Source organism: Desmodus rotundus, chromosome 10, assembly GCF_022682495.2.
Source record: "Desmodus rotundus isolate HL8 chromosome 10, HLdesRot8A.1, whole genome shotgun sequence".
NCBI classification, from domain to species: domain Eukaryota; kingdom Metazoa; phylum Chordata; class Mammalia; order Chiroptera; family Phyllostomidae; genus Desmodus; species Desmodus rotundus.
In genome coordinates, this window is record NC_071396.1 from 112163511 (window position 1) to 112446542 (window position 283032).

The window sequence follows — 283032 nt, forward strand, 5'->3', positions numbered from 1 at the left end:
TTCTGGTCCACACCGTTGATTTGAGTCCCAGTTTCCTTCGCATCACTATTGGTTCCCTGTACATTTTCCTTTGTTTCTCTTAGCATACACTTCATTTTTTCATCTGTTTTTCGAACAGATTCAACCAAGTCTGTGAGCATATTGATAACTAGTGCTTTGAACTGTGCATCCGATAGGTTGGCTATCTCTTCGTCGCTTAGTTGTATTTTTTCTGGAGCTTTGAAGTGTTCTGTCATTTGGGCCATTTTTTTGTTTGTTTGTTTGTTTGTCTTGGCGCTAGACAGTCCCTTAAACCCCACAGGATAACGTGCACTGAAGGTTCAGGGCTGTCTCACTGCGGTGGCGGGCTGATCGGAGCCTGTAAAGGAGCCAGTCTGGGAGAAGCTGGGGCAGCCCACTCACACTTCCCAGCAGCACTCCTGCCAGACTGTCCTTTATTTGTCTGGACTGTCACATACTGTGGACTAGGACATTTCCTCTGGCACAGGAGTGTGAATTAGGTCTCTTGCTCTGTTTTCCAGGCTGGTTGCTTACCGCATAGTTCTCAGAATGAAGCTTCCAGTCTCCGTGCAATGCCAAGTCTGCCTTGACTCCAGGAAGCTCTGCTCTCAATACTTCTGAAATTCTGGTAAGATCTTCTCTTTCTTTTTGCTGTAGAAATAGATATTAGGCGTTCTTATGAAAAGAAATGCTTTTAGTCTTCAAGCATCCCGTTTAGTGACAATGTCAACTGTTATTTCAGAGAGTACCTTGCTGTAAGAGAGATATATTGCTTTACTGAACAAACCAACAAGAAACTTCTGGGGTACATTCTGTGATGGCAGAAGAGGAACAAGTCTCTGTATTGTCTTTATCAAAGACACTGAATTTTATCTATCCACCAGATGAGATTGGTGAGCGAAAGTCAACGGTGTGGAATCCAAGAGACCGTTTTTGGCAACCCCCTCTATTCCTTTCACTGTCTGTTGCCTTCTCTGGGGGCTGCTCCTTCACAGGGTCTCTTCTCACCGGCTGAAAGTCTCCCCAGGGAGAAGGAGGTTGCAAGGTGCTGTCTGCACCCACACAAGGGGCTCAGGGCAGTGTGTGCCTTTGGCACATCAGACACCTGCAGTACTAGTAAGAAACCCAGGGCAGCCTTGGTGTCCTGGGTCTGCGAAACACAGCAGGACTCAGGGGAGCCTGCAGCTTGGTGCCAGCGGGGGCCTAGGAGCAGCTGCAGCCTGGCCAGATGCTGGGCTGATGTGAAACAGCTTCTAGAAATGGCTCCAGAAACCATCCCCAAGCAGGAAGGTGGTCCAGGGCCCTGCTGTGGTCAAGGGCCAGCCTGGCCAGGAGAGTTGACTGGGATGACAGACGCTGCGCAAGCTGATGCAGCCTCGAGGGGCTACACAGTGGTAGCAGCTGCATCCACCTTCTAGAACCTTCCGTGGTGTCCATGGCATTCAGCGCTATCCGCTGTCCACGGTATCCTCACACATTCTCTGTTCTGAGTGTGGCTCTCAGAACATGAGCCAGGTGAGGATTCTTATACTGACCATGGAGGGAGCGGCCCACCCTACCCGAACCCCAGCCGTGACTTTGTCCCCTAAACACCGCTACTACATTTCGCAACTGCATTCATTGACATTTTTATTGGCTGTCTTGCTCTCTCTTTTTTTTTTTTACTGTTGTGGTAAAAGATACATACGTAAAGTTTACCATGTTAACTGTTCTTAAGTGTCAGTTCAGTGGCGTTAAATACCTTCACAATGATGAGCACCATCTCTGCCATCTGTCTCCAGAACTTTCTTATCCCAAACGGAAACTCAGGATTGCCTTGTTTTATGAATTACTTCTTTTGTTCCACGGGTCTCGCCAAATAGATTGTCAGTCTGTAAGAGGAGAACAAAGTGTCTACAGGCCCAGCACATGTCCCATGTGCCCCAGCACTCAGGACGCATTTGGTGACTGTAGCCCGCATCTTCACGGGGCTCTGAGTGGCTCTCAGCAACCTCTCCTTTTCGGAGGACCCCCTCCTTGTTGACGGGGTCCCTGTTTGTTAAAATTAACCACATCTCTTAGGCTGTAGCTGATTGGGCAGGCCTGGGCCCCAAGTCCAAGTGGGACTAATTAAGGCCACTCTTCAAGGCCTTGATTTGGGACAGAAAGATTCAGATTAGTTCTGGTTATGTGACTGAAAATGTCATATTTAAACTGAAAAGCTATGGAGTCCCTGAAAAAGCAGGCACGTGGGAATCTGAGATGAGATGAGAGAGAGAAAATGTGTATATAGAATGCATGTGGGTGTGTGTGAGAACGTGTGCGTGCTGTGTTTGAATGTGTGACCGTGTGAGACTGTGTGTAAATGTGAGAGGATATGTGTGTATAGTGACAGAATGCATATGAGCACATGAGATCGTGTGTGCGAGAGAGTGAGTGTGAATGTGTTGAGTGAGTGGTTGTGAGATTGAGTGAGAGAGACTGTTGAGTTGTGTGACAGTTGTGTTCTGTGTGTGTGCGCAAATGTATAGAGTGTGTGAGAAAATATGTGAGTGCACGTGGATGTGTGTGTGAGAACGTGTGGGCGAGAGAGAGAGAGAGAGAGAGAGAGAGAGAGAATGAACATATCCTGACACTCCATTCCCTGTCGTTTAAGGAAGAGTTTCACTTAATGCACTTTTATCAATGATGACCTGTGGGTGGGGGGGACTCTTCCAGCAGTGTGGTGCACGGGGCAGAATTCGTGGCTTAGAGTGAAGTGCAGGAAGTGGGGCCCCACCTGGAAGCAGAGGCAGAGGCCGCTCCTAGCGCCGTCTGTGCTCCCAGGTCACCCCCCACACAAGGTCTCCTCTAGCAGAGGGTAAGGGACAGCACTCAGTCCACGGATAGAGCCACCTGTGCCTTGGAGCATGGGGCCTCGTGCAGAGGAGAACTTCCAGAAAGGGCTGTCCATTGGCTGAGCCATGAGCTTTCTGCCTTATCTTTCCATGCACTTCTCTGCAAGTCACTTGTGGTACTGTCTCTGAATCTCGTGGGTGAGTTTGGTGAAGTTTATTTTTCCTTGCATCACCGCGCAGGGTGGTGACTCAGGGGGCCAGCCTCCTTCAGTCCAGTCCATGGTGCTGCCATTCTCCACTCTCGGGCTCAGGGTGGCTAAGAGCAGAGAGCAGAGTTGCCTGGGGTGGCATCATTGCTCCACTGAGGTGTGTGCGGGACCCCAGCCCAACTGCAGGGCAGTTGGCGCAGGAGAGAACCAGAGTGGTTTGAGGAACACAAAGCACTGCCCACCGCCCCAAGTCAGGAAGGCGATCTCCAGCCCTTCTCCCTGGAAGTAATGCGTGGGCACTTACAGTGCTCGGGGCACTGCCGGGCTGGGTTGAAGAACAGCCGTCCGAGCCCCGCTGTGCAGGGGCCGTCAGACATTTGCCCTGGTCTTCGCCCCACTACCTCTGAACCCAAGGTAAGAAGATCACTCTCAGCACCATTCCTTTTCCCACACGTTCTCCCCCTCCCCCACGGTTTTGGTGGTGCTCATCTCACCTTTTGCCAGAGGACATCTTTGGCAGACATGTAGACACAGGAGCCTGGAGTGCTCACCTGTGCCTGCTGCTCTCATGCGCAGGTGACAGTGTCCTGGGGACTGCAGCTGGAGGCCGCCTTCGTTCCTCTGCAGAGGTCATGTGGTGGTCACTAGTCCTCTGTCTTCTAGCATGGAATCGGGCTTCCCAGAAGCCCGGTGCATGTGGGTTTCTGAACTTTTTAGAAGCAACTTGTGTGTTTCGTTGCTTCTCTTTCTTCCTGGGAAGTACTGGGCCCGCTCTGGCCCCACCGTGCTCTGACTGCAGTGGGGTACTGATGTGCGTCTGTTCCCTGGGTGTAGGTCCTTGGTGGGTCCTTTCAGCCTGGAACTTTCTGTCCTTCGGTTTGCGGTACTTCTCTGGCAACCAGCAGTTGGAGATCCTGAATCTGTCCTCTAATGGGTGTTCCATTTTTATGTCTGTTTTCTTGTTCTACTTTCTGAGAGATTTCTTTAATTACCGTATTTTTCAGACCATAAGACGCACCTAGGTTTTAGAGGAAAATAGGAAAAATAATTTTGAAGCAAAAAATGTGGTAAAATATTTAATAACATAAGTAACATAATATTTCACCAATGTAAATGTAAGCTACATTCGGACTATAAGATGCACCCCCATTTTCCTCCCAAATTTGGGGGGAAAAGTATGTCTTATAGTTCAAAAAATACAGTGTATCTGCCAGTATTTCTATTGGATTATTTTGTTTCTGTTTTTATATTTTAATTTCCAAGAACTCATTTTTTAATTCTTCTGTGTCCCTTTTTATAACATCTTGTTCATGTTGTATGGATAGAATGTGTTCTCTTACCTCTGCAAGGATATTGATTATAGAATTACTATTTTTTTGCTCCTGCTCCATCCTTTCTTTCCTCTGAGTTTCTTGGCTCTGCTTGTTTTTCGGTCTTCCCTCCTGGACACATCCCTCAGATACCTGCCAAGGCCAGTTGTCCGTGTTTAATAATAGTCACGATGGAACGAGTGAAGAACAGAGGCTGGCGGGAAGTTCTGTGGTTGTCTGGTGCGCTCACTTTACGGCAGGAGCCAGTGTTTTTCCTTCGCGAGGCCCCTGTGGTGCTCATCTTCGGCTGTGCAGACCACATGGCTTCTGTTGCAGTGCTCCACCCCACTGTGCTGTCCTAGTGTGCTGTCATTTGGAAGAAGCCACAGACAATGTGAAAATGAGTGTGGCTGTGTGCCAATAAAACTTTATTCACAAAATTGGGCAGTGTGCCAGGTTTGCCAGCCTCTGGCATAGCGCCTCGTCCATGCCCTCAGCTGTCCCTGGAGTCCTTGAGAGCAGAGCCTCCCTGGTCAGCTCCTCAGCGAAGAGCCTCCAGTGTTCTGCGGGGCTGCGGGGGTAGGGGTGGGGGTGGGGGTGTTTGGGGTTGTGGTTGCTGGTACACATGAATCGAGGGAGGGGCACTGGGGGTTCGTGTAGACACCAAGCCTGTTTCCAGGTAGGTTCCTTAACTCTTCAGGTGGGTGGTGCTTCCTGGTTTTTGGCTTCCTGTAAAGCAAATTTAGCTCAAGCTTTCAGTAAAATTATCACTTTATTGTTACGGGTTTTTTTTGTTCCCATAAGTTTGTAACTTTTTTCCCTTTAAAGCCGTTTTGGTAGGATTTCAGGATGCCAAAGTATCATGTGTGTCCAATTGGCTAGTTTAACCAAAATCATCCTGAGAAGGTTAAAATGTTTAGAAAGATAATGGGGAGAATGAGGTCAGAAGAAGGAAAAAATTAAAAAGAAATGAAAAGAAGATGGAAAAGAGAGGGTGGAGACCAGTAAGTAAAGCATTTAAATTATGGGTTTTTTTCCTCCAAACACGGAGCAATGAAATGTTAAAACCTCTTTTACTTTAGACCACATTATGTCAATATAAAAACCAGTAAGAAATAAAAAAATAAATATAAGGAGAGGTGCAGTTTGCCTTAGAGACTGGAGCAGAAGTACCGGGAGGTTTCTCTAATGACTTCTCCATGTTTGTGCTCAGAGAAAGCTGGACAGCGTCCTGAACAGGGACTAGGACGTCCAGAGGCCACGGCTGCTGACGCAGTAGTATTTCTGACAGCCCTCGGGCTCTCCTTTCCCTTCCCTGAGTGTGTGAAGGCTGGAGCCACTCTGGGACCGGCTGTGGCGTGGTGATTGCTCCAGGGCGACCAGTTTGTATCCCTGTAGCCGGCTGCCACGGTGGCATTGCTGCCCCAGCCCTCCTGAAGGAGTACAAGTTCCCCTGAAAGGCTCCGGACCAGGACTTGGTGGCGTTGTGACTGACTGTGTGCAGTTAAAGTGACACAGGGCTCTTTCAGGGCTAAATGATTGATGTTTACTGCTCTTCAGAGAAAAGAAAACGATAGCATTCCCAAACAAAATCATAGCCTCACGCCACCCCACCTCTGTCTGCCCTCGCCATCACGCACACGCACACATACATACATGGGTGCACACCCCACCCTTGCTGTTCCCCCTGGGACAGTGTTCCGCTACGTGGTCTGTAGTTGAACTGACAGGCCCTGCAGTGCATCTGGGAACTGACTGTGGGGGGCAGTTGGAGGGAGGTGCTCAGGCAGTGCTGCCCTTGGCAGTGTGGAGAGCTGAGGGGCTGTGCCTGGACTGTGTTAAGGAAGGCGTTCAGCCAGACCTTGGGGCATACTGGCCATCATCAGAAGGACAAGGGTGAGTGCAGGGGCAAACTCATTCAATCCTGAAAAGCAAACCCACCTCCTGCCTACAGGATGAGACCACTGAACACAGAGATGCTCACCGACTTGCTCAGGGTCACCCTGGGAAGAGGGGAAGGCAGGGTTTGAGCCCAGGCCGTGGGGCTGCGGGGCTCAGTCACCTCCAGCGCAGCCACGTGTTGTTGCTCTTGGTGGCAGGGGACCTGGACACCTCCGTTCCCTGCAGCACTGGCAGTGAAGGCGGGGAGAGAGCGTGGAGGGTGCAGAGCTGCTGCCTCCTCACAGGTGAAGACCGAAGTCGACGCCAGCCTAGTTAGGTCCCTACGTCAGTGGCTGCGCTGCTGCACACCCCCAGGAAGCTGCCAGCTGTCCTGGCAGATCCCTCGCCTTGTCTGCTACTTGGGGAGGTGGGGCCAGGTCAACTTGGGCCCTCGCAGCCTGGCCACACCGCAGCTCGCAGCCCGAGGTCCCTGCCTCTGCTGTCAGCAGTTCTCTTCCTTCCTGTGAAAAAGAGCATGGCCTTTTTTTGGAGAAGGGAAACACAGTCGGAGGCCAGGCTACATACGTCACAGGAACGTGCTCTCTCTGGTTTTGATGATACACTTCATGGTATGTGAGAATTTCACACTCTTCACCAAATTGTGGGGCTTTTTGCTCCAGCCCCGTATGTCACCCTTCACCAGGTCCTGTAAACTCCACTTCCTGTCACTCCTAAGTATGGAGAGCCCACCATCATCTCCCCGTCCTCACTGCTGCCACTGGTGCTGCAGCCACGTTCAGGTCCCCGTCTCCACACCGGCCCCCCTCAGACTGCACAGCAGACAGCCGGAGTGGTGGCCCGGAGCTTAGCGTGCACTGTCCTGCTCACTCGCAGAATGTCACCGTGAACTGCCACAACTCCTCGTCCCACCGGGACAAGCACCGTGTCACTCGGCCCTCGCTCCTTTCCTCCTTTCGAGCAGTGTACTTCACCACAGGGACGTTTCTGACTCAGGCACAGTCTGTTCTTCGTTCCCTCCGAGCTTCCCCCAGGCGTCACATAAAATTAACCAGCTGACACCGAACAATTCAGTGGCATTAAATAGATCCCTAATGCGCAACTCTCATTGCTTCCTAGTTCCAGAACCTTTGCATTGTCCTAAATGGAAGCCCCAGACCCATCTAGCAGCCACTCCCTGATGCCACCTCCCCTCATCACCTGCTCACCGCTCGTCTGCTTTCTCTCTGTATGGGTTTCCCTGCTGTGGACGTTTGGTACAAATGGAGTCATACACTACTGATGTGTAACCCTTAGTGTCTGGCTTTTTTCACTTAGCACAATGTGTTGGAGGCACATTCATGTTGTAGCCCAAATCAGTACTTTCTTTTCTGGCTGAACAGCGTTCCATTGCATGATGGACTACATTTGGTTTTGTCCGTCGTCAGTTGGGGGACATTTGGGCTCTTTCCACTTCGCAGCCATTACAGATAGTGCTGCTGTGGACATTTGTGTGCCAGCTGTTGTTCAATCCCAGTTTTCAGTTCTTTGGGGTATTTACCTGGGAGTGGAAGAGCTGGGCCTTAGGACCTTTGGGAGCCATGAAGCTGTTTTCTACAGCAGCTGTAGCATGCTACATGCCCACCAGCCACGTAGAAGGGTGCAAGTTTCTGCACATGCCTGACACCACTTGTTACTTTCCGCTTTTTTATTATAGCCATCTGAGGGGGTATGAAGTAATGTTTCATTGTAGTTTTGATTTATATTTTCTTCCTGACTTATGATGTTAAGCATTTCTTCATGTACTTATTGGCTATTTGTGTATTTTGTAGAAATGTCTGTTCAAATCCTTTACCCATTTTTTATTTGGGCCATTTGTCTTTTTTGTGGTTGAGTTATAAGAATTCTTTATATACACTACATACTAGATTCTTACCAGATATATTATTTGCAAATATTTTCTCCCATTCTGTAGGTTGTCTTTTCATTTTCTTGGTACTGTCCTTCTACGTACAAAACTTTCCGTTTTGATCCTCTAATTAATCTCTTTTATCTTTGATGGTTCAGGCCTTGGCTTCACATCTAAGAATCCACTAGGTTTGGAAGGGCTTGCGTTGAGTCTGCATATCACACTGGAGACGGTGACATCAGAACAGTGTTAAGTCTTCCGGTCCCCTCTGGTTTTCCCAACAGTGCCTCCTCCTCTTCCCTCGGATCTCAGCTGAGCTGCCGCCTCCTGTCTGAGCTCTTCGCGTGGTGCTTACACCATGCCGCACTGTTGTCACTCGTTGTGTTGCTGCTTCTGCTCAGTCTCTGTCTACTAGAACGTCAGCCTGCTTGTGTGCTTTGTCTCAGCATCTGGAACCGTGCTGGCACCTAGTAGACACTTAACACACGGTGGTGGTGGTGATGAAGGAGTGAACGAGCCAGGACTGGCTGGAGGCACAGAGCAGGTTTGCTGGGGAGCAGAGCTGCAGTGGTCCCATCTGATTGGAAGTGACACGCACAGATTCCGTGTTGCTGGTGCGCAGATACTGCAGACAATCCTTTTCTGTCTTAAAGTCCTGGGCTCATTCATCGTGGCTGCCGCTTAGTCGTTAGCTGTGTAGGATAGGCGGGTGGCATTGACTTTCATAGTCAAGAATTCATGAGCAGTAACTACTTGCTATCACTTGCTCACATTTCTTTTCACTTTGTTCTGAATTGCGTGTTACCCATCAACCCATTGTACTGCTGAGAGCCCAATGCAGTGAGTGTGTTTCTCCTTCATCTAGTCTCCCATCCCTGTGGGAATGTGGGCTGTTCAGATCAGGAGGCTGTACCTGCAGCACATCTGTCCTCCCAGTGACAGAGGGGCACCAGCAGGCTCCCTGGACAGTGCTTCTGCCCGGTTCCCTCCTACTGTTCAGAGAGCAGACGCCCACTCCCAGCGGGAATGTCTCCGGTCCCCCAGCGAGTCCTGGCAGGCGTCGGGGCGGAGTGTTGTAGACTCGGCCCCTAGTCAGGTCAGAGGCGTGTTGTGTAAGGTGTGCGCAGCAGCAGCTCCAGCCGCCAGACGGGCTGACAGAGGGACCTGAGTGTGCACAGGGTGGCTGAGACGGAATTTCCGGTGGGGACGAACGAGCCCCGAATCTCCCAGTGGTGTGCATCAAAGCGGAGTCCACACGCTAGGAGGCAGAGGATGGAAAGGCAGCTGTTTATTCTGAACCTCAGAGTGAAGCTGCATCCATGATCCAGTGACTTTACAAGACAGGAAGAAACAGGCCAGCACCCCAGCATCCACTGGGCAAGAGCAGGTCAGTGAGGGCAACTTAGGTGAACAGCTGACTTTGACCCTGTGCTCTGATTTCATCTTGCTCATAAGATAAGGTTAAATACACACATACATCTGGAGCCAGGGAGAGGCCCAAGCCCATGGGTGCTGACCAAGCCTGATTTTGCAGTGGCCACTGAGTCGGACCTTCCTGAAGGTGCTCATAGTGAGCCTGGAAGGCGGCACAAGTCCTCACGCACCTACAAGGACAGTGGTGTTTTCAGTCTCGGGTCCTTCCCGAGTCTAGGTTCTAGCTGTGTGCCCGGGAGAACAGACACCCATCAGTCTGGCCTGGCCCCACTGTTACATGCTGTGTGGAAGTTGGGGTAGGTGCCTTGCAGAGAGCTGCACTTGCTGCTTACCACTATCTCCCACGTGCCCTCGCCAGGTCCTGGCACAGCAGAGCCCTCCCTGCCTCTGCTGCATCGCCTCCTTCCAGCAACATCATACGTCCTGCCCACGCCGCAGGGGTCTTCCCCATAGAGGCAGTGTCACCCAGGGCTGGGTTATTAGCACAGTTGGACAGAACAGTTTTGTTTACCACTGTTCAAGGAATTGGTCAGCACAAGAAGAAAGAGTGAGACGAGAGCGTGTTTTGACAAAAGGGGGCAGGAACCACCCACAGTAGACGAGTTCCATCGCTCGCAGCCTGCCCACAGGTTTCGGTGCAGAGTGCGCTGCAAGGTGAGGTCATGTGCTCACCACGTCGACAGTAAGGAGGAGCTCCACTCTTCATCCACGTACCTTGGTTTTACTTAAAAAGGAGCAAATGTTTTAACCAAATAATCTTTTTAAGAGGATGTTATAAAATGATTTGGGTAGAAATGAGAGTATATGGCTTTCTCTTTTAAAAGGGTCATCTGTTGGCCTCCAGGGAGGGCAAGATATTTTTACCTGTGCTTTGGAGACCCCCGTCTCCCACTCGGTGTGTACACGTTGCTACCACTGCTCTGCATTGGGCCTCCTAGTGCTGGTGGACATGGAGAGGTCCAGTCGGTGCTGTGAGCGAAAGGAGACCTTATGGGATCTTCAAACAGGAATGAAGTGCTGTTGAGGAGAAATAATTTTGCCCTGATTTGATTACCACGCATAAGTTGTCCTTTTTTGGATATATAACAGAAACATTGTCTAAGAGGAAACCGCTTCTGATACATAGATGCAAATGCAAAACAGGCCTCGAAGCAGGACATCCTGAGAGCTCGTGATGGATTTGAATCTGTGCACAATAGAGCCCTTTCACACTTCGGGGCAAGTGAAATGTCAGAGAGTTCTTACGGCATAACACGTGGCTTGTTAATCCCTGCAAACGTGCAGTGCTCTTTGTGCAGTGAAGGGGATGGAGTTGGAGCAGGGTGCAGTGCGAAGGGCACACTTGTCCATGGCCCTCCCACCTCCTGTTTGCCCTGTGGCACAGAGAGCACACTGGGGGGACACAGCCCTGGCACAAGCAAGGTCCAGAGCCGTAGGGAATGGAGGGAAGCAGGGCCCAGTGTTCTCACGCGTTGGGAATGTTCTCCCAAGTTGATACTCAGAGACAGTGAAGTAGTTTGAGTTACTGATAATCACTATAGCAGTGTTTCTAAAGATTAACACGTAAAAACACTCTTACAGTGCAATAAGAGAGAGGTAACCCACGGACTCCACTCCAACAGAAAAATGGTCAGAGATCCAAAGTATTTACAAAGGATTAAGTGGGAAAGACCAATGAATGAATGAGTACAAAAAGTCCAGCCTCACAAGCTGCTAACGCAATGCAAAACAAAAATATGTTACAAACATATGTTACAAACAAAAAAGGTAACACACACCTTTTTGGGCTACACAAGACAGCAACGGGTTCCCCCTAATGTTCATGCTGAGTGTTGGCAAAGGTGTGGGAGGCAGGGCGCTTGTATGTGCTGGTGGTGGTGTGAGCGAGTGTCACTTTCTGGGTGTGACTCACGTGCATCTGCATGGATAGAGGCTTGGCTCCAGCGGAGTCAGGGCAAAAACAGTGACTGATGTACTGGGAGGCCTCGTGGGCCTGTGTGGGGCTCACTCCGTCACCAGGCTTCTCACAAGAGAACAACTCGGAAACGCCCCAGATGTCAGCTAACAGGGACACTCCGTTTCCTGTTTATGTGATCGTTTATCAGTCCATGTTCCTGTGGAGGCCCGTGTGAAGTGTTTCCAGGTTTTTGCTCCTGAGAACAGAGTGGTGTCAGAGAATGTACCCAGCCTTCCCATGTGTTCATGGGTACACATTTGCCACTTTTCTCTGTCATATGAGTTTGCTGGGGCTGTCATGATGAAGTGCCACAGACTGGGTGGTGTAGAGCAACAGACGCGATCCCCTCACAGCCCGGAGGCCACACATCTGAGGTCAAGGCCAGGCAGGGTCCTGCTCTGGGGGACACTCCTCCCTTTGTCTCTCTCAGCTTCCAGTACTCCAGGACATCTGGTGCCATCGACCGTTCTGAGAGGACACAGTTCTAGAAATGGAGAACAGACGAGCGGTGATCAGGGGTCAGAGGTGGGTGAGGAGGTGTGCACTCACGGTGCGGGGGGGCCGTCAGCATGTGGGGACTGTGCAGAACTTCACACGTGCGCCTGTGAGTGTAAAACTGGGAAAGCAGTCGGTGCACTGTGTATTCTGCTGTGAGACTACACTACCACTTGGCAAAATGGGAGGCAGCATTTGGGATTAAAAAGTGAGTTTATTTACCCTCATGTGTGTTTATGCCTTTGGAAGAGTTGTTTGCCATTAATACTAAAGAAGCAAGCAAATGAATGTGTAAGCAGATCTTGTTGCCCCTCCCACCTGCGCACGCCACCCCCACTGGCTCATTACCAGGCAGCTGCAGTAGAACATCAGCACTTGGCATGCGGCCTGCCTGCTCTTCTGGCTTTTAATTAGGGCCTCACATTCAACACTACTGCTTGGGTCCCTCTGCCCACCGCATTTTAGTATGTGTGGTGTTTCTCTCTAGATGAAATGACAGGCCTGACATTGTCCCCCAGGTCCAGCTGCTCGAAAGGATAACTGCCCATCTCGATAGACTTTTAGGGATCCCCCAACTTCAGTCAGGCCCCACAGAGCCAGATACACCCACCCATTTGGGGACAAGCTCTCCAACTGTTTTTGCTTCCAATGGAGTCGTAGTTGGATCTAACTTCACTGTGTTACAGTTTGCCCTGGTGCTGGGAGGAAACGGGGGCTGAAGATGTGACTTGCCTCTTTCCTGTCTGTTTCCCATGTGTTACTGAGTGTCCTGTGTGGAAATGCCAGGGCGCTGGGAGTGAGGAAGCCTGATGGGAGGCCTCTGGGTTTCTGCAGCTGAGACCCAGGCTCCTGGGTGCCAATCTGCACCTTACCTCCTGAATTGTCCGTCTGTGGAATTCACATTAGGCACCTGGTGGCCCTCTCAGTGTCCAGGGTCCCTGGGCAGGTCAGTCCCCTCAGTAGGGAGGCCCTTGCAGAGGGCAGGGGGGTCCTTCAGATTTACATGATCCCAGCCCAGTGGTGACTCAGGGACATGCAGGCTTTTGGAGATGGCCCAGAATCAGGATGCGTGCCTGGAAGGTGCAGCTTTGTCCAGCAGAGGAGGAGCACACTTCCTACCTGCCTTCCACATCCCAGGCATGTGGCACAGATTGTTGCGTCTGCTGTCTCAGCCGCACGAGGCCAGATGGCACACCCTGGTTTCGTGGTTGAAGAAATAGTCTTAGCATGGCCTTCCAACTTGGCCACACCCACACAGAACTAATAGGTGGCAGAAGCCATGCACAGATAAATGACGTGTCATGAGAGCGAGTCACTGCTGGCAAGCCCTCCAGCTGCTGCTCTCGGAGGCCCCTGAGCCACCACCCCGCCCCCTTCTCCCCATCCGGTGCCCCCTGCAGCAGTGCCCTGGTCTGTGCTGCCGCCTCTCTGCAGCGAGATTGGTGTGTTGAAGGGACGTGTGTCCCTGTTGGAGAGTGAGAAGCCTCAACTTTGGGCAGTGATGGCTAGGTGCTCAGAGACCCCTCTTTTGTTCTTGATGGGTTTGTCTTAGTTTCCGAGTTTGAGGTCCCGCTTTGATGACCGTGGGCAACAGAAAGTCACGTTATGTCTGTGTCAGCACGTGGCTTCTGTCAAGCTTTATTCCATAGAAATAATACACTGGTAACTGACCAAAGGCCTCTTGTTCCCACCTTCCAGAGCTTTTGACTTCTGCCTGGTCGTCAGCACCTGGGCCAGACCAGTCTAAGGATTCCTGCTCCATGCTAATAGCCTCACCTCACCTTCCATCTGTTATGTGGTGCCACTCTCCACTAATATGTATTTTTGATGGTTCTTCATGGTGCCCATGCAGCCACATCCTTGAGGTACCTCCTTGGGGGACACCTCTCACCTGCTCCCCAGTTCAGTGTTCTCTCGGCCCCACTTCTTCCTCCAGCTGGGTCCCATGCAGGCTTCAGGGGGCTCTGCAAAGCTGCAGCTAGACAGCACCCTGCCGTAGTCGCATTCACAACCCAGCAGGGTTGGCTGAGGAGGCCTGACTGGGGTTCTTGGTCAAGTCTATCTGGTGGACTTGATTCCTGGGTCACAGCAGTGACTGGAGAATCTGCACACTGACGCCTTGTCCTAATGGTAGGAAGGGCCAGCAGACGCTCCTAGAATGCACCCACTCCCTTTCACCCCCCAACCTGGTAATCCCAAGCAGTGCCACATTCCCAGAGGAGCTGCAGTGGGAGTGCCCTTGCCAAACACAGGGCACAGGCATGTCCCCAGTCGTCACATCCCTGCTCACAGCATTTGTCCGGCTCCTGCAAAAAACATGTGGGCTCTGCTGAGTGCTGGTGGACTGGCATAACCTCACCACACCTGCACCCCAGCCTCTCTCCCCTCGGCCACTCCACTCGTGCAGTGAACTGCACGCACAGCAGCTGTAGTGACAGAAAGGGGACAGCGTGGGCTCCCTCTCACTAGGGCAGAGCGGGTCCCTGCCAGCGCTCACACCCACCAGCAATCCCCAGACACATACTTGGCCCTCAGTAAGGGACCATCCTGCAAGGGCTCCTTGTGGTCGAGGGGTGGAAGGTTCAGTATACTGGGTACCTTCTTACCCTGGTGGGGACAGTGACTAGTCCTTCCAAGAATGGACCCCTAGTCCAGAGTGCCACCCAAGGGCTTCTGCAGAGCCCACTTTGCTCTCAGGCATGTGCCACCCTGAAGTACAGGGGTGGTAATGCCCCCATGAACTTTCTTCCCGTCCCCCTGGAAGGTGGTTCTGGATTGCACTTTATGAGACTTCTCATACAGTCCCCAAAGGGATCATGGTGGCCCCAGATGGACAACATGTCCTTGCATTGGTTTTTCTTCCGTTTGGCTCCCCGAGGTCACGTTCCCCCATATGCCACCTGCACACAAGCCTTTGCGCTTGTGGTTGAGCCTCGCTGGGACACCGCTCCTCCCAAAAGGCTTTATGTAGAAAGCGGGGCGTCACAGAAGGAATTCTCTTGTGCTTCTTTGAGACAAACAAATCTCTCTTGATCTTCGCCAGGTCCTATTTGATTTTTCAAAGGCACATAAAATATATGCCTCAACTAATTTTTTTTTTTTTTAGAGGGGAAAAGAGAGGGAGAGAGAAACATCGATGTGAGGGAGAAACATTGATTGCTTTTCCATATGTGAACCTGCAACGCAGGCATGTGTCCAGACTGGGAATTGAACCCAGGTCCCTTCACTTTGTGGAAAGATGACCAACCCACCAAACCACACTGGCCAGGGCTCAATTCTTTGACGTTCTCCTTTTGCCTCCAGAGTTGTTGTCTGGCTCTGAATGGGTGAGACCCTTCGGAGAGCTGAAGAGCCTAAGCCTCAGAAGAAGGGTGGGAATGAGAAGGAGGGAAGGCTGAAAGGCAGAGGGGGTGCTCAACAGCTGGGATGGGAGAATAGGGGCCCAGCTGTGGAACTCCCCACAGCAACCCACATGGTGCCACCCAGCTTCCAGGCTCAGGAAGTGTGCCTGTTGGGTCATTCACAGTGGCTGACCTCGACTGGGGGCTGTGGGCTTGCCTAGCTGCTCTAAATGTTTTCCATACACCACTGACAATTCATCACAAACTGTGAGCAAGGAACTAGGAGCCCCGTTGGTACACAGACTAGAAATGAGGCCAAGGTTTCAGCTCCTGGGCTTTCCCAGTGCCCAGAGCTGGCAGTTCAGCTCCTGAGGCTGGGCTCTCAATTAACCTTGGACTGGATGCTGATTGTCCAGAAATGATGACATTGTCTCATTTAAAACTGATGTTGTCATCGCAGATTTTACATTGTGTCCTGTTCATACTCATCTCTGCCGCTGAGCGTGCAGCCCATGCAGTGTGTCCGTCACCTGATCGTCACGGTATCTCTGATGTGCCTGGGGTTTTCCACCTACACCTTCATCATTTGTTTCGGATCTCAGCGAGGATAAAGTGAAAGCTCCAGTTTCCTTCCTCTTGTGGCCAAATGTCAGACATAGCCTACTTTTGCAGTGTTTTTATGTAGTCCTTTCTTATGCCTTAAAGAAAGGTAAGCTTCAAAAATCACCGAGTCATAAAAGTGGCAGAACTAGAAAGAACATTAGCAATCACTTACTTCGGATTAATAAACTGAGCCTCAAAGAGGTTAAGTGACTTAACACACAGCAATAACAAATACCCATAAGAACTCTGGTCGCCCATCTCCTCTCCAGTTCTCTTCCTGTGGTGTCACTGTACAGAGTATTTCTTGGAAGGATCTGGAACGCAATAGAAGTTATGTAGTCTTTGCTAAACATCATTTGAAGTTCAAACTCAATTGGTATAGGCAGTGTGTCCACAACCATGCTACTGCTGAGATCTGCCTCTGGGAGCAGATGTTGTATTCAGGTGCTGTTAATGGACTGAATGTTTGTTGAAACCTGTCCCCCACTGTGATTGTATTAGTAGGTGGGGGCTGTTGGGAGGTGATCAGGTTATGAGGGTGGAGTCCTCAAGAATGGGGTTAGTGTTCCTTTGAAGGAGACCCCCAAGAGCTCCTGTCCCCTTTTACCATGTGAGGACATAGTGAGAAGACAGCATCTGCAACTCAGAGGAGAGTTCGCCACAGAGCCTGACCGTGCTGGCCCCGTGGTCTTGAACTTGCAGCTTTGGAGCTGTGAGGAATAAGTTTCTGTTGTTTATCAGCCTCCCAGTCTGTGTCCTTTGTCATAGCTGCCCAAATGGACTAAGACAGGTGTCAAGAATATTCTGAGATAAAGATAATTAAAATCTGCATGCAAGTGTGTTCCCAAGGCAAACGGTGTTGAGTGACGTGGGTGTGTGTTGAGCCTCCTGCGCCATGTCGTCCGTCCGTTTGAAAACAGACGTGTGAGCACAGGGGCCACCCATGGGGGTGAGTTTCCCTGGGTGTTGTCATGGCCGTTTTGCTTTGAATGTGTCTCCACAGAAATGAGTCTGTATTCTTGCTGCTCTTTCACTTTGATTGGGAGATTTAAATAACACTTCCCCAAATTTTTACACACACTGCAGATGGTATAGGAAGCTATTTTAGGTGATACCCCAACAAACATGTTTTATTTAAATATCTGTGTACTTATTTCATATATTAAAATATATTATAAAAGGCATATTTGATAAATAACTGGTATGCAAGATATACAAAGTTAAAACTCAACAACATGAAAACAACCCACTTTAAAAAATAGGCAAAGATATGAGTAGTTGCCTCACCAGAAAAGATGTACAGATGGCAAATAAGCGTATGAAAAGATGCTCCACATCATACAGCATCAAGGAAATGCAAATCAAGTGATGAGATACCATTACACACCTACTATTGACAGAATGGCTGAGATCCAGAACACTGACAACAGCAGGTGCTGATGAAGACACGGAGCAGCGGGAGCTCTCCTTCCCAGCTGGTGGGAGTGCTGCCTGGTGCAGCTGCTTTGGAAGGCAGGTTGCAGTTTCTTACAAAAGGAAACAGTCCAGCAACCCTGCTCCTTGGTATTTACCCAAAGAAGCTGAAAACTTGTCCACTCAAAAACCTGCACGTGGATGTTTACAGCGGTAATTAGCAACAACTGGAAGCACGTCCTCGAGTAGGTGATGGATAAACAAACTGTGGTACATCTAGGCAATGGAATATCATTCAGTGCTTAAAAAAAATGAGTTGTCAAGTCATAAAAGACATGGAGGAACCTTAAATACATATTGTTTAGTGAAAGAAACCAACCTGAAAAGGCTACTTACTATATGACTTCAGCTATATGACAGTCTGGAAAAGGAAAAACTCTGGAGACAGTCAAAAGATCAGTAGCTGCTAGGGGTTAGGAGGGAAGGGATGAGCAGGCGGAACACAGAAAAATTTGGAGGCAGGGAAACTATCCCCTCTGCTACCATAACAGTGGATACGTGAAGTACATTTGTCAAATCCCATAGAATGTGCAAAGTGTGGAATTTGGTTATTACTAATGTGTCAATATTGGTCCATTAAATGTACCACACTAATGCACAGTGTTATTTGTAGGAGAAACCGTATTTTGGGGGAGGTTATTTGGGAACTCTACCAGCTGCTCAATTTTGCTGTTAATCTGGGGGAAAAAACCTATCAATTAAGAAAGACCTCAGAGTTTTAGCTTGAATAAATAGACGTTATTACAAGCATCCAGGGTGTGCCGGTCAGTTTCGACCCTGGAGGCCAGGCCCATGTAGTAAATGGGAGTCCGCCTGGCTCCTGAGACTGTGCTTGTGGTAGCACTTGCCACCAGGAGGCGATCTAATACGCAGCTCTCTCTCCGAAACATATCCCTGGGGCTAGTAACCCCAAGAGGGAGACACCCACTCCTTTAGATGAGTGTCATCCCCACCCGGGGCCTGGCCACAGCAGCTCAGGGTCATTGACTCTGCAGTTAGCTCAGGGCAGCCTTCTGGGGTCTCGGCACCAGTGGAAAACAGTGGTGACTGACTACACTGGTACATGGGTGAAACTGCTCTGTAGAGAAAGGGGTGGCATCCTGTCCTCTCTTTAAATGTGGCCTCCTCTGTACACCACCTCCCAGAGCTAGGCAGCTAGAGTCAGTGAGCTGCATGAATGAAGCTGCAGCGTGTTTGTTAATGAATCATCAGTGCATTTTCACTTTTATTACAGCCAAGTGTGGTCTCACACTGTGGTCCAGAGGCACGCAGGGATGCCCAGCCCTGGAAGTGGGCTCCAGGGCCACTGGCTTCAACTGGTACCCACCAGGCTCTTGCTGGAAACAATGCAGGGTCTGCTGTTTCAGGGCTCAAGTGTAAAGCCGTCTAGAATGTGAACTGCTGGGTCCCCGAGTGGCCAGCCCGACTGTCTCACGTCAGAGTTGGAGACCTAGAGAGGTAAAGGGATTTTCCTGGGGTCGCATGGCTTGGTACCTGTATTTTCTGTGAAATTAAAAGCTTACTGGTCGCCACCGTGAGGAATCTTGAGAGAAAATGCGTGGGTGGTTTTAAGCTTCACAGAGCAACTTCACCTCCAAAACACTGGCTGTGGAACGTACTTGTAAGCTGAGTGTCTAGAAGGGTGTAGTTCACAGTACACCTGGGCAGGTGCAGAGGGTTATTTGAGATTAACTGGATGGCAGAAAGGCTCAGTGTACACAAAACCTCTTAGTTTTAAGGATGAATTGAATGATGAGGGTTTCCTGCCTCCAAATACGAGATGTGAGACCACTTCTGCATTTTGTTTGCTCAGGCGGAAAGTGACGCAGGACAGACTGTGGCTGCTAGTCAAGGCTGGAGGCTGGTGGGCCCAGAAAGTGCTGCGGCACACACTGCCCCAGAACACCCATGGTTCACACTGCTCACTACCCTGCAATGCTTTCTGGAAAGGGAAATGTAAAAGATTTACTGAGTGCACTTGAACAACCTAAGTCTCTATCTTACTTCGCTGAGTGGGAGAGATGGCTGCAGAGTGGGCAAGAGTCCGTGCAACTGTGTCGGGACATATTTGGTTGTCCCTTCCAAGATTTATCAGGTTCTCCCAGGAATCAGCTGTTGACGAGTCTGCGGCCACAGGATGCAGGTGGTGGGCAGCGCCTTCCATGACCCGGACACGAAGCTGTAGCGACACAGCGAGAAAAGAGCATTTCTGAGTGGCTGGTCCACGATGGGTGTGCCTTTTGTGAGGAGTAGACATGTCCTACCTTCAACTGCATTCTAGAGCAGTAAGTGAGTTGTCATAGAAATAGGCACTTCTACCTCAATCCTTGGTGCAGGGAATAAAGAAAAAAGAGTCAAAGGCTCCAGAGGCCTGGAGTTGTGGGATCTGGGGAATGGAGAGGGTGCTGGTTTGGGTAAGGACCACATGGAAAAGCTCTGGGCTGCACCTCTGAAAATCTCTGGAGAACTGCTCTGCTATTTTATTTTCCATGAACTGTCAATGAAAAAGTTACTTTTCCCACTGGAATGTACTTAATGCCAATGAACTCCACGCTTAAAATGGTTAAACAGTAAATGTTATGCTATGTGTGACTCATCACAATGAAAAGAAATAATAAGCAGCAGAGTTATTTTCTATTGAATGGTCCATGGAATCTCCTTTGAAGTGTGCGCCTCATTGCCAGTTTATCTCAGCAGGAGTGTCAGCCATCTGCTTCAGAAGGAGTCAATGACTGGGCTGCAGAGACCCGACCCCGGGCAGCGGCATGAACTGTCTCAGGACATGCAGGAAAAACCAGGCCTTGCTACTTTGTTGTTTGTCAAAATGCAGGCCAAGCATGGGACCCTCTGTGGAATATGTCCACACCAGGATTGACACAAACATTCATAGCACTTTTATCTGTCATCAGGCCAGGACGAGGAGGGGGCAAGAGGAGTTTTGCACAAATGTGAGTGTGACTGCCTCCTAAAGTTTTGTGCACAGGGTGTCTTGTTTCTCTCACCCTGGTCTGGGTCCTGTTTATAAGTCAAAACCTGAAAGCAACCCAAATGTCCATCAACACAAGTGTCCGTCAGCAGGTGGGAGGTCGGAGAAACTGGTGTATCCATACAAGGAAATACTGTTCAGTGCTCCCGTCAGCAGCACGTACGCCAACACTGGGACCATACAGAACAGGTTAGCACAGCCCGGTGTGAGGGTGACACCCAGGTCTGCGAAGCGCTCCGTGAGTGTAGTGCAGAGCGTGGGGGTTCCAGTTCTGCTGCTGTACTGCTGAGAGAGCAGATCCTGCGAGTTCTCGCCACCAGGCAAACAACTGAGGTGCTGGACGGCTTAGTGTGGTGAACATTTTGCAATATAGACATAGACCAGATCATTATGTTGTACATCTGAAATTAATGCTATAGGTCAGTTATATCTCAATTAAAAGAGAAATAATATTCAGCAATAAAAAGGACTGATTCATGCAACAACATGGATAAATCTCAAGTTATTTTGACTGAGAGAAGGTAGACAGAATGAGTGCACATTGTAGCTTCCATTTACCTATAATTTTAGAAAATGCAGTGTGCTCTATGGTGACAAGAATATCAGTGGCTGCCAGGGCACTGGGGAGCAGGGAGACCAGGGGAAGCGGCACAAAGGGGAGGAAGTGTTTGGGGCAGTCGGCAGTTGACTGTACTGATGGTTTCGTGTCTGTGTACATGTCAGAAATTGTCACACTTCACCTTTGAAGATGTGTAGTTCACTTGTCAACTGTGTCTCAATAAAGTTAAAATGAGGCACAATAAAAATTTAGGACATGAATTCTTACTGGATCCTGATTGGGAAAATAAGAAATTTTAGGGACAATTGGGAATATTTGAATATGGTCAATGTATCAAATATATTAGGAGATACTGGTACTTTTCTTAGGCATAATAATGGTGCTACAGAAATAAGAAAATGTCAGTTTTCTTGGGAGATTCATGAAGTATTTAGGGGTAAAGTGATGTCTTCAGCTTTTTTCAAATTGTTTGGAAAAAACAAATAGGTAAAACAAATATGGCAAAATATTAAGAGTATTGAATCTAGCTATTCACTATACAGGAGTTCATTATACTACTCTTTCAACTATTTTTGGCATGTTTGATAATTTTATCATTAAAAAGTTGGAAAAGTTATGAAGCAAATGAAAAAGAACCAAATTACCAAAACTAAACAAAAAAACAGTTGAATTATGAATCTCAATGGACAGGTTTAATTGAAGACATAGCAGTAGGTAAAATTGGTAAACTGCAAAATAAATCTAAAAAAGTATCTAGACTGCAGTACAGAAAGAAAAAGACAGAAAACATGAAAGAAAAGAAACATAGAGAATGAAATGAGAATCCCTACCATCAATCGGGTCAGAATTCAAGGAGAAAGAGAGAGAATGGGGCTACGGCCACATTTTAGCAGTAATTCCCCCAAATCCCTAATGAATCCCTGGAAGTACAGATGCACAGGCACACCGTGAGGGGTCTGCAAGACACCAGTGACTGAGAGGAGGTCTCAAAAGCTTCAGATGGAAACATAACCACCAAAACAACAAAGACTAACTGATTTTTCATCACCCACAACCAAAGTCAAGCTAAAATAGCATGTTTTCAGTGGATTGAAAGAAAGTAACTGTCAACACAGAATTACTTAATTAGAATAAAAAATATTTAAGAATGAGAACAATATAAAGAGATTTTCAGGTAAACAAAAATCAAGAATGTCTGCCATTAGTCGTGCCCACTAAGTGAAACTGTAAAGTTTAGATGAGACAGAAAGAAAGCAGAAAGTCAGAGATACAAGGAATGTAGAGGACAAAAATAATGGAACACATAGGTGTATTTAGATAAATTAGAGTACTAAATAAAATGTCTTCCGCAGTTTAAAAGCAGAATTAAAACAATAGTATGTAAATTAAGAGAAGGGTAAAGATATTAACATTCTCTTTTCATAAAATACCATCTTTCAGTTTCTAGGTATATTTAGCAGAATGTATTACATAATTTTCAAAGTAGTGAAGGAAAAAAGAAGAATGAGAAAAAATATCAATCCAAAAGAAGGCAAGAAAGTAGAGAAAAATAAATTTAGATGATTTGGGACAAATGGAAAGCAAAAAACAAAATAGATAAATTCTTCAAACTATATTTTAAAAAAACCCACCAAAAACAAGTATGAGAATACACAGACCATGTTCATAAAAACAAAAAAAAACAAAAAACAACTCTGTATAACCCAAAAGTCCATCAACAGTGGGTTGAATCTGGCAGGGGTATGCAAACTTTTGGGGTCTCTGGGCATCCCTGGGCCACACCTGAAGAGGAGTTGTCTTGGGCAACACATTACCGTATTTTTCGGACTATAAGACGCACCTAGGTTTTAGGGGGGGAAACCCACTCTACCACCCCCCCACGGCCAGGAGTATACATTCGGACTATAAGATGCACTCCCCAACCCCCAAATTTGGGGGTGCGTCTTATAGTCCGAAAAATATGGTAAATACACAAACACTAATGAAAACTGATGAGCAAAAAAAAAGGTTTTAAGTAAATTTACGGTTTTGTGTTGGGCCGCATTCATGGCCATCCTGGGCTGTATGTGGCCTGCAGTCCAGGGGTTGGGCACCCCTGGTAGAGCATTATGTTACAATGAAATACTATAGAATAGTGAAAACAAATGAATTATACCTTTATGCATTAACATTAATAAATCTCACAAGCATCACAATGACTGAAGATGCAAGACGTGGAAGAACTTTAAAAAGATTTCAAAGTTGGATCAATACTTCATGTATTTAAAGTGGGCAACTACAAAGTAAAAGGGACGGGTGCTCACTGTACCAGGAGAACAGGTACTTCTGGGAGGAGGACGTGCCCTGTGTGGTTCTGAGGAGCACAGGCTCCATGCCCCTTTCCGTGTCCCATACAGCCATCTACTTTGAACAAAAGGGAAGGTGACAGCAAGCAGCCCTCTGTGGAACTCTGAGAAGTCTAGGAAGTGAAATCTGGGAGACCAACCTACATACAACCTACCAGAACTGAATTGCGAATAAACAAAGTTTGAACAGACCAATTACGAGTGAAGAGATTGAAACAATAATTGAAAACCCACCAAATTCCCAGGACCAGATGGTTTCACCAGTGAATTCTACCAAACATTTAAAGAAGAATGAACACAATCTTTCTCAAACCAAGTTTTCCAAAAATTTGAAGGGAGGAACATTCACAAACTCTTTTTAGGAGGCCAGAATCATCCCAATACCAAAGCCAGATAAGGACACTAAAATCAAACTATAGGCCAATAATATCCCTGATGAATATATATACCTATAAAAATATGTATATATAAATTTCCAAAAAAAGATGCAAATCAATACATGTGGTATGCCGTATTAATAGAATGAAAAAATAGAAACCGTATTTTCATTTTGATAGATGCAGAAAAAGCATTTGACATTCAACATCCTTTCAAGATAAACTCTCAAGCTATTGGGCACAGAAAAACTGTCGGCATAACGAGGGCCACAGTATGACAAACCCACAGCTAACAGCATGCTCGGGGGTGACACGTCCGACGCTTTCCTGCCAACACCAGGAACAGGGGGGGCCCCCCCGCGCTCGCCACCGGCAGGGAGGCTGCTCTGGCTGTCCTAGCCAGACAACCAGGCAAGAAAAAGGAACCCAGGGCTTCCCGCCGGGTAAAGCGGTCTCTCTGCCGATGGGACGTCCGCGATGTGCACACGTGGTGAAAAGAAACACACGGGTTTTAGGGGCGAGAATCTTGTAAGTGAGCACGTCTGCTTGTGTACTTGGGCTGCGACATCTGGAGTTCAATTTGCTATTCTTTTATAACTACATAGGACTTGACTTAGTTTAGGTACTTACTTTTGATTCTCTACTCGTTTTTCCTTCATCCTCAAGTATTCATGTGACTTGGATATAGGTTACTTCCAGTTCTCCTCAAAACAAAACAGGGTATTCAGTTATACACAGGCCGTGGTCGCCCAAGCTGTTTTGTGCAGGGCGGAGGGTTCTTACCCCCTATTTTCTCGGCCTGGAGCCCTACGGCAGCCTACTGTGCCCATGGCAACACTGTCGTATTGCGTCATCCCCTTACGCACTTCCGCTTTGACACACTGGGCGCACTGGGCTGGCAGGTGAGTCTTGGTTTGAGACGTGGCTCTGCTTACAGCCTCTGTGGCCTCAACCAAATGACTTTTGAACCTCAGCATTATCATCTTTAAAATGGCACTTTACAGGATGGTTATAAGGGTTGTAAGAAGTATTCAACAGCAGATGTTCATAACTAAATCCCACTGGCCAGCGGTCCCCAACCTTCTTTGTCACCAGGGGCCAGTTTCATGGAAGACAGTTTTCCCACGGATCGGAGTGGTGGAGGTTGGGGACCCTTGCCATTTGCCACGCACTGGCTGGCTTATGGCGGATAACAAAGCTCTCTGAGCTTGTTTCTTTTAAACGTAAGTGGAGATAGATAAAGCACCAGACAGATGACAGTCTTAGTTAATGTTAGATTTTTCCTTCTTTACCTGTTGCCTCCCCCCGATAAGTCCTTTCTTACCATCTGTTACAACCATTTACTAGGATTGAGTTGAAAGAGAGTCTGTCCCATTTTCGAATTGTTGTTCTCGAGGTTCTCCGTGGATCTGTAAACCCTCCCTTAGAGTATTTTGGCTACTTCGGTGTCTTTCCTGCCCCATGGTTCCAAGCGCCTTGTATTTCCTCATAGTACCTTGCACGCAGATGGTGATCATTATGTATCGTCGGAATTCGATGTGGAGGCCGCCAGTCCAGGCTCCGGACTTGCTTAGCCAGTGAGCATTCCTCCTCCGACCGCGAGGCCCCTTAACCTCCCGACATGGTGGGTCCTGTTCGTGTCACAACCTCGTGGGAGTTCGGACAGAAAACCACCGCGGACTGGTCGTACTCCGTGGACAAGCGCGCGTCCCTTCCGTCAGGTCCCGGGTCTGCGCGCCGGGCGCTCTCCCGGGCCGTCCAGACGCGGCGCGGCGCCAGTGCGGAAATGCCCCGGGAGGGTGGGTTTCCGTCTCACCCCGCTGCCCACCTGGGAAGCGTCTTCAGCACCCGCCTACTACACGGGCACCTTTCCTCGTTGCCGCCCCGACGGCTTCCAGCGGGGTGACAGTTCCGGCCCTCACGTCGGGAAGAGTCCTCCAGGTGACGCCAGCCGTCGGAGCCCGGGCCGCCAGGGGACGCCGTTCGTCCGCCCGGTGCTCTAGGCCCGAACCCAGAGCGCGCATGCGCAAGGCGCCCCTCCCCCCACCCTGCGCCCAACGACCCCAACGCGGCCCGCCGAGCCATGGAACCCACCGTAGTGGGTGCGATTCCGGCGCTGCCGTTAGTTCGCTCGGGCGCCTTCCCCCCGTGAGGCCCGCGGACGCACGGCCGGGCTCAGTGGCCGCCCGCCTGGGCCGCTCCGCCCGCCTCCGCGCTCGGCGGGGCGCGCGCCGCGTCCCCGCGGCCTGTCCCCGCGCGTGCGCGCTCCGCCGAGCGTATGTGTGTGAGTGTGTGTGCGGCCGAGGGGAGGGCCGCCGCCGCTGCCGACGATGCCGCGGGGCCGCCCCCCGAAGCCCAAGGAGAGCAAGGCGCGCGGCGACACCGGTAAGCGGACCTTATCCACCGCCGCTGTGCCACTCCGCGCGAATATAGTCCCCGGATGCGGCGCGGAGGGCGCTGGGAGCGGCCGGGCCGGGCGGGGCAGGGAGAATCCCGGCGGGCCAGGCGGGCCTGGAGGGCCGGGGACGGCGCAGCGCCCTCCTGCTTCGCCACCGCTGCCGCTGTCTCCACCCGACTGCCGGCCGCAGGCGCGGGCGGAATGATACGGCGCCGGCCCTCCGCCGGCTGGGCCTACTTTCCTGGGCCGGCGGCGGCGGCGGGCCGGGGGCGAGGTGCGCGCCGCCCTCTTTCCCCTCCCCCTTCCCCCTCCTCCCTCCCCTCTCCTTCCACCTCCTCCTCCCTCCACTTCTTCGCGCGGCCCGGCATCGTCCGTCAGCTAGCCCGCCAGCCCGCCCGCGGAGATCGTGCCCCGCCCGGCCCCCGCCGCTCGGCTGGGGAGGCCTGTGGGCGCAGGTGCCGGCGCGGTCGAGCAGTTGACGGGACGGCGGGGCCGGTGGTGATGGGGGGCGCTTAGCGTCCGTGGGACGCAGGGCCGGCCCCAGGCTTCTCTAGTGTGGAGTCGAGTGGGGTCCCCACGGGGACTCAACCCGGCGCTGGCGGGGCCCTGTCGTGGAGCTGGGCTCCACGGTGGGGGTGCCCAGCCTCTGCGAGCGCGGGTGCAGGTGCGCTGCCGGGCCCCATGCTCGCTCAGCACCTGCGGGCGATCCTCACGCCTTGCTGACCGCCGCCCTCAGCGAAGGGGTGCAGGACAGGTGGGGACGTGAGTGAAGTGCAGTGCAGCCAGGCTTGACCCCTCATGCGGCCGCCCCAGCCTGGGTGCCTCTGCGCTGTCCACGTGCCGCTGGGCCTATGTTAACCGCCCCAGTTGTTACCAGTGGGGGCTGGGGGCTGAGATGGCCCTGTTCTGTTTGCTGTTCATTTACTGCATCTTGTCCTGGCTCCCGCCGCACAGGCGCAGTGTCTGGGGGATTTGGACCAGGCTCAGGACACGGAAGGGCCACTTCTTGCAGCCTTCCGTTTTACCACGTCTTACCAGGTGGCATTGTCAGCCTCTGGGTTTCTCACCACGAAGCCTTCTAGCCCCTCACCAGCATGCATCCTGGGGCCGCTGCCCCAGGCTCCGCTGTCTGAGCCTTCTCACTGGTTTCTGCCGAGTGTCCCCTCACTCCAGGCCTGTGCGTCTCCAGGGTCCCTTTCAAACGTCCATCTGGTGGTCCACTCCCCGGTTGAAACTCCTGAATGGGTTCCTTCTCCCCTTGACAGTGAAGGCCATGGGCCTCGAGCGTCCTCGCTGCTCCGGCCTTGGCCCAGCTCCTCCCTGGGTCCTGCTCCAGCCCGAGTCCCTTGTACTCTTCCATGATGTCTTCATGTGGGGCTTGTGGTGCCGGTGCGGGAAGTCCACCTCCCGCGCCTGCAGCGGTCCCCTTCCACCTGCCTCAGTGGTTCCCAAAGTGCGCTTCGGGGACCCCTGGGTATCCACACACTGCCAGGCTCTGCGAGGTGCTGTCTCAGTGATCCCGACACTGCTGGGCTCTGTTACTTGGTGCCCGTTAACAGCAACAAGGCCTCAGCGCAGCGCACATCGCCAAACCTCAAGGCCGCCTGTGTCTCAGTGTGTCCCTCCAGGCCAGCGCAGAAGCAGACACAAGGGCCCCCCTGCTCTTAAGGCACTGACAAAAAATTTTGCAAAAGTAAAAGTTCGTAGTACTTTTTTGGGGAGTATAGTTTTCATAAAAATGTATGTTAAATGTAATAGGTTTATTTTTAAGCAAATAAACATTTAAAAATTGCTGTTTTAATTTGTAATAGAGCAAATACCAATAAATGTAACCCATGTAAACTTAAGGTCATTTGGGTCCTCAGTGATGTATAAGAACATAAAGGGGTCCTGGGACCAAACCGTTTAAGGATCATTATTCTCTGTGTACTCCCTTAGTGATGTTTCTATAACCGGAAATTATTTTTTTGTCACCCATTATGAACTTTATTTCTAAGAAAAATCTGGAAGGTAGATGGGGATTTTTATGAGTGGCAAATAAGGCTCAGGAAGAGAAAGGGATTTGGAAGCTCTGCCCAGCTGGTCAGGGTCAGAGTTGGGGTTTGAAGCTGCACGTGTGTCCAAAGCGTGCGTGTCACTGCTCTGCCTGGGTAGATAGGAAGCCCTGAGTGGGGGTTGACCCATTGATTCAGCACAGATCGTAAGGCGCTTTCTGTGACTGGTGGGCCCCCTGGGGCGGGGCGGGGGTGCAGACCTCAGTGTTTGAGACAGGACCTGGCCTTGGCCCCTCAGGACAGTGCCCAGGCGGGCGGGAGCCCTTGGTGGCACCAGGGCAGTTTGGGCTTCCCAGAGGAAATGATGTCGAATGGAAATGTCACGAAATGGTGAGCAGTGGGCCTGCTCGGGGATGTTTCTTGACGAAAGAAGTGAGCCTTCTCTCTCAGTTGACTGGGGACATTTATCGAGCACCAGCTCAGTGCCTGGCATGACCCAGGGGAAACACTACCTGACTTACGTTACTTTTCTCTTCGTGAGTAGTAACGTCTCCTTGATGGAAACCATGTTAGGGGTCTTTCATGGCTTCCATGGGTTTCTCCAGAAGATGGCACAAAGCTTTCCTCCCGAGCTCGCACCTGTGGGGGGTGCCTGCTCAGTTTCTGTGTTCTGGTGGAGAGCTGAGACAGGCAGATGGTGAGCCAGGTGGGCGGACCCGTCCTTTCTCGCTCCGATTGACAGTTCAGGGCACTGTAGGTTTCTGCAGTTGAATTTAGGGACTCTGTGCTCCTTCCCCCAGGGCAGAGCTCGCACTGTGGATTGGGCAGTGGCAGCCTTGGACCCTCTGGTTTTTAGGTGACTTGTCTGCTTCAGCAGCAAAACTAGGCGTGATTGGTGGGGAACAGTTCAGGGGAGACTGGTTCTGCTTAAAGTCGTAACTTTCCAACCACAGCAGGTGTCCAAGGATGGAAGGATTTCTTCATAAAGGAGCACCCTTCCCTCTCTATAACTGAGTTTCTTGGGTAGGCAGAAGCTTGGAGTGTTCAGAATTTTGAGGAAAGTTGGATGACGTGACACTTGTCATGATCCTGCCATCAGCGGTAAGTTACCACGGGTTCAAGATCTTCGTCTTCGACCCAAAACTGATCTGGGAGAACCACACTAAACACGGATTCTTCACCACAGTTGATTCTGCAGTGTTTTGTATGGCGACTCTGAGTCAGGGTCCCTACATTGTCTCTGCACTTGAAGGCAGGGTTCCTGCGCTGGAGGGGTCAGCTTGTTCTCCAGACCACTCTTGGGTCGCGGGGCTCGGCCTGGAGCATCACCACAAGGCCCGGGCAGAGGCTGTCACCCTGCGGGACCTTAGGAAGTGCCTGGGAGCCTCACTGAGCTCAGTTACATCGCAGCCCGTGAGGCGGGACCCACCTGACCCCACCTTGCCGCCAAGATCACGGTTGAGAACCACTGGCCAACAGAAAACCCGCTCTGGTTGAGGAGAGGACGGCAGAGGGGTTCAGGGACAACCTGCATCTCTGAGGTGCCTGCACCCGAATCTCAGCACCGTTGAAAACTGTTGCTCCAGTGGGTGAAAATGGGGAACTCACGTGATCTGATAAAGCATATGGAGAGATGATGCCCTAGATTCCCAAGTCAGACTCATTGGCCTGCGGGTCCAACCACGACGGCAAAGGTGTGACATGGGTGAAGGCACAGGTACCGGCTGCTCATCCCCGGCTCTGGGCGTCACGGAGGACTGCTGAGTCAGCCTGTCCCCGGGGCAAGTGCCGCCTCTGCACACTGGTGGTGTGGCTTAGGAGATTCCAAGAGAGGCCAGAGATATGTTTGAGCCCGTGTTTTGAGTGGATAGAACGTCTGCCTTGAAAAGTGCACAGAGTGTCAGTGACGAGTTTCGTGGGTTGTTGTAAGTAACCAGCACCGGGAACATGAGCAGTACCTTAAAGCTCCTGTTACCTCTGACCAGGTGCTCTGCACCCCTCCCTCAAGTGTCTTCTTCTAATGCCCACTTCTGATGCAACAGACTGATTCTTCCCGTTTTTGAGCTGAATTGAATTCATACTATGTACCCCCTTATTTGTGGCTTCCTTCATTCCATATTTGTTTTTATGACATTATCCGTGTGCTTATATAGCAGAGACGTGTCCGTTTTCATGAGTGTGTAGTATTCTGTTCTGTGAACACACTGCCATTTAATTTACCCTTTGTACTCGAGGTGGTCGGCTCGTTTCCAGTGTGGAGCCTGTTAACAGTAAGTGCTGCTGTGACTGTCTCTGTTTCTGCATCAAAGTGGACAACACTAAACAGTCCTCCTTTGACAATGCAAGATACTGATTTTCTGTGCATGTAGGAGAATAATTTCATACTCTGTTCTTCTCTCTACACATCAATATAAATTTTAGCTAAAACTGAAGCACGGTAATATACATCTTTCTTTTGTATTCCTGTTTTCCTCTAGATTAGGGTCAACTACCTGTGGCTTCACCTTTCTGGTGAACAAAATTCCATAGGAACAAGCCACCCTCGTCACCTGTGGCAGCTCTTGGGCCACAGCGGCAGACTCAAGTCAGGACACTTCCTGACCCACAAAGTCCAGAGCCTTTCCCACACAGCTGTTCACAGGGACATTTGGCCAGCTCCTGCCCCGAGTAATAAGCCGTGATTCCACTGCAGCTAGGAGTGAGCAGGGGCCGTGTTTTCTAAGCGTGACTGCACCCTCAGCCGTCCGCAAGGAGGCTGTAGGCAGCCCCAGGCCCCTGTGCAGTTTCAGCGGTCATGGGGCCATTTTAAAGTATCTCAGGATAAAGTGAGCCTGACGCTCACTGTTCGGGGTGACACCAGACGGGAGGTGCTCACATGCGGCAGGCTCAGCACAGACGCGGACCACGCAGCTGCGTCAGGGTGTGCATGCTCTGGGAAGTGGCGCCCTGGGAACACGAGCGACCTGACCCCGGGGAGGACCATTTCCTGGGGGTCTGACCAAGGATTTAGCTTGCCTCTGTCACAGGGCAGTTCCAGGGCGTTTATCACGGCACCAGGGCCAGCGCCAGCGCACTTCCTCAGCACACACGTTCTCAGACGACCAGCAGCCCGACCACGTGCTTATAATAACAGTCCGCAGAGGCATGTCTGTAGTGTCTTACATTAAGAAGTGGGACCTCACCAGCAGCCCAGACATCCCCAGTGCGCCCCGTCCAGTCAGTGTCCCCATGAGACTGGTGGCCGTCCTGACAGCTCGCAGCCTGGACTGGCTCTGCCCACTCACTGAGCTCTGCGAGATGAAGTCGCACCGTGTACTCTCTGGCGTCAGCTCCCTGCCGTCAAGGGGAGACCCACTGTGGCTGAGTGTCATAGCAGGCTGTTCATTCTCATCGCTTGTGGGACAGCAGGTCCTCACAAAGTGTCCTTCCACACTGTTGCTATCTCATTGAAACCGCACGTGCTTCTGACAGCTGGCCAGGTTCTTGGCCTGGCTCTCAGTTGAATATAGTTTATACTGAAAGAACATAAACAGTCGTAGGCTTCCAGTTGGGATAAAATGATGTTGCTAGAAGCCAAGTTCATCTGCTGTGTTTGCACAAGGAACAGGGTGGGGACAGGGGTCTCATCATAAGAGACTGTGACCTCGGGAGGCGTGGAAGCAGGATTCCAGGAGAGAGCCAGGTAAGGCGTCGGAAGCTGCTGCTCTGCTGCTAGCCCTGCTGCTGGCTGATTGTGATCTTGAGCGAGTAGCCTCATTTCTTTGGGGCCCGAGCTCCCTTAGCTGTACCACACAGGATGGGGGTGGGGCTCCCCTTTTCCCCCAAGTGAAGCTTATTTTTATTTAAATATTTTTGAATAGGTAGTACGTTATGGTGGCTCAAAAGTTTAAAACAGGGACATCCCCTTTCCCAGCTCTATTCCTGCCTCCTGCACAGGCCCTGTGCCCTTGTCTTCTAGCAGTCGCTCGGGGGCTCAGGTACAGGCAGACACAGGGCACGCCTGTGCCCCTCCTAAAAGAAATGCCAGCACCCGGGACACAGCACCTCTCCCACTGACTACAGGTTGAGGGTGAGTTTTCCAAATGAGGACATTGTATTTCCAGACAAGTACCGTTTTAATAGTGAATACATTTACACAGATGGTATGTAAAATAAGGAAGTGCAGAAGTTGTCCCTGATTCTGCCGCCTCTCTTGGTGAAGGCACCTTTGAGTTGATAGTACTTTCCTGACTGCTAAACTATTTCTTGTCTCAGTAAAAAGTCTTCCAAAGAGACTCATGATGTATCAGTTGATATGGTCCCAACATTTATTTTGGGCTCTGGGAATCATAAAGCATTTCATAATTAGTTTAGTGCAGACATTTTGAAAGTGTGGCCTTTGAAAGGAATGTGGATATAGTTCCGAATAAATAGAATACAAACCAGGTGTATCTTTTCCTTAGTGGACCCATCTCCTCCATGAGTGAAGTTGCAGTCTTTTGAATTACGTCCATGATTCTTGAAACTGGAGTTGGCTTTACTGGTGAAAGTATGAGATTTTCTGAAGCTGTGGCAGCTCCAGTCCCTGCCTGACTTGCTCCAGGGTGTCTGCCCCGCCCTGCCCTGCCACTCTAGGCTCCTGCGCAGACAGCCCCCCAGGCCTCAGGCCCTTGTGCCTCCTGGCCAGGGTGGGGACTGCAGGCTGTTCGCTCAGAAGAGGGGGGGGGGTGCTCCTCTCAGCATGGGGTCTTGCAGAAGGAGGAGGCTCTTCTGCGCACGCTGGATCTTCTATTTACCCCTACCCTGCTCCCAGGTTTCTAAGTTCTAATATTTCGGGGTCAAATTTGCCACTGTTGTAGGTGATGTATTTCTAGTTTTTTTTATAGTTAATATGTATTCTACATTCATGCTCAAATTATAAGGTGCGGGGTATATTTACTTGTTTAAAGAATTGGAGAGATTTGGGGCATCTTTATTTTATGATGCTGTTGACAACTGTACTTGAACAACAATAAAATAATTTCAAAAAATGTTGATGGTGATTCCATGGTTATTCTTACTTGAAAATGCGTCTACGTTTGTCGCCATTAGCTTCACTGGGGTTAGAGAAGCAAAGTGTGAAAGCTTTGCGGCCCTTTATCATCCGGAACCAGAATTCAGAGAACAGTGTCTTCTCCTTTGGATTCAGTCTTGCTTTTCAGCAGTTTTCAGAGGTAGATTGAGTTAGTGAAGTGGCATTTGTATTTCGACTGGAGTTTTGTTTGCTGAGTAATTTAGGATCCTGTGTGGATTCCTGATCAACTGGCTGAGCAGCCTAAAGGTGAAATGCCCCTAGGGTTTGGAGTGACGCAGAAGTAGGAATACCGCGGGGATTGGGTGTGTGAGGACCTCTGGTTTCCAAAGGTCCTGAGAAGGATTTAGGGCTCTGCTGTGTGTCAGTCACCTCGGCGTGTCTCATTCCTAACTGAAAACCATGTCCACTTTGAACATTCAAGGTATCATTAATTTCATCTAGAATCTCTCATAAATTTTTGACGTAACTTGGTTTCTAAACAATAACCAAATTTTATTTATATGATAAGAATAACAACTAGCATTTATTGTCCATACTTATGCGATTTTGTAGATGGAGTTTTAACATTGAATGCGGAGAACACTAATTATGCCTGTCGAGCTCCAAACTTCCATAAATGTGAGATCTGTCTGCTGTCTTTTCCAAAAGAGTCCCAGTTCCAGCGCCACATGAGGGATCACGAGCGGAACGACAAGGTGCGTATTTGGGAGGGTCAGCAACGAGAGCGCTGGGACTGGAGCTGTTGTGAAGGCCAGTGGGTTTGAGATTGTCTCCTGCAATTTAGATCCCTCAGTGGCGGGGCATCGCACACACATGCGTCGGGATTTCTGTTTTCAGCTGTGGTTGTGTTCCTAGCCCCTGGGAGATTGTGAGGTACAGTGAGAAGTTGTCCAGTGAATCTGTGTCCGGAAGTCATTCAGTAGTGGGGGAGGGTGTATTCTCAGAGCATGCCTTTCTTCAGTGGTTTCTGCCTCCTCCTTGAGCGCACAGTTGGTATGTTCGATGTGTTTTTCTCTGGCAGGTGGGCTGCCCTCAGTGATCTTATTTTATAGGCATTCAGACATGTGAGGTGGCACACCAGTGGGGGCGACACTCGCACACGGGTGTGGACCGTTTGCAGGACACCCTGCAGGACACGGCGGCAGTGTTTGTGTCCTAGTGGGACGGCCTGGAGACAGATGGAGGGAGGGGTGGCTCCAACTGCGGTGGAAAGTGGTCGGGACCCTCCTCCAGGTGAGGGGGTACGGGCTGATGAGCCCTTGGATGCCCGACACGCCCGTTCTCTTCTCTGGAGCCCTGGGTGCGGCTGGCCCCACTCTGCTGCCAGCGGCAGTGGCAGCACTGTCCTGTGATGGGTCCTGCTGACGGCCGGTCCCCACGACCGTCACTCCCCCTACGGCTGGAACCCTAGGGATGCTGACTTAGTCCTCATCAGGGTCTTGATATTTCAGAGAGAAGCAAATGCCAGTGATTATCTTTCTGCAAGTAAGTGTCAGAGTACCTTCCTTTTGGGGACCACTTTAGACTGAGAAAAGCAGCTCTGTTACAATCTAGTAAGGTTTGTATAATTATGGATTTTACCTGGAGCGGCCCTGTTCACAGTGGAGCAGCTTGTCAGAAAAGAAGGGAGCATCACGGCCAGCATGGCGTCTCTCTGCTCGCTGCCCGAGAGGCCTTGCTGGCACGGGCTGTGGCAGTCCTGCGGGGGGCCTTGCTTCTGCCTGGGTATGTGGCCGTCCTCACCGTCCTCCGAGACGCCCCCTGAGGAGCGTGAGGTGTCAGTTTGGTAGTTACTGACGTCAGGTCTAGGAGAGGCATCGGGAGTTTCTTGGAGAGGTTGTGCATTATCGTACTTGTTAATGTTTGAATGATGTTGACCGTGGTGGCTTCTTGACTTTTCTCTCCAAATAGCCACATCGATGCGACCAGTGCCCCCAAACCTTTAATGTTGAATTCAACCTGACCCTGCACAAATGCACCCACAATGGGGAGGACCCTACCTGTCCTGTGTGTCACAAGAAATTCTCCAGAGTGGCCAGTCTCAAAGCTCACATTATGCTGCATGAGAAGGAGGAGGTAACTATTCCGGCCTACCCTTTGTTAACTGACCCTTAAGATGCGTCTGATCCTTGGGAGGGTCTGGGTGTAAATGAGTGCACAAAGCCTTCGCATAGGTTTCGAGGGGTGAGTTAGTTAAGTTTGCCTTGGCTGGTCTCCAGTGCACCGATGACATGCTTCCTTTTACTTGGGGTATAGACAATGAACACATAGTGTATTTGGGGGTCAAAATATGTCTCTGTGGGCTAGAAGAGGTCCCCCTCCTTTCTGTTTTTAGCAGAAACTTTTATAGAAATCTGTAGTGGCCCAAAGTGGGTTTTCTGCCCACGAAGGTGACTCCTGAACCCGTGGCGTGGGGGCCGGTGGGAAGGGAAGACGCACCTGGTGACTAGCCTTGCAGGTGCCTGGCAAGCAGCCCTGGCAGCATGCTGGTGGCCGGGCCGCGCTGCCACTGCCACTGCTAGGGCAGGGGTCTTGTTTCGAGTATGAATGGCGGCTGCTTTAAAAATATTATCTCCTTGCCCTGGCTGGTGTGGCTCAGTGGATTGAGCACTGGCCTGCAAACCAAAGGGTCACTGGTTGGATTCCCAGTCAGGGCACATGCCTGGGTTGGGGGCCAGGTCCCTAGTGGAGGTCATGCCAGAAGCAACCACACATTGATTTTCTCTCTCTCTCTCTTTTCCCCTCCCTTCCTCTCTCTCTAAAAATAAATAAATTGGGAAAAAATATTACCTCTTCCACCCCAGTTATTACTGTAGAAAATTAGGAAAATGCAAAGAGTGAGGAAGAGAACTGAAAAAGTTACATGTAATTCTACTGTTCAGGGTTAATTACAGATAACTATTTGGTATGTTTCTCCTCCTAAGACAGAAAAACAAATACTGTATTTCAATTACATATGTAAAATTTTTATTCTAAAAATTGAGTTCCTACTGTTTGTATAGGTTTGTGTATCTTTTGTATGTCTTTAATTTTTCACATAAAATCATCTGTTGCGTATCCTTTAAAACGTACTGAGTAGGTAATGCCTGTGTCATCTGGGAGCAACTGAGTCTCCATCACCCGTGGTGCCAGGCCTTGCAGGGCACTCTGGGCGCGCCCAGGCTCCTCTGTGCTCCCTCTGCAACCCTCGTCACCCTGCACCTTCTGTCCAGTCGGCCGTCATAGGCATCACCACACTAAACCTGCTCCTCACAGAGGGGCCGTGGTCCCGGATGCAGGTCCTGACCGGCGGGTCACCACGGTCACACGTGCAGGTTGCTTTCAGCTGCGTACAGACGGTGCAGACAAAGCCGCTGAGCCAGCACTACCGTGTGTGTCTAGGCGCCCTGGCGCGGCGGCTCTCCAGGCAGGCGATTCGGTGCCCAGAGGACGTTTTGGTGGCCACTTCTGCAGGGAAGAGGGTGAGGTTCTGCAGGCACCTAGGGACTGGAGGTCAGAGGTGCTCCTGAAGGTCCCGTCACTCCCCTCCCCTCACCAAGAATGATCTGGTTTCTGGAAAAGGAATTGCTAGGTCAAAGTGGACGTGACTTTAGAATTTCGATAGTGTCAAATTGTTTTCCAGAGAGTTTTCTCAGCTTATACTCCAGCCAGCAGTGTAGCAAAATGTCCCCTTCTTGACACCATTTTCAGTGTCTGTGTTAGAACACCTGTCTTTTCCAGTCTGGCAGTTTTAAGGTGGTATGTTTCTGTTGTTTTAATTTGTAGTTCCTTAGTTATGAGTGAAATTCAGCATCTCTCTATGTTTATTAAGTCATTAGTATTTTTTTTTTTTGGTCTTTTAATTTTCTTATTTTGGGGGAGTGGGTGGGGATTATGGAACTGACCTTATAGATTTGTGTCGGCTACTTACATACCTAGGAAATTACGGTTTTTTTGCCCTGACTTGGTTTCTGACATTTTCTCCTGGCGTAAATTTATTCTTCTCAAATACTCAAATTTTTAATCTGTTATTTACAGATTCTCGTTCTCGTGAGTTGCTTGGAAATACTTCCCATGGCTATAGTTATTTTTTAAATCCTGCCATGTCTTGTAGAGTGCACGTGCATTCCCAGTGCAGTGCGAATGCCCATTCCAGAAATCACCAGTCCACCCTGGCCCAGGTCCAGCCCCCTCCCCGGCTCCTGGGAGCCTCCCCACTTCCTGTGTGTGCCTCCCGCCCAGCGAGGACCCTAGCTCCCACGTGGCAGCCCGGCCCTGGGTTCCGTCCGCAGCAGCGGCAGGACCCCCACCCGGCCGCAGTGTACCTACTGAAGGCGAGCGGGTGGGGGTGTGAGCTCAGGGTCACTCGATGCAGCTTGCTTTCCACTGCAGGGACACCCCTCCCACTCTCCTGAGCAGCAGCACGCAGTGAGCTGCCCTCCAGCAGTGTGTGGTCCTTGTCACCACAGAGACAGCCCAGAGCAGGGCAGGGACTGAGGGCTGGGGAGTTCGGTGACAGGCATTTGGTATGAGCTGCTCTTAGGAGATAAGCCCTATGAACAAGGAGCCCTCTGTCCCCTCTGCTCCGTCTGCTGGGGAGGGACCACCTGGTTTTTCTGGTTTGTCTCGCTGGTTTCCCTTTGGAATGATAACACACGTTTGTATGCTTCTTACCTTCCTGTTCTGGTTTGTTATGAATCTGAACTTTAGAATTTTGCCTACTTAAAAATGAGTTGGTGTTTTTGTTTTGGCTGCATTAGATTTGTAGATGGTTCCAGGGGAGAGTCGAACGTGTTTACAGAATTGGGTCTTTGTCATCAGGACAGTTGTGTTCTGTGCACATGGGCTCAGCGCATTACTCACATTTGCTCTTAGATGTTTATGGTTCTTATTTATGTCATTTGGGGGGGGTCTTTCCGTAATACATTGCATGTGATTCATCTGTACGGTAGAGTGCATTTCTGTCTGCTGCCTGGTAGCCTGTCACCTGCCAGACTCCCACCTGCAGAATGGGAGCGGGTAGTAAGATTGGGTTTCAGCAGCCACGTGGGTGGTTGAAAACAGTCGCCTTTCGGTCATTATTTGCCACCACAGCACACTCCCTAGCTTTGTCGCTGTGAAAACGCCTGAGAGTGGCTGGGTGCACTCTTGCAGGAGGTGTCTCCTTTGCCTGGCTCGCACGGCCCCCGCCATTTCTGAGCAATTCTAAAGGAAGCTGCAGACACCAGGTTACTTACATTCCCTCCAAACACTCCCATGTGTAACCCCCAAAACAAGGCACTTCCTTCCTTGGCGTCACAAAACAGCCACCACACTCAGTTAACACTAGAGCGGGTGATGCCCGTCTCCCTAAGGCCACGCGCCTTCCCCTCCGTGTCTTGCTGGGTCTCCACTGAGGCCAAACCTGGCGTTCTGCTTCCTAAGTGTCGGCCTTAGACCCCCGTGGTTGGACAGGTGCGTATGTCTTACCGTGCAGTCAGCTGCAAGGTGGGTTGGGTGTTGTGCGGCTTTTGGAGCCTGGGGTTTCCCGTTCCCTGTTTATCCCCCGAGTTCTGCTCTGTCACCACCACCTCTTCCAAAGCCCAGCTTCCCGAAAGTGCGATGCTGCTGAAGTGAACGCGCTCAGCTGGTTGCTGGTGTGGCGTGGGCGTGGCAGCGTGGCTGAGTGGCTCGGGCCCTGTGCGGCCAGCTGCCCCTGGGCTCCCTGGGGAGTGTCATGTGCCCTGGGTGCCTTGCTCTTGGGGTGGGCCTGTGGCTGAAGACCCTCATCTTTCCTGTGAAATGCAGACATGGCTCTGTCTTCACAGAAGAGTGAGGTGGCTGGCGGTGGCAGCGGGAAGCCTGGCTTGGGAAGTAGGAGCAAGGGCTGCGTGACATCATGTGACTGTGACGTGTGACCAATGCATGGGTCCTGGCGGGGAGCTGGCCGGTGCGTGCCTGCCCGCTGGGGTGGGAATGCAGGGGCTTGTCTGCACCAAGGCTGCAGTGTTGGCAGCGGGTGTTGTGGGACAGCCAAGGAGTCAGCACGTGGGGGTGTCGGCAAGAGAGCTGAGAGGGGGCGTAGCACTCGGTGCAGGTCAGATAAGCAGAGTGCACCCAGTGTGTGTGTGTGCGAAGGTGTGAGTGTGTGAGCATGTGTGAGCACCCTCTAGCAGATCACGTGACGGGGCAGGAGGCTGAGGTGGCCACATGTGCACCATGCGCACTGGTGGGCCCTGCGTGCAGCAGTGGGCCAGGAGAGGGCAAGGCACCCCAGGCGAAGTGCCCCACGGAGCTCCGAGCCGCCGCGCAGATGGGCTAGGGCCATGGGGGTCCTGCCCACGTAGGCATCGCTTCGCACACACCTGTCACACTGTACTCTTGCTTCCTCTGTGACTGAGAAGACAGGTAGCAGTGGTTTTTCATTTCCAGTGATGTGTAGGGTTTACACATCCTTCTCACAACCTTCCCTTCCTTGTATTTTCGCTCCCGTGCACTTTCCCGAATTCTTTTCCAGACGGTCCCTGCGGTGGAGTGCGGAGCCCTTCTGCCTCTGGTGTCTCTCCACTGTCCGTCCTTCGCTAATGGTGGTTTTGTGGCTGTGCAGCCTGGCTGTACCGCGGTCCCCTGACATGGGAACTGCATCCTGTGTGGCTGCTGGGGGGCGGCGGTGCAGCCTGGCCTCAGTGGGCCGTGGGGCTGCCGCAGCGAGTCTCCGCCGTCTCTGTCCTGCGTCGTCACAGTGGTTGGCGCACGAACATGCTGTAGTTTCTGACTGTCTACTTTCTTTTCTAAAAGGCCTTTGAGAAATGTTCCTGGAAATCAGTTGACTTGATGCTTCTGTTGCTCCTCACCCACCTTCTACTTCCTGTCTTCGAATATAACAGTTTTTCCAGATCAACAAACAGTCACGGGAGAAGAAAAGGGTGGAGTGTCTGGCAAAGAGGCTTTTGCATACCTGTGGTTTGAACTGGCGATGGGAGCCGTAAGAACGGTCTGTCTTCTTGCTCTGAGCTCTGGGAGTGGGAAGTGGTATTCAGCCCCTGACCTTAGTAGCCCAGGACGAGCAGGAACTCAGCACTAGGAGTTTCGCGTGAGTAGAATTCAGAGAAGCCTTCCTGTGCTAGTTTCAGGTGTGAACCAGGTGGTGGCGACAGGTACGGACTGCTGCTCCCTTCAGTGGCTGTGGTAGTGTCCTGATATGGAGTCTCCTCCCTCACTACTAGGTCTGGTGTTTGGCAGTGCGGGCAAGGCAGCTCTGTGCCCTGAGAGGGCCTGGGACTCCCACTGGCTCTGTGGTTTCCTCGAACGTCGCCCTGTCATGTGGTTGGAGATGAAGGTGGCAGGAAGTGAACCTGTTCTGCCGATGTCCCATGGGCAGGACATAGCATCGCATGGGCCGGCCGGTGGTTGGAGGGTTAGGAGTTTGAGGCCTTGATTAGGTGGCATGTGCTCAGCCAGGGAGCCTGTGACTGTACAAGAAAGGACCCCTGCTGCCTGTCTTCCCCACATATGTGAAAGGAATGCACCTTTGGTTGTCTCCGTCTATTCCATGTGTTTTATCTCTCAGTTGGTTCGAATGTGGTATATTAGTAGCAACTACAGGAATAATCACTGGCCTTTAGTTGCATTTAAACATAATGTATAAGAATCCAGCTAGTGTGGCTCAGTGGATTAAGTGTTGGCCTGTGTACCAAAGGGTCACCAGTTTGATTCCTGGTCGGGGCATGTGCCTGGATTGCAGGCCAGGTCCCCAGTAGGGGGTGTGCAAGAGGCAACCAACCATACATTGATGCTCCTCCCCCTCCCTTCCCCTCTTTCTATAAACAAAATCTTAAAAAAGAAAAAGAGCCCAGCTAAGATGGAGTAGCTCCTTTATCCCAGGGACCCCCCTCTTAATACTAAAAATGCCTAGAGACACACCCATAGGTGGAGAAAGACTCTGAAAAGTGGGAAGAAGGCAGGCGGCAAGGGGGTATCAGGGTGTGAGAAAGAGCGTGGCAGGGAGTGCCCTGGGCTTCTGTCCTTCCTCTTGGGCAGCTGGTTAGGGTGCTGGGGAAGCCTGTGGCCTTCTGCCAGTAGGTTGATGGAAGTGCTCCAGGGAGGCTGGGGAAGGGCGGTCTAACCACAGAAGACCTTTCTGACCACCCCACCCTACTCCAGCCAAATGCCAATTGGAAGTACCTGGCGAGGCTGGGTGGAGGGTGGTTTTGCACCTGCTGCTGGCTTGTGTCCGTCTGACCCCCGACTGCCTGAGATAAAGTGGGGAGCCAGTCCCACATCCCTCTCCCAGTAGATGGGAGCAGTGGCACCCAGGTCCCTTCCCCCTGCCCCGATGGTGCTGGCAGAGCCCAGCTGCAAGCTGCCCTTCTGTCCTGCACCGGGCAGCACAGGTAGAGTTCTGATTTCCTGGCTAGAGCAGGGACAGTGGGCCTGTGGAAGCTGAGCCCCTCCCACCCCCCACCCCTCCCCCCTACCCCTAGTAGCAGGGAGACCGAACCCAGTGCTGCCACTGTGCTTCCACCCACTGGTATCAGTGGGCCCTGCAGGGGAACCTCCAACCCTACCTGGTCCTGCGCTATATCTAAACAGGTGACTTTTCACTGAAAGATAAACTAAGATCGAGTCTCTCAGCACAACCCCCAAACGTGCAGGTCACAAATGACAGTCTACCGTTGGACCAGGAAGCAGTGCAGCCCCAGCTCCACAAGAAGGACAGTAGGTGCCCGAGCTGCAAGGGTCCGGCGAGGACTTTAGAGCGGCTGTCACGGAAGTGCCCAGACTGCATGGTACCCTGCTTTCACCATGCGAGCTGGTGGTGCACAACCCAGAGTCTCCGATCAGAAATTGGGGACGAATTTCTGAGCTGTGGTCCCCAATTTCTGAGCTGTGTCCGTGCCAGTATCTCCTGAAACACACTAACCTGCTCGACAGGGAAAACAGTGAGTGAGAGCATGGACCGAGCCGCAGCAGAGAAAGACCAAGGTGGACAGGGAGACAGAGGCTGGTTTTACTTCACAGCTAGGACAGGAGATGGGAGTTGTTAGTGGAGAATGAGTGGTTTGCCCTAAAAATTCAGGCATGCAGACGTCATTTTTTTAAAGACATGCAGCAAATTATGTTAGGTATTTTGTTTGTTTTTGACTATTTCCTAGAAAGAACTTGCTTAATTTTCAACAAGATACTAATAATCTAGTAATGTTTAATTCGTTAAATTATTATATAATGATAATAATTTAAAGTTACTTAACTCGAAGTCATTTTTGGATTGCTCAGGATCTTTTCCCTTCACCCTAGTCTTTTTCTGCCAAGGGTGTGCTGGGTAGTGGCAGTGAGCACACTCACCTGAGTGGGGTCTGCGTACATTTCTAAGGCCGCTGTGTGCAGTAACGAGGAAAACTGATGGGAAGAAGTGGCTGTATGTTCTGTGGAAACAGCAGTCTGCTTGTTGCCAGGTGCACTCCTTGTCCTTCCTGCTTGGACCATTCACTCCAAGAGCCATCTCAGTGTATGAGGGAGTTCTGAATGCGGGGCTCCTTGGACCTTGCGCCCAGTCAGCAGTTCCTGCTGGCCAGAGCCATTGCTGAGGCTTCCTCGGCCGTGCGCTGGTCACTTGTCCATGCACCCTGCGACTGAGCTGCCGCCCAGGTGCTGGCTGAGGGCTGGTGTCCTGATGTCCCTGGTCTACAGACGTGGGGCAGCCGACTGCCCAGACGCACCAGACCCAGCTCCAGAACAGTTGCACCTGCGCTTCCTCACCGAAGTCATCTGTTTCTCCAAGTGCTCACTGCGCTGATGGACACAGTGCCAGTCCCCTGGCAGCCCACTGAAAGCCGTTCACTGTGCTCAGAAATTGTATTGTTCACCGTGTTTCTGTCTTCTCCTGCCAGCAGAGAAATGATTTTTCTCTTCACATGTGGATGTAATGATGCATTCTTGAGGGGTGAAAACAGTGTCTATATAACTTGCGTGTTGGCCGTCTGCAGGACGAGCTCTTTTGAGAAGCCATGGCTCTGACTGTGGCCTGCTCACGGGTGGTGTCCCCTCTGCAGAACCTCATCTGCCCTGAGTGTGGGGACGAGTTCGCCCTGCAGAGCCAGCTGGCTGCCCATCTGCAGGAGCACCGGCAGGAACTGGCAGGGGGCCGCGTCCACACCTGCAAGGCCTGCGGGAAGGAGTGTGACGCAGCGCCGCAGCTGAGGGAGCACCTGAAGAGCCACCACAGGATTAGGTAGGAGCCTTGGCTTGGCCTTGGGGCACGCATCCACGCCTGTGAGAAACAGGCGGACCTGGCTTCGACTGGCCCAGCACACTGGCTGGGCCGCTGTGGCCCCGGGATCCCTTTCCTAACACGCAGCTCCAGTCTGCAGTAGGACAGAGGGGCTCAGACGTTCAGAGTAGGTGTCGGGCTGTGTGGGCAGAAGGTTCTAGCTAGAACTCACATGTGCCCGACATGGCGCGCAGTGCACACAGAAACATATCTGAGGAAGGCAACCCTATCAGGACACAGTCCTTTTACGGCCCCAATTTGCAGAAGAGTAGAACTAAGTTAAAAAGAGAGACCACGTACCTTTCCAAGGTTTTATGTCATCTGATTTTAGAGCTCATATTGTTAATAACCATGCTTATATTTAAATACATCATATACGTTTATTTCTGGTACAATGTAACATGTCTTTCAAATTTCATATTTAACCTCTTTCTGATTATACATTTTTACTGATACATCCTTTTCTCAATGCCATTAAATACAACTTCCTTCCTGACCCTTGGCGCTCAGGCCAGCTCCTGGCGACGGTCAGTTCACAGTCTCTGAGCTCCTTTCTCCAACTGGCCGGAGCAGCCAGCATAGCAGTCCCTGTAACTGCTGTGATATCGGTCAGCGTGCCGCCGTTCCAAGCCCTGGGTTTAGGGAACATCTGTACTTTCCAGCCACCACCGCCAAAGCCCCAGCCCTGTTCACGAAGGTGGTGAAGTGCCGCAGAGTCTGCCCTTTGCTTATCCTCAGGTGGTGTGTTTCCCAAACGCAGGCCGAGCATCTCCATGGGATGAGCCTTCTCTTATCTTTCCCACTCCTTCACTGCTCCTGTTGTTGCCACATGTGGTACCCACCTAGTTCTTTGTTATTTCAGTGGTTTTTCAGCCCCAGATGTAATGCGTGTGCTCCACACACGACATTTTCATTCTGATAAAGTTTAACACAGGCACACGTGATGTGTCTCCAAGGTTTTAGAGAGATGGCTGGCAATGTTATGGGGCCATCACACACTAGAACGCACCGGCCCTGGGTCTCCTGGGGCCAGGGATGAGCGGACAGACAGCCTCGTCACGGGGCTAGCTGTCACTGAGTAGAGAAGACGGCAGGGACCAAGTGAACGGGTCCGCCAGGGCAGCAGCTTGAGCCAGTGCTTGTACTGAGAGGGAAGTTAGGTGGCCTCCATCCGGGCGATAGGAAACCAGTAAGGCAGGCAGGTGCCGCGGCTGCACGTGAGTGAGGCAGGGCTGGGCGGTGGGCCTTCGGGGCTGCTGTGGAGGCCATTGTCAAGGTCAGGGAGAGGGAAGATGGAGAGGGTCTACCTGACCCCTCAGGTGTTGACTCACACATCAGGGAGTGGCTGTTTCACGAGACTGGGAGTAAGTGAAGAGCTGTGCTCGCAACACGCTGGAGTGGAGCAGCCCCACGCACCCTCCCCGAGGAGTTGGGGCAGAGAGAGGTCCAGGGTGGCGCCCAGCGGAGGTGTTCGAGTGGGGAGTCGCCCAGCATCACCTGGCACTGAAGTCGGGGCAGGGAGAGGTAGCAGCGACTCAGGGGTTGTACAGGTTATGGCTGTGCAGACCTTGATGTCGGACCGTGCGGTGAAGCCCCTGCCTCCCCGAGCTCCAGCTGTGTCCTCCTCTCGTTGCATGTGTGGGCAGTGAGTTTCTGTGGTGTTGGGGACAGAAAACTGATAGGGGGGTGTGTGTGTGTGTGGGTAGGGGACATCACACACTTAGATGGGGTTGACTTTCTGCTAAAGTGAGTTCATGGCCAGTCGGCTGAGCCTGTGGGAGGACGTCCCTGTTGAGGGCGTCATGCAGGCAGATGATGTCCTGAGCACCCCTGTGTTGCACTAGGATGTCCAGCACCAGGTCGTACAACCGGAACGTCGACAGGAGTGGATTCACCTACTCGTGCCCGCACTGTGGGAAGACGTTCCAGAAGCCAAGTCAGCTCACTCGGCACGTTCGGATACACACAGGTGCGAAGTGCGCTCTCTGGGTGATGGATGGTGTGGCTTACGGGAAAGGAGGTGGGCCTTGGAGCCCTCCAGACCTGGCCTTGACCCCTGGCTTTCCCCATTTGCTGTCTAACCCGAGTGTGAATTTTGAGATTCTGGGGTAGGCGTTGGACATATGAGTGTATCGTCATGGGGCATGTCCTGGCTGGAGGGCTGGATGGGGGTCCCGAGTATGGGTAATGGAGTCAGTACAGTGAGGATTGTGTTTGTTCATTTTCCTCCCTCTAGGTGAAAGGCCCTTCAAGTGTAGCGAGTGTGGGAAAGCCTTTAACCAGAAGGGGGCGCTGCAGACACACATGATCAAGCACACAGGTGAAAAGCCCCACGCCTGTGCCTTCTGTCCTGCTGCCTTTTCTCAGAAGGGGAACCTGCAGTCCCACGTGCAGCGAGTGCACTCAGAGGTGAGTCTGCCCACGGCCTGTGGGGTCGCAGTGTGCACAGGTCAGAGGGCTGTGGCCTGTGAGCCCACCTGATGCCACCTCTAAAGATGAGTTGCTAAATAGTATTCAGTCCTGTGGAACATCTAAGGCCTCAGGGTTGGTTGTTCACAAGGCGTTAGGTCGGAATAGACTGGAAGTCTCATCCAGGTGAGTTGGAGGCAGCCATCGTCATGTGATAACACAGGTGGACTGATGATGGCGAGGAGTCTGGTGCTCCCCCGGGCTCCACGTGCCCTGCGCTTTCCTGCTGTCGCAGCCACTCCAGGCTGTGCTGCGGTGGGATCGGTGCAGGTGACGACAGACTCGCCCATGGTGTGCCCGTCCTCCCGACTTGTCTGGTCTGTCCTGCAAATGCTGCTGAGAGTCACGGGGCCGTGGGCTTAACCCTTCAGGACACTGAGAACATGCATCAGACGTGTTCTTGTTACTAAGTCACAGCAGTGGAAAACTACGTTTGTTCACGCCGGAACCAGCTCCGGTGGAGGAAGTCTGTGATACTCAGTCACTCTCATACTGGCAGTACTGATTAAAGAGCTTGGGCATTGATACTAGAAGTAGCTACTTTAAATGAAAAAGTAATGTTAAAGGGTTAGATTATTTCTGTCATTTTTAATGGAACGGCCAATTATGATGTGTCCTAATTAAAATGTTTTTATCTAATAATCGAGTGTAAAAAATCATTTTTCTCTTTGATTCTTTAAGGTTAAGAATGGCCCTACCTATAACTGTACAGAATGCAGCTGTGTATTTAAAAGCCTAGGCAGCTTAAACACGCACATCAGCAAGATGCACATGGGTGGGCCCCAGAACGCCAGCTCCGCAGAGACGGCACACGTCCTCACGGTGAGTTCGGAGCCGGCTGGTGGGAGGACGTTCCTTTACCGAAGCTTGTCATCTCAGTTGTGACCGTTAAAATTAACTGTTACTTACAATAGTATTTAGTACCATAAAGGTGCTGTGGCAGCTTTTCTACGTGGCTGTGAGGTGCCAGTTCTTTTTAATTAGTGGGAAAAAATCAGTCTTAAATTTTAGAAGAGTGTTAGGTGATCCTGGTTTATGGACTGTCTCCTGACCTAATAAAAATAAGACAAACAGAATCATTAATTTATAAACTTGGAATTCCTGCAATTTATTGGTGATTATTAGGAAATATTCTTTATCGTTATGTTACAATTTAAAAATCAAATATCCTTTTAAGATACATTTCTCCCTAAGGTGACAGTGATACTCTTTCCTGAGACTTTGGACTTTGGGAAACTAAGTTGTATGACCCCAAATGCACACATTTGCTTTCATTCTTTGTAGGGTTCTGTAGCTCAGCCCCATCTGCTGCCTCCACCTCTCAACTGGCAGCAAACGGCAAAGCCTGAGCCCAGAGCGTGGTGTCGAAACCGCTGACCCTGGACGCCAAGTCTGGGTGGGCTGGGCCCACTGCTGCCTCCTCCTGTACAGCCAGCGGCCTCTTATGGGTTTATTATGAGCACTGGGCACAGGCCTGCCGCCTGTCTCCCCTCCCATCTCTCACAGTGGAGTGTGTGCAGTTGGAGATGGCTCCTCAGCTTACTGTCCCTCAGGAGGATGTCCTGGATGAGTTCTGAAACTGGAGAATAATTAGGGCCTAATAATTAAGTCTTAAAATTCTATTTTGGACCGAGTGTGTCTTAATAGAATTTTCAATGTGTAAATCGACCAAATATTAAGAGTTTTCACCATTTCTTTTGGCAATATGCAAATCCAATATGTAGATGTAGTGACTAACCTGGAATGATAATCTAGATAACTTGTAAAATTTATATTCTTGATAAATATCTGAAAATGCAGCGCTGGGTGGTGGGCACCCGGGCTCTCCCTCCTTTTTCTTCTCTTGGACAGTGCAGGGCCTCATGGCCACACCGCAGACTGGAGCCTTCTCCCCGGACGGTTCTCCGGCTCTCCGTTTTGGATCTTGCTTTTCTAACTCTTGGTCCTTTTGCTCTTTTGATGGTGGTTTTCTTCAACTTCATCTTATGATTCTCTTATTGATACTTTTAGCTAGTACAAGTTTTAATTTCTGGGAGCTCTCCTTTGTGCTTTTCCAGTCTGGTGCACTTTCCTCCAAAACGAAATTAGCATTTTCCTTCGAAAAGTTCCCCTCCCCTCTGAGTTGCCTACCTGGGGTCACATCCCCCCGTGCCCTCTTTCAGATCTTGTGTGATGCTCCTCAGTCCAGGACGAGGCACAGCAGACCCCAGTACGAACTTTTCACCTGGGGTGGAGCTGGCTCAATTCCAGGGCTGCCTGGGCCGGGGGAACCAGCAGGTCTCTGACCTGGAGTTGCTGGGGCAGAACAGAAGAGACTGACTCTGACTTTGTGTTTTGTCTGGGGATCTGAAGGCCTCAAGGCACTGAGTTCTCCCCAGTGTTTATTGGTTTTTCCTCTGTCTTTGAGGCAGTCCCCTCCCCCCCTAGTCCTTTTTTTGCCTAAAGGTAAATGACTAACTGCCATCAGTGGAGGAAGACAAGGGGTTAATTGTCTGTCCTAAGCATTTCTCCCAGGGTCTTCACTTGTTGTATTAATAGACTTTATTTTTAAGAGCAGGTTTAGGTTTGCAGAAAACTAAGCGGGAAACACAGAGACTTCCGTACTCTCCCCCATTGCTCACGCCTTGTGTGACTGGGGGCCTTTGCTACAGCCATGGATGAACGCTGGTGTATTGTAGGGGCCCAGGCCACTCGCTGAGTAGATTCTGACAGATGGGTCCTGTCCTGAGCCCACTGCCGAGTATCACGCAGGGCCGGTCCTCGTTGCTCTGCTCCCCAGCTTCCCTTTGGCCTGGCCTTTTGGATGCCTGAGTCTCTGAGGGGGTCAGACCAGCTCTGCCAGCAGCCGCTCCTCACTGCACCCCTCTAGGGCCCTGTTGTCTGGAAAGTTTTTGAATTTCTAGTCACAGTTGTTTCTTCTTCTTTCCTTTGTTTTGTAACTCCTTTCACCCATTCATGCTGGTGGGCTCACAGCGTCTGAGGTTGGTGTGCTTCGGCCCCTCTTGACCTGATTGCCTGCTCACACTTCAAAGACTTGAAGAAGCTGTAGTAGGACAGAACTGGTTGTGTTCTTCTAAGGGCCAGTGTCGTGCCAAACGTAAAAATTAGGCATTATATTTAAAATGTGTCCAGAATAGGGTTAGATTTTAATGCTCACAGGGAAGTTATGCCGGTTTTTTTGTTTTTTTTTTAATGAAGTAAACGCTAAGTAGTTGTTCATGTTGTTAATGAAAGTGTTGCTGCATTTCAGGCCACGCTGTTTCAGACTTTGCCTCTTCAGCAGACAGAAGCCCAGGCCGTGTCGGGCCCGAGCCAGCCGAACTCACAAGCGGTGACTGACGTCATCCAGCAGCTGCTGGAGCTCTCAGAGCCCGGGCCGGCCGAGCCCAGCCAGGCCCCGCAGCCTGGCCAGCAGCTCAGCATCACTGTGGGGATCAGCCAGGACATCCTGCAGGTGAGACGCACTTCCCTGCCCTGTCCGCGCCAGTCAGACGCCGGGCTGTGACTGAGAGATGAGTGGGGGCCCCGTCCTACTCACCCTCATTGAGTTAGTGCTCGTGAAGCAGAGTAGGCTTGTTTAATGACGTGTGGATAGTGCAGAGTTCTAAGGGATTCCTAAGCTAAACACTTTTTAAATGTCTAAACCCCTCATTTTTTCTCTGTAAGTGAATTCACTTGAAAAGAATGGGCTCTTCTGAGCTTTCTCATACCTGTCCCTGTTGACATAAGAAATGTCTCATTGTTGCCAGAGGTTGTGCCGTAACCCTTGAGAGTCAGCGCTGTAACCCTTGAGAGTCAGCACCGTGCTCGCGCCCGTGCGCGCTGTGTACACATCATGTGCACGGTGGGGACCAGGGCACTCGGGGGGCGGGCCGGGGAGGAGGAGGCAGGGCTGGAGAACTGAGCCCTTGCCTTTCCTGGTTCTGGCCACCCAGCCTCACGTCCGTTTTCATGTCTAGTCTTCATTTCCAAGCAGACGGCCTTGTTCCTCTTCCTCCCTAGTTGTGTCCTTAGTGCACAAACCCACTTCTCCTCTCCTTTGGTGGGGACAAGTTGGTCGGGTATCATGCCATCTGATGTCTTAAGTCTTAAGGGTAAACCCAGTGTAACTTATAACAGTGATTTCCAAAGTTGTCTGAGGCCACGTATGTAAAAGTCAGCCTAATTTAAATTCTGTAATTCAGACACGGAATGCTTGTCATACTGTGTCTGGGTGGGGGTGAGATGTCAGGTGTCAGAAGGGATGCGTCAGTCGCAGAACGGCGGGTGCGTTGCTGACAGGACTGCTGGGCGGTGCGGATGGTGACTCTCGGCGTAGTGCTAGAACTCTAGGTAAGGCTGACGCGGAGCGGTGCGGGCCGTCGGATCTCCTAACCTGCGAGTTTTTTCTGTCTCAGCAAGCCTTAGAAAACAGTGGGCTGTCTTCACTTCCAGCTGCAGCACACCCCAGCGACACCAGCCACGCCAAGACCGCTGTGCCGGGCCAGGACCCGGACCTTCGAAACACACCCAGTGAGCCAGCTGACCCTGCAGACGCGGGGCCGGAGAAAGAGCCCGAGAGCCCAGAGAAGCTGGACAGAAAGGAGAAGAAGCTTATAAAGAAGAAATCACCATTTCTCCCTGGTAATCTCAGTGGGCTTTGGTCTTTAGATGTTCAGGTGGCACAGTGCTTGTTTTTGGAGAAAACCACCTTTTCTTTTTTCCCTTCTGGAGGTGATGGTTTTTCGAACATCCTGATAAAGTCTACCTAGCAGCATTTGTTTGATATTTAAAATTAAAAACCATGAGATAAATTTGATAAACTATCTCTTTCCCTTGGGTGCCTTCTTCCTGTGATTCCAGCCTCCCCTGGCTCACCCTGACAGCTTGACCAGGCTGTCACTGACCTCCTCTGCGTGGCCTTCTCACCCCGCAGCCACCATGCCTCCTGGCTGTGCTGCTGTGGCTACCTCACACCTCTTCCCTTCCTTCCCCGGTGACCGTGCCACCACAGCAGGCTTATAAAGCACAGCCCCTCTGCTCTCGGCCTTTCCCCTCCACCCATCTCCATGTCTTGGCCTTGGAGCCCCTAGAACTGGCCCCACCGGCACGGCCACTCTCCCCATCCCACTCTTGGGACCAGGCTTACCTGACAGTAATGAGGGCTTCCTGCTGGTGTCTCCCAAGTGTTCTGCGGCAGGAATGCCTTCCTCCTCCCCCTCCTCTCTGTTCCCTGCCCCACCCTGGTGGCTGGTCGCTTCAGCCACCTTCGGTGTGCCCTCCCTACAGAGGGCCACCCTTCCTAGCCCCGTGGTCTCCCCTAACGGCTGAGCAGCGGGAGTCACTTCCTTTCCTTTCTGATTCCCTGCTTGCTCAGCCCGGCTCTTTGTGTGGGGGCAGGATCACCACATCTCCCCCGAGTGAAATAGGTTCCTGTCTTTTGAGCAGAAGCGTTCCTGTGAAAATATTTTCATAGTGACCAGAACTTCTCTGCCTTCCCCAGGTGTCTGGGGAACAAGGGCTTTCTTGCCGCGCAGAGTGGAGTGGCCTCTCATCTCCGTTCACCCCTCCTGAGAATGTATCTCCTCACTGTTAACACGGGCTTGTGAGATCCTCCTTTCTCACCTCACAAAGGCTGTGGCCCTGCCCCCCTCCCACCCCCACAGGTGCTGGGCCCCACCACCTCGCAGGTTCCGGGGGCTATATTGTGAATGTCTGGCCACTCTGCGTGCGCCCGTTAGAGGACGGACACCCACAGCCGGTGTGGAGCCACCCGTGGGCATCACTGCGGGCTGCTACTTGTACTTGTGGTAGAGCCTCTGAAGGGGCTCGGCCCGGCTGCCAATCCAGGCCCTGCTCCAGGTGCAGGGCCAGACCCCAGTTTCTGGACACCGGGCAGCAGTGGCTCCTCACACTGAGGACAGCAGGGGGCTGTCGCCCTGGGTGTCCCTTCCCGATGATCTGCACCAAGCATAGGGGTTTCAGAGTGGCATGCTAGGGAGCTTTTTCTCCTGCGCTTTAGTGTGGAGTGTTGTGCTTGTAGAGTCTCTGGAGGTTACACAGAATAATTTTTGAATAAGCTAGACACATGTATATGGTACTGAGCAAGATTTTGCAATTCTAATAAATTTTATTATTTTTCTTTTTAAAATTGATTGGAGTAACATTGGTTAATAGAATTATATAGGTTTCAGGGGTACAATTCTATCATATTCTGTCATACACATCATCAGTATATGGTGTGCTCACCACCCCAGGTCAGGGCTCCTTTCACCACCATTTATCCCCCTTCCCCCTCTTCTGCTTCCCCACCCCTTCCCCTGGTCATCACCTGCCCCACCCCTTCCCCCTGGTCATCACCTGGTCATCACCTGCCCCATCCCTTCCCCCTGGTCATCACCTGCCCCGCCCCTTCCCCGGTCATCACCATGTGTGGTGTGTAAGGTGTTTTTCTTTGTTTGTTTATGGCTTTGTAGGTTAAACTGCACTACTTTTGCATTTCTTTTTCCCTTTAATTTTCTTTATGACACGTTTTTAAATTTGGCCAATGTTTTTTTCAATTTTACTTTGTAAAATGTACTTTTTTATAAAAATGTAACATTGGTGCTTTTAAATCAGGTAATTTATGAAATCATTCAATCAGTCATTCATAAATCATTTAAAGAAATTAATTGTAATTTACAAAATAGTTTTGTTTATTATATTTCCCTCATACTTTGTGTCTGCACGGATAAAAGAAAGTTAAAATTTTCAAACATTTTATATTCAGTAAGTTAAAAAAAATACACCATTTTCTATAGCTTTGGTCTTTTTTTTTAAGTAATTTATTTGTTTTTAGACAGAGGGGAAGGGAGGAAGAGAGGGAGAGAAACATCAATGTATAGTTGCCTCTTGTGCGCCCCCTACAGGGGGACCTGGCCTGCAAACCAAGCATGTGCTCTGACTGGGAATCGAACTGGGGACCCTCGGGTTCACAGGCTGGCACTCAATCCACTGAGCCACACCAACCAGGGTCAGCTATGGTCTTTATAAAGGTCTTGAGCTAAAGTTTGAAAGAACAAAAAGTAAGGTACCAGGGTAACTCTGCTGTAGGTTTAGCAGCATTTTCATATACAACAACCAACTTGTCTTGTCATATACCTGCACTTGGGGAAAATTACTCCCAACCTACAGAGGAATCCCAGTACGTACACTGAGGTAGGCTCACAGGAGTGTTCAAAGGACCAGTGTGGACGGCACGGAAGACTGCTGCTTTGTGAAGCATTAGCTGGCGGTCCTGATGCTGAGGTGGGCGCGGGAGGCTCGGTGCCTAGGGTTTGCTCTCTGGAAGCTCATTTTTTAAAAGAAGATTTTTTATTTATTCTTAGAGAGACCGGGGAGGGAGGAAAAAGAGAGGGAACAAAACATCGATGTGTGAGAGAAACATTGATCGGTTGCCTCACACACACCTCTACCCGGACTGGGCCTGCAGCCCAGACATGTGCCCTTAATGGGAATTGAACTAGCGACCTTCGGTTGCAGGACGACACCTGACCCTGCCGAACCACACCAGAGAGGGCGCCTTTAGGTCATTTTTAAGAAATTTGGCATCAGGCTACTGGAGCGCTTGCTACAACTACCTGCACAAGGGCAGATGTTCTCCTTGAAGATACTGGACATGTTCCAGCCGTTCACAGTAGATGGCTCCCAGTGGCCCTGTGCACACAGCTGAAGTGGTACTTGCTGTGCACCTGCCAGGTGCAGGTGTTCCGAGGGTGCTAGGACAGGTGTGGAGGTGCTGCGCCCCTGCACTGACCAGCACACCCACCTGTCTTCACAGCCCCCCTCCCCATTCTGCCAGCTTTGATCTCTGCCCTTGGGGTCAGTGGCATTCTCCAACCCTGGAGCTGCAGGACTGTCCGCAGGAAGCTGACCGGCCCTCCCCAGAGAGCAGACTGTCCTGTGCTTCTGCTGGCTGGGCAGTGCCTCCGAGCTGCACAAAGCAGAGGCAGGATTCTGCTGTAACTGGGGTCCTGCACACAGCTTTGCTGCCCTTGGTTGTCAGGCAGGACCTCCCAGAGGCCTCCTTGGCTCCAAGGCTTCAGGCGTGTGCTCCGAGGCAGACGAGCGCGGGACACTCTTCTTCCTCTAGGCAGACGGTCCTCCTGTGAGGGACAGCTGGGGGCCGGCAGGGGTGGCAGCATGGCTGCTAGCGACACCTGCCTTTCTTCATCTTAATGCCAGCATCAGTTTTTGTAGCAGAATTTAAATCTTTGACTCAACTTTATTTCGTTTTTAGATGGGCAGCCAGCTGTACACACTCCGTTGGTTTACGCTGTGCTTGTCCCACTGACGTGCAAAGCCACCGTTACTGCGTGTCATCCTCTCAAAATGGCGAAGGTCTCTCTGGCCTTGACCATCCCTCACTCACCTGCGTGTTCGTTGATGCGTCGCGGTTCCGAACGGCTTTAGTGTTGCAGCTTGCTTTTGTAAGGAGGGAGCCCAGTCCCTTCTCGCTATATTTTGAAAGTGTATTTTTGACTGTTTTCACATATTTATTTTTTCACATGTACTTTAGAATTGTCAGCTAAATTTTCACAACTGCAGTTGTAAAAAAGTCCTATTGGTATTTGTATATAAGTGATTTAACCAGGGAGAATTGATGATGAACTCATAATTTTTAGTCTTTGTACCAAAGAATAGAGTGTGCACTCTTCTTTTTCATACTTTAAATTTTCTTCTGGATTTAGTTTGTAGATATGAAGGATGTTGACTTCCATGTATTAAAACATGGGACTCTTTCTGAGATTTAGGGTTTTTTTTTAGGTCCGTATCAGAGCATCTATAAAGAATAATTTTAGCTTTTATTGTTTATACGGTATGTGTCTAGTATCTAACTTCATTGGCTAGTATCTCTAAACATGGCAAACGGCAATGATAGTGGCCGTTTTCCTGACTTTAATAGGGTAGCTTTGAGTATTTTTCTGTTTAGTGTATTGAGATGTTTTATTCATCTCCTGTTTTTAGACAAGTTTTTTAAAGTTAAGACTAGATGTTGGATTTTAGTAAAAGGCTTTCTATATGAACAATGATGACAACATATATCTCTTTTCTGTTACAATTGGTCGCTGCATGTGAGGGAAAAGCCGCCGCCCTGGGTCAGGAAGGGCCACCCCCGGGGCGCAGGTCTGATGTCCGGTCCTCAGTTTGTCCAAGGGCTAGGGCCTGGCTTCAGTCTGGGGACACTGGGTGGGCCAAAAAATTCATGCAGGCCAGACTTGTAATTACCCGGTGACAGTCACATCATGTCACCTTATGTAATTAAAGATGTTCATTTTCATTATTTGGAAAAAACTGATTTTCCAGGGTGAAGTCCTAATTTTAGCTAATAGATTTTATAGTTCCCTCTCACCTTGTTATACCTTGCTTTTCTGATTTGTTGTAAGATCTTTAGGTAATAATTCCACTTCTCTGCATTAATTTTTACCTGTTAGTTTTAAGCAGTCTTAAGTTTTAGTCTCTGTTAATGTAAGCAATATGACCATAAACTAAATGTCTTTCTTCTGAAACCGTTTGCCTTCCTGGTTTTTTTTTTTCTCCTCCTGGCTCCTGTTTTGTTTCCATTGTTTCACTGCTTTTTTATTAAAAAATGTCATGTTTTACTCTTTTTCCTAACCTATGTTAGTCTTGCAAAGAGCATTATGTGCAGGAAAATACATTTTCTTTGCTCACAGTCACCTGCATGGAGAATTCCTGGTATTTGCTGGCAGTGAGGGGGAAGAAATGCCAGAATTTCCTTTTCCTACTAAAACTGCCCATACAGCAGATCCTGGAATACGTCATTTTGTTATAATGCTGATGAGGAAAAGAAATGGATTCTGGCCAGGTCCATTGTCTGTGTGGGTTTTCTCAGGAGCCCTTGCCCTCTCGTGTCCCCAGACTGCCCCACAAACTGCGCCCCCAAGGTGCGGGCATTCACCCCTGCCCTCCGAGCTAGCATGGGTGTGCGCGCCCTACAGTGGTGGGGGGGCAGGGCAGCTCTCTCCTGCCCGCGACCCCCTGCAGAGCCTCCCCCCGCCCCCATCCTAAGCAGGAATCCGCAGGGTAGAAAAGAATCATGTTCCTTATTTTTGTCAGATTTTTAAAAATGTATGATAGCTCACATTTATTTCACTGTTTAATATTGGAATGTTTTGAGCCTTCATTTGGAAGTTGGATAGGGTTTTCGTGACCAGAAAAATGCTGTAGGAACTGAACTCTGTATCAGTTAGCTTAGAATACACTTGGCTTCCTTACCCGTCATTTTGCTATAAGTCGCAGCTTCCAAGAACCTGCCGACCTTAGGGGGGTACTTGCTGTGCCCAGGCCAGAGTGGGGGTGCTCTAACGCGCCGTCCACACAGTGCAGGCTTCGGGGGCCCTCTACAGGACTGCGCATGTCTGCTTAGTGTCGCACGAATACATCTAACTTAAAAATAAAGTGATTTTGCTGAACTTGGTTTTAAGATGTTTTTATACTTCAGAAATAATTTGTTATTAAATTTCCGTAAGTTCTCCTTGTGACTTTTTTCTAATAGGAATACTTTACCCCCATTCGAAGGTGAATATTAGAGGTACAAAAGAATCTTTCATGAGCTCAACAGTCACACACCCTACTTTGTCCGAACCGTTTATCAGTTAGCTTTCATAGCACATGGACTTAGCCTTTCTGAATTATTTCCACTTGCATTTTTTCATTGGTGGTCTCGGAGAGACTGAAACAGTATAGTGTTATTCCTTCCCTTCCTGTTCTTTGAGTCGACTTCGGGGCCCTTGGACGTGCCCGTTTCTAACTCCCAGTTACGCTGGCCGGAGGCTGCAGCCAGCTCTCGGTGTGGTCGCGTTAGCTGCCTGTGAGCAGTGAGCGCGCTTGTATCGCACGTGCCACCATTTGTGTTCTTGGGACTGCTGGGATTTTCTGCAGGATTAAATCGTAGCTCTCGCAAATTAAAGTGATTATGGAAATGTCCATGTCCACCTTCTCTGGCACTGACCGGTACCTTCTGTAGCAAAGAGTGTCCGGCTTTTTGTAGTTGCGCGGAGCTGTGTTAGGATAACCCCGGACGGCTACTGAGCGCTCTGCTGGCTGGCCCTCATTGCGTCTGTGTCATTGCGCTGCAGGCTCCATCCGCGAGGAGAACGGGGTCCGCTGGCACGTGTGTCCTTACTGCACTAAGGAGTTCCGGAAGCCCAGCGACCTTGTGCGGCACATCCGCATCCACACGCATGAGAAGCCCTTTAAGTGCCCTCAGTGCTTCCGCGCCTTTGCGGTGAAAAGCACGCTGACCGCCCATATCAAGACGCATACGGGCATCAAGGCCTTCCAGTGCCAGTACTGTCTGAAGAGCTTCTCCACCTCCGGAAGCCTCAAAGTGCACATCCGCCTGCACACAGGTGCGGGGGGGGGGGGGGGGGGGGGGCGGGGTGCGCACGTAGATGTGGGGCTGTGGGGCAGGGCTGCGTGCACGCGGGGGCGGGGCCAGGCCAAGCCAGCGCTCACTTCCGTACCTGTGTCGCGGGCCAGGCGGGGCTAGGCTCCCCAGTGCGCAGCGGTCTGCGCCGCAGCGCTGCTGAGTATGGCCCAGAGGTAGCTTCCTTCCCTGATCCGAGTTGAGTTCCTGGATGCCCTGGGTAGGCGAGGCCCGAGGTAGGTCCTGGCAGAGGATGCCCGCGTGCCTGTGCTGGTCCTGGAATCTGCATTTTCATTTACCAATAAAATTATAAAAGAAGGAAATTTCCTTCAGAAAGAAAAGCGATAGTAGAGGGTTGTTAAGAGGATTTTGTGACCATCATCACCAGCAGCGGCACTATTACAATTAAGAAGAGCTTGTGTCCTGAACCCCAGACCCTGCCGGGTGCTCCTTAAACCCCAGGGCAGCCGCCCCCAGGGCCCGGCCCTCCCGTGGCTGCTGGTGACAGAGCGCAGCTGGAGGGAGAGAGCAGCTCACATGCTTTATACGCGTAAGACTGCTGGTAGTTTGTCTGTTTTACTTTGTGCTGAAAGTAGTAAATGTGTTTTTTAAACTTAAAATTCTTCTACTACATTTCTTAACATCTATAATATTAACTGTATGCAAATAAGGAAAAACCACTAGTTTATAATAGCCAGGAAACGAAAGCATGAAACAACACCTCGATAGTAAAGTACTGGAAGTCTGTGTTGGCATTAATTGTTAAGAATTTCCTTGGAAAGACTCTACAGTGCGCTTTTACTTTTATTAGGAGTCCGGCCCTTTGCCTGTCCTCACTGTGACAAGAAATTCCGGACCTCCGGCCACAGGAAGACTCACGTAGCTTCCCACTTTAAGCACTCCGAGCTGAGGAAGATGAGGCACCAGCGAAAGCCGGCCAGGGTCCGAGTGGGCAAGGCCAATGCCCCTGTCCCCGACATTCCCTTGCAGGAGCTAATCCTCATAACGGACGCAGGTGAGGGTCTCTCCCCGGGGTCTTGCCAAGGGGGCGTGACGCGGTCGTCCCCACCCTCACATGGGTTGGGGCCTGGGGCAGGTGAGTGGGCGGCTTGGAAAGCACCGTTGTGTCCCGTGGGCCAGCGTGCTGCACAGTTGCAGTTTGGGTCCTAGTTCTGTCTGAACTCCTCTCAGACCGGGTTCTCGCTGAGAACGGGAATGTGCGTAAGCGGAGGTGTTAGTATTTGCGTGCTCTCTCAAGAAGCACTTCCTTCTGAATAGAAAGCTCAAAGACGGACAGTGGACAGGTGTCCATTACATACAGTGTCCTTTAATATTTTTATCTTAAAAGCCTTACCTCGTATGAACCAGGTTGGTACACATTTGTGTGGCTTTACTCTTGGAGTTTCCCAGGAACTGTAATTCTTAGGGGGTTCCATCGTTCAGAGCACAGTGGTGGCCGGCCCCTCCCTGCTGGGGGGTACCCTGCGATGTCCATTCACGCTGAGTGTGCATTTCATCTTCACCGCAGTCTGCGGTCAGTGCTCTGCGTCCTTCCTGAAAGGCTAGCACGGATGGAGCATTATTTAATGGGTCTAGAATTATCCTTCACGCTCAGAGGTTACCCTCCAACTACCAGCTTTTTTCCAGGTGCCACGACTTGTTTGCAAACCCTGCGTGTTTCTCGACCTCAGGTTTGTAACGCGCAGGCTGCGTGAACACAGCATCCCAGCTCTGTGGGCTCTTCAGGGTGAAAACGGGACCTGTCGCGCTCACCCTGTAACTCACCCTTAATTTTCGTTCTTCACAGATGGAGACCTTATAATTAGCTGAACTTTTTAACAGAACTTAGTGTCTGTAAAATCATCGGAGGTGAAAAACAAAGCATCTGAAAACTGAAGCCTGTTAGTTCACTTCTAATAATCTAAAGTGGGGAGCCCCCGCCCCTTGCGAAGGGCTCAGAGTCATCTGGGGTTTTTCTGAAAACATGCCTGGGCGCCGCCCCCGAGAGTGCGTGTCGGGGGAGCGCACCGGTCAGTTGCCGGGTTGTGACGGCACAGATGGAGGCCATGGGAACCGCCACTGAACGTGTGGAGTGCCCTGCGCACTCTGGTGCGGGGCCTTCCTGTGGCCAGCCAAAGGGTGACGAGGGTGATGCCGCAGGTCACGCACTCGGAAAGATGCAAAAGGGACAAGTAATCACCGACAGGGTGCATGGGTGGTGGGTCGCACTTGAGCCTGTCTGTGACAGACTCTCGTTTGCATGCAGCAAACTGGTACTCACGGTCTTCTCTGGGAGGTGCAGGGCTGCGGGCTCTCCTTGCTGTGGCCTTTGAGATGGTGTCAGAAGCTTTGCCTAAGAGCGATTGGTGGGGGGTTGGATGAGGGATTCGGCTCCTGGAGTGCAGGCAGGTGGACAGGTAGGGAAAGGAAGACAGCCTGGGGACAGAGGTGCACCGCCCCCCCCAAGAGCCACGGCTCCTCAGCCTTAGAGGAGGGTCCTTCAGACTGAGACCCAGAGCGTCCCGGCAGCAGGTGGCCAGGAACACTGAGATGGAGAGGAGACGATGGACCGCAGGCTCTGCAGAGCTGTTGATGGTGGGGATGCAGGTCCCAGAGACAAGCAGAGAGAGAGTTGGGGGAGTCGTAGGGGCCAGGTGGGGTGTCTGCTGTGGAGGTAGGTGGCTGGAGGGGAGTCCTGCCCCAGGATGGGGGAATCACACAGCGGGGAATGGGTTCAGAGCTTCAGAGCTGTGAGGCCTGGGGCAGCTCGCCAGGCAGCCATCTGTCGTGGTGCTCCAAGCAGGGCGTGTCTGCGGTGGGGCGTCAGCTGGCCGTGCTGTGCAGGCTCCCTGAAGGCGCTGGGCCGGGGGGCCTCCCATTTGCTGGGCACCGCTCTGGAGACAGCACACAGCCCTGCCCACGGAGCGCTTCTCATCCACGTCGCAGCGCCCTAGGGGGAGAGGCACCTGACGCCCTGCGTGTTTATCACCTGTCTCCACGCCGACCAGTCGGTAAGCTTTTGAAGGGCTCCCCACCCCCCAGGCCTCGCTCTTCATCCTTGCTGATGTGGGAAACTACAGAAGCAGTTCTGTGTTCTTTTGGTGAAAGTCTCGTTTTTCCCTGTGAAACAGAGAGGAGACATCCACTGGAGGGCTTTCACCTTCTAAAAATTACCTGTGAATTTCATCTATTTTACTTACTGCTATGAGTTTATATAACTAATTGCTTGAAACTACTTCCGCTGTTTTTCTTTCTTGTTTTTTAATGTACATTTTGTTTAACAAAGCAGATGAAATTACTTGCACTGTACATTTATATTGTTCACTGTAGTTGTGGGAGGAGAGCTTTCAAATTTTTCTCCTGGTGTTTTTCTTAGAAACTGTCCATTGCATTTAGTTCAGTAGGGAGCCACCAAACGGCTTTCCAGGCCGTGTTTGGGGGTCACAGTTCTCGTTGTCTGGTGGTTGTGGTGCTGTTGGCGTAAACTGCCGGTCTTGGGCCCGGCCTTGTTGGGCATCCCCATTGGCCTGCTTCAGGGAGCCTTTGCATCTCCACGCATGAGCTCAGCAGCAAGCAGATGCGTCCCCCGTGTCAGTGGCCATGTGGGAGGACATTCACACAGTCTCCTGTCGTCTTCCTGGACTGCATGGGGCTCTCGAGGCACAGGGGAGGGCCTGAGGGTCGATCCGATGGCATGGGTGGACCACCCTGGTTTGAATTTTGTGTGTCTCTTGCCTTCAGCCCTAACGTGCTGAACACTGAGAACAGGGTCATTAGTTTGCTTGGAGTCCAGTGTGTGTGTCCTGCTCGGCAGGGTCTGTGTGGGCTCAGGCCAGCGTTGGTGGCTGTGTGACAGGCTTGGGAAGCTGCAGCCAGGGGGTGGGGAAAGGAGACTGGAACTGAGTCACAGAATAGCTCAGACAGCAGTGAGACCATCTGACATGGAGGGACAGGGTGACGCTGTGTGCGCAGACAGGTGGGTGGACAGACAGACAGGGCGGGCTGCGTGGGAAGGCCGCCGGAGAGTATTAGCCATGGAGTTTCCGAGAAGAAGCCGGCGAAGGTGTTTAAGCCTATTGCTTTAGGATCACAGCTTACTGAGTAAAAGTGCTTCATTCGGGGATACGAGAGGTCGAGGGTCACCCACCTTGTGGTGAGTGTGTGGCAGGAGCCGCACAGAGGGGCGCAGGTGAGTCTGGGCTCATGGAACCGGCGCACCACAGCCAGCGTGTCTCCGAGGTGCGGGTGTGTCCTTCTCTTCGTTGGACTGAGCATGTGTGTGGGTTGGTGGTGGGCTGGACGGGAGGGTGAAGCTGTTCTTGTGAGCAGCAGAGAGGGGCCGGCAAAGGCGGCCAGGAGTGGGGATGGGGCTGCCGGTGGAGAGTGTGCCTGTGGGCCTGGTCCAGCTCCGTGGAAGTTGGGACCCAGGGGGAGGTCTGGAGGCTGGCAGACCATGCGGTGGGGATCACACCCAGGTCAGGGTGGGGTTCGGAGTTCTCTTGGACAAAGGAAGGAGCTTCCAGAGCCGTGCAGGTCGATTGACTTTGGCCAGGTGCCTGAGCAATGCAGTCTGGGCGAGCTGTCGAGTCCTCCCCTTTGTCATTCCGTCTCTGTGCGGGAGAGGCTGATCCTGGGAGCAGAAGGGAGGAGACTGGGGGTCAGGGGAAGACACCTTGGAGAAGTGGGACCTCCAGGCCTGGCGAAGACCAGCTGGAGGACCTGGAGGGCAGCTCTCCATGGTTCTGAATCGCCTGGCCCCACGTCCTGGGAGAGCTGGGGCGGGGGGGCGGGGCGTCGGTTTTAGGAGGGAATAGCACGTGCACCTGGGCTGGCAGGGAGGGCAGGACCGGTGCGGGGGAGACCCAGCTGAGGAGACAGGACAGTGGGGTCTGGGCAGACAGAGGCCTGCCGTGGAGGGGGACCGTGGGTGCCCTCCCTGACGCTCCCGCCACCTGCAGCTAATCGGGGTCAAAGGCACTCCTTCCAAATCGGGGCTCACCAACGTCATGTGCCACAGTCAGCCCAGGGAGCCCTTCGTCCACGTCCAACCTGAATATTTCAGTCGGTAGTAACGTCGCTGTTGGCAGGTGGCCCTTTGGTAGAATGCCTGTGAAAGGCTGACCTCTTCAGAACCAAAGACCACGTTAGAGTCGTCTCTTCTGAGTGCGCGTCGTGCCTTGTCTGCTCGTGCTGGACGAGCGAGAGGTTTAGATTTTGATGACCTTAATCCCGGATGTACTTATGTCAACTTCACGCCTACAAATGCTCATACAGAAAGCAAACGTAGATATCCGTTTAAACTTGGCTCTAGAACCAAGGGAACTAAGTGTGACTGTATTTTATGTTAACTTCATCAGTATTTCTGGAGGCTTGAAGTAGCCGGCGCCTGACACAGCTCAGTTCGCGTCTGGGCGCTGCGGTGGGGTGTGTGCTGTACCTCCACCAACTGCGTTCTCTGGGCGAAGCGGCCGCCCTTTGGTGCTTCCCTGCTTCAGCAGCTCTGACGGTGACTTACTCCTGATTCCTTTGGGTTTGTAGGTCTTATCCAGCCCATTCCAAGAAACCAGTTTTTCCAAAGCTATTTTAATAACAATTTTGTAAGTGAAGCAGATCGACCGTACAAGTGTTTCTACTGCCACCGAGCGTATAAAAAGTCCTGCCACCTTAAGCAGCACATCAGGTAAGGCCGCACTGTCAGAGGTGGGGGTCTGGGTGTGACAGACGTGAGGGAGGCAGTGGGGGCGCTTGGGGTTTCAGACGTCACATTTGACCCCCAAATATTTATTGGTAATTTATGTGCTTATTTCTATTGTCTTGACTAAAATATTTTGCCCAGAAATTCCCACCAAGTTTTATTGACACTTACTCCTGTAATACTTAAGTATTTGCAATTTCTAGGACATGTTGAAGAAGCATTTGGTGGGTTTCATTAGAATTAAGCTCTTCGCCAGTTTTTCGGGTGTATTTTCTGGAGTTCAGGTTAGTCCTTGGTGCTAGCGATGATGAAGAGAAAGTAGAAACTTGACCCTGAGAAACAGAGGCTGAGAAGAGAGCACAGAACCCTGAGCAGCTGGGGTCTGGCTGGTCTCCCCGCAGCTGGCATGGCGGCCTCAGGCCGGCACTGAGCACTGCGGCTGGGGCTCCTGCCGCTGGTGGGAGAGCGGTGTCTGTGCTGCTTGTCGGGGGTGCGTTCTGAGTCACACCGCACTGCGGAGTGCCCGCAGCGTGCTCCTTCATCCCAGCGCCTCTCCTTTTCAGGTCGCACACGGGGGAAAAGCCTTTCAAGTGCTCTCAGTGTGGGAGAGGCTTTGTCTCTGCAGGAGTCCTCAAAGCCCACGGCAGGACGCACACGGGGCTCAAGTCCTTCAAGTGTCTCGTCTGCAATGGGGCCTTCACCACGGGCGGCAGCCTGCGGCGGCACATGGGCATCCACAACGACCTGCGGCCCTACATGTGTCCCTACTGCCAGAAGACCTTCAAGACCTCCCTGAACTGCAAAAAGCACATGAAAACGCATCGGTACGTGTCCTTCCGGGGTCCCCGTGTGGTCGCCCTCTCAGTTCCCACGTGGAGGTGGAGGCTGTTCCCGAGGAACGATTGTCTTTGAGTCCTGGGTTCTCACTGCTGGCTCGAGGTGCACGGGCTGCACAGCTGATGTCCGTGTCTGAGGACCTACCAAGGGCCCCGGGCATTTTTAATTTTAGTTTTAGTTTTGAATGTAATGCTGAAGTCATCTGTGTTGTGCTAAATGCTCTACAAGCTCTCTTTTAAAACTAAAGTGAGATGAAACGGTAGACTGTGTCTAGTATAGTGAGCTAGTAAAGATTTCAAAAACGACGATTTTGGTCAGCCCTGCGATTCCAGGGACTGCGGGCGTGTCATTAGAGCATGTGGACGGTGCCTGGTCTACTGGGTCAATTTACAGGGCCCCTGTTTAGCTCCCACGCACATCCACCACTGAACTGCCCTCACATTCTCCCACGCCGCCGCGCGAGGGAGCCCGCTGTGGAGTGAGGGCCCTGAGAGCCCGGCAGCCCTGCGTGTCTGTCAGGACCTGGAGCTGGTTCCACAGGTCTTCCTGCCGAAGGGCGGGGTTTTGTCTGCAAAGGGAGTGGGGTGGGCAGCCCGTCTGCAGAGACTGAGAGTCAGGGCTGGAAGCTGGCCGTCACAGAGCACTGACCCTTCTGCCCTGAGAACACCTCCCTTTAGACAGTTCTACCCCAGGGGTCTCTGCCCGGGTGCTGCCTGCAAACCAGAGCCCCCATGGGGGGGTCAGTCAGCTGTGAGCGGTTGTCCTGGCGTCACTGCCCTGGCTGCTGCACACACCTGACAGCGGCCCTGCGGGACGCATCTTCTGCGGGCTGGGGCCCGGGCGAGGCCCAGTGGCCAAGCTCAGCGGCCAGGAGCGTGACTTTTGGGAAGCAGCTCAGCCGTTTTCAGCTGGGTTGCCTCTGTTGGGGGGAGGGTCACATTGACTGCTGGGGACTCCAGGAGATGGGTGGCTGTGGGACTGAGTCTGTGCATCCTTGCTGAGCGGGCGTTTCTGGGAGAGCGTGGGGCCCTGCCTGTGGGCAGAGTGGGTGCCCCTTAGCGAGAGCTGCCGGAAGGTCAGGGTGCCCAGCACTAGGGCTAGAAACAGGGCAGGGAGGCCCCTGTGGTAAAGCCGCAGAAAAACACAGCGGACGGGCAGGCGCGGGCCTTCTGTCAGTGCACAGGGCACGCCTCCTCACTGAGGGGCCTGGGGTGGACATGCAGGTGTCACTGCGGTCTGTGTGACAGCCAGCTCCAAGTCCTCGCCATTTCTTCCTATATTCTTGTCCCCTTCCTCAGTAAAAGCCGTTGAGAGGTGTCCACTGTCGGTATCAGAAAATGAGGAGACTTTGGGACTAAGAGTGGAGTTCGGAGGTGGCAGGCTGATAAGATTCTGGGCTCAAACCTGGGGGCTGTGTGGGCAGGTCTGACTGATGTCTCGGTGGGACAGGCCACTGCTGTCCTCGGTGATGGGCAGCCTGCTCGGCAGAGCATTGATCAGTCGTCTTTAAGGCCTTGGATGGGGTCACTGAACTCGTTAGACATTGTTGACCTTGATGGAGACACACTGGACGAGGTTTGTTGAGCGAAGACGTGATGTGGACCTGCAGAATGGTCTTGGAGCAGTCAGAGTGGCCGCATGCCCGGTGGTCCGACCCCCACAGCCCGGCTGAGGGGCAGCAGGCTGTGGGGCTTGGTCCCCTGGCCATACACCAAGGTGTTTACGGTCCTGAACTCAGGCAGTGCAGGTGCTGTCTCACCCTGTGCCATCCTTTTTCTGAGACTTTAGCTCACTGCAGAGTTTAAGGTGGGACAGTTTTTCTCTGAAACGTGGGCACCGTTTTTATTTCTCTCACGTGAGTGTCCTGGAGTGCTGTCCTGCCCCTTCCCGTGCTGCCTCTGTGCCCCTGAGGTCTCCAAGGCAGCGCAGCTGTCCTTCATCCACCGAGATGACCATTGCGATTTCAGGATGGAAACACTGGAGGGGAAAGTGTTGCTTAGTGACTTAGTTACTACTTAGCAGGGCCCATTTCATAATCGAACAAACGAAGCACAGCTGGTGCCTCCGCCGGGTGCACGGCCCTGCTGACGGCGTCTAACTGTTGCGTCTGGTTGGTTTCCGAAGCTACGAGCTCGCTCAGCAGCTGCAGCAGCACCAGCAGGCCGCCTCGCTCGATGGCAGCGCTGTGGACCAGCAGGGCGTGCATGTGTCCACGCAGATGCAGGTCGAGGTCGAGAGCGCCGAGCTGCAGCCGCCTGTGGACGCCGTCACCGCAAACCCCGAGGCCATGCTTGACCTGGAGCCGCAGCACGTGGTGGGCGCGGAGGACGAGGGGCTGGGCCAGCCATTGGCAGAGCCGCCTCTGGAGGCCGATGAAGGTACAGGGGTGGGTGGTGGAACCTGCAGGCCTGTCCGCGCAGTGCTGCAGCCCTCAGGCTCCCTCTGGCCCCGTGGTGGCCCCGTCCCTGCCTGAGGCTCAGCGTATGCCGTGTGTGCACGTGAGAGTTTGATGTGTGCACGCAGAGTTGCAGAGACGGGACCTTTCAGTCCTCACCTATCCTGTAGCCTCCCGTCACCCCTTTGCTGACGGGGGTGTCCAGCCTGTGGCCCACAGGCCTCATGTAGCCCAGGAATGCAATGAATGAGGCCCAACACAAAATTGTAAATTTACTTAAAACCGTTTGTTTTTGCTCTTCAGTTTTCATTAGCGTTTGTGTATTAATGTGTGGCCCAAGACAACTCCTCTTCTTCCAGTGCGGCCCAGAGATGCCAAAAGGTTGGGCACTGCTGTGACAGGGGAGGACGTTTTGTTTTCAGAAAGGGACTGACTGTAAGGGCTCCCGTGTTCTGTGGTTGTGCAGGCTGCTGCAAGTCTGCCAGTGGCTGGCTCCTGGCCTGCAGGGTCCTCAGGCTCCTAAGCCACCATGCTCTCCCTCCATCGGCAGCCTTGCAGCAAGTGGTCAGTGCGACTGCAGGCAGCCAGCTCAGAGCCCCTGTGCTGGGTCAGGCACGGGGCCTGTGCACAGGCTGGTGTGCTCTTTTGTGGGGGTCCCAGTGTGCATGTAGTCGATGAGCAGGACTCGTAGTTTTTATCCTTCTGTCGCCTGCAGCAGTGCACCTCCAAAGAAGGTTTGAAGTAGGGGTTGACTACAGTGTGCTTGGAGCACTGCAGAGGGACTTCTGAGTTCTGGGGCGCACCTCGAAGTGACTCGAGCCCAGCAGCCCAGCCCAGCCCAGCCCGGGCCGCACCTGCATCTTCGGGACTCGGGGAGGCCCAAGTCCCCGGGTGGGCGGGTCAGAAGTAACTTGCGCTGCTGTGTGCGCTCTTGTCCTCAGACAGGTTTGTGGCTCCGCAGCGCGCGCTGCCAGGGCACATGGACCAGTTTGCAGAACAGGCTCCCGCGCAGCAGCCCTTCGAGCCGGCCGGCCTGCCACAGGGTCAGTGCTGGGGTGGGGACAGCCACGCGCGGGTGTTTCTTCTGAGGCCCCTAAACTCGATGATTTCAGACCAAATAGCTTTCTGTGTGGAGTGTGTGTGCGTGCATGTGTGAACATGTATGTGAGCATGTGTGTGTGCACGCACATTGTTTTGGGATGCGCTCACATTTTCTGGAACTCGGCTTTCACTGCCGCCGTCCATGCAGGTGGCTGGGTCGGGCAGGGGCTAAAGGGAGTGGGGTGGGCGACTGGCCTGCGGGCCTCTGTGCTGCCTGCTGGCCTCCCACCGCTCACAGGGAGTGCTCGAGCCTGTTGATAGGAACTACTGATTATAATTCAGAAAGTACCAAAGCCCTTTTACCATTTTTTTTACAAAACTATGTGTTTGCCTTTTCGGGTGTAACTTTAATCACGTTCTCTGATCTGTTGTAGGGTTCGCAGTGACCGACAGCTACAGCCAGCCACCTCCGTTCCCACCGGTGCAGCAGCTGCAGGACTCCAGTGCGCTGGAGGCTCAGGCCCTGTCTGCCAGCTTCCACGAGCAGGGCCTGCTGCCAGTCCCCAGCTCCGAGCCCGTCGCCGGGGTGCGTGTCGCTGGCAGGGACCCTCGTCTGTACTTAGCGTGATCCGGTGTTCCTCGATGTCATTATGTAGGGTCGGCCTGCTCTCGAGGGCACACTAGCCTTTGTAGCTGAGGTCGCTGCATTGCCCGTGACAACTTCGATGTTTAGTATAGAGGGCCTTCTTTCTCCTTATGGCTGTGGTTTCTCTGAAAGACTGTGTTACCGTGGTGTGGCTTCCCCTCTCGGTTAAAGGTCAGGATGGTCAGTGGAGTGCCGTGCCATGGCATCTGAAGAATGTGACGCTGCTTTGGTCATAAAACCGAACGCCTTTATGTGTGCAGTCTTAAAGAGAAGCACGTTAGAATGAAAATGTAACGAAGCTGACATGTTGAAAGTACATATTGAAGTGCATAATCTTAAAATTCTATCTGTCAACTGGAAGACATTTAGGTTTTGGTTTGGATGTGTCCAGTTTCAGGAAATTTTCTGTAGTTGTGGAAATGATTGGCCAAGCAGTTGTTCTTTCTTTAAAAGCTCCCGAGGTGGCCTGGCCCAGTGCTGGCCTGGGGCTGGTGGGCCTGCCCTGTGTAGGCGCGAGGCTGCTGCCGGAGTGGGCCGCTCTGTCCCCACATGATTGGGTGACGAGCCAGGAGACGTTTTCAGACCGTACTCACTCTCAGAGTGGAGTAGACGAAAGGGTAGTAGTCTCTTGTTATGATACATGAGAGGACGTGGGAGCATCAGTTATATGCTTGGTTAAACTTTGTATTGTGGTAAGTCAATATGAAATAATATTGAATAAAATCGGTATAAGTGATTCTTATTATTAGTGTGTCCCAGTGACTGCACTCAACTGCTTGGAGTTTCTCCCTTTTAAACCCACATTTGTGGGTGTTTTTTCCCTTGGTGGTTAGTTGTTTTGCATTCATAGGTGTTCAAGCAGCCTGCTTTGTACTTTCTGTTGAATTTCAGACAACGCCGTTGATGCAAGAGCCCTCCCAAGAGGAGCTGGACCTGCCAGCGCCCCGCCGCCCATTCCTGGAGGACAGCGGGGACCAGAGCCGGCGCTCCTACAGGTAGGCACCTGCAGACGGCCGGCTTGGCAAGGCAGGCAGCCGCTGCCTCGAGCACCTGCCCCATCTTCTGAGGGCTCTGCCGTCCGACTCTCAAACACTTGGGGATAGGCTCCATGGCCACCCCCCGTTACAAATACAGAATCTGAGAAGACGTTACCTTGCTAACATCTCTACAGCTGATGAATGGCAGAGCCAAGGTTTGGGTGCAGCAGCTTATCTCTGGCCTGAAACTTCAGTGTACTGGGCCACCACTTCCTGTTACCACTAGAAGCCATTACTTTTTTTGCACAAATAACTTTATATGTGCCTTTATGTCTAAGGCTTTTCTGTGATTTCTATAAAACAATCTGTGTGCCAGGTACAATATGATTGTAAAGACATTTTTAAAAACCCATCCCCCCTCCCACCCACCCACCCACCCTCCCACCCACCCACCCACCCATCCACCATCCATCCACCCACCCACCTGCCTGCCCATCCACCCATCCACCCATCCACCCACCCACTCATCCACCCACCCGCCTGCCTGCCCATCCATCCATCCACCCATCCATCCATCCACCCATCCATCCACCCACCTACCCATCCACCCACCCACCCACCCACCCGCCTGCCTGCCCATCCATCCATCCATCCACTCATCCACCCATCCACCCACCCACCCATCCATCCATCCATCTACCTGCCTGCCTGCCCATCCACCCATCCATCCATCCACCCACCCGCCCACCCATCCACCCACCCACCCACCCATCCATCCACCCACCCACCCACCCATCCATCCACCCACCCACCTACCCATCCATCCATCCACCCATCCACCCATCCACCATCCACCCATCCATCCACCCACCTACCCATCCATCCATCCATCCACTCATCCACCCATCCACCCACCCACCCATCCAGCCACCTATCTGTCCAGCAGTGTGTGCTGAGCACCCTCAGGGGACCACCTGCTGCTCCAGATACTTCAAACGCCCTGGTGAGAAAAGCAGACAGGACCTCTGCCCCCGCTCAGGCGAGGACAGGGACTTTCTCAGTAAATAAAATCCCTGCACATTCATACAGCTGAGCACGACTACGTATGTGATGAGAAAGTCAGAGCAGTGTTCTCTATAGAGACTATCTTGGGTTTCTGACACTTTAACAATTTTATTATTTGCTTAATATAGGCACTCTTTAAAAATGTGTGAGCTACCTTACTGCAAATTAGAGGATTTTGAGAATCGACAGGTTTTGCTAATATTAAGAAGTGTGTAATTGTTGAGATGCTAAGTGGGTTCTCTGCCATTTTCATGGGGTTTGTCTCTTGGGTGAGCTCTCTGGCTTTCAGAGGCGGTGTTCTCGTGTGCGAGCTTCTGCACTGTCAGAAGTGTGGTGCCCTGAATCTCTGTGAGTTTGCGGTTCAGAAGGGCACCAGAGCAGAAGCTCCTAACCTACGGTTCCGTGCACTCTGAGGGGGGCCCAGAGAGGGTCTTAGGGTTTCTGTGACTCCTGATACTCAACCACTTTCATTTATTCAAGGACTTGCTTGCTAATGTTTAATTTGGGATCTTGCATGGTGTTCTAAGTGAAATCAGGCTAATGTTTGTCACGACTCCTTCGTGATGTTGGCGGGCAGTCCTGGATGGCTGGCCCCACACCCTCGTCCACGCAGCATTACTAGGAAGCTGTCACGTGCCAGGCCCCAGGGCTGTGTCAGCGAGCAAAGTGGGAGAAGCCCTCAGTACCCCTGGAGTCGACCCTGGGGTGGAGATAAAAAGCCACAGGAGCGTGAAGTGCACGCAGATGCGGGCCCTGGGGGGCGGTGAGCAGGGCTTTGGAGTGCTGGCCACACCCATGCAGCTGAGGGGAAGGGCAGTTGCCACTGGGGTGGGGGGTGTCATGATTCTGGGTCTGTCTGGAAGGCAGAACCTCTCGGTTTATTAAAGGCAAAGACGTGAAAGAAAGTGAGGCTGTACGGTAGCTGCTAGGCCTGACCTGAGCAAGTGCAAGGGTGGAACTACTGTCCCCGGAAAGGGGGGGACCTTCGGGGCACAGGCTCGGGGTCAGGACCAGCACTGGGTGCAGTGTCTTCAGGGTCAGTGTTCGGGGAGAAACTTTACGCGGACAGTTCCTCCCACCAGATCAGGATGAGGGCTGAGAGGTGCGGGAAGGGCACGTTGGGGAGTAACCAGTGTGGAGACAGATGTCTGAAGCCTCGGTGCGGTGCGAGGAGTCAAAGATGGTGCCCGAGGGCGCCGCACTTAGGGCACGCTGGTGGGGACGGCCAGCCGAGGAGCGCGTGGGGCCAGGGAGCCCCGGGACGAGTAGCGCGTGGAGCCTGTGGTGGTCATGTTGGAGCCCGTACTGCAGTGCTGCTTCTGGTCTCGTAAGCGTGATGGGAGGGGTGACCGCAAAGGTCCCTGCACATGACACTGTGGGGCAGATGCCTGCTTCACAGGAGCTGCTTCTGCGGGTCCCGCCTCTGGGGGCTCAGCTGCCCCTGATCGTGAGCAGCGTGGGCCCCTACAGGGGCGGCTTCCCCTCAGCGCTGCCGGGGCCGTTCTGCTGGGGTTGGTTTTCTTCACTGGAAGTGACAGTCTCGAAACGTTTGCTGTCCTCATCAGGGAGCCTTTCGCAGCAGATACCACCGGGTTCAGTGCGACTCTGTGCTGCCAGAGTGGGTTCTCTTCTGCTGCTGCCCTGCGGGCCGGGATCCGTCTGGCTCCCGTCTGCACAACCATCTCCCCGAACCAGCGGTGATGCCGTCAGCTTGCTTTTCTGTAATTCACTGCTAACCCACGACGCCACACCTGTGTATTAGAGTGAAGTTTCTAAACGAGTTGACGGTCGGTCAGCCTTGGGACGAGCTGGGACGCGAGCCATGTGCGCTCTGTCCCTGCCGGTCCTGGCCTCCTGCCCAGCCTGATGCAGGCAGTGGAGTGGGACTGGTGGGATGCAGTGGCTTCCTGAGTCGTCTTTGTTAGACTTACAATCTGTGAATGGAAATTTTGAAATTGATGATTATTATTTTCATGCTTCAAGTGACTTTAATGGATTCCATAACAACGGAGGGAAAACATAATGTTGTTGCCTATTCATAGATTCAAACAAAGTAGCTCTGGTCAAGTCTGTAAAGCATTTTATAAACCAACAGGGTGTCTAAGTCAGGACTGATTCTGACTTGCAAGCAAAGGACTCGTGACCCAGTGAAGAAAAGCGCACATTGCACATTCTTTTCTCAGTGTCTCTAAAGAAAGGGTTTGTAATGATCAAATATGCCTGCTGGGGAATTACTCGCGGGTTTATTAATTATGTTTGACCTTGAAAACACTCTGAGCAGAACCGTTACTGCTCCTGTTTTGCAGACTGTACGTGTCTGAGACCCCTGGTTTCTGGAGGGACGGGTTGGGGTTGGGGCGGGCCGTCATGGCGCTCTGTGGTCACGGGGCCTGTGCCCTTTGTGTTGCAGGTGCGACTACTGCCACAAGGGCTTCAAGAAGTCCAGCCACCTGAAGCAGCACGTGCGGTCGCACACTGGCGAGAAGCCCTACAAGTGCAAGCTCTGTGGACGCGGCTTCGTCTCCTCTGGCGTGCTCAAGTCCCACGAGAAGACACACACAGGTCACTGTCTGCCCAGCGCAGGGGGGCAGGGGGCGTGGGATGCGGCTCTCAGCTGTTCACGGCGTCACACAGCCACTGCTGCTGCCCACTTCTAGCACCATTTCATCACGCCCGGCAGGGCCTTGGTGCCCTTGGGGTCCCAGGTGGCACTGACCTGCTGTCTGTCTGTTGAGTTTCCCTCCCACACGGTTCCTAGAAGTGGAGTCCTTCCTTCAGCAGGCGGCCTTTGTCACTGGCCCTGCCGCTCGGCACTTGCAGGGCTCCTCCACCCAGGTGTCGGGCTTCCTGCAGCCCACAGCACCTCGCTGCGTGGGTGGTGGCCGCATATGCATCCCTGCTCAGTGGGGGGACCCCGGAGGCGCTCCGTTTGGGGCTGTTGGGCATCCCTGCTGTGAGCCTCTGCACACAAGTTTTTGTGTGGGTGTCAGTTTTCCTTCCCCCGTGTGGGGGTGGGGTCTCTTCGTCCTGTGACGGTGCCATCTAACTCTTGAGCTCACCACATCATCCCCACTGCGGCTGCCCCAGTATGCTTGTCCACCAGCAATGCGTGAGGGTTTCGATTTCACACCTTTTGTCAACGCTTATTGTCTGTCTGTTTATTAGAACTGCGTTTAGGCGTGTGAGCTGCTGTCTTAAGTTTGAATTTGTTCTACATTTCTCTAATGGCCAGTGGTTCTTGTCTAAAGAGCCTGTTTTCATGTGCTTATTGAGAAATGTGTATTCTAATCCTATGCCATTTAAAAACTGGATTATTTATACTCTTACTCAGTTGTAAGAGTTTCTTAATATACTATTTAACAGCCATATGGTTTGCAGTTAAATATATTTTAAGTATACTTTTATATTTACCAATACGTGTAGCGTGTTAGTACTGTATCTGTTTAATGTTGATGCATGCTCTGTGTAAGGCTCTATTGAAAACAGAGTTGTGCTGCTTGGCAGTAGAGGACAGAGCAGGAAGGGTTTTGCAGGCGAGTCTGCAGGGCGGTGGCTGTCGCGGTGGCGGCAAGTGTCCTGGGCCCTGAAGGCCCTCCCGGGGCAGTGTTGCCAGGGAAGAGAGAAGGCGTGAGTCGTGCATGACTTTACAGGGGTGGCGCCTTTCTCAGCTGCTGGTTGGGACACCTGGGTGCCCTGGGGAGGAAAGGCAGAGGTAGGGAGGAAGCACTGGGCTCGGCCCCCTAGTTCAGACTTGACTTGAAAATAAAGCCGGGGAGTGTGGTGGTGCCAACCTGAGGCCCTGTCTGCCTGCACCACGGGAATGTGAACGCAGGTCAGGAAAAGCCGTTGCTGTGGTGGAACCGTGCCCACGTGGCCAGCCTAGGGGTGAGAGGCTGACATCCGTCTAGAGAAAGGCTCTTGAAGCTTTGACTTCACGGGTGGCCGTAGTGAGATGCAGTCTGTGTCCCTGTTGTTCGTTCCCGAACAGGGGTCTCAGCTAGGAAACATGCTTGAGCTACGTGGCTTTGGAACACAACCAAGGTAACAAACACATTTGCTCCTCCGCCCTGCCGTCTAGGCGTGAAGGCGTTCAGCTGCAGCATTTGCCACGCGGCGTTCACCACCAATGGCAGCCTCACCCGGCACATGGCGACGCACATGAGCTTGAAGCCTTACAAGTGCCCGCTCTGTGAGCAAGGCTTCCGCACGGTCATCCACTGCAAACAGCACATGAGGAGGCACCAGGCAGGCCCCTGTGCCCCCTCGGCACCTGGAGAGGCCAGCGAAGGGGCAGGTACTGTCTGTCGAGTCAAGGCTTATTAGCATGGTGCTAACGTGGTAAGAGTGAGTGCACAGACCACGTAAAGTGAGTTCTTTTATTGGGAAAGCAATACGCACTCCCTGAAGTGCAGATTTGGAGAGGCCCAGAGAGAACTCGCCTCCTGATGACCACAGACCACACATTTAGCCCCCCTTCCGGGTGGGCACACACTTGCAGCAGAAGTCTTTGTTCCTCGAGGGGGAGGGGGGTCTGCTGTGGTGCTGGGTGCAGTGAGGCAGCCTACCCCGTGCCCCTCCCCTGGTGTTTGCCCCAGATGTGCCTGGTACTGCTAAACACGGATCCCTGTGTGTCCACACAGCAGCACCAGTCCCTCCCTATGTTGCTCCTTCCTTGCTGTGGTGGACGTGGAGCTGTGCCCAGTCTTGCTGTGGGAGCAAGAGCGAGGGTGGGCTCTTTGGCTGCAGATGGACTGTGCTCGCCACTCGCACCATCTCGTGTGGTTGATGTGAGGCGGTGTGGCCTGTGGGACTGGTCTCACTCTGTGCACGAGCCTGTTGCATGTTGGACAGGCTGGTCTGCCTGTTCTATCTGCAGATAGCCTGCTGCCGCCAGGGCCTTCCCGGCTCCGTCAGCCTGCCACAGGGGTTGGTTCGCTCCGACGCCTTCTCCTGGGGCCCCTACCGAGTGCTGCGTCCCTCAGGGCTCTCCTCTCTCCCTCCCTCCCCAACCCTTCCTCAGTTCCCTCACCCCCGCCCCCATTTCTCCTGTCTTCTCTTCTTTCCCTGTGTTCTAGGAGAAATCCTCTCGTCCTTTAAATTTGCTCATTTGGTTTTAGCCACGATCCACTTGGCGAGTGTTCAGCTTTTTTCTAATAGTTTTTAGCCATCCAGGGAATAATGTCTTGCTTGCAGTGAAATGTATCTTCCTCCCATTTTAACAGCAGCTTATTCTTGTTTTTAGTCAGGGTGAATGTATCCTTGCAGAGAGAAGCCATACATATATATACATTCATAAGTATGTACGTCGTCTTTCCCTAAGTCCTTTCCGTTGGGGGCCGTTTGCCAGTTTGCTGACGCAGCCTCTCTGGGCAGCCGTGTTTCTGTAGTCAACGGCCCCCATCCCCAGCCCGAATTAGCAGCTGGGCAGCCATGCATGTGGCTCCCTGCAGCCCAGGCGCACACTGAGGCCAGAGTGCTGCCTGCTTCAGTGCTGCGTCCCTCCGATGCCGCCACCCTCCCCTGGGACGCGTCCCCCACGGGCTCTCTTCCCGTGGCCCTGCTCAGTTTCTTGGCGCAGCAGCGGGGAGCTGTCTCTGTGCCGTCTCACTTGTGGCTCCACCAGACGCACTTGTTCGTGTGTTCTGTTAAACCCATCTTTTAAATGCGGGTCTGACCCGTGCCCTGTACTTTGTTTAGATGTGTGTGTGGAGGAAGAGGAAGAAAATTCTGAAAGAAGCGCATGGAGGAAGGCACGTCCCGAGGTCATCACCTTCACAGAGGAGGAAACGGCACAGCTGGCCAAGACCCAGCCTCAGGAGAGCGCCACCGTCTCGGAGCAGGTGCTGGTGCAGTCGGCTGCTGAGAAGGACCGCGTCAGCGAGCTGAAGGACCGGCAGGCCGAGCTAGAGGCCGAGCCCAGGTTCGCCAACCGCTGCTCCTACTGCCCCAAGAGCTTCAAGAAGCCCAGCGACCTCGTCAGGTGGGCGGCGTGGCGGGGCTCTGCTCTGTCCCCTGGCTGCAGGCACCGAGGTCAGGGAGGTGTGCTGAACCTGAGGCCACTGATGGGCAGTGGCTTTCCTGAGTTAAGGCTTCAAGCTGGTTCAGGTTTTGAAGCATCTTTTTAAGTGTTAATTAGAAATTTGCTCTGTAGATTGCTCATGCTTATTTCTATTATGACTGTGGCTTTGGTTAAAAAAGAAAAATGGAACTTAACGACTCATTGGGGCAGACCCACGGCCACGCTTTATGGGTGTGCAGACTGCAGCTGGGACCAGCTAGCCCCACACCCTGCTGGCCTGCAGAAGGAGCCAGGGCAGCAGCCAGAGCCAGATGGGGACACCACGGGGCAGGTCGGCCCGACCACGGTGACAGCAGGAGGTGGAGTCCAGCAGGAGGTGGCCAGGTGGCCACCAGGACACATGGATGACAGAGAAGCCGAAGCGTCACCTTCTGACAAAATGTTTCAGGGATGGTGTGGACGACAAGCGGGGGCACAGTGGGGAGAGGAAGAGGGCACTTCGTGCAGGGAGGAAGTACACAGACTTTCCAACGGGCGGGCCTGGAGTGCCCCACAGACTGGGAAGGCAGCGCAGGCAGGGGCAGTGAGGGGTGGGTGGCTTCTGGGTCGAACATGCTTGCCTGAGCAGCCGGAGGGCGCTGTGGCCTGCTTGTTTCTGCCCCGTGGGAAGGGGAGTGCGTCAGGGCTTGTGTCGGTGAGCGGGGACAAGGGGGATCCCAGAGCACGGAGCAGTAGGCTGCTGGACCTAGGAAGCACTCCTCAGGGGCCAGGAGGGGTCTGAGGGGTCACCCTGACATCCAGGGTTGGGGGTGAAGGGAGAGCACATTAAACACAGGAGGGAGGGAGCAGCAAGGTGTGAGGGAAGGGCCTAGGCGCTGTGCACTCAGGGGCCGGGCCTGGCCTCAGCCACAGGTGGCTGAGGGAGTGAGTAAACGAGCTGGTCAGAGAATCGGGGCCACCAGTGGGAGACAGGGATACAACTCCCAGATGAGAAGGCTGTGCCAGACGGGGGCCCTCGTGCACCTGCATGGCCCCGAGACCCCGGCCGGCCGGGCTGCGTGGCCTGTGTGGACAGGGTGCGGGAGGGGCGACCCTGCAGGTCGTCGGCACCCATGGTGATGGTGTCTGCATGCCAGATGAAAGGACGGGTGCAGTCACGCCTGCGCACAGGGCAGGGCTGCCATAGCCGGCTCGCCTGCTTGTTCACCCCTCTCCTGATAACCACTCGAGGGCCTCCCCCTCCTCCCCCCCACGTTACATTCCCTGCCAAGGTCAAGGTGAGAGCAGCAGAGCAGACACCTAGACACTCATCCCGGGGACCGAGTGAAAGATCGTACCCCTTCCCCAGAGAGGGGCGCTGCCAGCACTTGTCTGAACGTCCACGTGCTCGACACCAAGTTCTGAAGTTCTGTTCGTGTCTGATGCGTGTACCTTTGAGTCTGAGGCAGTATCTCCATAAGCCCCTGCCCACCACCTCATTCCTGGTCCCGCTGGGCCCTGCAGGGGCGTCGTCAGTTTGACGCCCAGTTTGCCCTCCGTGACCTCTGAGTCGCGGTGAGCATGTCTTCTCGGGGCTGCAGCGGCAGGCGGCCCTCCCCTCCAAGCCATGCCCCCGCCGCCGGCATTCTTGCCATGGTAGTTCTCGCGTCGCAGTGCACAAGGGTGCTCTGGCTTTGGAGTCAGTGAGCCCTGTTTTCATTGGCTTTGTGGATCTTACGTTGTCGTTTGGGTTTTTGAGTGGTGTGGTTTTGTGGAGAGTGAAGCTTCAAGGTTTTGTTGGGCCGAACCTGTCGAGTCCATAGTACCCATAACTGTTGTTCACGTGGGGAGTTGTGCATTTGAAACCACGAAGCTGCTGGTAAACGTGCGTCCCGCGGGAGGGAGCAGCACTGACTTGCAAATGCCCTCTGCCAGGCACGTGCGGATCCACACCGGGGAGAAGCCGTACAAGTGCGACGAGTGTGGGAAGAGCTTCACCGTGAAGTCCACTCTGGATTGCCACGTGAAGACGCACACAGGTAGGGCCGGGCCGCCGCGCAGGGTGCGGGCGGTGGCGTCCTCTCTCAGTTGGCTCCTTCCCGTTTGGCACCTGTACATACTTTCAAGATTCTAGAAAGCGTAAAAATCAGGAACCGTGGGAAATGGTTACGAGAGGATTTCTCACTCCTCACGTGGGGAAGGTAGTCTGCAAAACACTGAGGAAAAGGGACGTGGTCCCAAGTGTCCAGCGGCCCATTGTCTTGTGTTCTCTCTCAGCCGTAAGTGCCTTTGGTAAAGAGGTGACCCGTAGTCTCAGCGAGGTCAGAGAGAGGTGCTCTGTTGAGGTTTTTTTTTTCTTTTTTTTTTTTTTTTTAAGATTTTATTTATTTATTTTTAGAGAGAGGAGAAGGGAAGGAGAAAGAAAGGGAAAGAAGCATCATTGTGTGGTTTACCTCTCACACGCCCCATACTGGGGACCTGGCCCACAATACAGGCATGTGCCCTGACTGGGAATTGAACCAGCAACCCTTTGGTTCATAGGCCAGCACTCAATCCACTGAGCCACACCAGCCAGGGCTTCTGTTGAGGTTTTGTGAGCGTTGGAATTTAGCAAATCTGGGTATAGTTGTGGGAGTAAAATCTCTGTGACCATGTCGGGGGGAAACCTCATAAAGGAAACGTTAATGTACGGTTTCCACTTTTTCCTCTTCGTCTGATGTGAGGGACTGATGCCTCATTGTCCTGGTCGAAGTGCCGAGGCTCTGCGTCCCGATTCCGCAGCCTGCGCAGCTATCAGGAAGGCAGGCTCTGCCCTGCACCTGGCATGGACCCTGGCTGCCACTTCCAGCCGCTGGTCAGAGCCTCTGGGCCTCACGTGGCAAGTGGGGAGTTGAGTCACTCCCAGGAGGGGTTGCTGTTGTTACTGTGACTCACAGGATGATGACTCTCAAGCCAACTTATCGTCTTAAGTTTTGGTTACAAGCAGAATCAACCAGAAGAGCGTAGTGGAATTCCCCACATTTCTGTCAAGCCCTGATTGTCTTCTGCTGGGTTCATATTTGGGACAAGTAGGCAGATACGTGAACTGACGCGGCATGCATGCCTGTTCCATGGGAAGTTTTCTCTTGTTTCACCAGGTTCCGGTGTTTGTCCTTGGGTGGGGTGTGAACTGCTGAGGACCAGGGCACCAGCCCACCTGTCCTTGTGTCCCTAGGTCTTGCAGTGTGCTGACTGCACAGGGCAGGTGCGGCCACTTTCATGGTGACTGTGCTTGCTGGGGCTCCCCGTTGACTCCCGCCCACTAGGGAGGGAAAGCAGTTTCTGGGATAAATGCCAGGGCCTCACAGCCCAGCCTGCGTCCTGCCTGCCCATCTCTGGGAAACATCAGCATTGCTTTTGGGAGCAGTGGAGGGAAGCAAAGCCAGGGCGTTTCTGCTCCCAGGCTCCTCAAGGCGGCTCGGTCCACACGCTGGGGCTCGTAGGTGTGCCTGCCCAGTTGTGACAACACCCCAGATGCAGCGAGCGGACACTGGGTGTGTGGGGTCAGCACCCAGCCCAGCGCTCACACTTCCAGGTAGCTTCTACCTCTGCTGGCTCCTGGGTGCTCCCTTTGCAGGAAGGAAAACAAAGACCTGAGACATCCACGTGACCTTTGCGCGGTCAGCTGTGGCCGTGGTAAGAACAGCTGCTACCACTCTGTGTGCTGTGCAGCCGGCAGGGGAGGGCCTGTCCCCGCGCCCTCCAGCCACTGCCTGTGGGCCTGGCTCTGACCCCTGGCCCCTCCACAGGTCAGAAGCTCTTCAGCTGCCATGTGTGCAGCAACGCCTTCTCCACCAAGGGCAGCCTGAAGGTCCACATGCGTCTGCACACGGGGGCCAAGCCCTTCAAGTGTCCACACTGCGAGCTGCGCTTCCGCACGTCTGGCCGCAGGAAGACGCACATGCAGTGCCACTACAAGCCCGACCCCAGGAAGGCCAGGAAGCCAGTGACCCGCAGTGCGTCCGAGGGGCTACAGCCCGCCGGCCTGCTGAGCCCAGCCCCCTCCGACCCCAATGTGCTGATCATGAACAGCTCGGTCCTGACCGGCCAGTTTGAGCCTGGCCTCCTGCAGCCCGGGCTGGTGAGCCAAGCTGTCCTCCCCGGCTCCGTGTCAGGTATGGCTTCGCGCAGGCCACGTGTACGGGTGTGGGAACGTGGCTTTCATCCTGTGTCTGTGCCCTGGGTGGGATCGCCACATAATAGAATGCAGTGACTCGACATTTAAAATCCCGGGCTCAGTGCAGCTCTCTGAGCCCGGTTTCTGGTGGGTTGTGGTACCAGTGTGTGTTTCCAGAGTGATGTTTGTTCAGTGATGGTTCAGGTAGGTGGTGTGTGTGGTGTAAACATCAGCATTCCTTAACCAGGTCGTGTTGATACGTGTACAAAACTTGTGTATGTCAGAATCCCTATGTAAAATGAGTTTCTTCTGCTTAAGAGCCTTTCCTGATGTCCGTTCACCCCTGTCCTCCCCCGGCAGCCGGCGGTGACTGGACGGTGTCCCTGACCGACGGGAGTCTTGCCGCCCTGGAGGGCATCCAGCTACAGCTGGCAGCCAACGTGGTCGGGCCCAATGTGCAGATTTCTGGGATCGACGCCTCCGGCATCAACAACATCACACTGCAGGTGCGGCACCTGCCTCGACTCTCCGCGCGTGTGTGGGGCCCGAGTCACACACAGGCTGAGGCTCCATTGTGCACCTGTGTGCTGCTTTCCAGATCGACCCCAGCGTGTTGCAGCAGACCTTGCAGCACACCAGCCTGCTCGCCCAGCCGCTGGCCGGGGAGGCGGGTGCAGCCCCACACGGCAGCTCCCTGCAGGCTGGAGACAGCACGGGGCCGGCCAGCGTCGTCATCCAGCCCATCGCAGGCCTGTCCTTGCAGCCCACCGTGACCTCTGCCAGCTTGACCGTCAGTCCGATGGCAGAGGACTCTGTGCTGACCACCAGCAGCGGAGGTGAGGGCCACTCCGGGGGCCTGGGACAGCAGAGGGTGGGCTTCGTGCTCAGAGTCCCGAATTTGAGTTTAGGACACTGTGGTGCGTTTCTGCTCTTGACGAGCTCACGAGTAAGGTGACGCTTGCGTGCACACAGGTTGCAGCACTCGGGGACGTGGCCTTCTCCCCTTGGTTTTTTGTCTTGTGGGGCTCTCTCACCTTCACAGGTGAAGGCCTTGGAGGTGCCTGGTTCTATTCCAAATCTTTCTCCTTTTGAAATAAGTTCTACTAAAATATTTTTAATGTGAAAAGGAGAACGTTGTGTTTTAAGCCCAGCTTTGCTCTGTTCTGTATCGATGACCAGGGACTCAAGAGCTCGCTCAAGTGATGTCATCCCAGGGCCTGGTGTCCACTGCCAGTGGCCCCCACGAGATCACGCTGACCATCAACAACTCAAGCCTCAGCCAGGTCTTGGCCCAGGCCGCTGGGCCCACCGCGTCGGCCTCGGGGTCCCCGCAGGAGATCACCCTCACTATCTCTGGTCAGTCCTTTCCCGTGGCTTACGTATCCCTCCCCCTGCAGTTGAAGTCTTACTTGTACTTTTTTCTGCACAGGCAGCCCTGCATAAAGCCCATGCTTAGTAAGTCTGTGTAATTCAGGTAAAAAATTGAGGTTTAATGACAATAATGTCACTGCTCAAATCTGACAACAGAAATTAAAATTGATAGTTCCTTCCAGTTTGAGACGGCGATTTTTCTCACATATTTTTGCTTAGCAAGGAGCACAAAACCATAGCTTCACATCCTTTCTGTGCTCCGTCAAACTATAGGAACACAGTCGATGTAAACTGTGTGGTGTTTAAGGTCGTAGAGAGCCCTCTCCCCCTAGTCTTCCCGGACCCTGCCTGGGTTGTGTATAAAATGGGAACTCTGCTCAAACACCGAGAAGTAAAGAACCAGGTAAAGGCTCCTGTTTGGCAGCGCAGGGCACGTGGAATGGGCCGAAGGAGCCTGCTTGTCTGTCCGCAAGATTGCACAGGCTCAGCCCCGGCTGTGTGGCTTGCTGTCAGGGTTCTCCCCCGGGTGTCCTCGGTCCCTCAGGTGCCCTGGCCTGTAATCATCCTTAGCTGGGTGCAGCTGCTCCTTCAGTGACGTTGCACAGGCTGTTAGCCATTTGTAAGTCGCCTGAGAAAGAAGGAGACGCTGGGTGGGAAGTGGGGGCTGGTCCTCGCCTCTCCAGACCACCCCACGTGTGTGCGGTGGAGGTCTCTGGCCTGAGGTTTTCAGGCTGGTTGTTTGGGAAAAGCTGTGTGAGACAGAGGACGCAGAGAGGGAGAAGCCTGAGACCCCGGAGGGCTGTGGTCTGTCTTTGCCCTGCTCGCTCCCACAGCACACAGCTCCCCGTCCTGCGTGTCCACAGTCTCCCGAGGGTGTCGGTGATCGGGGTGCAGCAGCCTGTTGTCTCTGGTGTACTCTTTCCAGTTTTCATCAGCTGTCTGGCTTATGCCTGACTTGACAGCAGAATTTCTTAAAAGCAGCTTGTCTTTGTCCGTTATTTCCAAAGCACCCAGCTTGGCCTTTGCTGAAACGCTGGCAGGCTCCACCCTCGCACTCACCTGCTTCCTCGCTCTTTGGCCACAGTGCCTGTTAAAGCAGCTGAGAAGCTGCGGTGAGCAGGCTCAGGACGTGGGCGGCACACGTATCCGGTGTGGCGGGGGCCTTGGGAGCCTCCCGAGGGCCTCTGTGGCATGAGCCCCTCTGGCAGGCTGACCCGTGGGGCCAGTGAAGGGAGGCGATGTCTCTCTGATCCATGTTGACGCACTTTGCTGCTACTGGCAGTCTACTACACTTGGAAATATTTTCAACTCAGTTAAAGTTTTATTTAGGAAAGTGTGCAATTTAAGTGCCAAAATGCTGAGTTAAAGCAGAAATCTTAAGAAGCAATTGAAAATGCAGTTTAAAGATTGTGAACAAACACTTTCATTGGGGGAAACTGCCTTCATGGCCTTATTCCCGTTTTCTTCTGCAAACACGGTGTCGTGCGTGTAGCGCCCCGCCTGTGAGTTGGTCACACGCGACCTCAGAGCTCAGAGTGCTGGTCTCCCTCTGTAAAGGTCAGGACCTCATCCCACACAGTTCCGGCGGGGGCGGCGAGCTGAACGGGACCATCAGGCTGTCTGCGCCCGCCATTGGGAGTCAGCCTGCAGGCGCCACCCTGACAATCAGCAACGACCAGCTCCTCGCCCAGACTGCGACACTGACCTCCTCAGGTACGCCACCGTCACTTCCGCCAGGGAAGCTGTCCTTCCGCCCTCGGCAGCCTTGCCACTGACGTGCTCCTCTGACCTTTCTCATAGAGCTCGGTGCTGCAGCTGGCGGCCTCCCCTCCACGGCCCCGGCATCCCCGCCGGCCGTCTCTGCTCAGAACCTGGTTGTGTCTTCGTCAGGAGCAGGGGGCGAGGCCAGCGTCACGCTCACCCTGGCCGACACGCAGGGCTTGCTCTCGGGAGCACTGGACACGGTCACACTCAACATCGCTTCTCAGGTAGGCGCTCACCTGTCCTGTCTCGTGCAGTCACGCACCCTCGCATCCTGCACTGGGGGTCTGGAACTTCACTCACTGGTTCTTCCTGGAGTACGTCTGAGCATTTCTTTCAAAATCGAAGTGTTTTTTTCTGATTTAAAAAAGTAATATGTTGAATCAAAAATGGAAAAACAAGAAAATTCAGAAGACACAGAAAAATACATTTTTTAAAAACCTGCTACCCAAAGGGAGTGCGGTTAACATTTTAGGGTGTAACCCTCCCCACCGTTTCATGCATGCGTGCGGCCACGTGCTTTAAAATTGTTACAGAAAGGAGCCCATGTGCACCTGGGCGGTGGGAGCTTTCTGAAGGTTGGCCTCACGGATGGTCGTGACGATGCCCAAGGTCTTAATGTGTGCACACGTTGGGCTTTACAGATGGGCTTGTTGAGGGGCATACGTCGCACCCCGAGGTCTCAGGAAGGGGTTAGTCAGGTTTCCAGGCGAGCCCCTGCCAGGGGAAGTGTCCCATTGCATGCGACTCGTGGAGCTGCCGACCACCTGGCTGGGTTAATTAGGAAGGCCTCAGTGACCTGCAGCTTGTTCACTGTGACCAGCAAGGTTCCGGGAGCCACTCAGCCCTCGCTGGTCGTGGCGTTAAAGCCTCGGATGCAGCTGGAGCTGGGTCTCTGCTCCCTCGGCCTGGGGGAGTGAGAGTCACTGTGACCTCCACCTCCGTGTGACCCAAACGAGGCAACGAAACAGACATTAGTGACACCAACCAGAAACCAGCACCGTTGACACATGTGGGCCACCACTTCCAGCTCACTGTGGAATCAGGTCATTTGCATTAATGACATTTGATATCAGCACTGGAGGCACCAGCAATGTGCTAGTAAATTATGTTGCACTCAGGTTTTTTAAATTCAACTTCATTTTGAAGTCGTCATGGACTCACAGGCAGTTGTGAGAAATAATGCAAAGTGGTCGGCTGCCCTTGGCCCAGCTGCCCAGTGGTGACAGCTTGCACAACTAGAGCACAGTGTCACCAGGCAGGGATGTCCTCAGAGCCAAGGCTCCAGCTGCTGCGTCTGCCTGCAGGGACCTTGCCCCTCTTCCCTGCTGACGCTGTCTGTCCTTCCGAATTGCATCCTTTCCCCTCGATGCACCTGCCTGAGCTAAGAGTCTCGACTAGCATAGCTTTTGGTTATGAAAACATTACCCATGAGCCAACACAGGTTCTTAGGTGTATTGGCATTTCTGGCCACCCATTGTATTTGCCTTTGATCATTGAAATACGGAAATAGGAACTTACTGAATTTGATTGACACCATACTTCGTAACTGGGCAGTGCGTCAAGAGCAAGGCAGCGGCAGACACGTAACAGTGTGCGGGGGGCTGCCAGTGTTCGGAAGAAGCCAGTCCTGTTGCCTCCTAAGGGGACGGCGGCGTGAGGCCTTGCTGGTGCCTCTCCGTCTGCCTCACGTCGGGATGAAACCACGGGTATGTGGACACACCTGAAACACCATCGTCTCACTTCTGGAAGGCGCAGGTGGGGAGCAGAGACTCCACCTCAGTCTCAGTGGCTCTGCTCGTCTCAAGAGTCCCTGGATTCTAGTCTGCCTCACCTCCCAGTCCCGCGTCCGTCTCGGGGACAGTCTCCCCCACGGGGTGGACCCAGCGCTGTCTGATGGGGACGTTTCTCTGGAGCCCCTCCAGTCTTCCCTCCTTGGTTCTTCATTTTCCCTGGGGGCACCCAGCTCGCTCGGTTCTTCTGGAGACACGTTCCCCAGGGCCCCGACCAGGTGCCCCTCCTACCCCCCACCCTAGCCCTTCTCTCCGTGTCCCAGGGTCACGAGCAGCAGGGGTGCCCTGGGGCCTGCGCCATAGAGCAGAGTGGGGTATATTTTCAAACAGGCAAACATCCGTTACGCACATTTTACAGCTTCACTGAGGTATAACTTATAGGCCGTAGAGGCCACTGTTCATCCAGAGAGTGCAGTTTAGGGATCTTCAGCATGTTTGCAGCTCTGTGTGATCGCCACCATATCTGATTTTAGGACATTTTGTGACTTTGTGCCCCTGGCAGTTAGCAGCTGCTCCCATGTCCCCTGGGGCCCCACCCCTCCTCAGGCTGTCTCCTCTGGCAACCTCTGGCCTGCATGGATGTGCCTGTTCTGGGCATTTTCTGCCCAGGGAGGCATGCCGAGTCCAGTCTTAGTGGCCAGCCTCTTCCACTCGGCTCATCCACGGTCGTTCCTCTTCAGCATTGAATAACATTTCCTTAGGTAGCTGCCACGTTCTGTTTATCCAGTTAACGGGCACTGTGGGCCATCCCCCTCTGTGAGTAGTGCTGCTGTGAACACATGTGTACAGGTATCAGGTGGGCACAGGGCTTCACTTGGGGGATGCCTTGAGCAGAGTTGCTGATTCTGTGGCTGACTTCTGAGGGCCCGCCCCCTCGTTTTCCAACGTGACTGCTCTGTGGCGCAGCTTCTGGACTGCCACTGGCTGTGTCACGTGGCAGTGACTGAACCAGTGACCATCCCGTTCGCAGGGCCAGCAGTTCCCAGCCTTGCTCACCGACCCCTCACTCTCAGGCCCTGGAGGAGTGGGCTCGCCGCAGGTCATCCTCGTGAGCCACACCTCCCAGCCAGCGTCTGCCGCCTGTGAGGAGATCTACCAGGTACAGTGCGCACTTTCACTCACAGCCGTTCATGGTGGTGTTAAAAGCCTAGACTCCGGACAGACGGAGGTGGAGGGCCTGGAGGTGGAGGGCCTGGTGCGTGCCGCACCGTGCCAGCGGTGCCGCCGGCCCCGGGAGGTGGAGGGCATTGTGCGCTGCGGAGCGTCTGGGACCACTCGTGCTCGAGGCTGACACCAGAGGGCAGTCCTCCGAGACGTGTGCACGGCACAGCGAGGCGCAGCAGCCGTGGCATGTGGGTCCAGTTTTGACTTAATAGTTATCTGCTTACACCTTCCTCCTAGTCAGACCTCACATGGCTGTTTACCTGCGTGTAGTTCTTTTTGTAGATTGTCTTGAAACACCTTCGCTGATTCTTGTTGGAGTTGTACTTTTCACACACATACGTGTGTGTGTGTGTGTGTGACCTTTTTGTCATTTGACAAGCCTTGCTTCTTAAAACGCACTTGTTGGGGGGCCGACACGTTTGGTGAGTGATGGTTCTGAACACAGAAGAGTCGAACCTTCTTTCTTAAAAACTGCCCAAGTCACATGTCAGCCAGCAGCTCTGAAGCGGCGTCAGCCCGCGTGCTCCGGCAGCAGTAGCAGACGGGTTTCTCTGGGCAAGGACTTCCCTGTGCGGGTCTGGCCGTGGCCGCACTGGGTACTTCCTGGTCCTGCTGAACTTTGGTTTGCACAGTGGCCACGTGGGTCGCGGGGACCCCGAGACCACACACATCTCAGTGACAGGCTCACGGGGCACAGGACTCACACACGCGTGGTCCTCGTGGTGCAGCGGATGCACACGGCGTGTGCTCACCTCTCAGCCGAGGTGCTGGGCTCAGAAGTGGCTGTCTCCTGACAGCGAAGGGTGTGTGCAAAGGCAGCGTGCGAGCCCGGGAGCTGCGGGGCAGCTGCGTGCCGGGCGTCCCGCTCTTTCTCTGTGAGGCCTTTGTCTGCACTTGGAGCGGCCCGGAGGGTCACTCACTGCAGTGGGTTCCAAACTGTTTCTGACTCCCCAGAAAGGCATCTTACTCCATGTCCTACACACGCCTGACACAGTGTCATGCAGTGACCCCATGACATGCGACGACCCCGTGACACGCGACATGTCAGCCTGACCTCTGCTCGCCTGGTCCTTGCGATTTTTTCCCTTTCTATTCCATTCTCCATTACAGCACTGATTGATTTAGAGCTCCTTGTAGAAATCTTTTATGGTTGTTAAGTGTTTTTGTTTAAATATTACCCATTTCTGTCTGTTCTAGTATTTTGAAAAAATATTTGATGAACTGGAAATAGTGAAAACATTGACAAATTCCATCGGTTTCTTTGTGATTCTTTACAGTTCCCTTTCACTACGTCATCACATGCAAATTTGCATCCGTAAAACTAGACTCTTACTTATAAAAGCTGAGCCAGAAAGTCCTCCTGTCTTTTGCATTATTTGCTTTAGGCTGTTGATGCATCCCATTAAAATGATTAGAAAGCCTACTGAGAGGTGTGGTCCAAAGTTTGGGCAAAATCCTTGTAAGCTGTGGTTTGTCGGGAGAGACCCAGGCAAAGCAGGGCGTTTCTAGCAGTGCCCCTTGTGTGTGCCGCGGCCGAGCGCAGCACTGATGGTATCTGCTGGATCCTGGATGTGCCAGGGCCTCTCCCTCATCGAACTGTCCCCAACAGGCAGGTACTGGGACCAGTTGCTGTTGCTCAGAGGAGGGAGCAGGCCCGAGGGGGTGGGGCGAGTAGCTGGACGGCTGCCCTCCAGTGACAGGTCCTGTCCTGTGAGTCAGCTCAGTCAGGGCCTCAGCCGTCCCCGAGTGGCAGCTGCCATCCTGGTGTGATGGCACCAAGACTCACTGCCTGTGCCGAGAGGACCCGCAGGTGCTGGGCCCGGTGCCTGTGCACACGCGTGTCTGCTGCCCTCCGTTGGTTCGCCAGCTGCACCTCGGAGTGAAGTCCCGAATTTCCCATCCACTGCAGGTGACCGACGTCTCCGCCCACCTGGCCCCGGGCGGCCTGCCCGAGAAGGAGGGCCGGCTGCACCCGTGCACGGAGTGTGGCCGCAGCTTTGCCTCGTCCGCCCTGCTGCTGCAGCACAGCAAAGACGTGCACGGCCGTGAGCGCATCCACGTGTGCCCCGCCTGCAGCAAGGCCTTCAAGCGGGCCACCCACCTCAAGGTACGCGCCCTCCCCGTCGGTGCACCAGTGTGGCTGGGCCCTCGGTGACAGCCTGCTCCGAGGCTTTGGGGAAAGGTCAGAGGAGGCAGGTGCATTCACAGGGTGTTCGGTCACAGGTGAGCCGATCGCAGGTCCATACACAAGCACGGTGTCTGGTGCTGAAGGAGAGGACGGCTGTCACCCCGAGTGGCAGGTGCTAACGGGCGGGCAGCCTGTGTCCGTGAGCAGCAGGGAAACAGGAGTGCCCTAGTTGGTGGCGAGGCTATGCCCGGCATGCCCTCTGCGGGGCACTGGGAAGCACCTGACCGGTACCACCCGAGAGTCGGCATAAAACACGTGCTGGTTGTTTGTGGCGGCATTGTTTGTGGCTGCGAACGCCAGGGTGTGACCTGAGGGCCCGCAGGGGACAGGAACTACCTAGCAGTGGGACGTGCCCATGGCGGAGACGAGAATGGGGGTGAGCTCAGAGAGCAGCTTCCAGGCCACGTCAGGGACCGGTCATGGGAGTGTCACAGCTTCTTCATGACAAGAGCGTCATCCTATAGGAGCCAGCGGGCCTGGCGGCTCCCACATCCCGTTCCTCAGAGCCCTGTGGGAGCCCTTGGTCAGGGAGCCCCGCACCCGCTCTACAGACCCGCAGCCGTCCCGGTCCTGAGTCAGGAGCCACGGGGTGACGTCCTGAGGAGGGCCCGAGTCCCTTTGTGACACGAGTTCTTCTCACCAAGGCCATGTGGTGGGCTCCGTGCACCCCCGACGGTGCAAGGCCCTGCCTGCCGGCCTCTGTGACGCTGGTCTGTCGCGCCCCGTCTGCGGTTGCCGATTCCTCGTCTGTCAGAAGAGTGTCGGTACTCACCTTTCATGGTTATTTTGAGGAGTGTGAAGTGCTTGCTTAGGGCTCACGCTTCCTTAGCTCGTTGGCAACACAGGTTGTAACGGCAGCAAAGTTGTCTGGTGGAGAATAAGTCCTCTTAGAGATGCACACAACGGTTGAAAAGCTTCTTAAGAGGTTTTAAATAATACATGTTAACACGTAGGGTCCGGCAGAAGTGAGGCCTGCCCGAGTGTGGTCGGTAGGGTAATAACGTGATTTAATAGTTCGTGGTTTTAATTTGAACACTTCACCTGAAATGTCACATGGTGTGCTTCAGCGTGGTATTGTTCTGTTACAGAATCACAGGCCTGTGGTTTTGCGATGAAAGGCTTTGTACTAAGACAGGGGCGTTATTTGTGCTGGACTCCACGTGTTACTATTTATAAGGTGTAACTTTTTCGTAAATGTTCTGAAACAGTGTTACACCATTTGAAAGACACGATCTGGCCTTTTCATACCTGTAAGGTACTTTCTCTTGCTGACCTTCAGAAATCTGTGATGTAAAAATTCGTGATGCTTGTTGCACACGCCCACACAGCGCCAGGCCTGTCTCAGAGGGTCCAGGGCTAGTTTCCGGGGACCAGAGCAGGGGCAGCTGGAGTGAGGGAATAAACAAGTACAAGGGGGCCGCAGGGCGCAGTGCACGGCAGGTCTGCCCGCGTCCTCCCTGATTGGCGGGCTGGGCTAAGCACGTGAGTGAACGAGGAAGAGTCGGGTCTCCCTGTGCGGAACTGCAGGTGGTTTGTGCAGACGCTGCCCTCACAGGCTGACCCCGTTCCTGGGGGTGGGGTGCTTGCAGGCTCAGGCCCGTCCCCCTCCAGAGCCCAGGGTGGGGATGGGTGAGCACAGACCGGCCCATATGGCTTCAGCCCAGTGACCCGGTAATGTTGGCAGCTAGGCGCACTTCGCTCTTCCACATGGTGTGACGGAGACGGGGCTGGGCCTGTCCAGGCCCACAGCCCTGATCTCATCGCGGGAGAAGTGCGGGATGGATATCCGTGGAGGGTCGGCCTGCAGACGCCTGGCCAGCCCTGCCGAGCTCTGTTCAGGTGCTCGGCAGCAAGGGGGCCTGAGACACACTGGAGTGGAGCCCTGGCTTCCCCCACAGGCCCCAGGCCTGGCCCCACCGCGACCCATGATGCCCCCTGGGAAGTCATGGGGGGCCCCTCGAGATCCCCGCGGCCAACCTGCACCCCCATTGCTTTTCCTTCCTGCCAAGTCTCTGCAGCTCTCTGCAGCCCTGGCTGCCCCTCACTCTGTCGCCCCTTGCAGGAGCACATGCAGACCCACCAGGCAGGCCCTTCTCTGAGCTCCCAGAAGCCCCGGGTGTTCAAGTGCGACACCTGTGACAAGGCCTTCGCCAAGCCGAGCCAGCTGGAGCGGCACAGCCGCATCCACACAGGTGAGCAGCTGCCGCAGGCCAGCCCCGCAGTCAGTTTGCCCTGGCTTTTCCCGCTTCATCGCAGTGGCCAGCCCCACAGGTTCTCCTTCTGGGTCTCATGCTGGTCCTCACACCTTCCCTGCTCGCTTTTCTGTCTGTCCCGGCCTTTCGCCCCTCTGTCGCTGCTCACATGGAAACTCGTCTGCTCAGCTGTCCCGGGGACCCCCACAGGCCACTTCTGCCCCACAGCCCGCCGTCCCCACACCCTCGGACTCTGCTGGGCCGGGCTCCTTGCTCCCAAGCTCCCTGCTTGGGGGACTTGGGAGCCTCCTATGACCTGCCCACCTCCTCTCTCCAGGCCCAGCAGAAGCTACACTGGGCCCCTTCCCTGCACTCGTCAGGGTCTGGGCCCGCCTGAAAGCAGTGCACAGGAGTGCACAAGACCTGCTTTTAATGGCACGGTCTCACAGCCTCACGCCCTGTGGGTCTTTGCTCTGGGGCCCCGGAGGGTTAGGGAAGCACCAAGCTATCCCTACTTCTCTGCCTCTGGGCCCTTGGGACTGCCACCAGCCTCTGGTCAACCTGTCTTGTGTCACCACCGGGCGGGCGTCAGGCCCTGGGGGCAGAAAGGACGTGATGGTGACCGTCTGTGAGCACTGGGCACACCGCAGCCGCTGGCCGCTTCCCCGGCTGTACCCGCCTCCTGAGGGGCCCCTCCCAGGTGGGCGGACAGGCAGCCTCCAGTGCTGACCTGCCGGCTCCGCCCGCAGGGGAGCGGCCCTTCCACTGCACGCTGTGCGAGAAGGCCTTCAACCAGAAGAGTGCGCTGCAGGTGCACATGAAGAAGCACACGGGCGAGCGGCCCTACAGGTGCCACTGCTGTGCCATGGGCTTCACCCAGAAGAGCAACATGAAGCTGCACATGAAGCGGGCGCACAGCTGCACCGGTGAGGCCCCGCGTCCCCCTGCGGTCCACGCCCTGCGTCCCTGTCCTCCAGCGGACAGCACCCCATGTCCAACAGCATCCCAGGTGTCCCTGAGCAGCCAGCACACCAGTGTACCCTATCTGCGGGGACTGTGAGGAATCCCTTTCCCAGCATGCAGTGTGAGGCATGTGCCAGGTGCAGGGAGGCCTGTGTGGGTCCGAGCTGGCTGCAGTGTGCCCAGTGCTCGCAGAGCAAAGTTAGGCTGTCCCGTCCACAGATGGGGGCCTCTGTCTCCATGTTGACGCATTCACATCGGAGCTGGGGTGTCACGGCCGTGAGCCCACTGCTATCCCCCCAGAAGCTGGGCACGCTCCGGCCTCGGTGAAGAGAGGGCGACGGTCTGCAGTGGCTGCTGCTGGAGGCTCTGTGCCATGGGGGCCGGACGGGCTGTGGCGTGGCAGGCCTCAGTGGCTTCCGTGGGTGCGCACCTCCAGGTCACGCAGGCGTGGGAGGGTGTGGCCCGTGAGTGATGTTCGACAGACTGTAGGGTGACAGGCGCAGGGGTGTGCAGGCTACCAGAGGAAGAAGATACCGTGCCGGGAGGATGCGCGGGAGAGGAGATTTGGGGTGGCGTCTCTGCTGTAGCGCCCCTGCTGCCTTCCAGTCAGGAGGACAGGCTTGTTCTCACGATGTCGTTGTCCTTGGGTGCATGCACCAGGCTAGTGCTGCAGTCTGAGTCAGATGACCCTTGTCCCTGCCCGGATGACCCTTGTCCTCTGTGTGCGCAGTCCCTGTCTCTACAAGGATGGGGCCATCCTTGTTTAAACGTGGGTCTTGTGTGCTCTGTGTCCACCCGCAGGAGCCTTGCAGGAGCCCACTGGTGCCCAGGAGCAGGGCACAGAGGAGCTGGGCCAGACCCTGCACCTGGAGGAGGTGGTGCCGGAGACCGTGGGCGAGTGGCAGGCACTGGCCAACGTCTTCTGACACGGCCCCGCGTCTCCCTCAAACGTCTTCGAAGTTCCACGTGGTGCAGAACGGAGCCCTTGGAATTTGTTTTGGAGCTTCAAGTGTTAAACATGTCATCATAGTAGTTTTTAGCTCTAAAATTATATGAAGAATCATTGTCTTTCAGAGACAGAGGGGAAGTGGGGTAATGTTCTCACTTGCCCGCAAATCACTGAACTCAGGTACTACAATGGGCAGTCTCACGCCCGCCCTGCGGTTGGCGCGTCTAGTCCCCACGAGCTGATGGGACCTGCCATCGTTGTAGTGTGATTTCTTTGTGTTAGCAAAGGCCGTGACTGTGACCGAGGGAGAGGTCCGACTCCCCTCATGCTTTCTGTTCTAAGAAGCGTCGCTCACAGAGCAGGTGTCAGGTCGGTGCACGCAGCTCGGGAAACCGTCAGGGCCCAGGGAGGCTCCTGTGTTTTTCTCTGTGCGTTTTGGAGTAGAAACTGACTCTTTTTAGTCTATGGTAAGTTAATAGAAATAATACCTTGAGAGATGGCTGGACCAATTCTCTCTCCATCACAATACCTAATCACTAGTTACCAGAAGGCAGCCTCTGGGCATCAGCACGGGGAGCGTCACCCCTCGCTCGTGACGGGGACGCCACGGTCTGCACGTGACACCGCCTGGCCTTGTCGGCTGACTGCAGGTCCACAGGCCAGACGTGGCAGAAAGCACAAGCCATAGGTTGCAGACGGGAAGTGACGGAGATGCCTGGCCCTGGTCACCGTGGCCGGGGAGTGTCTGTTGTGGACAGCCACGGACCCAGACAGGCCACGGTTCCTCCTCGTGTATCAGCAGGTGTGTGTTTATTTCAGGGAATTCTCGAGTCTCATCAATGGTGCCACATCCCACACGTCCCCCACCAGAACCCCCTGTGCAGGCAGGGGCGGGACCTTCCTCCAGCATTCCAAAGACGGGAAGTCCTTGGCGCTCGAGCCCCCTGCGGAGTTATTTATATGTTCTATATATAAGTGCACATGTACATACGCAGATATAGGGCCTCTGTGTGGCCGAACGGTATATTTTGTAAATACAGCAGCCGCCCCACTCCGCCCCATCCCGGAGCGCGTCCGCTCCGCACCTCCCGCGAGCACTTCAGACCAGCGCTGCCTCCGGTTCAGTGGTGGGTGGGTGTCTTTCTCATTGTGGCAGAGACCTGGGGCTGTTTGTTTTCCTGAGGAATAATTGCCTTTACTTTCTCTTTGCCTCCCTGCTTTCCGAAGAGAGCGGTTTTACTGTAAATACCGTATGGACTTTGTACATGAAGAGGGAGCTCACTTCAGGTCCCTGAGGAAAGAGACATTTCACTCTTAGTTTTTGGAAGGGCGTCTTCTGGTTGGTTTGTTCTCGTTCACTTTTGGATATGTATATAAGTAACATCGATGGTGATATAAGAAGTTTTGTTATGTGAAAATATTTAAGTCAGAAAACTGTTAAATAATATTCTTTTTTCAAACTGCTTTGTGTACTGTATATTTTTTTAAGGGAAAAAAAGCCTTATTTGACTTATTCTTGTGATACTGGACTTGCTCTATATTCTGAGGCTTTTCTTGAATGTCAGTGTGAGTACCTGGCTCTAGTCAGCGTATTCCGAATCATTGTAACTTTGCCAGAGTTTTAAAGGTTCTGCTTTTAATGCACTTTCTTTTATAGTTTTGTATTAAAATATTTTAGAAATGTTGATTAATTTTGGTGAACAAATATCCCCAAAGTTGCAACTATTGGAATTTTTAAAAAATTTTGTTCTTGCTAGTTTATTTATTTTGTTTTTAGCATTAAATGTCATCTCAGGACAGTCTCTAAAAGGGGTTTGTTTAATTCTTAATTGTACAGAAAGCACAGCCCACTGAGCTGTGCCAGCCAACTGCCTGTTTAGGGGCCTTACTGGGTAAATCTAAAGCCTACTTTTATTTTGGTAAAAAACAATCTATCACTAATCCACCTTGTGAGTGTTCTCAATGTATCAGCAGGCAAATGCAAGACACTGCTGTGCTGGCTGGATTTGCTTCCCAATCATAAAAGCTGCTTCTTTGCAGAGTGTCCCTGGAAACCACAAGGTCGTTCAAAGACAGCTCTGCGCGGTCCCTGGGTGGCGTGCGGCGCCCGCTCGGTGTCAGTGGCTGATGGAGTCTTCAGACAGGAGGCTGCCAGCCGTCTCCGTAAGTGGGACTGTGAGGCCATGTAGCTGTCTTTTGAGAACTGTCTCAGGTTAGCCTCTCTGCTTTGCAACTACAATAAATAAAACATCAAGTTGGGAAGTGAGATTAACTTTTTTCTTTTAAAATACTTAATATAAGAAAGGTTGGCACATGATCTCATTCCAAGTTCAGATAATTTTTAACACAAAAGAATTGGAACATCTTCCTTTCCCTCTGTGAAGTCCAGATAAGGAAAGCTCCCCCTCTACCCCCCGCCCCCTGGCAAACTGTGATGCCGAGGTCCCTGGAGGAGCCCTGTTGGTTTAGTGTCCTGTCCAGTTGATGACATAGAGAAATGTCCCCATGGAACGGCAGGGGTTAGAAGGAACCGTCTCCGCAGAAATGGGAGAAGGAACCGTCTCCGCAGAAATGGGAGCTCCCAGGCCCTTGCCCAGCCTCGGCTGCCTTCTGCCCTGCCCCACCTGCCTGTGGCGCCGTGCTCGGACGGGCATGGGGGGGGAGCCTGCAGCTCGCCAGGTCCGCGGGGGGCCTGGGGCGCTGCTCTGTGTCCCCTAGGGCACGTGGGAAACCTGTCCTGCCAGGGAAGTCCCAGGGTTCCTTTCCATGGAGAAATGTCAGCACCACCCAGCATCAGCCTTTGACTCGGGGCCGCCCTTCAGGGCGGTGTCTGGTGCTGCTCTGCCTGCGGTCCTGTGGAAGGAGATGCCAGTCTGTGCTTTACAGGCACATCTCGTGTTTTCTGGCTTCTGCACTCTCACGTGACGAGTACGTGTCACTGCCGGCCCGAGGTTCTGCCCGGCACAGAGGATTTCAGCGTTCACGTGGGTTTTCCTCTGCGGGAGAACATAGCTTGGGAAGGTAACACATGTGTCAACAGAAGAATGGTCCCTCAGATGTATGCGACTTCTTTTTAAGAAAATACGTAAGGTCTCTGGACCTGTTTTCGGGTTAGATTTTTCGAGTGATCTCATGCCTGCTCTTTGCGTATTTTCCCCCAGAACTCGATTTTATAGTCAGTGCCCCTCCCCACTACCAAGAAAAGTTAATCCGAGGGTCGACCGTTGCCAGTTAACTTCTCTTCTAGAATCTATTTTACACGGTGAGGCAGAGATGACGTTGTACAGCTGGTACTCGTGAATCTAGATTTTTTCCTCTCTCAGCCGCTTCGTCTCTGTTCATGTGACATAGGTGTTTTGGAGTTTGTAGAGTAGAATTTCAGAAGTGCCTGCATAGCCACCGGGGGCCTCAGCGTCTTCACCTGATCCCAGTGAGGGTCAGTGTTTTAAAATCGAATCACATCGTCCTCGCTGTGTAAACAGTGGGGCGAGCAGACCTGTTGGGAGGGGCAGCGCCCCGGTAGAGGTGCGTCTTTGCCTTGGGGGGTCCTGTACCAGGTGTCACATGTGGTTGTTGGTGACCTGCACGGGCCCCTCGCTCAGCCGCACACATGCACCCGTGAGCCCACACCCCTGCACGCCCAGCCCTTCCCACCAGGCGCTGTGGTGGTGCGGTGTGCGGGTGGCTGACAGGCTATTTCAGCACTAAGAAGTGGACACCGAGTGGTGGTGTCAGTGGCGGGAGCAGTGGGCAGTGACCACAAAACATTTAGCTGATCTGTCATGTCACTGGGTGATGCTTTCCTGCAAGAAGATGTTTGTGTTCAGTCAAGATTGGCAATCTGTCTGACCAGTTCTGAAATGACAGTGATTCAGTCTCAATTAACCATTGAAGACAATTTTTAATTTTTTTAATTTACAAAAGCATTCTTTTTTTATCTCCGGCGTTGTTTCATGGTCTATTTATACATTGGATAATATTTATTTAATCCGATTTTGTACTAGAAATGGATAGTTACGCCAAAGGCCACTGTGCTGGCTTTCAGAACAATAAAAATAGTTTTTGTATTATTTTCAAGCTCCTGTACAGTGACTTATTTGGGCTTTGTGGGGGTCCCAGCGGTTTCAAGGTGGGTGTGCTCTAGGTAACTCCGCAGCTCGGGCTGGCACACAGTGGTGCTGAGTCTGCACTGTGTCCCGACGTGTGGGGTTTGAACTCTGCGAGGATATCTGTCCTGGAGGTCCTGTCCCACTTCCTTGTCTGTGAGCTGTTGGGGGTGACGTGACGTGAGTTGGAATGAAATCAGTTGCTGCGTCAGCCTGCCCATTCACGAGACGTGGGCCGTGGAACCTCCCTCGCCGTGCCCCTGGGGCGAGCTCACGGCGCGGTGTCTAACCCCTTCCCAAGGTAAGTTCTGAACCCGGAGACACCGCTTGTTCACGGCCCGCCCCGTCGAGCGTGAACGAGGAGTCTCTGGTCTCAGTCCTCTGTTTCTGCCGCAGCGGAGGGCTCCCCACGCTTCGGCCGAAAGGGCTGTGCGGCCAGACTCCTGGACTTTCTCAGAAGGGCTGCTGGGAAGTCCTTCCCCCCTTGTTGCCTGTTGGCTCGGGGGGTGGGGGAGTCACTCTGATTGTTTATAAATATGGGGGTGGGGGAGAGGATGTCTTAAGTGATCAGATTATGGTGACTGTTCTCTCTACCGTGGGCGGCCTGAACGATTTAAAATGCTTCCCCCGATGAAAGTTCCAGAACGCTCGGCCAAGCACCCTGTGCAGGTCTGAGACGTAGGGTGACTTGGGACCCAGGTCAGCGGAGCCCTGGCACCGACCACTTAAAAAATGTGATGATCTTTGCATGATTTCTCAAACTCTGTGCCCTGAGGGGCTAGGGTAGAGAAATAAAGAGAAAGGGGGGCCGCCATGGGCTTGGAGCCCCTGTGCCCGCTGGCGGGGCCGCTGCTGCCAAAAGAGTGGCTGTGCACAGCGGGGCTCCGGCAGACGGCCGGGTCTGGCCTCGACCCGGACTGGGGCCAGCCCTTGCTGAGTCCCACGGGTGCACGGCTCCGCTCGGCTCCTCACGGCTACTGCCGGGCCTGAAAGGAGCCTGTGGTTTTGTCCAAAGTAAAACAAAAATTCACTTCAGCTGATTTTTTCAAAAGCGAGGCCTTGTAACCAAAATCAGCTATCGACAAAAATCGACAAAGTCGGTTGTCAGTGTGTCTGTGAGGGAAGCGGCGGCAAAACTAGTGTGTCCGTGGCTCCCACGGGCGGGCAGGCGGGTGCCACCCTTCAGCGTGTGTGAGAGGGCGGTCCAAAGGCAGCTTGCCACCTCCCTCTCTGGTGGGTCGGGGCTGGTGCCCTAACCGGGACCTGGCTCCACCGCTCTCGTCATTGCGCCAATCAAGCGATGGCGACGCACCTGCAGGCGGGCGCCCACGAGCTGTCTGGGTGACCACACGGCTGGTACCCACACGAGCTCGGATGAGAGGGTCACGGGCCGGAATGACAGGAAGACACCACGCAAGGACCATTAAAGGTTTATTCACGTCACTGTTCAGGAACGGTGTGCACTCCTGTGGCAGCCGAGGCTGCTGTGGGGATGTCGTCTGCGTGGGGCTCCCCCGCCGGCAGCAGCTCAGACGCAGGCTGCACGGGGCAAGTGAGGGGGGTGTGGTGTCTCAAAGGCAGTTCTGTCTGGTCACCTTTTCGTCGCTGAGGCTGTGTGTTAGTGGATGTTACAGAAACCCACACTCAACAGTCAAGGTTAGACGGGATTAGGGGGCCTACAGAGGCCACGTCCCCTCTTCACTCTACGGGGAAGGAGGCCACTGGGGATCTGAAGGCAGGCTGAGGAGAGGTGCTACAACTCAAAACGCAGTGTCAGTGTGTTACGGAGGGGCGGGGTGTCCGCGCACGTTAGAGGGACTGTTCTGGGACGGCTTCTCCAGCCAGAGGGCAGGGGCAGGGCCTGGGGTGGAGGCAGCATCGGGGGCGGGGGGGGGGGGGGCAGGGGCAGGGACGGCCCTCGTGAAGCCTAGTCCTCATGCCCGCCCCGGGACGGGAGGCAAGCTGAGGGGGCGGCCCTCCCAGGAGGGTTAGTGTTCGCAGCGCGCTGCCGTGCTGCACGTGCCCCCAGTCACGGTCGGCTTCCCAGTGACCAGGGTGGCACTGCGTGGCACCCCGAAATCTCCTACAGTCCACTCTCTCTGTGCAGGTCTCCCCGAGCTCTCGGCCGGGCTCCGGTGACGAAACAGGTGGTTTGTAGGGGCCACTCTGGTCCCTGCTGTGTCCTCGCCTGCTCCCTGCTCCAGGCCACGGCCCAGCCCTCCTGCCGCCGTCCCCTCTCTGCCGCGCACGAGGTCAGCCCCCCCGGCGAGGGAGCAGCCCGCCGGGCCCTCTGCGCCACCACCCTGCTCTCCTCCAAGCTGCCCACCTGCGTTTCACATACAGAAGCTCCCGCGGGGTGAGACCACTCGCTGCCTAGTCCTGTTAGGAAAGGGAAGGGGCCGTGGGAGGCGAGACAGGTCAGGGGAAGAAACCGAAGGGAGTGCGGTCGCCGGTCCCACCACCTGCGCGTGTCCTGTGTCCGCAGCAGCGTCGCACGGCAGTGCCAGAAGCCGGGGAAAGGTCAGCGTGCGCGGCAGGTCCTAGGACGGAGGGTCAGTGGGCGGTGGCCTGCCCCCCGGTGCTGGGGCTCCGGGGCGCCCGGCAACACTTTGTCTTCAGACGTGCAGTGGGGAGTGCTGGCGCGTCCTGGTTTGCACTGCCCCGTGGAGCTGCGGGCCGGAGAGTGCCAGTAGGATGCGGTGTGCCTGACCCTACTGTGCACACAAGTCCAAGGCATTAGGCGAGAGGTCGTTTCTAGAAGTAGGGGGTGACGGGGGCTGTGTTAGGTCAGTGCGTTAAGAAGCCGAGGACAGGGTTTGGGAGTAGGAGCCGGGCTTCAGCGTCTAGCCATGGGTGACCCGGAGCGACTGTCTCTCCCCCCCTGAGAAGAGAAACACAGCATTAGGTGAGGGGCCTGGACCACCCGCCCCACCCACGCCGGGCTCTCCTTTCCCGGAGAACTGGCTGCAGACCACAGGGGCTCCCTGTCTTGGGGGGCTATGGCTAGAAAGGGTGCCGTGTAGAAGCAACTTGTCACCCTGTTCCCCACATCTGTCCTCACCAAGCGCTGCCTCTTCAAGGGCCGTAAGAGACACCCCAGGGACTCAGTTCCCAGGACGCAGCGGGCGCCTCCTGGACCACACGGGGTTCCCGGGCTCTGTGTCCCCGTCGTCCTGCTCTGAGTGAGCACCGCTGCCTTTTTAGTTAGAAATTCCAGGTGACTGAGGGATGTTGTCTGCAAACAGCGACTGGGACACCCTCGCCTACGCAGAGACGGGGGGCTGACAACCCACCAGCTGCTCAAGCGTACACGGTCACACATGTCTTTTCCCCGCGTGGCTGCCCTCATCGGCCTCGCCCTGACAGAGCCGCCAACAAACCTCAACGGTACGGGTCTCAAAACCACGATGGGACATGTTTTCTCCACAAACACAGTTTTAAATTAAGAAGAAAAGGAAGTCAGCCACTGAGAAGCAGACCGCTGAGCAGGGCCCCTCCTGTGGACGCGGGGTGGGCGTGGGCGCCGGCTGCCCAGGAAGACAGCACTGTGCGTGGACACCAGCGCACCTTGTTTGCATTCGAGTTTTAATCTCTCTTCCTTGCCTTCCCCTTTTCCTTTGGTCACCGATGAAGAACTGATCTCTCAAAGGTTTCCTTCAGACGGGAAGCCCCGGAAAGCAAGCTGTGCACGAAAGATGCTACTTCCCAGACGGCAGTGAGCAATGAACTAACGCAGCCTTGTCTGACTCTGCGTTCCCCGGGCGTGGCGGGCCGTGGCCGGCGCTGGGTGAGCCTGGTGGACCCTCAGAGCTGCCCTTGGGGAAGAGTCTGCCAAAGCCTAGCCTTCTTCTGAGTGTCCCTAGAGGAACCCGGGGTCTCCCTGGAAGTGTGACCTGCCCGCTGAGCTCACAGAACCACCTACATTCCCAGCAGGCCCTGCGAGGCAGCTCCCGTGAGACACTGTGTCCCACCCCATGGCTCCTGTGTGAATTAAAAATAATAAATGGGGAACCCATTGCTTTTGGTTTCGACAAATGTGTCACGGTTACTGTGAGCCGACCAGGAGCCAGACCTCTCCTGTCCAAGAGCGCAAGAGCCCCGCCCAGAGGTGGCGGGGGGGGGGGCGGGGGGTGTCGCTCACAGAGCAGGGGTGTCCAACCTGTGGCCCGCTGGCCACGTGCGGCCCAGCATGGCTGAGAGTGAGGCCCGACACAAAATCATAAATGCACTCAAAACATGCCACCGCCTCAAACACCGTGAGCCCCACCACCTCCCTCACCTGCCTCGAGCCCTCAGTCTGGGGGGAATTTTTTGATCTGTTGTGACTGCAGCCATGTGACCATAATAGGCCAGGTGATGAACTTTGAGGCAGTAAAATCTAATTAAAACCGTCTTAATTGAAGCGCGTTCTAATTTGATAAAGTGGAGCTTTCCTTGAACTCTGTAGAAAGTTGAGAATTCCTCAACCGCGGCCTACAGAACAGACGTAGGAGCCAACAGGCCCTCGTTAAGGAACAACAAACATGCGAGGGGCAAACGGGGCGTTTCCAGTCCCCGCGGCCACCCATGGGCACCAGTTCTGACCACACGGTCAGCTGAGCCCCTTGCAGTAACTGGTCACCACCCTTGCAGAAGCCGTCCAGGGTTCCTCAACAGAGCCCCAGGCCGGCTGTGCCCCTCACCGCCTGTCATCCTCAGTGTCATTAACGGTCACCACGCCGTGTGACCGAGCGACCAGCACCCCGGGACAGGACAAGAGGGAGTGTGTTCCCCTGCAGACCTGCCACCCTCGGGGGTAGCACGTGGCGGGGGTGCCCAGGGAGGGTCAGGGCCCCGCAGGCCCTGCCCACAAAGGGGCCGTCCTGGCCCAGTCAGGGGTCACGGCCATCCTGAGTGGGCTCCCATGGCCTGTGTCACACCGTGTCCACCGCATCCCGGCGCTGGCGTGGGTGTGTCAGGGCGGCCTCACTCTGGGGCACAGTTCACCTCCTCACCCCTTTCTGCCTCCAGGAGTGGGTCCTGCCTGCATTCCACTGGGCAGCTTGGCCCCTTGCCGCTCCTGGCAGGTAATTGAGGCTTTTCCGGGACAGCTGTGACTTTCCTCAGAAGCGGCACGGCTCCACCCAGCTCGCCTGCATGTTCAGTACCGCCAGGGGCATGACAGGGGGGCTCCACACCCTCATGTGCGGCATCTGCCCAGGCGTGTTCCCGGCCCTGACGCACCACTCACGGGACTCCTGCTGCGTTCAAGGGCAGGCAGCCGAACCAAGGAGTGTTTGGGTTAGGGACCGAGTCAGCCACCATGAACTGTTAAGCCCTGGTGTGTTCACTGTCAGCCCAGGAGAAAGCGCCGGTCACGGACCCGACACCTGCTGTCAGGGCTGATGTGGGTGCCGTGGGCAGAGGTGAGCAGACCTGGCGTCACCTGGAACTCAGAGGGCGGTGTGGGGTGGAGCCCCGATGATGCTGGTCACATATCAGAGGAGCCGGCTCCTGTCGGCACCTGTCCTTGTTGTTACCTGTGTCCTGTGGGTGGGGACGCAGGTCACTGACCCCTGTAAGTAGTTGTGATCCTGGTGTTTGACCCGGCCCTGAGGCCGCCAGGGGGCAGGCGGGCACCCTGTGTGGGTTGAGAGTGAGTGGGACGGCGTTCTGGGTTGTTACTCTAATGGGAGAGCCAGTGGGAGCGTGGATCGAGCGGCTGTCGGTGCTGGACATCCGTCCCCAGCTCAGCGATGAGGAACGCAGTCCTCCTGCTTTAAGGCATTGTGGAAACTGCAATGGCGCTCCGTGAAAGGGGCGCCGTGTCTCCGCTCCAGGGGGCCTTCCTGCGTCTCCTCCTAGTTGCGAGCCCTGAGATCCTCGTGCCCCTGGAGCCCCAGCTCTGTCCCCGGTCCCTGACGGTGGCCGCAGGATCCCCAGGTCTCTTCCTTATTGTCCACCCAGGGAGCGCGCAGCTCAGCCCCCATGGTCGCTGATGTCTGTGGGGCACATGGCTGGTCCTCCAGCACTGGAATCTAGGTCACACCGTGGCACTCTCCCTGGAATCTGGTGATGCCGGCTCAGACTCAACATCCAGGCGCTTGGGGATGGTCACAGGGCCCTGTGCGGGGAGCCCCTCCTTCTGTCCCCTGCTGCTCACTCCTGTCACTGAGGCCGTGGCCTGCTGCCCTGCCTTGCCCCGCATGAGGCCAGCTCCTCAGCTCCTCAGTTCCTCACTCATCGCAATGCCACCTGCTCAGCCCGGCCTTCTCTGGCCACCTGCCCAGAATGGGGACCACCGCAGACACCAGAGGCCCATGTTGGCCTCGGCCCCACGGGGGACGGGCAGGGCAACGCTGGCTCCTGCCGCTCTGTGTCAGGCTCTGCCTTTGCTGCCCTGAAGGGTGCGCTGAGATTTTGGGTATCTGAGGGGCCGTTCCTGTCAGCAGCCCGTGGGCACCTCGTGACCACGTTGCTCTCGTCACCTCGCACCGTCAGGGCACACTCCTGGAACAGCGCCCCTTTCATGGAGCCAGAAACCAGGCTCAGCCAAACGTGGGCCAAGGGCTCTCGGCCAGCAAGCCCGCACTGGGCCTGTGTGGCAGCGGCATCCTGGCCACCGGGACACGGGACATGGGACACACCTGCTGTGGTTTCTGAGGCCTCCCCCCCCCCCCCGTTCGACCATCCCCGCCTCCCTGGCCCCTCCCTGCCCCTGGTCACCTTGTCCTGTTCATGCCCAGGGAGGCGAAGATGCTGCTGCCTGAGGAGCCCCCGACCGTCCAGCGCCGTCTGCACCCTCTGACGCCCCAGCCCAGCAGTGGCCTCCTGTCCCCTCTTACTCTCAGGTCCCCGGGGGGCCCGGACCTAGGTCAGGCTGGGCACCCCCCCACCCCAGCGTGTCCCAGGACCTGGGGCGGCTACGTTACCAGTTTGAAGATTCTGGAAAGTGTGCCCTGGGCATCATGGCCCTTGAGGCCCTTGTGAGCCGATTTGTAGTCGGAAGCTCGGCCGCTGTAGCCGAAGCCGGGCTTCTGCCCCTCGGCACCCTGCGGGGGAGAGCGCAGCTCAGTTGGGGTCTGCGGGGGCCCAGGTGCAATGCCCTGCGCCTGCGATCTCCACGGGGCGCACAGGCGGATGGCCACAGTCAGGGACGCTGCACCGAAGACAGGCAGGAGGCACAGAGAAACCCCACTTCCTCACGCAGACGTGCCGTCACGCCACCTCACTGCCTTGTTTTCCTCCAAAAATAAGGAGCTTCTGAGAACTAAAACCAAGAACTTGTTTTTGGATTAATAGTGTGCTTGGCTTTTCCTCTTTTCAAACGCCTGGCCATTCATATCTTTGGGGGACCTCGAACTCATCAGAAACACACAGCACAGCTCAGAAGGAAGCCGGCTGTAGCGCTCCCCACAGGCAGGCGAAGGAAATGCAGGAGGAGGCTGTTTCGGAAAGAACGCAGTTAGTAGGGCGGGAAGTGAAAGATGGGGAGGGGCTCAAAGGCCTCTCTTGTTAGTGGCTGGACGGAGGCGGCCTGGGAGTGGCTGGGGGAAGAAGGGCGTGGACCCTGCCAAGTACAACTGAGGGGTTGGGGGTGTTCGTGTGATTCCTGGAGTCTGCGCCTGGGACGCTACGTGGTTCTGAAAATAAGGTTTCTGGGTTGAAACTGAGTCTCATTCTTCAGCCTCATGTCTGCTTCCTGCTGCACAGAAAGTCACGGTCAGTGGTCGGGATGTCCAATCCTGGTGAGCTTCTGGGCTTCTGCAGAGTCACCGGGTCGGGAAAAGGCTCCCTTCCTGATGCAGAGCCAGGCTGGGCCGGAATCGCTCGGGAGCTGGGTGAAATCTTTTCTCCGCCCTTTCTCTGTGGCCGTCTTCCCGCCCACCCTCCCTCCCTTTCTACTTTTTCTTCCTTCCTTTCTCTCTGTTTTCCCCTTTCCTTCATGTATGGGGTGCCTAGCAATTGGGCCTCTCGTCTACGTGGAGTGTGCTAGAGATTAAAGGTGTTGCATCCCCAAATGGACACCATTCCTGGCTCTGGGTTAGTGGTCCTTCTCCCCTCTCACTCTGAAAGTTACCATTTCTCAGAAGAACAACATTTACTATTCATCAGTAACTGAGGCCTAGAAGCTGGGTCACAACATACTGGCAGGCGTTTCAACTTGGTTCAGACGCCAAACTCAGTGGCATCTGAAAAATGGACAAACTCCCCGCTTCAAGTCTCCATTAAAGTCTGTCCTCAGAGTTCCAGGGCCCGAGCCTCTTAGAAGGCGCCCGGCGGGTTGGCTGTTGAACCTGCCGTCCTCACTAAAGCACACGCAAAGCCCAGAGCTTCGGGGTCAGTGAGGCCCTTGCAGACCGAGTCCCTGAACTCGGCATCTCTTTTCTCCTTGCTCTCGCTTTCCCTCAGTGAGAAGTCCCTGTTGTGGGTGGGACCGGTCACGGAGGTGGCCCGTCAGCCCAGGCCCTTCACAACTGTGGGAGAAAATGCGGCATTTGTCTCAAACGTGGGGCTCCCTGGGGGGGAGCCTGTGGGGGAGTGGTGTTGGGCCTGAGGTGCCTGTGGTGGGTGAGGGGGAAGCGGGAGGTGACCGATGCTGTGAGGGCCAGCCCAGCCCTGCCGACGCCACTGGCTCATTTCCTTGGAGAGAACATGCAGGCGGGGCGGGGGGGGGGGGGTGGCAAGAGGGGGGGCATTGGGGAAAGCTACGCTGCAGGGAAAGAAGGTGCCAGAAGCCGGAAGTTAGGCAACTGAAACAGAGCAAAGACAGATGTGAGTGGCTGCGTGGATGGGGAGGGGGAGCACAGGGACGGTGTGTGCCACCTACCCAGCTAAATCTGCTGAGGGACAGTCCTCGCCCCTGGTGAGGAAAGAGAGACACGGTGACGTCGAGATCGTGCAGGAGGAAAGGGCTCTAATGAAGAAGAAATGCGAACCAAGCAGCCCGTGTGGGGCGGCTCGTGGGCCCATCCCCCAGGGTGGCGGAGGCCGCCCAGAGCTCCCTGGAGGGTGTGGGGTTGGGGAGGAGAGGGACAGCCAGCTGGGACCCATAGGCCCGGCCCCCCCCCCTGTCCCCCGCCAGTTCTGGGCAGAGACCCCCTGCTTCGGCCGTCTATCTACCTGGGACCCACGTGGCAAACACTGTGTGATCGAGGCAGGGGCCAGGAGGCCTGCCCTCTGTAGGGTACATTTAGGGTTTCAGGGAAGGCCCATCAATAAAGCGATGATTAATTGAGAGCCCAGAGGCCTTACCTTTCCTTGTGACGGTGGAGGTGTGCGGGGCGTCACCTGCAAAGACACGGGAGACAGTGACCGAGGTGCGGTCCCGCCTCCAGAGCGGCCCCACCCTCTTCATGAGACACCGGAGTGGCTTGTGTCTGCTGACGGCCTCTAGAACCTGCCAGGTGCGGACCCTGACTCCCTGCCTGGCTCCCCCGTTTCTGTCCTAGCTCAGCGAGACCCGCAGGGTCTGAGAATTTGGAAACATTCTCAGTGCTGTTCTGTTGGAGCTGGGGGAGCTCTCCGCAGTGTCTGAGAGAGTGGAAAATGACCCCCAAGGCGCTGCAACCAGGGGACCGAGGGAGGCCCTGGGCGTCACGCAGTCCCTTTGGGGTCGGAAGTGATGTGTTCCCTGATACTCTGGCGTGTGGCTCTGAAAACTCACTCGTCTACCTGGAAAGTATCATCTTAAAATATCAGCCACACAAAAAGTTCATAATTCGAAGGCTGTGGGTTCTGCTTTTCTTTTTGAGACTGTTTTTTCAGGCAGTTCTAGGGTTCTAGAACAGGTGCACAGGAGTTACTGAGTCCCCACGGGCCCTCTGGGGTCCCTGTGGCTGCCCTGCGCGGTGGGGCCTGCACTCCAGCTGGTGGACGGGTGTCGCACGGGCCAGTAGTCAGGGGCCGCGGCGTCCGCGGGTTTCCCTCTGAGCCCCGCGTACCCGAACCAAGGACTGCGACGGAGGCGTGCCCACCACCAGCACACCTCACAGAGTGCTTTCCCTGCCCTCACGTTTTTACTGTCTCCGTAGTTGGGCGAGGCTGTGTGTTTAAACTGAGCGCTCACAGCAGTTTGGATCCAAAAGAAGCTCTTTGGTCCAGGGGACCCGGTGCTGAGGCTGAGTCCCGTGGGGCAGACTCACACCCTGGCGGCCTGGCGTGGTGCCCCGCCCCCGCTCCCAGTACCCCTTCAAGCACTCACGATGTTTTTGAAGAAGTGGACTACAGGGTTCTCATCCTGGGGCCGGCCGTGCTGCGCCTTCGGGGGCAGGGAGCCGTAGTGGGTGGTTCTGGCTGCGTGGTGTGCGTCCTGAAAGACAGGGTGTGGACACCTCAGGACAGGCCGCGCCTGCTGTCTCGGCCGGACGCTGTCCCTGACCCCTCGGTACACCCGGACCACTCAGAGTCAGGACTGCATGCCGCCCCTCCAGACGTGCCTGCGAGGGGCGGGAGCGGGGGACAACGGGGGACTCGGGCTGGACCTCCTGCTGTGGGAGTCAGTGAGCTGGGAGCCCTTCCCGCCTCCGAGTCCACGCAGGTCCCCAGAGCCATTTTCCAGCGTGCCGTGTCCTGCGTTTTGAATCACAGAAGCATCGTCTTCTTTTAATTCACCCGCCCCACAATTAAACTAAGAAAAGTCTACACTCCTGACAGAGGTTTTTAAAGAAATGGACGTCTGTATATCGTGCGGGTCTCGTTAAATCTTGATGACGTGTTACATAGGTGGTAATATTGTTTCGCATCCGAATCACGCACACCTGCTTCAAATGCTGGAAGAAGAACGATCTGTTTTTGTGATTTTCATACTGAATATCCTGGCCACCCATCTTCTGAGGGAAGAGGAGTTTACATCTTTGAAGGAACACAGGAAGGGGTTGAGTTCGGCTCTGGGAGCCATGAAGTCGGGGGCCCCAAGTGCCCGTGGAACAGGCGCGTGGTCTCTGCCCAGGGCCTGCCACGTGACAGGCATCTCCTTCTTGGGGAACGCCCGCTGTTGGGCCGCCGTTAATCCAGAGTCCGGCACCAGCACAGACCACCGGTTAACAGGCGACTCTCACGGAATCACACGGGGCTTTTATTGGCTACGGAGGAGCCACCGGGCTAGACCTCGGTGGGTTTTCTTGGCTACAAGTGGGCAGTAGCCAGATGGCTCCGTGGAGTGACAGAGTTATAACTGGGGTGTCACATCAAAGCTGTGGTGTCACATCAAATGTCCTGGTGCTGCCCCGGCGGGGGGGCTCAGTGGGTTGAGTGCTGGCCTGCAAACCAAAGCGTCGCCAGTTTGATCCCCAGTCAGGGCACATGCTTGGGTTGCGGGCCAGGTCCCCAGTAGGGGGCGCATGAGAGGCAACCACACATAATGTTTCTCTCCCTCTCTTTCTCCCTCCCTTCCCCTCTCTAAAACTAAATCAATAAAATATTTTAAAAAATGCTCTGGTGCTTGAAGGGCATCTAGTTCACGTTGTTGCTGTATGTTAACGAGGGCATTAAAGAAAGAAAACTTTGAAGCACTATTGTAGGTATAAGGAACCTCTATGCTAAACACCGGGAACACCGGTGGGAGACGTGGAAGGAGATTTGCTACGTGGAGAGACGCACTGTGGTCAAAGGGTCAAGGGGCGGAAGGCTGACCCGTGAAGGCACCGGGCCTCCCCAGCTTGGTGCACAGATGTAAGGCACTTCCAGCCCAGACACCAGTGAGGTCCCGTCAGTAGAGATAAAGCTGATTGTAAACCACACCGAAATGCAAACCAGCTCAAACCGCCAGACAATGGTAACGAAGAATAAAGCGAGGGGAATTCCATCCCTTGGTTTTACGGTTTCCTGTGTCTGTGGCCATCAAGCAGGTGTGGGTGGGACAGGCGCACAGACCCACGGAACAGAGCAGGGCCTGGAAACACCCATGCACATGAGTGATCGATCGATTGTTGGCAGAGGCGTAATGCCAATTCCAGGCCGCAGGTTTTAGTCTTTGCAACAAACGGCATTGGAACAAAGTGGTCCTCAGCCCAGGGTCACACCTTAAACAAAAATTAACTCAAAATAGACCTCAGATCTCTATCCACAATGTAGAACTGTAAGTTTTACAAGGAAACAATAGGAAAAGCTTCTCATGACCTGGGGGTAGGTGTCAAGTTCTTAGACCCGACACCAAAACACGACCCATAAAACAGTCGGACTCAATCAAAACATAGCCTCTACTTTGCGAAGGACACGTGAGAGAATGAACACAGAAGCTACAGAGTAAGATAAAGTATTTACAGATCACATCTGTGACAAAGAACTTAGAGCCAAAATATGCAAAGAACTCTCAAAAGTCAATGGTAAAAAAAAAAACAAAAACCACCCGGTTAGGAAATGGACAACACAGCTGAGTAACACTTCATCGAAGAAGGTGAGCAGACGGCAGATGCGCACAGGGAGGGGTGTCAACCGCATGGGCCGGGGGGACGGAAGTCCAAGGCGGGAGGTGATACCGCCACAGACCCATGAGAACGGCTGAAACTCGTGCCCACCACACTGAGAGCGGAGCAGCGGGGGCGGGGTGGGGTGCAGCTGGAACTCCAGGCGTTGCGGGGGCGGGCACAACGCGGGGCAGTCGCTCTACAGAACAACCTGGAAGTTTCTTACAACGTAATCGCGCTCGCTGTGCGACGGGGCAATCCTATTTCTTTCTGTTAACGGCGAAAGAAAAATCCAGCATTTTGAAAAACGGTTTTTGTAACGAATATCTTGGTCCCCGATTTTTAATGAAAAACTAATTTCAATCTTAAGTGGAACTGTCATCATAAAACGCCTGGACCTGAATGTTTGCGGCAGCTCCCTTCCTAATCGTTAAATCTGCCAACCGTCCCGGGGGCGGGGACAGGCGTGGCCTGCCCGGGCAGCCAATCAGTGCTCCGCAGTGACCAGGGGCACAGCTTTGACTTGCACAGCTGCTCCGAGCTGTCTCCAAGGTGCTGTGCCGAGTGAAGGAAGGCCTTCTAGAAAGATTTCTCCCTGTCCCATCTCACTTACGGGGTGTTCCTCAGCCCTAGTGAGGCAGCCAAGGTGGCAGGTGCCAGGGGCCGGGGTGGTGCGGGGGGTGGGGGTGCTGTGACTGCGGGGAAGCAAGTGGGAGGTTTGGGGGGTGTCCTAAGGGTGGCGTCAAAATCCACAGAACTGCACACAGCAACAGCCACTTTTCCTGCGTGTTAACATACAAAATAAAATAAGGCCATTGAACACAGTCTGTCCACGCGGGCCCATGATGTCATCACATGGATTTGCTGTTGGCGCCGTCTGGGCAGGTGGGGCTGGTCTCCCCTCTCAGCGCGCCCGATTCCCAGCCCTGCGCCCCGGTCTGCGTGGCTGTCCATCTTGGACGTCTTCCCGCCCAGCTGTCTCTGTTTCCTGAATGATGTGTCACCTCCAGACTGGACAGGCTCATTGGCATCAAACTGTGCTTTCAGCTGTCACAAGCATCTTACCTCTCCAGCTCGATTTTACTCTTTTGGAGGTAAAAAGAAAAAGTTCTATGTGACCCCCAAAGCTTCAGCCAGCTAGACTCGCAGAGAGGAACTCAGCGAGTGTACACGGACACCAGTGGGCAAAGGACCAAAGGAGCCGTCTCTCTGATGCAGCGTTGTGGGGACAGCTCGCTGCGGGGCCCTGGATGACTCCAGTCCGCACGCAAACCTGTGCGGCGTGGGTGAGCCTGGCAGTGTGCTGGGCTCCGGGTCCTCACGCGTGAGATGGCGTGGTGGAAGCAGGGCCTCGCTGAGGGAGCTGTAGGCCCCGGAAGTGCTGCTCAGCCGCCTCCGAGCAGCATTCAAGGGGAGAAAGAAGGTTCCCCAGTGTGCTCTGCTCTCGGGGCACGTCCTCAGGCTCTGGCCTGGGGTTCAGCCTCCTTATGCAGGTGTCACGGCCGAGCTTCTGCCCTGGCCCAGGTTGTCACGGTGACAGCCCCTCATACAGTGGTGGGGGGTGGGGGGTGTTGCCTTTGAAACTGTTCTTGTTGTGGGAAAATGTAAGTCATATACAATTCTCTACCTTTGCTGTGCTGAATCGCGCAGCTCGGTGGCATCGAGGATGTCACCATCGTCACCCCCAGAACATCTCATCTCCCCAACCTGACACTCTGTCCCATGACCGCTGCCGCCCCGCCCCAGGAATCCCGCACTACGTCCCGTCTCTATGTATTTGACTCCTCTAGGTTCCTCGAGTAAGCAGATCCACAGTATTTGCTCCGTGGTGCCTGGCTGTTCACTCGGCACAAGGTCCGTCCACGTGGGAACGCCTTTCAGAACTCCCTCCCTTTTTAAGGCTGAGCAACAGTCCGCAGCACACACACACCACGTTCTGTGCTCTGTCCACCTGTGGACGAACGTTTGGGCTCTTTTCACCTTTGGCGGCTGTACCGAGTCACCTGGCCTGACCCAGCCCCTGCTGCCCTGGCCTGATCTGGCTGCAGCAGTTCCGTGGCCCCCCACACCTGGCCGAGGGGACGCCCACACTCCCCGCGCTCCTGCCCTCCCCGGCCCGCACTGGGGAGCGAGCCTTCCCGTGGTCCTGCTCACATCACAGCACTGCCATTCCCTGGTGGGCAGCCCCCACTGAGACAAGGGTCCCCTCCCGGCTTAGGTCCCCTGTCCCCTTGTAAAGTGGATGGGTCTATGAATGCGTAGTCCAGCTCTGGGGTTGGTGGTCAGTTTCTGGCCAGAGCAGGGCCAGCCTGGTGAGGCATTTTAAAAACGGTGGTTTGGCTTATTTGTTGTATTTTGTGATCCCTGGGGAGTGGGTCACTGTGCTTTTCTCCCACCTCCCTCTAAACCGGAACCTCAGTCCCCGGGAGGGGAGAGATGGGTTGGGGGCGCTGTGCCCGGAGGAGGAAGGGAAGCTCGGGGACAATGGAGGGTGGTGGGGGGGGTAGGGGTTGCGTCCAGAGTGAAGGTCGTGGGGGTCCAGAGAAGGGCAGCAGGTGAGCATCCCCGCTGCAACACTCAGGCCTCGGGCCAGTCACTGGACTCAGTTTCCTCCGTCAGTCCCTCCATAGCCCCCGCTCGTGATGACAAGGTCCCCTTACGAGGCCACCGAACTAGGGGTCCCTGACCGAGGGAGGACCTTGTCGCTTAGGTAGTTGTAAAGACACTGGCTTGGTTGTTCTCTGACGAATCACTTCTTAATCACGTTTGCTGAGGTTAAAAAGAGCCTGAGCTGTTCCCCTCCTACAGTCATTTGCGAGACTGGGTCCCCTCGCCCATGTCTGTCCTGTTCTACGGTGCTCGCCGGCTCTGCAGGGGAAGAAGGGGCTGCAGAGGGACTCGGGGGTGGGGGCAGCGGAAAATAAAGGCTGGGCAGAGGGACAGGGCCACTGCTGCCCACCCGGCCACGGGTGCCTGGAAAGGCAGCGGGGTCGGAGCGGCCTGGCCCCACCCCGTCCACCGGCGTCTCCGCACGTGGAGCTGAGTCTCGGGCAGCGGAATTTGACACAATAGTCTATCTACGTTGGCAAAAAGGAAAGCTTTTCAACTCTTTGTATAAGGAAGTCAAATACAATCTAAAAGTCTGTAGAGGAAAGTCGGCCTCCCAGGGCTGAGCGCGTTTACATTCGCGTTTCCACACCGAGACCCAGCCCACGCGGCAGCTCCCACCGTGGTCCCTGCCCGCGCGCGGCCACGTGGCCCTGCTGGCTGTCACTCTTCACGCTCAGTGGTAGTCTGGCATCACACAGCTCCTTGATGGCAGGTACAGTAACGTGACGCTAGAAAGTTGAAAACACCCCGGGAGGAAGGCCAGCGGGTAAAGGACTACGTTTCATTTATTTTTAAGGCAAATAGCTTTTTCCACGAGGCTGTTTCCTCGGCCTGGTTTTGAAAATTCGTTTTCCCTGCACGTGCGATAACGCCCTCTGCCAGCAGGGGGCGCGCGCGCACTGGGCCTGGGCGGCATGCTGCTCGCCGCGATCAGCGGGAAGGTGTTCAACTGTCCCAGGTTCGTGGCGGAGACCCTCAGGGGGAAAAACAACAGGACAGTGGGCCCCCCCGCCCCGGGCACACCTGAGGACCCGCGGTCAGCAGGGTGGGCGGGGGCTCCTTCCTTAGACTGCAGTGGCCGCGGCACTTGCAGCAGCACCTGAGTTTGGATTTGACCGGAGACCAGTGGACGGACAGATTTCTCCCCATAGAAAATGCCGTATCTCGAAAAATTCAATGTTTGCTGCGCTTGGGGCCGGGGGTGTTGAGGGAAAGGGAAGAGCTTTCTCTCCATCCTTGTCTGAGAGGGAACTTAAAGTGGGTTTCCCACCGGGGAGTCGAGGAGTGAGTCGCAGTGAGTCACGGGTCTGGGACGCGCCCCCCTCTGTGCACACGGCCCAGGGTCTGGGCCCAGAGACGCAGCCCCCTGACTGGCCCCGTTCACGCGCCAGCCTCACCCCCCATGTGAGCCGTGTCGGGGCGCAAGTGAGGAGAGACCGTGCCAGTAAGTCATCAGACACGTGGGCGTGAACAGATGCCCGGGGGCTGACAGGGCTGACAGGGCTCACGGGGTGGACGCCAGGTGCAGCCAGGTGCCCCAGAGTCCACGCCCTGCTGACACGCTGCCCCGAGGGTGAGGCCTGTCCATGGTAAGATGACGACTCAGTGTCCAATGTCATTGCGTGGCCCTAGCTCCCCGTCAGCCACAGGTGTCAGCAGGAACGACACTTGGTCCTCGGCTCTTCCTGAAGTTTAGAGCCAGTTTCGGGGAACTGGTCCCCCAAGTGGGCAGGCGGGGTGTCTGCCTCGTCTCTCCTGCGTGAGCGACGGGCTGGGCTCTGTGCAGAACCTCGTGCGTTGTCACAGCGGCCACCAGGGCAGCTGTCCCTCATGCCAGCTTTGTCCCCTCAGCGCACCATTGACCGTGAGCCCTGGTCACTGGGGTTCTGCAGATGCCTCATCCTGTGACAGGTCCTAGAGCCCGGGGGCCAAGTTCAGGTCACCGGACACCGGGACGCGGCCGCAGTGCCACTTCAGAGTCACAATCTAAAAGATGTCTCTCTGCTGATCCCTCTCAAACGTGTCCCCGTAGTCACATCCAGTGGCTAGAAGTGGTGAATTTTCCTGGTGGCACTTTCTTGCTTCAGGCCCAGCAATGCCCACCTGTCCCTGGTTCCCCGAAGGGCGCAGTGTTAATAAGGAAAGAAGGCGATTCTACTCTCTTTCAAAGCACGGGGTGTGCGTGTCCCTAGGTCACCCTCCCTGACCCTGCCCAGGGGACTGTCCCTTCATGTCCCAGAAGGATTGGGTGATGCGCTCACTGTCCATCCAGGGTTTGGTCCCTCCAGCCGCTCACCTGGCGGCTCTTGGGGCTTCTATGTAGTGACAGGCGGGGGCCCCAAACCTACAACGCGTGGCAAGAGGGACAGTTACCGGCTGGACACACGGTGGACAGCAAAGGTAACGGAAAGGACTGGACTGTTAAAAATTGGGTTCCTGTTGCTCCTTGCTTTTCAAAGTTTGTAGCCTGACTTTTTGTTAAGTTTGAACATCCGATGGCCCAGGAATGTGCTCGTCCATACGGAAGAAGTGAGGGCCGGTCGATGGGGTCAGCTGCCAGGCCCAGGCGCTAAACCCTTGGTGGGGGGTGCCAGGGGGTGTGACGGGCACCCGTCCCTGGAACACGCGTCCCCACTCGACTCCTGAATGCTGATGGTCACGTGCGACCCGTGCAGCCGAGTTGATGAGACGAAACTCTTCGATTTAGTTTTCACGTGAAAGGAGGCGTTTCTGAGCCGTTGAAACCAGGGGCCGGCCCGCTCCCACCAGGCGTGGGAAACACGCCTTGACACGAGACGAGGGCATCGTCTGCGTCGTTCCGGTTCCTTCTCGTGACCCAGACCGGCCAGGCAGGCGGGCAGCCCGCGGACACGCAGCTCCGGCCCTTGCTCTGCTAAGCCAGGCAATGCGTGTGATAACGTGCAAATGTCCACAGGGCGGCGTTCGGGACGCATGTCCTTCCTGAAGACGGCTTCGCCAGGGGCCTGGGGGGCGAGGGGGGAGGACTTTGCATTTCGCCATTTTCATAGCTCTCGGGCGCACAGACCTGGGCAGCAGCGCGGTTGGTGGGGCGACCCTGGCGGGGACCTCGGGCACCACAGCGCCGCCCCTTCTCTGGACCGCAGGCGGTAGGCGCAGCGCAGAGTGAGACTCGGACTCAGCCACGTGATTTTTCCCCGAGAAAGTGCTAATTAAACCCAGCACGCTTGTTCGTGTGCTGTTCTCCGTCTGGACGAGCCACGAGCCAGGCTCGCTGTGAGACGGACAGACTGCCGTGCCCGTCTCTCCTGCCCCCCACGCTCCATCTGTGCAGGTCCGCCACCCGGAAAGCGGATTCTCCTCCAGGAGGACGGGGTGGGGGCTGTGAGCAGCGCCCCTTTCCTGCAGGATGGCTCCTCCACCTCCCTGGCTGTTCCCAGGACAAGACTGGTGCTGAGGGGTGAGTAGCTGTTCCTTGGGCCTCCTTGAAGCCACTGGCAGGGACGTCTTCATGGCCCCACGGCCTCTCACGTGGGCTCCCCCAGTGCAGACTAGAGGCCACGGAAATGACTTGTGTTTCCAGCATCAAAAGTTTGGGGGTGACGATGACATGACGGGGGCATCTGCAAGCTGAGCTACGACGTCCCTTCAGAGTCAGTCCAGACGGACTTGGCACTGACCTTGAGGTTCCCCTCCCCCAGGTTGACCCCAGGGTGCCCTGGCTCTTCGGAGAAGTCCCCCGGCGCCCACGTTTGTCTGGGTGTCACAGGAAGCGACCGCACCACTGCCGGTGAAAGGGCTTCCACACTGTCTCAGCGGCGCGCTGGGTGTTCCTGGCGGGCAGGGCCGTCGGCAGAGAACGCCTTCCTGTGGGAGCCGCGCAGGCCGCCGGCCTGGCCTGTGCCCTTTGCCAGTTCAGAAATACGTGTGCTGCTGACTCATGGACCCGAGTGGGATTAATTAAGGCCGTGGGCTTTCTGATTTCTTCAGAGAGAGCTGTGCTGTGTTAAGGCCGTTTGGGCTTTTCTCTGTTGCTGGGAAACCCACCGGCGAACCTTTGATGTGGGTGGAACTTTCCGGTCACCTGCTGGCTGTTCAGACGCCACATTTCTTCTCCCATATTGGTAAACGAGGGGGCGTCTTCGAGGGGAAGGCAGGAGGCTCCGAGGAGACAGACAGCCCTGGAGGGGCCGTCAGGCCTGTGACATGAGGACCCCCATCCCACCCCCAGGCCGCCGCGGTCTGTGTCCTTAACCCCCAGGCTGGGGCGCGGCTGCCAGGCCCGGGGCACAGAGTGTGTCTTGGGGGCAACTCTGTGCCCACCCATGCCCTCCCTGCGACAGGCGGGGACCTTGACACGGCTGTGGCCTCGGGAGCAGAGCAGACTCCCTGGGGAGCCCAGCATGGATCTGAGGGAAGAGGAGCCTGGAGGCCTCTCCTCTCTGCTCTCCGCCACCTCCAGGGGCTCAGGAGGCAGGCACATGCCAGTGCGTGCGGACCAGGCTGCTTGCTCCTGTCACAGGCCCTGGCACCCTGCGTCCACCCCTGCTCCCCGCCCTGCGGGTCTGTGCGGGGGTCCTGGCTGCAGCCGTCAGGCCCCAGGATGCCTTTCTGCGCTGACTGTGGGGGCGGCACAGGGCCGCAAGGATGAGCCTGCCGGGGCGAACGGGATCCCACTGTTTGCCGTGGAGGGGCCTCCCCATTGTATGTTTTCCTCCCCACTTCTCCCTCGCATTCCTTGTGTTTCCAGCCTGCTTTCCACTTCTCGAATGTTACTTCCTTTGTTCACTTGTGCGCCCCCTCCCACCCCCACGGCACAGTCATGGCCTGGGCGCACGCTGGGTCTCCTGCTGCCCAGGAAGTCCCCAGGGGAGTGGGTCCTTGAAGAACCCACAGTTCCTGGGGGGGGGGGGGTGCTCTAACAAAGGGCACACGGAGAGCCCTTTGAAAGGCACGCACAACCACACCTGAGACTCAATTCAGGAGCACGGGCCCTGGAGCACCTGGAGCAGTGTCCTGTCCAACCTCGTGAATCTCCAGGGGTTGGGCGGGGGACAGAGAGATACGGCCCCCCTTCACTGTGGCTTAACTGCTGAGCCCCTGCCAGGAAGCCAGCAGCCCACAGGCACCGCTCCAGTGTCAGGTGACAGGGTCCCCGCTGCCGGCAGGGGCTCCAGACCACTTGCCCACCCCGCCAGGCCTGGTTCCCCTCGCTGCCCCAGAGGCCCCTCCCCCCCAGGCTGTCTGCCCCGGAGTGTGGGCCCTGTAACCCCTCGCAGAGCCCCCTCAGCACAGGGCACAGCCTTTGATGCGTTTGAAGAGGAGCCCCCCACCCCTGGCATGGCCTGCCCCCCACTTGGGTTCGCCAATCCCATCAGAACAGCGAATTATTCCGTGTCGAGCACGTGTCTCCGCCTTTTCCACCCGAGGTTTCCCTGGCACCTGCTGTCGCCTGAAAGCGTCATCGGGGACGGGAGCCTGCAGGGGGCCATCTGAGCAGCCTGACTCGGGGCCACCAAGGGCAACACGAGTCACCTGTCCCCTTCCTCCCTGCCGTCCACGTGTCACCACGCTGGAGACGAGGACTGATGACAGATGACAGCCGTGCCCGGCAGCCCCACACAGCTCAGCACCTGTGCGCACAGCACAAGGCCGCCCGCCCCTGTAAGAGTTTATTCCGACCACCGTTTGCGAGGGCTCTGTGCCCACTGGGGCCCGTGTGGCCTCTGCCCCAGTGCCGCGGACTTGCCCTTGGCCAGCTCTTCCCAGGGGCTGCCCCTCGCTCTGCCAAACCTGACTTACAGACACTGCGGAAGGAAGACACGCTGTGCCCCAGACAGCACCGCGCCCCAGATGGCGCCCCCGCAGACGGGGGACCGCGGGGTCGCAGGCCCGCGACTCACCTTGTACATGTTGCACAGCCCCGGCGGGCTGCGGGCGTGAGCGGGCAGAGGGCTCCTGCCCTGCTTCAGCCAGGGTACCTGCCGGAGGGACACAGAGTGGCCGGTTGAGTCCGGGAGGCCCTCCAGCAGCGCCCCCTCCTGCCCGAGCTTGGCCGGGCCCCAGGCGGTGGGGAGGGCTGGGCGTTAGAGGACCAGGGAGTGCAGATGGATGGGCACTGGGCGTGAGAGCGGGGGATGGAGAGGCCACGGGGAAGGAGAAGCCGGCAGCTGCAGCCTCAAGGACTCCAGGGCGGGCGGCCGTCAGAAGAAAAGGGAGGAGAGGAAGATTTCGGGAGGAGCTCTCTCCGGTGGCGTCTACCCTGAGGCCTGTGCCTGAGTGAGCGACCGTGTTCTGTTAACGCTGGAGCAGGCACCAGACCCGCATGCACGGTCTTAGAGAAGAGTGAGGAGATGCGAAGCCCTAGGGGGCTTTCTGGTCTAAACGGGGGGAGCCAGCAAACGTCACGTCAGTTTATTGACAGGGTTTGGCTTCTCTTTCCTTTACGGCGGGTGTGTCAGCTGCTGCAAGTGAGGTCACACCTGCTCGGCGGGGCGACGGGCGGCCACCACGTTCGGCCGCTCAGGGGAAGGGCGCTGTGTCAGCAGTGCTAGGCGCGCAGACGCGGCCCGGCCCTCCGCGCGGACGTCCTTCCTCAGGGAGGGTGACGAGCAGGAGCCCGTTAATAGGAGGTAACGTCCCTCGGCAGGAGCAACGCGTCGACTTTGACTCCGTGGTGATGAATCTTCCTGAATTGTGTTCGTGGCTATTTCGTCAGCTCCGGGACACTCCCTGCCACCCCCGAGTGCCGTGGTTGAGACAGTGTTACCACAGGGCCGGAGGCAATGGCCTGGAAGCCCCTCCCGTTAGACTGTCCGCAGCGAAATGGGGGGAGAGAGAGAGGAAGAGAGAGAGAGAGAGAGAGAGAGAGAGAGGGAGGGCGGGAGGACCCTGCTGTGCTCAGGATGCAGAATCAAAGCCAGGGGTTCCAGGGCGGTGTCGAACTGGCTGCAGGTGAAATTGGTTCTTAGTAAACAGGTGAACTGCCGGCTATTCGAGGAAACAAACTCCGTGTACTTGTGACACGGAGACACGTCTTCACATTCCAGAAACTTCTCTGCCAAGTGAGCCCTCTGGGGTCCGGAGGCCCCTCTGCACTAGCCGAGTGGGCGGCTCTTGTTCGTGGAGCTGGGGGCGCGCACGGGGAAGGCAACTGCTCGCCGTGGGTCTGCGCCTGGCTGAGCCTGTGGCATCTCTGCAAGACAGACGAGGCCTGGCTGTCCCCACAGGGAGCGGTGACCCCTAAAGGGGGGACAGGCATGTCCACGGTGCACATGTGGCCACAGGCCAGGGAGAATGTGCTAACGTATTCCTCCTCTGTGGAAGACACTGTCCCTTCTTCTCGGGAAGGCGCATCTCTGAGATGTTTCCAGGTGGCCCTGGGGATGACTGAGCACCTGGGCCATCCCAGAGGGACTTTGGGGATGCGGCCCCGCTGGTGGGGCAGGAGGGGCTGGACAGGCTACGGGCCTCAGGCCCAGCCCTGGGGACTGGCTGGGGTTCAGGAGAGGCGGCTGAGCCCTGGGCTCCCTGTGGCCACCTGTCCCAGCGGGGCAGGAGGAGGACAGCTGTCTCTCCAGGTGCTCGGCTGCCCAGAAAGGCAGGAAGTGGTCCCGGAAGGTGAGGGCACAGGCCCTGCCCCCGACGAGGGCTGGGGGGACTGGGACCGAGGGCCAGGGCAGCCTTGCTTGTCAGGCCCACGCTGGTGGGTCCCCCCAGAGGGGCTGTTCGTCTTTGCCTCTTCTCCCTCTTTGCCATTTTCTGTGAGGTCGGATGACTCCCGAGCGTTAAAGGGTGTGGGCAACACCGCTCAGACCTCACAGGAGATCCCCGCAGTTCCCCAACACCCGCCGCTCTCGGTGAGTCCCTCGGGCCGGGTGTGGTTTCTGCTCAGGTGACAGGCCCTCAGAGGTGGGGCTAAGGTCCCCAGTCCCCAGGCAGAGTCACCTGTGGCCCAAAGGCGAGTCAGTGATGCTGGAGGGAAATGCCTTGAGATGGGCAGAGCCCAGGGGCCCGAGGGGACAGGGCCACCGGCAGGCTGTGCACCCAGGGCGGAGCCCGGTGAGAGCTCCAGCGTCTTGGCTTCCCTCTTCGGTGCCCGGGTCCCAGAGCTTACCCCTCATCTCAGGTGCTCTCACCGTCCTGAGGAAGAGCCAGCCCCTCCCCCAGGTCCTCGAGTGTCCTGACACCGCACTCACTCCCACCCCGTGCCCATGCAGGAGTCTCTGTGAGGAAGGCACCCCAGGGAGCGACGGCGCCCTCCGGTGCGCAAGCGGGATGGGCGCGGACTCACCTGTCGGTTGCAGGTCGGGAGCTGGGAAATACCAGTAACAAAATGTGTTTAGTAAGGGAGGGGCACCAAAAAGGACAACTGAAAAATTCACACGTAATTAGTCCACCAAGCTCGCTCAGTCTGTTAAAATGTTTAATAAATGCATCAAAAGGAAGAAACAGATAAAAAGCAACATTTCACCACACGATCACACTGGAGTATAATCACCAGGAGGTGGTCCCCATTAAATACATCAACCAACAGAGTTTACAAAGGGCTGGCCCGCGGACGCAGCGAGACCCCTGCCAGCCCGGGGCGTGACATTCCGACCGCGGACGGCTGAGGGCGTGGGGAGGCGGCAGGACACGGGACGGCTGGGGGCGGAGCCAGGAAAACTGCTGAGCAGCATCAGATCGGGGGTGCCACTTTGGAAGGAATTCCTGTAGGACGTCTCCAAACGCTTATGTCGGGGTGCGGGAACAGACACACCTGCCGCCACATTTGGTTTTTCTCCAGAAGGATCTCTGGGCAAACTGTTACACTGAGGGGCAGGGTCGTGGCCGCGGAGTCTCACTCCTGTGGGCCACCCCACTGAGCTGAGGTGGGGGGCACTGCCACTGGGCGTGACCTCGAGGCTCCAGGCGCTTGCGGTGAGGGCGGCGCCACTCACTCGCTTCCCTCTGCGTCTTTCCTGCCGGCTCCCCACGGCGCCCTCCCCGCAGGGCTACATTGTAGTCCACAGTCAGGGCACCGTGTTAACAGTGGGGAATCGAGTTACTGTGGAACTAAAATGTGGCCGAATGAAATTAAAATGCAGTGGGAAAAGATCACTGATTAATCTCACAGAACACTGATTAATCGGCAAAATGAGTTCACCCCAAGCATCAGATGGCAATGCTCTTATCCCACACAGCCCCCGGTGCAGGCTCCGAAGGAACGCGGAGGGACGAATGCTTGTCCACGGCGCGTGAGGGGCAAGCAGACAGACCAAACAGGGAGCGTGGCCAGGACAGAAGCTAGCTTAAAGGCCTCTTGGGAGGTGTGCGGACCCGGGAGACACTCGTGAGCTCCTACTGCGTTCGCGACTGGAAACTGTGTGCAGCTGTTATCTTGTAACCCTTCCTGCAGCGTGACAAAGAGTGTGTTTGCACAGCTAAGGTGTCCAGGCTTTGGCCAGTGAGGCCTGGGTGGCCGAGGTCCCAGGCCCACGAGTGAGGCTGGTAACGCAGGTTCCGCAGGGACAGGCGGGGAGGACCAGGCCACGAAGGGCCACCCTTTCCACAAAGACCGTGCGCTTTGACCTTTGCCCTAAATGCCCAGCACCCCTCCCAAGCCCCACATTCCAGGGGGCGGGGGGCTTGGTCCCTGGCCAGCAGCAGCCCTCTTCCTCCTCCTGACAAAGCAGAGTGTGCTCGTCAATGCCCCTTTCACTGCCGCTCTCACAAGACCCCGCCTCCTCGGGGACGGTACAAGGCGCTTTCCTTGAATGTCAAGTCCCGGCCCCCAGGGGGTGAGCATGGGGTGCATTCCCAGGACTGGGGGCTGCGCTGGCCCTGGCCCAGGGAGGGTGGGGGCCCCAGGGCAGCACAGCCCCTGTGCCGGCGGTCACCCCACGGACCCCCACCACTCTACAGAAACCCTGCTCTCAGGGGTGCCAGAACAGCCGCTTCCCTGGGACACAACGCCTGTCGGTGCTGCCAGTCAGCCTGGCCTGCGGGCGCCCGTTAGCTCCCTGTGCCCCTGAGCCAACGGCCTTAGAAACAGGGAATGCCACGGTGCACGGGGCTTCCACAGACAACGGCCAGGCCTTTGGGTTCCCCTCTTCCCGAGCTTCCGCCCAAAGACGCCTCTGACACAGAAGGCTCTTCTCATGCCCAGACAGAGCCCAGCAAACTCAGCATCAGAACCGGACCCTCGGCGGCCCACCCCTCTCAACCCCTGGGCTCCCGGGGCTCCTGGGGGCCTGCGCTGGACGTCTGGGGTGTGCGGCTCCCCAACCCTGCACTTCAAAGCAAACAAAGTCTACACCCCAACCAGGGGAGCTGACCAAACACGGCCAGGAGTCCACCCCCCCCCCCAGGTGGGGCGCTGTCCCTACCCCGGGCTTGCAAGGGGCCGCTGCACGGTGACCCCACAGCCTCTGACTGATGCCGTGGCCCCCAGAGGGCCACGCCTGGCCGTTTGAAACCTTCATTCAACAGTCGTCAGTAGTGGACACCACCGATACGTTCTAAAGTCTGAAACAATTGCTCGAACCTTGTTTCCCTGTTTAAAGATCCTGTAAGAACATTCTGGTTTTTCCAGATCCCTGAAAATCTGTGTGCGTAGGAGGTGCCTGCTTCTGGAACTGGAACCTTTCCGTTGAAGCTATTGGAGACTTAGAGCAATAAAGGCAGAAATCCTCAGAACGGAAGAAAACCGTGTGCCCACGCCCACTTTGAGACAGAGTCCCGATGAGGCAGATAAGGGCGTTCACAATTTTATCTGAACTTAAACTATGGCGTTTAAATGAAGCTTATTTTATAATATATGCTCTTCAGATATTTAATCTTTTTTTTTTTTTTTGCACAATTTAAATATATGTTGCCTGCTTCTTGGGTTTAGCAGAAAGTGGAAGGTTTTGAAGGTGCTGTGAGCCCGCAGGCTGCGTAGCCTGAGAGCGCACCTTCGCTCGCGGCCAGGGTCTGCTGGGGTGGGCGGCCGTGCTGGCATTAGGAATGGGTCAGATGACCCGCACTCCGGGGGCAGAAGCCGGCCCCAAAGGAAAGGGAAATGGCTACAAATAGACCCAGAAAAGAACCAACCAGCAAATGAATTCTGCAAGCCCTTCATATACACAAAGTGTTATTCACCCAAAGTCACGACAAGGGTCCCACAAGAGACCTGGGCCCCGGTCGGATGCAAAGATGCAGCCGGCGCCTGAAACCCGGGCCGGCGACACCCATCATCTTGAACTGTTCACGGTCGTCAGTCACCACGGCAGGGCGGTCACACGCAAAAGCAGGTTTCAGAAACTCGCCAACTCTGAGCAGCCCAGGCTTTCTGGGGTGCTGCTCCTAGGCGGGGCCCCGGCTGCACACGCCCCCAGCGGCCTCTCGCATTGCTGCAGGCCCTCTGTCCGGAGCAAGCACAGTCCCGCTGGAGGGAGAGCGGCATGGGGGTGACCTGTGCGTGGGCTCAGCAAGCCAGTTTCTGAAAGCCTCTCTCCGTCCCGTCACACAGCCTGCCACGCGCCCCCCATCGGAACGCCACCCCGGAGGTTTCTGACACACGGCCACAGCCACGCGGGACCCGCTCACAACCAGCTCCAGGCCCCGCTGTGGGGAGGGGCCACGGCAGGAGCTCTCTGCCCTGCGATGCGTTTTTATCTACAGAGCATTTCAGCAACGAGGTGTCGCAGACTCTGTATTCAAAGGAATGCAATCACAGAATGATACAGTGTCGATTCAGTTGTTCCTCCCGCCTTGCCCTGATCCCTCCACAAGCCAGACAAGGGAGGAGTTTGCCCATGGCGCATTCAAATGTCGAGTGTGCTCCGCAGTCCTGAATCGCATTATTGTTGCAAAGCAAGGCGCAGCCCTCAGTCTGCGGGAAAACGAGCAGACCCGGGCAGCAGAAGCCACAGCAGCTAGAGAGCCCCAAGAGCAAGACACCGGAGCCCCGAGCACGGACCAGGACCCCCACACACCCCCGCCCCAGGGTGCAGAAGTCACCGCGTCCTTGCATCCTCAGAGCAGCAGCCACCCTGGCCCCCCACCGAGGGTCTGAGCGCATCTCCAGCGAAGAGAGGCCCTGCAGGCCAGCTGCAAGTCCTGGGAGGGGGGCGCCGCCACCGCCCCTCCCTCCGGTCCAGTTAGACTCACGCGCTCCCCTACTCCTCAGAGCTCACCTTGCCTGAGCCCCGCTTGGGCACACCCCTGTCACCTCCAAAGAAGCGCCCCAGGGAGTCGAGGATGCCCGTGTCCCTGTGCCGCGGGAGGAAGGCGTGCCTGGCGTGGTCCATGGGGCTGGCAGAGGCCAGGTACTTGGACCCATGCCTCTGGGAGGGTCTCTTCTGGGCCGCCATCACGTCCGGGGCCCCGCAGCTGCTGCACTGTCTTCCTGGATGGTCTGGAGCTCGTCCGACTCCGAGGGCCTGTCTTTGAAGGTGTTGTCCTCCCTCCCCGGGGCATCTCGGGAGAAGAGGCGGACCAAGTGGGGGCGGCCCCCGGGGTCAGCTGGGTTGGCGTCCCGCCAGGCATTCTTTGGGTCGGCTGTGCGCTTGGAGTCTGTCACCGCTGGGTCCTGAGAGGGGCTCCCATTGTCCGGGGCCACATCTGCCTCCCCTGCGAACAACAGGGAGATGTGAGTGCAGGCCGTGCTAAGCCGCACGGGACAATGCTGCTTTCACGGGCCGGCCCACCGGCCTCCTACAAAACCCGCGGCCGTGCCCTGCCGGGCACAGGCCTGGGCTGGGCGCCCCGCGGCAGCTCCGAGTCCCAGAGGCCCGGGAGCTGCTGCGATCCCACCCAGCGTCCCCAGGGGGTCGGCCCTGCCCCGTTCAGAGAACGCAGGACCGGCCGTCGGAGCCTTTAAGGGATGTGTATGATCTGGGGTGCATGCTAAAGCATGGGGAGCATTTGTTGGACAAAAGGCAGTTTCTGTGTTCTTGTAGAAGGGGAGCTTCCGGCAGCCCGCTGCCACCCTGCCTTCAAGAAGCGAGGGCTCAGAGTTCCCTGTGGGAGTCCCACAGGGGTTTGCACCTCGGAGATGCTGACTCAGGACTCTGGTCCGGCCGCGCCATCGGCCGCAGGACAATGGGGACGTTGGAGTGGGGACGGGGCCTTCCGCTCGGCCTCCCGTCTCAGTGATTTTCATTAAAAAATGCAGCAATTCTCTCAAGATTGGCAACGCCCCCATTTCGCTCTCAAGTGGAGAGTTTGGCGTAAACGGACAGTAGTTCGTTACAGTGGTTTCCGCTCCCTGCTTCATTACTCATCCCCGGAAACTGTGCTTGCTCACACTGCCAGGGAGGGCCTGGCCCACCTGACCGCCCAGCAGTCTGTGCGCTGGCATGCACCCAAAGGCGTCCACCCCCCCGTCCCCCCATCCAACTGCCCCCCCACCCCCCACTATCCATCCATCCCCCCACCAACCCATCCCCCCACCCGTCCCCCATCCAACCGCCCACCCATCCATCCATCCATCCAAGTGCGTACCCATCCACGCACCCGTGCACCCAATTACTCACCCACCCACCCACACTTCCGCCCGCTGTTCACCGAGCACCTAGTAGGTGTGGCCCACCGTGCTAGGGGTTTGCTTCGCCATGACGGACACGCAGACCTTGGCTTGTGAACACAGATAAAACGTATGTGTGGGCTGAACAACACCCCCCTAAACGTATGGCCCCCGTCCTAACCCCTGGGTGCTATGAACGTGACCTTGTTGGGAAACAGGGTCGCCTGCAGGCGTCATCAAGTTAACACAGGGTCAGACTGGCGTGGAGTGGGACCTGGTCCAATGACGGGCACCCTTCTAAGAGGAGGGGACTGGGACTCAGACAGGTGGGGAAGAAGCTAGGGGACGATGCCTGCGGAGACCAAGCTGACGTGTCTACAAGACACGGGGTGCGTGGCATGCCGGGAGCACCAGAAGGTGGAAGGTGGAAGGGGGACCCTGGCCCGGAGCCTCCGGGGAGCGTGGTCCTGCCGGCAGCCTGGTCCCAGCCCTGTGGTCCCCAGAGCCTTGCTCCAGGTCGCCCGGCCTGAGGTGATCAGTGCCACAGCCACAGCCCCAAGAAGAGGGTGTGCTGTGTCGTTTCGCACCACGTGAGAATGTGAGGGGACACAGAGCAGGATGGGGGTCAGCAAGGCCCCAGGGGGACCTCGGGTGAGACAGGATGGTGCCGTGGCACCCGGGGGTGGGATGGCGCTCCTGTGGAGGGAAGGACCCCCAAGCTGGGCTGGGGGAGTCAGCCTGGGGGCATCACCAGGGAGAAGCAGAGAGGACTGAGCCTGAGGTGGGAGTGGCAGGGGGCGGGGGATGGGGGACAGGGGAGGTGAGGTGGGAGGCAGGGGCAGCAGGTGAGCACAGGTGGGAGGGGCTGCCGACCCTGGGCGGGGTCGCAAGGGGATGAGCTCTGGATGGCCGCACACGAGGGTGAGGCAGGGCCTTTCCTCCAGCACATCTGTGTCTGAGCGGCTGTGTGTCCGCGGCACAGGCTTCTCCACGGGTGCCAACAGCAAAAGGCCAAGGATCCTCCACTCTCCCAATAGCAATGGGGGGGTCACGCAGCCGCCCCATGAGTGACAGTCACCAGGAAGTTGGCACACTGGCTCCTCTTTGCAGAGCAGAGTCACTTCCTCCCCACGAGTATCAGGGACGTTGCAGGTGAGAGCACAAGGCCGGTGGTCGGCCTCGGGGCTGCCGTGACCTTCCTGGGAGAGGGATCAGGCGTGCCCCACGCAGCCAGGCCTGGGCCTTGGAGATGCCACGCAGGACACGCATGTCTTCCACACCCACTGATTCGCCTCAGCCCCGTGGGGACACGGCCACCTGCAACAGGTCAAAACACCTGTTTGCCGCGCAGCCAGGTGGAGACACTGGCCCGAACGGAGCTGCAGGCTTTTGCAAGGATGCAAAGCTAATTTGCCGTTTTCCCCAGAAACAGCCCGATTTTCCAGCCCTGCTTTGGATTCTGCGGCTGATATGAATTGATGCAAATGTGGAGGAAAACAGCCCTGCATTGTACCGACTAAACGCATTAACCAAACAGGCGCGCATCTGAATACCAACATTTCCACCACAGTTGGGCTTTGTGGCCCTGAATGCGGCCGTTTGTGAGGCACAGAGAAGGGCATTTATGCCCTGAAAGTAGCTTCTCCTGCGCACAAGGGGTGCGGGGAGAGCTGAAACCTGTGGGCGTGCAGTGCTTTTGGAGGCCGAGGGCCCTTAATTTGTGAATTAATATCGGTTTCAATCACGCGAAAGCCCGGAGCCCGGCTTCGATCGAGACCGACCCTGGAGCCGGGCCTGTGGGGCGGCCTGTGGGGCTCGGATGTGACATCCCAGAAACGCTGAGACAGCTGCTACTGCCGTGCACAGGCTGCTGGAGTTGGCCAGGACACTCCTTCAAAAACAACACGACCACCTCAGCTAATGGCGAGAATGAGCCCTGGAAAACTTGGGTGGGTGGGCTCCGGTCTGGGAAGGCGGCGATGCCACCAAGCAGGATGTGGCATTGGGGGACAGCATCGACTATTTGAAGAGACTGATGGCTGTCATGACTGAGCGGCTCTCGCTAAAGGCCCCCGTGTCTGGCTGCTCCCACCACGTCACCCCTCGCAGGCAGGGGCCTGCCTCCTGGGGCTCCCCTTCACCGACCGTTCCTGGCAGGTCAGGCCGGACCACCCTCGTGCCTCTCCTCCCCTTGGCCACCGCCGGCCGGGTGTGCTGCACCTCCAGCGCTCACTGCCCTTCCGTCCTTCGCGGATTCCACCCACATGCCGCTGTGACCCACAAAATTAAGTTTCCCAGTGCAAGGCCCCCCAGTTCATGCCCCTGAGTGGCCCTCCCTCGCCTGGCACCAAGGACAAACTCGCCTGCCCGCTATCCCTTTGCTCTCTGAGGTGTCCCAGAATGTGGGCCTTGCTCTGAGTCCTTGGGCCTCTGCTGTCTTGTCAAGGCCGTGGTGGCCTGCCTCTCAGGCCCCTTCCTGCCCGTCCTGTCCCACCCCAGAAGCCTGCTCCTGTGGATGCTGGTTTCCCCGGTGTCGGCCCTGCAGAGTGGCTGCCTCTGTTTCCCTAACCTGTTTCCTGTTCGCTTGTCTGTTTTCTCAGCTGGCGGAGCCCGCGCGTCTCGGGTCAGCCGCTCGCTGCAGAGGGGCCTCGGGCCCAGGAATTTGCCTGCGTGGGCCAGGGCTGAAGAGGACCCTCCTTGTTTGCAGAACACTTTAGTCCCTGGGCGGGCTTGCCTGGGGCCATTGCGGAGGGGGAGGGAAACAAAAGGCCTTGGTGTGGCCGTGGACTCGCTATGGCAGAAATCTGCATCTATGAGCGGCATGCGGCCGCCCGCCGGCTCCCGGGGAGGTTCCTTTAAAACCTTTTCACAAACGAGTCTTATCCGCCCACCCAGCTCTCACTGAGGCCTCCTTTGTGTGCCCAGAACATATAGTTTTTATTTTCTCCGAAGAGCTCACCCCTCGCTTGAGCCCTCCCACAGCAGGGTCGGGCCGGGAGGTCCACGGTGCCTGTCTCAGGGTCTGCATTCCTGCGTCACATGGCGGGGAGGACAGTCCCTACACCTGGCTTCCCAAGCACAGGTGGTGCGGTGTCAGTGAGGTGAAACAAGCCCAGCCCAGTGCTCACGGAGGGCCGGTTCCCCACGCACCTCTGGCAGCTCCCACGGTCACTCTGCCCAATAATCATGACTCTCCGCGGCCACAGGGAGGCAGGTGATCCCCAGCCCAACTCCCAGCCCCTGACCTGGCCGTTTCCTTCCCTGGGGCTCATTTCGGCCCTTGGCCCCTGTGGTCCTTCCGGATGGCTGGGAGAGACCCCGCCGGGCCCTGTGAGCGGCGGCCGCAGGTTTTATTACAGGAGAAGAGGAAGCTGCGACCTGGTTTCTGACCTGCATGGACATCCCAGGCTCACCTGATACAATGTCACACCCTGAAACTCTCCTGGGAATTGCTGGGCTGTGACGCTGGGAAGAATCTCATTCCTGGCAGAGGGCTCAGGCTGCCACTTCCCGCTGGCCATCAGGTTCCCGCCAGCCACCTGTACGCACAGGGGCCTCTTCCCGGATGCTTGGCAGGGTGGAGGAGCCCTGTCCTGGCTCTGGGCATCTCAGGTCCACTGCCCACCCCAGACACGGGCCCACTGTCCTCCCTGGGGACTCGGGAGATGTCCCATGCCTCCTGCTTCCTTCTGTGGGGGGGGACATGCCACAGGAGAAGCTGATACATGCGCCCCAGACGACCTGACCCCCCACAGGCCGAGTCGAGTGAGCAGGACCCAGGCCGCAGGCCTGCAAAGGCTGAAAGGGTCACTGTCGGCCCCTCTGCTGGAAAAGCCTGCCGGCCTCTGTGAGCCGCGGTCTCACTGGAACTCCAAGGAGTCATCAGTTGGTGCGGCCTTAGTGGGGCTCAGAAGTGACAGGGCCAGACACCCACGGAGGTCGGGTTTCGGGAGCTGGAGTGCGCGCGTCCACTCGGCTCCCGTTTGAGCCCGGAGAGCCCCGAGGTGCTGTGGCAACACGTTACTCGCACTGCTGGAGCTTCGTGGCTTGACGTGTCCGTCAATGCTGAACAAGTGTGTCTGGCTTAACTTCACTAGTAAAATGAGTGACAATTATTTTTTACACAAGACGACTGGGTGTTCTTTCCCAAAGGAAGTCAGCCCTCTGGGGTGAGTTCTATTTAATTCAGACCCCAGAGCCACTGCGGAGCCTTGGCAGGGGCCCCAGGACCAGACCCGGACGGTGAATGTGGGTCAGCAGGCTGGGCCTGGCTGTCAGAGAGACCTGCTTGGCGGACAAAGCCGCTCACAGGGGGCGGTGGGAGGGTGGGCTGTGAGTGACAGTGGGGGGAAGGAGCATCCTTGCTCATTTGTCCCAAGTAGCCAGGGGAGACAAGGACCAGCAGGAAATCCAGAGATGAGCTTACAGCGCCCGTTCTGCCCCCAGATAAACGTCACGCCCTTGCAGAAAGAGCTTCTGAGCTGAGCAGGCGCTGGGGTTGCCACGTCGCTTGCCTGCACTGGTACGAACGGCTCTCCCGCTTCCTAAAGTGGACACACCGCTCTGATCACTAAGGCATTATCAATGCAGAACCACATGTCAGTGGGGACCCCCGAGATACAGATGAAGCGCGTCGACCCCCTCACGCACGAGCACACCCCGCCCTGTGTGAGAACCGAGTGTCGGCGTTTTTGGGGTGCTCTCTTCGCTCTTCCCGTCAGCTCTGAGGTCTGTTTGCTAGATAATCACGTGACGCAAGACGGTCTGTTTGGGCAGAATTGCCACTCAAGGTCTTGGGGGGAAAACCCCCCAGAGAGGTTCGTGCAACAGAACCTGCGCCATCTGTATGTGACCAGCAGAAAGATGTGGCGTTTCCACCGAGGCACAAACCCACGTCGGGGCTGGAGCTACCGCTGTGGAGACACGGGAAAACCAACCGTCACGGTCTCTCTGTGAGCTCTCTGCAACCTGTGTGTGCTGCACACAAGGACGTCCACCATCTCCCGCGACGTTCCCGGGTTAAAGAGAGGAGGGGGGAGGGTGAGCAGAAGCGGTCGGCTCGTCCGCACCCCAGTCCAGGGCCCGCGTCCAGGGTCTGGCGGCGGGCGACGGACTGCTTCGCTCTGGCTCTGCTGTCCTCAAATGAGCAGGGGCAGGAGTCCAGCTTTAACTCCTTTTGACTGGCGCCCCTTCTCTCGGCTGAGCTGTAGTATCGAGGGGGCCATCACACTTCCAAAAGCATTTGTAGGTAATCAGAGGACACGCTTGTCATTCGTTACCCGGGAAACTATCGGAATCGGTGACGGTCTGTATTTATTCTGTTCTGCAGCTTGGGCATAACCCACGGGTTACAGTGTAAAACCTCGTTACGTTGGCGCTCGGGCGGTTTGGTCGTGAGAGGGTTACCTTTAGTTTTTTCTTGGGGGCGCTGCAGCTCCTTCCGTCCCTGAGAGCCGCTGGAACAATGGTGCCAAATGTCAGCCGCGGGGACAATGCCTGCTTTTCACAGCCGCCCGGCTCCGAGCTTTCCACGGCTCGCCCGTAGTGCGGCCCGTACCAGCCAGCGGCGGCCTCCACCATCTTCCACAGACAGAAACGACTCGAAAACCCTTCAAGTAGGGGAGTGCTCCGAGCGGTGCTTGCGAAACCCTCGGGCAGTGAGCCGTGAGCGTTCAGGCTGAGCACAGGTGCGTCTCAGCCAGAGACACGGGAACGAAGGACACATTCCAAGATACTTATAACATGCTCTCTCTGCTGCTGTAACTCTTTGTAGGTACCTACTGTTTTAGCGAAGTGCACACCAGTTTCTCAGATGGTTTTTAAAGGGGGGTTGCTTATTTCCTTTACTGGAAATCATCTTGAAGTAACTTTTCATGATCATATAATCAGGCACCATTTACATTTTACAGGGTGTCCAACTGAACAAATGTAAACTATATTCCCTCTCCGTTCATCTAGCAGATACCTTAAAAGATTCATTTATGAAAATTCAAACCGAATCGTAAGTCCTTACAATAATCCATATTAATGTTTTGTTGAAGAACCTTGAATAGACTGATAACTCCATCAGGAAATTACCACATACAGGAAGTCAGCATGTGCGAGTCCTGACAAGGTCATGTACACACATGTATGAGAGTGTGTGCATTTCCAAGTTCTCCCCAATGGAAGAAATTCTCCTGGGTCTCATTGTGCCACTATTCACCCTCACCACAGACACACCTTGACGTCCTGGGTCATTTCCGGGGGTCCCGGTGTCTGAGCAGGTGAAGGATGTAGCTGTGCGGGGTCACCCACCCGGCACTGTGGAGGCCCCGGGGTGGAGGGGCTGGTGTGACCACCCGTCCTGCTCTGCGCCAGTGTCGCCCACTGCGGGGCCGGAGCGGGTTGCAAAGTCCCTCTTCCTGAACCTCTGCGAATGTCCACACGCAGAGCAGGAGCCGTCCTCGTTACCGAGCGGGTGGTCGGGGTGGAGCTCTGATCTCCACGGGCTGCGATGGGCTGCGCAGCCGCTCGGAGCTGTGATTCGCGCTTGTCGGTTTCTCCGTGTGATTCTACGAGGACCCGGGTGCACTGAGAAGAATGTGGGACAGGGGGCGGATCTGCCTGCATCTAACCGGCGGTTTCCGTGTGCCGCTCACGGATCTGCCTGCATCTAACACGCGGTTTCCATGTGCTGCTCACGGATCTGACTGCATCCGTCCAACATGCGGCTCCCATGTGCCACCCGTGCCCCGCCAGTGCCCGCCGCTCACGGGGCCTGCAGCTCCCAAGACCGCCCGGGGCTGGTCCCAGCACCTGCCTGCCTCCTCTGTGGTTCGTGACAGAGGCTCCAGCACAGAGAATGGAACATTAACACACAGATTTTTGAAGCAATTAAAAAGTTTCAACTAGAGGTGAATTTCCTAATAAGATCGGATAACACGTAAGATCCAGCCGCGCAGGCGCACTTGCCGCTGGTGGAGAGGTGGCCTTCTTCGGTGACCACCTGTCATTTGGAAAACCGTGGCCCCGCCGCCCTGAGGTAAGCCTGGCCTGGACGCGCTGTGTCCACCTAATGAAAGGTTCTGACTTTAATGTGCCGAAATGACATCAATGTACCTACGTTCGTTTCCCTGGCCGGTGATGACAGACAGCTCTGAGCTGCCTTTTGCATCCTTAAGGGTAGACTTACATCTGCTGGCACCGCGTCACACCCACCATCTGTGGTGAAAGCACCGCCCTCCCCCCACCCCCCGCCCTGGCCACTGTCACCTTGGCACAGGTTCCGTGAGGCCACCTGCCAGCACAGGTGCCGGGCTGCTTCGGAACCTCGGCGTGCTGGACATGGGGCTCCGGGCTCAGCGGCAGCACCCGCAGAGCGTGGTGATGCACGGTGACCCAGCAGGGACAACGGCAGGAGTCTGGGCGGGGCCTGGACCTGACTCTCCGCAAAGCCTTTGGCCCCTGCGGGGGCAGCAGGAGTGGGGGGGGCGGCAGGAGCGGGGGGCGCAGCCCAGAGCGCGGCAGGCTGTTCCGTTTCCCTTTTCAGACACTCGTTTCTTCAGTTCAGCAAACGCTGGGGGCCGCGCTCTTGGAGCAAGTGCGGAGGTGAGCAAGTCCGGCTCTCCGGGATGGGTGGGAGGAGCCTGGGTGCCCCTCCCGCTGTTGGAATGAGTTTGACTCAGGGTCCCGGCCCCTCCCACGCTGCGGAGGGCGTGGGCGGTGGTGGAGGAGTCGGGAGAGACCGTGCCACAGCCACTCTGCAGCTCCCACGTCCACGAGGGAGATCAGAAATGGTAACGTTTCCTGAGGGAAACCTAATCTGGCTGCTTTCAAATCGGGGTCGAGGCCCAGCAGGCGAGGAGGGCCCTGAGTCCCAGTCCAGAGCTGGGCCGGCCGCTGCCCCTGGCCACGCCCTTCACAGCTGCTGTTTGTGCCACGGTGTGGTCTGTGTCCCTCTTTGTTCTGGACGTTGTTCAGTTGTCCCATTGTGGCTCCGTTGGCCTTAAGTGACCCCAAAGCACTCGCGGCATTTTGCAGGCCTGGACCTGGGGGGTAGGTGTGCAGGGTGGGCGGCAGGGCCTCCTCTCCCCCAGGGCCACCCCGGTTCCCAGGAACGGGCCTCGTGGACCACCGTGTCACCCTGTCCTGTACTCGGCGGGGCGGGACATGCTCTGCCAGCCCGGGGCACAGCAGGTGAGCCCGGCCTCCACTCCTGCACAGGCGGAGGCCACCCTGGGCGCCTTCCCTGCACACTGGCTCTCACCTGTGGGTCCGAGGGGGTAGGCGGGAGCCTGGGCGAGCCATCTCCCTTGGGGACACCTCTCTCCTGAGAATGTGAGCAAGGGGCTCTGTATCCCACGTTTAGAAGGCCCGGCAGGAGCTGACTGACCCCAGCAGCCCCTGGGACAGGTTGGTGTGGCCTCAGGGAGTGGGGGATGCCAGCAGGACTTCTGGTGTTCTCGAGATCACTGCCCAGTGCAGTCCCCACCTGTGTCTACAGGACAGCCTACTGCCCCCCGTTCCCCACCTGTCTGCATGGTCACTGGGACACCTGCGGGGTGGCGCTGTTGGCCGGAGCGAGGGAAGGGCGGATGCCAGCCATTGGAGGACTTTGGACGGATGCAGCTCCTTGGTCAGGAGCAGGCCGCTGTCCTCGGCCGCAGGGAGTCGTGTTTACAGGTTGGAACACCTGCACGGGCACCTGCAGCCCCGTCTGCTGACACCGTTTCTGTGGAACCCCCGGAGCAAGAGTCATCTTGGCAATTCATGGGGCCAGAGGTGTCTTGTTGCTGAAAGATCACTGGCAAGCATGTGTGTGCAACACCTGGACATGCACCCACCCCGCACCTGTGCATACGTGCACACACATGCGCACACTCCCAGGCACAGGTGCACGTGTGTGCACCTCGCCTGCTTGGCCTCAGGCCGCGTGGTCTGGGTGGCTTTTTTTGTGAATACAGAGGTTGTCTTAGACAAAGGAGGGGACAGGGCAGTGGGCAAGGGGTGTCCCCAGTCACTCCGTCCCTGGCAGACGCTGCAGCCCAGCCCCCCGGGACCTCGTTGTCTCCAGGAAAATGAGCCTCAGAGAGAAAATCCCGAGAAAGAAGAAAACGACAGGTGCACGTGATTAAACACGGCGGCCGCACAGAGTGCTCCAGGTCACGGCGGGGTCAGGGGGGCCGGCATCTGGGAGGTGGTGCACCAGGCGGGTCAGGGAGGCGGCCCCGGCCCACTGGCCCCCTCTGGCTGCCACACAGGTGCAGTTCACGGGCTGCTGTGTTGAGTTGCAGGGCCGGCCCGCTCGTCCCCACTACTGGGGCCTTGCAAGGGCGGGCGGACTCCTCCCCCTGCAGGCGGCCTGCACACAGCTGAGCCTTGTGAGGAGCCGTCAGCGGGAAGGTGGCTTTCTCTGATCCAGGCCTCGCCGCCCAGGACCCTGTGGGCTTGGCCGGGCCTCACCCAGCTCGAAGGGCCCATCCTTGCAGCTCTGACTTGGGAGCCGGGGGTCCCGTCGGGAATGAGCCACAGGGCTTCCAGAGAGGGCAGGGAGCCCTCTTTGGGGACTTCTCTCCTCTGTCGGTATAATCGAGGGAATCCCAAGGCCTCCGCCCGCTGTACGAACTGCCTGCCCACCGCTGAGCCCCTGATGAGGGAACTCGGAGGACGGGCTGGGGCGACGGCACCCTCCTTCCTGCCGGGTTTTCCAGTGACGAGGACGTCACTGCATCATGCGCCAGGTGTGAGGCTCAGAAAAGCCTAGGACGGGCCTCCCAAAGCACAGCACCCTCCCCCAAAGCTGGGGCAACACCCCGAAAATGTCCGCTTCCTGTCTGGGTCACCCAGGGGACACCGCCCTGCAGTGTCGCTGTGAGAAGGTCAGTCGCAGGAAGCGATTTAAAGCTCCAGTGTGTTATTTGCTTAGATCTAAGTCAGCCCTGCAGTGGGACTTCCCCACGAAATGGAAAAGTAAATAACACTGGACGGAGGGCGCGGGCCTGGCTGGGCCAGGAGGAAGTGGGCCCCATCTTGCAGTGGGGCCTCGGAGGGAGCAGCGGCCCCGCCCCCACCTGGCGGCATGCCAACCCCCTAGGGCCAGTAATTCAGTCCTCTGGGACCGGACCAGCCGCGTGCAACGCCGAGCCTGGGGGCCTGTGACCTGCAGAAACACATCGGTGACGGACAAGGGCCCCTGCTTTTTCCTCGGGACCCCAAGCTTCTGGCACGCAGACAAATGACCTGCGGGAGCGGAGGACTCGTGGTTCTGACACTCGGGTGTCTCCCTCTCCCACTCTGGGAATTCCTGTTTGGTCACCAAGAGGCCATTTTTTCTTTCTGTCAAGGGGGAGGGGACTGCTGACGACATTCGGAGTGACATCTGTGGGCCACTTCAAAACTTAAAGAGAGTTCTCCGGTATTATGCAGCGAAGACGGATAGCTAGTACCTTTTACACGGCGGCCCTGCCCTGCAGAACGGGGTGCTTTGGTGCCAGGGGAGTGTCAGAAACCGGACCAGCAGGTTCAAAAGCCATGCCCAGCAGGTGGGCAGGGCGCCCCGTCTGCCTCCCTCAGGGTTGCTGGGCACAGCGACGGAACCCCGGAGGCACCCAGGCTGCTTGCTCTCGGTTGGACACAGGGAGGGTGCTGTCAGATTCTTCCCCTCTGCTGTGACCCGGCCTGAGTCCAGTGTCAGTTGTGCCTGCGGGGAGGTGACGGTGGGGACCTGCGTCCTGTCCCTGGCCACCGGGAGCGTGGCACGTGCACCCCTCCCACCGACAGGCTCAGGCTCCGGGACGTCACGGGAAACCCTGCAGGCCAGTCTGCTTGTGGCTGTTCTTCCCTCGAAGAGACAAGTCCAAGTGTGAGCACAACTGAAAAACTTGCATTTCCAGGGGCTTCCACATGCAGCCCTGGGCGGTGGTTCTCCAGGCCGAGGGTCCGATCGAACAGGCGTGCGAGGGCGGCCGGGGAAAGTGGCCCGGGGAGTGTGCCACGTTCCTCGTTTCAGGGCCAGGCCTCACTCGCGGGGCACGGCAGGCGCGTTACACGTGTGTGCATGTACGTAGTGTGTGTCTGCTAGCAACAGAAGGGCAGGCATGGCCGTGAATGCTCCTAAAGGCGATGAGCCAGGGAACGATGGTAAAGATGAGGGTTGCTTTGGAAATAAGTACGCGTGACCAAAATCACTCTGAGACTTACTCGTATTCACGTGCAGCCCCCGAAATCGGGCGTCTCCCTGTTGTCACTTCCGTTTGCGTGTTTATATACACATGTAGTTGGAGTGTAGGAGTAGAGACCTTCATTTTAGAGGTTCCCAGATGGGTTTATTCCTGAAATAAACCCACACAGACGTGCCTCTGGGCGGCCCTGGGGACTGGGCAGCCCTGGGGACAGGGACGTTGTCTCTGTGGCTCCACTTCCTGGGATGGACCAGCGGGGCCTCAGGCTTCACGGCGCCCTGCCCTCGCCACTGCAGGGAACTGGAGCCTCGCCTGCCCGTGGGGTCCTGGGTGAGTGACTCGGAGTTGCTGTCAGGAGGCCAAGGGGGGGCCAAGCGCCTTCACGTGAGAATCACACCGGACCCCGTCCGTTCTGCCCCGGGAGCAGGGGCGGCCACACGCGAGGCCACTCGGGTCGCGGGCAGCCCGGAGAAGCACAGCTTTATAGGGAGGAGTCACTTCCCTCCACCTCCTGAGTCGCACTCGGAGTGAAAATAAACGCCCCATCCCGAGGCCGTGGGCCAGTTTCGCTTCCTCGTTCGTGATTTTTTACAGTCCCATCTGGCTTCCTGGCACCCACCCACGGGTGAGCGAACCAGAGAAACGTCGCCGAGAAGGGAAAACCTGGGAAAACTCCGGTGACTGCGTACAAAAAAGTGTGCAAAATAAACCAAAAAGGGCAAAAACAAGGAGGGGACGGACCCTACGGTCCCGGGGGGCGGTCGCATCAGGAAGAAGGGATCGTGAGCAGCTGGTGGAGCCGTATTTTCAATAGTGTGGACAGGGGCACAGACGACCCATGCCCCCGAAACAGTTACGGCCGCCCCCAGGTGAGGGTGCATTTGCACACAGCCGTCGTGTGAAACCACATCTCCCAGCTATTCTGTCACATACCGAACACGTCGCTGTCTCCCGAGGTCTCCCGGGAAAGTTCTCGGAGGGTCCTCTTTCTTTCAGACTCCCCTCTGGTAGCTTCGCCATCCTGGGAAATAAAACGAAACAGTTTTAGCAACAAAATAACTCCCTGCGTTTCTGTGCTCGCACAAGCCCCAGCAGGCCATCGGCCCAGCTCTTGAGTGAGTGAGTGTCCCGGGTCGGAGACAGCCTTGGTGCAGGAGGGATTTCTGCAGAGGATGCAGAGCTCCGCCCATTTCTCCTCCTGCCCGAGCACACTCGCCTTCTCGCCTCCTCTCTCTGTGTTTTCATAGGGAAGAAACTGACTATCACCCCCGGATACAATACATGAACACACTCTCACCCCGGCCCTGTTTGGCAACATCCAGACAAGTGGAAAGCAATTCTCGGTGTTGATGGGGACGTGGCACAGCAGGGACCCTCCTGGGAGTGGGGACAAACACAGCCTTTCTTAGAGGACCAGCCCCAAAAACCTCACTGTCCCTCTGCCTGGGGTCCCCCTCCCCTGCCTCCTGACTCCTCAGTGGCTTCCCTGTGGCCTGTCCTTCCTGACCCCACCCCCCTGCGGAGATCTGACATTGTCACAGGCATCCTGTTTGATAACAGTGGGGACCTCGCTTTCCACACTTGGCTGTCCCCGAACCTCACAGTGTGTGGGACCCAGCGAGGGCGGCGGGGAAAGCTGTTCAGCTCACCCCATGGAGAGCGGTTCACACAGATGGTGTCTCCCTGTGCGGAGGGAACCCATGGGTGTTCGAGTCTCCTTTTTCGGATCTTCCTATTTAATTTTAGAAGAGAGTAAACTTGGAACAGAAAAAATTTCTTGGTGGTTTCTTTTCTCAGCTATAAATTCAGGCCGTGTATTTGTTCCACATCTGTTCTACGCTGATACCAGTGTGGTCTTCGCTAAGCACAAAGTAACAGTTTTGTTTGAGAAGTAACTCATTCATACAACTTAGCTACCATTTTGTTCAGGTGGAGTAGTTTTTTTGTGTGTGTGTGTGTGCTTTAACATCTAAAATCAGTTCACCCCTTCCAGTCCATGGCCTCTTCCCGCGTCTTTCCCTCTTTGCGTTGCGTAAAGTCACGCCGAGTCTCGGAGGGGAGGGTGTTTCAGGTTCACAGTGAGAGCTGGACGTTTACAGCGAAGAGAGGAGGTTGGTCAGATGGTCGCAGCCTCAGGGCCAGGCCCGGGGCTCAGGCGGGGCAGGCAGGGGCATCCTGCCACCGACACCCCACCACGCGCCTGGGGCCTGCAGCCGCACTGCGTCTGCTGTCCTCTGTTAAGTGAGGGTGGCCGCAGGCAGAACAGAGCGGAGGGGACAGACAGGACTTCCATCTGCACCTGCCTCCTCGGGTCCTGTCCCCCTCTCAACACCGGTGACGGTAACGTATGTGCACACGGTGGGCAGGACAGGCCAGGGGGGCCACCCGTGAAAACCCAGTGACTGATTTCTGTCCAAACAAAGGCTTGTTCCTGAGGCCCGACACTGCTGCCTGCCCACAAGTGTAAAAATATCCCTGTGAATAACACCTTCTCAGCAAGCGAAATGTCTACAGGCAGAACAAACAGAACCAAGGTGCCAGATGCAACGGGATTCTCACGACAAAGAATTAAGAGCTTCCTGTAAGTAAGGAATCGCTCAGGGGTCCAATGGAAGGTCAGCGCCGGACCCCGCAGCCCAGGGCACTGTCCCCAGCGTCTCGTTCCCGGCTGGTTCTGTGCCTGCAGGTGTCCAAGTGCATCTGAAGCTATTACGGTTTCTGCTGCAAATTATTTGTGCCTATTTTCCCGCCATTAGCCTACGGATGTGAGAGCTGACCTACCTAAGAGCCCGCTACTTTTCCATAATAATTCTGGAGAAAATGCAGTGAGAAAAAACCATCATGATGGAGGCAGATTTAAAAGCATTTCCTCATACAGAGGAGACTTGTCACTCAGCAGCACCGGCCTGGTATTCGTGATAAAGCAAGTGATTTGCTGCCTGCCCAGCCCTTAGTTTCTTACTCCTCCGAGTGTGATCAGTCTGGAGCGGCACGGCCGTTTGCACCCCACCGCGGGCCTGGCATCCCCTCTGGTCATCACCCGGCAGTGCAGAGAAGCCTGGCTCCACTCTGCCCAGGGCTCCCCGGTGCAGCCAAGCTCACAGCACCTCTCTTGCTCCTGGCTCCCAGTGTCCCACCTGGACGGAAACCTCGGGATGGATTTTGTCGGCTCTGCTTGGGAGGGTTTTGCTTCCTTTAAGTATAGGAGCGGCTATTTCTTGTAGGTCCTAAAGAGATACTGCCTTTCAAACGTCTCCTCTTGACAGGGTCGGGACTATAAATCCCCCCACAGAGGGGCGCTCGGCGTCCCCCAAGCAGCCCGCAGTGGGTCCAGGACCCCAAGTTGACTGACTGCCTGTTTTCCACGAGGACTTGCTTCCATCACATTCAGAGGAAACCTAATTACCTCAAACCGAAGATCCCCAACTGCCCCTAACAGCCTTGGGGGATGGGAGTTAAACTCTTCCCACAGTTTGGGGGGCAGCTAGTGTCCCAACGTGAGGACCCAGGGAGCCAGGGCCCCCTGGGATGCAGGGGTCACCCGCTTTTGGTGTGGCCCATGTCGGAATCGGATCTCAGTCCTTCCACTGTATGTGCCGGGGGCGGGAGAGGTTGTAATAAAAACAGTTTTTATAACACTGAGCTCATTACTCAGCATTTTCAGTGTGTTCCATAAAAAACAATCATTTCTATTCTTGCTCTAAGCTGCTTTTGCATGGGTAACAAAAAGTACTAGCACCCACTGAGAGCTTTGGGGACCGAAGCAAAGAACATGGAGAGGCAGGAAGACCAGGACCACGTCAGGTGGCCCGTCTCAGAGGCACGTCCCCCTCCGTGCAGAGTCAGAGCTGGACGGGACGTCCACGCAGGGCAGGCCCGGCCATCCGGCCAGGGCTTCTCGATGCTGGTGTGGGCGCCGCCCTGGGCTGGGAGCGTGGGCTGTCCTGTGTGGTGTGGGATGTTCAGCAGCATCTTCGGTCCTGGCCCCTGGGAGGCTGGTGGCGCCCTGTGGCTATGACGGCCAGACGTGGACACACGTCCCACCCTAGGGTGGGGGAGGCGGGCCACCGGGTGGACTGCCCCTGGTCTAGGCAAAGGGAAATATCAGAGAGGGAGCAAACCCCGCAACCCCACGCAGTCATCGTGGTGTCCTCGCCGGAACATGAGTCTTGCACAGACACCTTATGTCATCAAAACGCTACCTTCCGGAGGACAGTTTGAGAGCGGGGAGAGCGTGGCAGGACTAGAGACGGTCTGGTCAGGGGCTGAGAAGCGGGCGTATGGACGATTCACAGAAAGCAGCCCCGCCTATGTGCTGGCACCTCAGACTGAGCCTTAGACGCTCTCGTAAAGCACAAGCCACACGGGGGGCAGCGGGGACCCTGGGCGTCCCCGACACTGGAAACTGTTGTGCTGCAGTGGGCGCCATCGAGAAAGCAAAGCAACGGCCCGGAGAACGGCCGAAAAGATCTGCAAATCGTAGACCCGATAAAGGTCTAGTGTCCAGAGTATGTCAAGTGCTCCTGCAACTCAACAGCAACAAAACCCACTCAATTAAAAAAAACAAGGGCAAAGAATCCGAACAGACATTTCTCCAAAGAAGACACACAAGTGGCCCATAAACACACGAAAGATGCTCAACCTCGGTCTCCGTTAAGAAAATACAAACAGAAGTCACGATGAGACACCACTTCCCTGCTCCCCCAGGGCGGATACCGTCAGAAAGACCGGTAACAGCAGTGTTCGGTGCGGACGCATGGAAGGGGAAGCACCCCTCTCGCCTGCCAGTATGGCGGGGAGACACTGTGGAAACAGTCTGGTGGCCCCAAAGTCCATCACGGAGCTACGACCTGACTCATCAAGTCCGCTCCCGGGGGTGCGCCCGACAGAAACGAAAACGTGCACCAAACCGAGTTCCCGCGTGCCCACGGCAGCCTCACTCACAACAGCAGCAGCTGGAAACCACCCAGATGTCCGCCGACCCACGAGTGGGCAGGTGGCACGTGGCCCATCCTAGATCGGATGAGTGCTCAGCCACGGAAAGGAGTGAAGCGCCGACGTGCCACAGCGTGGACGCGCTCGGAAGCTCTACCCTCCGTGAAGGCAGCCAGGCAGGAAAGGCCGCCTGTTACATGAGGACGCTCACATGCAGCGTCCTGAACGGGGACGTCCAGGGACAGACAGCAGGTCTGTGGGTGCCTGTGGGTCCCAGCAGGGCTGGGGACACGGAGCCTGGGGGGACGCTGAAGCGTGCAGGTGTCCTTCGCAGGTGATGAAAAAGTTCTAATGTGGACAGGGGTGACAGTCCCACATCTTTGCGAATACACCAAAATCCCATGGAGCTGCTCACTGCAAACGGGTGGCTCATACGCTGTGTGACCTACGTCTGAGTGCGGATGTTAAAGGAAGGAAGCACTCCATCTGCAGGTGGTTCCTGCACTGCTAGCAGGGAGCTGGGGCTCTGCTCCCGGTGGCCCCCGAGGCTGGCACCTTAGATTCAGAAATGGCCCTTTCGAATCAACAGCACAGCAGCGCCGTGTAAGACCCAGGCTCTGCCAGGGTCACTGGTCGTGACGTGGAGACTGCAGCGTCCTTCAGACAAGAGCATGCAACGGAGTGATCGAGGGGCTGGCTTTTGGAAGCCACCGCAAAACAAGTACCTAGAGCCACAGGGAAGCTGTTCGGCAGGCCTGTTATGAAAGTGGACGTACCGGCTTCTACTTCATGCGCACAGATATCCTGCCCTCTGTTCCTGGAAGCGACTGGTCGAGCAGAACGAGGACGGCAGTCACACCAGGAGGGGTGAGGGGACAGAGAGGAGGGCAGAGGAGGCAGAGAGGGGAGAGACGGATTTTGTGACTGGGAGTTTAATGCAAATGCATTTACAGCTAATTTGTATAAGGGCGACCTTCAGTTTGAAGGGAGCTTTCGTGTTACTGAGGCTGAGACTGGGCCGCGATTAGGCCGTGGGGAGCCCCCATCTGAACTGGAAGTGAACACACTGCCTTGGGCTTCGCAGAGCAAAAGCCTGCCTCTGCCTGGACACGTTTGTTGAATCGCTTCCTGCAGTGCAGCTGTGGTAGGAGCGCCTCAGGTCCAGCTTTGAAGAAAGATACATTTTGCACAAAAGACAAACGACAAGATCCATCGGAGCCTTAACCATTTTTCCGAACACGCTCCCAGCTGGGCGAACGCTCCTCCCCCCACACGTTCCTCCTTCACCAGGAAATGGGCCTGGAGTGTCCGCCCGCTGACTGTCGGAGGTCCTCGACCCGTGCCAAGCAGGGGACAGGTCCAGCCCTCGGCCGGCAGTCCACGCCAGACAGCATCATACTTATTTCGCTGTTACCCATCTTCGGAGCTTTTCCATACTTTAGAGAAGATGGAATAAAATCGTAAGCCAGGCTCTGCTGTGCGTGCCAGCACAGGGCGGGTCAGAAGCAGAAGGGAGGAGATTCCCAGAACTCTGGCTGTACCTGCCTCCGGTTTCCGCACGCTGAAGGCAGGGACGAGTCCGTCTGGCAGGCAGAGGGCTCCCTGGCCTGTGCAGACGCCCTTCCACAGAGCCGAGCTCTGCTCTCGCTGTGGTCCCAGAGGGGAAGCTTGGGAGGGAAACCTGCTCCGACTCGCTCTGGGTGCGGGAGGGGCGGATCAGGCCGAAGCTTGTCCTGCTCCGTCCGCACCCGAAGCAGGCACCTGACCTCCAGTAACCAGCTAAGTGCGTCTCAGGAGTTTCATACGCAAAGTGTGGACAGACGCCACTCAGCAGGACCCACGAGTCCCACCCGCCACTTCCTCAAGGGCCCGAACGGGGTCTCCCCACAGAGGCACATTCGGGGGAAACGCTGCGTTCCAGGCCCCGGCCGCCTCTTGTTTCACGACTGACAGTCACAGCAAGTCCGATTACAGTCTGTGTGTGGTGGGGGTGGGGGGGGCTGCTGGAGGGTTGGACCTTCTGAACACGATGCTACTGTCACTGCGAAGGAACCGTTCAGCTTCGGGACAGACCCCAGTTTCACGACAGAAAGGAGCTGATACCCATGGTCCCCTGGGTCCTGGGGTGACGAGCGTCCAGCATCCAGTGGGGCTACGCTGTCCCTCGAACATGTGGCTACTTAAGTCTAAGTTGTTTAAAATAAATGGCACTAAGGAGGTGGGTCTTCAGCTGGACTAGCCACACTCCCTGTGCTTCCTGACCTCGAGTGTCTCACGACTTGGGCAGCGGACGTCACAGACCCAGCAGGTCCCCGCAGCAGCCGGAACTCCCGCTGGATCTGCCGCGGCCCGCACCTGCGTGGCGAGGACTCGGAACACGGCAGCTGCCCTGCCCCTTTGATGCACCTGCTGCCTGCTGGAAGGCGGTCTCCTGCTCGGCCCCTGAGGTCAAGAGGAATTCTTGCGGGGCGGGGGGTGTGGGAGATAGAGAGGGGGTTGCAGATGGAGAGAGACAGAGAGAGACGGAGAGAAGACACGAGGAACAGAGGGCACTGAGCTCCGCGACGAGGCCCCTCGAGCGCCCGGGTGCCTGCAGCATCGCAGGTGTCTGAGCACCTGTGCCGGCAGATGGGGTCGGTGTGCGTCGGCAGGGAGAAGCCTCTACGTTTCAGTTCCTTCCGCTCCTACATGTATGTTCTATGATTAACCTAAGAATCACCTGAGGCCTCGAGCACACTTGTTCGTGTGACTTGCCTAAGACAGTGGAGATCACACAGCGGCTCTGACAGCGGCCAACACTGCAGTCAACTCAGAAAGGGAAAATCTGGGGGTGAGTTGGGGCTCAGGCACCGCGGCCCCGACACACGAAGCTCCAGGCTGGGGTCTGGGGACTGAAGCAAGCTTCTCAGTGATTCTGCATTCAGTTCTGTGACGTCATTATTGCGACAGTGCCAGCTTCCAGCCCCGTGATGTCATCGCGGTGACGCGCTGGCCTCAGCCTGAAGCGCAGGAGGCTGGAGAGAACAGCGGCGCTGGACGTGGGTCTGGAAGGGCCCTTGTCCAGGTGGGCGCTGGGCACCATCGGCACCCTCGGGGCCCCCAGGCCGGCGTCCTCAGGGGCGGCCTGCCAGCAATCACCTGGCCCGGGGAGGGGACACGCTGGACACCGGCCACTGCCGGGCTGCGCAGGCCGGTTAGCCGAGGACACACCTGCGAGCAGGGCCTATGGTCAGGCTCTCTGCTCTGAGCTTCTGCGTGGAGGTTGGGGGCTCGCGTGGAGTGGTGGGTGCGGTCCGCGGGAAAAGCAGAGGGCACAGGACAGGGCTGAGCGCAGAGCAGCCCCCGCCCTCTGCGCCCGGGACAGCTCGATGCGGGCCAGATGCTCGGGAGCAGCGGGGTGGGGGGTGTCAGGCATGCGGCCCCAGCGGTTGTGAAGGAAGCCAGAGGCTCAGTCTACCCGCTGCGGGGGAGCGGGGTTGCTAAGCGCCGGTGCGCGCGCGTTCTCTGTAAACACAGGCCTCATCTCCCAGGGCATCACTCCGCCCTGCTGGAGAGTCTCCTCTGGGGCGGGGTTTCCTGCCTAAACACCCGGCTCCCCACTGCCCCGGGGAGGCCCTGCTGGGCCCCGCAGAACCGCTGCTCTAATAAGTTTAACTTCAACAGACTCCGGCGCTCCTCCCCAACGTAAAACTCACCCCGCAGTCTAATTTCTGCTCGCTCGCAGATCGGGTTTTTCAGGGCAAAGTCCCCTTTTTCTCTTAAGCACAAAAATCCAGAAATACCGGCAGGGCCTGTGGGAGAGCCTCTGTGAGCGGGGGCCCAGCACACAGGGGCCCAGGTCCCCTGCAGGTGAAGGCAGGTTTTCAGAGTGATGGCTGTTTGCTAACTTTTCATCGCCCGTAACTCGATTTCCCTTATTTGGGAAAATGCACAACGTCTTCATTCCTCACGTTTCCCAGTTTGAAGCTTCTTGCGGCGGCAGCCTGAGGAGGGAGAGCGGTGAGGAGGCGAGATGGCCTCCCTGCCTCAAGGCCATTCCCTAGGGACTGAGTTCAGAGTCCCGACCGCAGGTGTGAAGACACAGTTCTGGGGGAACCCCGCTCCCTCCAGGGAGGCAGGAAATGGGGACGTGGGAGACTAGAGTCCCCCAGCGGCCAGGCCTGCTCCAGAACCTTCTGCTGACGCTCACATCCTTGCTCTCTATTCTGGTCACGTTTAAGTGGGCGGCCCGGCCGCGCGACCTCACAGAGCCCTCCCTCCGAAAGGCAGCAACCGTTTCCTATCAACTCAGCCAAAAAACTAATGGAAGAGTCTCAATGTGACAACTACCCGCAGGAAGCTTCGTTTTTAAACTCGCAATTTTGTGTTTGTTTTTCAGTCATTAGAAAGTTGAAAGTTAGATCTCAGAACAGCTGCGTGAGTGTCGGCTTCCCTGTTGCTCCACCATCTCACTTCGGTGACGTTAAACCCACCACAACATGGTTGGCAGGAAGGAAGCCGCCCGCCGCAGTGGGGGCTTCAGAGCCAGTGAGTGAGCTGGGCATCTGACCCAGAGCCCCGGGGCTGTCACTCCACGACAGTCCCCACTCCACCCTCCCACGGGGGCCCTGTCCCCAGCCTGGTCTTTGCAGACACCCAACAAGTCCCAGTGCAGTGTCTCCGTGACTTGTGACAACCAGGTGACCAGTTTAAGAAAATTCTGGATCATTCCCACCGGATAGTTACTAGAACCAGCTGCATGATGTCTGAAGTCGGCCCCCCTCACAGTGGGAGGGGGACCCCAAAGAGGGATGGTGCTGTAAAGATGCAGATCCCTGCCCGGTTTCGGCGGGGGGGGGGGGGCCTTGGCCCTCGGGGAAGAGCGAGCTAGCAGGGCGGCCACTGCCACGGAGACCGGCCGTGCACACGCACAGGCCACTCACGGGCTTTGGAAGGAGATTGGAAAGCAAGTTATGGAAACTGCCCACGTGGCTGGTGCTGAAACTGAGGCCAGGCACCCATCAGAGCAGGGCCACTGCGGCTCCGTCCCCGCAGCTAACTGGGCACACGCCCCAGAACCTTGCACAGTTGGCGCGCTGCGTCCCTGGACCCGTTTCCGTGTGCAGGGGAGGGGCCCCCTCAGTGCCCTGACATTCTGTGACCTGCCCTTGACCTCGAGTTGAAACGCACATAATTGTATGTTCAAACAGTTCAGATAGCCCGGCCCCCCCAAACGAGGGTGATTCCCTGTTTTTGCAGACAGTGCCAGGCTTGTGTGCCCATGACCTGAAGTGGTTCGTGAGTGTCGGGGAGGCAGGGGACAGAGGGGCGGAGGCACCCAGGAGCCTGGTGATGGTGGCGTGTCACCTGTCATCAGGGGCTCAGTGGGCAAAGGGCTGAGAACCACCCTTCCCAGATGCCCCTGGGGACCCGACGGCAGAGCTGAGCCTCAGAACCTAGTGGAGGAGTAAGGCAGGAATCAGTGAGTGGTCTGCTAGAAATGCTAAGTTCTCTGGCCAGCAGGAAGGACTCTCAGGGTCTTCCTTTGCACCGCCCCTCTTTCTCTGTGCTTTGCAAGCTCTCCATAGTAACATGTGAAAAGGGCCATGGAGGCCCCGGCCCTGGGCAGCCCCGCCGCTGGGATTCCGAGAGCTCCAGCTGCCACACAGCCCTGGCACATCCAGGGCTTGGGGCTGCGGCACCCACCCGGAGGACAGCGCTCATCGCAGGGACAGACGTGCACGCGAGGGCTTCTGAGCACTCACGTCTTACCTTGTGGCCCTTCTCAGCGCTGGCCTCTCGCTTCCCTGCGTGGTTCCCCATCCTGAGCTGATCAAGCTGCGGGAGGACAGAAAATGAGAAGATGTCAGCCCCAAATGGGTGTGTTTAGAATTTCCTGTGTTGTTTGTCAATCAGGAAGCCTCCGGGAGAGGGGCTGTGTCCCTTCCGGAGCAGAGAAAACACACCCCCAAGCCCCACCCCGGGCGCACGCCTTGTGAGTGGCTTCATGAAAACAGTGAGACTGGAAGGGGGCTGTCGGTCCCCGTCCAGTTCGGGAACAGACACTGTCAGGGCGTCTCCTCGTGGGAAACACAGCCAGCCCATCTTGAGCCATCTCGGGGGTTGTTTCTACACAAACACGCATGCGGAGGGCATCACGGGTCACGGCTGGGCACCACGTGACGAGGCCAGCTGAGATGCAGGAGGGAGCCGACAGATGAAAGGTGACAAGTGCACCTATGTGTGCTCACTGCCGGGGGAACCCTGTGAGCAGAGAAGCCACGCAGTCCCGCCCAGGGCGGCTTATCAGACAGGTATGCCAAGAATCTGCGGAGTTTCCAGGGGAGAGAAAGTTGGATAAAATTAAAAAAAAAAAAAAAAAGCGCGTGTGTTTCTTGTTTGCATGTTCTAACCCACGCTGTAGCAGCAAATTCACAATATTTTTTTCTCCAAAATGGCACAAAGCTGAAGAATTTAGCCAAAACCCATTCCTGATCTCAGCACACCTCTGCCCTGTGTGGACCCCGAGGTCCGGGCACCCCCTCAGACCTGACCACAGGGCACAGCGCCCTGCCTTCAGGACAGCGACAAACTGCCCTTTGCCATGGGGTCTTGTTCCGGGAGGGCACACGGGTCCCACCTTCCTGCGGAACCCACAACGGCTTCCCTTCGAAAGCCACTGAAACGAGTCATTTTCTAACCCTGAAGGCACTCTTCAGAAAGAAGGGCATTATCTGGATTTTCCCACAGTCACCGCAGCCCTGGCTGCCTCTTGGGTGACTAATGAGCTGTCACAGGTGGAGAGCAAACAGCCACCCGGTGACACGGGGCAGGAGACAGGTCCAGGGACGGGCCGCGTGGGGTCGGGGGCAGTTTTGAAGGGCCCTACATCCAACAACTGAGATGAAAGTGTGACAACATGCCGGTCAATCAAAGACGACGCAGTTCTGGTGCCGATGTCCACATAGCTTTCACGAGTCCCATGAATTCCTCCTGCTTCAAGAGCAGGGCGGAAAAAACCAGGTTTTTCTTATGCTACGTGAAGTAAGCCAGTCAGAGGAAGACAAATACCATACGATCTCACTTACATGTGGAATCTAATCAGCAGGATAAACTGACAAACAAGATAGAAACAGGCGTGGAGGCACGAAGCAGACCACTGGATCTCAGAGCGGAGCGGGGAGGGGGACTGGATGAAAGCAGGTGAAGGGGTCACCCCAGGAACACACCCCAGGATGCACAGCCGGCAGCGTGGCGCTGGAGTCACTCCGAAACCCGGCCCCTGGTTAGATCCACTAAAGTACACGCCGGGTAAAGCAAATGCTGGTGCGGCTTTCAGTAACCCTGAGAATGTGCTACGTGTAAGAACCCATAGCGTGACGATGCCCCCAACATTCGAGGGTCCACCTCCCTGTTTGCGAGGTAAGGGTGAGTCTCTTCTAAACGAAGCGCAGGAAAAACACTTAACCTCTTTTCATCAACGTTGACAGCTGGGACTTTTGAGGGGTTTCCCCTTGGGGGTACAAAGCACCTTACATCACCATCTCTGTCCCCAGCAGGGCAGCATCACCGACCCACGTCCTCCAGCCCCGGCCACCTGCTTCCTCCGTCTGGCCCTCACCCTTGTCTTTTCGGTTCCCACCGGGATGTGGCAGCCCCTGCCCTCCCTTAATGCTCCTCCTCCAGAAAACACGCGAAGGATTTAGCCAACATCGGAGGCACACCAGGCCTGTAACTACTTGGGGCTGCATGCGGATCAAGGCAGAATGTTTCTGGATGAAGGGACTGTGAAGCACAGCTGAGATCTGTCCACGGGACACGCCCACGGTTCCCGGGAGAGACGGACCGTCTTCCGCTGAGCTCGCCGGAAACCTCCCCGTGCGGCAGAGCAGAACTCGAGGTCACACTTGGGGGCTGTGGTCAAGCTTCAGGAGACTCTTGACAGCTGGACACAAACAGAACAGACCCAGGTCACAAAGGTGCAGGTCAGACTTTTGAGTGCGAGCAAAACCAGTTAGATTTGATCAGCATTTCTGACGCATCCCGCGCAGCAGGCAGGTTCTGGCCTCGTCGGTGGGAAGACGGTCTCCGGCCATCGGCCCTGGGCAACGGCATGTTTGGCAGCCCCTCGGTGAGAAGACCGCATGTGTGTGGGGGCGTGGGGGGGCAGCAGCCTGCACCCAGTGTGACCGCCCACCCTGTCACCAGGGCTGCTACAGTCGGGTTACAGAAGGCCGCCTTCCTGCCGTGACTGGCGCAGGCCACGCACCAGCAGCTGGGCCTGTACTCTGGGAAAAGAACCATCTGCAAGCCAAAGAGCCGGAGGGTCGGGGTCACCCTCCTGCCATCCGACTGTTGCCATTAGTCAAACAGAGAGAGCAAGAGAAACATCCGGGAAGCGTGAGGAATGCCGAGTGGGAGCCCAGCTGATGCGGGGGCGTCTCCGGGTGACTTAAGGAGCTTCTCGGGAAATGATGAACAAACGGGTGGGAAGCTGGAAGACTCCTGGGCTCCCTCGGGGCTGACGTCCAACTTCGGATGAGATGATGAGATTGCCAAAGGGTCTCTGGACTAGGGGGAACTTCCACGTCCACACGATTACCCCTCGGTGGCAGCCGGAGGGCCACGGGTAGGCCTGTCCTGCGGAAGTCACCTGCCCGATGGGAGAGCCGTTCCGTCTCACTGTTTCTAATCGCACGCGCCCACTGCGCTGAGATTTCTGCTGTTCTCTTGGTGGAGAGCCCGAGACAGGGGCGCAGATGGGACCCCGCGAGTGGGTGGGTGCCCGAGAATGTGCAGCTGGAAGGCCGGGGGCATGACGGTGAGAACAGCCACCAGGCACTGGAGCCAGCGACATCTACAGGTGCTTCTAACTCTTCAAGATGCAAACAGGGCAGCTGGGACCTGGGTGCCAATCCACACTCCGGCGGCAGACCTAGGGCAGGTAACTCAGCTGCCTGAGCCTCAGGGTTTCCCACAGTGGGAGCAACAAGGGCTCCCTCGCTGGGCTGGGGAGCGGGAGGCCCACAGAGGAGCTGCGGAGGGTCGGGGGCAGGGGGAGCCCTCGGCGCTGGCCAGTCTCTCTCTCTCTCCCCACCAGGTGCCTGTCACCAGCGTGGGTGGTGAGCAGGGGAGGAGACCCTCCTCGCTGTGCAGGTGCTCCACCATCCCACCCAAAGTGCAGAGACCTTTCTCACATATGCGGATATCCACGTTCAAAGGGCCAAGTTCAGGGAAGGAGAAGGGGTACAACGCCAGTGGCCCTTGAGGAGCCCAGAAGTGACCGCACACACTGAGCCCGTAGGAAGCGCCTGCTGGCTGACAGACGACCCAAACGCGGGAAGTGATGTAGCTGCTTCAAGTTCAAGTGCCGCACCGGAATACAGTCAGCGGCACTGCTACAACCGAGTACGGTGTCAGGGCGGTAGACTCACCGGGGGGGGGGGGGGGGGGGGGGGGAATCGCTTGGTGAGATGGAAAAATGTCTAATTGCGCGTCACACACCTGAAGCCGATACAATATTGCAGGTGAATTGCAACTGAAGAATTTTTAAAAATTATAAAAAAGACCAGACTGTGTGGGGCGGAGAGAAGAGTCAGCCGTTCGCCAAACTTCAGAGACACCTCGCGATGTTAATATGCTGAGTGGCTGTTTCTGCAGTGCCGCTGAGTGCATCGTTACAGGTAATGGGATTATTGCGAAATCTCTTATTTCGATAAATTTATTGTGACATAGATAAGGTTTCGTTCAAGTCTCACAGAGCTGGCCTCGTAAACGTGGTCGCAGAGCCCTCTTTCCTGTCTCCCCAACCTCCCTCCCGCAGTGCGGGGTGAGGAGCAGGGGGTGGGGCCCAGCATGGGCGGGTCGCCGACTGTGCCACCCGCCTGTCACCGCAGGTCTGCGCTTGTTTCTAATCAATTGTCTAGTTGCATTTACGCCCACGGTGTAGGAAACGAACCACCGTTGTATAATTTTTACAGACTGACGATTCTTTTGGCTTCAGTTTCATAAGATGCTGCTCTTTGGACAATAGGGTTGTTTTGAGTTCCCGTTCAATAAAGCGCTCCGAGAGCATGTGTTTCCATGGAGACACAGGACTGACATCCAGGGAGGTGCTCCCTCCCTCCGGCGAAGGCGTTCCAGGACCAGCCCTGCGAGCTTCACCCCTTCCACAGCTGAGAAAGTGACGCGGACAGCTGCGTGGGCCAGGACAAGCGCCCGCTGGGGAAGATGTGAGCTGGAAACAGGGCCTCGCGGATGTTCTGTGCATCCCGGTCACGTCTCACGGGGCGGGTGTAAGGGAGCGCACACTGCCGCACTGTTCACACTGCTCACACCGTAGAGAGAAACAGGACGTCCCTCCAACGAGGAGCCTCGAGGACCCGTCCTGCAGGAGCACCTGTGCGGGGCAGCGCGGTTTGGACCCAGAACAGCAGGCGCTCTTCCCTCCCCTCCGGAGACCTTGGGGCGACTCGGCGTCAGCGGGCGTTCACTCCACGCCGGCCGCTGGCTGTTCACTGTTCAGTGCCGGCCCTGCCCACGCCTTGGACGTGGACTCGGGGCTCCAGGCTGTGCGAGGACACGCGTGTGTTTTAAGCTCTTTGTGACCACCTTGGAACACTGCCCCCTCGGGGAAAGCGGCAGATAAACGGAGACCCATGACAGGTGCAGGGCAGACGCAGAGGCCGTTAGCAGGGGCAGAGGGCTCCCGGAGGAGGGCTGGGCGGTGCAAGGACCCCGGAGTGGGGAGGCCCAAGGGGCGTGTGCATGGGACGTGGAAGTGGCCAAATACTCATGGCAGGGTCTCGGGAGGGGAGACTGCAGGCCACAAACGATGTCCCCCGCTTCTGGGGGCAGCTCAGGTCCGCTGGGACGAGTGGGCTCTGCAGGCAGTTCCCCGAAAGCTGTGCCTTGGGCCCAGGGCCTGCGCCTTCCCCAAGCCCAGCAGTAGAAACCCACCCCCACGACGATGGTGTGAGGGGCCGCACCTTTGCCAGGTGGTTAGGCTGTGATGGAGGGCCCCTCACAAGTGGGGTGCACACTGTTCCTGAGGAGACCCCAGAGAGCGCCCTCCCTCCTGGGCCATGTGAGGACCCAGCTGGAAGACGTCCCCGGTGACTCAGGAGGAGGACCCTCACCTGACACTGACCCTGCAGGCGCCTTGACCTTGGACTCCCTGCCTCAATGTGTTTGTCGTTCCTGGGGTCCCCGGGCTGTGTGGTCAGAGCGGCCCAGACAGACCAGACAGCCTGCAGCGTTCCAAAGGCCGAGGTCGGAGCCCACTTCGGACGTTCGGGTCCATGCGAGATCCGGCCCCCGTGAGCTGGGATCTGTCCTCCCAGCGGCCTTCAGGACACAGCCTGGCCGGAGCACCAACAGCTCCCTCGAGCAGAGAAGTTCCCAGCTCAGCCTGGACTCAGCCCCCCAGACGTGTCAGGGAAGAGTGCAGGAGCTGGGTTCTGGGGCACGGGAACTTTCTCCGAGTGCCAGGTACCGCCCTAGTTATTACCACCCTTTGTTTTCCACGGGCTTGTGAGACGTGAGCAGATTCACAGAGGAACACGGCCTTAGAGTGATCCCAAACCATTTTAAAGGCAAATGATGGAGTTGCATGAAAATGGAGTTTGTTGGCAGTCTGGTCGCGGGCCCTTGAACTTGCCCTGCTGGGCATCAGCTGACTGTAGATAAAGCCGTCTTCCGAGTACAGGGCAGCAAATTACACCTGGGGCTCCCTGCGTGGGGCGTTCTGCAGCGGGGCCGGGTTGGCTGCAAAGGCAAGTTCTTGGCGGCAAGAGCAGCAGCAGGTCACACCGCAGGGCGTTCACGCTCAGCTCAGGCCGTGTCAGGATGTCCGTTAAAGTGTGCCTAAGTGTCCGGGTGGCTGAGACATTTAGCTGTCCTCAGCTGTGCCGGGGATGGGACGTTCTCTGTGTAGATACAGAGAGTCACAGGAAGCTGGCATGCTCCGTGGTCACTTCCAGACGGGCCTGTTGGCGCAGGGCGGGGCCTGGCTGGGCACACCCAGGGCGCACCTGGGCGGGCAGGGCAGCTGGAGGCCTTGCAGAGCAGGTGGCTGAACTCAGTCAACCCCCTGCCTCTGTGCTCGGGGCCCACAGCCACTGTGCGTGCCCTCGGCCCCACCCAGAGGCCCGGCGCTGGGACCAGGCAGGCCGGGGCTCTGGGAGAAAGACCCCCAGCGAGAGCGACCCAGTGCCCGGGGTGTGCCCGCTCTTGTGGGCAGTGCTGGGCGTGCTCGGAGGGCTCTGGCCCGCTGCTCCCCCTCCGAAACCCGGAGGGTAAATGCCACTTCCTGGAGGAACTGTGGAAATAGCTGGTTAATGTTTCATGTGCCCAAGGGCACACGCCATGAGTCAGAGGGGAGTGAGCCCCAGCAAGGCCTGACCTCTGGTGACCGGCCCCTGGCCCCACCTCCAGGGCGCCTCCCTCCTGGGCCCTGCAGGGAGTCATGCGTGACCTTGTTGCCAGTCCATGCGTGCCACACGGCCCAGGCCACTGACACAGCAATTAGGGTCACAGCCGTGCCCATGCCACCACGCCCGCCGGGGTGTGCCACGTGACCCGGGACACCGGCACCCGTGACAGAGTGAACATGGACTCTCTGGGCATTGCTCACGGCCAGAGCCAGTGACCGAGGGCAGAATGATCTGTGTGTGACTCCAGGCACCTTAGTCACCTCAGAATGACTCGTCGGTCTCTCACCACCAGGCATGACATGCTCTGTTGCTGCGCCAGGCAGACCGGTGTTGGCTCAGCCCGTCCGTCTGCACGCAGCCCGGGGCCAGGAGGGCTACTGTCCGAGTCGGACGGAAATAAACTCCCTGTTTACGAGGAGACACAGAGACCCCTGAGTCCTGGACTGGTTGACCTGAAGCGCCCAGGTTCTGAGCAGCAGCCCCGCCGCAGCCACCCACCCAGGCCCTGTGCTCAGAGCTGATCCGCTGGGGGCCACGTAGTCACGCAGCCGCGCAACGCTTCCCGGGCCGAGTCCCTACTTCTCCGGAAAATAGAAAGATGAAGGATGCGAGCAGGTGCCGGTTCTATCGAACGAGAAGGGCGGGCGACAGGTCCCCAGAGAGCGTGATGCTGACGGGGAAGCTGGACCCCCAGCAGGAGAGCCGTGGTGGCAGCTTCACACGTGTGAGCGGAGGTCCCAGAAGCCCGAACTCTCCCCTCACCCTCAGTTCACAGGGGCTGCGACACTGAAGCCAGAAAAGGGGGGGCCCAAGTCCCCTTGGCAGTTTTGGGGGCAGCATGGGGCCTGGCTCTGGCCCTGTCTCCACTGTGCTGGCCACTCCGAGACCGCACACGACCTCTGGAGTTCTAGTTCAAGTTCAGCTGTGGATGGTCCAGGGGACTTGGGCAAGGCACTCGGTTTCTTCAAAACCAGGATTTCCTGACACATTAAGTCTTGGGTTTATTAAGGAAAAGGGCCCCGTCGGAAGGTTCAAGGGTGCCTGTCCTTCATTTCACTTTTAACATGTGCTCGGAATCCTCAAAGCACCTCAGGCCCCTGGGCCGGTGACATCACGCCTCCTGCGTTAATGTGGGAACTGCCGCAGGTGACGGCAGGTAACAGAGCATCACAGAAACGTGCCGCGCGGGGTTAAGTCCCCTCACAACGCTGTCCCTGAAAAAATGGCATTTAAGTGGACAAATGACAAAGGTCCAGAGCACAGGACACGTGGTACGAACACGGACCGCGGCTGAGCCGGGACTGTCCCGGGTCCCCGTAGGCCCCAGAGGATCGACATCCTTTCGGAAGGCGATGCTGTGTCACCACGAGGCCAAGGCCTCATGGTTTTATTGCTCCATCAAAATCAAGGTCATGCAGGAACGCCTTTCACAGGAAGTGAGGACGGTGGTCTGAAAACGCGGGCATCTCTGCAGAGTATATTCCCCACGAGGTGCTCACCCGATACTCTGTGACCACGTCGAAACGACGAGAAAGTGCCTAATCACTTACATCCCCCCTTCCTCTTCCGTGTCCTCAGGAGGCCAGGGGACAGCTGCACCCATGCCGCCCAGCCTGTGGCGTTGAGGAGACAAGCCCTGGCCCAACCTGACACTCTTCTGCCCGAGACTGTGTTTGCAGACGGGGGGTCGCAGGAAAGGAGATCCAGACAGAGGCCCGGAGCCGCGGGCTGCCCGCCGGGGGAGCAGGAGAGGCGGCCACGGCAGCGCAGGGCCTTCGCTTGTCCACGGCTGGTCCCCGGCACCCGCAGCAGTGGCCAGCACGTAGCAGGTGCGCAGGAATCCGCTAGGTGACTGGGAGAAGACACACTGAAGCTAGCCCCTGCCCCCACATGTGGGCTGCGCGCACTCACACCGCACAGGCCTCCAGGCCTCCGGGCCCGCCCTTGATGGCGGCATCAGCCCCAACCGGGCCCAGTGTGGACGGTGGGTGGGCACAGGGCGGCGCAGCCATGAGGACCAGCGTGGCCACTGCGCACCGAGGTCCCGGCAGCCTCCACAGGAGCAGGGAGCTGAGGCTGACTCGGGCCGAGTGTCCCCTGGAAACGGAAGCCCATGTTCCTTCTGAACACCGGACACCGCAGAAAGGAAGTGGGGGCCCCACCGCCGTTCGAGAGGCTGCTCCTGGGGAGGAAGTGGACACAGAGGCCGGCGCCCCTCAGCTCGCCACCGGGGCCTCTGGGAGGGACAAACAGAGCAGCAAGGGGAAGAAGACACGGTGGGCGTGGAGGCCTGAGCACTGCCGTGCAAGGTGCCTGCGGTCCAGGGCGGAGGCAGACTCACGGGGCCTGCAAGGGGCTCCCGCGTGGAGACGGGGACACTGCCCTTCAGAGGTCACGAAGGGCCTGCGAGCAATACGCAGGGGCCGTGCTGAGTGCAGGAAGGCCTGGTTGGATACGGAGGAGCAGCTCCCTCAGGTCGGGGGCAGGGGTGCTGACGGGAGCTACTGCCTTTCAGGGTGCTGATCGGAGACCGCACTCTGCTGTGAGCTCCATCCAAACGCTCCAATAGGAACAGTGAAACCGAGTCAGTGTGCAGCCTGGGGGGCAGACCCCACCCGCCCCGGGAGGGAGTGGCCTGGTCGCCTGTGTGGACCGGCAGCACTGCACAGGCAGGCCCCCCTGGGTGCTGCATGGCGACCGGGGCCGGCTCTTCTCTCTCTTTCACGAAGCCCACAGGCCTGGCTGGGGTCCAGGCCTCCCCTGCTTTGAGGGATGAATGAATCCCACCTCTGCCCCATCACACTTGCCCTCCCCAGTGTCCATCACACTCCTCAGCCTTGGGCGGAGGACCCCTGGGCAATGACTGGAAAGGTTAGTCTGAGACAAGGACATGAAGGTGCCGGCACTCGGGACAGCAGGACCGTCCCCTTGGCCCCGTGGACCCCAGGTGTCCCGGTCGCCGTGTGGTCCACGGAGAGAGGCCAGGAACCACCTCTGCGAGTGAGTCCAGGGGACACATCCAACCCCTCTGCCACCATGTCATGAAAGCCAATGCAGTCTCAGAGACTGAGGACCCAGTGACATGAAGGTGTCACCTGAGCCCCACAAAGATGCCACCAGGGACCTCTTCTACCTTAACATGCAAATCAGGTGAGTCTTTTGTTAGCGGTGTGACACCCCGAACAGGTTTGAGCCTACCTCCACACGACAATTTATTTCAAGTTCCTGCAGTGTGCTTTGCTTCTGCGTGGTAACCCCGCGTAGGTGACGGTCACCTGCAGGCATGTACCTCCTGGTGCAGCTGCCCACTCGGCCTGGCGGGGCATTTTCAGGAGGCCGGCCAAGGCGTGTGCAGGCCAGGGTCTGCTCCCGCCCCCCCACCCCCAGCCCTGTCCAGCTCGGGTCTGAAGTGGGCGAGGCAAACATGAGAGTCTGGTTTAAATCCTGCCCCTTCAACAAGCAGTTCTGACGTGGAAAACAGTGAGTCACGTGGCCCATCGCCCCGCAGCGCGAAGTGGTGCATCGAAGCCGTGGGGCTGCCCCCACCTCTGAAACACGACTTCTCCTGGGGATCAACACCCAGACCAGCCCGGGGCCGGCAGGCAGCTGGGGGCGACCTGCGTCCAGGGCCGAACAGGCCCTCCAGCCCAGCATCGATTCCATGCAGCTACAGAGCCTCCTCCCGGGCTGGTCGCAGCCCCCCCAAAGCCCCTCGGAGTTCTGTCACACACATCTCGGGGCGCTCAGCCGACGTTCTGCCTCGGGAACCCTGTCTGTGGACTTCCGAGGTCCCCTGTCACACCCCGAAGTGCTTTCGGGGCACGGACCCGCTCCTGGCAGCGCACGAGGCAGCGCCCCCCACACGGGCAGCAGGCTTTAAAAGTCGATTGCGCGTTTGCTCTGGGACGCTTGCTTAGTTTAGCAAAAACGTTGGATTTCGACTAAGTGAGAAATCAGATGGCGAATGTGGGCACCCATAAATATTCGTCAGACAGGCTGGCATGCCATGAGGCAGGAACTAAACGCTACCCTCTGACGGTGGAGGAAGTATCAAAACTAAGCGAATACATAAAAATATACTGTCAGCACAGAGGTTTGTCCTGCAGGAGGCGCTCTTTCTCGCGTAGAGCCAGTTGTCAGTAAACAGGAAGAATGCCTGGTGCACTCGAGCCTGCTGGGAGCGGGTGGGAAGCACGTCCGGGCACCTGTGCAGACCTAGGTGGACATTGGGCACTCATCGTCCGCTCCCCGCCTTTCCTCGGAGCCTGGGGCCTCGGCAGGCACTGGGGAGCTCATGAAAACTCATTTTCCCGGGCCCGCTCCCCAAGACTGAGGTGAGGCAGAGATGGGTCGTGGGACTGCAGTTAATAGGAATCCTGGATGAGACGTATGCAGGCGACTGGCAGACGCCCAGGGGAATGTTAGTGCCCCCTGCCCCATGGCCCGGTGAGTGGATCTGGGGTCTGGGTCAGTCCGGCTGCCATCTGGTCTCCCCACAACTCCACCCCGCCGATGGCCGGATCTGGCCCAGTGGGGCTGCGTGCGGCTGCCTCTCCTTTCCGGATCAGACTCCAGGTGCAGCGGGGTAAGGGCTGGGAGGGTTGCTCTCGGCTTAGGCTGGGGGTGAGTGTGCTCGTGGCCTTGTGCATCGGCGTGGTCTCGGTGGGAGGAGCTCACCTGCACTGGGCGCTGGGCTCCTGCCTGCAGGCGGCTCTGGCTGCAGGGGTGGGCAGGACGGGGCAGCCCATGTCATCGGGCCCCCCAAAGTGGGAGGCCAGCTCTTGCACGGTGCAAGCAGCGAGCAGGGCCAGCAGGAGCCCTGCACTTCTGGAAAGTGAGGAAGGGCAACCTCCTCGGGACACACTGATTTTGAAACTGGGTCAGTGGCTGCTGGGTGGGGACAAGGGGGTGACACTGACTGGGAGGGGGGAGCTTCTCTGAGGCCTGAAGCCACAGCTTTCTCACAGGAAATGAGGCTGCTCTTCTTGACATGCTGCTTCTCCTTGGGAGGTACTGAGACCCTCAAAATGCAGAAGGAGTTGCCAGGGCGATTGCTTCGTGTTGTGAGACGCACTGGCCCTCAGCGCGGTTGGCGGAGGTGACGGGCTGGTGGGTGGCCCCGCCTGCTTGGGTTTCTGTATCTGCTACATGTGCGTTTTTTCAAGAAATGAATCATGCCTTACTTATTCTTCTGTAACTTGCTCTTTCCCATTCAGTGTTGTTACTTTGAACTCGACCTCTGTGGATACCTGAAGTTCTAGGTAATTTACTGTGGCTTCTGAGACTACACCATAATATATGTAAGGTCTGTCCAGAAAAAGTCCAGCCGTTGTTAATAGAACAAGAATGGTTTGCACGACTCCGATGTGACCTGGCAGCCAAGGAGAGTGGACTGGGATGCGCATGCGTGAACAGTGAGGCCTTCCCTGTACTAGTCGGTGGGGGTGGGAGACGCCGTTGAGTGAGCGTGTGTCCTATGTGGCTGGCTCATTCAAGATGACTGAGCGAGCAGAGCAACGAATCTGCATCAGACTTTGTGTTAAGCTTGAACGTTCCTCTGCAGAAAGTATTCGGATGATTCAGGAGGCCGCAGCTACGGGCGGGCACCTGGTGATTGGCAGCTTCATCGTGACAACATGCTCACTCATGCATCACGTCTTGTGCAGAATTTTTTGGTGAAACATCAAATCACCCAAGTGACTCAGCCCCTCTACAGCCCTGTGACTTCTGGCTTTTCCCGGAACTAAAATCACCTTTGAAAGGGAAGAGATTTCAGACTGCTGATAAGATTCAGGAAAATGCGACGGGGCAGCTGATGGCGACTGGGAGACCTGTGTGAGGTCCCAAGGTGCCCACTTTGAAGGGGACTGAGGGGTCATTGTCCTACTACAGTGTCTCCTTATCTTCTCTACAGGCCTCTGTCTTTCACAGTGCATGGCCGGACGCCTCCTGGACAGACCTCGTACACCTATAATCCTACTCATGGGATAGTTGTCTGTTTCTCTCCCTTTTTTAGGATCCAAATCTTTACTCATTAAAATACGTGGGCATGGCTGAAGTAGTGCTGAGGGAGAAATTTATAGCACCAAGTGATTACATCAGAAAAGAGTTCTCGAATCGACAATCTAAGTGCTAACTTGAGAAACTAAAAAAGGAGAAATCCGAAGATGGTAGAAGGGAGGAAATACTGAAGATAACAGAAACCGATGAAACTGAAACCAGGAAAACAACAGAGAAAAACCAATGAAACCAAAAGCTAGTTCCCGGGGGAAATCAATACGGCCGACCATTCTGCAGCCGACAAAGAGAGGGACAGACGTCACCGCGACCGTGAACGGAACGGAGGCTCAGGACAGACCCTGAGGTTGTGGAGGGACAGTGGGGACTCTGAACGACGGTGCACAGTGAGGGGGGGGTCCCTCTGCACCATGGAACCCGGCTCAGCAGTGACAACGCATGAGCTACCGACACGCTCGGGAGGAGTGTGCTTGGTGAAAAACCAACCTACAACGGTTGCACGTTGTGTGATTTCACTGGCACCACATTCCCAAAGTGACGGAATTACAGGGCAGGGTCAGCGTGTGCCACGGGCTCGGGGGGACAGAAGGGGAGAGGTGGCTGCAGCTTTCAGGGGCAGCATGACAGAACTGCCACAAGTGACTGGGGTGGTCACACGATTCTACATGTGTGTTAGATTACACAGAACCACATGTGACAACATGCAACCTCAGGAAGGTTGGTGGGTGTGTCTGTGTGGATTCCTGGCTGCGATACTGTTCTACAGTCTTGCAGGGTGTTCTGAAGGGTGTGCGGGGCTCTCCGTGTTATTTCTCACAACTGCACATGAATGCACAATCATCTCAAAATAAAAAGACCCGGACATGGCCCCCATGACTGGCCTGTGCGTGTGTCTCGCACACACAGACCAGCCTCTCCCTGGAGGACACACCTGGCAGCGAGGCCGCAGCGTCAGGAGACACCCCCCTCCCACTTCCCCAGCTCATTCTCGGTGTCTGTTCCTCTGTACCCTCCCCCTCCTCGGCACACGGTGAGTCAGAGCCAGCGCTGTTCGCTGGGAGACGTTCAGCTCCCGAGGACGCGTGGGCAGTCCACCTCCGTGTGTTTTCCTAGCCCGCCGGGTCTCTCTTCCACACCAGCCGGCTCCCTCACGCCGCTTCCTGCGGGGTGGCTGGCTTTATGCTAGGAGTTTTAGGGCTTTTCACATAGTCCAGAGACCCCACCTACATCTACGTCTGTCTGTCTGTCCCTGTCCTCTGAGCGCCGATCTAGTTTTCATCACAGAGCCTCGCACCTAGCAGCGGGGGCCACAGAGTCCAGGGAGAAGTAACATTCAGACCCACACGCTTGGGTTTGTAACAGTGACCGAGTGTGAGGCCCTCCCGGCAGCTGCAGAACCCAGGTTAGTGTCTGGCTGCAGCGGGAGGGAGATGCTGCCTCCGCAGGCAGCCTCAGCTCCGCTGGGAGCCCCGGCCTGCTCCTGGCCGCCTGAGCTGTGGCGGTGGGCCCTGCCTCCCCGGCCCCTTGCAGGAAGTCACCGGCAGGCATCCCCTCCTGGCTCTGCATCTCTGAGGCCTGGCCAGCCGCTGGCGGCGTCTCTGCCTGCCCTGAACAGCAGGCGCCCCGCTGCACTGCTCAAGCCCGCTCTGGTGCCCCCACATTCAGCTGCCGTCTGCTTCCTTCCGTGCCTCTTAACGGGCCCACAGAACTGTCTTACTGCTTTGTGGCTACTCATTAAAAATGACACTAAGTGATCAGAATACTTCCCTTTTATTGACAGCTAAGGAAGGCGAGCTGAGGATGACTAACAGGCGTGTGACGGCACCGCTGTGGCCGCATCACTCCGAGGAGGAAGCGTGTTTTTGGGAGGGGCAGCTCATTCCTGGTGGGATTTTAATTAGCAGGGGAAGAGGGAGGCAGGTGTGTAAGGTTGATGAACTGTGTCCTGCTCCCCAAGGCCGTGTGGGGCGGCCACCGGGGCCGGTGACCAGCTCCTGGAACTGGGCCTCGTGGGGCCGGGTGTCTGTGGGCCTTGGTTGTCTCATCAGTGGAAACGAGGGCCTAAGAGGGTAGTGACGTGAACGGAGAGCGTCCCAGGCTGTCGGGACAGTGGCGAGATGGCGTGCGGCTCTCAGAGCAGACCCTGGCGTGGGCAGTGGTCAGTAAGTGCGACTGGACACGGGTGGAAAGGACGCCCACACGGTTGCCGGCACTGCGTCCCCGTTTTAAAGAATCTAGAGAGAAAGTGCAAAGCCAACAAACTAACCTGAAATGAGCACTTAAAAACTCAGGCAGAAATAGGACCTTCGCAAGAAGGGCTTTTCACGTCGTCCTGGTGGACCACTGCCAGACCCGGCATCCCAAACCACGGCGGGACCACCACGGCGGGAGCTGTCCCTGAACTTTCTAATCTCTGGGCAGAAAGGTGATGCTTTAGAAAGATTTTCAAAGTGCCCTGGAACAAAATAGCTTTGTTTAACCCCGAGTTAGAAAAAGTAGTCACTTCAGAACAGGGAATCCCTTGGGGGTTCCTGCACATCAACAGTTCACAACAATGTTAAGGGCAGTCGATCGCGGTTTCGGTTTAAAACGAGTGATGGGCGGCCTCCCTCAGCCGGTAGAAACAGCTGTTAGGTGGGCCTCCTCCTGGGGGAGTGGGTTGGCGGGTCCTCCGGAAGACTTGCCTCTTCCCAGCCACACCGCGCCCCCCACCTTGGCTCTGTACGCCTGGGGCCCACTCGCTCAAAGGTGGCCACCAGGGAGCCTGTGGTGCGGGCGAGGGACTGAGCCCAGACAGGGTAGCCCTGACCTTTGGGCTGCTGGTCTGTAAAATGTCTCTCTGACCTTGGCAGGCTACAGTCTTCTCCCCAAACCACAGGTCTTAAATAGGGTCCCCCTCCCCGACGCCGGCAAAGTCTGCTTCCCCTGAAACCCTCAGCCGCCTGTGAGGGTATCACAGCGCCCACCCCCCCAGCTGTGCCAGTGACTTCCGCGGTGCAGAAGAGGGGATCACATGGTGTTGATTCTCTCTCAGATCCTGGCAACAGCCGCACAGAGAACCAGGAACCAGAGCGCACCCATTTCCTGCCAGCGTCCCACTGAGATCCCCAAAGAAACCGACCCTTTCAACAAACCCTACTCCCCGCCCCGCCCCGCGGGGCCAAAGAGGGAGACCCTCAGGGACCCCGGGCGCTGCCCCGGCAGCCTGCCAGACCTGGAGTCGCCTGGGCCCCAGGGATGGCTGCAGACGCCCCACACCTTCGGGCTGCCCCTCCAGGCTGTCGGGCCAGGAAGGCTTCCTGCCCAGGAGGGGCTGCACCAGTGCCGGCGGGCAGGTGGGTGCAGGTGGAGCGGCCAAGCCCGGACAGCCCAGCAAAGGCGGAAGCCAGGCCAGTCGCTTGTCACTGCCTCCTGGGAGCCAGCCCAAAGGGAAGCTGAGCCTCCTCCAGGGTGTAGAGAAGGGGGTGGTCGGCTCCACTCCAGGTGAAGAATTAGAAAGCACTTTAAGCTCCTAGGGACCCGGAGCCTTCTGGCCCGCTCGTCACCAACATCGTCTCTGCACTCCCAGAGCGACCACTTTGGTCCTGGCCACCCCCAGCCCAAGTGCTTCTGAGAGACCCAGGCCAAGTCTGGACAGAGACCAGCCCGGAGACCCGCCGATTCCAGACTGGCATCTACACCCGCACCGACGAGCACAGGGAGGCCGCGGGCCGCCACCTGCTGCTACCTGTCCCCACCTGCCCCACCACCTGCCTACCCGCTCCTGGTCACCGCTCCCCGCTCGCAGCGCACACACACAAAGCGCCGCCGTCCCCAGGAAAATCACCCACCGTGATGCACTCGCCGCTGCCACGCGGAACACTGCACGGGGTCCAGGCCGCCGCCCGGCCCCACGCACGGGGTCCCCGGGGCCTTTGGCGCCGCCTTCCGGGTCTGCGACTCGGGCCGCCCGGCGGGAGGCTCGTCCTCACTGGCGCGCAGCGGTGACTGACACGCTGCTCCAGGCCCGCGCGCACCCCGCCCATCCCCGCCCCCTCCCGGCTTCCTGCTCCAGGTAAACACCGCCGCGCCCCACCCGCCTCCCCGGCCAGCGCAGAGAGAGAGGGGAGGACCCAGGGGATGACCTCCGCGTCGCCTCGCCACGTGCAGCCCAGGACACGCGAGGACTCCCGCGCAGTTCAGCCCGGGAGGGCGGGGCAGGAGGGCAGACGCACTGACCTGCTGCTCCTCAGCCTCTGGAACTACCCGAGAGGGGCTCCTCACCGAGCTCCTCCCCGCAGAGCGACCCAAGACTTGGGCGCAGGCGGCTGGTCGGAATCCACCGCCCTGCGGGTTCAGTGCCAGGTCTTCAGTGCTCAGGAGCGGGGCGGGGGGGTGGGGGGGGGCGTCGCAAGGGCTAGCCAGCCCTTGGGACCACGTGGGGGTCAGCTCTGCTGGGGCCCAGGACCTCCGGCAGGAGCTGGGCCTGAGAGCACAGGTGCCTCCCTCCTCCTGCAGGTGTAAAGCGCCCGGGGGGCAGAGCAGCAAGGACCCGGAGCCCCGCCGCTGCAGCCTGTGTCTGGTAGCCCCTAGTCCTGGTGGGAAGGAAGCCCGCACTTCGGACATTAGCCACTTGCATTTGATGGAGTCAGAGACCTTCCCCTGCATGGATGCTCAGCCTCCTCCTGATGGTGTGAAAGTAGGAAGTGGGGGGCAAGACCCCCACTGAGACCCTGGCATTCCTCCTGACTTAGGGGCCAGGTCCGGAACTGAACCTGACCCTCCCCAGCAGCCCGGGGACCAGGCAGTGTCTGTTGAGGGACAAGATCAGCGAGTCCATCCCCCAGGCCAGGCGTTTGGGGACAGCACAGGCACTTCCAGGGTGTTCCAGAGCAGTCTGCCACGACTCAGCGCCCTTAGGGACGGGATCCACCCACCAGGCTCCAAGACGGGCCGTTCTACCAGCTATGAGTCCCCGAAACATAAATATTTAATTCAATCCTTTCTCAGAAGAGATTGGCGAGAGGAGAGGACATCAGGGTGGGTCCTCATAAGAAGAGGGAAGAGGGACAGAAGAGAAGCCAGGTGGCACAGAGGCAGGGGCTGGAGGGGCGTGGCCACGAGCTAAGGAAGACCCTGGCTGCCAGGAGCAGGGAGACGCAGGAAGGACCCGGCAGGCACACCCAGAGACTTAGGGGAGCATGTGGGAGATGCAGTGGTTGTAGATTTCTAGCTCCGGGCTCTGGGGAGCCCGAGTCTGTAGTTCAGGGCCAGAGGGAAGCTGTGGGTGTCCAAGGAGGGGCCCGGGGCTCAGGCCTCTTCCCTGCCCTCCCCAGCCACCTGAGGCCCCTGCGCTGCCGCAGACAGCCCCATGCAACTGGCCTCCCTCCCTGGCTTCAGAAGCCTCTCTTGTTGCCCCCGCAGACACTCGGCCCCCACTCCCGGGGCCCTCCCCGTGGGAGTGCCTGTGTGCAGGCTCCATGGCCAGGCCAGCACCAGTCCTGTCTGTGTGGGCGCCTGAGAGACCCAAGGGTGGGTGGGGAGCCTGCGTGAAGTTGGAGAAGACCCGAGGGTCCCTGATGTGATCTTTGGGGTGCACAGCCAAGTGGGGCAGCGGCAGGCAGGGTGCCGGCCGAGCAGGCTCTGGGGCGTGAGATGCTGAGGACCTGTGGGCTTTCTGGGGTGCAGCACTGTGGCGGGAGAGACAGACAGGAGGTGAGGGACACAGGGAGGGCCAGGCCTCCCGGAGCTGGCGTCTGGGTAAGGAGCTGTGTGGCCACCTGCTGCGCGTGGGTCTGGGGTCCAGGAGGCTGCGGCAGTGTGTCCTGTAGCTCTGCGGGACGGAACAGTGGGAGAGTCTAGAATGCAGAGAGCCTTCGGGAAGAGTCGGTGACCTTGGGGGTGAGCTAGCATCGCTCCAGCCAACGCCTGGTCCCAGCGCTCCCCCGAGGCCCACGTGGCTGTGGGGGCTGAGCTCAATTCCCTGTCGATTCCTGGGGCACCAGCTGGAGCCTTTCCAGGGGCTCACTGCTGAGTTTAACCCCGCAGAGAGTGGCGCCCTGACACAGCAGCCCCGGGTAAGTATCCACCGTGCTTGTCCCAAGGGCTGGAGTTGGGATTCAGAGGCAGGCGGGCTGGCAGCTGGGCAGGGGACAGGGCCCACCAATGGGCACAGGGTTGGGGGCAGGACCCGGAGGGGCTGCGGAGAAAGGAAGGCGCCTTGTCGATGGCCGATGGCTGATGGCTGATGGCCGGCGGGGAAGGTCGATGTGGGTGCGCGCGGGCGGTGGCGTGGGTCAGGTTTGCATTCGGAAAGGCCGTCCATGCCACTCCAGACTGCACGCTGTTAACGTCCCTTGGGTCCCGTGTCCTCAGGTCTGACGGGACCGTTGTGTCCCAGGAGCCAGACTGCCCGCGACCTGTGATTTGAGCTTTCGGGTGAACGGTCTCCGCTCTGCCAAGTCCCCTCAGAGACCACCACTTCCGGAGGCAGCGCATGCCTTTCCTGCAGTGCCTGACCCCCCCACCACGAGAATTCCCCCACGTCCCCCCATCCTGCAGTGCACGACCTGCTAACTCTGTGTGTGACTGCTAATCGGAGGATAAAATTCTGAGTTCTTAGAGGCTGTTCCTTTGGACGTAGAGGAAGGCTGCCTGAGGGTGAAGGAACTCCCTCCAGCAGATACAGACGAGAAGGGGATGAAAGCGAGGGGTCGGGCAGGCGGCAGGCGGCCTGGTGCCTGGATTCCGTGGAGCCCATCCACCTGACCAGGGCAGGAAGCCCGCTGTGGTCATTCCACTGTGACCCCCGGCTCCAAACCCGCTGCCGGGCCCTGACCAGTGCCACCCCTTTGTTCCTCCACAACCCCGAGATCGCGGTGGCCACCGTGGGGATGCTGTCGTAGCCGTTTTCACCTCAGGAGGTCCGGGGCAGTGTGCTTGCTCATCCTCGAGTGTGGCTTTATTTAGTTTTCAAAACGAGCCCTACGAATGAGGGGAAAGGATTGGCCAAGTTGCCGAAGGTCATGGCCCAAGTGAGCAGCGGTTCCAGGACCCGCCTGGTGCCCAAGCCGGGGTTTCAGCAGCCGTTGGACGAGTCCTCTTCAGGGTCGTGTTTGCTCTTCTCACTCACTTTTGCTTCTCTCCCTCTGTGTCCCCGAGGCCTTGAAGGTGGTGAACAGCGTGGGTGGGACCAAGGTCCCTGGGCCCTCCTAGGTGCTGGCGTCGGCCGGGCTGTGCTGTCCAGAGAAAGTAACAGCCGTTGGGTCCTCTTCCCATGTGAGGGCTGCATGCCCCCCACCTCGTCCTCATGATGGGGGGCCGCACGATGTCCACCCGGGGCCGTTACAGAATGCCCATGGCTCTGGCCGTGGTTTTCTTGCTGTGGTGTTAACCACCAGGAGGAGAGGTTGGCTGCTAATCAGGAGCACTGGCCACACCGCACACTTGACCTGCTGCTTGCGGGCCAGGATGTCCTGCAGCCTGAGTTGCTGAGCCCTGGAGACACCTACGAGGAAAGCGACCCGGGAGGCGGGTGGCCTGAGGGTAAAGGGTGGCCAGAGCACGCAGTGGTCATCTGGGGGTTGGCCCCACACTTTGAGGGGTCTGCTCTCACTGGGAGGGAGATTCTCTTCTCGCAAGGGTTCCGTGCTCACATTAGCCAAACCCGCGTCGGCTGTGACGTCAAGACACACCCAGGCTCCGAAAGGCACCACCGTGTGACATTGTTCTCATTGCTTTTACAGAGAGAGGAGGGAAGAGAGAGGAACTTCGACGTGAGACAGAAACAGTGACTGCCTGCCTCCTGCAAGTGCCCGGGCAGGGAATCAAACCTGCAACCTTCCAGTTATAGGACGACGCTCCAACCCAGTGAGCCACACCGGTCAGGGAAGAAGTATTGACTTTATTAATATAACTAATATCATTAACAGAAATCATTAGTGATTAGGAGTAATTATCAATAATAGTCGCAGTAACGGCACCTCCCCACACAATTAGACAGCTGTGCAATGTAATCGCATGTCTGTTTACAATGGGGAAACTGAGGCTCAGGGACTTAAATAGCTGTCTGGATTTGAACCTTGGTCTCTGATTCTGAGCTGCAGGCTCCTTCCACGGCACCACCCTGAATCCGCGACAAAGGAATATTCACCAGAGCAAATTGGATCGGCCCCTAGCTGGGGGGTCCTTGGTGCTTGTTAAGAAGCCGTGGTTGTCTGCCTCTGAAGACGGTGAGTGAGAACACCTGAGGGCTGTGGCCGGGCTTGCCTTGCCCACACTCCCGACTCCCATCTGGCCAGCTGGAGACGGAGATGGGACGGAGCCCTCCACAGTCCCTGCAGGGGCGGGGACACCCACAGTCTGAACTCCCAGGCCCCCCTCACCCTTTTTTCTACTTTTTATGTCTTCTTATTCACCATTTGCCTCCCTCCGTTACTTGACTCTGGAGTGGAATTCTTAAACGGCCCTGGTGTCTTTAGGAGTCCACAGGACTGGCTGCTGGGCGTCGGGGAAGGAAGGAGATAATCGCGAGCATTTCTGAGCGGTTTGTCATCTAGTGAAAACAGCATTCTTCTCTGACCCTCTCCGAGGTGTCGAGTGTCCGTCACAGGACTCCCCCGTGTGCGGTGTGCGTGGTCCCAGAACACTTTGAAGGGGCCGTTGTGGAGGGTGTGGACATAATCGTCCGATTATCTCTTCCTGGAGCATCTTTGAATAGGCCATTGTCTGTGGGCAGCACGTTGGATTCTGGGAGCCCACCCCTCTGGTGGCAGCTGGCTCCTCCGAAACCATGGCGACTGCTGGGTCCTGGTGCTGGGCTGAGTGGCTGGGCTGGATTGCGGGTGCCTCCGCCCACCCGTTCACAGCCTCTGCTGCGGAATTCCTGGGGCTGATCCCGCAGCCTGCGTAGCAGCCTATTGATTTCAGTTCTGGTGTTCTGTGGGTTTGGGGTTGGAGGAATGTTTGCTTCCAGCTCGAAAGCAGTGGGCCAGAAAGATGCCACCAGCTATGAGGTCTCCCACGAGGCCGCTGGCCCCCCCTCCCCCCGTGAAACAAGGAGGCATCAGCCCATGAGGGTCACAGCGTCCACTCACAGTGCCAGGCGTGGTGCTCGCCAGACAGGGCTCCATCATGTGAAGTCCACAGTCGGTAAAACGCTCCTGAGCCGGCTGTGGGGCTGAGTGTTGAAGTTGTCACAATAAACCAGACCACGGATGCTGGTGGTTTGGCCTGGGGGTGGGGGCAGGGTGAAGTTTGGTGTACAAGGGACCTGGAGACATTTAAATTATCCCGAAGTAGGTGCTTAGACTGGACACCCAACGTGAACACTTGGAAATTAAAAACAGTCTGGTCACGAGTCTACGCATGATGGTGAATTCCTTGCACAAAGGGCAGTAATTGCTCTGGTGCGTTGTTGCGGCAACGTGCAGACGCGGGACAGACGGCCATGCTACGAGGTCCCTGGCTGTCGAATCTGTGGAGACGCATCAGGTCGGGGCGCAGGCCGTGTAAGCCGCACGTCACAGAAGGCCACCCAGGTGTCAACTGTGGCAACAGCGCCGTCGGTAAAGTGAGGTGTGAGCGCACGGCAGCGCCTCTGCTTTCCGGCGAATCTAGATCCTTCCCGGCTACGCCACAACCGTGCTGTGCCACCTGGAGACGGCACAGGGCCCTCCTCTCCTCGGGGGTCGGGGACAAACCCCCCTCCAACTCCTCGAGAAGAGTGTCCCCCAGACGGGCTCTGGGTTCCCCTCCCTCCACCCCACACTTGGCCACCGCAGATGCGTAAAACGTAAGTCCTTACACGACATTGTGTCTGACGTGAGACTAATTCATTCTAAGTTGAACTTGAGGAATTCAAGGCAAACCACGATCTGGCCTCATTCATTCTAAACAATCATGAAGCTGAATGGGAACTTGAAGACCATTAGGATAGCGTGAAATGGATGGTTTCAGAAAATGATACTAATGACAGAAACAAAATAGCAAGAGCGCCATTAACAATTAAATGACAGTGATAGTTGTTAGAAAACCCAAGCAGCACGTTTCTCGTTCTCAACGTGTCATTTCATGTTTGACGTGAGAACCGGTCCCGTGGGCCCATCGATGGGATACGGTTCTGGGTCCCAACCAAGAGGGCAGGGGTTTGTGCGGCAAAGGACACGGTTGCAGATGCTGCTCCTCCTGCGTCTGCTCTGGGCTCCCGTGGGTCACAGGAAGGCTGAGGCCATTCCTCTGAGGCTGACGTGGAACCCTGAGAGAGTCACCCATGGGGGGACCCTGGTGGCCAGGCCCCGCACCTGCCCCCGCACCTGCCGGGCGGGCTCACCCGCTTTTCCTCCCTCATTGCGTGAGGCAGGGAAGGCTGACCCGGCATGGAAGAGTCTGGGGGTTGTGTGAGTGGGAGAGTGGGGCCCAATAAGTTGATACTGATCTTCTTTCTACTATTTTGAGTTTCCACTGGTGCTTTCTATGAACGTGGTCTGTTCCGACGCTGAAGAGACTAGTGATTCCTCGGTGATGGCTGTTTTGTGAGGATGATGTTGTCTTATATATATTTTTAAGTTGCTACGCGTTGTTTCAATGTGTTTGTTTCAGAAAAACTCCGTTTTCAAATGAGAGAGGAGATACAAGGCCTGACCGAGGTGCCTGAGAGAAGAACCAGAGGGGACGACAAGAGTTAAAAACTTTGACTGGAAAATTGCTTAGAAATACATCATCCCAAATCCGTTTAACAGCAGGTCAAGGGAGTATTGTGTATTACAAACTAATTTTGCAAATGACGTTTCAAATATATTTTAACCTAATTTAAGTGCATTCCACTGTGATTCTCTACATATGGCTTTGAGTAAAAATCCAATTACTGCAGCTAGACAAATTGCAGTTTTTCTGGAGGCAGCCGTGTTCTCCATCTTCCCGAGCATGCTCACGAATGTTGCTTGATCTTCGAGAAAGCTGAGCCTGAGCTGTGCGGCCGTTTGGGGGTCCGAAAGAGTTTTCCCCTTCCTGTGAAGTTCTGTCCCTGCCCCTGACGTTTACCAATGTTGCCATCAAGTGGTGACAAGAGACATTGTTAATCACCCTGAACTGTTGAGTTGACTCGGACAAGAGAAATAGTTCTACATTTTTCAAATGCTTTATTAAGAAATTCATAGGCTCCTGGACAATCTGGCCTCTAGCTGGGCCTCATGTTCCATCTGCCATGTGTCAGAAGTGAGGGAGAACGGAGATTCCTTGTTCAAGCCTTCAAAGTCTGTATGGAAACCTGACCAATGTTGGTCTTTCTGCTACTTCCTCTGACACTTCTGGGCTCCGCCCGAGTTCTCGTCCGCCGGCATTCCCTCCACCCCGGCTGTGGGGTTGGGCCCACTCACTCATGTTCTGCCCACTTGGGGAAGAGGCCCCCTGTTCTTTGGTGTTTGTTCTTGGCAGGTTTTTGGAGGGATGGGGCCTGAGGACAGGTGCCCAAATCTCATTTTTAATTCATGTCAAAGAGAAGGTGCTTGTTCTTTTTTTCCCCCCATCTTCTTAAAAAAGTCCCTTTGTCTTCCTTCCTCTCCTCACATATGACTGACCTTCCAAAGGCTCAATTCCCTGCCTCTAAGTTATTTTCCAGTTTACCCTTCCAACTAATGGGATACAGTAGCATTATTAAGTCAATAGAAAATCAAGATGAATTTGAAAATGCTTACAAAGGAATTGTTTCCGTTGTCTATTTTAACAGGAAAGCATCACAAATCTAAACACACAGTCATTGTGCAGAGACGTCTGGAGTGTGACGGTGAAAACGAGCCCTCTGCCCGCGGCTGTGAGCCCGCCGCTGCGGGAGCGTCCCCGCCCGCCGCCCTGGGTGCGTGTCTAGGCGTCCCCCTGCCACGCAGGCTAATTCGTCCTGATTTCTTCTCCCTGCTTAAAAAAAAAGTCATCACGTTACGTGTTCTGTGCTGCAGTTCGGTTTCTTAACACGTTTCCTGGAAAACTTTGCAAACTGTTATCGTGATTCTGCTTCCCTCTATTGTGACTAAAAATATTTGGTCAGAGAAATATTTCCACGTGGTAACTAATACGGAGGACAGATTGCTTCACCAAATGTTCTGTCACGGCCCCTCACTCTCCTTTGACCCTTATTTTCTTAAAGATGTTAAGGGTAAATATAATGATCACCTGACATCTGGAGAAAGAGAAATTAATGGAAAGATGAAATATTTCAATACTGGAAATACATAATCTGGAGAACAGACCAAAAAGAGTTGTCTTTGAGTATCTCTCCACAGAACAGCGTACTGTGCATTCTCTTCTCTCATGCATTGAAATTCTCCAGTTGGGCATAAACAGCTGTGTTGTGTACATTTCCCAGGAGGCAGAGCTATAGCAGGTGTTTCTCAGCTGCAGAAACAAATACAGTTCACTTGAAAAAGAGGAGATTTTACTTCATGTCACTGACAAGTGCAGCTTCAGGCATGGCTGGACCCAGCCGCTGGGCCAGGCCCCTACTCTGCCCCTCGGCTGAGCTCAGCACTGTCATCTGTGGCCCCACGGGCTCGCTCCTCGCCCTACATGGCACCCGCAGCCTGGGAGGCCGGGGGATGCAGAGCCTCTGGCATTTCTGGCTGGCATGCGTGGACAGGCAGACATTTGCTCTGAAGCAGGGTGAAGACACTGTGTGGTGAATAGAAATTGCTACAGAATGGTGGAGACAGAGCTCCTGGCTTCTGCCCGGGGCACTGAGCAGACAAAACACACTCAGGTGCTTCTCCTCGAGGAGACCCCAGCGGGCTTCCTGCAGGGACACTGCCCGTGACAGAGCCCACACGTGAGCCACAGGACAGACACTGGGGGTGTCATGGTGGGCGGGCCCGGCCCCGCTTTAAGTCCCATCCCGGCATTCAAAGGGGCACACAGTCGGGTACCTCCTGAGACTTAGCTGTTTGCCTGTAAAACGGTGAAAATAATGTTAACTTGATAGAACGCCATAAAGTTACACATGTGGTTTCTACAGCGTGGCCCATAGGGAAGTCTTTAGAAGTATTGCCAGGATTACCGACTTGTTAATGCTGATTTACTACAGCTCGCTCGCTCGCTCGCTCCCTCACTCATTCAGCAGAGTAACGTGTTAGTTTCGGACGCAAAGGTAACAGGCGTATCTGCGATTTCAATCTGAGGTGGGTAAGTAGATGTACTGAGATACTATTTTAAGTGTTTTCTTTTCTATGTTTTTTATTCTGGACATCTGCTTTTTATTCTGCATCCTGTATATAATTAAAACCTGACAAAGGGACATGGGTTATTACCCTCGGGGAAAGCTGGCCACAACAGACCTCAGCATGGGGAGGGCGATCGGATTCTCACTCTGAGTTCCAAAATATGCTGTTTAAAGTCACCAAGAGACAGTGGCCATGAGAAGGGACGTCCCCAGGTGAAGCCTGAGAATGGACAGCACAGGCTACACCCAACCCTTCGTCCGCTCAGACATTTCGGGTGTGGGAGGGGAGAAGGAGGAGGGGGCAGTGGAGGACGTGGCTGCAGTGGCTGCCGTGGCCAGGGATCAGGAGCAGAGAGGACTGGGTCCTCTCAGAATCCAGGAGGAATCAATTCAAAAGAACCTGTGCACCCCAATGTTCATAGCAGCGCTATTTCCAGTAGCCAAGTGCTGGAAACAGCCTGAGCGCCCAAGTAGATGAGTGGATTAAAAAACGGTGGCACGTTTATTCGATGGAATCCTATGCAGCAGAGAGAAAGAAGGAGCTCCTACCCTTTGCGACAGCATGGATGGGTCTAGAGCACATTATATAAGTGAAATAACCAGGTGGCAAAAGAGAAATACCGTATGATCCCACTTAGAAGAGGAACCTAATGGACAAGATGGAACCAGAGGCATGGAAAGGAGGAACAGACTGACAGTGGCCAGAGGAGAGGGGGTGGGGGATGATGGTGGGAAGAAGGGGAAGGGACTAGTCAAAGAACATGTGTGAATGACCCATGGACATGGACACCATGGGTCATGGGGATGGACTGTGGGGGTGGGTAGGCTGGGCGGAGGAGGACAAAGGGGGAAAAACTGGAACAACTGTATTGGAGTAACAATAATTTTAAAAAAGAATCCAGGACAAGGGTCCTGCAGGTGTAGTGGCCACTGTCCCTGTGTAGTGACAGGTGTAGTGACCACAGGGACAGTGGCTTGCTCGGGGCTGGGAGCTCTACTGCACCTGTGCAGCCGCTCCTGGGTCTGGGGGCCGAGAGAAGAGCAGGTGTGCCGGCTGGCCCCCACCTCCCCACAGGGACCGTGCTGTGGACGGACGTGCGTCCTGAGCAGGCCCGTGGTCTGAGCCGACAGCACCGAGGACACACACAGGCGGACACAGAGGCCTCTCAGCACTGGGCGGGAGTACTGCGCTCCCCAGACACGGAGCTGAAGGAGGAGCCGATCCAGAAGCCGGCGTTAGCTCCGTGGAGAAGCGAGCGCTGCAATCCGGAACCGAGCTACATGTTGACCCACGAGAGACTGGGAGTCTCAGGACCGGGAAAGGCACCCGTGACACACACATGGCGACGTGTTATGATGGGGAACAGAGCTGAAACTTCCTGAAACGCCGCGGCTCTCGAAGGGCTTCACCGTCGGCGAGAGCATCTGCCCTACACTCTCCTGCCGAAGGAGCATGCAAGTCGGCTCCGGTCAGGTTAAGCTGCTGTAACAAGCGCCTTCCTCCCTGCCATGTCAGGTGAAACGCACAGGAAACACCTTAAAGAGAAACCCAAACGGTGTGAAACATGAGGTGCTCCAAAGGAGCACGGACAGAAAACGGAAAGCATCACCTAAAATGTTAAAAATAAGCTCGTGTGGCTCAACAACAATAAATGTAAATGCACTAAACTCTCCCGTTAAAAACATTAGAGACTGTCAAATCGGATTTTAAAATAATTCAGTTATGCACTGTTTCCAAGAGATAACTCTAAATCACAGGATATAGGAAGATTGCAAATTACCTAGCAGGCCAAAAAGAGCAAAGAATGTTGGCATATCTGCAGTAATACCAGACACATACACCTTAAGGGAAAAAGAAGTATCATGAGACCCATCGCATAACATTTAATAAAGAAAAAACCGATTTATTATTTAAGAACCCACGCATATGGCAGAAACGTATACAGAGATTACTAACAGACCACACAGGTTACCTGCAGGTGGAGGCTGTGATTGCGGAGGAATATGAAAGTAGCTACCATTCTATTACCAATTTTTTGTTACTCTAAGCTGGGTGGTGGCTACATGGGTACGGGATATAATTTCATCATACACGTCCCATGTGGAAAGGAGTTCGTAACAATAAAAACCATTCTCTTCCAAATCCTACTACAAATAACTTTCAGAGCAACGGAGCTGTCCGCACGGTACCGAGAAAGTGTGGGCCAGTTGGCCCCTTGGGAGGAACAGCAACCCCGACTGGCAAGACAGCCTGACGGGCTTTGGCGGCATCCTCGTAGGGAAGATGCGGTGTTCTTGTTCTAGTAGATCCTTGGATATGCGGGTGACTGAAACTCAGTTTCGTCCTTTGGGAAATGCGTGTGGATAAAACAATTCCCTGCAAGAAACTCCCTTGTCTTGCTGTATTGTAAGTTCCTAGCAAGAGAATTGCCAGTATTAAATTGTCAGCTGCTGGTTAGTGTGGACCCAATGCCAACAGGAATCCCGCATGAGGGATGTTGAAGAAGAAAACTTTATTCAGAGCAACCAGCTCAACTGTGATACAGCCTAGCTGTGAGGGTGTCTTGGGCCAAGCCCCTCTCTACCCAGACAGCTCTGCTCCACTTTGCTCCCCTCCATTGGGGGTTGAACTCCAAGGGGAAAACACAGCACCACACCTCTAACGGAAAAAGAAAAATACCCTGTTCCAGAGAGCGGAGAACTGATTTATATGGAGAGAAGCCCCACCCCGGTCCCTGATTGGCCCACCCTTATGCAAATTAGGGCTCCAAATCCTGGCAATTTGATTGGTCCAAAAAGCACAGTCCTGACTCTAGAGAATGAAACCACTCTGATTGGTTGTGAAAATGCTGATGAGCCAAACAGCCCTAATTGGACAGAGAAAGCTTCTGTCCTATTGGTTGAAAGAGGATCCCTGCATAAGGGCTGCTCAGCCGGCAGGAGCCCGGGACAGGCAGGCAGGTCGTTGCAGGCTGCTCCCCGGCTGTGCTTTGGTGAGAGGCCCCCAGGCAGGAACGGCTGCGAGCCCTCCTTGGTAGGTACCTTCTTTCTCAGGAGCCACACGGTGAACGCAGGTAAACTATTTGGTGCACGGCAGGTGTTCATCGAACTGCATCAACATCCTGGAAGTGAGGCGGAGTAGAGCCAGTGGGATAAAGTGAAAGAGAAATGAGACACGAGTGACTTCCCAGGCTCCCGGGGCAGAGGAGGACCCGTCCCAGCGCCAGCCCGCATCTCAGCGTCGCGCCCCAGCCCCCAGCGCGGCGTCAGGGGCACCGGGACACTCGTGATTGGGAGAAGGCAGGATGCGTGCTTGTGTCTGAGAGTGAGTGCAAGGCAATCGTGCAAACACCGCGCATGAACGAGCCCGCCTGGCTCTCGAGTTTGGGAACCAGGAGATTACCAGCGGGGATGGCGCTGGCGCGCAGCGCGGCCCTTCAGCAGCTATGCTTCTTGCTGGCATCACAGCCGTCCTGTTAGACGCGCCCCTGCACTTCACACCCACCTCACGTCAGTGTGTCCGTGTGTCACGCCCATGAGCAATGGGAGGCAGAACCGACCTCGGGCTGCGTGATGTGAACACGACACCTTCCCCTTTCGTCTCGTGTCTGCCTGTTTGTAACGAGAACCCAAATGCACTCTTCATTGTTCTGTCCTGCCTCTTTCCTCCCGGGGTGGGCAGGAGGAGGGTGGGGATTAGGGATTTCACAAAACTCGGGTTGGGTGCCAATCGCTGACTTCCCGGGGCTTATCACGGGGCAGGGAGCGCTCTCACTGGCGGCCTGGGCTCGAAGAAGGACGCAGGGCGCTGACGGGTGCGGAGGCCGGCGCACCCAGAGCCTCCCGCCCCCGCACTGAGCGGCCGCGCCGCCCTCGCCGCGGGTCTGGGTGCTGCAGCCGGAGCCCCTGCCTTCGCTGGACTCCGGCAGGTCCGCACCTTGCAGAGCGCGTGGCTGACTACAGCGAGGGGTGGTGGGCGGCGACCCATCCAGTGGGATTGGCCCAGTCTCCGCGTGCAGTGACTTCCGGGGACAGGGGCGGCACCCGGGAGGTGCGCGTTTCAGCCAGGCTGCGTCCTGACTAGGTCTCAGAGGCAACGAAGGGACCGGAGCAGCCCCCTGCCAACCGCCGGGAAAGCCCAGAAAGCGCGCTCACCCTGTTGACGACCCGGGACCCCAGCGACAGTTGGGAGGCGCAAGGAGCGCTCTCCACGAACCAAGACGAGCCCTGTGTGCGTTGCAGAGCCTCGGGTGCGCGCGGGAAGGGAGCGGCTCCAGCAACAGGTGTAGCGCGAAGCCGCAGCCGCAGCGAGGGACTCGGCCGGGCTGGTAAGGTGCAGTGAGGGGGCTCTCTCTACCTCCAAGGCTGCACCGCGCGGGTCCCTCCTCCCCGGCTCCGCAGCCGCGCAGAGGGCAGGGACGCGCGGGCAGGGGTGCACTGCGCTCTCAGGACCATCTCCGCCGGGGAAGATCCAGCTGTCAGGCAGACCCGCACAGAGACGGTGCCACTAGACACAGCCGCCCGAGCGTGTGGCCACCGGGGGGGCTCAGGCTCGGAACCTCGCGCTCTGTGCTCGGGACTGGGACCCCGGAGCGCCTCGGCACCCTCTGTCCCCGGCAGGCAGCCCTCACCAGCGCGCCCCGGGCTCCCCCGAGGACCATGGAGCTGGCAGCATCCTGGAATCTCAGCGAGGAGAACGCGAGCTGGCCCGAGCCCCCGACCCCGGACCCTCCGCCGTTCTTGGGCATCGGTGTGGAGAACTTCATCACGCTGGTGGCCTTCGGCCTGATCTTCGCGCTGGGCGTGCTGGGCAACAGCCTGGTGATCACCGTGCTGGCGCGCAGCAAACCCGGCAAGCCGCGCAGCACCACCAACCTGTTCATTCTCAACCTGAGCATCGCCGACCTGGCCTACCTGCTCTTCTGCATCCCCTTCCAGGCCACCGTGTATGCGCTGCCCACCTGGGTGCTGGGCGCCTTCATCTGCAAGTTCATCCACTACTTCTTCACCGTCTCCATGCTGGTCAGCATTTTCACGCTGGCCGCGATGTCCGTGGACCGCTACGTGGCCATCGTGCACTCCCGGCGCTCTGCCTCCCTGCGGGTGTCCCGCAACGCGCTGCTGGGCGTGGGCTGCATCTGGGCTCTGTCCGTGGCCATGGCCTCGCCAGTGGCCTACCACCAACGCCTCTTCCACCGGGGCCCGGGCAACCAGACCTTCTGCTGGGAGCAGTGGCCGGACCAGCGCCACAAGAAGGCCTATGTGGTGTGCACATTCGTCTTCGGTTACCTGCTGCCGCTGCTGCTCATCTGCTTCTGCTACGCCAAGGTGGGCGCAGGCGGGGGTGGGCACTTCCCTGAGCCCCCGCCGCTTTCACTGGTCCCTGTGTCCTCTGCAGGGTTTGTCGGCTGGGCTTCGTGGAGGAAGTTACCTGGAGTTTGGGGGACGCTGGGAAAGTTTGCACTGTGTTCCCAGAGTTGTGCGTCCCCTCCAGGTGGCTGCCGGCAGCCCAGGTTGTCCCTAGGTGCTCAGCCCACTTCTGGGTGGAGGGAAATCTGCGCGGTTTTAGCAACTCAAACCGGGAAGGCCTGCGCATGACTGAGGAGTCACAGGGGTGGGGGGTGCAAGGCCCCTGTGGGCCGGCAGGGGGAGGGGCTTCCTTTGCCAGGGTGGCGGGTCTCCTCCACCCTGCTGGCACTCAGTTGGGATGGCAGGTGGTGACTCTGGTGAGGCTCCTTCCCGTGGGGCACCTGGGAGGCTTTTGGGGGACCTGGCTCTGTCGCTGCATGAAGCCACTGCCCCTGGGGACAGAGCTTCCCACTTTATGTCACGCAGAAGTCCAGGTTTATAAACCGGCGAAACAGCGCTTCTTCTCCGAGACTTGACGGGAGTCTCCAGAGAACTTTGGAGGGGGGCTTTTGGTTCTTTTTAGGAAGGTTGTGTAAACGATGTATGTGGTCAGGTGGCAGGTGTGACTGTGCACCTGGGCTGAGCTCGGGGACCTGTCACACTCTCTGAGACACCGTTCTCACTTCCCCTTCACACAGCTCTGCTCACGCACCTCCTCCTCCATGCACAACACAGCACCCCGTCTCGAAGATTTCACACCCATCCGCAGTCTCACATTGGACACGACTTGTTCACATCTGAGGGAAGAGGAACACACGCCCCATCCTCTGTGACAGCGTCCCAGGGACACAGTCCAGTCCCCACGCTGCTGTCCAGGTGTTGCCCTGTGGCCCTCAGAAACATGCCCTGTTCCAGGTCCACCCCTCTGTGCATCTCCTTCTCGTCTGACACTGCCGGACCGCAGGGCACGGTGCCCGGGTGAGGTATGGCAGGAGTTTCTTTCACTCGGTTCAGAAAGTGCCGTTTCCCAGCAACCGTGTTTCACACGAGCCACTGGGTTTGCGTTCCCCTCCCTGACGTCCACGGCGCAGACTTGTGTCTGCTTGGAGGGGTGGCCCACGGTTTCGGGGAGCATCTGGAAGAATGGGCTGCGTGAGAGGGGAGGGAATTTGGAGAAGAAGGCTCACTTAGCTCCTGGGCGAGTGGCTGCTTCAGTCACCTCATCTGCTGCTGATGTGCAGCAGGGGCGCGCTCTGCCCCGCACAGTGGCCTGGCGCGTGCCCTGGACCGTTTCTTCTGCCCGCTGCCCCGTGCTGGAGCTGTCATCGCTGCTTTATTGACGGGGGACAGGGGTGTTGGAGGAACGCAGCGGCAGACTCGGACCGGAAAGCTGGCAGGCGGCTCCGGAGCGGTTTCCACGTAGGTTTCCCGGTCCTCCGAGGGAAGGGACAGCTGGTGAGGGCCTTGGGGACGTGAAGCTGAGGACTAGAGGGAGTCTTCAGCTATTTGCCTCTTAATTCGTAATTCCACAGATTAGAACTGAAGCATAATCTGTTCATTTCCCAGAAGTCTTTAGGTCTTCTTGATGCGAGGGTAAACTAGGCTACATTTCTATCAGAGCAAAGTTTGAACATGCGTACTTAAAATTCAGTGAGTCCATGATCATGGGGACTTTTTAAATGTGGAAATAGTTTGCTTTTAAGCATAACTGAACATATCTTCTGAAGTCAATCTAATTAAGCTAATTCATTTCGTGGCTTGAATAGAGGGAGATAATTTGTAACTTCGAGTGGCTTTTGTTCAGTTCAGCCATCCGGAGTAAGCTCTCCAGTGAAGGATTTTGCCACGTGAATGTTAACTTCAGGAAGCCCACTACACGTGGCATGCCCACCCCCAAGTTCCTCCACAGCTCCGGGGCACCTGCTGCCCACCCTGCCCCACCCTGCTCAGGGCTGAGTGCGTGCTTCCTGCACACCCTCCTCCACGCACACAACAGCGCAGAGAGGCTGCCAGGACACCGCCCTTACCTTCTGAGGAAATGTGTTCGTAACTCACCGTGACACCCACGTTCTTTCTCTTCCCGTGACAGACCTGCGTTGGGTTGGGACGCATCGTAACATATTGACAGGCGCCCGTAGCGAGGGCCGGAGGGCGGAGCAGCTAGGAAAAACGGACTGGGTGTTTTGTCCAGTTACTGCGCAGCAACGCTCCTCGGGTGGTTTGAAGTTACTGGCGTGGCCCTGCGGTTTGTGGAGGGCGTGAACAGACCCCAGACTGCATTATGGAGCAGAGAACGTCCGGCTTTTCTGTCCCGGCTTCCTGTCCAGGTGTCCCTCTCTGATTTTGTTTGGCTGCCTCTCCTGTACTGTCTCCTCTTGTCCCTTGTCCTCAGTGGCCAGTGTCCTCCTTCTGGGAAGGCTGCCACCAAGGAACCTCACCAGGCTCCCCAGGCGGGTCCTGCTTCCTGCTCTTACCTCCCCCGTTGGAAGGCCTCCTCATTTGCTCCTGCAGAAGCTCCTCCCCATTGACCTGGGCCTTTCACCCAGTGTTTGATGCCACGATTTCTGTTGGCAGAGCAGTCACCTGACCAGTGGGGCGTGTGCTCGCTCAGGGCGACCCCAGATGCTACTGTAGCAAGTGGAAGTCTTGAGCCATGGGTGAGGCTCAGCCGCTGTAGGAGGGTATGGGAGAGTCACACCCAATGACGGCCACTGAGCCAGCACCAGGCCCCCCGTGGTTGGCAGGGGAGCCCTGCAGTTTCCGTTACGTCTGACTGATTGCCCAGCAGTCTGCCTCCAGTGCACGGGGCAGCCTTTGGCAAGAAATCTAATTTGATTAAATTCTTTCCATGCTGTGAGGGAAGCCAAGATGTGGCTGGAGCGTGGTTGAGTTCTGGCAGAGGCTCACTCGGCAGCGACTCATGTGGCAGCTGGTGGACAGTGGAAAGCCCTCAGTCCTGCAGAGGCGAGTCTCCCCGAGATTTCCTCGCAGGTGGGCGATGGGCGTGGCTTCCGTGCCCGCCTGGTGTCCAGGCAGCTCTCACACTGGCGAGAGGAGGCAAAGGCAGTTTCTCTAAGAAGGAAGCCCAGGTCTCCCCCGGAGACGCCCCGACGGAGCTGTAGTTGTCAGACCTCGCTCACCGTCTGCGACTCGTGAGGCTGGGCTCCCCAAGTGGAGGCTGACCAAAAACTCAGCGCAGTGGCTACGGTTTGAATGAGTAAGGAAAGGAGGCCCAATGGGTGGACAGTTGCTTTAAGGAGACTTGTAGCGATGACAGCCGGGGGAGGGAGAACGGAGGGGACACAGGAAAGCAAAAGCTGGCCCTGTGAAACCTCCCCGACGGCATCAGCTTGATTTGCCCGCGTGCCTCCCGGTCCCCCGTGGGATGGGGCGCTGCAGGACGGCCCCTACCAGCTCTTGTGCATGTCTGGGATTTGACATTGCATCTGACCGGTATCGGGACCGGTGATGGTTACAACGGAGCAACGTGGGGGAAATCCAGGTGGAAGGCGGACCCACAGGGCTGGGTGACCAGGTGGCTCTTTTTGGACAAACTCTAGAGCCACTTGTGCGGGAGCGCTGTGCACCCAGGTTCTGTGACCGGGAGCCGCACCTGGGTGCAGACGGGGATGGCGATTCGCTGTCGTCGGTGCTTTATCGCCATATGTGAGTTTCAATTTGAATGATTCTGTAAATAAGGGTGTTACCGGTTCAGCATGCCAGGAATTGTTGGTACAGCAGAGACCATGGACTGTGGGCCCTGAGGAAGCCAATGTTAATTGTCTGTGTTTTTCAGGTCCTTAATCACTTGCACAAAAAGTTGAAGAACATGTCAAAGAAGTCAGAAGCGTCGAAGAAAAAGGTACTATTTCCAAGTGTATGTGCCCCGTGTCACTGTTTAGGGCTTGGGTTGTTTGCATTCTTCATCAGCCTCACATCCACCCAATGTGGGAAGGGGAGAAGGTCTAACACAGGGCGGGGACGGAAAGTCAGCTCCGGGGGCGCTGCGGGTGACCGTGCGGCTGCTCCCCAGGTCAACAGAGGGCTGGGAGGCGGGGCCGCGTGTGTTTTCTGGATCCCGAGCCCGTGAGGGCTGCGCTCTGGACTAACTGGGACTGTGTAGTCGAGTTGCCACATCCGTAGTTTGCACAGACTGTCGTCCCTTTACTGTGAATGTCCCGTCCCTGCCGTGGTTCCCGAAGGCCCTGGCTTAGCTGTCTTTGGAGAGAATCCGCCCCTCAAGGCCAAGAGCAGACGCCCTGTTCTTCTCTGTTCCTCCCAGGCTTGCGCTGATGTGGACTCCAAGGCAGAGGCTTCCAGCTGGGAGTGGGCCTGAGGGAGGAGTCTCCCCTTTCTAGTTGTCTTTCTTACCAGGTGGATCCGGAGAACTTTCGAGTAGTGTTAGCATCTCGCACCCTCCCGCTTATGTGACACTTGGCATTTTGAGGGAAAAACTATTTTACAAATCTGGGGTAATTTAACTCTTCCTCAGACGCCATCTGTATAATTTCTGATTTTAGAAAATAGAATGAGATTATTAGTGTGATTTGGGGAGAGGAAATTATAATCACACATTTTTACCCCAAAGTATTAGACATCACATCTGAAGACACCTTGTTTTTCCTTTTGAATGTTTATGGTGATGAATGACACGGTCCCCACTGCGTGTTCTTTGCTGATGAGCTGGACACTGCAATCCAGTCGCATGTTCAAGGCTACAGGCAGACCAAGAAAAAAAAATATTTTTTAAAGATTTTATTTATTTTTAGAGGGAGGGGAAGGGAAGGAGAAAGCGAGGGAGAGAAACATCAATGTGTGGCTGCCCTACTGGGCACCTGGCCTGCAACCCAGGCCTGTGCCCTGACTGGGAATCGAACCGCGGCCTTCTGGTTCCGCAGCCGGCACTCAATCCCCTGAGCCGCACCAGCCAGGGCAAGAAAAGCAATCTTGTTCATGGGTCTGCGAAGGCCCGGGGACCACGAATCATAGAAAGGTAAATATGAGCGGTCTACAAACGTGCAGTGACTGACGCTCTAGGGACACGCTCCCTGCTCAGGACACAGCGCCATCCCCTGGCCGCCCGGTGCGGTGGGCTCTCACCCAGACGCTGCTGGGGCCTCTTCTGCCTCAAACCAGGCACGGTAGTAAAAGCTTCCTGGTAGAAGCCACACGAATACCCAGAGGGCGTTCGTTCTGGGAAGCAGAGAGATGCTGCTGCTGTCTCAGGAAGGGCGAAGGGCGGGGGATGGCTCCTGTTTGCAGGTCCCATGACCTCTGGGGGCCTCCAGTGACCCAGGAACCAGTGTCTCCTGCAGGGATGGAGAAACAGATTGGGGGCAGACGGTCCTCCGCTGCCTGGGAGCTCCTTAGTAGTTGTGCCTGGGGCAGTGAGTGGCTGTCACAGCTAATCTCTCCACCCACGTGCAGGGGGCGGGGCCCAGGGGCTGGGGTGGGGCCCAGGTGCTGGGGGCGGGGCCAGGCGCTCCTCCCAGCTGCCTGGCTGGGGAAGTGCAGAGGATGGTGAAGCGGCCCTGAGGCCTCTCCAGGCCTCCTGTTTCTGTGACTGGAAGCACATGTCCCATCAGGCACACGCACTTACACACATGGCAGAATTGCCCCTGCAGGAGGGCATGGCAGGCACTGACAAAGTCTGAGCACAGCCATTGCGTGACCCGAAGGTCGGCACCGAGCACAGACCTAGGCTCTCCTTGACCCCTGGGAATAGGCATGGAGTTGCCAAGGTGCATTTGCAGAGGCTAGGCTCCTCCCCCGCACTGACGGTCTCCTTCCTGCCCCCAGACGGCGCAGACGGTCCTGGTGGTGGTCGTGGTCTTCGGGATCTCCTGGCTGCCGCACCACGTCATCCACCTGTGGGCTGAGTTCGGGGTCTTCCCGCTGACGCCGGCCTCCTTCCTGTTCAGGGTCACGGCGCACTGCCTGGCCTACAGCAACTCCTCCGTGAACCCCATCATCTACGCCTTCCTCTCCGAGAACTTCAGGACCGCCTACAAGCAGGTGTTCCGGTGCCCCACGCGCCCCGGCTCCCCCCCTGGTGACGCCAAAGACAACAAGAGTCGGCCTGACACCCCGCCATCAACCAACTGCACGCACGTGTGAGACGGGGCCCATTGGGCCCTCGCCCTGGGCATCATCTTTGTGGCGTGGACGCACATGAAACACGAGGAAGGTCAGGCAAGGCTGCGCGTGCGCTCTGCACGGCCACTCGCATTGTTTTGGTTAAACTCCACCTGTGTTCACAAAGAGCTTCGATCCATTGAGGAAACCCCTAGGTCTCGTGAAAATTATTTCCAAATTTATTTTAGTTTAAAATTCTGTTTCAAAAGGAAAGAAAATGCTGCGTTGTTTTATACTTCTTAAGAAGTGAAGGTTTAATACAGTTCCATAGGCATGCGCAAATTCTTTATAGAGTGAGGAATAAAGGCCTATAAATGTGGGTGGGAATATTTACTATCTGTATTTTGAAACAGATTTATTTAGAAAAAATATTTATGCTTTGTTTCTTTTGTTTTAAGAAAAGGGGTAATGTGATAAGCTGTGTGTTTTAAACTGTGGCCGTGACACGGGAAATTTTTGTGGAGTTTATTTTAGTGTCTGTCTGTGTTGGGGCGCAGCTGGTAACCTGGACTCGGACTTTGCCAAGTTCCCGGCACCGGTCACAGGTGCTGCCCATTGTGAATAGCGCACAGGGCTTGGAAGGTGTGCCACCTCGTCTGCGATGACGTCCTCGGAGTTGATCGCAGGAGGTCAGCGGCGTGTCAGAGCGGACTCTGGGGTGTTAGCCGTTGGCAGCATCCCGTGAACCCGGCCCCGTGAACTTGGGCTTGCAGATTGACTGGAAAGCCAGTCAGGGAAAGGGCCAAGTCCAACTGTTCCTCTAGTGGAAACTGTGAATGAATTTCTGACAATGAAAATGGGCATTAAAATTGTGCATCTACTTGGCCACGGCCTTGGCAGTGCCCGGAGTGGAATTTGAAAAGCTGCCTGAGAGGGTGATGTGTCTATGATACTTTCTAGGGGCCAAAGTCTTGTCAGGGCTCAGTAAGCCACACGAGGTGCGGTCGTGCCCCCGGAGGACAGGGTTCTGGACGTCTGGTTCAGATAACGTGTGAAGAAACCAAGTCTTGGGAACAGACATACCTAGGGATACCCTGGCTTATACGAACAAGTTCCCTTTTGTTAGATGGTAATGCTGTCTAATGCTCATTCACCCCGAATGTCATTCCCTTTGGAAATATCAACTTGGGGGTAAAACCGTCACCCCCTGAGTTTCAAATGTAGTTTTCACGGCAATTTCACACACTCATGTTTACAACGAGCCAAAGGTGTGAAAAGATTAAATTACGCTGTATTAGAAGACACTTTTCCAAATGCAAGACTTTGATATGTTCTGGGAGAACGCAAATGCAGGACGATAGGAAAAAAAGGACCTTGGGTAAAGTACCCCACGTCAAGTCAGGACTGCATGTGAAATAGCCCATTCTAGGGTAAAAAACACGCTGTCAATCTGGGCACGCGGACGCTGCCCCCCACGAGTGTGTTTTCGGGAGGTCGGCCAGCACAGCGTCGCGTTTGTGGTGGCTCTAGATGGACAAGAAGAAGACGACCCTTAAACAGCTGGGGCTGGGGGGTCGGAGCTTCCCGGCGGACGGCCGGGGGAAAGACGCTGTGCGCATGCGCGTGCGGGTATTTTAAAGGACAGCACGCGTCCTCTGCATGGAAATCTTTTTTGCACTTTATTCGAATACATCAGCGGAAACGTTGTATCCCAGCAGTGACACATCATGCGCTTTGTGGAACGTGAAGCTGCCAGTGCCAGCCCTGGGACACCTTCGGTGTGCGGGCTCAGCCTGCTCACACGCTCCTGGTCACCCCTGGACCTGCGGGGACGGGCTCAGTTCCCTGCACCGTGGCTGTTCCCTCGTTTTCCTCTCTGGATTCCCCCCCACACAGATGGAAGTGTTTAAATAAATGCTGCTTTTTCTAAGACACGTTGAAAATGCTTCAGCACGGTGCACGGGCCCAGCCACACCTTTGGTCCCCCCCAGCGCTGGGGTAATAACCGTATAGTGAGGATATTCTTCGCGCCCACCGCCCTTCTAATCGATGCCTCTTCCTCAGAGGTGAGGTTGCTTACTTCTATCACAGATTCTGATCCTGATGATAACCTACTGGCTGCAAAGATCTAAACCCGTGTCTTCTGCGCGAGGCATTTCAGAAGAACTTGTTGTGACTCTAGTTCCCAGAGGCGCATTGGAGGCGCTCCGGGCACGTCCTGGGTCCTGGCATCCATACGCCCCGGATGCTGTTCCCGTGACAGGCCAGAACACCTTGTCTTCTTTGGGAAGGACCGGCAGCTCCTGCACACGCCTTCCCTTCCAGCCAGCGGGCTCAAAGAGAAAGAGCCTGTGTGCCTTTGAAGTCAGGCTGCTTGAAACCCTGGTTTTTCAGTGAACTTCAAAGAAAATTGGTGTTGTGTCCTTAGATTGGGCTGCCTCAGTGCCAAAGGTGGTGGTGATTTTTCTGGGCCTTTTGCTTCCAGATGGGGAGACAGGCTCAGGTGTGTTGGGGTGCTGGCTCTTGCTTGTGAATAAGCCCCGATCGCGGTTTCCTGCTGGTGGATATAGTGACACAGGGGAAGGGGTCTCCTGCCCTATGTTCCTGGGAGACCCCTGAGAGACATTCTCTCTCTGCTACTGAGCTCTTGTACATGCTTGGTAATGTGAGGGCGTGGAGGCCACTTTCTGTACTTTCAAGGAACACGTTTTTGTTGGTAACAAAGTTGCTGTCCTGCCCGTGTTGGGGGTGAGCAACCAGTCTCTCCCTCGTCCCCTGCACCCCCTGCCCCCCCACACTCCTGTGCTTCTACAGTGACTTGCTTCCCCCAGCCGCCTCACTCTGTACTCACTGCAGGAAAGCTCCTGTTGCTCCTCGAGCCGGGGTTGGAGGGAGCCGACGACTGAACTGCGTGAGTCAGGCCTGGCCAGGGCTTCTCGTAACTCAGCTTGACACTCTGCTGTCAGATGATTGCATGCGCTTCTGTCTCAGCTGCTCAGAGACAAGGCAGCCATAACTCTGATGTGTTAAATGAACCCCAGGGCCAGAGAGGATGACTTGTCCACAGCTGGCCACACGTCCCTGCAAGTTCTGAAATGCTGGCGTCAGGAACGCACGGTTAGCTTCATCGCGCTCTTGCTTAAAAGAATTCAGTACATGCATGCCCACACATCCTGTACACGGGCAACTGTATCAGTGTGTCTGCTCCCTCCAGATGTATCTAAAATCTGTCAGTTTCGGTCTGTGCTGGTTGAGAATATCTCCCAGGTTTTAGATGTGTAAGTGGCTTATATTTTTCTTGGCTGTTAAAAAATGTCGCCTCTTAGGTTGTTAAGTAGATAGTAGTGATTTGTTCATTTAAGGACTTACTTGTTTTAACGTGCAGGAAGCTTGGGTGGCCTAGCATGCTGACTGCTCCTTGCTGTCTTGGGAAAAATAAAATGACAAAATCATGATTTTCTGTGCTTCTGATTTCTGCTGTATTTTGGTATTTTCTCCTCTGGAAGTGGAAAAGTTGAGCCTGAGGAAGAATTTGAGGTGCTCGAAGCATCCTAGAGGTGGGCAGGCCCGTCTGGGGAGAGGGCCCTGTGTCCCGGCCTCTGCTGGTCGTGAAGGTGCCACTCAGCCCAGGCAGCGGGCTCCCTCATGCTGTCAGCTCTAACCGTGGCTGCCGTGCTGGGAACCGGGTCCGAGCGCCTACTTGATGTGACAAGATCTTTGAAAATGTGAGCAGGCTGGGGCCTCTGCTGCTCTGCCATGCCTGGTGTCACTCGCTGGTGGCTGGCAGACACATGCTTGCCATCCTTGGCAACCTTGTCCGTGAACTTCTGAGGGCTCTGTCCTGAGCGTGGTGTGGGGACAGGGCCATCGTGGGGACAGCAGGGACCGGCCGAGCCAGCGTTCTGCTTTCATGGACGTTGTGGAAATAACTTCAGCAGGATGTTCAGTGTCTGTCCTGATGCTGGCTGAGTTTGCCACAGGCAGACAGTGGCAGGAGGAGCCAATCCTGTGGCTACAGGTGTGGGGGTCATTTTCGGGGTGGATCACCCCATCCTTGCTGGGGAACAGATTTCTGGATCTCTCCAGGTGTGTGTTGTGTGACCCTCAGAGTCAAAGTCACGATCGCCAGCTGCTTGAATAGACTGGAGCTGGATCCACAGTTCAAGTTCTTTGCACTCTCAGGTCGTGAGGGCCGGCGAGGAAGCCCATTGGGGGGAGGGGGGGACCGTGTGACCTGAGGTCAGGTCTGCGTGGCCCACGCTCAGTAGTCCTCACTCGGAAGGCTGGAGACGGCCTGTGGAAACTGGCCTGTTTGCATGGCACTGTTCTGGAGGCCATGGCGGGTCTGTTGAGCTCACTTTTTCCTTTGCTGAGTTTGTCTCGGGTGGTCAGGCTAACAGGCTCCACAGGGGCAGACGTGTGGTGCCCGGGCTGGTGCTGGTGGACTTGCGAGTGTGTGGTGGCACCTGACCAGGCGAGGGTCTTCGGACAATTCAGGGTGGACCCCAGGCCAGAGGGGCAGTGAGGGCAGACTCACGGGGGATGGCATGCCTGTGCGGCAAGGTGCGTGGTGCAGAGGGTGGCAAAGGTGAGGCCACCTGAGGTCGGGTTTCATTCTGTTGGGAAGTTGCTCGTGGAAATGCTGCCTTTGACACTCTTAGGCGTGAAAGAAGACTTCAGAAGGATGGATAAGTCTGCAAACCGACTCCACACTTGAAACAGCCAGGGTGTGATGGGTGTGACAAGTGTGGCAGGTGTGACCGGTGGCCCTGGTGCTCTGTCCTCACCTGAAAGCGTGGCTCTCAGACTGACTGAGCAGGCGGCTGCCTCACCTGCACAGTTTCCTAGCCAGGAGACTTGCTGTGGGCCCCTGATCTGCTTGCCGAGCAAGCTCTCTGGGCACAGGGGTGCTGCTGGTCTTGGACCGTGGTGGAGAACCCACCTGCATCGCTGGTTGGAGGCGGCGCCCAGGCCTTGTCTGAAAGGCCGCCCGGCACTCGGCCTGAGTGGAGAGCTGCTCGCGTGGAGATGGCCCTTTGCGAGTCCAAACTTCTCCCGTTCCGAGAAAAAAATTGGCTTAATGGAGCCCAACCTTGCAGTTTGTTATGGTTTAAATTGATCAGATTTATAAAGTATCTGTTCAACTATGATAATGCCCCAACTACAGAAATTTAAAGCTTTCAAGAGTGAAGGAGGTTGATAACTTCCGTTTAAGGTCTTCATAGATTTTCGGGATTTTTTCCTTCAAAAAATAGCTTGGTGGAAAAGCACCGATACGCTCACATTGTTCCTGTCAAAATGTGGAGGGGTGAGTGTAGCATTCGAAATTGTTACCTGTCGATGTCTGAACGCGATGTCTAAAGAAATGTGTGCATGTCATTCTGCGTGGCTGCTAATTTTTAACTACATTATTACCTCTGAGAGATAAGTGTGACTTACTGTGTGTTTAAAGGTTTTCAGTAAGCTATCTTCTGATAACATAAGTATGGATAAGGAAGACAACTGTATTTTGTGTTTTTGTTTACTAAGGTGATTCCTTCCACTCTGCTGTACAAGCAACACCAGATGCTGTTGCAGCCGTTCTCTAAGATTGTTTCTCTACCACGTGTCTCAGTGTCTAGAAGTTTGGCAAGGACATCACTTATAAACTTAGTATGAGTACCAGTAAACTTGCGAAGACAGAAACCAAAAATGAAGAAGTTAAGTTAATCCACGTAGTAACGACTGTAGTCCTTCTGAATCACCCTGCCTCTGCATTCTGCATGAAATCTAGCTTGAATGTGTGATTTGGACCAATTTCCTTGAATTAAAAATACAGTTTGTTCCTGCAAGCGTTGTTATTTCTGAGTGTGCTATTTTCAAATGCGGCGTGATTGCCCCAGTTTGTAAAGCATTCCCCCAATTACAGGGTCGTAACGCAGCGTTGCCGAGTTACAGGAGTTTGACCGGAGACATCGGAGAACAGAGGGGTGAGTCACGAGGGTGGCACATCGACAGCTATACTTGGAAAATGTGTTTTGCTTCTCCTCCTTTTTTCTCTTCTTTTCCCCTTCCTCGGGTTTAAAAAGAATAAATGTCTATTGTTGTAAAAATGACAAAATTACTACAAGAAATTACAAAAAAGAAAGTAAACATTCATCCAAAATTCTGTTATCAAGAAATAGCTATCGCTAATGTTTTCTGAATATCACCCTGGATGTCTCCCCAGTGAACGGAAGTAATACCAAAGGGTAGGAGGAATGGATGGAGGGAAGGAAAAGAAATTTTAGAAAAATTAAATCAATATGCATATTATTTATAAATAAAAGTATTAACTTTAATTTTACTTGAATGTAACTGGCGGAGAAGCCCTGCGGAATGAAGTGAAATAGGAAGAGTTACTAAATGACAAGTAGGTGATAACCACAAGACAAAAGCGGAGACTAGGAAAGGTGAGGGAATTGGAGTTATTACGATTAAGGCTAAAAGCTCACTTCAGCTTCAGACTGTTTTTCCATCGCATGAAAAGCTCTTTCAGAAATGCTAATTCCATGTTTAAATTTATACATTGCTTTACACACTAGGTTGCTTTTAAATTCTCTCCATTTATGAGCTCTTACTTGGGTTCATCTCACCAAGTAATATTTTGTTCCCCCAAAGTTCTCTAAGGCACAATATTCTGGGTTTTTTATTGCATCTTTGGGAAGATTCATTTGTTGCCTGGATTCCTGAAAAACAATGTCAAATATGAAATTATTTTATTGTGCTTTGTTTTCGTTGCACGTGTTTAGAATGTTGGCGTTGCCTGCTCAGAATTTTGAACGTTGCCGGAAGGATGTCTGAGGGTGAGCTGCTTTTCCCGTTTGGAGAACTAGTTTTGTTTTCTCCCCTGAAAGCCCATTTGCTGTTTAAAATCATTGATGCCTGGAATTTCCATCAGGATGTGTCTTTCCATCACTCTCTAATGCCTGAGTGTTTTTCACAAATTGAATCGTGATTTCACAGAAGTACAAGAGATATTTGTGATTATCTAGCCAAGCAATCTCCAACCTTTTATAGTGTAAGGTTCCTTTTAAAAACATACGTAATTACCAGAATTTCATACAAGAGTAATTGTACTTTTAGTACATATTAATATAGAAAATGTCATATGAAAAAAGAGAAATCTACAGATTAATGTCTCTCATTAACAAGGACACAAAGATCCTCAATAAAATATAGGCAAATAACACCAGCAATGTTTAAACAGAATTGTACATCACGACTAGTAGGGTTATTCCCCAAACGCAAGGCTGGGTCTGCACTGAAAAATCAATCAATGTAACCCACCCAAATCACTGGCAATTAAAAAATAATAGGGTTATAATTGACATAGATAGAGCCTTTGACAAAATCCAACACCTATTCCTGATGAAAAACTCTCAGCAAATTGGGAATAGAGGGGAGCTCTCTGGACTTGATAAGTAGTTTCTACAGGAAGTCCTACAGCTGGCACCACACTAAAGGGAGAAAGGCTGAATGCTTTCCTCCTCAGACCAGCAGAAAGGCAAGGATGTCTGCTCTTACTCAACGTGGGCAGGTGGCCACTGCACTAAGGCAAGAAAAAGAAATAAAAGACATAAGATCAGAAAGGAAGAATTGTGTTTGCAGCTGATATAATGGGCTGCCTAGAAAAGCCCAAGGAATCTACAAAAAACTTCTTGAAGTAAGAAATGATAGCAATAAGGTTACAGGAAGCAGGATCAGCACACAAGATAGAAAAATGAAAAAACGCAACAGCAAATCAGTTACGCGTGTAAATGTTTATGTACCACAGCACAGTCTACATGCTGTAAGACTAAAAATACACAGAGCGAGACATTTGACTTATTCAGTCTACAGGCAATGCTGTTTCAAACTCAACTTGACTGTCGAAACTTCAGAGCTCCATGCGTGAAATCATGGGGCGTGTTTGCACCCCGAAAATGAGGGTCTTAACCATGGCGAAGGACTTTGGCATGGCAGAGCTGAGTCCCCCGATTTACACACCCCCTTTTTTCATGTTTCCTGCAGTTTCTTATCATGATCATGCTTTTAAGGAATACTGAATAAAATTTATCTTGAGTTCAAGAATGCTTTTTATTATCATCTGGTCTACAGTAAACCCTTGTGTGCAACTTTGAGATGCTGCAAGGGGTCGTAGCTTAATTTTCCTCTCACTTTCTGCCCTGTTTGTTTATTTAGTGAGAGGCAGCTCCATGTTGCCCTTTGCCTACATATCAAGGTTTGTGTAATTTTTCCCTGTATTTACAGGGGAAAAGGTCTTGGTCCGTAGGAGGTGCCACCCATTACAAAGATGTATATATATACATATATTTGCTGATGCTCACCCGTCATCTTTTTTTAAAGATTTTTTATTTATTTTATTTTCAGAGAGAGGGGGAGGGAGGGAGAAAGAGAGGGAAAGAAACATCAGTGTGGGGTTGCCTCCTGCGCACACCATACTGGGGACCTGGCCTGCAACCCAGGCACGTCCCTGACTGGGAATCGAACAGGCCACCCTTTGGTTTGCAGGAGATCAACCCCCTGAGTCACACCAGCCAGGGCTATGTGTGATGTGCTGCGAGGGTGTTTGACTTGCGGTGAGGGGGCTGGGTGTGGGAGGGGAGAACACTGGCCGACGCCGGGAACGAAGGTACCAACACGCACAGGTGCCCCTCTGCTCTCCGGGGCCCACTGTAATGGCAGGTGTGTGCTACAGTCCGTTTTCGCGGCAGACTTTCTGAGGGGCGCCTCTTAAGAAATGACGTCATTCAGAGAAGCGGGAGAGAGGGCATGAATAAAAGTCCAGGATTTTGTGTTAGAGAGCGTGATGATGATCACACTCCAGGCACAGCTCGTTGGAAGGTGGACCATCTGGGTTCTTACATATGTTGCTGAATTACTGAATCATTGCCAAACTGAAGAGTGTGTTGAGATGGCTCGTGCTGGATGTGGAAGGTGCTACAATTTGTCTCTTTTACTAGAATGTCTTTCACAAATATCAGTGCAGGATGATCAACATATTTATTTTAATCACATTTAGAGGCTATAAATGTATATGTATATGAATGTGTGCTACGGATATTTGTTCATTCACTGGAGTCATTTGAATCAATTACAATGGATAGTTTTCTATTCATTGGAAACTATGTTTCTTATTTGGAAATAGTTTCCTATTTCATTGGAAATCACTAAGGCAGTGACTTTAAATTTAAAAAGTGAAGGACGTTAGGGGAATCCATACACAGGAAGAAGTCGGCTGATTTCAGCAAACGGTGTCACCCTTGGAGCCCCACGACGGGGAATTAGTAACTGTCCCCCACACTGTGCCGAATCCGACTTCAGTTCCGAACCTCCGCGGAACTCTCTGGGTGGCATCAGACACACGTGCAGGGGTGCCGGTCGCCCCACTGTCCCTGCAGCGGGCACACCGCTCTGCACCTCCTGTCAGAGCTGGGGGGTGGGAGGAGGCCGCCCCAGCTGAAAACTGGGCACTCTTATACGGAGAGAATTAGGACGGTTCTGAATTGAGGCATTTTTGATGTAACGATTTTTCCCTCTTATGGAACAATGGCCTTGAAAACAGCAGCAGCAGCACCGTTTTTCGACAGCAGACTTAAGATTACGTCCTTAAATCCAGTAAAGTAGATTGGGAACCCCAAAAGGCCCCAGTCTAGTACGTCATTAGCCGACGCAGGCTGCCGTGTTAAGCTAAAATGAGAGGCTGAGCAAAAGCCTTGAGGAATAATATATTCTAGCGCCCACTTTCATGCATACACTGCTAATGGCAGATCCAATTTTATCTCAGCATCAGCTCGAACTGAAGAAAGCAAATAACCATCTGTGAGGTCTTGGGGTCGGACACCAGGCTCGTCTGGCTGAGTGCCCCTACATCGCAGAATTAGGGTAGTGACACCCCGATATACTGGCTTGTTTGCGTGAAGACAGTAAGCTGATTCTGTCTTGGCTGTGAAATATTGGGCAAAAGGCTGGTTGCTATGGTTACAGTGATGCATGAACCCGGTGATGTCTGCCCTGTGGAGCTTCTAGCCTCCCAGGAGCACCAGGCACTGACTGGGAAGCCCCAGCGCGCTGAGTGTGATGGGGGGGGGGGGCCAGGAGACACGCAGGACAGGATGGCGCGGGTCTGGGAGACAAGGAGCCCGCCTAGGCCCAGCGAGCAGGCCTGAGGTGGGTGCAGGCGGGGAACCTGCACAGGTGCAGCAGGGGAGAGCTGTGTGACAGCCGCAGGTGTGGGCTGGAAACCGCCCTGTCGAGGGAACGCTGTGGCTGGAAGGTTGAAATCCGGCAGCGTCACACGGATTGGGCCCACCGAGGACGAGAGGCCAGGTCCTGCGGAGTCTGTGGGTGGGGATGACACTGCGAAGCTCATCTTTCTTTGCGTTTGATTTTTGAGGGATTTTTTGTGGGGTTTTTTTGCATGTCAAATATGTTTGGTAGAGCTTTGAGAGCTAAACTTGGGTTTAAGCTCTACCGCCCACTTCTCCCTGGCCCGTCACCTGCCACACCACATCGGATTGGTTTTAGCTGCTAATACGTCATTCAATCCAAAAGAAGCTTTTAATTTTGAGAAAAAAAATCCCAGTCTGGGAACAAGGAACACTAGTATATATGATTGTGGTATTCTTGAGTTCATTTTAATGATAAGATGTGGTGTTCTAACTTAATATTTTCAAAAATTGTCGTCCTAACATTACATATCGAAAGGTCTACCACTTGTGATTCGTAACGAGTGTTCCGTTAAAATTCCCTGGTTGTGTGCAATGCATGATGCTCGCCACCAAGACAGCTGTGTTCTGCCACATCCGACCGGAGCACGCGGAGAAGACAGGTTTGGATGAAGAGAAAGATACCGCGCAGTTCCAATCAGTGAGGGCGTGTGGAGAATGTGGAGACGACAGACGGGGTCTCATCCTTCTGAGTTTGATTCGACCCACGATTTCAGACCCCCGCCCCCGAATCCCCCCCCCCATCTGCCCCGCACCTCACTGGTTGGAACCCCATCCACTGTCTGGATCGCTGCCTGGTATTTACAAATCATTTAAATTTCCAGTTGACTTTTGATGTGTGTGTGTTCTGCTTCACCAACTCTCCAAACACTTAATCATTTCTATCACTTCCTCCTGTGTGCCTCCCTGTAGCTGGAGAGTGTTAGGGAAGGAGTTACCACGGACGGGCAGAAAGGAGCCAGAACAGGGCTAAGTCACTGGAGCTGTGTCAATTGGCTGTAACTTTGACATGATTGGAATATTCCAGCCTAGTGCGCACCTCTTGAATTGGCTAATGTCTTTTTCGCAGTCATGCCCATAGGACTCCTGGGTGCAGCTGTGCACGCAGGAAAACACGGAAGCCGAACCCTGTTGTTCTGCGTGAAAAACAGGCCGTGACAGCTATTTGCACAGAACAGAGCCTTACGAAGAGTCCAGCTCTGTTCTGTGAGTGCGTGTGCATGCGCCACACTACTGTGGACACATGTAGCACACTCACACCGCACAGACAGCTTAAAAAGACAAGCGGGCAAGGAATTACGTATCATTTTACGTTCCTCTTTGTGCTTTAATGCATTTCCAAATTAAGTTAATAAATAATAATTTTCTAACTAGAAGAGCATCCTGTCTGCTCCTTTTTAAAAACAGAAAGCTAATCTGGAAGCAGAATTTCATGTTGCGGTGTGGTGTCAGTTTACATGTCTATTTATATATCCGCAAATACTTTGCCTACATCTGAAATAAGAGTGATGGCAAAGGAATATGCAAGGGTGCTCCGGTCTCCTCCAGCACGAAGGTATCATCCAACCCTTCAATGTGCAAATAAGAACAGACGGGAGCCCTTCCTGGCTGGACCGTAGGTGGTAACATCCCTCCTTCCTTCCCTCCCTCTGCTCAGTCTTTCTAACCATGCTCCCTTCCCTGACTAGCTCTCTGTAACATCCCTCCTTCCTTCCTTCCCTCCCTCTGCTCAGTCTTTCTAACCATGCTCCCTTCCCTGACTAGCTCTCTGTAACATCCCTCCTTCCTTCCTTCCCTCCCTCTGCTCAGTCTTTCTAACCATGCTCCCTTCCCTGACTAGCTCACTGTAACATCCCTCCTTCCTTCCCTCCCTCTGCTCAGTCTTTCTAACCATGCTCCCTTCCCCGACTAGCTCACTGAATCTTCTCAAGACCGTCTTCCGCACCTGCAGCCCTGCTGTGGGGCAGTGTTTCTTTGCAGCCGCTGACTGACAGGGTGTCTCCCGTCTCTGACCCCACTGCCCAGGCCGGTCCCTGGGCTCCTACTCTGAATCCCAGGCCCCCCCAGACCACGAGGGACAGAGACACAGACGCCCCTCGGGTCTGGGCACAGCACTCCTGGACTGCGTTCCCTGGTGGGACGTGGCTGAAGACCAGGGGTTACGGAACGACTCGCAGAGGAGAAAGCTGAAGGGGCTGAGCTGGGCACCCCAGAAGGCAGGTATACGAGGCCACCCCAGGGTGCTTCCTCTCCACCTCGGGCTCCAGTCTTGCTGAGGAACTGGCGAATGGCCCCCAGTCTTTGGTGTGGAGACCCCCTTAGAGGAAGCCAAGGAATATTTTCTAAAGAGAAATCTGATCCTCAGGGGGAGAACGCCCCCCCGTCAATGATGCCCATCTACCCAATTATCTACAGTTTAGCACCTCATGGTTTTTAAAAATAAACTTTATTTTAATGTCATTTTATTTCCTATCATTTTTTAAATTTGTCCTCACAGTTGACATTCACTCTTATTTTGTACCAGTTTCGGGCGTTCCACGCAGTGGGTGGACATTTATATAGTTTACGAAGCGCGCCCCCCCCCCATAAGCCTGGTACCCACCCGGCACCACACGCAATATATTACAGTACAGATGTAATTTTTGACATTTTAGGAGCAGTTTTATGTCCATAGTGACTCTGAGTGGAAGGGGCAGAGATTCCCGCACACCCGCTGCCCCCACTCATGCGGAGCTCCCCCCATGTCCACGCCCCCCACCAGACAGAGCATTTGTCACTCTGGAGGGTCCTGCATGGACTGGCCGCCCTCTCCCAGACCCCGTGCGGGGCACAGGGTTCCGTCTGGTGCTGGGCGAAGCGGCTTCTACCGCAGGCTCATTTCAGAGTCGAATGCAACAGAATTCATCTCCGTCAGCATCGTGTCCTGCGATGACACGGACGGACGGACGGACGATTTTGTAACAACTCCCTGAGTTGGAAGCCTTATCACAGAGAGCGCAGAGGTGCGCGCTGGCCGCAGAGGAGCTAAGAAAGTGCCCCTCCCCACTGTCACAACACTCTCAGTGGCCCTCCACGGGGACCTGGATGAAGAGACAGGTGTATGTGGAAGGACAGCCCCTCTGTCCCTGCCGCCAGCTCCCTGTGTGACACGGGCCCGTCACGCAGTGTCTGTGGGCTCCACTTTACATGAAAAATAAGGTCGCTCTTCCCCAAATTCTCTCCAGCTCGAACATGGGAGGACTGTACGGTTTATTTATTGGGATAAAAGTAAAGTTCTCAGAACAGGGGTGCCCCAGCTATTGGTTTCTCACATCACTCATTCGCTGACAAATGCACGGTAATGATAGCTTGTCCCCAGCAGCACGCTGTCATTGTTTGGTGGTCCAGGACACAGAGAAAGCCCTGCTTTCTACCAAGGCGACCAGCCCCAACCAGGCTCTTCAACAGCCCCCTGCCGCACTGGGCGTTATTAGGTTTTTAAAGAAACTGTAGCAGTCTCTTGAGTCTCTGTATTTTCACTCTGCCGTAGGCGCTTCGGAACTTCTTCTTCACCGGGAGGCGTACACCCACCTGATTCCTGCCTGAATGAGAACTGAGTTAAGATGCAAATACACTGTGGCCAGACCCCCTGGGGTGTGCTAGTTTGCATAGCCGGGAAATTGTAATATGTTTTACCAACTCGGTGTTACATTATAAGTTGTCACAGCTGCACTGGGTGAAGGTCACTTTTCTGAATCGGAAGCCCCTGGGAATCCGCCCGGCACCGCAGGTTCGCTCGCTGCATTTCGCGAACAGGACACGGTAGCCCAGGTGGAGATCACAAAATATCTGTGAGTGACACACCCATTTGTCCCCTGTAGGTTTTTGGAGGGTGTTTGACTTGGTATTCATGGGGGCAGATGCTTCTTTCTGGCTAGCGCCTCCACCCCCGAGTCCACGCCCCCGAGTCCACGCCCCCGAGTCCACGCCCCCGAGTCCACACCCCGAGACTCCGGTGTCAGAGCGCATGCGCCAGCCTGAGGTCGAGGCCGACCAGGAGCAGGGCGTGGCGCTGCCTGCGGGTCAGAGCCCGGGGTGCGGGCACCAGCCCCAGGCTCCTGCTGTTTGTGACCCGGGGCCGCAGCCACCGAGCCACCGGCTGCCTGCTTGCTGGGACTCACTAGTGTCTCCACTGGCCTTGACTCAGCTCTGGAAAGTCCCAGACGGAGCTGCAGCCTGTGCACCACGCGGCGCTGCAGGAAGCCGAGGACGACCGGCGCTGTGCGGCTAGACTCCCGGGACATACTGGGGGCCTCGGTGGAGCGACGGATGGAGCTGCCTCACAGGACCTGTGTAACGTGATGGCCGATGCTTAAACGGTAAAAACCAGTTGCATATTTAATGTATGTTTAAATATATACTTAACACATTAAGTATGTTTTACGCATCAGATATATATTAATACCATGCAATTTAAAATATAGTGAACATTAATTATTAAACATATCAAGTTATATGTTAATATAATGGATTCAAATACTTAGCACACAAATCACTCACTGTATTAAATATTCATGGTCAACATACATTAGTGATGTTTAATAACAAATATACTGGATCCATTTAACATGCATGTGCATATAGACCTGTACCACACACAGACTGTGGATGCACAGGGAGGTACATAGACGCACAAGTGTGTAAAGACATGCACACACACATACGCTGACTTGGCTCCTCCCTGGACCGGGGTGAGAAGGAAGCCGTAGGTCCGACAGTCCTGGCCGCTGACAAACCCTCTTTCGGAGTGTCCCCTGTGTTTTCTGCTGTGATGGGAGACGGCCACAGGGAGTCAGAGGAGGGGGGCGGCGTGGACAAGCCCCCACCCCTGAATCAAGAGCACGGGAAAGCGTGGGGCGCTCAGTGCTCGAGCCAGCTGTAAAAGCCCCTGTGCTCCCAAGTGAGCTGTCCATTCGACCCACTCTCCAAAAGTATGGGGCGATGCGAGGTAGGGGAGAACACTGCTAGTGCCTTCGGAGAGGACGGTGACATGAAATTCAAGTCTCCGTGTCCCTGCATCAATGTCACGGGGACACAGCCCTCTGTGTCGGTGCCTTGGAGCTTGGAGCAGAGCTGGGCGGCTGCGACGGAACAGGGGGCTCTGCACAGCAGGTGTTCCTGACCCTGGTGCACTCGGTCCTCCATGCAGGCTCCAGTGCCGGGCCATCCCTAAGGAAAGTTCTCGACATGACGCGAGCCAGGGGCTGAGCCTCGTGCCCACCAAGAGCGAGACATTCTGGGAGAATGAGGCTCATCGAACGGCTGTAAGGGAGGGGCTGTCGCTGGCCGGGGCAGAGGCTCCGGCCTCTGCACACCTAGGTGGGAAGAAAATGCGCTTTCGGTGTTGCTGCGGAGGGTCTGTGAGTGGCACCAGGCCCTGTGGGTTGATCGCCTGGTTGAATCTTTTGGGTGCTTGTGGAGTTTCTGTCCGGCGGTTCTGTCGATTTCTGGGGTGGTGTTGGAGTCCCCGCTGTGATTGTGGGCTTGTTCACTCCCTTTTAGCTCCGTCAGGCTTATTCCTCATGTAGTTTGAGGCTCTATTTCTATTTTCTTTCCATGCAGGATCACGTGATTTACTGGTATTTGATCCCTTTATCATTACCCAACTTCTCGCTAAAACATCTCTCTTAATCTACTGAATCTCAAGACCTCGGGTAGGTGGCCCACACAGTCCTGTTGATGGCACAGCCCCCAGAAGGACCAGGACTGAAGTTTACTTAGTGAGACCCAACAGTGTCCACACTTTGCAAAAAGGTGCGATTAATGGTAGCAGATGATTTTGGGGTGTGTTTGCTTCCTGCGACTGCTTATGTCATACATTGGGGACAAAAAACAGTACAAATTTACTGCTGGAGGCCAGGAGTCTGAAATCAGAGGATCAGCAGGGTTGAGCCCACCTCCCCAGGCTCCAGGCTGGGGATGGGATCCTTCCCGTCCCTTCCAGGCAGGCACTCCTGGGCGTGTGGCCACCGAGCTCTAATCTCTGCCTCTGTCTTCAGGTGGTTCCTCCTCTTCTCCACCTGTGTCTCTTACAAGGACACTTGTCACTGCATTTCAGATCCACCCAGATAATCTACATGATCTCACCTTGAGGTCCTTATTCTATCAGTTGAAATCTTGTTGTTTCCAAATAAAGTTACATTCACTTGCTCGGGGATTTAGAACATAACCGTAGCTCTTTAACTCGCCACACTACCCATCATTCAGCCCCCTGCGTGGGTCAACCCCGTGATCAATGCACTAAGCAGAAGACACCTGTCTACCAGCGTGTCACGTGACCTCAAAGCCCAAAACCGGAGTCCGAGGGAAGAGTGCCCAGGACAGTGGTGTGGTCACTACTTTTGTGACCGGCTCCTCATATCACCACCTGTCTTGGAAAACACCAAATTCCAGGGCAGGCCTCCATGAGTTGGCAGAAGAGAGGCAGTATAAGAAAAGTTGCAACTCATAGCTACCGTGTTTTGCCATGTATAATGCGCTTCTTTATTTTTCCCTAAAAAATTTGGGCCAAAAGGTCAGTATTATACACGGCAAAATATGGTAACCAGGTTTTAATTTCTCACAATCCAAGCAAATCTTGTTTCATAAACTGTTCTAGTTTATTTGATTTAGCTCTTTACTGGAAAAAGCCCCCAATAATCTGAGTACTGATTGCCTTTAAAAACCGACTGACTTAGGTGTCTCCACCTAAACAGACCCGAAAGGAACCGCCAGATGCCGCAGGGGCAGGAGGTGGGTGGGTGATTACGGAGCCTACGACGAGTCACCTGCACAGTCGTGTGAGCACAGAAGCCATCACGCCTTTCAGTGTGTCCCCGTACCAACCAGATGGTGCTTTTCTGGGTCTCTGGGTCCTGGGGACAGGGACACAAGGCCGCTTCATCTGTGCTGGGTCAACTGCCCTGTGCAGAGCAGCATCCCTCTCTCTCTCTCTCTCTCTCTCTCTTTCTCTCTCTCTCGTCTCTCGTGAAGTCACTTCCCCCCTTAGCAGATATTCTGTGTTTAAAAATTTCCTTAGATATGCTGATTCGACTTGGGCAATGGTCTCGCTTTATCTAATTATTCAATGAAAATTCAGAACTCTGCCAGGGCGCACCCATCAATCTGGCTGACCCCACGGCCAAGGCAAAGATGGCACTTGCAGAATGATTCAGCGGCTCTGGGACAATTTTAAATGCCAGTCCAGTAGGTCTTGTATTTGAAATATCCAGGGACTTTTTTGAGTTCCCCAGCTCAGTTGCAAAGGATGCCGTGAACTCTGGTTCATATGTAATTGATAATTCAGTGACGAATGGATAGCCTTTGCTCAGCACTTATTGGCTCTTCCCTCTAATGCAATCGTGCGGTCCCGCCGCCATGCATCATGTTGCTGAGTCACACGGGTGGCTCCATCAGAGAAGTAAAAGGCAAGTGGTAATTAAACCATTGCTGTAGCTGGCTTTGGCACAGTCTGATAGGAGCCCAAGTTAATGTGCCCCGAACAGAATTAGTTTTCGCTCATTCTCACGCCCCAGCCTCTTTCCCCGCTGCGTAGGGGAGAGGCATCAAAATCCAAGTCAGCGCTCTGGTGCTGGGACCCGAAACGCACTCCCCCCAATTTTATCTTTTTCTCTTGTCTTTAACTCTACATTATAAAACCAAAAAAAAATTGATGGACTTAATTTACCTGACAAGTTTTTTTTTGGGGGGGGGGTTACACAAAATTGTGCAGAAAATACATCTAGTCCCTCGTACCCGCCCCCCCACGGTCTTTGCTATTGCTATCTTGCCTCCACGGGGTGTATTTGTTACAGCCTCAACCAACGTTGACAGATTGTCACCGACTGAAGCCCACCGTTGACACTGGGTCCCTCCCAGTGCCCCACAGTTCTGTGGGGTTTGTCAAATGTATAAAGACCTGCACCCACCGGTCCAGTATCATGCGGAGTACGTTCACCGCCCCAGAAACGCCCGAGGCCCCGCCCATCCGTCCCCCCCTCCCACAACCCCTGGCCACCACTCACCCTGTTACTGTCTCCATACTTCTGCCTTTTCTAGGGTTTCTCACAGTTGGACCCATTCAGGACGCAGCCTTTCGGACTGACTTCTTTTTCTTAGTGAGATGCAGTGACGTTTGCCTGAGTCGTTGTGTGGCTGATGGCTCGCTTCTTCGTCCCGTTGTTCACTGGTTTGCTTTTCCGTTCTGTCAACATGCTGACAGCCATCTCGATTGCTTGAAACACTTGGCGGTTACGAATAACGCTGCACACAGGTTTTCTGTGTGGCCGTTAGTTTTCAACCCACCTGGATAGATAGCAAGGGGCTGGATCTTATCGTGGGAGTGTGATTAATTGTGTAAGAAACTGTCAGATGGTCTTCCGAAGGGACTGCATCTTTTCCGTTCCCACCGACAGTGAACGAGAGCTCCTGTTGTTCCACATCCTCGCCAGCATTTGGTGCTGTCAGTGTGAGTTTGGCCATTTTAATAAATTTGTAGTAGTGTCTCATTTTAATTTGCATTTTATTGACATGTGGCTTCGAGCATCTTTTCTTGTCCTTATTGTCATTTGCATGTCTTTTTAGGTAAAGCGTCTGTTAAGATCTTTGGCTCAATTCTTAATGGAGTTGTTTGTTTTCTTTTTTTGGGGTTCTAAAAGAACTTTGCATATTTCGATACTATTCCTTTACAATATGTGCATTTTACAAATATATTCACCAGCAAAAACTTTCAGTGTTTTATCTCCAACACCTATAATATCACAGCTTGTGGTTCATTCTCAATAAATGTTGATGTAGGAAATGTACACACCTTTTCTTTCCACTGTGAGGTTCAGTCAGTTATTCATTATTATTTTTAATACCTTTACTTGGGTGTTACTGATGTACAAAACTGCACGTATTTAAAGCATACAATGTGATGAGTCTGGACCTACCCAGACACTTGTGAAACCATCACCACGATCAAAATAATAAACACACCCATCACACCCTGAAGTTCCCTGTGCCTCCTTCGATTGTGGTGAATGTGTTTAGCACGAGATCGACCCTCTTTTTAGTTATGTCGGCGGCGTGCGGTTGTTGTGGGTTCAGTAAATAATTCAATGTGAAGAAGGCTAAGGCAGCGTTCATGTCATTCTTCCTTTCTGACTTGGTGCCTTTTATTTCTTTGTCTTGCCTAACTGCTGTGGCTACTGCTTCTAGTCCTAAGCTGAACAGAAATGGTGAGAGTGGGAATCCTTGCCTTGATACTGATCTCAGAGGAAAAGCTTTCTTCAGCCTTTCACTGCTGAGAGTGATGTTAGCTGTGGGCTTCGCACCCGTGGCTTCTACTATGCTGAGCTCATTTCCTTCCAGCCTTAGTGTGGTGATGTGTTTTCCATGAAAGGGTGTTGAATTTTGTCAAGTTTTTGTGAGATACAAGTGACCCTTTCCCCATAAAGCCCTCCCCAGGTGGCACTGATGTGTTTCCATATCGGTACAAGGGTGTTTCAGACCCACTGTGGTTCGGGTCCCCTCTGCTGCCCCTCAGGGACATTTCTGGGTCCTCTGGGTGGTCGAGTGGCCACGGGCAGGCACTGTGTGTTCAGACCGATATCACAAACAGACAGACGAGGGGTGAAGATCAGGCTGGCAGACGGGAAGCGTGGAAGAAAACCACGAGCAAACATGAACCCCTGCAGTGACTACGCCGCTAAGAAAAAGCAGTCCACTCCTTCCGGGCTGATTCCCTGCGCTTTGGAGAAATGTCTTCTGTTTTTCCGGGGCCTCTAACAGCCTGCAGCATTTCTGTCGGCCTGCCTGTCCCATCTTCCCTGTGTTGTCGGGTAGACTGGGAGGGGGCGTTGTTTACAAATCTTAGGAGGACCCCGTTTTGGGGTGTGGGTCATTCGATCCTACCTACAGAACCCACACTCCATTTGGCCTCACCTCAGATGAATTCCGTGGCGCATGATGCAGAAATTTTTACGTATTTTTTAATGGAAGACTAAGAGTTATTTATTCGCTTCAAGCTTATGGTCTCAGATTGAATGAACTAATTTTTTCTTTATTCAGTTTCAAAGGGATGAGATCACCAACCGTCCCTAAAACCCAGCGTTTCTTGTAGGTCTTTCTGCTGGTCTCCCGATGTGGGTGCAGGTGGAGGGCAGGGGCGCAAGGGGCTCTGTGGGGAGGGGACGGCGGCAGCAGCCGGCAGGGGTCACTGAGTCATACATGCTGAGGAGCTCGGCCTTTAGGGTTCGGCCAGTGAAAGGTCGTGAACACGTTTGATCTGGTCCAGCTGTGATTTAGGCGGCTCTCAGAGAGCACATACATGGTCAAAGTGCTTCATGAAAATTCTCAGCTACAATCAAGTGCCAGAAAAAAACTGATATTGATTTTAATCTTAAACCTCAAAACAATAAACATTGAAGCAAACAACATAATTTTGCAGTGCCAAATCGTCGTGAAGGTAAGCAGCACATAACCTGAGCCGCAGCTCACTGCCTGCCATATCCGGCTCTACATCAACAACCTTGGAGCGAAAATCTTTCTATTCATTTTCCATCATCTGAAAGCAAGTGTTTTTGCTTAATGGATTTATCCCTATTCGATGTGGAAAACTCACAGCTATCGATTTGTCCACTGGGCTTTCCATTAGAACGTGAAATCGGCACGGATTTCTAGTTTACACTTGGTTGGCGCCCTGGCGGAGGACTGAGTCAGCCTCGGGCTAGCCAGTTAGTCCTGCCTCACGGCGGGACGGTAATCAGAGGGACGCAGGGCCCCGCACATTTTGGCAGTAACCCCCACCGGGCGAGGAGGACTGCTGCAGGAGCAATAAGCTCCATTTGGAAACAGTGACTCAGAACCGCCTGGGTGGAACAGAGAGCTCCGAGGCGCGGTTTCACCGCGCACAGCACGGCCTCCGCGGCCCGTCGGGCCGGGTGTGTGTTTCCTTCACCCCTGTCTTGAGATGCCGGTCAGCGTTTCTCTTCAGTGGCCCTGCTGTAACCCTGCTAGCTAGCAAACACTGCCCTGGGCACGCTGGCCTGAGGACCATCAGTCATAAACATAAGGCATCTGGCACATGAAGCGTCCCATATACATTTTTGTAGGAACATGCGTAACCTGAATATGTGCAGACTGTGTGGGGCTCTTCTCGAGCTCCAGCGGGCAGGGAGGTTTATAAGGATGTGGGGGAAGCACTGTGCTCTGGCCTGGGGGGCCGGCGTGCCAAGGTTGTAAGTGAGAACATGGGGTGCCCGTTACATTGAATTTCAGGAAACGAGTAATTTATTTCTCTTTGTATAAGTGTATCCCATGGTATGTTTGGGGTATAGTTGTACTAAAAAGTATTCTTTGCTTTACTGAAAATCAAACTTAACTGGGTGTTCTGTGCCTGACGATCGTACTAGGCAGTTATATTGAAAAGATGGTTATTTTTTCCTTTTTTTTTTTTTGGCTCTCCAGAGGTCTTATTATTTTGTCCAGAGTATCACGCTGTGTTTGGCGGCAAAAAAATGAGCTGGACTGCTGGTCTGAGCATAAAACCCCCCTAATTGCCTGAGATATTCTTTATTCCCAGTTCTAAAACAGGGCTAAGGACACTACCTAGTGCCCAGGTTCGCATGTTACCATGGCTCAGCAAGCTCATAAACGTAATTGGACTGGGGGAAGTGCCCGCCGTGTAATAAGTGCTCACAATGCTAATTATTACCATATTGTCCACTTTTATGTTAATTTTTTTCATGTTTTAAGATTCTTAACATTTGGAAGCACCTTTATAACTTACGGGCACCGTGGCCTGGTGGCCGCGGGCGTGCGCACAGACTGGTCGGAGCTGTTCCTGTGGTCGTAGCTTCCATTGAGAGACGTGCATTGTTTGGGGGGAAAACGAATTACTTCTTAGGAGGGAATCTCAAAAACCACGAAAAGAGAAGCCTTGCTCCTGGGGAGAAAGTGTTCTGGGCTCCGGGAAGGGGGTCAAGGGGAGGTTGTCATGGGTGAAAGTCCCCTGCACAAGGTAGGAAGACCAGTGTCCCCGGAAAGGGCCGTGTGGGGGCCAGAGGCGGGGTGAGGTGGCTGGAAAAGGCTCAGTAGACGTGTCACCATGGAGACGTCAGCCGTGAGCTCTCACAGCTGTATGTCGTGAACACACATCCCCACCGGAGTCACTCACGGACCACACGGTGAGTGTGCTGGGGAAGGCGAGGCTGTTGCTGAGCATCCATTATGTACCAGGTAGACTTTTCAAGGCACTGCCCACAAGGACTGAGAGATGGGCAATCAGAATGACCGCTAAGTGACTCGCTGTAGTTCATTCGGCTCCAAAAGCAAGTTCACCCAGCTCTGAAAGCCTGTGCTATTTCTTCAGTTGTCAAAAGAAGTGAAAAAAGAAATAATTGCATGTAATGGTGGTAATGTCTCCTATTTACGAGGAAAAAAAGGAACAGAGTAATAGATTCAGTGTGGGAATGAATGAGGATTAATTATAAGCTAGGCTTATGTCTTTGTTTCTTTAATTAATTATTTGATTTATAATTTCAAAAGCTGGCATGGTGTGTGAGAGAATGATCTCATGAAGACGGTGTCTACTCCTGCATCGTTTCCTCCTTTCTCTTCTGGAAAACGATGTGCTTGTCTTGCTAATTCTCTGTGGACGTGTCCCTGTGACTCCAAGCATTTTGGCACCAAACAACACCCGTACTCATCCCGCTCCCCTGCAGTCTGCCCTCACTCGCAGAGTCCCCACGTGGTTCTCAACTCCGAGTTCAGGGAGCAAACTGATGCTCTCAGGGAGAATCTAAGTGGTCTTTTCCAAACCCTGGCTACAGATGCAGCCTGCAATTTCGTGACTGTTCTGGAAACGTCAGGCCCTTCCTCGCAGCTGGAAATTTCAGGATGGCTTCATGTTTGAGCATTGGAAACACCCAGGCTGGTTGACTGTTCAAATAATGTCGATGGTGGATGCAGTTGCGGGGACTGGGTGTTGAAGACCCAGGAGGCGCCAGCACCGCAAGCTGTTGAGCGGGGCCTCATCAGGGCTTGGAGGAAATCGTGCCGGCATCTTGTGGAAACACCTTTTTGTTGCACTGATATTGATGGAGGTCATTTCTTTAAAGAAATAAGCCACTGGGATGCACACAGGGTAGGGGACATGGTTAGCATTTCCCTAATGGCTGTGATGCTGGTGAATGTGACCACCAGGAGTTCAGGGTCCCTTTCTGCACCCCAGTACGGTGAGCTGGTGTTTCTAGGAGGGCGTCTGTGAACTTCTCACTGCACTTGATTCGTTAGACTCGAGCTACCAACATGTTGAAAGTCAGTGGTCAGCTCCCCAGCATCACCGATGTGGGAAAGGGGGCGAGACACTCCTGGTGTGGAAAACTCAGAGCAAGGACGACCTCACATGCAAGCAGGGGACACGTAACCTCCCAGAGCACAGCGTGATTCACTGTCACCAAGAGGAGTTTGAAATTTGTCTTGCGGGGACTGGGGTCGTCGAAAGGTTTGAAGCAATAAGATGTTGTGACAAAATGTGCGTTTCAATGCAGCAGTTCCGGAAGCGGCGTGGGAGATTGGAGAAGGCGAGACTGGAGTCGGGGGGCCTTGCACCCGACACCTCGCCCTGGGTGCCGGGCAATGCAGCGAGCACAGCCCGGACCGTGGGCTGGAAAAGGAGGAGGGGCCTGGGGCAGGTCATAGAAGTGACAGAATCCCGACAGTGACTGTGCCTCTGACACACGGATGATCAGCGTGACCCTTCGGCAGCTCGTGCAGGTCCTGAAACCGTGTCCAGCAAAGTCAGCTTTGCGCAAACTTAAACTCGTGCGAGAAGCTCATGACCCTGCCTCCCTCCGTAAAGTCTTTTCTTAATGACATACGTGCCTTTGAAGACAATGCCGTGCCTATTGGCTCCTAACTGTGACTCCGGTCTTCGAATCTTTGACATCGACCTCTGACCCGGCAACTCAGGGGCCCTGCTCTCTGACCATCACCCGAGTTTGCTCAGGAGTCTGGCACTTGTACGTCTGTTCTGTGCCTCAAGGGCCCAGAGTTCATCGACTTTCTGACGTTTATTTTTCTCCGGAAGTGCCTGCCTCCAAGTCAGCCTTTTGTTGGGTGACGTCTAACCCTCTCAGCCCGTTTTCATAGCCTCTCGGCACGACTCTTGCATGGAGGAGGAGTCCCATCGCTTGTGTGTGCCGGACCGAACGGGTGCAAGTCGGGCGCACGTGGGAAGGAAGGGGTGAGGGAGCTCTCGGGGGTGTCTGCTATGAGGACACTGATCCCCCGAAGGCGGAATCTACCCTCAGGGCCGTGTCCCCTCCCGAAGGCCCCAGGGGCTGTGGTTTCCTTCATTTGAATCTGGAGGGACACACACACTTGGATTATGGTGACGTCCCACAGACTTGCAATTTTCCCTAGGCTGACACGCTTTCTCTGAGGTGCACGTTATATGTGTGTGTGCGTGTGAGAGTATCTGTGGCTGGGGCAGGTATACATGCACACACACATGCACATGGGCACATGTACATGCATGTAGCATCTAGTACATGACACAGCAGTGACAAATGTCTAAACAAGGCTTTCCACGATTTCAGTCAGTGCACAGTCGTTCACAGGCATGTGAGTGACACTTTCGTAAACACGTGAATACGGGAAGAGCAGTTTGAAAATTCACAGATCATCGCAAACGCAGGAATATCGGAGGCCCACTTCAGAGTGCTGACTTCAGAGCAGCTTACGAAGAAGCACAGTTCCAAATAACACTTCTTTGCGTGTGAACGCCACCGTCTGCTCATTGCACACTCGTGTGACCAAACAGCTGCAGCCTCACCTGGGACAGTTGAGCTCTGCCCCGTTTCTGCCACCACGGGACCTCATGGAGGCCTGGGGACAGGACGGGGCGGGGGTGGGGGTGGAGGGTCGTGCCACCCACTCAGTGTTAATGCAGCAACTTCTTTCATTGTTTTCCCAGGAATTAGGCTTTTAAAGTAGTCCTTCTGAAAACGTAAAAATTTAAAAGATGCTCTTATTGTTCTAACTCCTTAAGGACAAAAGAAGGACAATCTCCCTGTCAAAGCCTCCTTCTGTCCGACAGAAGGTGAGACACGGTGACAGACTGGCTCTGTGCCCAAGGGCCGGCCGTCAGCAAGTGCTTGTCGAATGGGTGAGCGCTGGACGAGTAAGATACCAGTGGACATCTCTAGCTCACTGGCACGTATTCCAGCCCAATGTAAAGCACAGCGTTACTTTGGATTTTAATTTTTTTCTGACTTCTTGGTATTATGAATAACAATAGATAACTCTTTATATATTTTGGGGGGATAAAAGAGCACAAAACTGAAAGACATTTTTGGAATACACTCGTTTTTCCTTCTGTACGGCTCCCAGGGCAAACGGCACACATTGTTTCCATAGGAACGGCCCTGGTCGGCAGCAGAGGAGAGCGCTGGGAGGGAAGAGCACGCGAGGAAGCAGCGGTCCTTCGGCACGTCCCTTTGCGCCGCCCATAGTGCCGAGCGGGGTATTCACTGCATTACTCATCTCTGCAAGAGATAATAGCTAAACTGAGAACACGGGGAAAACTGCTCAAGGGCGTTCCAGCTGAATGGGGTTTAAGGGGTGCGGGCTCCATGTGATCCCGGGGGCAGCACGGGCGGGGGCGGGGTTAAAGGACAAGTGAACTTGCCCCCATGGTGTGAAGGCGGTGACTTGGTCTTGTGTCTCCCACCGTTGATTTCCCGCACCTCCCTCCGGATGGCCCGGGAGGTGCCCCCTCTGCCCCCGCCTGCTTCTGGGGAGGGAGTTTTTGGCCATTTACACGTAGTTTGGTTTCACGAAGGTATCATTTCAGGCAGGGCCTCGAACATCATGCCTTCACAGTTCCAGAGTGAGAGGCCTTGGGCGCCGTTTGCACACACACACACACACACACACACACACACACACTCATGGCAGCCTCACACGATTGGGAGAGAACAAGGGTTTGGGCTGAACTCTCTAGATCGCGCACCAAAGACTGTAAACCTCCTGGTCGTTACAAAGTTTGTTCGGCCCGCTGGCCGCTTTCACAGCAGTTCAGACACTGCGGAGAGACTGGCGTCTTCTCACAGGGCTTCTGGGAAAGGATAAAGCCCTTTCGAGAAGGCTGAGCGACCGGGTTTGTGCAGAGACAGCGTAACAGGGCGCAGCCAAGAGGGGGGCCCCAAGTAGGGATTTGTGATGGGGTCCAGAAGAGCTTGGAGATAACTGGCTCCGCACCACTGGGCCACACCCGCCCGAAATGCTGGCAGCTGTGGCCAATTGTGGGAGCAGCTGGAAATGGGGCTGCAGAGGAAGATTGGGGCTGGGGTTTAAACCCAGGTGCGGCAGCCATTTGGCATCTCTTTTTGGGACCACCCGCGTCTTGTTGGGGCCATGTGGCTTTGGAGGTGCTCCCTTTTGCCACGTGGCCTAGGAAGCAGGAGAGACTTTGCTGGAAAGAAAGGGGGTGAAAGGACTCTTGCTGGTGGGCCGTGAGAAGGTGCCACGTGGCTTTGGATTAACTGGAGACCATGGCGGTGACACAGCTGATGGTGCCGGGAGTCTGGACCACAGACTTCTGCTTCTTTCCTGAGACACGGTACCCCGACTTGGCAGAGGGAGAAGGAAGGACTGTGTACGTTTGTGGGTATTCTAAACTTTAGTCTGCATTATTTCAAGTAAATAATAATTCCTTTCCTTTTCACCAATCTCTGGTATTGAGCGACGTCTTTCCTCTGGCAGCAGGCAAAGCGAACCTAGAACGGGGGAGGAACCCCGGGAGAAAAAGGGGGTTCTTTTATATCGTTCAGCCCCCGCCCCGGTCTGTTTTGTAACAACAGGGCGTCCGTGGGGCCGCACAAGCTCCCGCAGCTGCTGCAACAGCTGAAAGTCGTTCTCTCACAGTCTGGGGCCCAGGAGCCTCTCAAGGTGTGGGCAGGGCCCTCCGAAGACTCTTTTCCAGTGTCTGGTGGCCCCCGGGGCTCCCAGGCTTGGGCACCATTCACTCCCAGGTCTGCCTCCTCCCGCTGCGGCCTCCCGTCGCTGGTGTCTCCGCGTGCCTCCGTCTCCCCATCCTGCCAGGCCTCCCTCTCCTGACAGGGGCACCAGCCGTGGGGGGTGCGTCCCAGCTGCACCTCATAGGGCCTCCCCTCCACGTGCTTACCAGAGCACTGACCCTCTTTTCTGTGGGGTCCCAGACTCATATCCCTGTGGCCAGACCCAAACACATCTTGCTGGGGACACCCTTGGAGCCACTCGGCCGTTGCGGCTGGGGGACCTTGGCTGGAGGCTCTGACTCTGGGAGGTTTGCTGGAGGCAGATGGGAGGGTGAGAGGACCTGACTCGTCCCTGAGTGTGAGAGGGTGACGGAGAGGGGACAGTGAGTGTGGAGGGTGACAGCAAGCACTGGACGGTACCTGGGACGGCCACTGCCCTGAGAAGGAGCGTTGGCGTTGATGCCGCTCTGTCCCCTGAGGATGAGCCTCCGCCACAGCGGGGTGCAGCGAGGCTGCAGCTGGGAGAGAGTCTTGTTTTCGTTCTGTCTTTGCGGCCTGGGAACCAAAACAGCTGGAGCAGGTCTGGGGGCGTTAACGGCCCGCGGTGCCAGCTCGTAGGTGGCGCTGGTCTGTATTTTTCTCTTCGGTACAATTGTTCTGTAGAAATGTCTCTCTGGTGTATTTTTACTGACTGTGAGGATACTATTTTGTTCTTACTTTTGTAATAATTTTATCTGAAGCTCATAAAATTGCATGAGTTTATTTATTTTGTTATTATTTTGAATTAAAATGAGTTTCTTTTGAGGGAGCATTGAGCCAGGATGTAGGATATGTATTTTATTTTATTTTTTTTACCTTCATTGCTTTGGAGACCCTTTTTATTTATTTCTCATTTATTTATTTATTTGGTCTTTTGTATGTGTGTTTCAAGCTGTGAAGTAGGATATGGACCCTAATTTCCGAGTCCTTTTCCCTGGCTCTTCCCCGTCCTTTCATCTGCGCCGCCCGCCTTGCCTCTGGTCTGCTCACTGGGGCTTCACAGCGCGGGTTTTGCCGTGGAGGAGCGTGTCTTTGGTCGCTGATCCCGAGACAAGGGCAGAGTCCCTGTCGCCCTGGTCGGACCGTTTACTGAAAGCTGTGTCTCCCTCCCCCCGCCCCCCCAGTCAGACTTTCTAGAAAGTCTAGAGGCTCCGTAATCAGGATCAATGAGGTAATCAGCTCATTGTTTCAGTTAAGTTTTTTTTGTTGTTGTTGTTATTGACAAAAATGAACTAAAATTTGTTTGAAACAAAAATACGCACTGGATCATGTGACTGAGACCTTAAGAAGCTTTGTGCCCTGTTCAGTCCAGGGGGAAGGCGTCGTCCTGGCTGGGCGTCCCGCTCTGTCCCTCTGGTCTGCAAACGGTCAAAACAATGTCCTCCTGCGTTCTTTCAAGTTCAAGTACAGCGGGGCAGAGATGCCCATGTGCAGGAGAGCCCAGGCAGAGATGCCGAACGCAGTGGTGGCGGAAGCTGCACGGTGACTGGCTCTGTGGTCCTTCCAGAATGTGAATGAATCGCTGGAGAGACACCAGTAGCCCAAAGCAGCCAGACACTTTGAAAGGCAAGTTACCTTTTCCCTGGCAGAGTGGGAACGGGGGCTCATCGAGGCGGGAGTCGCATTCGGACAACAGAGCGCATCCGCTGTGAGCTGGGAGGTATCTGAGTGAAGGTCGCCTTCCTCATTCCCATCCCGGAGGCCTGTGCTCAGACGCTCCTTAACTTTCATGTCACAAGTGCATCCATTTCCCCTCACCCTCTGCATCACTGTGAGATCAAAGGAAGAGACTTCGCCCGCACTTAAGACTGAAGTCTGCTTCCTGCTGCTCTGTCCTCAGCGAGGGTGTGCGTCACCCAGGGTCTTGCTGTGCCGGAGGCAGGGCCTGTCACTCGCTTCCACCAGGCCGCGACGGGATGCCCCCTCGGAGGGCCCAGGGACCACGCCTTCACATCAGTGGTGTAGGCGGTAATTTAGGAAATGAAGTCAGAGTTGAACTTCTAGAAACATGCACTCTTTGTACCGAAGGAGGCTGACTGCCGAGCCACGGAGCGCCGCTCTGCCATTCCGCTCTCCACCTTCCGAGCTCTGCGTCTCACTCACGACTCATGGGCTTCGCCCAGGCCACAGTCTGTCGGTTTATTTTGAGCCAGCAGTATTGAGACTGAGCCTCCCCCTTGGCGGGTTCTGAAGAGGTACCACTTAAGGACCTGCTTATGGGTCCACCTCTGCCACACACACACCGACACCGATGATCCTCCACGTCGGGAGTTTTAGGTTTGATCGCAACTCCTCCCTCTCTCCTGTCCAGCCCTCAAATGGGGCATTCGCCGAGTGAGCTCGGTTCTCTTCACAGATATTTACTGAACACTCAAGGTGCTTTGGTATTTATTCACGGTGAGAGAGGACACGAGAAAAATGCACAATCTTTATGCCAGTCCTCACAGTGGTGAGCCTCACAGGAGAAGAAATGACTTCTTCTACACAACCAGCCCAAGCGAAGTCTGTGCTTCGTGTGAGAAGGAGCACGAACCGCAGCCTGCACACGCCTGAGGTGCTGGGTCCCCCGTCCTGGTGTGCCCACCCAGGCCTGGCTAATCCAGCCCACACCCTCCTCCACACCCAGTGCCCTCACCACCGGCACCAGTGAACACAAGGGGGACTTGACGGGGGCGGCACTTGAACTGGGCTAGAGTGGCTTTCAAAGATTTCTGACTGAAGGAGCCCTTAAAGACGCAAGGTCTGCAGGACGTGGGGGGGTGACGGCCGGCCGGGGGCAGGGCATCCTGTAGGGACAACAGCCTATGCAGCGCCTGTGCATTGATTGTGCCCCCAAAGTGTCCACCGCACTTTTCTCTGAGCTCACTGTTCACACCAGACATAAAGAGCAACGAGCTGATCCACTTACGTAAAACGTGTACGTTTCAGCTGAAGTTTGTGTTTTTGTTGCCGCTGTTGTTGTTAGGTTCAGGAAAAGTAAGTCATCGTATTTTCTAAGTGGTTACATTTCAACTCTTTCTGCCTCTCAGATTTGGGGCAAAAGGCAAGGAGACCCAACACATGCACGGAAAACCTCCTGCAGCTCAAAGGTCAGGCAGCGGAGACACGGGTGAGGCGCTTCCCTGCCCTTCTCCCGTGTTACCTGATACGTCCCTCCGGGCGCTCCGCAGGACAGATGCCACCAAATGCGGGAGCACGTTGGAAAGTCCCCTGCACAGAGCACGTACGTTGTCTGCTCATGACATTTCCGTGGGGCCTACGCGGGATGAAATTACCTGCTTCTGTCCCTGGCGCACAGCAGGTGCTTAAAGCGTATTTGCTACACTTTAGTTTCTTACGTGAAAGCACATTTTGGTTGCATTGTTGTTGTTCTGATCAGCTGGATCACAAGAAGGTTCTGTACGAAAACACGAGGCCCCTCTTTGTACAACGGATTTCTAATGTTTGGGGGGGGCGTTGGTTTGAACAGACATGAGCTGATGGAAGGGAACCTCAGCAAGCCTGGCTGTGGCGGTGGGGCCTTTGCTTAGAGTCTGAGGCGGGCCCGGGACCGGGGCGGCCCCCCCCCCCAACTGGTGAGCAGGCCCAGCTCTGGGTCTGTCGCAGCCGCTGCCCGAGTCCACGCACTCGCCTCTCACACTTGAGTGAACGTTGGCTCACCCGTCTCCAGGGAAAATCAAACGACTCTGAGAAGCCACCTTCAGGCAAAACTCAGAACCTCTCTGGGCCTCTGACTCCTCGCCAGCACTTCCCTTTGGTTTCTTCGCCGTCACCGGCCCTCACTCCGGGTTGCCAGGATTGGCTGCTCCTTCCCTGCTTTCACGTCTGCTGACAGCCTGACGCAGGAGCCCTGTGGGTCCCCCCTTCCCGTGGGCGACATACGCTGCGTCCTGGGTGCGTCCTCAGGGCCGCCCTTCCCTGCGACAGGAGGCTCCCTTCCGGGCGCCCCTTCCCCTCTGACCGCAGACAGCACCGCACTTCTCAGTCTGAAGGAAACCCTCCCCACCCACGCCCAGGCCGGCTCACAAGTCACCCTCTCCCGGAGCCTTCCCCGTCCATCCTGGCGACCCGGCGCGCAGCCTGCACCCTTAACGCCATCCCATGCGGCCCTGACGGAGGCACATCTTCACCCACTGCACACAGGAAACCTTCGCGGTAGCAGTTTCCCGCTTTCATTGCTGTTTGCGTCTTCTCGTTCCGGGTGATGCAAACCTCTTGTGTGCAGAAAGAAGTCAGCTCGTGTTTTATTATTCTGGTATCGTTACCTTGGAGGCAGTGCAGCACTGCAGGAAAGGCTGCATTCAAAGCCAAGTTGATGTTACGAGAAAAACCCATCAGCTGCTCTGAGCCTGTTGGTGGAGTTGTCTGATCTGTAAAATGGGTTGATCACAGGGCTGATCTTCTGAGCATCCGTGTGGCATAAATACACCTGATTAGTCAATGCCTGGCCGCATGGTCACGTTAACACATGCAACTGTGACCAGGAGCGTCGCCGGCAGCGGGTCGTGACCTGTAGAAGCCCCATGATGTTTGTGCACATGGCGCTGAGGACGCCGTCCCAGAAATGCTCTGGTCCCAGCACGGGCGGCTCAGAAGGCAGAGCTCCGGTTCCCCCAACCAGCGCTCCCCCAAGGCCCTCCCCCTCCCACCTGAAGAAAGCACACATCACGTCCTCACCCCACAAATCATCCCCCTCCCGGAGCCTAGCCGGGCTCCTGCTCGAGCTGCACCTGCCTGGTCGCGGGGATTTTTGCTTATCCCGTCGGAGTTTCTTGGCTCCCATCACTCTGGGGAGCACTGGAACACAGGGACCCCATGTCCCCTTTGCTGTCGTTCAGGTCTTGCCTGAGAAGCATGCCGTTTCTGTCTCCTCCAGCTGTCTGACTCTGTGTGGCCGCCCTTCCTGGCTCTCCCCATGGCCTCCAAAGGAATTCAAATGCAAAATAAAAGAGCAATAAAATTCAAAGAACCAACTGGGACCGAATCTCCAGGTGTAGTCCTTCACCAGGGTCGGTCCACTCTGCACCTAGAGAATTTTTGTAGCAGACCCTGCTCCTGCTGGTGAATAGCATGGAGACTTTAAGGGGAACGAGGCAAACTAATGAACTTTGTTGTTGCTGTTTTCCGTAGTTTCTGAGAGGAGGCCTGAAGAAACGTGAACAGATAGCAGTAGCCAGAAAAGGGAAAAGGCACACAGGATGTGAAGACTTCGTAATACTAACGACGGTGACGCTGAACGGAATGATGCTGATGCCGGCAGTCGTGTGGTCCGCCAAGTCTTCCTGTGTCACTGAGTTTTACACGCTCGGTAACACAAGGATGTGCCTCAAAGAAAGTAGAACCCACAACCCAGCCATCAGAACTGATGCGTTAAAAAAAGACACTGGGTAGAGAAACGTATTTCACAACCATATCTTTTGTATTGAAGGAGCAAGAAGGGGTTAATATCATTTCTCTTACTAAGTTGTCAAAACAAAAATACTTCAGCGCCAAAATGCTTCTAATCTTTGAATACCCCTTTGAAAGTAGATTCTGAAGTGAAAGGTGCACTGAGCCAAATAACTGCTTTCTGCCACAGAGTGATGCAGGGTGGACTTCCAGCTCCTTAGTTACAAAACAGATTTAATTTGTGTCTTACCTCTTCGAAGAGAGGGCGTGTGGGGATCATCCAGGGCAGGGTAGCCGTCACCGTGGCAGCAAATGAGCCGTGCTGGCGAGTGCGTGAGGGGGGACGTCAGGGGGAGATGTTTGTAGCTTCGAGCCTTGGAAACGGGGAATGGAGCAGATGGCCCGGTGCCAATGCTGGGGGCAGAGTCACGAAGACAGAGCACGGCCTGCTGGGAAACTGAGTAAGCAAAAGTGAGGAAAAGGGGAAAAGCAAAAACAGCCAGCAAATATCCAGATGAGATGTGTATGGAAATGGCTTAAGGGAAAGACCCAAAGCTAGGGGCAAGTAGAACTGGTGGGGACAGGCCCCAAAGAGGCCACGGGGTTGCTCCCACAGACTGGCCTGAACTCCAGGCTCCCGTGTGCCCATGTGACGAGGACATTCTCTATTCCCTGTACCCTGTGGGAACCCCCCACGACCAGAGATCAGTGAAGGCTACCACGTTTACCTGGTGACGAAACATAAATATTTATCACAGGTGACGGCTGTCAGAAGATTAGGGAGCAGGTACCTCGTAGAGAGCCCCTCATCGAGGGGTTCTTTCATGTTTGCGTCTTTGTCAGAAGTATCAGAAGGGACTCCCAGTCCTCCCTCGGCCCCACCCCGAGACACGCACCTTTGCTGCTGCCCAGTGCTGAGAACTCCCACTTTGGTCACCGGGGCATCTTCCACTTTTCATGCTAAAATCGCTTTTATCACTTTTGCAATTAATGGATGTATGGTGGTACTTACAACTGTGTAACTACCCCATTTCTCATTACATTTTTAATTATTCATTTGTACACATAAACATGGACTTGTAGTGTCCTATTTTATTTAATAGGATAAAGTTCCTCTTTGTCATCACTTCTGACGCTCCCTCTACCTCGTGACGGCAGCGAGAGCCCTCCGAGCCGGCTGCCTCCCCTTCGGACAGGCTCCCCCACTCTCTGAGACTCCCTCCTTTCTGGCACGACTAGTCGGAGGCTCACCTTGCCCCTCCTGTGCCAGCCTTGAAGTCAGCCGTGCCTCCGAGGAGCCTTGGGTCCTGTTAGTGGAAAATCTTACTTAGAAGCCGTTATCTCGGTGGGCTTAAGGCCACTGGGTGTCGCTCGCTGCCTTCAGGCCCCTTCAGCGGAAGGAGGTGGGGAATATCAGTGTGAAGATAAGGCACAAATGCGCACACACACCTATAGATACGCCTGACTACCTCCCTCCCTCCCTACCATCTACCTAGCACGTGTCTACCGATCTACCGAACATCACCGTCATCATCTACCTGGATTGAAGTCTAAGACTCACACCAGTGGCGGCAACTTCAGTTCAATACTACGATGCTTCTCTTCTCTTCTTCCCACGTCAGTAACTCCCTCGTCCAACACCGGCGCACCGGGGTCTCTCGCCTCAACACGCCGATCAGTGTGCTACTACGTGATGTTTTCTAACGCTTTCAGTCGTCTTGTACACAACCCGTCTCTGTTGCTGGTAACTCCCCTTCTCCCCGACTCGGGCACCTGCCTCATGGCTTGGCTTCCAGCTCGCTGCTCCGGATGTCCGTGCCCTCTGGCCACTCCTCCGCAAGGCCCCTTGCATTTCTGCGATTGCTGAGAGTTTTGAGCCTGTGATGAGAACCAGCGACAATGGCTGTCCTCGGGGAAGGGGAGACTGACCTTCGGGGCTGCACCGGACCCCAATCCCACAGAGCGAGGAGGAGGTGACGGCCACAGAAGCCACACGGGGTACTGAGTTCTTCTTGGGTCCTCGATATGCACTTTATGACAGTATTTTTACGCAAAAGAGGAATGCGTTATGTAAGTACTTAGTGTCTAGGATTTCTCAGTGTCTCTGTCATAACAAATAAAGACGCACGAGCACAAGCTGCGTGGAATACTGGCCCTGGCTGGAACCGTCGTGGGGCGGGGGTAAAGCGCGAAACCCAGACCGGGGCCACAGACCGCCAGAGTCCATGAGCGAGAATTTAAGTGAATCACCAGACAGACTCTAATCGCCTTGAGTAACCAACCCACTCGGAGCAGTTCTGCCTTTTCTCACCCAGGCTCTGCTCCAGAAGCCAATATGCTAAGAACCTGTGGAGACTCTTGGTAATCGCCCCAGTCGGCTCTCGCTCAGCAGTCAGCCAGCAGTCAGCGGGGCCTGGGCTGGACATGTGCTGATGCACCCGCCTGAAATAGGATGTAAACAAAACGCTCGGCAACATTGTATGAGCCTCAGAGTTCACACACTTCGGAAAGTCACTTAGTGTTTAATCATTGGAGTGTTCGTAGAAAACTTAAAAGCACTTTCAATTTTATGTTCTTCATTTCCTGGCTGATGAAAGCTGCTCGGGGAAGCGTTTCCGTGGGTTTATTTTGTGTTTGTTTGTTTGTTTTTAAATTGAGGGGGAAGATGCTCTTTATCTTTCTGTTTTTACTTAAACTTGAGTTGGGACCAGAACGAGAAAGAATGGAATTTCATAGAGATTCATCTTCTCTACGGGACCTACTGGACCTAAAGGCTGCACTTGGCTGCTTCATGATTCTATTAGTTATTTTTCTACAGAGAAAATGAATTTTGTCTTCATTCTCATCATAGGTTATTTTTCTTATGGAAAAAAGGTCTACAGTGTTCACATTCTCCTCTGAGTTGGTAAAGAAGGCATTTGAGTGAAAGTCACTCACTCGACTTACTCAACATGTACGTCCAGACAGACAGATGGACAAACGCACAGAGACACAGCTTGAGTGTGCATGTTATACCCCTTTCTTTTATGCCGGCTCCTGGACTGTTGAATACATTGTAAACTTGCAACCTGTATGTACAGAGGACAGCTACTTGGATAGTTACAATATTCCCTTTTTTTATTACCTGGCCCAACTTGTTTTATTTTTAAACAACTTTTTACAAAATACAATAAAAATTCAAACAAGCAATCACATTAGATTTTGCTTTCACAAGTTATAATACCTTTTCCTTCTAGAAAAGATGGTAAGTGTCTAGGATTTGGGGATCATAATGATTGGAATTTCCTGTCTGATGATCAGATCTGTGTTTTACATGTAGAGTGTGCAGTATGGGGTTTTGACAGCCCGGGAGAAATTGAGGACCCAGAGTTAGAGGACAGGAATCGGCAGATCCATAAATGAATCAATTCCTTTGTGCAGCTTCTCTTGCCTACAAACGCAACAAACTGGATAGGGTCAATTGCCTTTCTCTGTGCTGATCCCCGAGCCTTGACGGTAGAATTAGGATTACATTCAGCGCGTCTGACGTGAGCAGAGATCGTACAGGCTGTCCCACAGCACTCTAGCGCTCAGCTTTTGCCCAACAAAGGACAGATGCGTGGCAATTGGAGATAGGAATTCGAGAGATCGCTGAATGCAGAGAGCAGCATCCCCCCGTTCTGGCGCCCACGGGCCCCTCATGGCCCCTCTCTTTCTTCTGTGCTTAGCCAGGCTGGGGTCTCATTGATCTTTCAAACAACTCACTTTTGCCTTCATTGATTTTTCACTATTGATTTTCTGATTTCAGTTTCACTGACTTCTGCTCTACTCTTATTATTTTTCTTCTGCCTATTTTGTACTTAGTTTGTTCTTACGTTTCTGGTTTCCTAAGGCCAAAGCTTAGATGATTGATTTTAGATTTTTTTTCTAATTCATGCATTCCATGCTGTAATTTTTTTCTCTAAATACTGTTTTTACTGCATCCCCTAAATATTGAATAACTTGCTATTCATTTTTATTTAACTCAAAATATTTTTAAATTCCTTTAAGGTTTTCTTCGTTGACTCATATTATATAGAAGTGTTGTTTAATCTCCACATGTTTGGGGATTTGCCAGTTATTTTTTTTTGTTACTGATTTTTAGTTTAATGTCGCTGTGGCCTGAAAGCAGATATCATATTATTTCTGTTGGTTAACTTTAGTGGGATGTGTTTCGCGGCCCAGGACGTGGGTGGTCTTTCGTGGTGGGTGTTCTGTGTGGGCTGGAGGCGAATGTGCGTCCTGCTGCCGTCGGAAGACTCTGTAGACACCCACACGCCCTGCTGATGGACGGTGCCATCGAGCTCCACGTGGCCTTAATGACTTGCCGCCTCTGGATGTCAGCATCCCTGAGATACAGCCGTTGAAATCTCCAGCTGCAATACTGGACTCATCTATCCCTCTCTGCGTATGTATTAGTTTTCCCTCACATAATTCGGTGATTTTTGTTAGGTGTATATACATTAAGGATTGCTGTGTCTTCTGAGAGAGCTGACCTCCTCATTATTATACAATGCCCCTTTTCACCTCTGACAATTCCCCTTGCTTTGAGGTCCGCTCAGTCTGAAATGAATGTAACTCCTCTTGCCTTCTTTTGATAAGTGTTAATACAATGTGTTTTCTCCATCTATTTATTCTTAATGTATATGTGTCTTTATAAAATGTGTTTTTTTGTAGGCAGCATGTAGTTAAGTCTTGCTTTTTGATCCATTCTTACAATCTCTGTCTTTTAATAGGTGCATATAGACCGCTAATCTTTAAAGTAATTAATAACATAGTCATCATCCCTGGTCTTTGTCCCATTTTTGCCTTCCACTCTGTTTTTGCCTTTGTAGTTCCAATTGAGCATTTGGTATGATTCCATTTTTCTCTTTTCTTAGCATATGTTACAGTTCTTTTAATTTTTTTAGTGGTTGCCCTAGAGATTTAAATATAGATTTGTATCTAATCCACTTTCAAAAAGCACTTTACCATCTTATACAGAGTGTGAATAATTATAACAACCAAATAACCAATTCCTCCCTCCATCCACTTTGTTATTGCTGTCACTCATTCTGTTTACATGTAAGCATACATGAGATGCATACCTAAGCCTGCAAAATCAAGTACTTGTTGGTAGTATTATTTTGAACAAACTATTACTTGTTGGATCAATTAAAAATAAAAAATTGAAAGCTTTCATTTGACCTTCACCGATTTCTTCTTCCATGCTCTCCTCTGCGTCCCATAAATCTGAGTTTATGGCCAATACTTTTCCACTTAAAGAATGTCTTTTGACATACCTTGCAAGTCAGGCCCACTGGCAAACCCAAAGCCAGTGGGTGAACATAAACACTTCTCTAGAACAGTGAACTCCACAGAACCCCCCAGAGAGAAGAAACTGTACTTAGGCTCATGGAGAACCCCAAGATCAAGTTCACAGACAAACTAAAGGGTGCCTGAGAAATTTCCAGGCAAGAAGGCAAACGGGAAGAAGCAGAGACAAAACGAATCTTCTGACACCTTAGAAATATCCTATCTGAAATGTTCCAACACTTCAGGATAAGAAAAGATTTGATAAAGTAAGTACCAAACACCATGCAATAAGAACTAACAGATTAGAAAATGATTAGAAAAAAATAAAACAAGCAGGAATCCTAGAAACCATATACACATTAGCTAGAGCAACTGCCCCTTCAGGGGAGGGGTCCTTCAGGCAGGAAACGAGGTAGCGGGTGGGGCGGGGAGGGGTTTTGTAGCCAGTGCTCTTGCTGGTTCCGCTAGGGCCTAACCTGAGCCTCACCTCACCTGAGCCTCCCCTCACCTGAGCTTCCCCTCACCTGAGCCTCCCCTCACCTGAGCCTCGCAACCTGACTGTTGCGACTCCCCAGCTGCTTCAGGCCTACGGTCAATGGGGAAAGAAGACAGGGTGGTCCGTTATGGTTACAGGGAACCTAAAGCCGAAATAGTACATCTTTCTGTGAACATTGGACGCCTTAACTTCTCTCAACATCCTGAAAGAAGACTATAATACCATTCTATACATGTAATTTCTTTTAAATATTCGAAAACCCGTAGAATTAAACAGTTTAAATGAATGAACTTTAGGGTGTGTAAATTATATCTCAATAACGCTGCTGTAAGAAGGCATCCCTTCTAGCTCGGCCTTTTTGCCTTATAAAGGTAAGGGGACTGTATACAGGGGACATTTCTTAGTAGGATCTTAAGAAAATTGTGCTAAAATAAAAATGGAATGTTACTTTTTAAAGTATGCTTTTCAATGATGTTGGAAAAGCACGCCCGAAAAGAGTTCTCTACAATTGTTACTGGTAGTCAGTAGGTCATGTTTCTTGTGTCTTTCTGAGAGTCTCTGAGACGCTCTGCCCGGCAAGTGCCCCTCACGGTGACAGTTTCGTGACTCAGCAGGGCGCCGCCCCCTCGTCATCTAATCAGATGTCATCTGCCTCCCGGGGGCCTTGCTTCTCCGTCTTTTCCAGTCTCGCGAGCTGCTCCAATAGGCTTATCGGTTCTATTCATTCAACACCACACGTTTTCAGAGTCTTCATTTTAAAAAGATTGATGTGTGGTGGAGTTTATTGGAAACTGCTTCGAGGTGTACCAGTTCTAGTTTTCTGCTACTTCCTAGGAAATGGTTAACGAGCACCCCAGACTCTGAAATAGCGGGAGTTCCCATTAGCAGTGTTTTAGAAGGACGATATGTTTTGGAGAGAAACGTTTTCCATTTTATTTTTCCCCTGCTGTACGCTTGTCGACATTTATTAAATTTCAAAACGCACTTGCAGCCTGAACCGTGGTCCAGCCTTGATCCAGGGGGAGGTTTGTCGGCACCGAGCTTGCTGCTGGTCTCCTGAAACAGAAAGAAGGGGGGACCCGAGAAACACCCGCAGAGAGATGGACGCTCCGACTCCCGGGGCGGGAGGTCCCCAGACGCCGGTAGAGACCGAAGACCCTGTCCTTGTGCTTTCTGGACGCCCTGATAGTCAAACATGAGACGTGCATTCGCATTTCAAGCAATTCGTTATGAAACTTCTCGTAGAGATAATTAAACTAATTCCACCCGCTCTTTCTCTCGGTAAGCACCCTTAGAATTTTCCAGTGAACCCTTATGTTCCGAAGGTCTCTGCTTTGGGATAATTGTTCAATCATGAGCTCACTGATGATAGGAAGTTTCAGTTCTACCTCCAAGCTACTAAAATGTCATAATTCTATGAATAAATTATTTTGAAGGAGAAAATGTTTACCTTTATTATATTTCTTCCGTCACCGTGTAGTCCCCTTACGCCCCCTCCCCCCAGCAATCACCGCACTGTTGTCCGTGTCCATGAGCGCTTTCTCCTCTAAGTTTGCACAAGGCTGAGTTACTTAACTTACCGTATGACTTATTACAGCTATACACACAAAACCTACTGTATCTGTGAGCTGTGCTAATGACGTCGTGCGGCCCAGCAGGCAGCAGAGGTGTCCTTTTCTAAGGGGGAAGGGTTTGGGGAGCAGGATGCAGTTGGGGTGCACCCGCACTTACGATACACAAGCACACGCCGTGATGTGTCCACTGGGGTGTGACTGTCACACCCACTGTGTCTGCTTCTGGGACGCTTAGTGTGCTGGGTCCAAACCGCCGAAGAACGTGACAGATGCCTCGCAAGTGTGAAGTTCTCACACTTGGAGCAAATGCGAGAGAGTTTTCCTCTTGTCTTGTTGAAAAGGAGCCTTTCTCCTCGACTGGGAGTTCTGCTTCCCAGTGGCTGTGGGTGACGCGTGACGTTGAGGGGCTGCTGCTCCCTCATCTTCAGATGGATCAAAGATAAAAGTAAATTATTATGGTGTACTTTCAATTGAATTCAGAATGTATTAAGTGGATTGCATATCCATAACCCTTTATATTATTTTATAGTCCTTTTGGCTGCCTGTCCCCATTCAAATTCCCATTTGAATGTTTTGGAAGGTTGTTCCTCAATCTGAGTATTAGTGACGACAATGGTGATAATTACAATAAATACCAAGTTATCTCATTAGAGGATAGTGCATATTGTGCCTTTTACTCCATTTGGTACCAGTAGTTGATCCAATACTTAGATTAATTTGACCTTTCCCCGGGCTTCGCAGGAAGTGGAGGAGGCAGGGAGTCCAGCATTGGGAAGGCTGGGCCTTGGGGGCCGCCCCTGCGTTTTCGGGGTCAGGGGACTGCCTGACATCTGAAACCTTCGGGTGTGATCGTTTCTACTTTTAAAAATATTAGTAATGATGGCATCATGTAGGGTTGCTGTAAAGATGAAATCAGAAAAATAATGGGCCTTGTATCTTTAACAAACATAAAAGTAAATTTTTTACTTCTTTTACTCCTGCTTTCCCTCGCGGCACTCGGAACCTCGAAACAGCAACAACAACAGCAACGACAGTAATAATAAATCACCGAAGTGACGAGGTCGATCAACAAGAACCTCTCTCTGAATCACCTTCGTCTCTCTGGGCGAGGGGATCCGAGCACCCAGTCCGCCCTCTGAAGATGCTGCTGAATGCAGCTGATGACAGTTCACTGGTAAGTGCTGCCCTTTGTATGGATTTAAAGATGACAAGCGTCAAAGAGAGGGACTCACAGACCCTTGAAGGAATGTTCGATCTTGCTCAGAAGGGACTTGGATGAGTCTGGCTGGGGGCTGGCAGATGACAAGGCACATTATTGTGGTGACGGAGACCGGACTAGTTCACATGTAATTTGGTACAGACTCCCCAACGTGGTGCAGGAAGGAGTGGCTTCGCCTGCCAGGAAGCAAGGTTCTGCCAAGGCAGACAGGTGCCCGCGGGCGCTGCTAAGAGCGGGTTTCCACGGCCGTGTATTGTCTTGTGTACGTGGCACCGATCTGTAATGTGTATGAACGTACAGCTAAAATCCAGCATCGTGTCCTTCTGCGGTGTATAAATTCCTTGCGGACTGCTGTGTGGATTTCTCCACGCAGCTTTTGTCAGATCGCTCTCGGGAACCATCCCAACCTCAGATGCCGACCTGCAAACCCAGAACTCCCGGGCTGGGGCTCGCCAGCCCCGTGTATTTTTACCCACTTGGAAGTTTGATGAACCTTCTCCCTCGGCCCTTCTCAATAAGCTCCTCTCTCGCCATGCACACAGAGCTAAGCGAACACGGAGCCCAGTGGCGCCCATGGGGGCACGAAATCACATGTGAGGCCTGCAAAAAGGAGCAGTCTTGTCAGGGAAAGGGAGAACATTCCAGAGGACTGCGAGAGAGGCGGCATGCTGGGCTCCACAAGTAGGCTTGATGTCAGAGTGGAAGCCTGCTCACCGTTTACAGATCATCCTCCTGCGTGTTGTGACGGCATGCGTGCGTTCACTCCCACGTGTCCCCCCGTGCACTGTGACGGCGTGCGTGCGTTCACTCCCACGTGTCCTCCCGTGCACTGTGACGGCGTGCGTGCGTTCACTCCCACATGTGTGGGGGTCACTCCCTCCGTTCACAAACACAGGAATGCATGCACTGGATGAACCCCATCCCATCAGATGGCCTCAGGCACACTGTTTCCTGAACTGGTTTTTTATACAAACTCTGGCACAGCGAGTGGCAGCCGAACGGAGATGCATTCCCCACGGGGCAGCAACACCCACTGTATCTGAGAGAGGAATTCCCTCGGTGAGAACGGTGAGAACGGTGAGAACGGAGGCCTGGGGAGTTGCCGGGGCCTTCCCTGTGAAAAGCCGGGTCCCTGGTCCACGTCAGTGGCTGCCCCTCCTCACGTGCGTGGAGCCGTGTGTCTGAGTCCTGCCACAGCCGCAGCCCTGCCCCTGGGCCAAGGCCGAGAACCAGAGCTCCCTGGAAGTGAGTTCAAAAGCCCTCCTGTTTCTGTTTAGCAGATCGCCGTGCGTAAGTGGGCATTAAATCCGTGTCCTGAGCATCCTGGAACACTTAACCTGGTCTTGAACTGCGGGGGCTCGGTCGCTGCCCCCGTGACCTCTGAGGCAGTAAGAGTTCTGTGGAGTGATGTATTTCACAAACAGCCACGTGGGCAGAAGGGCAACTGGAAATTGCCGGCTTTGGTATTTGTCTAGATTTCTGACTCTGACTTGAGGAAAAGCAGAGAAGCTCTGCATGGCCAGGGATTGTCAGTTAAGCGGGGGGAGGGGGGTGTATGCTAGCGTCCAGGATTCTAAGACCCTCGGCAGGAGCACAGCCCCCGCCCACCCAGACCCCCACAGCCCCTCCCACTCTGGAGGCTCCTTGCCTCTCAGCTCTCCGCCCTCTCCCACATTCTCTGGCTCTGCTTCTGTGGGTCGGGATGGAGCGCCAAACTCTTGTTCGATGGGCGCTCAAGCCTTTCCTCTGGGAAGAATGTGTCAGTAAGGGGCTAACGTAGAATAAACCAGGAGAGAAACCCTCGTCTCCTTCTCCAGTGACGAGTCGCCCTCACTCTTTGATTTAAACAGATAACACCACTGTTGTGAAGACTGTTGGCATTTTAACAAACAACCGTAAAGGTGTCCCTTGTCACCTGCAGAGCGAGGGGAGGTCACGGAGGCGGCACCGTCACTTTAAGTCTGTTCTCCCGACTCACTAGCACCAGGGCTCTTTCAAGTCTCTCCTCGGCCACTCGCAACGAACTCATTCACACGCCAGCTCTCGGCCTGTGCTCGTTGGAAGAACTGCGTGAAAAAGAACCTCACAGAGACCTGAGAACCCTGTGTTTAAAAACGGGGCAGGGAGCTGTATAGTCTACGTCTGCACAGCTCCCTCCTGGCTTCTTCCTAGTAACACACGCCCTCTCACTCCCGTCATCGAAAGCACCCCATCCAAGCGGCTGTGGATGCACCAACTCACGTTAGGGCCACCTGAAGATCAGGTTCAGCCGAACAGTACTCCTAACTCTGCTTTGTAGTGGTGAGAAAAGGTCTTTGTCTTCTGATTATACCACCGAAGTATCTTCAAGTGCACTGTGCTGTCTGAACAATAAAAACGAGGGTCCTCCTGTCTGTTTCTTGAGAAAGCAAAGTACAGGTGCCCTGTGTGGATAAGACGCGATTTCCGGCGCCGAGTCAGTAGCGAGCTGCTTTCGTGACGAGTTGCTCGAGCAGGCAGTTGCCCCTTCTTACTGCCGCCTTTCACAAACAAAGCACTTTGCAGGGCGCTGTGATGAGGCACTTAATGCAATGCACCCAGACAAACTGTGACTTCCGTGAAGACACGTCTGACAGCTTGAAATATGAACCCCAACCCTCCGTCGCCATGATCGATGAGAAAATATGGACGCGATGTTATTGAATTTTTTATGAAATGCATTATGAATAGAGAAATATCTTAGACCATTTCTTATAACCAAAAACAATTTATAATGCCACATATTGATTTTAATCTGCAGAAATTCCTACTTGATTGACGGCCGTAATAACGCAAGGCACTGACACTTGGCCGGTTGGTGAGTGCAGTCTTAACGAATGGCATGCTCAGCATCTCTGTGTTTCTCGGGAATTGTTTCAGAAATAAAGTGGGGATGACTTTTTAAACTTGTCATGTACCCTTTGCTTAGAATGGTTGATTTTACAAGACTTTACCTATAGGTGCATATTTCAGTAAAACTATGAAATCTGCACTTGGGCGAATCTATCATTTTCTGTGACGTGAAGATAATTTGTTAGAATAAAGTCCCCGGTGCCCCAATTTCCAATGCGGGTCAGCAGTCTGCAAGGTGCAGTGACAGCTGGTTAGCCGGGCAGGGACTTGTGAGAACAGCCAGAGCCGGGTGTTCAAAGGGCCAGTGTCCCCGTGGCCAGAATGACTTGGAACGGGTCCCCAGGATGTTTCTGTTCTCGTGATACTTCGTGCAGGCTCCTGGGGAGATGAGCGAGGGGACGAGGAAAGCGAGGGAGGACGGCTGTGAGGTTTGACCATGAAGGGTTCTGGAAGGCTATGGTGGTAAACAGGACCTGCGGGAAGACCTACTGCCCCATGAGCTGGGGGTCCCGCTTACCCCCATTCCATGTCTGCCCTTCTCTCCGGGGGCTGTGAGGGTCTCTACAGGCTTGAGAGCAGAAAGCAGGCTCCAGTGTGAGCTTTTGCCTGACCCTGCTTCTTCCTGGTTGGCCATCTTTTTTTTTTTTTTTTTTTTTAAATCCTCACCTGAGGATATGTTTATTGATGAGAGAGAGAGAGAGAGAGAGAGGCATCACTGTGAGAGAGAAACATCAGTTGGTTGCCTCCCATTTGTGCCCTGACCCAGGATCAAACCCACAGCCCAGGTATGTGCCCTGACCAGGAATCGAACCCTCAACTTTTTGGTGTGTGGAAAACACTCCAACCAACAGAGCCACCCAGGGTAAGATTGGCCATCTTAGTGCTTCTGTTTCTAACGCACTTACAACATTCTCCCATTTCTTGAGAATTGATTTTGAAAGCTGATTTGCTTTTTCCTACGGGAACCACGCTCGAGCCCCACGGCGAGGGTGTGAGGTGCACGGAGACCATCTATCACGCTTGCTGGAGACGGCGGCCTGGAAAATCATTTCGGCGAGGAGCTCCGGGCCCCGGTGCTCACAGGCGAGTTCTGGGTTCTGCTGAACGTTCGTGCAGGCCGAGGGTGTTTCTAAACACTATTGGGAGAATATGTGAAAGGGTCTGTGTAACATTTCTGGCATTTTGAACACACCGGAGATTGGGCATTTGAGACCCTACAGAGAACCAGTTTTCCATCTCTTGTGTATGTAACTTAGTAGCAATACGTCAGCTATTTGCAATATAATAAAAGCTCATTGTTGCTAATACAGGAAAATACAAGTCTAACCTTTTTCACTGAGAGTGCAGGCCACTGGGGTTCTAGGCAGATCTAATTCTGCTTCTTAGAACTCGTTTGCCACCTGTGGGCCCAGCCTGCAGTGCTAAGAGTGGCTGGCAAATGACAGATGGAGCGCTAGAATCCGGATGATTCTGTGACACGATCTCTCTGTTTCCGATGTGCATCCCTTGGAGTGCAGATGACAGAGGAAACAGAAATGCTGACAAATTCCTCACTTGCTTGTTACGGTTCTTGGAAACTGTCAGAAGAAAATAATAAATTTCTTAACAACTACAGAAAAATGCCAGAAAATTAAAATACTTCAAATTCTCAGAAATTGCACACTCCAGGAGATCATCTCATTATCAGAATGATGACTTTTCTCAGTTTATTGAGGAGCTGAAGTGTGTCCGGGTCTTGTCTGTTCTGGGGCGTTTTCAGTTTCAGATTTGTTTGTAACAAATCCCACACATCTCCATCGAGTGCAGTGTGGCGTCGTGCCGGGGCCGGATTACCCTCGTCCCCCACCTTGTCCCTCCTGATGGGCTGGACAGGAGCCTGTCTCCCGTGAAGGGCTGGTGTGCAAGCCGTGGACAGCCAGCCTGCCGGGTCCCCTGCAATGCCTGTGGGAAGGACCGGGTGGGGCCATGAGAGAGAGGAGCTGGCCTTCCCCGGAGCCTGAGGGGAACTCCCTCCAGAGTAGATTTCCTACAAGAGATACAGTGTGAGACGGAGACAATGGCAGCGATGCTATTTGCTGAGATCCTGTCGCGCTCCTTATCCATACTGCATCGCTTAATCTTACCGATGAGCTTTGGACCTAAGAGCTTCCAAAATTAGATTTGCCTGATATCTAATGGAGAGAGACCATCGCAGACGGAAACAGATGTCACCGAAACGGAAAACGTGGCAACCGCATTCAGTGTGTCCATTGGGGCGCATCGCATGGCAAGTTTGAAAGGCCAACAGACTTTATTGTTGGAAAATAGAATAATACTTCTTGCACCGGCATATTAAAGGGGAAATGATTATAATGTATGTTTAGGTGGGAAGGAGAACAAGATATAATTCAGCAGCCACTTCTAGTAAAAACTAAGTAAAAGAAGTGGGGTAAAACCTGCGGAAAGTCGATGGTGGGCATCAGACTAAACCAGGGGGTCTCGGCCCGGCTACTGGCCAGAGTGGCCGATGGGTGGAACTCCCGAAGGCCGCCCCGCGGGTCAGTGGCATCGAGTCTGTGGCTGTGGGATCGGGCGTTAGTGTTTGTCCAAAGCTCCTCGGGGGGCTGCCCTTGAGAAGCACAAGGCAACGTGGGGAACTCCAAGGTCAGCAGCACTAAAACCGGCCTCCCTGCAGCTGAGGACCCCCGGCCACCCCCAGGCACCCACCTCCTTGAAGGTGGGTCTGTGTAGGAATTTCCCGGGAATGGTGTTAAGTACCCGGCCCAGGGTCTGCCCCAGGAGGGTCCTTCTCGCCTTTTTGGGGTGTGACCCCATCTCTGGAGGGTGAGAGCCACTCCCGGGGTTCTCAGTGAAGGTTCTCTGGAGCATCGCTGAAGAAACCCCACTGTGGAGGGCTGAACTCGGGTCTTGAAGGGCCCACAGGCTGAGTATTCAGGAAGGGGCAGGAGCCAGGTGAGCCCGGTACTTCCCTCCAGGAGCCGGATGCTCGGAAGGTGCAGTGCGTGACCGGGTGTATCACCGAGGCTGAAGAAGGACCCGTCCCCGCTCTGAGTGATGAAGGGGCAGGAGGGGGTGGGGGTCCCACTGCCTCTGTCTTCCCACTTTCAGTCGGCTGCCACTTCCATGCCAAATTCTAGGGGTTCCCTGCCTCCACCTCAAACTTTTCCTTTTCTCTTTTGTACATTTGGAATAGTTTGAGATGACCAAAACCAACTGCCCCCCGCCCCCAAAAAAGAAAACACAGGCAAAGTGAAATACAGAGATAGCACAGGGTCAGACCCACGCTGTGCGGGATCGGACATTGTGATGTTGGTTTACTTACCAGGGTCACAACCTCTCGCTCATCAAATTCTTGTCTAAGTTCAAAGTGCCTTTCTTTCTTCCTTCCCTCACACTCTCCCTTCTTCCCGTCCTTCTCCCTAGATGAGGGGCGGGTGTGGAAGTCCCATTCACCCGATTTCCTTGAAGGAGGGGAAGAGGGGGTGTTGGGGTCATGCTGAGGAAGGACCTCAGCCCCCTTCTTCAGTGGGTGCCCGTCCGTCAGCTGAGAAAGAACTCATCTAGTTAGAAGGGGCTTCTCTCCTCTCACTGTCTCAGCAAGTGAGGTGTCGGGACCACTTCCCCGGGGCCACAGCCACCCACGTTCACGATGCATCAGACACAGACGTCTGGGGGAGGGAGCCCCTGAATACCCAGCAGGGGCGTTGGGGTCTCCATTCCGCGTGGGGGTTTTCCCCTTTGTCTTTCGGGCAAAGTCCTTGACCTGACTGAGCATTGGCTTCCTGTCCTGGAAACATCAGCTAGTTGACACCGGCCTCTCTGGCAGGTGTGAGAATCCAGAGAAAACGAGAGCAAAGCATTCCGCTCAGTGCAGAGGAGTCAAGTGCCCAGTGCCGGGAGAGTGTTGTGATCAGCCAGGATGCATTGTATGAAAGGTGTGTGCATTAGCGATGGATTTTTCTCCATGGGGAGATGCTAATTCTTAACCATATTTACCTCTCTGCTTAGACTGGGGACATTTGCTCTGTTGTCCCTTCAACCAAAAATAAAGTTTAGTGTCCAAGTGTCACGGACCAAATGTTTGCGTCTTCCCCGAATCTACTTGTTGCAGCCCCGATCCCCAGTCCCCAATGTCACAATGTGAAGAGGCGGGGCCTTCGAGAGGCAGTGAGGTTAGTGAGGGCATGGTGGCATTTGTGTGTCCTTATAAAGAGAGACCAGAGACCGCGCATTTCCTTCTCTGCATGCGAGAGGCAGGGTCTCCCACCTGCAGGAGGCCCCGCGTCCGGGTCATCTCGGGGGCAGCAACACCCGCCCCCTCTGTCAGCCTGGGTGTTGGAAGTCTGGGGTCAGGGTGCTGGCACGGTGAGCACTCATAGACAAACACACACTTTTAAAAAACTATTTAATTAATTAATTTTTAGAGACAGGGGAAGGGAGGGAGAAAGAGAGGGAGGGAAACACCAATGTGCGAAGGAAAACCTCCATCGGCTGCCTCTCGCACGTGCCCCGACTTGGGACCCGACCAGCAACCTGCCTGGGAAACGAACCGACGACCCCTGGCTTTGCCGGACGATGCCCAACCCACGGAGCCACACCCTCAGGGCAAGACGTAAACTTTAACTGAAATGTATTTTTTAGTGAAACAGATGGGACTGATGCTTTTCTGCTTTTTCTTTGATTTTTTGTCAGTAATTCACATGATTGCCCAAATGAGACAGGGCTCACTGTTCCTATAGTCCCTATTTGCGTTTCTGTAGCTACGTCATGTTCGCAGCCTGCAAGTGGCCGCGCTGGGCCTGGGTGCCCCTCTCCCTCTGCTCAGAGCCCCTGCCGGCAGTCCCCACACTAGACCGCCCCGCGCTCGAAACTCCAACGACAGCGCACAATGATGTCGACAGTAAGAATAGAAACATTAACCGCAGCAATGGATTCTATTTTAGGTGCACACTTTGTATTGTGATACATTGTCTCCAGGGATGACTGGAGGCTGAGAGCGTATTCAGAGACACCGAGTGAGCTGTTCTCTCCTCCTTGGGGCTCCTACGATGCACCAGTGATACCGACGGACTGTGTAAGCCGAGCAGGCGTTCACGGCTTAGTGTCTCCTTCCCGTACAAAATGCATAGATTGCCCTTTCCTGTGATAAGATGAGATTTTTTATTTTCTTTTTAAATTTGAGAGTGCTCGATTCAATTGTCATAGACAACCTCTCAGGGTTTCTATTATTCTGTACTCCATTCAAATTCTCTTCATATTAAACTCGACACATGTGAACAGCCCCTGTAAGTACCAGAGACGCACGCAGACTTGAAATGTCCTTAGTGCGCTCGAAGAACTTGCAGCTGGCCCCGAGACGTCTGCCGAGGGGAGGAATCCCATCTACAGAGGAGGCGTGGCTGATGTCCCCAGGGCCGTTTCGAGGAGCTCCTGAGACTCACACACACAGGACCACCCTCACTCCCAGCCACGGGCATTAACGGCCCGCAGGCCTCTCTACTCGCATGTGGGACCATCTTTCTGGACAAACGCCTGGCTGCCCTCCAGCCCCTGAGATGCAGGGACCCAGGTGAAGAGTGGGGGGAGCGTCAGCAGCACCTGTGGGACAGTCCCCGTCATCGTGGGGGACACCGGCTGGCTGGGTGGCACAGCGAGACGTGCATTTGTGAAGGGTGGTTGACAGGAGTCAAACGTTCATGCACCTAAAGGGGAAATGCCCCGGGGGGCAGCTTCCAGAGGGTCACCTTCTCCACGGAGACCCTCTCGTGCTGGTGTGTGGGGTCGAGGAGGCACCGGTGAGCTTGGCCAAGTCTGTCCTTGGGTGTCGTGGGGCCTGAGCGGAGCTGTCTGCCTACCGGGTGCTGATCGTCCCTCACTGCAGGCATTTGGATCGCCCGCCAGCAGTAGTGTCCCCAGTCGAGGCGATGCCGACAGGAGCTGTGATGACAGAGAAGCCAGGGCAGCGTCCTTGTCCCCAGGCTCTTTCCTTCTGCACTGGCACACGACTGTTCTGGCTACGGAATTTACAGACGCACCAGCTCACTGGGTCACTGACTCCGGACAGAATCGCACGGGGCTCCTGCCTGCTCAGGAGGAGCCTTTACCTCCTGGGCGTCTCCCGTTCGGTTGGCGCACCCTCATCATACTCACTGTCCACTTTCCTGAGACCCGTGCCCTGGGAACTGGCGGCCCAGGACCACCGTGCATGAGGCCGCCACCCCTGCTGGCGGCAGCCTTCGGGGCGTGCAGGGTAGCTCACACCCATGTTGTACATCATTACACTTTTGAGAAGAAATAATATTTTCCCTCTTCTCCACCATTGCAGAGAGTTATCATTGGCCTCAGAAAGCTTTAAAGGAACATATTTAAAAAAGCAAAACATGGTAGCATTTTATTAGAAATGTGTATTTCTGCAGCCACATCAGCTGGATGTGGGGAAGCCTGAGCTGGGTGAGCGGTTAGGGACCAGGTGTTCGCACCTGTTGGCCAGGTTGATTGGGAGGATGAGTAAACAAAGGTTCTTCCTCACAGAAGGCCCTCCATGGGCCCTGGAAAATGCAAACATGTGGCAAGACAAGTGAACAAGTAACAATAACAAAAAGCTAAAATGCATTCTGACAGGTGGGAGGTGGTATCTCATTGTGGTTTTAATTTGTATTTCTCTGATAAGTAGTGACGTTGAGCATCTTTTCACATGTCTGTTGGCCTCTGTACGTCCTCTTTGGAGAGGTGTCTGCTTAGGTCTTTTCCCCCTTTTTGAATTAGATTTTTTGGGCGTTGTTTATAAATGTTGGATATTAACCCCTTATCAGATGTATCATTGACAAATAAGTTCTCCCAGTCACTGGGCTGTCTTTTTGTTTTGTTGGTGGTTTCCTTGGCTGTGCAAAAACTTTTTAGTTTGATGTAGTCCCATTTGTTTAATTTTCTGGTTTCCCTTGCCTGGGGAGATGTATCAGAAAAAAATATTGCTACGAGAAATGTCCAAGACTTTACTGGCTATGTTTTCTTCTAGAATTTTTATGGTTTTGAGTCTTACATTTAAGTCTTTAAATTTTCAGTTTATTCTTGTGTGTGGTGTAAGGAGGTGGTGTAGTTTTATTTCTACCTTTTTGCATGTACCTGTCTAATTTTCTCAACACTTTTTATTGAATAGACTGTCTTTACCCAGTTGTATGTTCTTACTGCCTTTGTCAAATATGAATTGACCTTAAAGGCATGGATTTATGGGTTCTGTGTCCTGTTCCATTGCTCTGTGTCTGTTTTTATGCCAATACCATGCTGTTCTGATTATTATGACCTTGCAGCATAGTTTGACATCAGGTGGTATGATACCTCCAATTTTGTTCTTTTTTTTTTTCTCAAGAATGCTGAAGCTATTTGGGGGCCTTTTTTTATTCCATATAATTTTTTTGAATATTTATTCTAGTTCTGTGAAATACGCCATTGGTGTTTGAATTGCATGCATTCAGTCTACAGATTGCTTTGGGTGGTATAGACATTTTAATTATGCTAATTCTTCCTGTCCATTAACACAGAATGTGCTTCCGCTTATTCGTATCTTTCTCAATTTCTTTCTTCAGTATCTTATAATTTTCTGAGTACAGGTCTTCTACCTTCTCCAATGTATTCCTACTTACTTTTTTTGTGGCAATTGTAAATAGGATTATTTTCTCAGTTTTTCTTTCAGGTAGTTATTTATTGGTGTATAAAAATGCCATTAATTTCTAAATAATAATTTTGTATTCTGCTACTTTACTGAACTTAGTTATCAGATTTAGTAGTATTTTTGTGGAGTCTTTAGGGTTTTTTATATAAGGTATCATGTCACTTCCAATGACATATCACAGCGAGATGTCACCTCACACCTGTCTGAATGGCTGTCATCAGTAAATCAACAAACAAATGCTGGTGAGGATGAGGAGGAAAGGGAACCCTCGTGCAGTGTGGGTGGGCATGCAGACTAGTGCAGCCACCGTGGGAAGCAGTATGGAGGGAGGCTCCTCAGAAAGTTAAAAGGAACTGCCTCATGACCCAGCCATTCTACTTCTGGGAATATATCCAAAACAACCCAAAACACAATTCCAAAGAATGCATGCACCCCTGTGTTCACTGCTGAGTTATCTACAGCCGAGATGTGGAAGCAGCCCGGGGGCCCATCAGTAGATGAGTGGATAAAAAAGCTGTGGTCCATTTATTCAATGGAATACTACTCAATAGTAAAAAGAAAAAAAAGAAATCTTAACTGTTGTGACAGCGTGGATGCACCTGGAGCGCATTGTGCGAAGTGAATAAGCAGAAAGACCAGTGCCATGATTTCAGTCATACGTAGAATCTAACGAACAGAATAACCGAACCAACAAAACAGATTCCTAGACACGGAGAGCAGACGGACGGCTGGCAGAGGGTACAGGGCGAAGGGCCGGGTGAAGTAAGTGAAGAGGTGAAGCAACAAACCAACAAACCAACTCATGGACACAGACGTCAGTACGGTGAGGGCCAGAGGGGAGGGGAGGGGGGAGGTGAAGAGGGGGAAGGGGGAATGAATGGGGATGGAAGGAGACGTAACTCGGGGTGGTGAACACGCAGTACAATGCTCTGATGACGCGTTACGGAATTGTACCCCTGAAACCTATGTGACATTGTTAACTAATGCCACCCCAACAGGTTCAATAAAAATAGGAAAATAAATAAATAAAAATAAAGTATGACTGGTCAGAATGACTTACTGACTCTAAAAAACGTTAATGCAGGTTTCCGTCTCTCGGAGAGCCCTGCTCCCGGATTTCCCAACAGTGGACTTTCCGACGGCAGCACCAGAAGCACATCGCGTGTGAGAGGCAAGGTGCACGGACAGGTGGGCTGCCGTTGGTGCGACGTGAAAAACAGCGTGTTTTCGTTATTTAACACAAAGGGGAGCAAACCTCCTTGCTCAGCCGCATCCCGCCTCGGCGTGGCCTTTGTGTCAGGCCTGGGTACTGGAGAAAGGTTTCCAGGAAGAGCCCATGCTGTGCTTCCTCTGAAAAGATAGTAACGGGATGGACACGGAGGAGGCCAAGCCCAAACCGATTTACCCGAAAACAGCACAGCACCAGGATATGATCAAGAGAACCCTCAGGTGCTGCGAGTAATTGCCGTGACCTGCGGAAGGTTGCGATGGCACCGAGCCCGGTAAAGACAGCAGCGCCGGGAAGTGCCCACACATGCCGGGGACGGGGCCTGACCGTCACGGTCTGGCCAGGTGACCTCTGACCAGCTGAGTGGCCTCTCTGGGATTCCTCATCGCTAATTAGAAGTAATAATCTTGACACCCATTCAACAGAGCATCAGGGGAACATTATGCAGCCACTAAACTGGTGTTTCCAAGAATTATTTTACCACGTGGAAAATGCCGTTGGTGTATTTGAAGGGAACAAAAGTACAGAGATATGCATTACATTCAGATAATACAATTATATAAATAACATACATAATGAGATTCCAACAATGTAAGATAAAATAAGGAAAATAAAGCAGGAATGCACTGTCATGCAATTATTAATAATACCTTTCTTTTTGATATTTTTATGAAGTGTATTTCCAATGCTTTCCAATACAAAATGAATATCCTTAGGCCCTTTCGGGGACTGACAACTTTGGAACCAGAAAGGAGCAGTCTACGTGTCCTCGGTGTCAGACGTTTCCCTCTGGCGGAGCTCAGCTTCCTCTCCATGGGCCCAGGTCATCCCTCATCCTTACTCTCCCCGAACTTGAATTTGCGTGCAAAGCACAACTCTGAGACGAGCAAGCAGAGGGCGCTGTGACGAGGGTCTTTCCTGGCCTGTCCCTGGGGTGTGAGTGCCAGCTCCCCAGTCACCTTGATTGGCCTTCTGAGGGGTGGAGGGTCCAGGGTGGGAGGGCGTGAGCTCCCATTGCTCTTGTGGCCCACTCTGCTCGGGGGCACCCCAGTTTGGTAACTTTCGGGGTTCACCCACTGTTAGTAGAGCTTCAGAAGAGTTGGTACTTTTAAAGGCACAGGTTCAATACTGTCTGTTTAAACATCTTTCATGCCCTGCCAAGCTTGCGAACACCTAAAATGATGCATGCCCGGGGACAATTCGCGTCCCCCTTACCTTCCACCCCCCTCGGAGACGGCAGGGCCTGAGGCTGTTTCGGGCAATTTTGCAAAGTACAAATCCCACAGAACGTGGGTGGCCGTCCACCTTTCCTTTGTCTGCACCAGCTCTTCATCCACGAAGGAAGTACTCACACCTTAAATACAGCACCAGTGGGCACTGAACCCCGAAAACGGGGCTCAGCGTCCTGACTTTGGGGTGCCGGTCCTCGTGCGTGTGCTGGTCCCGGGCATGTCATCGATGTGGCTCCGTGTCCCCTGTTCTCTTGCAGAAACGAGAGCAGCCCCCAGGACAGGGTCGGCGTGACTCAGCCTGTTCACTTAATCACAGCCTCCCGGCATGTTCCGGCACAGCTGTAACGTCAGGAAACGCACTTTCTAGATATTTTCAATAGAGCGGGTGCCACGAAGAAAGCTCTCCTTCACACTGGCGTGCCGGGCACACCCATTTGTGCAGAGAGAAAGTGCTGCTCTTGGTGAGGAGTTGCCTTTCATTTTCTCTTTTCACTCTTTCGTAGTGAGGTTTGCCTGAAACAGAAAATTTTCATATTTAATTTGGGGATTGAAGAAGAGAAGCCCAGGATAGGGCACTGGAGGAGGAGGTCTTATAGTTTGTTCTACTTCCTTGTCTCCTGCACACTGAACACGTGTAACAGGGGTATCTTAATTTGGAAAGAACTATAGATTTTTGCTCTTTAACCTGTAGGTTTCTGCTTTCACTCCTCCCCCCTTTATTAATCACTAATGCCACGCCGTGGGACTGGTTTCTGTAGGAAAAGATACATAAGGAGGATCCGATGCTACGTGAGGAAAGCGCACGCAGGCAGAAAGAGGAGCGCAGTGCGAGGTCCCGCTGGCCCTGGGAACAATGTCACTGTGTGGGGGGGGCAGGCGGACACCTCACCTGCAGGCCTTGCGACTGAGGGAGGCTTCATGAAATATTAACATGTGCGTGTTGAAAGCCACGGATGTCACATGAAGGGCAGTTTCCCCAGGAAATGTCCCGAGACAGCTTCAGACCCTCTGGGAGCATGTTGTCTGCTTGGTGCCATGGTCAGCTACACTGGAGAAATAAATGCAACGAATCCCGAAATGATGTGGACAGTTTTGAGGTATTTACAGGTCACCTAAACTTTCTCTCTCGACGCCTGTAAGAGTTCAGAGCTGAAGTCAGCAGTCCCGCCAGTAGAGAGAGTGTGCTTGTCATTTTTCCCGGCAATGGTGGCGATAGTGTACAGACCCACGTCCACACTGCGCCACGGGGGGCCAGCTGGAACGATGGAAACCACGCCGAGGGCCTAGGTTCGCATACCTGGGACCTGCCACATATTTATATTCTGCTGTTGAGCTCATTAAAAGATTTTCTGTAAGGCTGATATAAATTCTATTACACATTCATAAACATTGATGAGGGTCAAATGCTTTCCAACTCCTATGGAGCTGACATAAATTCAAAACTTCGTTGTTTTTGAAGCCTTTGGAAATTCAAATTTTTAATCCTGAACTACAAGAATTAACAGTTTTCTATAATTAAATTGGAGAAATTCAGGATCCGTGACTACATCTCCTGGCTGGCTTCAGCTTCATGTGAAATGGTATTTTGACCCTGAGCACCCATGTCAGGGACCCATGGCTGCCGATGCTGGAGAACTAATGGCCCCGGGCGCTCAGTGGACGGGTCTCGGGGCTGCAGGACAGCACTGGGCTCGGACGTTCACTCCCCCTGAAGCGTCTGGGGGTCCACGGAGGTTCTGCTGGCCCCACAGAGCTGGTCTTTCTCGGGGGCAGTGACTCCAGAGCACGAGAAGTCTTCCACTTCCTCCTGGTATCACCACGAACAGGCCAACCCCCAGTGCAGACATGGGAGGTGAGTCTCTTCTGCAGGCATCGCATGGCAGAGGGCTCTGCCCCCAAGAGCTGGGAGAGCCGGTCCTGATCCGCCAGCCTCGGCTGCTGGCCTGTGGCTGCCTTGGGTCCACCATCTTGGGTTCAGGGCTGGAGGGCGGGGGGGTCAGGGATCACTTCATCCTGGGATCACTCTTCCCGGGTCCATGCTGACTGCAGTGGCGGCCACGGGACAAACCTCAATCAGTGGGGTGATCAAAGTGCCGTGTGCCATCTTTGTCTCGTTCCTAAAAACCTTGGCCTGGATTCCTTCACCTTCTTTCCTGTTTTTCACGGGCTAGCGAGCGAACGGGCTGTGGTTTTGACTCTGTGGCTGTTCCTGAAGGACACAGAGCACGTGGCCAAATGTGACCCCTACGGTGTTTGCTGGCTGAACTGCACAGACCCAACTTCTTGGTCTCTCTAGTGAGTTTCCTTCCCTTGTAAAATGGTGATAATAATAACTGAATGATTGACATTTTTTAAAACTCAAATTAGGTAGCCTGGAAAAGTGCCTGGAAATATCTGGTTCATAATAGGCAGTGGGTAAATTTGTTTTTCCCAAATTACTGCTAAATACTAGATACAGACCAAAGCTACTTAAAATGTGCCATAAAGATCAGAACAGTCCAAATTAAACACCAGGAGAAGGCATTGCCCGTGTACTGAAAGAATGGAATTCCAAGTTGCCTCACAAATAAATGATTGCAGCTTCTTGAGGACCAAGTCCAGTGCGTTTTCTAATTACAGAGAGTGTAACATGTGCAACAAATAACTATTGAGGGGAAGGGCCTGGCACCTCACTCCTGGAGGTAAACAAAAAGTCATTTCAATGCATGTTTACCTGGGCGTTTCCATGACAAATGAGCCCGGCTCTACGGTACCGTGTTCTAAAGAAAACCGTAATGGCCTCTCATTTAAGTAAGAATAATGTGCCGTGTGGTTATCAATCTGTTTCATCAGACACAATAATTGGGCGTTCACGGACACATTCTTTAAACTTTATCTCCTCGTCTGTACTCTCCATCCCTACAAAGTTTCAGAAGAAATACTGGGATAGATAGCCAAGACCCCATTAATACCCACAGGAAAAGAGAAAGAGTAACCCTGTCTCAGCCTTCCCCGAGCTCTCCGACAATGCTATTACCCGGAGGACAAAGTGATAAATCCAACCAGCTTTTCAATTACCACCCTTAAACAGCCGCATTATAAATAATCTCTAATCAGTGGCACTGGAAGCGACCTAAATGATATTCCCCACCACGCAGAGGCACGCATATAATGCTCTCCCGTAACATTGTTGTTTTAGGTGATTTTTAATATTATTTTGAGAGTTTTCTTTACCATTACATTTTTCTAAAGCTACTTTTAAGACAATTTAGCAGCAGATGTATACATGAGCCTATAATATTTTACCAGCATTTGCCCTGCCGACTATCATACATTTAATCTTAAATATCACAATACTTTGTCAATAAATTATTAATCAAACGGTTATTGACTTTTGTCCTATAATGTACATCACACTGAACAAAAAGAGAGGAACTGAAACTGGCCCACGGAATGAGCGTTAGTGAGATCCGTCACTTACCCAAACAAAATAAACACAGCGGACAAGAATGTGTGTACACCAAGAAAACGTACTGAACAAGACGGGTTATTTGGAGGACCCGTGTCCCGTACACGGTACACCTTACAGAACGCCCGTGAGTCCTCGCCGTTAAGGACGCAGTGATGAGTGACAAGAAAAGCCTCCCCAGAGCTCACACTGCCCTGTACTTATACACAATTCAAGAAACGATTTGGAAGTGGGGTAATAGAGTCGTGAGGGGAGAGGGCACTTTAGACATGTGCGTGATGATGGGGCAGATACCTGAGCTGAGTTTGGACGATGTGCCGTAAACTGCTAAGAGGAGACTTGGGGACAGTGGCCCCAGAAGTCCCTGACATGGGACCACGCACGGATTGTCACTGGGTGAAAAGCACGTGAGGGCGGCTGGAGTGCAGGGAGGGAGAGAGACAGGGACTGAAGGTGGCGGCAAAGAATTAAGCATCCAGATCTAGACCCATGAGGGCCACAGACATGGGTGGTATTTTAAGTAGGACGGTACGGGGGAAGATGGCAGCTCTGTGCCCCACGGGTCAGCTGTGAGAGAGGCGGATGCTGGGTGCCTTGCGCGTGTCGGGTTGGCCTGTCTTCTGAACAGTCCCAGGGACGGGTGTGCCGAGTCTAACAATGCAGAAGCAAGAGAGCAAGTCTTAGGTGAAATGCATTGCCCGAGCGATTACGAAAATCCCATCGTTAGAAACTACGTATCTTAACAGTCCTTACACTCAGTATCATTATTCCATGTGCTTTTCAGTGAGTCGCGAAAGTTTTCTTGAAGATGCAGTTTTCCTTGACCTGAAATCTCAGGGCCGGGTCAGTCATCGGCCCGAGACAAGTGCGGCAGCGAGATTCACACCTTCCCGCTTGTCCCTCCCATTCTCCCTGCTCACAGGGCCGGGGCGGCTCCTTGCTGCTGGTGCCGCAACCGTCCTTAACCTCTACCAGACAGTTCTTTCTTCTCCGAAAATCTGCAAGCGAGGACTATGCTATATGACATGCAGAAACATGACCGGATGGAAAAAGTTCTGAAATTAAAATTTTCTTAGGAAACGTCTTGTTTTCTATAATGTAAACAGTGAGTATGCAGCACCCTACTCTCTGTGGCTAAACATGTTCAAAACATCTTCTTACCCTTTGGACCTCAGTTATTCTGGCTAAGATGTCCTGACACTGACCTTTGACCCTCCTGCCTGTGGCTCTGGGGGAGGGGAACCTTCTGAACCTCAGTTTGCCGTCTGGCAAAGGGGGCGAGTTGGAGTCATTGGCTCACAACGCTGCTCCGAGACTTGGGTGAAACATCATCGTCGGGTTCGCCTTGGCCCAGCGTGACCTACTTGGGTCTTGGCCGAAAGCATTTCTTTCGTGATTTGCAACGAAAAATCCTTACGCTTACCTGCAAGGGGCTATTTCCAACTGCAGGACTGTAGATATGATTTTGCTCTTAATGCTTTCCCGTAACCGGCCATTACGTTGTAGCGATCGATTAAGTCACCGAACGCGCTGTAATGGAGTTAGTTCTCTGTGTGAGCTGACGTGACTGCCGCAGGGCTGTCTACACGGAGAAATGAGAAATCGCGGGTGGGATTGCGCTTGGGCTCCCGCCACGGCCAGAGAGGGAGGACCTGGCTGCCGGGGGTATTAGCTGTGACTGCGCGAATTGAGCCTCAATCACGAGTTAGCCTCTGCCTCTCAGAATGAGGCAGAGTCTCCTTTATTTATAAATGTGAAACCCAGTCAGAATTTGGAACAAAGGGATGCTTATGCAGCCCGGTGCAGCCTTTAAAGAAACTCGTAAGAAAAACCAACCCTGCAGGAGTTCCTCAGCCATCTGCATAAAAAAGGAGTAACGAGGAGTTTTTGTTACAAACAGGACCTTGCTCAGCACAGGAAGATGGAGGCTGCCGAATCCCTTGGCGAACATAGATATTTTCTTTTTCTGTTTTTTAATATTTGGGGTGACTATGAGCCACTTTTTGGGAAAGAAACTGCATAACAGGTTCGGGTCGAGTCTTGCTGTACCTTCACGTTATTCTGATGCAGTAATTCCTTTGAGTTTTTCAGATCTCCTTCGAATATCACCGTTTTTCAGGTCTGCACAGTCAGAAACAATCCTTCTTGTGATTCAGCCATGAAAGGGCTTGAGTTTTGCTTATAGAACTTGAGAAAATTCATCGTAAGTTTTTATTTGTAGTTAAAATCAGGCAAGCTAATTAAGCTGGATTAATTAGAACGAGATACATACATATGAACCTGGAAAGAAGGGGGGTGCTTATCCTTGTAGCAAGTGCCCCGGGTGGGGGCAACCTGGGCAGCATCACAGAGTTCTCCGCTTTCCTCTGCCTGACGAGGTGGCTGTAGTTCTGTGGTGCCTCTGGCGGACTGACAGACAGGTGAGCCACGAACAGAAAACCCCAGAACCCCAGTCAGTCTAAGCTTGGAAGGGAAAAGGCCGTGAATGGACGACTTGTCCTGACGGGTGAAAAATAAGAAGGAATTAGTGGGGGGGCCTCTCCACTACATGATGCCACAGGGGTCACAGCAGCAGGGTCACAGCAGCGGGTGCCGCTGGTGAAGACCCGGGGGCCACTGCAGATGTGTGCAGACCCCTCCGCACCTGCGTCGACGTGGGCTCTGGCCACAGAGTCCCTCCGCCTGTGTGAGCTGTGCCCAGACCTTCTTCGCCGTAAGTCCTGTGACCTCCCGTGAGACTTTGCGCAGACTGCCTGTCTCTTTCTTCTCGTACGAAGGGAGGAGAGTTGATGTGAATCCCTTTTTCAGGGTCAGAAGGTTGTTTTCAACTGTTTTTTTTTTTCTTACTACAACTCTAAGGCACCGGCCACCTGTGCATTTGGGAACATTGCCCACGTGCTCCCAAAGCCTCACGGAAGAGCAAGGAGACGCCTCTGCCGAGATTTCATAGATTTCAGGAGAGAACGGGCGTGCGATGGTGAAATCAAAAATCCCTGAAGGCTTCCTCGATCATCCGCCCCCATTTAAATGCTCCGCCACTCTACCGAGTGACAGAAATGACATGGACGGGACGTGAGGTTGCCGCTGAAACTGCTCGGCCTGGGGAACTGCAAAGAGTTTAGAGCCACAACGCCCTGTGTGGGGCTCCGCGTCCCCTGGGCGTGGGGATGGCAGTGCTCGCTCCTAGGCTTCCCGGGCATTCGGTGGCAGCGGGTCCAGAGTCATGTCCCACGGCAGGTGCTCCAGTGTGGGGGCCCTGCATCCCCCGCCCTCGCTGGTCTCAAGTGCTTCCAATTCTAGCTGTGGAATATACATTAACTTCTGAAAATCGCTGATACTCAGCGCTCCTAAATCCTGAAGTGTCTCCCCGAATGATACAAATAGACAAAAGCAGGGAGATTGCCTAATTATTCCACCCTTCTGCTTCTGTCATTGGAGAAATAATCATGGGTCACCTTTCCAGGTGGCGTGCTAGTGTCCCTGAAAACTCACACCTATAAAAAAAACATTTCCATTAACTTTCTCTCCAAAACCATTTAGTGTGAGTTCTCACGGGTATGTTCTTTACGAGAAGTATCGGTTTTCAATTACTTTCTCTAACAAGTTGGGTGGCTTTTACTGTGGTTTAATGTGTGTATTTATCTTATGTTATTCAGGTGTGTTTAATCTCCAAGAACGGGGAGCTCGGGGGCTGTTCGTCTGTGCTGACAAACAGCCTCCTCCGCGGGAGGGCCGGGTGGGTGCCCATGCACAGGCCGGAAGCTCCGGGGCCGGGTTTTGAGAAGAGTCAGTCCCAGTCCTGGGAGCATCCCTCACCTGTGGCCTGTTCTGCTCTCAGGTGCAGAGAAAGGTGCAGGCAGTGTTTCATGTTCCCCACAGTGAATAACATTCTCGGACGTCATTGTGGGGACTTACTAACTTGTTTCCTGGGTGTTGTTCTCTAACTGCTGCCCCGCACCCCTCCAGTTCGCTTCCAAGGTCTCCCCAAGGAAGGGCTCTCCAGGTCGAAGCTTCTCCTTCCGTGACTGTGCAGTGTTACGCACGGAACACGAGAAATACGGGATAGGTAAATACATAACCCTGCCACCTGCCCAGCTAGTAGTTCTGCTTTCCTCAGGGAAGTTTCAGGAGTGTGTAGCAATGGGGCTGAGAAAGCTCGTGTTGATCAAATGGGAGGAGCATGTGGGTGCGTGTCTCGCTGGGAGTCACTTTGTACTTTTCGTGATCGCTGAAAATGGACGCGCGGCTGGCAGGCAGTGCTGGTGGGCGACACTTCTGGTGGCCGGGAGGGCCCCTGAGAAGATAACCGGTCCTGAGGAAGCTGTGTTTAAATCTCACTGGTGTCAGGATTTCCTCCATCCCGTGTTGTGCTTGGCCAGAGACCGGAGTGTCAACCCGGCAGGGCTGGGCTGAGGGCAGAGTTGGGCCGGTTGCTGAACCCACGGGGAAAGGCTGGGCTTGCGTTTAAAGGCACCGGCCTCACTGCTGTGAAAACAGTGGGTCTGATTATGACCCCCCTGGCCTGTGTGGTGGGAAGGAAATGGGCAGTAGGACAGCCTAACAAAAACACAACCAACCAACAACCACACGGCTGTTTCCATGGGAACCAAAGGTGCGTGCGTCCTTGAGTTCCTCTGAAGAGTGGCAGTTATAAGTGGTCGACTGTCAGTCTCCCCAGTTTACTTGCAGGTTATTTCTACAAGCCCCACGTGGATGGCCCGTCGCAGAGTGCGGCTCTTCCTGCCCTGTCAACAGGCTCAAAATCCATCGAGAGGTGGCCTGACGGGCCGGGCCTGGGGACCACCCCCCAGCATGCTTTCAGGGTGAGACGCCACCCAACGGGAGGCTGGAATTCTATGGCCGAAAGTCCAGACTTTGAAATGACCAATAATTAAGTGCTTATTGAACTTGGTGAGCAAAGAATTAACCAAAAGTGTGGAAGAATAAGCCCTCCCCTTACTATATCAGATTTGAAAACGGCAGGACTTATAAATGCACTTCCTATGTTGGGTTTTATTCATTTTAATTGAAACAGTAATAAAATGCTTCATGATAACTATGGAACAGTATCGTTGAACATTCACGTATCTTATTGAGAGAATTGTATTTACTTATCCGGTATTTTAATTACATCTTTACTGACATGCACCTATACACCTGGTAACACACTTTAGTAAGCACTGGAGTTACTGCAGAAAGAAGACAGATGAGTCCCTACACTCGTGGAATAAACCTGAGTTTTTATATTTAATTACTGACTTTTTATGGGTGTCTTCTTTCTTTTTTATTCCAAAGAACTCTGTTGTTTCTTTTCCATTCAAAATAGGACATCTAGCAATTATTCTCTAACTTTCCATAGAAAAAGACGATTGTTTACTCTCAAAATATTACAGGACAATGCAATTTTTGGCAGGTAAGTACTTGTAGTGGGAAAATAAACGCTGAGCCAAGTAGCAGAGCATTTTTCTGTATCGGCTTCTATGCCCACGTCCTCTGTCTCACAAACTTACAGGGTCGGTCACTGAATCCTTGCCCTCTTTAAAAGGAGAAACACTCTCTGCTCCTCCTTCTCACGGGAGGGTGGGAAATGTCCAGCAGGAGGCTCCGTGGCCCAGACGGCTGCCCTGACACGCAAGCACACCCCAGTGAACATGTACACGCCTGTCCTTCAGCCCCCGAGCCTGGGGGTCACTCACCGCCCGGGAGCCTTGGTCGTGCACACAGGACCGCAGCTGCTGTTTGGGCTGACATCTGACAGCCACCTGCACAGCCCTGGGGCGGTGTCGCTGGGGACGTTCCTTTTTCTCCTCATTTTGCCCCCTCCCTCCCTACAGCTCTGGCTCTGCAGGTGCAAGCTCCGCAGCTCAGGTATGTGTGTGGCACCTGAGCCGACTTCGGGGCTCTGACCTGTCACAACGAGCTCGTCACTGCAAAGTGATGAAGAGCAGGCAGGCAGTGGGGACCAGAGGCTGAATCTCCTCAGCCCAGGGAAGGAGCCAGGGAAGCCCCTCGGGCTTCTGTTCATTGGGGAGCATCCCAAGTCCATAGGCTGCCTGTGGCAAGTGGGGAGGGAGGCCACCAATGCCGTGGCTTTGGAAGGTGGCACTCAGCACAGAGCTCGTCAGCTGGCAGGGCCTGGGCATGCGGTGAGCTCTCCTGGGCCAGTGAGGAGCCAGCTGAAAACAGGCGACAGTCGCCCAGCCTGGCTGCTGGCAGGAAAGGGCTGCCACGTCCTGGAGGCCCCGGAGAAGCTGGTGACTGGACGTGACTTCCTGGGCTCCCCGGAGGAGCAGCTCAAGGACACGCAGTCCTACGGACACATGCAAGCCTGGCAGAGAGGCAGGGCCTGGAGATGCTTCACGGAGACTAAACTGGAGGACACGCAGCGACTGATGGCGTGGGGCTTATTTTCATCCGATTAACCTTAATTAAACCCTGCGGTCCTTGCAAGACTGAAGTGTTGATGCAAACGTAGTAGTTCAGTGGGGCCAGTTAGGGACTCAGGCATTAACCTCAGACGGCGCAAGGTTGAGTCTGAGACACAGACACGATAAAGCGAAACATTGTGTTTAAAGCCTAAGTACAGTCGAACCCGTGTATAAATGAGGCTAAAGTCTCCTTTCACATGAAAGCTATAAAAACAGATCTGCGAAGCACGTGGATTAATCTCGTTCCACAGTCACAGACAGTCTGGCCCACGTGTTAACTTCCCACCTGTTCGCGGTGTTTTCCCCAGCAACTCCGTCTTGTCATTTCACCCCGAGATAGTTCTCCGTGTGCGTCTGGAACTGATGAGAACATTTAAAGCCGAGTCAGCGCGCCGTCAGGACACCCACGCAAACAGAATAAGCAAGTCTTTTATCTCAGACTGAGCTGCCGAACCGCCATCACGGTGCTTTCTGGCAACAACACAAACGTCCGTGACAACCAGCACTTCACAGTTGTGTCAGAATCGCAGTGTCGTGAACATAAGTGTGCGTTTGCACCGGAAAAAAGGAGATTGGAAGAGAATAAGTATGTTAGTAATGGCTATTGATTTGTAGTGAAGTATTTGGCCTTGTAGTTTTTCTTTATGCTTTTCTACTTTTTCTAAATTTTCCGGAATAAGTGTCTACTTACTTATCAGAAAATATTCTTCTTACGAAGGACTTTTACACGACGTCAGGGGCACTGTCAGCAGCATGCCCGTGTCCTTGGCACAGACGCATTTAAAAATATTTAGTGAACGGGCCACATGAACACCCCTCTGACACCCCGAATCTGCATCGTATCTGTCAGGTGCTTTCACGGCGCTGAAAGGTGTTTTAAATTTGCTGGGAGCCTTTTCTGGCAGGTGCGCTCGCCTGTCACACCAAAGCCGGACAGACGCAGGTGTCTCACCCACTTCGAACTACATTAACTTAGTCCCTGCTTAAGGGCCCGACTCCAAGAGCAGCAGGCGATGTGTCACTTAGAGGGCAAAGGAGGACAGAACGGGAAGGGTCTGCACCTGCTCTGGGGCCGCCCAGGAGAGGAGACGGCCCAGCGCCCACAGCAGGTGTCCTGGGAATCGTCCTTCGAACAAGCGAGGCAGGACGGGAGTCTCTCTGCAAAGCGGGGTCGGCCAGAGGGAATGGAACCATGGGCTGGGCAGGTGGGTCTGAGCCTCCCAGAGCTCTGGGCACAAGTCCTTGTCCCTGCTGCCCTCTGTCCATGGGTCACTCCGCAGGGCCTCACGCACAGCCTTGCATCTGCCCAGACTCACAGCGTCACCTGCCAGTGTCTCCACGTGGCTCTGTGCCCAGTCCGGTTGCGTTCGCACCTCCCTGGAGAGTCGGCACTGAAGTCTGAGCCCGAATCACTCTGACCCTCCTGGTGACATGAGCTCCTGCCCAGCCTGGGTTTGGGGAGGATGCTGGCCCCGAGGGGACGTTCGCACAAACACTGGGGAGGAGATAACCAATTGGGGAGGGGACTGGGAGCAGCCCAGCAGAAGGGAGTCAGGGTGGGGTGCTAAGATGGGACCGCGTGTCACGCTGGAGAGCTGGCAAGGCAGGCACGTGGCCTGGAGACAGGGCAGCAGGGATCGGAGAGCAGGGTAGCGAGGTCAGGGGCAGGTCCCATCGGACCGGGGGACACACAGATTTGTCCTCCCCCTGAGACAGCAGAGGAGAACGGAGATTCGGCTGCCTCTCGCACTGCCTCTCGGAGACGAGCCGGAGCCAGGCAGTGGGACGACGGCCGCACTGCCCAGCAGAGCAGCCGCGTCCCTGCGGTGGCAGAAAGGGCACCCTGGGCAGACTGCAGGCCGACCCCTGCGTCCCTGACGGACTTCACAGAAACGCTCCCAACACTGTCTGCAGGTGAGACTTTGGCACCGACCGATTAGTGACCGTGGCGGTGCGTGTCAGGGTTTGGCCTCGTGACAGTGTCTCTTAGTGAGCCGAGGGTTTGCTCCGTAGATCTTGAGTTTTCAGGAGGAGGGCTGCGTGGGTCTCGGGGGGCTGCAGAGTGGGGGCTCCCGATGAGGAGTGGGGAACACACTGGAGAAGAGCAATTTCCATCTGCATTTATATCTGATTTTTACCTCTGAAATCCTGGGGACATAATGCTTTTAAATCCTAGGCTTTTTAGGCTTATTTCTTCAGATTTTGGGTCATATTGAAGAAAATGAGGATGCAACATACATTTTTTATTTTACAAGCTGTTTGGAAGTGACGTTAAGCTCGTTAATTATGAAGTACATAGGGTGACAGAAATGCTATTGCCCACATGTAGGGGGTTTTCCTGTGCCCCGAGCATCCCGAATACACAGGCAGCCAACTCCGTTTCTGGGCGGGAGGGACTGATGCGCCTGTGCGTTCCTGGCTCTCTCGCACGTGGCTGCAGGCTCTGCCACAGCCACGCGTGGACGGAGTAGCAACTAGAGGTCCATTCTGGCACCATGGGCATGTGAAGCTGACACCTGAAGCACTGTTGATGGGGACGGGGTGTCAGTAGGGAGAACTGGGGGGGGGCCATGGGTAGAACACCTGGATCTCAGGTATCTGGTGGTTTTCATCCCCTCCCCATGTAACACGGGGCAGCGAACAATGACCAATAGGAAAACAGCGTCCACCTGTTCTCTGCTTCCAAGTGACCAACACTGCAAAGTTTTGTGACATTTTGAAGAGAAAGGCTGGCAATTTTTAAGGCATTACACATTGTGATTTTTTCCGCATTGGAACGTTAAATTATTTCCTAAACGAAGAACACTTTGAGATGATGAGACTGAAGCACAGAAATGGGGAGCGACTTGACGTGCGGAAGAATAATACCAAGGGGAAAATGAGATTCACACTCATTACTTTCGTACCACGGACTCCCGCTCATCACCCGTTTGTTTCCCCGAGCTACGGTTTGACGCAGAGCAGGGCTCTGAATCTGCTCTGCAGTCAATTCCCAGCCCGCTAATGCGAGCGCTCGGCTTTCCACGGCGCGGTCCTCACTTCTCTGACGGCACGGCTGTCGCCTTCGGGACCCAGCTCCGGTTCAGTGGTCGCCTCAGGCGACTCCCGTTTTTTTCTGTCTTGGGTTTTTCATCTGCAAAATGATAATGTCGTGTTCCCTCACATCCAAACACAAATGACTATCTTCATAGCTCAAAGGCACCATTGCACAAACGGCATAAACTACAAAAAAGAAACAGCCATTCCAAATGGAAATGAAACAAGAACTAGGTCCCCTCCGTGCTTTGCACTGTGGAATTGTGCACTGCCGTCCCTCCCTTCCCGATATGCTCGAGCTGACGGAGAGCGTGGAAAAGTAGAATCACGGAATGTGGCATTTTGCTTCTCTGGCCTTCCAGGTGCGGACGGATGCCTCCCTGCGGCCGGCCCACGTGCCCCAGGGCCGCTGTTCATTGCAGGCCCAGAACCGCCATGGGTGCGATGGGCCCAGGACCCAGCCCTCTTCACCTGTCAGGAGCTAAGCTGCGAGAGTTTGTGTAATGCTGCCCATGGCCCCGCCTCCATTCCTGCGTGTACCTACAGAACCTGGGAGGGCGTGGCTCTGCCACGGGCTGCTGGTTTCTGCCGCCCGCCGTGGTCCTGGAGGGGCAGAGCAGGTGGGGGACCCCGGGCCGAGACACCGGGCTGGAGCAAAGTTACAGTGTGGCGCGGGTAAATTGAAGGGGAGACACAGGAGGCAAAGCCATGGGGAGAAGGGAACGAGGGGACCCGGCGAAAACCTTTCAAAGCTGCAGAAGAAGGGAGGAAATGAAGGCGTCGGCCATGTGAGGGGTTTATGGCTGAGACTTCATCGGAGCCAGGAAGACACAGGCTCACTTTCTACCACGTATCTGAAAATCCACATGTACGCACATTGAAGAGAAGTCACAGTGCCGATGACAAAAACCTTACCTCACAGCAGCCGGAGATACACTCAGGAGCACTTACCGAAGACCGGCCCGCCCACTGACCGCAGGCTAAGCAGGAGAAGTACGTGGGAACGGGTCCTGGTCAGTTAATAAGACATAATCGGAGTTCAGTGAAAACTAAGTCTATGAAGTGAAATCTCCTGAAAAGTAATTTCTAAAGAAAATACTTTTAAAAAATGAAAGAAGCTGGTGGTATAAGAGACCCGAGAAGCAAGAAGAAATGATGAGAAAGGAAGTTGGTAGAGAGACAAGTAAACCTGTCTAAACAAACCCTTTCTGTACTGAATACATGTACTCTCTAGTATGGCCACTATGGTATGTGAGTCAGAGGAGGCGATTAGGTTATTTGATTTTCAGAGGAAGAACGATGATAATTTTTATAGAATATCTCATATAGGGTGAAATGACAGGGTAGCTTTCAAATGAAGCAAATGCAGTGTATAACTTTCAAACCTGAAGGGCAAAAGAAGAAATAAGATTACCCATCATTTCAAAAAAGGCAAAGAGAATAAAACGAAGCACAAAGTAGGGAAAATAAAAAGCGCGACGTTTGGATGTAGACCCATTGTATTATTTCCCCGCACTTTCCGTAACACAGCTGAGCCCTGCGTCCCCTGGCAGAGAGAGGGCCTTTGGAGACAGCTCTGGCGCGTGCCGCTGTGTACAGCCCAATTGCTTATTTCCATACATAATATAATTTCACGCAGAACTAATGGCAAATACTGCAAAGTGAGGAGATAAGTGGGTTTAAATCATTTAATTTTGCTCCCAGATCATGGAAATTGAACAAATAAGCAGCAGCCAGGTAGCTGGACTGGTGTTTGCCTGTAGTTTATGTTACACAGACACGTTAGGAAAATTAGCTGCAGCAGGAAGGGCAGGAGAGCTTCTGGAAAAGGGCAGCTTCTGCAGCGCCTGCTCAGAAATGCAGCTGCCTTTCCTCCAAAATCCTATGAAGCGACCGCCCCCTGCTGGCCGGAGACGCAACAAAACGCAGGGTTAGGTTGTATTTACTCCCAGGAAAATCTGGTCTGCGTCCCCAACACTTCCTTGAACTCTCCTAGGCGGCCTCTCTGGCTTTTCTGAGAATGCCAGCGTGGCGCGCAAGAGCACACCCTCAACCGCACCCTTGCTTTGACCAGAACCGCAGACGACACGTGGTCGGGCAGTTCCTCCGTGTCTCCCAGGAGGCTCAAGGTCGTCGCTGTGAAGCCCTGTCGTCAGAAAACAGGGCGAAACGTTACAAGGGAGGGGCATTTCATGTGATGTATTGCAATGTCCTTCCTGCAAAGCATGGAGCTCGTTGAGGACTTACTATGTTTTCAATGTCATGGTTAAATATTGTCTCATGTGGAGGGACTCGTTAGACACGCCTGTGCCCTCATTGTCCAGAAACAGGGAGGGAGAGGAGCCACGGAAGTTAGGGTGCACCCCAAGAAGCTGCCTTTTACAAAGTGCCTCTCGTCATCAGGATTGGGTGTCGGGACACCAGGAGGGCGAGCCGAAACTCCGGGAGGATGGTGGCTTTGGGCTGGGCCCTGGTGTCAGGAGCGGAAGGCAGGGTTCTGGGTTGGGTCTGATGAGAACAGTGTGAACATGGGAGACAAGTTGGGGCCCGAGTTAGCAGCAACCAGGTGCATGTGGGGGAGCTGCTGGGGATAAAACCAAAGGGCAGGTTGGGGGCGATGCCAAGAGGTGCTTGAAAACCATCCCCAAGGGTTCCAGAGGCTTCCAAGGTCAGCTTGGACTTCAGTGGAACCAATTCACCAATGGAACGTCCGGGGTGAGAACACCCTATTGACCTGGGAACGTTTTTGTCATTTTACGCAGCGCCTCCCACGAGTTAGGTCCCGTTCGGAGGGGAGGGAAACAGGGCAGTGAGGGACAGTCCTTGTCCCGCGTGGACACACAGTCCCGGGGCGGGCTGAGCCTGGGGAGCACACGCCGTGGCCACAGAAGTGTGACTGCGGCTGCTGCTGCCTCGGGGTGAGGGTCGCATCGGATGTCTGGGAGTAACTGGGGGTGGCCATGAGCTCTCTGGGGACTGAGTCACTTGGGGATACAGAGCAGGGTGTGGCCTGGATTCAGAGCCTCCAGCCTGGGTGGCCCGGAGCCACCCCAGGGAGACCATCAGTGTGAGGCTGGAGGGGAGCGAAGCGGGGTACCGGAGCTGGCCTGGCACTGGCGGGATGGATACAGGGCAGCACCAGGACCCACCTGTGTGCTGATGACAGAGACCAGCTGCCACTGACCAAACCCAACAGCGCCAGCAACCCTTCCTGCCTGAGGCGGCCATGGCTCTTCCTCTTTCTGGCGCCACCCTGCCCTGCTGCAGGGGCCACCAGTCTGAGAGCTCCACTGTCAGCACCTGAGCAGCCCCTGAGCCACGCCCGAGTTGTTCCCGTGCAGCATCCAATCAGCACCTGAGCAGAGGCCCATCAGCTCCCTAGAAGCGCCCAATCAGCGCCAGCCCCGTTGTTTTGAACCTTATCGCAAACCACCCGGCGGAGTCCAACTCCTGTGAGGAGCCTCCGCTACACCCTCTTAGTGCGACACCCCAGCGCTCCGAGCTGAGTGTCTCCTGGTGGCAGTCAAACTGAGCTCCTCTGTGACAGGGGACAGAGGTGGTGTCGGAGCCAGTCCATGTGGGAGCAGAGCCGCCCAGGTAGGCCCTCCAGCCACCCCCAGTGTGTGAGGATTCGGCTGCCGCTGTGGTCCTTCTAAAATGGGGCCGCAGCGGTTGTGTGTGAGCTGAGATTCCTTGCAGGGCCAGGAACACTCAGGGTGAAAAAGACTCTCTGTGGGGACGAAGGCCCGGGGAGATTCCGGGAAGAACCGCGGGGCCTTCCAGAGCTGCTGCTGCTGCGCCCTGGACCCAAGCAGGTCCTTCCTCCTGCGGGTTCAGGCGAGGCGCCCTTTCCGCCACTAGAGGGCTCCCGAGACAAGGGAAAATGCCGAGGCTCCCGCTTGGGAAGCTGTGTCGAATGATTGCCCTGCTACCAATTATCATCTGGCATTTTTAAACTTGATATTCAGAAATAACTTATTTTTATGAAACTAAGAAATAGAGTGGTGCTAATATTCTCAGATATTCTTTCTGATTACTTGCCTTGTCGTCCGTAGTTGCTCTGAGAATATCGGCAAGTCCGTCACGCTTCCTTCCTTCTTTAGAGCCAAGGACGCATTGGCACTAAATGTTTAAGGATACGAAGTTCTCGGATGCAGCGATTGTCTAGTTAGTAATTTAGAAGTCAGCCCTCTGAAGATTTAATGCTACTCCAAGATGACTTAAAAATATTAGTGGCGATGTTATAAGACACGAGTTTGCAGACGGCGTGTGACTTTACTCAGGTTCCAGTATTTGCGAGAACATTCTCGTCTCACTTGAACTGGCACAAGAGCAACGTGATTTGAGCTTCAGCGATATAATCTCCCACATAAATACCGGCGCACCCTCGCACCCAGTCAGCATCTGCGACACTCGGGGTCTTCGGTTCGTAGCGGCAGAGGGCTCACGCGCTACGGCGGAGAGGACGTTTTGTCGGACGGAGAGTGGCACAAGACCGTTTTCTCGTGCACGCACGGGACTTCCCCAGGACGGAGCAGGTGTCCGACCGCAGAGAGGGGACAGCAGCTGACACCCCAGAAACCCAGCGGGTCATGAGAGACTACTCTGTGTGATCGTGTGCCAACCAGCCGAAACATCTGGAAGAGATGGGTGCGTCCTAGACACACACCGCCCACCAAGACTGAGCCGCTCACCTGTGTCCGTGTGCCAGTAGCTCAGCTCTCACGTCTCCCTCTCACGCTCTTCTCTCTCTCGGTCTCTCTCTCTCCGTCCCCTGCAGGCTGCCTTTTCCTTCAGAGCCTTTGCAGGTGGGCTCACTTGGTGTTTTCTCTGGACGGTTTGCCCACAGCCTGTAGCGACGTCTAATGTTCACGGGCGTCACATCCTGCATCCGCAGCGTGACCAATGATCGGGAGACACGTCCATGCCTCCCCAGCTTCTCGTGACTCCCATGTAGCCGAAGGACCTTGGTTATCACTGGTATTTGTTCCAGAGTAACAACAGTCTTACGTGTTACTGTCCTCTGAGAATTGCTGGTTCTCTGAACCACACCGTTAAGCCTGCCCCTCAGTACCATTCGGACGCCCTTGTTCCATCCCGTCCGACTTCAGTTTAAAAACGCCTGAGACCAGCCAACACCCGAAGGTTTCTTACAGCGGAGAGCTCCCGCCAATGATTCACCTCCCACGCGAGCAAGAAGAAGGCCCCAGCCTTTCCGTGTGTGTCGGAGGCGGAGCAGGGCTCGGAGGCTCTCAGCAAACAGGCCGGGGATGGCCACACAGGCAGGCCAAAGGCAGGCGCTGGCCGTGTGGCGCCGGGGTCGCTGCTGCCCTCCTCCGAGGCGATCCCATCGGCTGCAAAGTGAGCAGGGACGTGTAGTGTTCCCAACGGTGTGAAGGGGCCAGCAGTGAACACGAAAGCTCGTTGCCACGGAGGCCACGTGCGCTTCTCTGGAGCACGTGGGCCTCAGGGATGACACAGACGTTTCAACTCGCTGGATGCTGCTGACCTTTAAGGACAATGGCGAACATCATCTGGTGAACAGGTACTTAACACTGTCATTCCTCCCTTCCTCACGGCCGCACCGGCCGCCGGCTGTCATGTAATTACCCATGAAATTGCTGGGGCTGCTCTTGACAGGCTCTCAATAACGTCTCTTTGTTGCCTGGAAAATGATTAACCGCTTCAGGGACCCGCGGGGGTGCGACGGCTGACACACGTGACGTGGCGTGTAGGTAGATGGCTCCAGTATAAGACATTTAAAAATATTCCATTTGCAGGTCAAATGTTGTCCAATATGACCTCACTGATGAACTTCGGTTGTTTTAGAATTCCAGGCAAAACCAGAGCAGTTCTCTGAAGCCGTAGCTTTGGTTGAGGGCACAACGCAGACGTTTATGCCGCCCCTTGTACACGTTTCGTCCGGATCTCCCTCCCACTTAATAAAGTTTGACAATTTGTGACAGGAGAGAAAGGAAATTCATTATATTTAGTAATAGAAAACCTATTTCTCATTTTTCATGAACCAAGCAGCCGCGATGAAATTGCCTAAACCACTGCATCCCAATTCCACACCTCTGTGGATCCCGAGGTCACCCTCAGAGGTCTTCAATTTCCTTACGTTACCAGCTTGGCATCTGGTAATTTTCAGTATCAGAAAATATAAGAAGGCTATATATTTTTTTCCTAAGAAGAAATATTTCTGATTTGAAAAGAAATAAATCTGTCAGGAGGAAAATATTAAAAATAAAAGGCACGACTGTAATAATCACATCGGTGTCACAGCCAATCCCGCTGATCCCGCTCGCTGGAGGGGACTTCCCCGCCCCCCGGGGGGCTGTCAGTCTCAGAGAAATGGAATTTTTATTTCAATAACCACTGTGGTTTAAGGGTAATTTATGTATAAGGAAGCACAGCAGCCTCAAGAATCAAATTTCCTTAAAATATTATTTTGTATTCTCTCTGCGACAAAGCTTAGTGAAATTGATAGATCAAAGTGAAGAATGACAAATTTGCTTCTCCACGTTATAATTTAACACACACTGTACACGGCTCATATCACGAGCAAAATAGTAGGCTTTGCATTTTGTATAGAAATTACACTTGTGAAGTAATAACTTCTCAAATTAAAAATCCTTACAATGACAGTATTGAAAATAGAAGAAAAACTAGTTCTGTTGACCTCGCCTCCGAGGGGCAGCATGTCCCCCGCAGCCGGGGCCCCACCCCCGGTCACACAGCCCTTTGGCTCCGTCACTGTTATTTCTGTCAACAATAAGTTACAACACTACATGTCATTTACATTGTTGTCTTAAAGTGAAGATCTCCCCAGAGAAAGTAGAAAGAATGTTCAAACATTTAAATAAGCAATTTAAATTCTTCTTTCTTTCTGGAATGATCTGTGGCTATCGCTACAATCATTCTTTCTAGAATGATCTGTGGCTATCGCTACAATCAATTTAAATTCTTCTTTCTTTCTTTCCAAAATGACCTGTGGCTATCGCTACAATCGTAGTTAGGATTTAAAAAATGAAGGAATAAGAGTCCATGAAACAACGAAATCAACGGCTTCAAGTTTACTAGTTCCATGCAGGAAATACCCATCTCTCCCCAACAGCAATTCGCTTCCCGTCACACGCACTCACCGCGTGCGCGCTGGGACCGCGTCGGGGGTCTGCACGTGAGTCTCATGCCCATCCGCCCCCCACCCCGCCTTTGGCTGATTAGTGTGTTGTTTCTGCAACGCTGGACACGTTCTCCCGGCCACAGGGTCAGAGGGTCCTCTCTCTGCACAGGCGATACTTCGCCATGACAAATGCCATTATTCCAAGTTAGGGAAGGCTGGCAACTACTTCAACATAATACCTTCCCCAGAAAGCATTCAGTATTTTCTCACATTAGTAAAAGTTAACTTATGGAATGGAAAGAAAAAACAGATATTTGCTATTTTCCAGATGACAGATCGCAGTGAGAGGTATGCAATTTTAATCCTAAAACAAACAAAAAAATGAACAGTGTTCATAATAGTGACAAAAAAGGATTAAAATAAAGAAAGCCTCTTCAAACTTCATTTATGACTACGGTTACTCTGGGATTAAACATTCGATTATAGTTTGGGTGATGAATATATGAGATAACGATATATGTAAAAATACCCATTTGTGGGCCGAGGGGTCTATTTAAAGGGCGTTCGACTCTGCCACCCTCGGGAGGTTGGCTCCCGATGACCATGGCTTAGGATGTTGGCTTTGACATCTGAGCTTCGTCAACACTTAATTCTATCAAAGTACAGAACATGGGAATTGTTTCTCCCTTTTAATTTTTACGACGTTTCACTTTTGCACCCTTTAACAGAGTAAGACATTGCACCTTATCGTTTTTAAGTTATAACAATTTACTGTTGTTTTCCCTCTAACAGCAGAAGCATGTGGTATGTGAATTCTGCTCAAAGAGAACGGGTTATTTTTCTATTCTCCCCCCGACAACCCGTTATATTAACCCTCTAACTTTAGAGAGAGCACAAAGCCCTCTTTCTAGAGAGACTCGAAGATTAGGGATGCAGCAAAGCAGGATCTAAAAGAGATTTTGGCTCAGGAGGGTGAAGTGATGAACACATCAGTGAAAGGCAGAGGAGGGCAGATCCGACTCGCAGGTGTCGCTGCGACGGCACCGCAAGGAGGTAGACCAGCTGTCCCGGGCCTGGAGGGGGCGGTTTGGTGGAGCTGCAGGCTGTGGGTGCACCTGAGCGGCACACGGGAGGTGGAAACACCTGGCAGCAGTGAGTCCACACCTAGGGAGGCAGTATCAGGCAGAGCAAGGGACGTAGTGCACACACTGAAGACCTCGTAAACATGCACACCCAGAGACACTCACGGCCACGGGCCACTCTGCTGGGGGCCGAGGACACAGTGAGCAAGAGACCAGTATCTCCATCCTCAAGGCGGCTACTGAGCTCAGAACTAAACACTCATCTTTAAATAGTAAAGGAACAGACAGCCGTTGATATAAAATGAAAGCTTCCGTTCTTTCGTGAGGAGCCTGTTTTATATATATTGTATAGTTCTGGGGGTTCACCTCCTCCCCCCCGCCCCGTGGTCGCACCTCATGGGGCTCAGGCAGGAGCTGGCTCTGGAATCTGGGCTTTTCACGCCATCCTGTTCATGCCGTTCGCTTCAATTTTCCTGGAATGCAAGCTCTACTCTGTTCCCACCCGATCAACCTTGTGCTTCCCAAGCTTGGGGACAATTTGAATCGCCCACACTGGGCCTTCCTCCGTCCGTTCAGTCAGGTCCCCAGGCTTGTGACAGCCTCCCCTGGTGCTGCAGATGGAGCTGGAGAAAGGTCGTATGTGGCTCTTTTAGGGGCGGTTCTTTCTATCTCAACCTAAATGGCTTACTTTTGAGTTTTTCTCCTGCATCGTTGCCACTTAAACCTTGGATGGCCCATCGTCCTGGTCACCGCTCCTTCCTTCTCAGTAGGTCTGTGCGGTGGTTTCCAGTGCCGAGCCATTGTGGGACCGTGCTCGAGAGCTGGTTTACTGAAAATAAAAAGCACAGAGCATTGTCGTACAAAACCCACTCCTTCTATTCTTGCATGTTTTATTTCTCTGGACCGTGGCACAGAGAGATTTCCCGTACAAGTGTAAGAAGATACACACTCTTTGACGTAGGGACAGTGAAGAAACAGAATTTAAGGGAAGGAGTCGAAGGGTCGAGTCTTCAGAGGGTAATGATTCTGCTCCCTGACTCAAAAAAAAAAATGAAGTGTATTCCTACGTGGATTAAATTATATTCACAAGAAATTTCTGTAACAGAAGAAAGATGAGACGTATTACTACCTGACAGAACATGAACCAAATATGTTTATGATTATGTAGCCAGCTTGAACTTGGTGACGTTACAAATAGAATTTGTAATACAATCCGGGTCAATAGAAATCATACTAGGACCCTCAGGATGCATTTAATAAACTGGAAAATCTTCTAACTTCCTTTCACCTGCCATCATATATATTGACGACTGAATCAACGAAGTCGTTCTAAATACTCATCAACGCAGGGAGGAAAAAAAGACACAGTAAACCAGCACCCCATGTTTCCCACATCATTTCTGAGACTCGCAAGAACACACAACGGGGAGGAACGCCTCAGTTCCGGGTACAGGACTAAACTGAGATGCTTTGTCCGCAGAGTTGAAAGCAGCAATGAAATTGCCTCCATGTCGGTCCATTCTGAGTGTCGGGAGCCCGGCCCTTCCGAGCGCCACACGGTGGTCGGCAACGGTAGGAGGAAACCACCAGGGGCGGCGTGTTTGCCTTCCCTCCCGTGTGGGAGTGACGTGGGTGAAACCATTCATTTCACTCAATTACCAGTCGTGTCTACTTGCTCACACAAATTATTATGCGTTCTGGGACCGCAGATGAGTGGCCTTGTCCAAAGCTGACTGTGTGTAATAAATGCCACGTTAATATTAGTAACTTTATAGCAATGCAGTAGTCACACAATGCGTGTGAAGCTAGAGGACACTCGGGTTGAAACGATCGTGGGTGTGGATGAGAATTCTTTGGGAGCGGGAGGGAGGGACTCCAGTGGGGAACGACACTGAGACGGAACGGGAAAGGGAACGGCGTCCATGAGGCTACCTCTCCTGGCCAACCCCAAGAGCAAGGGCATTAAATCATTTGTGAGACTCCAGAACCTTCTCTGCGAGGTAAGAATTGGCTGTTACTAGCCATCACATTCCTCACAGTTACCTTGCCAACCCTTTCCATCCGCCGTGTAGGAAACTCCTAACTTACCGCCTTTCCTGGAATTTGATTTCATGTGATACTTTCAAGGAGGAAGTACAAATTCAAGTCTGCGTCACAATGGGATACCCAAGGACACCCCTCTGTTGGAAGGAGACGTAAGAATCACTTCTTTGCAGGCACCGTCTCGGGAGAAAATACCCAGTAGCCTCGCTACGCTGCTTGGGACACAGCCGCTGGCTGGGGCGGTGCTGCCCGCGAGAGCCGGCACTCTGAGACCCGAACCCTAAGAGGCGGGCAGGTCACACAGCGCGGGAGGGGGGCCGGTCGTGGACCTTCTAGGGGAGACACACCTCTACTCTGCATCAGTCAGTCGCTGCCTGCGGAAATGAGGGTCTCATGGCTGTATTTCCTGATTTTTTCCCAAAGAACACAGAAATTCAAATTTCCTGTATAATGTATCCTCTCTTTTTAAATTTTTAATTGTCAATTTGATTTTTTAAAGATTTTTCCCGGCTTTATTGAGTCACAATTGGCATAACATTGCACACATGTAGGGTGTCCATATGGTGATTTTATGGGCGCACGGTGCAAAATTACTTTTACAATAAGGTTAGTTAACACATCCATCATTTCGCGTAGCCACAGTCTGTATTACGAGGTGAGGACTTTAAACACCTGCTCTCCCAGCGACTTCTTGATGTCCCGCAGCATCGTTAGCTGCCGCGGCCACTCCGCACGGCACCGCCCCAGAGCTTCCCCCCTACACGTGGGCATTTGCACCATTTCCCTGCCCCCCCACCCCCGCCCCTGGAGACCACCAGTCCGCTCTGTTTCTGTGAGGCGGTTGTCCGGGTTCCACACACGGGAGGTCACAGGGCGTTTGTCTTTGTCTGACTTACTTCACTCAGCATAACGCCATCAAGATCCACCCCGGTCGTCACAGATGGAAAGACGTCCTTCTTATTCGTGGCTGAGTAATGTCTCCTTGTGTGTGTGCGTGTGTGCATGTGCGTGTGTGTGCGAGCGCCGCGTCTTCTTACACTGAGCTTGCGGCCGTCTCTCACTCTGTGAATACCGCTGCAATGTACCCGGGGCGCACAATCTCTCCGAGGCGCCGATGCGCTTCCTGTGACCGTGGCCCCGAGGCGGAGCTGCTGGAATCAGAGCAGGTGCAGGGACGTAACGGTCACCGTCACTGGTGGAGCCCGCTGGCAGTGGCGAGCACATGGTCAGGGTCAGATTCTCTGATGCTAAGTGCTGCTGTGTGATTCGCTTACAGCTGCATTTCAAAAGTTAAAAATCAGGAGAATTAAAAATAACCTTAACTGTGTACGCACTGGCAACTCGATTTTTAAAAATACGGGGCAGCCTGGACACATTTGCAAACTGGCAGTTCCCAAACGCTTTCTTTTCGCTCTTTCACGCCGTAAGTCCGAGCTCGCTGACATGCATTGGCCTCTTCCGGTTCCTTCACTAAGTCACGGCCTGTTTACTGCGGAGTCCACCTGCGGAGGCGTATTTGCGCAGAAGAAATGATTGTGCAGGGGCCGCACGGGAGGAAAGAGAAGGAACAGGACTTCTGTGAGGTCCCGGGCAAGAGCCGTGGGAGGGGCCATGGGCGCGGTTCTCCTGACCCCAGGAGGAGCCATCAGAAGGAACGTTCCAGAACCTGCCTGTGCCTTTCAGAGCCCTGTCCTCCACCCCACCTCCCGTCTTCGTCTGCACGCACTGCTTTTAAGCACACGCGCTTTCTGTTTGTGGTGTCCATAAAGATGTCACCTTTCCCCCCTGAACTCCCTGCGGGGCCCCCAGCTGTGCCAGCCTGTGCCTGTAGGCGGTGGCCTGTGTGCAGACCCCCCAAGGGCTCCGGAGCTGGGGAGCAAAGGCTCGGACAAGGTCACCAAATGCCTCCCGAGTGGACAAAGGGACTCAAGGCCCCATGACCTTCTGCCTCTCACGACCCAGCCCCGCATGTCCCCGTGGGGGGAGACCCAGGGCTGCCTCCCAGACACAGGCGAGGGCTGCCTTCAGAATCTGCGTGTCGCCCACGCCGTGTCTGCACCGGGAGGGTGGAGGCAGTCACTGTGCTTCAGTGACTAATTAAACGGGAAAAACGCCGCCCGCCGCATTGATTGATTGGCTTCCCCGGGCCTGTGTCCGGACTGCCTGGACGCGGGGAGCGAGCCCCAGCGAGAGCTCTGTGTGGACGCCGCCCTGCGCTGTGGTTTTGGACCTTTGGGAAGGGGGAGCCCCTAGACGGTGCCAGAGAGTGAGCTGAGAGCGCGCCCTCCGGGGCTGTGCTCTGCACTCCCAGCGGCCCTGCTCGCGGGTGACTCCGGACACGTGGGGGGAGGAGGCCTAGGGAGACGCCCTCCGCAGGCCTTCCGCGTGGCTGATGGAGCGCCAGCGAGAAAGAGCAGATTGACTAGGAAAATGGTTTTTAACCTTTATTCTTAGCATAAATCAAGCGGCTCATTTTTCAGTCTATTCCCATAGAATTCAATTAAAGGTCAAATTTGTAATGGAGATCCTAATTATTAATGTGTTGCTATTTTAATTATTAATAGGTTGAAATATTTGCATAATGGATAAAGAAATAGCCCAAGAACAACTTTGGAAGCATCTGAAAAGTCTTCAAATATTTTATCAATAGGCCTTTTATGGGCTTATAAAATTTATTGAAAAGCATATTTATTTAAAATATTAGAAGAGTTGGCACTACCAGACAATATTAACCAAATTATACTGATTATGTTTCTGAAATATTTAAAATAGATAATTTATATAGAACTTATCCAAGAAAAAAAACAGTAACAGTGAATATTGTCTCACACAATCCTTACTTATTTCGAAAGCCTACTTTGATTTAAGATACATTTTAAGCATACTCAATGTTTTTCTGTTTTATCTGCCAACGTATCGAACCTAAGTCTTAGTGCAGGTTTTGAACAGTAATAAACATGTCACCTATTTAAAATTCTTAACTATACTGGAATTTGCTTTTCTAAATGCAATTTATCAGAACCTAGAAATATCTGTTTCTGACCCAAATAATAAATCTGACAAAATTAGAGCAAATAAATGATCGATATTATAATATTTAAACTTCAGCTCAAAGGAGAGTTCTTTCCTTGCTGTTTGGCTTTTTGAAAGATGGTATTATGATAAAGTGAAGCTTGCCTTTTAAATTTGAAGTGCCATTTAAAAACCGTATCATCGGTATTATTTGATTGATAGAATTATAAAACTATGTGACCTCAAATATCGACAATAATTTTGTATTATTTATATAATCATGTAAAAATTATTGGCCCTAATAGTTAATCAAACCTCCTCTTTTTGGAGGAGAAAAGAGCAAGAATCTTTCAGCCCCAGAGAAATAATTTATTCCGGGATGTTTGAGGGCAGGGTTAGTGTTACTGATTAAAATGAACTTTTCAATAGCTTATGTTATATTTATTAGGGTTCAGTTTAACCAATGTTAGTAATTATAAGAGACACAAAATTCACTATTAATTAGTTCATCATTAATTATTTAGAACCAGGCCTTTAAAGAATGGCCACTTTCAAGCTTGTTTTCTCTCTGATGTGGGTTTCATGCCTAGGTTCCTTCAATTCCTTTACCTCTGGTGAATTTGACTTTCCTGGTTTCCAACAGCTCTTAGGTTAAAGGGGCGTGTACTCCTGAAGACTGATATCAAACTACAGGTTCTTTATTTGGGGGGATATGATTCAACATTTACCTAGAAGAGACTGCATTTTGAAAGAGAAAAAAACTTTAAAAAATATTTTCAATGCTCCTAGTGTAAATGACCTTCCTGCCGATGGGAACGGAGAACGTGGGTTTGGGAGAAAGGAGCCCCAGCAGGCTCTTCCCTTTCAAAGGCGACTGGGAGAAAGAAGGGACGGGCTGCACAAGGAACTCTCACCGCCTGAGGCCGAGGGTTGTGTTAGAGGTTTTGTTGCTTGTGGATAAAACTTAACCCAACAAAAAATAGGCCAGAATGCACCTTGAGAGGATGTCTGTGTGGTCTGACTATGTTTACATCATTGTTTTCATTTTCCCCCCAGTTTTGTTGAAATAAAATGGACAGAGAGCAGTGTGTGAGCGTCGGGTGCCCAGTGTGACGATTTGCTGTCCCAGGACGAGCTCCGTGACAAATCCAGTTGCTGTCCATCCCCTCACATGGTTACAATTTTTTCCTTGTGATAACTCTTGAGATCTATCCCCTTACAACTTCCAGATACCGACACAGTGTGGTGAACTATAGTCATCGTGCTGGACCTGATATCCCCGCGGCCGACTTATTTCATACGGGAAGTTCGCACCTTTTAAAACCCCTCACCCATCTCCCCCAGCGCCCACCCCTCACTTACAGCCACCCATCTGTTCTGTTTCTAGGGGTTCATTCTTTTTAAAGACCCCCCACGTAAATGAGGTCTCACAGTGTGTTCCTTCCTCTGACTCGCTTCACCAAAGCATAATGCTCCTGGTGTTCTTCCGTGGCACCGCACGTGGTGGAATAGCCTTCTTTTTTATGGCTGAATGATGTTACGTGTGCATAATATATGTACCGTGTTTTCTTCATCCGTTCACATGTTGATGAACACAGGTTATTCCCATGTCTTGGCTCTTGTATGTAATGCAGTGATAAACACGAGGGAACTGTTAGCTGTTCGAGACACTGATTTCATTTTCTTTGGATGAATTCCCGGAAGTGGAATTGTTGGATCATAGGACAGTTTTATTTTTGATGTTTCGAGAGACCCCTCTATTTTTTCCATTGTGACCACACCTGTTTGCATCCCCACATGTAGCGTGCCGGCACCGTTTGGGATCTGTTATCGACTGTGCCAACCGATCCTCATACCTTCATTCATTTCATCCATTCATTCGCTCAGCTGTTTGCTGAGCACCTACTTCATACACGGTCCCACTCAGAACAAGCCCCTTGACCACAAATACACAGCACACGACAAGGACAAAGGAGATGCAGCTGTCTCCAGCTTCAGGGGAGAGCACGACAAAAGGGACTGAAGTGAGAGTGATGACGGACAAGGCTGGTGATTGAAATAAAACACAATCCTTATTAGCACTGTTATTGATCCAAATTATTTACTCATTTACTGAAAGCTCACTTGGACGGTCTACATGTAGTGTCCTTCTTAGGAATGTGTGCGTAAGAAAACAGAAGTGAAACCAGGCAGCCTGTCCATGGCGACGGTCGCTGCTGGCTCTTCCTCCCTGGGGCCTCAGATTCCGTCTCCGATTCCCTGTTTCCTGTGCCGCGTGCGCAGACCTGGTCTTGCAGCGGTTCGTAAACGGTGTCCCCCAATGTCTCTGCACATCGCCTCAAAGCCACTGATAATTATGTGTTCTTTTCTGTTCAGATACAAAGGGAATTTATTTCAGTCGGCTTCAAATCATCAGCAAACCATCAAGGGATCAAATCCTCTTAAAGCAACACCTTTCACCGAGTTCCTCCTTTTCACAGAGTTTTCACCTCGGTGTAAGCTGAACCGCCCCACACATTGCAAATGTGCGGTGAGTCCCAAGGCTTCTGGGTTCCCCAGGGAGCCCCCTTTGGCGCAGACCAGCGTTGCCCCCTTTCTCTTTATCATTCACAATAACACAAAACGCAAAACAAAGGGTGCATGTAAGGCATATCTTTTGTGATTCCGAGCATGCCATTAACGCTGGAGAAATGCTCAGGCTTCTAACCACTCAAGAGATAGAATTCTGTGGTTAGCACAGCCGCAGACCACAGGGGCCCTTAACTGCCAAGGTCTGTGCAGAGGTCAAGGTCAGGATAAAAAGCAATAGTTGGGGAAGGACAGAAATTCTTCTCCGGAGAGGGAGGTTGTTGATAGCAGTTCTTGGTTGGTTTAATGGCAGCTGTAAAACTCAACAAATCCAATTCAGTGTTGCTGGGAGGAAGTGAGAAAACAGTACAGAAAACGCAAAACCAGAAGGTTGAGAGTCTCCGATGACAATACCGTTCTGCCAATTGTACGATGCACTTTATAAATGCTCACTTCACATTTAAAAAGCCACTTCAGTGAATAAATACGCAAAAGGGAGGCCACTGTGTTCTCAAAATTCTCATCCACTCTGTTAGAATAAACCACCAAGTGGCCGTCCCTGCACCCCAACACGCTCGTGCACATCCGAGGTGTCTGCAGTCTGCATTTGTCTGAGAGTCCAGGGCAACTAGCCATACGTCTCCCACCCCAAATCCATTACCCATCTAACAGCAGGGCCCCTCCTCCACGGTCGCTTCAGTTCCAGGAAATGCAAAAGCAGGGTCCAGCCTCGGTGGCAGGGGGACTGTGCCTTGGATTACGAGAGTGTCGCAGGTGCCGGAAGAAGAGGAGCGTTTTGTTTCCACCACGGTCCTGGTCCTTTGCACAGTTCCCGTCTGTTCTGACCAAAGTCTGGGGGCCTCGAGGAGCAGAAACCCACTTTGGGTCTCCCCGGCAGCCTTCGCTCGGCCCCCTTAGAAGAACTGAAACGAGGCAGTGAGTTTGGGACAAAGAGGATGCTGGGAAACGTGGCTGTGTGGAAATTTGGAATCCAGCGAAGCTGGGTAAATCGCCCCAGTAACATCCTGCACTTTGCGGCTGAAGGGAAAAGAGCCAGGTGCTTGCCAGAATAACCGAGACAGACGCCCAGGTAGGAGACGGAGCCTTGTCTCTCCCTCCCCCGAGGAGGATGAGCACAGACCTCAGGGCGGACAAAAACGGTGACTAATCTGCCTTCACAGCAAGACACACGAAGGGGAATAGTACCTGAATTAGGAGAGCTAAATTATGGGATCTCACGAAAATGGCCGTTTGATTATTGTACCGCGTAAATCGAAGTCGAGCGAGCCATATGGGATTCGGTAGCTACTCCACATTCATAAATACAAAAGAATGAATTAATTGACGCGGTGTATTCAGTCTGCTTCTAAGACGCTTCGGAGCATCTGAACGCATAGTGCCTTCCTACATGTGAACACGGCGTAACACTCACGGTTTAAAGTACTGATGGGCCTTGCACCAGAAGGGCCGTTTGGCTCAGCAAAGGAAAACTTGGGGCCCGGGAGACGGCGAATGAGTCATGCTTCATTTTGATAGGAAATTGTGTTTGATATTTCCTCCTGCTCTGGCACAGCTCTTCATCCGCCGTAACGCAAACAGAAATGTGTCTGTGTTTACGTGTGTGAGCAAACGCAGGCATGGCACGGGACTTCCCACAAGCACCAAGTCCCTCTGACCACAGCCCAGTGAGCAGAGCGGGATTCCCTGGCTGTCTTGGAAGAGCGAGCAACTCAGCCTCTGGCCTCCGCCTCGGGAAGCTTGTCCTCGCCCCACCGAGGGCAGAAGGGGCCCGTGGGCCTCACGGCTGGAGCTCCGTGGGGCCTGAGTACTATTCAAGGTGGTGTGCTCCGTGTGAAGCATGACACCCATTCACAGTCCCCGGGGAGTAGTGTTTGAAGCAAAGAAAGAGGCATGACTGGCATGTTCCATGGACAGGGTGTGAACAAATAAAGAAGGGGAGCATCAGTGACTAAGAAACATCTGCCTGTTCCAGAAAACAACTTCATACAAAAAGCCAATGTCTTGATCACAGAAGTCGATGTAGGGGAAAAATTATAATATCATCACTTTTATAGGCTCTGGGGTCACAGGTGCGTGCATGGGCAGTTCCGGATTCTTGGAAGATGCCTGTGCTTGGTCACCCAACATAGCCAACGAAACACCTTGAAATATGTAAAAATGGGAAAAATAAACTTGAAATATTAAAGAAGTGTATATTTAATGTAGCATATTGAGAAAATTCATTTTCCTTTTGAGATTAACCTGCATTTTAGTAACTTGTTTAAATCAAAGTAGGTCTGAAAGATAAATCCTCATTTTTAAGAAGTGGGATAATGTGATTTCATCTTTGGCAAATAGGTAGGAACTAAGATCAACAGTGAACCTTCCAAAACCGGGAAGAAAAGACGCCTGCTTTCATCAGATAGCTTTAGGGCATTTTTCTACTTTACGTAAAGCAGTGACACAGGTTCCCGAGAAAAACATTACTTATTAATAAAGAGAAAAAGTAAAAAAAATGAAATGTTGGTTATTTTTACTTAAAAATAAAGTAAATATTTAAAGCGTGTCCTGAAACCACTCGGCACGTGCTTCCCCGTGTGTGAGAGGCTCCGGGGTCCAACGCCTCATGGCAGACACGTGCGTGAAGTGGTCAGAGTGTTGCTCTTTCAATTACTCGCAAAATTAATGGCCTAGGAAATATGCTGTGAAAATTGAAAACATTTAAAATACTCTCTTTCTTGAAGTTACACAAAAATTGTGAAATTGTCCTTAGCATGAAAATAAAATTTTAAGGTACGTTTTTGGAAATGAACTTATTTGACTATCCTTTAGCACAGAATGAAGGAAAATCATTATCTGATAGAAACAGCTTGTGAAAGTTTAAGAAGCACCTGATAGTTAAGGGTTTTTTTTTTTTCCCATTTCAACATATAAACCATTTTTTAAAATGTAATTTGAACTGAAAGGGAGAAAATATTATTTGGGTTAAGACCTGATGTCATTACCTGTGTTTTCTGGGAAAAATGATAGGCTCCTGATTCCAACTAAGACACTACAGAGTAAAATAAATGTCAGGCAGCGGCTCCCCTGAGTGACTGCCAGTGACGTGCGACCTTGGCCTTTGTGGGCGCCACCACGGGGCACATGTGAGCGTGGGACTTCCCGGCGAGGCCTCACCTGTCAGTTAAGATGCTGTGGGTTGACCTAGAAATGCAAAGTTCGCAGGCGTATACTTTGGTGTCAGTTAACGGTGTTAAATTACGAGGTTTAGGAACAAGCCATCCGCGTGTCCTGAAGGAGCAGAAATCGGAGGAAGGGGATGTGCATTTCCCAGAATAGAAGCTGTTCCAAGAACGGAAGGGCACCACCATGGTGCCCGGTCACAAGGAAAGGCCCCGCAATCACAGAGCGCTGAGCCGGGGCCTGACAGAGTGTAATTAAGGACGGAATCCTCTAACTCTTGTGCAAAGTACAAATTAATAGGCCACGTCTCCAAAACGCAGCGAAGATTGAAAGCCTCAGAGAAGGTCAATGCAGGCAGTTACAGGAATCGCCGGGGACGAGTTTCATTTAACTTGGAAACAAGTAGCCTATGGAGGCCCGGGAAATGGTTACAGTGTGCATTTAATTAAACGGGGACTGTCGAGTCACTCCCCAGATGATGAGCAGAGACAAACCAAAGGCGTGAAACTCCAAATATTAGTCTTAGCTCACGAAACACATAAATATGTATTAATGCTGTTTCTCCCTCTCACGTTTGAAGTTGTAAGGACTTCCTGCAGTAATGCTTCCGGGAGGAGGCAGATCAAGCCTTTGTTATAAGGAAGGTATTATCAACTGAGTTTTCCAAGTTACAGTTTCAGTACAACGAACTGGGATTGAATTTCCATGTGAAGAATGAAATCGTTTCCAGGAACTCTTTGGCTGCTCCTGAGCCGAGCCGCCTCCCGAGTCTCAGACCCAGGTCCAGATGGGGGTTTGGGGTGACGGAGTAGGAGACCCCGTCCGATCCCATTTCACTGATCAAACAGGGAGCTGTCCTCACAAAAGTGCTCATTTTTCATTGACTTACACAATGTGTTTCTTAAAATAGTGCTTACTGAGCTGGCAGAAGAACCCTTCCCCCAGCATGTTATTTAAGATAACATTTTTAACTTGGACTTATGACTATTGGTTTGGTGTAACACGGACTATTTTAAATCAGCAATTCGCAGGGGAGGGGGAAGATGGTGGTGGAGAGACCCGACTCGGGCGGGGAGCACACAGCATGGTAAACAGATGAAGTGTTGTAGAACTGTACACCTGAAACCTGCGTAGCTTTATTGACCAATGCAACCCCAATGAACTCAATAAAAAATTCTGCCAAAAATACAAAAAAAAAAAAAAAAAAAGAATTTTGCTGTCCCAAGAGAGCTCCAAGGGCCCATCACAAATGGCTCCCATTCTGGGTAGTGAAGTGCAGGGATTCTCCTGGTGGGAAAAACGGAAGGAAAAACGGCGTGTAGGGGTGCCCCGTGGCCTGAGGAGAGGCTTTCTCTCTCCACTACTCAGGCGACTCTCGCCCTTTCAGAATCACGTATGAAGGGACTGACGAACCCACAGGAAACCTGTGCACCTTTCCCACTTCAGGGAGACACCAGCTGCCACACTCGAAGCGGGCCACGTGTCCTCAGGTGCCGCGAGAGTTTGCTGTTTTGCCTCAATTCCTGGAGCGTATTTCCTATGAACGTGGCCTGGATGTTGTCGAAACCCTTAAAGGCAACGTGGGAGAACACCTCCTGTCGGAGGACCTAGGGCTACATAATCTGGAAAACTCTAGAGGTTGGAGTCACACCAGCTACACGGGGACATAAACTTCGTAGCTGATCGTTCCTGTTGATGGGGAAATGTCGCTGAATACTATTAACCTAAACCAAATAAAGGAAATGGAAATGGCAATTAAAAAAATGACTTATTCATGGTTGAAACCATCAAGGACATAAGTGCACGTGTGGAAAACGGAAACGGAGACCGGTCCCTGAAGCCTGGCCCGCCTGCGACCTGGCTGCACAGTCGCTGACCGGCCCCGTGTCAGCGTGAGAAGTCCCGATTCCACAGTGCGGACCGTGAACCCGAGCACAAAGGGGCCACGGCTGCGTGCACTGTAGCCCACCGAAGCCCTTGACAGGCTCTCCGTGGGGCTTTCCTAGGACTCCCAACAAAGGTGAAACCAAGTCCACGTGGACGCGCTGACCGCTGGCGGGAGGGGCGCACTTCGCCCCTGCCTTGGGGAGAATGTCCACACCGCCAGGGACGAGGCAGAATGCAGTGCCCCGTAGCAGGTGGCCTGGCTGGTGTTGAGGGCGGGCGGTCCAGAAGGAGGACTTTTTAAACACTTTTCGTCTGTGTTCAGGAAGGAAACCAGAGGAATGTCTTCCACGACAGCGTGAGGGCTGCGGGTAGGAGTTCGGATGAGACCTTGAGAGTTAGATAGTGCGGCCGTTTATCGACAGAGAGTCTAGAATCTCCTTCTTCAGAGTGTTAAAGCAACTCCACGGTGCTGAGCAGCGATGGCCCCGTTGGAACAAAGGGCCGGATTCCAAATCGCTTTTGTCGCTGTGTGTGAGATCAATTTATTTCACACGTGAATCTGTCAGATGCACAGGGGTGCCTGAGTTAACCCCGTAGAAGGAGGTCAGGTGTGGCTTGTCCTCTCCCTGAGACCCGGTCGCATGGATAACCCAGATACTGGTGACGTGGTGACGTTTACACGTCTGCCGTGTGATCGGGGAGCGTTTACGGGATAGCCAAGTGGCGATGACGCGGAGGTTGGCGCTGTGTGTCCCTGTTTGGGGACGTGCTGTTGACTTTCTTCAGTGTCACACAGACTGAGGTGCAAAGTTGCAGATCTCGGAACAGGTGAAGCTGCCATTCTGCACCTCTCAGGCCCTGGAAAATAAGGCCCGCGGAATCCATCAGCCTAAAGCCTACCGTGAATTTAACTAATCAGGCAACAAAATTAGGATGACGGCATCAGGACAGATTCGCTCCTGAGGAGCCGGCAGGAAGAATGATCGGTAGAAATGTATAAAATCAGTGCGCGTGGGAAAAGCGTGATGCCACGGAGGTTAGGAGGGCTGTGATGCATGAGGTCGGGCACACTCCTTTCGGCCCGTGACAGGCCCCGGGATTTACACGTGAACAAGGAAATTAGCACAAACAAAACACACAAGTCGGAACAGCTAAGAAAAGATGAACGGGCCCCGAATTACCAAGTCGACCATAAATGAGGCCTGCAGGCATGGGGACGGGTCCTGGGAGGGAGACATTTCCACACTGACGTTTAACTGTCACGGAGCTAAGTCACTTTAAATTGCACGCAATCAAGCCGATCCTCCGTCGGGGGAGCTAATTTCGCCTTGGCCGCCGAGGCAGGAAGTGATCGCGCATCTGGAAGGGAAGCGCTATGGGCGTGTGCGTGCGGGGGGCGTGGGCATGGGCGTCCCGCTGGGGCGCGGGCGAACGTGGGTCACACGTGCTGAGCTCACAGAAGCTCTGATGACGATTTGTCCTGGAATCGAACACGGATGTTGTTGTGAAAAACAGTAATGTATTTCTGCACAATAGAAATCCTCCCAACAGATCCGTCCCCTAGTGCAGAATGCGGACCTCGCCGGTCTGAATTTCCACCTTCTACGCCAGGCTTTGTACTTGGGCTCCACCGTGGTTGGTGAAGGCCTGCAGCTGGCAGCGGAAAAAGAAAAACGCAGGAGGCTTCCTTCGATATGACCTCGTTGTGTGAGCCGGTTTAGTGGAAAACATCCGGATGCAAATTAAAATTTGGAAAACAGAAACAAAGAACAGTTAGAAAAGCAACGTTTTCAAGGAGGCCTCAGGATCAGTGAGGTGTGGGAACACGGCTGTGTTGCCCCTATCAGTAGGCATTTGTTTTCTTTGGCCATTGAAAAAAAATCCATGGCGCCTCGGAGAGGTCAGCTTGGACGGCATTGCCAGTATTTTCCCAGCATGGTTTGTGGGCTTCACCTTTTGCTAAAAAGACGATCTCACTACAATTGTGGTCCATTCTTGAGCATTCTCGGCCGAAAGACGATGTTCTCTATATAGGTCTCCAAAGCACTGAATCCACGTAAGAAGAAAAAGGAATCGAACCTCTGCGTACGGGAACGTGGAGGTCGGAGAAAAGGTGCGCAGAGGGAGGAGCGAAGCTTTGCTGCCCAGCGCTGGCACCTCTCCCCTGCGCAGGGGGCCCGAGCTGCACTTCAAGGAACATCCACCAGAGGGCACTGGCCCCAAGGTAAGAGAAGGGAGGCCTGCAAAATCTGATACATTTCAACATTTAGGATAATATACACTCATATTACCAAGGTGCCAATATGCATATTTTAAAATCTAGAAGGTATAATGATTTCTTTGTTGTTTTAAAAAAAAATTCCTGAATAGGGACCACTAAATACCAGCTTCGATCGGAAAAACATCACGTGTATTTTTAGCCATAAGGTTCTATTTTATGTACTGATCTGTGTAAAGAGAAAACACTCCCACTGACATTCCTCGGGGACAGTTGTGTGCGTGTGGACGGAGGCTTGTAAGGGCCGCTTTCCCAGGTTGACTCACCTCAGTGCAAGTGTGGAAGGAAACGGCGGAACCACACACCTGCGTGAGGGGGCCCAGGTGCACCTTGCAGTCAGCACGCAGTGGGGTGGGCAGGGGGCCGGCGCCTTTGTTCCCCCTGAGCTGGGGGCTTCCGGACCACTGGCAGCAGGACCCCAGGGGGATCGGGAGAACTGCTGAGCGTGCGCCTCATTTCCCCAGTGGTCTTGCGCAATTATCATTTACTGTTTAGCGCTCGTGTTTCCGAGGTGGGCAACACCCCGCCCCCCAAAAGACCCCAGTGAGTCAGGTCATTCAGCGTGGGGCATGGGTCACGCTAGCCCCAGGTGATTCCCCTTCATGGGTGGGTCCATTTCTGACCCCAAACATAGAAAATGGACCAAACAGCCTCGAAGACGCAGAAAAGGGGTGAGGGGGTGAGGAATCATGTGCGGGGGGGGGGGGGGTGCCCAGTGAGGTAGGGGAGTTCTCAAGGGTATTTCTAACTTAGCTTCAGTTTTCTTCTGCAAAACCACCCTTACTCCCTGCAAAAGATCAGCACAGAGACAGACCCAAAGAAAACAAAAATCGCCTGTGATTTCAGAGCTCATAGACAACTCCCTCAGGAGGGGTTCTACATTCTTCCACTCTGGGTCTTTCCTGCTCAAGCTGACCTTGGCTGTCTGACAATGTGGGCGATATTTTTCACGCTGGGCGGGCACCAATGAAAAATTGTCCCTGCCCCATCCAGACAGTGTGGCCTGAAGACAGCCGTCCACCTTGAGGAGTGCGTCTCGGCCGTGAGCCTGGCTCACAGGCACCTGGCACCTGGCGACGCTGCGTACGGCTCTGTGCTCTCACTCAGGAGACGGAGCTTCCCCATGCTCACTGTTTCCAGAAGGGAGGTGAGTTATCTCTGTATCGCAGATTTCATGAGTGTGTTGAAGCAGAGCTTCCTCAGCTCGGCGACAACGTGGTCACGAGGTGGAGACTATTGTCACGAATGCAGATGTTGTATTTCTTCCCCTGGAGGATGAAGGGAAAGCCCAGACCTCACCTAGAAAACAAACACACGTCTTTCTCATGAATCAAATCCATGCCATCAATTTCCACATGAACTTGAGGTTAAACCTAGACAACGTGGCACCGTAATGGAGAGAGAGACAGTCTGTGCTTGTATGTCACATTACTCATTACTTGCTTTAATGGGCTCTTTTGGGACATTTTGTCTGCAGTATGTAACAATTCCCATGAAGCCTGTTAAAGGATTTCAAACAAGGTCACCCCACGGAAAGGCTGCACACTTGGCGGACGCTGGCTGGGAGAGGGGAAGACGTGACCTTGACCCTCTGCGCCCTTCACTCAGCTGGGACTGGGCCTTAAAAGCACACACACAGACACCTTGAAAACCTACGCCACAGGGAAAAACAACCACGGGCCACAGAGGAAATGCTGTGTGAGGACGAGAGAGACAGGCTGAGAGGCATGGAACCCAGGAAGGTTTGGGGCCCTGCCCTGGGGTGAACGGTGTCCCCACATCGCCACCCAGCACCAGGAGTGTGACCTTTTTGGAAAGAGTGTCTTTGCAGATGGGACGGAGTGAAGACGAGGTCCTGTTGGAGTGGCGTGGCCCCGCTGTCCTGTGTCCTTGGCCTGGAAGAGCTAGCGTGTGCACGCACACAGAGCAGGGACAGGAAGGTCTCGTGATGGTGGAGGTGGAGACTGGAGGGAGGCGTCTATGAGCTGAGGGACTCCTGGGGCCTCCGAAGCCAGAGGAGAAACGGGGCAGGTTCCCCCTCGGAGCCTCCTGCAGGAACCAGCCTTTCTGGGCCCTGGATTTGGAGCTCTGCTCCTGGACCTGTGGGAGAAAAGAGTCCTGTTGTTTCAAGCCCCTGGGTTTGTGGCATCTGTTGAGCAGCTGGGCTCCCCCAGGAAGGACAGGGAGGGCATCTGTCTGTACCTGTGGGCCCCCATGTCGCCCCCCAGGAGCCTGGGAACTGGAGGCAAACTCAGCATCTCCCACCTAGAAGATGTAAAAAAAAGGTCTTCAATTGTGGTTTGACACGGAGCCTCCAAGTCCTGTCTCCAGCGGGTTCCCGAGAATTCTCAGCAAACCTGGCCACAGGAACCTTTGGAGAGGTCTGTGTGGAGGAACCGCAGACCACCAGGAGTGGAGGAGGGAGCCGTGTGTGCAAGAATTTCCGTGGGCAGGACAGTTACCTGTGAATAGCCAGCTGGCAACATGGCCCGACAGGCTGACCTCTGCACCCGCGTGGCCCTCAGGCGGTGGGAGGCCCAGGAGCCCAGGACACTGAGCCCTTCCTCTCACCAGCAGACCTGCTTGTCTTCCACAGGCCAGGCGGCAGGGCACACCCGGACACCATCACTGATTTTTACCTCTGGGGGGCAGGGTGTGCAGACGAGCATTCCCTTCATCAACTCCTCCCAGAACCTGTGGGCTGTGGCTAAAATTAAATACGTCAGTTTTAGAACCGACAGGGAGATGCCGGCAGCCTGCTCACCTGATGTGGGAGGGAAATGAGGTCAGAGCCGGAGGGAGGTTTCTCCGGGCAGGTGACTGATGGGCCAGTCAGCTGGGCGGGCGGAGTCCAGCTCAGGCGGGGCGTCCTCTCTCCACTTTCCAAGTGCCCCTGGCAGAGGCCAAGCACGGGGGCCTGCATTCGCACCTTGGCTTTCCTGTGCTTGGGCCCAGTGTCCCGGCATTTCCCAGGAACACTGTATAAAAATAGAAGTAACGAAAAAGAAAAATAAATCAATAAATTTAAAATTGAAAGGCAAAGCTGCCGTGACCAAGAAATGCAGTGAAATCCCCTCGGAATGCAAGGTTTTTATTTTTTTCACAGCATATCTAACCATCTTTATAATTAATCTTCATCTCAAGCATGCGATTTGTAGCAACCTTTCCCATTCTGTCTGACCTCTGTGGAATGGCGGGGGTGGGGAGGGGGAGCGGGGAGACATTTCTAGGGAGGCTGGTGGAGAGAGAACAGCATTCAGGTCGTGGAATCCATTTCTCCACCATTAAAGTACTTCCTCTCTTCCCCGGTAGTAACGGCAGTAACGTGACCCAGGGATTTTTTTTTCTATCGAGTCAGTTGCCCTCAAACAGTTATTCAAACACACCCCCCAAATCACAAACCGAAGGGGCAGGGCCAAGCGGCCAGGTGGGTGGCCACCTGCTGCTCCCCTCTCTGAGCAGGTGCCACCCACACCCCAGCACAGGCCTCCTGCAGCACCTGCGCCCCCGGGGACATCACCTGGCTGCAGGGCCCTCGAGCTGCTTGGCTCACCTTGTCCTCTGCGTCCGTTCTGCGTTAATCACAAGGAGCAGGTTCAGGCTGGCTGGCTGTGTCTCTGCACTGACAGTTACTGTAGTTGGGCGTTGGGCATTTGTACTTTAGGCTGGCCCACTACGTTGAAACGTGGGGATAGATGCAGTTACAAGCCCCCCTTGTTGCAGCCCCGAAGGCGTCTGAGGTGGGGACTGGGAACTGCTGCCCGGTCACACGTGGGGTGGGGGTGGGTGGTGACCTGGGTGGCTGTTCACTCGTTTGTAAGTGGACATGATGCAGGCGTGTGACTCAATTCGCGTCACCCAGTAAGGGCTTCAGAGGTCCGGAACCCTTTCCTGTGTCTCCTTGTCCCGGCTCCCAGGGTGCGCGGGGCTGAGGCTGCGCACACCACTGCGGGGCCTTCTCCAGGCTTCCCCAGAGCCACTAGCCTCGGTTCAAGGGAAGCCGCCCTTCTGCTTCCCTGAAACAAATGAAAGGGGCCCCGGGTGCAATACGGTGTCTGAGTGGGAGCTTTTCATCTTCAGAATTACGTTCGCTGATTAGGCGAGCCGGCCAGCCCCTTCCAGCTGTAAATCATAACACCTGGTCCTGGTCCCAGGACTTCCACCTTCTCTGAAGCAGCCCTTGTGCAAACAGTGGTGGTGGGTGTGTCATCTCGGTACATCGGCAACTAATTCTCGAAATGATCAATGGGGTGTACGTCCTTTCCCCCACATCTGGTTTATTTATGTGCGCCCATTAATTATGCCTAATTTTCTGTTGGCACTTCTCTTCCTGATGTAATTCAATTTGAGCATATCTTTCCGGAGACTTATTAATAGGCAGGGCCATTTATATTGTGTAGCACAAATATTTTATAATCCACCAATCTTGACAAAAGGCAATGCCTTCCTAATAAAAAATGCATGAGGAGTAATGGTTCCCTATTAATAACTTATTAGGTCAGATCACACAGTTTGAAGTGTCTATTACACTTTAATTTGATCAGATTCCTTCCTTTGGAACTGGCCTCGCTTCCTTTATCTCTTGGTTTTGTTCGATTGTTTTTCGAGCCCGCCCGCCCCAGCCGCCCCAAACAGGCCTCCTGGTTTTGCGGTGGCCGAAGCAGGTTGATGCCCATGAGACTTGACCTTATGGCGTTTGGGGGGGGGGGGGCTCCCTGAGAGAGCGAACCGGTCCTGTTTGTCTTAGGGTGCCTTCTCCTTCTTCTGCAAAATGCTAGTGATCGATGGGTCCTTAATGAAGTTGGGTTCACAACCCTTTCAAAACTCTGATGATAGCCACAGACCCTTTCCTTGGACAAATACAGACCTACACAGGAAACCCAAACACAATTCCAGGGGATTTATACACATCTTCCAACATTCACCCATGGACTTCGTGCGGGGGTCAGAGAGACATAATTTAGGCCCTTTGGTTAAAATATTCTATCTGCTAATTATACAGAGGTAACATAACCTGGGTAAGTGTGATTTTCTAAGATCTGTGTCATTGCCAAGTTTTGATGTAACTACATTTTATTTGCTCTTTGAAATTCTTTGACCTTGACCTAGCATATTTCCACAGAATCGCAAATGTTTCCGTAGGGTCCCGTGAAGACCCGCCGCCGCACTCCAGTTAGACACCCAGAAGGGTAATACAGTGCTCTCGGGGGAGAGTGGCCGGGCAGCTGGCGAGTCTGCAGTCTTCCCGTCCGTAAAGTGAGGGGACTGAGCGAAGCTATTTCAGAGGTCGTGCCACTGTGCTGTCTGATGCCTAAGCATCTGATACAATTATGCCAACGAGCAAAAGCAAAAGTAACAACCCTGCTCCAGTGAGTGGGAACAGGTGGAGACAATCTGTGGTACAGAGATGGTCCCAGAAGCCGAAGGAGCCCGGGGAGGTTCACTGGGCCGCTAGTCCTACAGCCACTCCCCACTGGAGACACCGTGGCCTTGGACTCAGTGACATCACAGCGGGAGAGACTGTGAGTGCTGGGTCGGGGGCCAGTCACCCCATCCGGATTTATCACCCTGACGGGGGCGGGGGGGGGGCACTGGGTAGCTCTGCTCACGGTGAGGCTCCTCCCAGGCAGTCACGTGCTTCAGGGCACTTGGAGGCCCTTAGCAGCAACTGTAAGGACGTCGAGGCTTTCGCTATGAGAGATTTAAAGAATGCCAAATTAGATCAAAGTAGAGACATCAGATCCGTGCATATAATTAATAGCTCTTTACGGAGCACTATTCAGAGAAACACGTATATTAAACTTTCTTAAGAAAACGCGCTCCACTTATGCCATTACACATTGCGTTTGTTTAAAAAAAGAATCACAAACAAAGCTTTATCTTAAGATTAAATTCTGCATTATTTAAAGATATTTTATTTTTATTTTTCTTAAAACCCGCAAAATACTTTTCTCACCTGTTTATTATTTTTGTTTATGTTACAAATGTAACATCTATCTACCTATGTATCTCATGGGGTTCTGAACATTTGCCTCAGTGAAGAAGCTCGGGTCGTGTCACACCAGATAAGACAACATGCTGTTCATTACGAGTGCATTAAGGGTGTGCGCTTTCCCTAAACACATCTTAAGTTCATTATGTACACAGAGACCACCAGGTCGACACGACTTCTAACGAGTCATTCCCGCGGGTGCTGCTCACACTTGTTAACCCTCCACGCTCACGCGCGGGCGAGCGCCACATGAGGCCTGGGTGGCTCGGATGCAAAGGGAGGTGGACTCGAGTTCTCGGTCCTGAGAAGAGGGTCTCGGCTTTCACTGGCCAGTGCTACGTGTGAAGGTCCTTACGTGGGACATCGATTCCTCGCCCCCAGATTGGAAGGGGCCCGGCACGGGACTAAATAATTCACTCAGCTTCACCCGGAGGACAAATAACAAGGCCGAACTCAAACCCAGACAGGCCCTGACTGAGAACTGCTATGCTGTTTCATGAAACACAGAATAATCGAGTAGCCGTTAGGTCAAGAACATACGCTGGATGGTGGAGGGGGCTGGATAACTGGGTTAGTGGATTACCAGGGGAACTGCTGTCCCCCCAAGGCCAGGCCATGCTTCTCGGGGAAGCTGCTGGGCCTTTGAGCAGGTAGGAGAAGTCATCGAGCCAAAGAAAGGGACCAGGCACCTGGTCCATCCTGGGGAAGCGTGTGCTCTCCCAGGAAGTAGAGAGGGGTAATGTGCACTGTTTGGGGGGGGCCCTGAGTACTGGGTGGGGAGACCCAGTTTTCCCTGTAAGAACTGATTTCACAGGCCTTTTGGAAGCGGAATCCTACATGGGCATGCCGCGCGAGGCCGGCTAGGTCCCAGGGATCTGCAGAATGAACCAATAGTGAAGACGCCGGTCCAGCAGCAGCGGTGGGCCTGTAACAGACGGGGCCGCCCGCAGGCTGCAGAGATGCCAGCCCGCAGAGAGGGACTGGCCCGTGGGGACCTTGCTGGTGGAAGGACCTGGAAGAGCTGGGAGCCAAGCTGATGAGGCATGGGCCCGTGTGGCTGATGGGACGCTGAAGCCTCTTTTTTTTTTTTCCCCCAAATTGCACAGTTTGGAAAGGGAGGTGGGGTTGAGGACAAGATTGGAGTTTGGTTTTGCTGTGTTGAGTTTGTGGCTCCCTGTGATGACGACCTTTCCAGGCTGAAGCTTCCTTCCCAACGGTTGTTAAAATGGGAACCTGGGCTTTGCTGTCATTTGCGTTGAGGTGATAGTTTAAATCTTCGGGACAAGAGATTTCTCCTGTAGAGAAAGAGAAAGTATAAGTAAATGAACCTTAAAGAAGAGAGAGCAAGGAGCAGGCGGGGGCCCAGAGGGCAGGAGTGAGAGCACCCCGGTATGGAGTGCCCCGCACGTTGAGGGTGGTCGAATGGCCACGAGGCATAAATATTGAGAAGCACCGCTGACTTGCTCGCTACGTGATTTCTGGGGACTCTGGGAGGAAATCTGGAGGGAAGGACCAAGAGCCAGACTGAATGAAGTTGAATGTGGTTGCCTGGTGTGGATGCAGAAGTAGTGGGCATGGCTGTTGGTCCAGGGGAGGAGCAAGGGTCCACCGCAGCTGGAAGACGCATTTTCTGTATTTACCCCCCAGTCTGGAAGCCAGAGAGCTTTGAAGGGAAACACAGACCGGGGAAGGAGGAAGGGAGAACGGGAGACATAGTTACGGAGCATCTTTCAGACAGGCAGAGCATGTTTGTGAAGGTCTCAGCTTCTGCAATGGACTCAATCATTCCCCCACCGAGGCCCCTACGAAAGGACTGGGCGGAGACTCACTTTAACACAGAGTGGGGAGAATCACAGATGCTCCACAGGGCGCCCTGAGACTCTGGGGGTGCCGACAGAAGCTCCCCACTGCCGTGAGAGCAGGCGGACACCCCGTGGGCTTGGACGGGGGAGAGCATTCTCCGAACTGCTGTACAGCACAGACTGGCTGTGCGCTGGATGGAGGGCTTGGTGTGGAAGAGCTCTTCACGCTTCTTGGAGTGAGACTTTCCGGAAGGTGGACTGGAGACCGCTGCTCACCGTGGGCTTCGCAGCCAGTGTTAGCGCGACGTGGCCCAGATCAGGAGCGGTGACTGAGATGCTAAACGCTGGCCAATGTGGGGCATTGATTTAGTAAACAGGACAAAAGTCAAGTGGGCCCAGGAGTCCAGGGTGTTATCTAGGACATTATTTAACCGGTTGATTACAGCTTCCGACTGGAGAAGAATCTATTACCTTTAGTGAGTGCTTCAGCGTTTACAAAGCACTTATACATCCTTTATCTCGGAAAGTCAAACATGACTATAGAGGCGCCAGCAGGCTGGGCCGCGTGCGGTGGGCTCGGTGATTTGAGAGCACAGGGACAAGAGCGTGGACCCCTAAGGAGAGTGAACTCAGGGGCTGTGATCAGAGGGGAATCCTTGAGTTTGAGATGGCGGGTGGACAGATGTGTCCTGTTGGGACCCAGC

General features: G+C 54.0%; 3 protein-coding genes and 1 long non-coding RNA gene across 6 annotated transcripts; 2 read left to right on the top strand and 2 right to left on the bottom strand.

Annotated features, from left to right (window-relative positions):
* Positions 1 to 13690: 13690 nt before the first annotated feature.
* On the bottom strand, positions 13691 to 25779 carry LOC139440326 (uncharacterized). Its single transcript, XR_011650493.1, has 3 exons — positions 25017 to 25779; positions 24323 to 24393; positions 13691 to 19604 (listed from the first exon to the last, which is right to left on the bottom strand). It is a non-coding gene; the product is annotated as an uncharacterized lncRNA (long non-coding RNA).
* A 62-nt stretch (positions 25780 to 25841) lies between these two features.
* ZNF236 (zinc finger protein 236) lies at positions 25842 to 96916 on the top strand. 3 transcript variants are annotated; one of them, XM_053912476.1, is made up of 32 exons: positions 25842 to 26077; positions 33690 to 33832; positions 35049 to 35213; positions 43148 to 43326; positions 45210 to 45334; positions 45602 to 45774; positions 46516 to 46656; positions 49085 to 49288; positions 50232 to 50457; positions 56952 to 57224; positions 58053 to 58256; positions 62780 to 62921; positions 63500 to 63760; positions 65898 to 66151; positions 67110 to 67211; positions 67644 to 67795; positions 68747 to 68850; positions 72308 to 72459; positions 73976 to 74191; positions 75595 to 75817; positions 77831 to 77934; positions 79684 to 80049; positions 80412 to 80557; positions 80650 to 80887; positions 81231 to 81407; positions 82980 to 83135; positions 83223 to 83410; positions 85947 to 86075; positions 88050 to 88247; positions 90391 to 90520; positions 91270 to 91446; positions 92285 to 96916. In XM_053912476.1, the coding sequence occupies exons 1-32, from the start codon at positions 26023 to 26025 to the stop codon at positions 92407 to 92409; spliced, it is 5628 nt and encodes a 1875-aa protein (XP_053768451.1). In that variant the 5' UTR covers positions 25842 to 26022; the 3' UTR covers positions 92410 to 96916. The 3 variants fall into 3 exon arrangements, with proteins under 3 accessions (XP_053768451.1, XP_053768450.1, XP_053768453.1); XM_053912475.2 differs by having other exon boundaries at positions 75595 to 75877; positions 92285 to 96915; XM_053912478.1 differs by lacking the exon at positions 73976 to 74191 and having other exon boundaries at positions 75595 to 75877.
* A 1040-nt stretch (positions 96917 to 97956) lies between these two features.
* Positions 97957 to 163521, bottom strand: MBP (myelin basic protein). Its single transcript, XM_024580217.4, is given in 11 exon segments — positions 97957 to 99419; positions 103450 to 103569; positions 105348 to 105380; positions 105773 to 105808; positions 106722 to 106829; positions 117417 to 117494; positions 123675 to 123865; positions 123868 to 124110; positions 137101 to 137188; positions 146854 to 146919; positions 163364 to 163521. Coding segments are annotated over 10 exon segments (993 nt in total). The 5' UTR covers positions 146905 to 146919; positions 163364 to 163521; the 3' UTR covers positions 97957 to 99374.
* Positions 163522 to 177079: 13558 nt separating this feature from the next.
* GALR1 (galanin receptor 1) lies at positions 177080 to 184280 on the top strand. The gene is made up of 3 exons (XM_024580602.3): positions 177080 to 178044; positions 181862 to 181927; positions 183865 to 184280. The coding sequence occupies exons 1-3, from the start codon at positions 177376 to 177378 to the stop codon at positions 184180 to 184182; spliced, it is 1053 nt and encodes a 350-aa protein (XP_024436370.2). The 5' UTR covers positions 177080 to 177375; the 3' UTR covers positions 184183 to 184280.
* The last annotated feature ends 98752 nt before the right edge of the window (positions 184281 to 283032 follow it).

Excerpts from the sequence above, each read along its gene's own strand:
- ZNF236 (XM_053912475.2), top strand. The coding sequence starts at position 26,023 with ATGCCGCGGGGCCGCCCCCCGAAGCCCAAGGAGAGCAAGGCGCGCGGC. Across the intron at positions 50,458-56,951 it reads GAAATCACCATTTCTCCCTG|GCTCCATCCGCGAGGAGAAC; the intron begins GTAATCTCAGTG and ends ATTGCGCTGCAG. Across the intron at positions 80,888-81,230 it reads GCTGACCACCAGCAGCGGAG|GGACTCAAGAGCTCGCTCAA; the intron begins GTGAGGGCCACT and ends ATCGATGACCAG.
- GALR1 (XM_024580602.3), top strand. The coding sequence starts at position 177,376 with ATGGAGCTGGCAGCATCCTGGAATCTCAGCGAGGAGAACGCGAGCTGG. Across the intron at positions 178,045-181,861 it reads TCTGCTTCTGCTACGCCAAG|GTCCTTAATCACTTGCACAA; the intron begins GTGGGCGCAGGC and ends TGTGTTTTTCAG. Across the intron at positions 181,928-183,864 it reads CAGAAGCGTCGAAGAAAAAG|ACGGCGCAGACGGTCCTGGT; the intron begins GTACTATTTCCA and ends TCCTGCCCCCAG.